The sequence below is a fragment of the Anser cygnoides genome, chromosome 2 (genome assembly GCF_040182565.1).
Source record: "Anser cygnoides isolate HZ-2024a breed goose chromosome 2, Taihu_goose_T2T_genome, whole genome shotgun sequence".
Taxonomy (NCBI): domain Eukaryota; kingdom Metazoa; phylum Chordata; class Aves; order Anseriformes; family Anatidae; genus Anser; species Anser cygnoides.
The window spans coordinates 67,217-332,182 of record NC_089874.1 but is presented as its reverse complement, the minus strand read 5'-3'; the positions used below and the strand labels follow the sequence as shown (position 1 = coordinate 332,182).

The 264,966-nt window shown below is 49.2% G+C and overlaps 6 protein-coding genes, 15 long non-coding RNA genes and 9 other non-coding genes across 49 annotated transcripts; 20 read left to right on the top strand and 10 right to left on the bottom strand.

The window, feature by feature from the left end:
* Positions 1–3,093: 3,093 nt before the first annotated feature.
* Positions 3,094–10,246, bottom strand: GBX1 (gastrulation brain homeobox 1). The gene is made up of 2 exons (XM_048053322.2): positions 9,264–10,246; positions 3,094–3,865 (listed from the first exon to the last, which is right to left on the bottom strand). Exons 1-2 carry the CDS (start codon positions 10,153–10,155, stop codon positions 3,345–3,347), a joined length of 1,413 nt encoding a protein of 470 aa, XP_047909279.2. The 5' UTR covers positions 10,156–10,246; the 3' UTR covers positions 3,094–3,344.
* A 16,640-nt stretch (positions 10,247–26,886) lies between these two features.
* On the bottom strand, positions 26,887–36,695 carry ASB10 (ankyrin repeat and SOCS box containing 10). 2 transcript variants are annotated; one of them, XM_048053330.2, is made up of 5 exons: positions 36,260–36,695; positions 30,224–30,491; positions 29,164–29,668; positions 27,726–27,839; positions 26,887–27,496 (listed from the first exon to the last, which is right to left on the bottom strand). In XM_048053330.2, exons 1-5 carry the CDS (start codon positions 36,522–36,524, stop codon positions 27,311–27,313), a joined length of 1,338 nt encoding a protein of 445 aa, XP_047909287.2. In that variant the 5' UTR covers positions 36,525–36,695; the 3' UTR covers positions 26,887–27,310. The 2 variants fall into 2 exon arrangements, with proteins under 2 accessions (XP_047909287.2, XP_066847418.1); XM_066991317.1 differs by lacking the exon at positions 36,260–36,695 and adding an exon at positions 31,705–36,222.
* A 7,864-nt stretch (positions 36,696–44,559) lies between these two features.
* On the bottom strand, positions 44,560–46,129 carry H2BK1 (H2B.K variant histone 1). The gene is made up of 2 exons (XM_013201175.3): positions 45,951–46,129; positions 44,560–45,301 (listed from the first exon to the last, which is right to left on the bottom strand). The coding sequence occupies exons 1-2, from the start codon at positions 46,080–46,082 to the stop codon at positions 45,065–45,067; spliced, it is 369 nt and encodes a 122-aa protein (XP_013056629.2). The 5' UTR covers positions 46,083–46,129; the 3' UTR covers positions 44,560–45,064.
* Positions 46,130–51,500: 5,371 nt separating this feature from the next.
* Positions 51,501–62,192, bottom strand: ABCF2 (ATP binding cassette subfamily F member 2). The gene is made up of 15 exons (XM_066991315.1): positions 62,017–62,192; positions 61,611–61,784; positions 59,061–59,273; positions 58,094–58,276; positions 57,610–57,781; positions 57,361–57,456; positions 56,081–56,183; positions 55,898–55,993; positions 55,679–55,798; positions 55,121–55,210; positions 54,780–54,890; positions 54,491–54,553; positions 53,911–54,039; positions 52,870–53,073; positions 51,501–52,111 (listed from the first exon to the last, which is right to left on the bottom strand). The coding sequence occupies exons 2-15, from the start codon at positions 61,762–61,764 to the stop codon at positions 51,974–51,976; spliced, it is 1,872 nt and encodes a 623-aa protein (XP_066847416.1). The 5' UTR covers positions 61,765–61,784; positions 62,017–62,192; the 3' UTR covers positions 51,501–51,973.
* Positions 62,193–62,328: 136 nt separating this feature from the next.
* On the top strand, positions 62,329–66,506 carry CHPF2 (chondroitin polymerizing factor 2). The gene is made up of 4 exons (XM_013201176.3): positions 62,329–62,976; positions 63,553–64,117; positions 64,530–64,712; positions 64,983–66,506. Exons 1-4 carry the CDS (start codon positions 62,702–62,704, stop codon positions 66,243–66,245), a joined length of 2,286 nt encoding a protein of 761 aa, XP_013056630.2. The 5' UTR covers positions 62,329–62,701; the 3' UTR covers positions 66,246–66,506.
* Positions 66,507–73,035: 6,529 nt separating this feature from the next.
* SMARCD3 (SWI/SNF related, matrix associated, actin dependent regulator of chromatin, subfamily d, member 3) lies at positions 73,036–183,051 on the top strand. 18 transcript variants are annotated; one of them, XM_066991309.1, is made up of 17 exons: positions 73,038–74,344; positions 75,628–75,821; positions 120,747–120,964; positions 124,058–124,100; positions 141,399–141,521; positions 142,025–142,066; positions 145,980–146,048; positions 154,498–154,620; positions 155,951–156,046; positions 156,477–156,578; positions 158,412–158,573; positions 165,294–165,391; positions 167,592–167,696; positions 171,936–172,071; positions 176,579–176,701; positions 178,721–178,822; positions 178,921–183,051. In XM_066991309.1, the coding sequence occupies exons 3-17, from the start codon at positions 120,756–120,758 to the stop codon at positions 178,972–178,974; spliced, it is 1,587 nt and encodes a 528-aa protein (XP_066847410.1). In that variant the 5' UTR covers positions 73,038–74,344; positions 75,628–75,821; positions 120,747–120,755; the 3' UTR covers positions 178,975–183,051. The 18 variants fall into 18 exon arrangements, with proteins under 18 accessions (XP_066847413.1, XP_066847410.1, XP_066847409.1 ...); XM_066991308.1 differs by having other exon boundaries at positions 73,038–74,350; XM_066991312.1 differs by lacking the exon at positions 124,058–124,100 and having other exon boundaries at positions 73,036–74,350.
* On the bottom strand, positions 166,284–167,859 carry LOC136789986 (uncharacterized). Its single transcript, XR_010829007.1, has 3 exons — positions 167,769–167,859; positions 167,102–167,272; positions 166,284–166,867 (listed from the first exon to the last, which is right to left on the bottom strand). It is a non-coding gene; the product is annotated as an uncharacterized lncRNA (long non-coding RNA).
* Positions 183,052–191,788: 8,737 nt separating the features above from the next.
* On the top strand, positions 191,789–200,558 carry LOC136789982 (uncharacterized). The gene is made up of 5 exons (XR_010829003.1): positions 191,789–191,930; positions 192,913–193,000; positions 195,372–195,527; positions 197,417–198,356; positions 198,945–200,558. It is a non-coding gene; the product is annotated as an uncharacterized lncRNA (long non-coding RNA).
* Positions 200,559–200,608: 50 nt separating this feature from the next.
* Positions 200,609–202,117, top strand: LOC136789981 (uncharacterized). Its single transcript, XR_010829002.1, has 2 exons — positions 200,609–201,456; positions 201,716–202,117. It is a non-coding gene; the product is annotated as an uncharacterized lncRNA (long non-coding RNA).
* Positions 200,978–201,168, top strand: LOC136790213 (U2 spliceosomal RNA). The gene has a single exon (XR_010829758.1). It is a non-coding gene; the product is annotated as a U2 spliceosomal RNA (small nuclear RNA).
* Positions 202,118–207,300: 5,183 nt separating the features above from the next.
* Positions 207,301–207,491, top strand: LOC136790212 (U2 spliceosomal RNA). The gene has a single exon (XR_010829757.1). It is a non-coding gene; the product is annotated as a U2 spliceosomal RNA (small nuclear RNA).
* On the bottom strand, positions 207,329–213,221 carry LOC136789984 (uncharacterized). The gene is made up of 2 exons (XR_010829005.1): positions 212,744–213,221; positions 207,329–209,839 (listed from the first exon to the last, which is right to left on the bottom strand). It is a non-coding gene; the product is annotated as an uncharacterized lncRNA (long non-coding RNA).
* LOC136789980 (uncharacterized) lies at positions 207,640–208,442 on the top strand. The gene is made up of 2 exons (XR_010829001.1): positions 207,640–207,779; positions 208,041–208,442. It is a non-coding gene; the product is annotated as an uncharacterized lncRNA (long non-coding RNA).
* A 405-nt stretch (positions 213,222–213,626) lies between the features above and the next one.
* LOC136790211 (U2 spliceosomal RNA) lies at positions 213,627–213,817 on the top strand. The gene has a single exon (XR_010829756.1). It is a non-coding gene; the product is annotated as a U2 spliceosomal RNA (small nuclear RNA).
* Positions 213,655–219,551, bottom strand: LOC136789983 (uncharacterized). Its single transcript, XR_010829004.1, has 2 exons — positions 219,074–219,551; positions 213,655–216,166 (listed from the first exon to the last, which is right to left on the bottom strand). It is a non-coding gene; the product is annotated as an uncharacterized lncRNA (long non-coding RNA).
* Positions 213,966–214,768, top strand: LOC136789978 (uncharacterized). Its single transcript, XR_010828999.1, has 2 exons — positions 213,966–214,105; positions 214,367–214,768. It is a non-coding gene; the product is annotated as an uncharacterized lncRNA (long non-coding RNA).
* A 405-nt stretch (positions 219,552–219,956) lies between the features above and the next one.
* LOC136790210 (U2 spliceosomal RNA) lies at positions 219,957–220,147 on the top strand. The gene has a single exon (XR_010829755.1). It is a non-coding gene; the product is annotated as a U2 spliceosomal RNA (small nuclear RNA).
* LOC136789985 (uncharacterized) lies at positions 219,985–225,879 on the bottom strand. Its single transcript, XR_010829006.1, has 2 exons — positions 225,402–225,879; positions 219,985–222,496 (listed from the first exon to the last, which is right to left on the bottom strand). It is a non-coding gene; the product is annotated as an uncharacterized lncRNA (long non-coding RNA).
* Positions 220,296–221,098, top strand: LOC136789977 (uncharacterized). Its single transcript, XR_010828998.1, has 2 exons — positions 220,296–220,435; positions 220,697–221,098. It is a non-coding gene; the product is annotated as an uncharacterized lncRNA (long non-coding RNA).
* Positions 225,880–226,034: 155 nt separating the features above from the next.
* Positions 226,035–227,426, top strand: LOC136789979 (uncharacterized). Its single transcript, XR_010829000.1, has 2 exons — positions 226,035–226,763; positions 227,025–227,426. It is a non-coding gene; the product is annotated as an uncharacterized lncRNA (long non-coding RNA).
* LOC136790209 (U2 spliceosomal RNA) lies at positions 226,285–226,475 on the top strand. The gene has a single exon (XR_010829754.1). It is a non-coding gene; the product is annotated as a U2 spliceosomal RNA (small nuclear RNA).
* A 4,825-nt stretch (positions 227,427–232,251) lies between the features above and the next one.
* LOC136789974 (uncharacterized) lies at positions 232,252–233,759 on the top strand. 2 transcript variants are annotated; one of them, XR_010828996.1, is made up of 2 exons: positions 232,252–233,099; positions 233,359–233,759. It is a non-coding gene; the product is annotated as an uncharacterized lncRNA (long non-coding RNA). The 2 variants fall into 2 exon arrangements; XR_010828995.1 differs by having other exon boundaries at positions 233,328–233,759.
* LOC136790208 (U2 spliceosomal RNA) lies at positions 232,621–232,811 on the top strand. The gene has a single exon (XR_010829753.1). It is a non-coding gene; the product is annotated as a U2 spliceosomal RNA (small nuclear RNA).
* A 2,680-nt stretch (positions 233,760–236,439) lies between the features above and the next one.
* On the bottom strand, positions 236,440–239,102 carry LOC136789975 (uncharacterized). The gene is made up of 2 exons (XR_010828997.1): positions 238,620–239,102; positions 236,440–237,916 (listed from the first exon to the last, which is right to left on the bottom strand). It is a non-coding gene; the product is annotated as an uncharacterized lncRNA (long non-coding RNA).
* A 66-nt stretch (positions 239,103–239,168) lies between these two features.
* Positions 239,169–240,685, top strand: LOC136789973 (uncharacterized). Its single transcript, XR_010828994.1, has 2 exons — positions 239,169–240,020; positions 240,253–240,685. It is a non-coding gene; the product is annotated as an uncharacterized lncRNA (long non-coding RNA).
* LOC136790207 (U2 spliceosomal RNA) lies at positions 239,547–239,737 on the top strand. The gene has a single exon (XR_010829752.1). It is a non-coding gene; the product is annotated as a U2 spliceosomal RNA (small nuclear RNA).
* Positions 240,686–245,519: 4,834 nt separating the features above from the next.
* LOC136789971 (uncharacterized) lies at positions 245,520–247,031 on the top strand. The gene is made up of 2 exons (XR_010828992.1): positions 245,520–246,371; positions 246,599–247,031. It is a non-coding gene; the product is annotated as an uncharacterized lncRNA (long non-coding RNA).
* LOC136790206 (U2 spliceosomal RNA) lies at positions 245,898–246,088 on the top strand. The gene has a single exon (XR_010829751.1). It is a non-coding gene; the product is annotated as a U2 spliceosomal RNA (small nuclear RNA).
* An 878-nt stretch (positions 247,032–247,909) lies between the features above and the next one.
* Positions 247,910–252,382, bottom strand: LOC136789972 (uncharacterized). Its single transcript, XR_010828993.1, has 2 exons — positions 251,900–252,382; positions 247,910–248,425 (listed from the first exon to the last, which is right to left on the bottom strand). It is a non-coding gene; the product is annotated as an uncharacterized lncRNA (long non-coding RNA).
* A 429-nt stretch (positions 252,383–252,811) lies between these two features.
* Positions 252,812–253,003, top strand: LOC136790214 (U2 spliceosomal RNA). The gene has a single exon (XR_010829759.1). It is a non-coding gene; the product is annotated as a U2 spliceosomal RNA (small nuclear RNA).
* Positions 253,004–264,966: the final 11,963 nt, after the last annotated feature.

The following is a 264,966-nucleotide window of genomic DNA, read 5'->3' as shown; positions in this document are numbered from 1 at the left end:
ACGGGGAGCCCCGTTCTGCACAGTGCAAGGAGCCCTGTGCTGTTCTGCAGCTCTCTCCAGCACTCCTGGTGACAGCAGTGAATCTGTCACTTCCAGCAGCACCAGACTGAGCTTCAGCTCTCCGCAGCACTTTCAGTTATATTAACACCAGTGTTTGTAGGGTTGCATTGTGTAGTGGCTCTTGGACTGTCACGAACAACAAAAAAAAAATACTTCTAAGCAGCTGAAAGCTCTGTTTTGCCGATCTAGTCTACAGGCAGTCCATGAACGAGTGTGAAGTGTGCACCACAGCAGGGGGCTTTGCACTCAGAGTTCATGATGGTGATGGTGTGGTGCAGAGTGGGGGGAGATGGGAGAAGAACACAACAAACTGACACCATCATTGGGGCAGGACATATCAAACCACAGCATCAGCCAGAAATACAAAGTGAGAAGAGGGAGTTCTTGGACCCTAAAATAAGCTTTAAGTCCTTTCAGTGACACTGTCCCCAGCCCTGGAGCTGTGGGAAATTTTCAGAGCGCTGTATTTAATACTGTACTGCTGTGCCATGCTAGGTTGCAGTGGCACAGACCCCTCATGTGGACCCATTTATAGTAACAGAGCACTGCTTATCGCTGCATAATTGTTTTATTCTTCATTCTCCCCCCTTCTCCAGTCTGGCCCAGTTGTACATGAATCAGTTCATGTGCAGGAGCTGATGCAATTGCTGCAAATGGCATTTCATCCCATTTGGTAGCCATGTAGGGTGGGTAAGTTAACGTTCTCTAGCTCAGCCCAACCCAGACCCGAGAAGGGAGAAGCAAGGAATACCTGAACTGTGGTCCTCGCGTGCAGGCAGCTCTGCCGCAGTGTGTTCGGGGGCCACTGCCAGCTCCCTCCGGGGCAGCGCAGCTGGGAGCAGCTTCCAGAGGACATCCCCCTCCCCTGACCCAGAGCGAATGCCAACAGATGTTGCTACCCGAGCAGGCCGAGCCCACCGTGGGAACACTGCTTCTCCTCTGCAGCTCAGTGCACAGGGGACTGAGGCAGAATTTGTCCAGCCGTGGCTGCAAGAAGCCAGCTGTGCTCTGCTGCCCCAGCAGGTGCTGAGAAATCCATGCCATGAAAGGATCCTGCAGAACTGTCTCAGGACCTGCCACAGACATCTCCCTGGAAACAGGCACCCACCTGGGACATCCAGGAGCACAGCTTTGTTGTAGCAGTTGCTCTGCTCTGAGCTGCGGCTGTCCCCACGCAGGCTAGCCAGAGCCAGGAGCCACGGGACAGGCAGAGCCACTCACCAGTTCTCCGCAGCTACAGGAGAACCCAGCTGTGCAGGCTGAGCATGGAGCCGTGCCACCAGTTAGGAGAAGACACCTGCCGAAGAGGAAAAGGCTGGGGAAGAGGCAGGCACCAAGGAGGGTGAAGCTAAACATCAGGAAGCACTTCTGTGCTGTGCACGTGACAGAGCACTGGCACAGGTTTCTCACAGAAGCTGGGGAGTCTTCCTCCTTAGAGATGTCCAAAAGCCACCTGGACGTGGTGCTGGGTACCATGCTCTGGGTGGCCCTGCTAGAGCAAGGGTTGGACCAGATGGACCCAGAGGTGTCTCCAACATCAGCCATTCTGTGATTCTGTAATTCTGTGAAGTCAGCTTCTGGCTGCCAGGGGTGTCTCCCACTCTTAAAACTGTGTCTCCAAGGGAGGGGTGCCAATGACCAACTGGACCCCACGTAACCCAAACTCCACATCAAAACTCAGAGAAATTGGCATCCCAGCAGCAACATCCTACACACTTGGAGAGAGCCTTCTCCCTGTCCAGGAACCTCTGACGGGATTGCAATGGGTGTTGCTACTACACAAGCTCCCTGGCTGATGTTCTCCAAACCAGCAACAAAGGCCTTTATGGCCGGACACCCAGCTGGCAGTGGACCCACGTGGCTGTCTGCTCTGCAGCCAGTGTGCAGCTGTACCCTGCGCAAAACTGGCTCTTCATCAGGCATTGGGGTTGGGTTCAGATATGAGACACCTCCTGGCTTCAGAAGCAGTATCTCATGCAGCGGCTCTCATGAACAGAACTACTCTAGTCTAGCTAGCCTAGATATAAGAGCTCAGGCGGTCTGAAACGCCTCTCCTGCATCGGCACTGAAACCCAGCGCCTGCTGCAGGTTGGAGCAGAAGACACAGTGCCAGTGCCAGCACTCGCTGGTCCACCCTGGCTCTGTGCTTGCTGCTGCATGTCAAGAGAAGCAGCAGCTGGTAGTGGTGAGACAGCCTGAGAATTTTCAAGGAAAGGCAAGACCCTTCCCTTCCCCTCCACGCAGCTGTGGGGCAGGCAGCCCTGGCACCCAGCAGTGCCCCGGGGATCAGTGACAATAAGGCATCTGAGCTGCAAGAGGATTTCTCCATTTATTCCCCATGCTGCAGTCGGCTGGGGGGGGGGGGGGAGGGGCTCCTTGAGGGGGTTGAGGGAGGAGGAAAGGCTCCAGGGCACATCTCTTGCAGCAGTCAGTGTGGCTCCAAAGAGCAGGAGGGCATTGCACCATTGGGCCTTGGAGGTGCCGGCAGCAGAAACGTGCACAAGAGCTGGTGCAGGGCTCCGCGGCAGTGCTGGGGACAGCGGGCAGGGACAGGGGCTGCAGGGGGATGCAAGCACGGGCCTCTGCTCAGCCCGGGGCCAGGGGCTGGCACCAGGCCTGCAGGAGAGGGCTTTGCCTGCTGGAGGGTGGCGATCGGACTTGGTGCCGCTCTGACCTGGGGGGCTGCTCCTGCGCAGGGGCCCGGGAGACACGAGACCCCGGCTGCCTCGGGAGTCCGGGGGCAGGCTCGGCTCGGGCGGGCTGTAGCCAGCGGGGCCTCCGGGGGGGCGACGGACGGCCCCGGCCCCGACCCCGGCCCCCTCCCGTGTCTCTGCACCGGCGTCGGACCGGGCCCGCCGGCCCCCGCGACCCCGCCGCTGCTCCCCGCCGTGCCCACGGGCCCCGGCCCCGGCCGCGCGCCCTCCCCGGCCCCGGCCGCCCCGTCCCCGCAGCGCGGCCGGGAGGGCAGGGCCGCGGAAGACCCTCGCGTGGCTCCATAGAAAATAATTTATTGAAATCACAGCTATACATGGGCGGGCGCTCCTGCACAGCGCGGCCCCGGCCCGGCGCGGCGCGGCCGGAGGCAGGGCCAGGACCCGCGGGGGCCCGCGCTCCCCGCGGCTCGGACAGACGGACTCGCTGCCGTATGTACAGAGTTTACACGGAATAAATAAGGGACATGTACAGAGGAATGCGAGCGGACGGCCGGGCCGCGGCCCCGCTGCCCCGGCCCCCCCCGCTGCCGGCGGCCCGCCCGCCCCAGGGTCCGGGAGCCCCGACGGCGCTCAGGGCCGGGCGCCCTGCTCGATCTGCTGGTGCTGGCTGCGCACGGCGAAGCGGTTGACGTGCACCGGGATGGGCACCACGATCTTGGGGTTGCGGACGGGCTCGCCCGAGCGGTTGCTCACGTTGCCCGCCTTGATGCGTTTCCACTTGGCGCGGCGGTTCTGGAACCAGATCTTCACCTGCACCTCGCTGAGCTTCAGGGCGTGCGCGATCTGGGAGCGCTCCGTCAGGCTCAGGTACTTCTTGCAGTGAAACTCCTTCTCCAGCTCCAGCAGCTGCTCGCTCGTGAAGGCCGTGCGCCGCCGGCGGCTCTTGCCGGCCCCGGAGCCCGGCGGGGTCTGCTCCGCCGCGGGGCCGCCCTTGCCCTTGCCCTTGGTGCCCAGCGCGGCGGCGGCCGACCCGTCCAGGAAGGGCTCCTCCTCGCTGTCGCCCGCCGAGCTCTCCTCCTCCCGCTCGCTGCACGGCGTGGCCGCCGACTTCACCTCCAGCTTCTCCTCGTCCGAGCTGTACGCCTTCCCGTCTGCGGGGCACACAGCGTCAGCGCCCGCCCCCGCGCTCCCCGGAGCCGCGGCCCCGGTGCGGGGGCTCCCGGCCCTCCGCCCCCCCGGCGGCCGCCCCCCGCCAGCCCCGCGCCGTCCCCGCGGCCCCGGGGCCGCCCGCGCTGCCTCCCGCCCGGACGCGGCTTCCCCGGCAGCGGGCGGCGTCGCGGGGCGCCGCTGCCCCGGGGCCCCGCACGGTCAGCCCCGCGCCGCCCGCAGCCCAGGCCCCTCGCAGGGAGCGAGGCACCACCGGCACCTGCCGCCACCCGCAACCCAGCTGGAGCAGCATCAGGGCCTCATCCCAGCGGAGCACAACACGGTCCTGCCAGAGCTCCGCTTCCGGACCAAATCTGTACTTGGCCCCTGAGCTCAGCCCTCCCTCTGCCCCATCCCACTGCATCTATTCCTGTTCATCCAGCGCAGGGCCAGCCAGGAGGAGCCGAACCTTCCTGCAGACAGCAGCCTGAGCCGGTTCCAGGCAGCAAACCTTTCTGCACACGGAGCATCCTGCTGCCATCTCCCCCTTCCTAGCCCCGCACTACAGCGGAGGTGTGCAGCCAGGGAACAGCACGCTTAGGCAGCTGATGATCAAGGCTTAGCTTCCCCTGCCATTCTGTGCAGGGGAGGAGGTTGGGAGGTGCTAGCAGCTCCCAGCAGACAGGACCTCATCCCCGGCCACCCACACAGGAGGAAGAATTGGGACCACAGGAGACACCTGTGTTATGTTGCCTGCAAAAATACTGGTAGAGTATGGGGGGGATGAGCCACCTTCTTGCTGCTTTCTTGTGATCCAAGCCGGTGTCTCCTGAATGGTTAAACCGCCATGGAGCAAAGGAGAACATTGGTGGGAACAAGGGGGAAGAAAGGAGCCTGGAAGCCAGTCACTTCCTTCATAGAAAGGCTCCAGCAAGGACCTGACAGGAGACAGAGAGAAGATGGTCCTGTCCGTAGCCAGGGGTCATGAAGGGAGAGGATCCATGGTCACCCACAAGGAGATGAAAAAGTTTTGCCGTCATGCTAGGACTAGAAGAGACCAGCAAACTCTCCAAGCCAAACACAAAGGCAGGAACTGCTGCTGGAAGGAGCTAGTCCTGAAGCACTACCAGTCAATATAATCCTACACACAGAAGGAGCAGCAGCAGCTCTCCAAACCTCTAAGCAGTCTCCAGGGACTGGCACATGCACCCTGGGCCACTGGAGCTCCAGAAAGCTCACTTCATTCTCAGTGGGGAAGGTAGGACGGCCCTCAGATGCCTGAAGGTGCAGGGCTGCGAGCACACCAGCAGCAGCTGTAAGAAACTGCCTGAGCCCAGGAGACCTTCTTGTGAGCCTGGATGTTGAGGAGCACCTACAGCCCTTGTCAGTCCTGCAGCAAGTCTGTGCCTTCCTGAGAGGGGGTGAGTGACTTTGGAGGTCTAGAATTTTGTCTCTGCTCCTCCTGTATTACACAGAAGGAAAGAAACACCTTCATCCCTATTTTGCTGCAGAAGAATAGACGGACCTTTCTTCATGAGGGCCTGAGGGTAGGGAGACATCTTCCATATGCACGGGGGTGTAGTAAAGACCTAGAAAATTTGTGCTTGGGGGACTGAGGAGCAGCAGCAGGTGGCATGAAGCACTTTGGCTGTTGATGCATGGTCTCATGCAAGCACTAACTTTGCCCAAGAAAAGGAGAGCTTTAATTTCTGTGTACCCCTTCTACCCACTGGAGCACAAGGACTGACAAGATAAGAAAGCTCTTCTGAGGACATCATTGTCTTCACCAAGAGTATTCATAAGTCCTGCCCTGACTCTGCTCTTCCCTGCTGATGGAGGATGGGATCAGCAGCCACACTATCAGACAGTACTGATCTGGGAGTTTGCTCCTGTAGGTCCAGACTGCACCAAGGGACTGGAGAAAGTCTGAGCTACCAACTGTAATGTGTCACCTTGTAAAACACGTACTGTCTCTGGATACACTTGTCTTAGCCAGACCCCAGATTTTAAAGTCTCTGACTGGTTTGTATCTTACAGAAGGGTTGAGTTTGCAGTAAGGAACTAAGAACCACATGATGAAGTCTAAACCAGGACATTTACAAAGAAAATTGGTATGTTGGTCTGCTAATCACCTGGCACGTCCTCATCAGGGAAGTAGTGGAGGCAGCAGAACCCACCCATTAGGTGGGAAGGTATACTGAGATTCTCAAAGGCCTTTGAGCAGGTTGAGAAGCTGTCATGAAGCAAAGTATTGTGCCTTTGAAAAATCGACAAGAAAGCAGTAGACCAAGAATAAGATTGATCCATCTCTTTGCTCTTCACAAAGTCCCAGCTGTTCATTGATCTTATTATGGACTTGATAAGCACAGTGATGAGAAACTGGTGAGTATTACGGGTGGCAACGTTATTCAAGCAGGATCAGGGGAACCCAGATCAAGAATGGGTGTTGTGACAGCCAGACGAGCGCTGTGTTGATAAACACTGAAGAGCTCTTTGTCATGCTCATAGGAAAACTTAAAGCTTCTGATCCTAACTGAACATGGATTTACTACATCAACTGAGGAGAGTTTGGATGTTGGTGGAGACCTCTGCAGCTCAGGAACAAATGTGCTCTCAGAGGTGGTGTGGAGGACCGAGGGCATTGAGTACCATTGACTACCTGGGGGTCACACTCTTTGTTGCAGCTGTAGTTACAAAGCAGCCTCTAGGATTTTCTGCTTCTTGCTATCAGTTTCCCCTACATGCCACTCCCCTCCCAAGAAGCGGGACAAGAACTGGTAGCAAGTTTGAAACACAGTAGATGCAAAGAGAGGTCCTAAAATAGAGCATTGACTCCTTCGACTGATCTGGCAAGCAACTGACTTTACCTCTGCAGGCATATGTGTGATGGAGGTGCCAATGGAGTCCAGGGACAGAATTATACCCTAAAGAGGGTATAATTGATGTCAGCGAGACAGACAAAAAGAGCTACTTCACACGGTTCTTCTACAGATGAGAGATCTGTGGAACACCTTGCCCCACGAAGCGGATGATTCCAAGTTTGTCTCTCCTTTCTGGTGTACTCCAAGGGAGACTAGACAAGGTCAAAGAAGAAGAATTGGTCAAAGGTTACTCAATATAGAGAAACAGAAGCTGGCTTAGGAAGCCACTGAAGTGCAGGTGGCTGGATGCTGGGGAAGTGTCATTTTTTGAAAGTATTGCATGGGCTCATGCTCTCTTACTTTTCTCTGGACAATTTTTCTTCATCAGGGTCATGGACAAGATGCTAGAGCAAACTGCATTATCAGGAGATTCCTAAAACCACCTATATGAATCATCTTTCTCTGACTTTCTCGACAGTGAAAAAAAAACATAGCTACTGACCTGGTTTACATCTGACCTGGTTGATAAAACAAACCCTATTGTCCATCTGCAAGGGACAGGTAGAGTCGGCAGAAACATTAGGTGAAGAAAAAGACAGGCACATTTGATCCGACACATCCTCTTGGGCCTGGGCAGAGGAGCCCACACAGCTCCACATGGGCAGAAGGACAAGCATCCTTCATGGCTCCAGAGCAAGCACAGTGCTGAGAGACAGCCAATATGCAGCAGTGAGCAAACAGCAGTAACAAGACATATTTCCTCCCATCACATGAAGCAGTCACAACAGGGTGAGCCTTAGAGATACAATTTCTCAATTTCAGAAATGTCCAATTTTCAGAACAGCTCATCTGAGTCCCTCAGGAGGAGAGAACATGTTGGGCTTATGTACAGAGGAGTCATGGAGGGAGATCAAGCACAGCACAGTTCATTTCCCTACAGACCAAGAGGTTGTGGTCATATAGACAGCGGGTGGCCTGGGCAGTTCTGCCCCCTGAGGAGGCTTTCCAAACAGATGTGAGTCTGCACTGGGTTTTCAACTCAGCACAGAGGCCTGGGAGCACCAAAGCATCACCAAAGCCTCTGTAACCCATAAAGGCAGCAGGGAGGCAAAATGCTCCAGTTGTCCTAAACTGGGGACTAGGTTCCAGGGGTACCCGAACGGGGTATTCTGACCGAAGAAGAAGGCAGGGCAAGACACCGGCTCACCCAGGAGAGGCTAAAGGGGGGATGAAGAACAAGTAGCCGAGCACTGCAAAAAGCACCAAAGACTGCTCAGCACGCATCCATACCGGGAAGCCTGTGAGACAAAGGTGGATCTCGGGGCTGACCAGAGGAGGCAGCTCTCAGGACAGACAGGCCATGCCAGAGAAAGCCAGGGGCTGGTTTGTCTCAGTCTTCCCGCAGAAGAGAAGCCTCAATCGCTGTGCCGAAGGAGCGGAGGTGGAAGAGAGCAAGAGTTGGAGCTGGCTGAGAAATACGGAGCAACAAGTCACCGAGGCTGCTGCCCGCACGTTCGGGAGCGGCACAGCTCACAAAGGAGAGAGCCCCGCGGCTACGCCACGGCGGCGGGAGCAGCCCGCGGCCGGCACCGAGCGCGATCCCAGCAGCGAAGCCGCCGCCTGCCCGCGCCGTCGGGCAAAGCCGGTGCCGAGGCCGCGGGCACAGCGGCGCGGGGCGGCAGGCCGGCGGGAAGGGCAGAGGGGCTGCGGGCGGCGCCGCCGCCGGGCCACGGGAGCCGCCCCGCGCGTCGCGGGCGCGGGAGGGGCTGGGAGCGCCGGGACCCCGCGGCCGCAGCGGGACCCGGCCCGGGGCGGGCTTGCGGGCTCGCCCGCACGCGGTGCCGCCCGCGCCCGGAGATCCTTGCCCCGCGGTCCGCCCGGGACGCGGCGCCGTGCCGGGGACGCTGCGCAGCCCCGCGGCTGACGCTGAGCGGGACCGGGACCCGCCGCGGCCGCCCGGCGGCCCCTCCGCCTCGCTCGCCCCGGGCCGGGTGCCAGCACCTCGGAGAGCTCCGCGCCGCCGGGCCGGGATCGGCTCCGGGAGCCCGCTCCGCCCCGTCCCGCCGGGCCGCCCTGCGCCAGAGCCCCGAGCGGCGGCTCTCGCGTCTCGCCCTCCCTGCGGGCCGGACGCGGCGGGTGGAGTTTGTCTCCGGCCCGCCAAAGTTGCGCTCGCTGCAGAGCGGCGGAGGCGGTCCGGAGCGGAACGGACACGGTCCTCCCGGCTCGGCCCGACGGGACAGACCGGGGGCAGGTCCCTCCTGCCCGCCGCCACGGCCCATCGAACCCGGCCGGCCCGTCCGCCGCACCCCGGTCCCAGCGACCCCGGCTCCGGGGATCCTACCCCGGGGAGCTCGGAGGCCGGCAGTGCCGCCCGCCCGCCACCATCGCTGGGGAAGCGGGCAGAGCCCGAAGAGGGGCCGGGCGGGCGGCGCTGCCCCCCGCGGGGGCCCCCCGGGGCTGCGGGACTCCCGGGCGAGACCGGACGGCGACCGCAGCAGGCGACTTGCAACCCCCGGCCGGGGCCGGCCCGCGCCGCTCTTACCTGCCAGGCCGGGGAAGGGGTCCGGGAAGTGCAGCGGCGGCTCGGGCGGCCCCTTGTCGCGCCCCGGGGGCAGCTCCTCCGCCTCCAGGCCCTCGGCGCCCCGCCGGCAGCCGGCGTCGGGGTTGGCGCGCGGCGGGGGCAGCTCCTGCGGCGGGTAGAAGCCGTCGGGGGGCTCAGAGAAGCTGGGTAGGGCCGTGGTGAGCGCCACCATGGAGGGCACGGCCTGGCCCAGACTGGCGCAGAAGGTGTTGGTGAGGCGGCCGGCGAAGGAGGCCAGCGGCGCCAGCGGCGGCAGCCCCGACTGCAGGGGCGCGTGGGACAGCGCCTGCGGCAGCACCAGCGGCCGGTACGGCATGAACATGGGGTAGCCGGTGTAGAGCAGGTGCCCGGAGCGCGGCGGCGGCGTCCCGATGAGCGAGTCGATGGAGAAGGCGGTCCCCTGGCCGCTGGGTCTCTGCATGGCGAGCGGGCGCCGCCGGCTCAGCCGGCACCAACTTTCCGGCGAGCTCGGGCCGCCGCCAACTCGCCGCGCTGCCGCCGCCGCCGCCGGGCCCCGCCGCGGCCCCGGCCCCGGCCCGCGCCCGCCGCCTCCCGTGGGCTCCGGCGCCCGGCGAGAGCTGCCGCCCGCCCGCCCGCTCGCTGGCTCGGCGCGGCGGAGTGGAGGCGCGCTCGGAGCCGCCCGCCCGCCCGCCCCGCCGCGGGGGGGCCGGGCCGGGCCGCGGAGGGGAGGGGTGGGGAGGGGAGGCGGGCGGGGGTGTCGCCCTCTGCTCTCATCCATCTTCCGCACATCACGGTCGAGTTCCTCCTTCAGCGCCCGCTCCGCCGGGGCAGGGCTCCCCGCTCCCCCCGGCGCGGCCGGCCCCTGGGAAGGCGCCTCCCCCTCCCGCCTCATCAGCTGTTATTAATGGTGATTGATGATTAGCAATTACGGGGCCAGCACAAGGGCGCTTTTGTGGGGGACGGGACGGGGCTGCGCTGCGCGGCACGGCACATCTTTCCTCGGGCCGCCCCCGGGCCCGGGACAACGGACGGGGCGAGCCAGCCCTGCCCCGCCCCGCCCCGGCCCGGCCCGGCCCGGCCGTCCCCCGAAGCCGGCCCGGCCCGACGCTCCCGACGGCTCCCGGCCGCTGGCTCCGGGCGGGCGGGACGGAGAGCCCCGGAGGACCAAGTCCTCGCCAGGCACCGGCCGGGCCCCGCCGATCCGCGGGCTCCCGCCTCCGCCCCGGGCGCGGTGGGGCTCGGCCTGCCCGCTGCCGGCCCCCGAGCCCCCGCGGCGGGCTCGGAGCGGGGCTCCGCGGGGCGAGCAGCCGCGGGCGAGGGCGCCGCGGGGCCGGAGGGCGGCCCGAGGACGCGCTCTGCGAGCTCGGCCGCGCTCCGGCCCGGGACGGGGCGTCCTGCGCCGGGGGAGAGCTCCCGGTACCCGGCTCTGTCGGGGCAGAACCGGGCGGGCGGCAGCGAGGCCAGCCGCGGCTGGGGTCTGCCAGCCTGCCCGCGCTGCCCTGTAACTGCACAAAGCCCCTGGGGTCTGCCTCTCCTGGCAGCTCACGGAGTGTGATGCAGGTGCACCCATGGACTGGCTGCCGATGGGCCCTTCTGTGCGCAATCTACAGAGCGAGTGAGACCAGTGCAAGCTCCTGGACTGCTGTGAGAGCTCCACAGCGCTGCCCTGCCTCGCTGTGTGTCGTGGGGAGCATGGCCTGGCTCCTGCAGGGAGTCCTCGTGCTAAAGCGGAGTATTTACGACCCCGCTTGGCACTTTCACTGTGCTTTTGTGTACTGGTCAGACGAAGCACCTTCAGACCGGTCACCAGCACTGTCAGAAGAGGTAGTCGCTGGGCATGTAACCCACCAAACATCGAGCAAACCACAGCCCTGCTTCAAAAGAGCGTCAGCATCAGTATTGCCACCTTAAGCACTTAGAAGCCAGGGAATGTCGGAGCTGAAGTCAAGTCTAAGCTCACTCTGACGGTATCTGCAGTGGCACAGGTACGTGCCAGACCTCCAGCAATCACCCAAGGTAGTCCTCCTCTCAGGACTGCTGTGTCTGCTTGCACTTACCCTCTGACTGGGGGTGCAGTACTGGCTGCTTGGCTCCCCAGGATCCCTGGTTACATCTGTGTAAATGCACAGATTTCCATCTTCATACAACCTCTCCTACTCTGTTTCCAAGGGGGTCTGGGGCACCACTTTGCTGCAGCCTTCAATTATGTGTTCTGTGTGGGATATGATGGTCCAACCATGTAAGTGGACACTTGAATCCTATGTGGAGCACATAAATGAAGGCAAATAGGCCCATCAGGCTGACAGCATGGTCCTCAACTTTCCTCCACTAAACAGGCACAATCTGTATTCCTGCACAGAGCCTTTCCTTTCTGCATGTTTTTATACCTTTCTCTGTGGTACATCCTTCTAGTCTCAAGGAAACAGCCCTCTGTGGCAAGAGCTGCACTGTCCCCAGAGACAGAGGTGTGGAAAAACCAATGCTAAAATAATCATACAGGCTCAAATAATGAGTCATAAAGATGAGGCCTGGCAAGAAGGATCCCTCTTGCCACTCCCATGCAGACACCTCCCACTGACTGATGGCCCTTGGATCACCGAGAAAGAGAAGTAAGTGCTTGTAGGGCACAGGCCACCTAGCCCCTTCTCTAGGACAAGGGCCTAGGTTTCAGGCTGAGAAGGAAGCTGCCAGTGAAGGGCATTTGGATGAATCCCACCTTAGCGAACAGCTGTGGCACCAAAACGAATACACTCAAAATCTGCAAGTCAGCATCCACGCTTTATCTGTCCTTGGCCCAACTCTCCTGTCTCATCCACCATATATCTCTGTGGGAGAGGAACCTCCACGTTGAAGTCATCTTCATGTGCAGAATTTGGGTTCATTCTACTGCTACCAAGGCACATCAGACCATAGAGGAAATGAAAGCATAGCCATGTGTAAGTCACTGGATCTGAAGACCTGTGCTCAGAAGTGCACAGGCTGTGCATCGAGGCTATGCAAGCAACTTCCTAACTCCTTAGCAACTGCAATTTGACCACTTGGTCAATTAACCTTTTATGTGTGACCTCCAACTCACACCTCACACTATCATGAAAGTTAGCAAGGTATTTGAGAGCAATAGGGAACTGCTATCTTACGTGACCTTGCTGGGGAAACCCGGAGAGCTGGGGAATGAACTACAGCTCTCAGAAGAATGACGGCCTATGCCCAAAAGGGCAGGTCCTTCCTGAAGCCAGTAACACAAGTTGCCACACTGACCTCTGCAAATCAGTAGCTTGCATGCTGCAAGTCCCTAAATATGTCCCCAAGTAGAAGATTCTGCTTACCTGATCACACACTTGTGTTACCTGCAGCACTTGTCCCTCTCCAGACACTGACTCTCAGTTTACCAATGCCAGGAACAGCAAGGAAGGGATGATCTGATAGGGAAGGGAAGCCAGGAAGCAAGAATTGCAGTAAGGCAGGTGGGGCAGTGGTCTCACTGACGAGGATGAAGTCCCACAAAACTCAAAGCAGGTGATCAGAGCAAATCTGCTGACAGTAGCCAGAGTCACCAATATTCAAATGATCCCCCAGCCAGTCCCAGCTTCCAAGTGGCAAGGAAGTCCCAGATCAAGCCAGAAAGTCAAGTCAGTGGGTCAGGATTGATGTCAGCATCAGGGAGGTACAAGGTCGGACACAAGCTGTACCTCCAGCTTGGGCTAGGCAGAGGCTAAAGGTGAGAGCTCGTGCTTAGAAGCAGATCCTTAGCCAAAGAGGGGTAGGCCCTTGCTGAGGTCCCCCAAGGACAGACAGCTGCATTGCCTAAGTTGGCTCTGACTCCAGAGAGCCAAACCACCAGGAGGAGAGAAATGGCAACTTCACATGGCCCTGACGGCTTACTCCACTCAGGTTTACTTTGTCTCACGAGATTTGCAGTAAAGTAAGGTTGAAGTTCATTTACCAAATCATAAAGCAAAGAAACAGAGAAGGCTGAAGGACTGGAAACAAGGTTTGCAAGCAAAATAAAGCAAATATTTTATGCTACTGCACACATTGAACAAGATACAGTTTGAGAGTTCTCACAACTGCCACCCTTGCAGGGTGAGCCAGACTGGAAGGGTGAGGGTCCAAGCTGCATCTGATAACTCTACCGCCCCTTAGACCTCCAGGGGCTTCCCCTCTTTCTGCATCCTATGTATAACCTTCCACAGTTTTTCAGTCTAGTGCAAATGCAGTTTCCATGGCTTCCACTTGAGGCTCAGACCTCCACTGTTCAGTACTCTCCCTGCACGTTTCTCCCTCCCAACATGCTTTCTCTGCAGGGAGCCACTCTATTACATTTTATCGGGCTCCATCCCCCACTTTGCAGGTATCTGGTATGTTCCTTTAACATCCCTCGAGATACACTGCCCAACACACCAGGTACATGAGAAGTATTAATTGCAAGTGCACTTTGTAAAGCCCCTGGTTTCACTGCACCCTCAGCAATTGACAGCTCTCAGGACCTTGCTGGTTACGTTATCAGGCACTGAAATAGAGTTTCAGGAGGAGGCCTGATCTGTCCCTTATGTCTGGAGATTGTTGGGTCACAGCTCTGTGTTTATCTGCCTCAGCACTTGGCCCTTGGTCTCACTATGCTGGGCCATGAGTACTGAATTCAAGTCCAGCCTCTGCAGGCAATGCCCTTCAGCAATTGCAGACCTGCCTGCCCCATCCCCTTCAGCTTGTCACTGCCTGAGCTGGCCCTCCTTCCTCAGTCTGCCTTTGCTTCCATCCCTCTTCCTGTCTGCTTTCAGCATTAGAGCCTCTGGGGCGCCTTCCTTCTCTTCTCTGTTCCTTGCTGCAGGCACATGAGAATAGACAAGTCAGTATACCTGCATTTCTGGAGTCAGTAAGCAAGACTGACAGTGTCCTGCTGCTGAGCCCTTGACGATTTGGACACAGTGTCCATGCTGAGGATGGTACATGACCTGTCTGGTCAGCACAGAGGATCTGGCAAGGCTTCAACTGCTCAGGCACAGGCTTCCTTGGAGAAAACTATCAGCCTTGAATATGTCCTTGCTGGGCACGTGCAAAATGGGATCCTCAAAGGCTTGCAGTTTAGGAAAAGTTGGTCACATGCTACTGGGCAGAATCATCCAGGCCAGCCCTCCTTCCTGTACTGCTAACTGCTGCGCCGGGGTGTGGTGTCGAGAGTGTCCTCCTGGAACGTAGGCTGTTCGCTAAGTAGGGGCCAAGGGTTCGCTACGTGCCTTAATCTCACCCTGGGGATTATTTGAATTATTTTTTGCTGTAGCTGTGAAGGGAAAAATTCAGTCAGACAGACACACAGCATGGCAAACCACGACTGCAACAGTTAAAGTTTAATAACTGACACTCAAATGAAAACAGGTCTTTCTAATGGAAACTGCTATGCAACCTTAACTTTATGCCTCTACCTGCTCCACTTGCAATCTGTACACAGAATCTAGCACAACAGGACTGAATCTGGTCATGGCCTCTAGGCATTCCTGCAGTATAGCTAGTAAACATATTAAAAGCAAAGGTAATGTTGCAAAATGAGTCACTCAGAGTTTGGAAAAATCTAGAGAATGGGCTAGCTGTGGCTGTGCCGTTGTGTTAACAGAAGCTAGGCTCGTTTTAGGCACGGACTCTGCTGTTCGACTGTATCCATGAAGTGGCCCAATACAAAACAACCCTTGAGCAGGCTCTGTCAGCACTCTCAGTCTGGTGGGTAACCGCCAGCATGACAGTCCTGCCCTAGCGTGCAGTCTGGATGCAAGGAGCACGCAGGTGACTTCTGCAAGTGCAGTCTTACAGGCTTCCACCTCATTGCCGAGTTGCCCCATGTGATTTTGTCTTCAGCTTCATACCATAAGACCTGTCTGTAGCAGCTGTGGAGCCAGCCTCTTATGCCTTGGGATCTTGGTCTGGCAGCGCCATAGCTGGAATAAGAACCCAGGATCCTCATTAATAGTAGAAGCATTTCTAGGTGCATAATTTTGTTGCTGAAGAGCCCTTAAGGGCATTAAAAGGCTATTTCTAAGGTCTTGGCCCAAGCCAGGGTTTCTGAAATAGGGAGAGAGTATAACTTACAGTGAAGAAAACTCAGAGTGGTCCATTTTAGGATTTGGGGCCAGAACTAGCATGCCATCACATACCTTTCTGCACAAGAGGTCCTGATGACATGCATCCCAGGGTCCTGAGGGAACTGGCTGATGTAGATGCCAAGTCTCTCTCCATCATATTTGAAAAGTCCTGGCAGTCAGGTGAAGTCCCCAGTGACAGGAAAAAAGGAAACTTCTCTCCCATTTTTAAAAAGGGTAGAAAGGAAGATCCAGGGAACTACAGACCAGTGAGCCTCGCTTCTGTGCCTGGGAAGATCATGGAACAGATCCTTCTGGAAGCAATGTCAAGGCACATGCAAGACAAAGAGGTGATCTGAGACAGCCAACATGGCTTCACCAAGGGCAAGTCATGCCTGACCAACCTGGTGGCCTTCTACCATAGAGTGACTGCATCAGTTGACAAGGAAAGACCGACCGATGTCATCTACCTGGATTTCTGTAAGGCCTGTGACACAGTCCCACATGACATCCTGAGCTCCAAATTGGAGAAGGATGGATTGGAAAGGTGGACCATTCAGTGCATAAGGAATTGGCTTGGAGGTCGAACCCAGAGAGTGATGGTCAATTGCTCTATGTCCAGGTGGAGGCTGGTGATGAGCTTACACATGAGCAAAAGCATCTCCACACTTCCAAGTGTCATAGTAGGTGGAATGCAAGGTCTGAATTTATTTGGTTGTCCTGGTTACTCCCGTTTTTTATGTTCCCAGCTAGTAGCTTACATGGAAACCACTACTTTTTCACTAATGGTAATACAGTGCAGAATAATAGGATGACTTCTGCCTCGGTTGCTCGTGTTTTACATAGAGTCTTTTTGAGTGAAAACCTCCCAGTATAGACTGATCCAATCCTAGCATACATGTTCTTTTTTTCTTAAAGTGTATAAAAGGCATTTGATGGCATGGAGGTGTTACTTCTCTTTAGATTATGAGATTGGATTGTCTAGTGCATTGCTTCCTGAGCATTCATTTAAGAATATTTTGTCTTGTGCTTTGTTAGCCACCTTAGTTGATGGCAGAGGCCCTCAGCCCAAGAAGGATGTGGATCTATTAGAATGGGTCCAGAGGAGAGCCACAAAGATGATCAAGGGGCTGGAGCTCCTCTCCTATGAAGAAAGGCTGAGAGAGCTGGGGATGTTCAGCCTAGGCTTCAGGGCGACCTCATTGCGGCTTTTCAATACTCAAAGGAAGCTTATAAAAAAAGATGGAGAGTAACTTTTTCCTTGGGCAGATAATGGTAGGACAAGAGGGAATGGTTTTAAACTAAAAAAGGGGAGATTTAGATTAGAGGTTAGGAGGAAATTCTTCACTCAGGGGGTGGTGAGGCCCTGGAACAGGTTGCCCAGAGAGGTTGTGGATGCCCCATCCCTGGAGGTGTTCAAGGCCAGGTTGGATGAGGCCCTGTGCAACCTGATCTAGTGGGTGGCGTCCCTGCCTATGTCAGGGGTTTTGGAACTAGATGATCTTTCTGGTCCCTTCCAACCTGAGCCGTTCTATGATATGATATTCTATGATATAAGGGCAGAAGTGACAGTGGCCAGTCTTGTGCACCAACCTCTGTGACCTCTGTGGATCAGCAGAGTGCCTAGAAGCAGCCCTTAAGGTGGGTTTTCCTGATTTGACTTCTCATTTTCCCAGGCTGACAAGAGAAGTCTTTCTTCCCAGACAGGAAGACCTCTCACCAGGGCCTGCAGTGGCTCAACACATCGCAAAGAAGAACAACTCTTGCAAGGTTTTCACAAAGGAATACTCTCTAAAAGATGGTGAGTGAAGGCTGTTGGGTTTACTAGGGGCACACAGGCCATCTAAGGTGTCAACCACCTGTTTCAGCAGCCAGGGTGACATCAGTCAAGCCAGGCACATCTGCATGACCTCTCCTTGCCCTTCTGCCTCAGAGTCCACAGGTGAAGCAAAAAAACACAGGCAATGTACATGTGAAGCACCCTCATCCTCACTAGGCATCAGGTCTACCAAGCAAGAATGAAACCATGCCCTATGCCACTGAGTGGAGCACATTCCTGTCTGTGGGACTTCAGTCTTTCTTGGCACCCCTCCTGACTCCTGCACCCAGCACTGGACCCACACTGTGGGCAGATTTCCTGTGCAGAGCGCTTTAAAATGGTCTTAGAGTTCATTAGCAACTGCTCTGACTTGACAGAGCTAACTCAACCTCCGTGGCTTTGTGACTGTGAGTTCCCTGGGATCCTTTGTTTGCCTCCTTCCCCACCTGGCTGCCTGTGCCCTACAGGAATAGGCTGCTCAGTGGACACAGACCTACGAGCATGGGGATATTGGCCAATTGCCACAGTAGTGGGGTCTGCAGGCAAGCAGCTAGCAGAGACTATGGTGATTACAGATCCCGGGAAGCAAGTTGCACTTGTCCTTCTCCGGCCTGACTGAGGGGCAGCAATGCACAAAACAGTAAGAACAGGGGGACAGCCTGCCGGGACTGGCCACTGCAGCAGGAAACTAGGGTTAGCACTTCAACCCACTCACAACACACATGAATTCAAATTGGAAGACAGCACTGTTTCCTGACTTGTCTGCACCTGCAAATGGTCTCTTATTTTGATTTCTTCACTCCTGGATAAGGTAAGAGCCCTCACACATCTCTTTGATGATTGTTCTGTTCGGGAGAGATAACACTTCCCTCATCCTGGGTTTTGACTCCTCCTGCTCTGGGAGAGCAATGCTAGCCAGACACTTCAGATAATTTCTCAGGATCCTAAGGCACAGGGCTGGCTTCTATTGGCACTGCTGTGATACTGCCTTATTGTTATTCTGGCACCAGGTGCAGCTGAAAGTTATTACTTTCAGCTTGTGTTTGTACAGCAGACCAAGACTGGGCATTCCTGGCAACATTCCCAAAGCAATGCCCACACCTGGGCTGCAAAGTTGCCTTCATTTACTACCTGGATAAGCTCTCCTAGGGGCATCAACACACCCACTCCATCTAGGACAGCTCCTCAGTTGCATCATGACTGTTCCCCATGGAGATCGGAGACATTGTTCAGGAAGTATAACTGGCATCAGACAGAAAGGAGAGAAGAGGAAGACAGAAAGAATGAGCAAAGCAAGGATGAGATCTCCAGAGGAAAACCGTCACCTGAAAGTCACCAGGTTCATGAAAAGAAAATTGCTCACGGCAGTCCAGGGTTCTCAACAGGTGAGATGGGGCCCAGTTTTTAAGATGGCATACCTGACACATTGTCCGCTCCTGACTTCAAGGAGGGGAGCAGGGGGCAGGGATATCACTGCATGAGGTGCTTAGAGGTTACCAAGGAGACTTTTGCAAATCATAGAACCATAGAATAGAGTCATAGAATATCCCGTGTGGGAAGGTACCCATAAGGATCATCGAGTCCAAAATGCCAGAGGGCATGCACTCCCAAGTACTAGGGTGGTGCATGTTGCCATAAGGCAACATACGTGTCTAGCTCAAGAACAGATGGTCTCTCCTAGGAGCTAAGCCTGATACCTCTTGTACTTTTAGCCTAAAAGAAGCTAAGTGCATTGCTCTGCTCTAGCAGACATGAGCATGGCTCTGGATGCTCTTATTTTAGCTGGCTGCGTGACATCCATGAACTACAAGTCACTATATGAACGTTTCACAGCTATCCCTCAGTAGCAAAGAGACTATAAAAGATCATGTTCTTGGGGTGCAGGATGCAGGATTCAGAGCAAAATTTGTTATGCAACATAATGCAGGCTGCTACCTGAATAACACTGATATCACTCTCTTCAGGTCAGAATATGGCACTGGCTTATCACAATATGAAGTGGTCCTAAATTCTATACCACCAGCATCTTGTGTGGATGCTTAGTGTACAAGAACAGTCCTGCTAGTCACAGGCTCTGCATGATCAAGTGTAGGGCTCTCTTCATTCAGTCACAGGTTGGAAAGGTTGGAAAGGACCTCTGGAGGTCACCTTGTCCAACCCCCCTCCCTCCCCCCGCTCCAGCAGAACCACCCAGCGCAGGTTGCCCAGCATCACACCCAGGTGGCTTCTGAGGATCAACAAGGAGGGAGATTCCACAAGCTCTGTGAGAGACCTGGTCCAGTGTTCTGTCACCCTCACAATAAAGAAGTGCTTCCTGAACTTCAGGGAGAACCTCCTGTGTCCCAGTTTATTCCCATTGACTCTTGTCCTGGCACTGGGCACTACTGAAAAGGGCTTCATTCTGTCCTCTTTTCGCTCTCCCTACAGGTATTGGTGGACATGAACGGGATCCCCCTGAGCCTCCTCTTCTCCAGGCCGAGCAGTCCCAGCTCTCCCATCCTCTCCTCATAGCAGAGATGCTCACACTATTTTTCCATGTTTAGATATTGTTATTTTGTCACGTGGTTTTTTTCCTTCTTCAGAACATAAAGCTCCTGTCCTTGAGGCTCTTTTTGTTGGCCGTTTCCTAGACTTCTCGTCATTCTTGATGTCCTCTGCTCCCTCCACAGCCTGCCCACTACACTGTGGTCACCACACTTCCAGAAGAAAAGAAGAAAAAGCAGTAGTTTGCTACAGACCAGACCCTGATCTGTGCATGCCATGACAGCTGCACCTTTTCTGCACAGCACATGGTACAGTCGTTCCCTCACATCTCAGCCTGCACCACCTCCGGCAGGTCGGGCCTTGCTATGGCTTTTAGAGCTGGGCTTTGCTGCCTCTAGGGGAGAACTTGTTTTTTGTTCAGCTGGAGCTGCAGCTGGGGCTGCAGCCCCAACCAGCACAGTGTCTTCTGCAGATTAAAAAAGCATGACGGCTATTGCCGTGAGTCTTTAACAACTCTGGAATAGTGCCAGATGCGGGATGGCCCTCCGGGTAAACCCCCTAAGTATCACTGCAGTTTCAGTACAGATATCTGACTCTGAATAGGGTTTTCTGACAAGTTATGCTTTCCCCTAGCAGTACTTCATTCTACACTATTTTTTCTTAATTCTGTTATGAGATCTTTATGTGAAAAAGTGAGGAATTAACGAAATCAAGGCACATGACATTTTCTCTCTCTGTCCCTTTCCCACATGCTCTCTAGCCTGATGCAGAAGGAAACCAGCTTGGTCTGACCAACTCAGCATATTAGCTGATCTCCCTGTTATTTTCCAGGCACTTCCAAATTGTTTAGTTTCTTGTTGTAATATTCTCCAGGAATAAAAGTGAGGCTGACCAGGCATAGGACAAAATTTAGGAAATCACAGGCTACTACCAGAAACATGCTTGCATTTGGTCCAAGCCCATGCATCCAAGGAGCCTGAGCAGCAGCCCTGCAGCCAGGAGCACAGTTCTTGGAGGTAGGTGGGAAGGCACAGATGTGAGCAGCATTGCTGGTGGCTGGTGATGAGCCAGAGGCATGAAGCATGGGCTGCCAGGTCCTGAGGAGCACCTGTGAGGTACCTGTGATACCTCAGGAGCATCAGCAGCTGTGTGGGAGCAGAACTCTGGGAAGCATTCGGAGCCGCACTGCTAACAGTGAAATACTGCAAGCACTCGGCACCAGGAGAGCAGCTGTAGGGCCAAACCAGTCACCAGAGTGAGTCCAGCAAAGAGCTCTGCACAGGCTGCATTGCTGCGTGGGGCTGCAGCTTGGGGCAAATGCTGAGGCTTCTACTGTCATGAGGCAAAGACCCTGGCAGGATATGAATGGCACAGATAACCTCCTCAGGTGGGGTCCCCATAAGGACCTCACCTCAGCAGTCTGGTGAGAAGACTGACTGTGTGTCACATCCAGCCCTGAGGTCCTTTGGCACTCCACAAGCAGTGCCCAATCCCACAGGGTGACACATGCATGGTGCTTCAAAATGGCTGATGTCTCAAACACAAAGCTTGTGAGTGAAATTGAATAACAGCAAATATTTAAATAAACTTATAAGCTACCATCACGCTTTTTTTTCCAGAATATATTTTTTCAGAAACCAGCATAGGCAGCAAATTCAGAGCAAGGAAGCGGATAAAGCCAGCACAAACAAGAAGTTAGAAAATGCAGGAAACTAAGGGGATTTCAGAGACATCAATGAAGTATCTGTGAACAAAGCTGTTAAGAGAAATGTGAAACTGTTTAATTACCCTGGGGCCAAACACAGTCCCAGCAGTGACAGAGGCCAGTGGTAGACCAGTGTGGGAGAGTGACGAGGCTATGGATTACAGAGCGGTAATTAAGTAGTCTGATCTCCCTGGGATTGGGCTAAGCACCGCGCAGGATGAATTCTGGTCTGGACTAGGGCAGGAGTGAGGATGATTTTTAAAAAAGACAAAGATGAGAAATCTAAATCCAGCACGATAAGCTATCCTAAGAGGCAATTAACTAGTAGATTAATTACCTTTGCTATTAAAAATGTATTTCTAATCTGTGTTTTCCCAGCTTCAATTTCCAGCCACTGGACCTAGTTTTAAATCTGAGTGCCAGTCAGAAGAACTGGCAATGATGAATAAATTCTGCACCTGCTGCACACCTTCCCCCTCTCATCAGAAAGTTTGGTAACGCGCAGCTGAGGACCATGAGGCTTTCCTGGCGGAGTGTTGTCAGCCCTCCCTGCCCGGGACCACAGAACAAGCACCTAGAGCTGCATGCCGGGCTCCAAGGATCAGCCGCAGTGTGTCCGCCCACCACACCGCCCAGCTTTCTACTGCCATGCATCACTGACAATCCATCACTCTCTCACTCATGGCTCTTCCTTGAACCCTGCCCAGTTGGTTTTTGTTGTTGTTGTTGTTTGTTTGTTTGTTTAAGTGTGGACCCCAGAGCAGGATTCACCTGCGGCAGAGATTCCAAAGAATCGCAGTGTCTGGGCACCTGCCCCAGGTTCCTGTGTATAAAAACAAGAATCCAATATATATTTCTGTTCTGTATTTGAAATAAAAACGATAGCTAATATTCATATTTTACAGTGGTAATGATACACTGTCTATTCCATCAGTAATTAAGGAAGATGAAACTAAGTAACAATTTTTATAATCTGCAGGAGGATAACCTGCATCCAAGAGTTTTAATTGGCTAATCAGTTCACTGATCCATTGTTGTTTTTTTTTTCTTTATGACAAATCATGGCACACTGAGGAACTTAAGATAACTGTGAAAAAGAAAACCCAATGTCTTACCGGTATTAAATGTTATCACATGGATATCCAAGAAACTGTAGAGCAGTTCGTTCAACATAGATTCCAAGCAATCATGCATAAAGAGCCAAGGGATGTTCTGGTTAAAATAGTAAAAGCTAGAGCCCCCATGAATATTATATATCATTTTTAAGTAAAAGAGGTATTTACAAATGTTTCTTGTTGTTGATGTTTTGTTGTTGTTGTTGTTTTGGTGGTGGTAGTTTTTTGGTGCTGTTTTTTGTTTGTTTGTTTGTTTGTTTGTTTTTGATAAATCTACAAGTTTGATAGAGCTAACTACATACATATGACATGCTTAGACTCCTGCAAGTCGTTTGACTTATCTCTGCATGATATTCTACTAAGAAAAATTATGTCTGCTACAGTCCATGTGATCAGTATTAATGGACTTAAAAGAACTGAGTAACTGAGAAGAGTTATTCTATATAATTCTTTGACAGGTATATTCCTAGTTGCATTCTATTCACATCAATGCTATACATTATTAGCAATCAGGGAGAAAATAAAAAACAGTTTCAGGTAGAATTATTGAAGTGGTAAAAATGAAATGTTGGGATGGCAAAAGTATTAGGTGGCACTTGCCCAAGACAACCTAACTGCATTACTTGAAACATCAGGGTCACAAAAAAACTGCTTCATTGTATCTAAGTAATAGGTGTACCATATAAGCAAGAAGAATGTAGGCTTCATTTAAAACAGAGACTGCATCCTGGACAGCAATAAGTCTGAGAAACGTTTAGAGGTTGTGACATATGTCATCTGAACACGTGAGGTGCTGAATGGGAGAGCATCACTGCCAAAGCACCCCCTCCTGTACTACGTATCATAGAATCATAGAATGGACTGGGTTGGAAGGGACCAGAAAGATCATCTAGTTCCAAAACCCCTGACATAGGCAGGGACGCCACCCACTAGATCAGGTTGCACAGGGCCTCATCCAACCTGGCCTTGAACACCTCCAGGGATGGGGCATCCACAACCTCTCTGGGCAACCTGTTCCAGGGCCTCACCACCCCCTGAGTGAAGAATTTCCTCCTAACCTCTAATCTAAATCTCCCCAGTTTTAGTTTAAAGCCATTCCCTCTTGTCCTATCATTATCTGCCCAAGGAAAAAGTTACTCTCCATCTTTTTTATAAGCTTCCTTTAAGTATTGAAAAGCCACAATGAGGTCACCCTGAAGCCTAGGCTGAACATCCCCAGCTCTCTCAGCCTTTCTTCATAGGAGAGGTGCTCCAGCCCCTTGATCATCTTTGTGGCCCTTATAAATCAAGAAATGTCAAATACGAATCTAAGGTTCCTGAGGCTATTGTGTAGATATTGTATCCGCACTGCTAAGAATAACTCTCACAAAACCATAGTGCAATCCCATTTTGAATGTTGGGCACAGTTCTAGTCCCCTCATCTCAAAGTGATGATGCACTAAGATCAGTGAAGGGACAGGGAAGTTCTGTGCTTGTGGTTAAGGGGTGGGTGACAGCTTCTACAGTCAAATAGAATTCCAGCCTGAGTAAGGAGAGACATGACAGTGATCTGTAAAGTCTTGACTAGTACAAAGAAGGTCATAGACTATTGTGACTTTGTTATATTTAACTTACATTCTTTGAATGTAAGTTAAAAAGCATCCAATGAAACAAAGTGACAGCATGAAGACAAATTAAAGGAGGGGATCAACACAATGTGCAAATAAGATATGAACTTTTTGCTACAAGGATATCATAATTCTCAAACTTACATCAGTCCAAAAAGCTACTGGTTAAATTTATGGAAGGGGAAAAAAATTTAAAAAAAAAAAATCTAGGGCTACTAAATATGTCCTTCCTGACTCAAAAGTACCTGGAATGCAAATTATGGAGCTTGGGACTTGAGGGTCAGCATCCTAAGAAAGGGCTTTTCCATGCTTGCTTTGTCCTCGTACCCTTATATAAATAGCAGAATGGGTTATTTAGTCCATCCAGTGTGTCGTGTCATGCTTTTTACTGAGGAACAGGAAAAATGAGGTAAGAGTCAAACAGATATTTGAGGCCAGGAAGCCTATAGGGAGATATTTGGTGGAGACTGATCTTTCAGATCTGGGGGTGCTGACTGATGCTCACCTGATCATGAGCCAGCAGTGTGCCCAGGTGGCCAAGAAGGCCAACGGCATCCTGGCTTGTGTCAGGAGTAGTGCAGCCAGCAGGGCCAGGGAGGTGATCGTCCCCCTGGGCTCTATTCTGGTGAGGCTGCACCTAGGGTGCTGTGTTCAGCTTTGGGCCCTCAGTACAAGAAGGACATCGAGGCCCTGGAACATGTTCAGAGAAGGGCTACGAAGCTGGTGAAGGGCCTGGGACACAAGTCCTGTGAGGAGCGGCTGAGGGAGCTGGGGTTGTTTGGTCTGGAGAAGAGGAGGCTCAGGGGAGACCTCATTGCTCTCTACAACTGCCTGAAAGGAAGGTGTGGGGAGCTGGGGGTCGGCCTCTTCTCACGGATAACTAGTGATAGGACTGGAAGGAATGGCCTCAAGTTGCACCAGGAGAGGTTCAGGTTGGAAATGAGGAGACATTTCTTCTCAGAAAGAGCAGTCAGGCATTGGGACGGGTTGCCCAGGGAGGTGGTGGTGTCATCGTTCCTGGGGTGTTTAAGGAAAGGTTGGACGTGGTGCTTAGGGACATGGTTTAGTGGTGACATTGGTGGTAGGGGGATGGTTGGACCAGATGGGCTTGGAGGGCTTTTCCGACCTTAATGATTCTGTGATTGTATGAAGGGAATAGTAGGAATGTGCAATGCTTTGACTGCAACAGAGAGGGGCAGCATGAGACCCAGTGGCTTCAGCTAGGATGGAAACTTCTGTCTAGAAATTGGATGCTTCTTTTTCTTTTTTTTTTTTTTTTCTCCTGGGCATAGCTGGCACAGAGGACATGGCTCATGGCTGTGGGCTCATGTTACTTCAGCCAGTCACGAGGGTGTCTCTTGCTGACTGCTCTGCCCAAAACCCCAGGTGAATGCTGAAGCAGAAACAACAGCACATACCCAAGAGACATTCCCAGTGACCCTTACATTCGGTCCTATCCCATCCTTACGAAGATGATACTATCTTAGTGGCTGAGTACACATTATTGAACAAACACTGCTGCAGAACAGTGCTGGAAAGAAGGACAGTAAACCAGCCCCCCCAAGCACTGGTCTGCAGGCTGCTTTCATACCAAGGCTATGGGCCCTGCTCCCATAAACAGATCACCCTGAGCAGCCATGTGATTATGGACAGCTGGGAGGTGGTGACTTCAGGCTGGATTCCTGCTCTGGTTCAAGGCAAATGCGTTCCTGATGCATTGTATGAGTAATGGTTGTTATCCAGGGTATTCAAAAGCTTTCACTCCCTGCTCCCCTCATCCCTGTTTTGCAGACAGTCTTACTACATCACTTCAAGCCAATATCTCACATCCCTGCCCATAGATGTCATAAAGCAGGTTGTTAATCCTTTCTGAGTTATACCATCTTTACAGTGTGAGTGTATTACCAGGACACACAGACTGTCAACACCAGCTTCTTGACACTTTGTGAGCATAGGACCACACATCCCTATTGTATCCCATTAGCATTCATGCTGTGGTGCATCGCTGGTGTGCATGCACTAGGAATGGCACAAGGAAACTCACATAGTTATTTCAAGCTTGCTAGTTCAGAGCAGCATGGACTAGCTGCGTAAGGTGGTGATAATTAGGGGAGTAGAACTATGCCCTGTATCCACACAGAAGCAGAAAAAGACAGAAGCTCTGGGTATGTCAAACTGCTTAGCCTTCAGATATGTGTGTTCCAGTGCCCTGGTGTTGATGTAGACATTAAGAGGCCTCAGAAGACCAGTGCACAAAGAGGAGCACATTGTAGTGCTGTCCTAGTGCGTCTTCTGCCAGCCAGCAGCAGTTCAAGCATTCCCTGAGGCAGAAGCAGAAACAGGATTAGCTTCCAGGAAATTGTTAAAGGCTGGTTAGTGCTCTGATCTCTTTATAAACTCGAATTTAAATTGCAGAAGCAAATGTTACCCTTTACCTTGTTCACAGTGCAGCACAGCCCAGGCACCAGCATGTGGCCTTGCATCAGGCTCTGGCAGATGCTGGCTGGGCTGTCACCGGGGCCATCTGCTCTGTACCCAGGGGACTGGTGCTCTCAAGGTGCACGTCCTCCTCGCCCCACACCCACGTCCCCAGTACTGTCATGAGCACTGTTGTCCTGCCCTAAGCAGGACAACCTCAGACATTGCAAGGGCATGGGAAGTGTTTGTTTCGGAGGCCTCGGTCCTACACCCACCATACTTTGTTTCTGGTCCTTTGAGGAGCAGGTGAATGCATAGGTCTGAGTGCACCTGCTGCTACGCATGGCTAGTCACGTGGATAAGCCCTATCAGGCAGCCTTCAAGGCAAGGCAGAAGTTGTACTCTGGTAGGCATAAAGACTAGGGTTTATTCCAAACTCCCTTATGTACAAACTGTAAACTACTTGACAAAAGACAAGATCCCAACAAACGCCCAGGGCAGCAGAGCCTCCTGGTTCAGTTAGAATTTGGAGATCTGAGAAAAACTGAGATCAATCCAGCACATTTGCTCCTGGTCCCACAAAATGCCCTAATCCTCATCTCTTGCTTTTCTCAGTGAGTCCGGAGCTTGTCTTCATTAGGCTGGGTGAATAGAATGCCCCAAAATGGGTGCAGGAGGCAGAGCACAAGGCTGGCAGGGACAGCAGCAGGTTTGGCAGAGCGGGGCTGACATGGTATGGCAGGAGGGAAGGGGTTATCTGGAAAGGCACAGGCTGTGCTGGTAGGGGTGGAACATCTGCACAGAAAGACAGTGGGACTCAAGACCCAGCCCTTAGTAGAGAACATCCTCAAAGCTGAGCAGCAGGAACCGGTGCAAGGTGCTTGGCAGGTGCAGCTGGGACAGGACTGGAAGCAAACGGCCCTCCAGGAAGGTCCTGAGTGCACAGCGAGCCAGGTGCTGCAAGGAGCGAGGTCTTTGCTCCAGCGAGAAAAGCGACTGGTAGAAACTTGGGTATTTCTACAGGGAGAGAAGAGAGGATGAGATGCAGACAAAGCTGAAGATCCTACTCTGGGAGCAGAGGCAGAGCCGGGCAGCCCATTGCCTCAGCTACCCAGCTGCACCCTTCCTACCCCCAACAGCGCTGCCCTCTGCCCTGCAAGGCACTCGGCCTAGCCTGGCCCTGTCCTAATTCCCCCAGCACATCCCACATGTCCCACATCCCAGCCAGCAGCGTGCCTTCTCTCACCTGCACGACCTCCACTGGAACCGCCTCCACCCAGTCTGCGGAGACGCGCACATGGTCATAGCTGTTCATCAGGACCTCGATGACACGCGGGCAGGCGTGGCAGTACCGCAGCACCTGCGCCAGGGAGACAGCGGATGAACCCAGTCCTGCAGGACACACTTTTGCCTTCGAAAAAGCTGCACATGCTCAAAAACAACCTTGGTAAAGCTGGAGAATGAACATCCTTCCTTTACGCTGCCCTGGGAGATCAAAGCCACTGATGGTGGGAAGCACCAGAGCACTGCTCCTGCAGACGGGGCGACCACCCAACTGCCCGCACACGCAGCACGGCTGGGCCCTGCGGCCTCTGCTCAGCTGCAGGGGCTGAGGCATGGGGCTGGGATGCAGAGCCCTTCACCTGCCCTACCGCTAAAAGCAGCTCACAAGCAACCGCCCCTCTGCTCTATGCCAAGCTCCTTTCCTCGCATTTGGTCAGAACAAGAGCTGTTTGGGGCAAGGACAGACCCCCCATTTTGTGTGCAGCTCCTGCTACAACACACCACGCCTCTCATGAGGGCTACGCAAGGGTCTCAGGGCTGCGTTGTGCCTGTTCTGCGTGAGGCCGCAGACAGCCTGTGCTGTGCACAATGGTGGTCCCAGTACTGTGCTCGTCAGCTACTACACTGAGCCCCAGAAAGAAACCATAAATATTTCATGCAATACAAATCTCTGTTGTGTACCGTGCCCACATTTTCACGACAGACATAGGTGCAAGGAACACACTGTGTTGGTGTCTCTTATGCCACCAGCACAGTCTTGGGAGCACGCCCCACCCATGCATAGCTGCACCCAGCAGAGTCCCCATGGGTCTTGGTTCCCACTCCCTACGGCCCAGGCCAGCAGTAGCTGTCAGAGTCTATTCCGGCTGTACGAGTGATCCTCATTATCTGGCGTTAATAGGAGATTAATTAGTGTTAATTGTTGATTTTCCTGTATTTTCCCAAAGGGGAGAGCAATCTGCTGATCTCCGGGCTGGGTAATTATTGCACTGCTCAGGAATTAAGACAAGAAATTAACCCTTTGTTTGCTATGTCTTGCAGAGGCAGCATGAGCTGGAGGGTATGCCCCAGAGAGGAGAAACACCACCTGAGAGTAAGGGGGCTAGCACTTTCTGGGGCAAGTGATTATGGAAACTGTATAGGGACTGCCCATAGAGCTTGGCAGACAGGTGCAGGAGTGCCCTACGGGAGAACACGCTCTTGGAGAAAACTTCAGGGAATCCTTTACCAGTAACACCCCTTCCCTCTCCCCCAGTCCTTGGAAGAGTCAGGAAGGACAGCAAGCAAGCTGGTGCAGAACAAGCACTGCTGTGACAGGCACATCCTTCTTCTCACTGAGGCCCCAACGTTCATAGCTTTCCCTTCCCACCACATGCCCAGTACAGCTGTGAGCCCTGCACCTTGAGGAGGGAACCAGGCCAGATGCGGATGGCACCATAGTTGAGCAGGGCTTGCACCACAAGCTCTGGATGGTGATCTAGCTTGTAGGCAGTTGCTTGCAGGATATTGTGCAGTGCCGTGTTCCCACTGTAGTTCATGATGTTGACGTTTGCGCCCCGGGCCAGCAGTAACTCTGCTACTTGAGCATTGGCATTCTTGCAGGCCAAGTGAAGTGGGTGCTGACGGTCCCTGTCTGCAGCGTTGATGCTAGCACCACTTTCCACCAGCAGCTGGCAGACCTTGTAGTAGCGCTCCATGTCCTGGGGCTGATGGGGCTGAGCACAGGCAGCATTCAGTGGCGTCTGCCCCTCCTCATTCTTTGCCTCCAGCTCTGCCCCATGGCACAGCAGCAGACGGACGTGGTCTATTAGGCCATGCCGTGCTGCCACATGCAGTGCTGTATCACATTCCTCTTCTGTCCGACTGTTCACACTGGCACCATGCTGCAGCAGCTGCTGGACGCACCTGTGTGGGCCAAGAGGACTCAGTGACAGACTCCTATCCTACCTCTCCTATCCTACCTGCCACCTCCCCATGTCCCCTTCTCTGTACCATCCCATGGCTTTCACATTTCCCAAGAGTCCCCAGATCCCTGCTCCTCATGCCCTGGAGCAGTGGTTTTAAGCCAGTATGACTGGTTAGCAGAGACACTGTCACCCTAATTCTACCTAACTTTCCACAGGTGTTTAGTAAGTGCCAGCACACCCAGAGTCTGCAGCACCCACATCCATCTGCACATGCATTCCCAAAGTTTTGCAGTGTGAACCATCAGCTCTGCACTGCTGATGGGTAGCAAGGAGGCAGCACCAAGTTCAGCTGCGTCAGCTCTGAGGATTGGAGCTTGACGTCATCTGTCGGACATCAGAGGTGGTCCTGGTCCAGGAGCATGCAGTGAGGCCACCCCATGCAGCAGCCATCGCTGCAACCACCAGCACACCTGCAGGGATGAGTACTGACCCCTTCTACACAGGATGAGGCTCAAGGAGGGGAGGCCCCCTGCACCCCCTGAGCAGAACTCACTCGATGGATTCTGGGCTCTTGCAGAGATGCATGGGCTTGTAGCCATCCTCAGAGACAGCCTCAGGGTCAGCACCAAAGCTGAGCAGCAGGCTCACGCAGTCAGTACTGGCTGCTGCGCAAGCCTCATGCAGGGCAGTCTTACCCCCTGGTGCGAAGTTGACAGCAGCGCCCCTGAGCAGGAGGAGCCGCAGGCAATCTGTGTAGCCCCGGCTGGCTGTGATGTGCAGTGGCGTGGTGAGCTCCTGCTCATAGCTCAGAGACCACAGTCCTGCAGAGAAAGAGAGGTCAGGGAGTCACATCCAGCACTAGGCCCAGAGCTGTCCTTTTGCCCAGGGTACCCGATGTACATCCTCTCTGGAGAATCTGGGGTTTCCCCTCAAGGGACTGCCTGCCTCTTCCTGCTAGTCACCAAGGTCCCTGCCTTGGGACCGGCATGTCAAAGGCACAGGACTGCTGCTCTATGGCCCCGAGGCTGCATAGGCTTTCAGAAGCAAGAGCCTCAGAGCCAAGGCCCTTCCCAGGGGTTGGACTTTTCACCTGCAGCTCATTTAGGCAGCAAAGGGCTTCTGTTGGCAGGAGAGCAGTGGATGAAGGGCCCAGGGGCGCAAGCAGGGCTGAAAGCAGCAAGGCAGGGCTGAAAGCAGCATGCACGAAGCACCACAAATAGAAGAAACAAGCAGTAAAACAAAAGGATTCCAGAGCAGGCTGCCACATACCCAGGAGACAGAGACGAGCCCTGAGTATGGCACAGGCATGCAAGCCTCAGCAGAGATGGTCATCTAGGGCCTACAGCAGAACAAGGGTCTGAAACCTGCCAACTCTCAAAGATGCTGACCCAGCTGGAACCGCTGCTGCGCTGGTGCAGTCTGCTGGCAATGGTCTGCAGCTGCTACAGAAAAAGGGCTCCTTAAATCGTGCTTCTTGCTGCCTCTCCAGGCTGGGCTGGAGGCCCTAGACTGCAGGATCATTTGACACTGCTTTGCTCTCATCTCTTTTTTGCAGAAGCAGTATGCACCCAGTGTTTTTTGTAGAGCTAGGTTCAGACTGAACCATCTCAAGGACGCAACACAAAGCTTTGACAATTCCTTGCTCAGCACAACCCACAGTGAGAATCAGAAGCCCCAGTAGCCAGCACAGGCTGCACACAGACCAGGCGCTTACTCAGTGCCAGGCTACAGGTCTGGTCACAGAAGGAGCACAACCTGGAGCCTGAATTTCCTGCATTTGCTGAGGAAACCCTGAGTTTCTCCAAAACTTGCATAAGCCCCTGCTAGAAGGGGCGGGTATGCAGGGCACACCTCGCACTCCCAAACACGTGCACGCAGGAGGACCCAGCTACATCCCAGTACTCCAGCTCCCATTCCCACTCCTTCACAGCCAAAACAACACCCATAACACACAATCCCAGCAGCAGTAATGCCCTGTAGCATAAGCAAATGGCTCTGAGCCCCTGCTCAGCAGGCCCCGCTGCCCCTGCATACTCAGCCTGCGGAAGTTGAAGCGGTAGTTCTTCCACTCTTCCAGGTTGCTGGTGTCAAACACCACACTGGGACTCAGCTGGTGCTGAGGGCTGCTGAGGACCTCAGCCACGGTCCCCCGGTCCCCAGCCAGCAGGGCGTGCCAATAGGCCTGTGCAGGACCCGTTGCTTTCCGCGTGCAGATGGGCTCCTGATGCTCATCCCTTCTGCCTGTGAGGCTACCCATGCTGCAGCACCCAGCCCCTCAGCAGAAGCCAGGGCTGGCCTTGTTGCTACCTCCACTGCCAGGCTCTGAGCCTGCGGGCACAGCCACACCAGTGCCCTGTGCTCCGTGCCGAAGGACTGCCTGCCTGGGAGTGAGGACCTGTCACATCGCTGCTTGGCCCAGGCTGGAAAGTAGCTCGGGTCTCAGCCGCTCTATTCTGGGAAAACTTGTGACCAAGTGGCTGGGCCAAGAAGCAGGGCAGGACACTCCTAACAGGCAGCAGTGCCTCTGCAGCCGCTGGCTGCGCAGGAGAAGCCCCCATACAGGGCAGGGCAGGGCAGCAGTGTAGCTGGTAGGGTAGAGGATGATACAGAACACCACTAAAAGGAGAGAAAGGGAGCAGCCTGCATCGTCACCCAGTTGCTGCACAGACCACAACAGCACAACTCAGCTGCCTCCACGCACCTGCAGCATCCATCCACCCAGCCCTCATCTCCCTCCAGCACTGCGCCCTCATTTGCTAGTTCCACCCAAGCCCATGGCACTAGACAGGTTTTTAAACAAGTCACAGGAGAGTTCTTTTTGATCAAAGCTTAAAGCCAAATGACTGTTAGAAATAATACAAGGGTGGGAAGGTCATTACGAGAGAAGTGAAAACATAGAAGGTAATTACCCTTTAGACTTCTACCTACTTTTCCTTGAAATTCAGCCTTGCAGAGAGCTCCTGCTCAGTTCTAGTACTGTTTTTTTTTTTTCCATCCTCTGACACTTCCTTCACTGTTTTCCTTTCAGCCTAAGCAGCATTGTTCCTGTCCCCACTTAGTGGCAGAAACCCATCCTGCCCCTACTTTGGTTACAGAATAGCACACTTTGCTCACAGTTCTTGTCACCATATTTTTTTCAGACCACATGTTCTAACAAACACACCAAACTGCTTAGAAGACCAGTTGTGTTTAAATTTTTGTCATAGAATTATTCAGATTTTGCAGCTAAAACACGTTAACTGACCCCAGCAAACCACCAAGCAACAATTACATTGGAGACCAGAGAAGAGTATAAAATTGGGAACTTTACCCCTCCCAGTAATGAGAATCACAGAAAGGCGGAGGTTGGAAGGGACCTCTGAAGATCATCTAGTCCAGCCCTCCTGCCGGGCAGAATCACCTGGAGCACCTTGCACAGGATGGCGTCCAGGCGGGTTTTGAATATCTCCAGAGAAGGAGATTGCACAACCTCACTCGGCAACCTGTCCCAGTGCTCCGTCACCCTCACAGTAAAGAAGTGCCCCCTCATATTGAGCTGGAACCTCCTGTGCGTCAGTTTGTGCCCGTTGCCTCTCGTCCTTTTGCTGGGCACAACTGAAAAGAGACTGGCTCCGTCCCCTCAACACCCTCCCCTCAGATATTTGTACACATTGATGAGGTCTCCCCTCAGTCTTGTCTTTTCCAGGCTAACCAGGCCCAGCTCTCCCTGCCTGTCCTTTTACGACAGGTGCTCCAGTCCCCTAATCATCTCCACAGCCCTGCTCTGGACCCACTCTGATAGCTCTGTGTCCCTCTTGTACTGGGGAGCCCAGAACTGGACATGACACTCCAGGTAGGGCCTCACCAGGGCTGAGTAGAGAGGGACTGGACTGTAGTTGCCTGGGTCCTCCTTCTTGCCTTTTTGAAGACTGGCGTGACATCGGCTTTATTCCAGTCCTCAAGCACCTCTCCTGTTCTCCACAACGTTTCAAAGATGATGGAGAGTGGCCTAGCAATAACACTGGCCAGCTCATTCAGCACCCGTGGGTACATTCCATCGGGGCCCATGGATTTGTGGATGTCAAGTTTGCTTCGATGATCTCTGACCCAATCCTCTTTGACCAAGGGGAAGTCCACCTTTCTCTGGACTTCCTCTCTTGTCTCCAGGGTCTGAGATTCCTGAGGGCTGATCTTAGCAGTAAAGACTGAAGCAAAATAGGCATTCAGCAACTCTGCCTTCTCCATATCCTTTGTCACCAGGGCATCCACCCCATTCAGCAGTGGGCCAACATTTTTGCCAGTCTTCCTTTTTCTACTGATGTATATGAAGAAACCCTTCTTGTTGTCCTTGACATTCCTTGCCAGATCTAATTCCAAATGGGCCCCTGCCTTCCTTGTCACATCCCCGCATACTCTGACAGTGTCCCTATATTCCTCCAAAGTGGCCTGTCCCTTTTTCCACATGCAGTAAACTTCCTTAAAAATAAATGACCACACTCTATACTGACATTCTCCAGCATCCTTTGTCTGTGCAGACTTCAGTACTAGTAGTCTAGGTATAATGTAGTGCATGAGAGAGTAAAAAGAGGGAAGCCCTTGGCAGATTTCCTCACCTCATGGGCTCCTCAATTTCCCTGAAGATATAAACAGGTATACAACAAGAGACTGGGTTTCCCAATCATAAAAGCATAGCCAGGGAGTCAAAAGACTGTATGAGTTAATGTCAGTAACACTGTACGTTTTACAGCTCCTCTGGGCTCCTTAAAATATCATTAGGGATGACTCAAGAAATACCAGGTCACTAGAATCCATTTTTAAGGTCACTGTCTTGGTATGTTTTAGGAAATTGTCCCTACAGGTCAGAGTAAAGTGTAACCAAAGTCTTAGGTATCTTGTCTGATACATTTTGCAGTACATTTTGGGTCTGTGCTTGCCGAACAAACTTGCTTGCTTGGGTTTTTCACACCTTGAATATTTGGTGATAAAAGCAATTTCTGGGCGAAGTTGTTTTACATAAACTGTCCAGTTTTCTGTGGGGCACAAATTTTTACAAGCAGATTGACTTGCTGTTAAAGTGTTTGTCAGCCCAACACCAGGTATGTGTTAAAAATGTGTAATTAATAGTTTTCTGACAAGTGGTCTCAGTTACACCAAGGGTAATAACTTTTGTATTTTCTTCCTAAGTAGACTGTAACAATTCAAAAGACACGTAAAAATCTTGGAACTCAGCAAATAATCTTCACCACCTAAGAAGTATCAGCATTTGCATCTGCAAGCCCACCCTATCTCTTTGTCTCTTGCTAGGATGAATTCCCACAAAACTTAGTCATGATCAAGCTTTATCAATGTGCTCAATCGCCTTGTGTCGGGACACTTGAAAAGAGCCCACACCTCTGGCAAGTGACCTTCATCAACAGCTCTTCCATTCTGGCACACTGGGGCTTTCACCATCAGCCCTCTGTAGAAAACAGCGATGCAATTATGGCCCCTCAACACTTGACACTGTCTTAAATTCTGTGTGTCTGCCTGCAACACGCTACTATCACGCAGCAGCAAGGACATGCACGCTTTCAAACTGCTAACTTTGACAGAGCCTACAACAGTTATGTTGCTTATTGAAAAGTTCGTAGATGACACCGATGAGCATGTAAGCAAAAGGTACCGAAGAGCGTAGAAGCATGTGTGGTAGCTGCAAGATGCATATGGGCAAGGTACAGTGAGGTGCATGGATAGGAGGAAACACCAAGGATGACCAGCTTCTACCTCCTGTCACTCAGGACAGACTTGCTTCTACCATCTCTGAGATAGATGAGATTTCTGCTCACCTTCTCCAGTCCATCTCACAGAACAGAACAGCTTGACAGCTTGAGGGGTGTAAATTCTACATGTGGAAAAAAGCAAAACTAAGCTTGGTGTGAATGCTTCTGTTCTGGAGCAAAGGTGGTGTTAACCCTCCTACATCAACCCCCCCTGCAGCTTCCTAAAGTCAGTGTTTGAAGTAGGAATCGCAATGGCTCTGCTTCACACCTTGAAGTCACCACAGCAGAATTGTGACGTGGTGCCCAAGCAGATGCCCAACAAGGCTAAAGTGCAGCTATACTTATTAGTCAGGATACAGGCTGAGCTGTGCATGAAGGACACTGCTACAACCTGTTCCCAAAGCATGTCACAGGCTCCAGTTCCTAATGAACAAGAGTAACAGACCCAACTTAAGACACAAGACAGAGAAAGAATCCTTATGCCACCTGATGTGTTCTCACCCAAGCACACTCATCACATAACACACATTTCACTTCTATCCCAGCAACCTCTAGCAGGACAGTCCTGATGTTTTTCTGCTCCTGAAGCCTTTTCAAGCACCATATTCTCATCACTTCCCAACAGACATACCTCTGACCTCCTTTAGAAAGCTAGCTACACATTGTTGCATAGCTCTAGAATCCCCCTTCCTCATCCAGAAGCTTTTTTTTTCCCCAAGTCCCTCTTCCATGACCGTTTCCACCACTGTGTATTCCCCTCAACAGTTTTCTCGGGTGTCTGTGCTCTTTCTCTGGTCCCCGTTCACAGCATTTCCCACCTCTGCTGACACATCCCAGTTCCACACACCCACCAAATTTCCTACTAGTCCAGCGCAGCTCATCACCCTTGGTCTCGATGATGAGATTAACAGCTGCGTTTCTGCTGAAGTACTTCTGCACCCTCTCCAGGTCCCCAGTGAAGAGCGCGTTCTGGATGAGGAGGTCCCGGCACTCCAGGGGCTCCGTGCGGCTTCTCAGATAACCCTGGCCAGCTGGGCTCCGGCTGCACTCACGGTGGTGGTACCGGGGTCTTACTTGTCGAGAGTACTTCCACTGATCCAACTGCTCCTCATCCATTTGCACTGAGCGTTGTGCGGCAGAGGTGAAGGGAAAGGTGCAGTCCACCACATGGAATGCACAGGACAAGCCCAAACCCTACAATAAATAAGCTGCAGCCAAGAGCTCCTTGTCCAAGGCTGTGTCCTTTATGGGTTGCTCCCAGGTTCCAGATCCCCAGCGCCTGGCTGGATTCAGGCACAGGCCTGACTCACCCAGTATAAATAGTCTTGCTTGGCAGCTCCCCTACAGCACCTCTCTGCCTTCCAGGAGTTTATTTTCAGCTGCTGGATGCAATCACCAGCACAGACGAGGCACAGGTCAGAGGCAGCAGACATACAGTTCCAAAACCCCTGCCAAGGGCAAGGACACCTCCCACTAGATCAGGTTGCCCAGGGCCTCATCCAACCTGGCCTTGAACACCTCCAGGGATGGGGCATCCACAGCTCCTCTGGGCAACCTGTTCCAGTGCCTCACCACTCCGAGTGAAGAATTTCCTTCTAACCTCTAATCTAAATCTCCCCTTTTTTAGTTTAAAGCCATTCCCTCTTGTCCTACCATTATCTGCCCAAGGAAAAAGCTACTCTCCATCTTTTTTATAAGCCTGCTTTAAGTATTGAAAAGCCACAATGAGGTCACCCCACAGTCTTCTCTTCTTTAGGCTGAACATCCCCAGCTCTCTCAGCTTTTCTTCATAGGAGAGGTGCTCCAGCCCTCCGATCTTCTTCGTGGCCCTCCTCTGGACCCTTTCTAACAGATCCACATTCTTTGGCTGGGTGCCCCAGACGAGAACACAGCACTCCAAGTGGGACCTCACAAGGGCAGAGCAGAGGGGGACAATCACCTCCCCCCCACTCCTGCCCACCCCTCTGTTGATGCAGCTCAAGATGCAGTTGGCCTTGTGGGCTGCAGGCACGCACTGCTGGCTCATGTCAAACTTTTTGTCCACCAGAACCGCCCAAGTCCTTCTCTGCAGGGCTGCTCTCAATGAATTCTTCTCCCAGTCTGTACTCATGTCTGGGATTGCCCCAAACCAGGTGCAGCACCCTGCACTTGGACTTGTTGAACCTCATTAGGTTCACATGGGCCCATTCTCAAGCTTGTGCAGGTCCCTTCGGATGGCATCCCTTCCTTCTGTTGTGCGGACTGCACCACTCAGCTTGGTGTCATCTGCAAACTTGCTGAGGGTGCACTCCATCCCACTGTCCATGTGGTTGATAAAGATATTAAAAAGTACTGTTCCCAAGACAGCCCACTGAGGGACACCACTCACCACCACCCTCCACCTGGACATAGAGCCATTGACCACCACTCTCTGAGTTCAGCCTTCAAGCCAATTCCTTATGCACTGAATGGGTTTGACCTTCCAATCCATCTCTTGCATTTGGATCAGCCACTGCCAGGTCTCTGAACAAAGGAGGCAGCCTGTGAGAGGACAGCATGGCAAGAATGGGTGGAGAAAGCATGACAGAGAACAGAGAGGCTCCTCTGTCAAGATGAGGGACTCAGTGCAACAGCCCTAACTCACAGGAGCCCCTGAGGAGATATACTCCAGCCTCAGGGCACTTAGATTGCAGAAGAGGCTGAATTCCTATAGAGATGAGGAAAAGGACAAACTAAGAAGTCTTAGCTCCTTTCCAGCCTGTCTTTCCAACTCCTGCTGCTCCTGCAACTGGAAGCAATGGGGTCATGCTTAGCATGGCCCGGGGCACACAATCCAAACCTAGTCTTTCACCCATTCATGCTGTCTGCAGCCATCCAGGAAAGGGGTCCTGAGGAACACTGGCTGCTGGGTTGAGGCCAGGTCCCTAACCATCACATTGAGCACGCTGGGAGAAGGCAGGCAGTGCTTTTCTACTCAGGAAGTTTCACAGACCTTGAGATGAGAAGGTGCATGTTTCTTTGCAACAGCTACTGCTACGGAATTTCTTCTCACCCCCATGACCAACAACAACAAAAAAAAATAGTCCCACAAAACACAACCACACACACCCTCCCCAAAAAACTCACTGACTTCCTCCCAGCAGAGCATGTTCTTCTTGTTTAGCAGGACTCTGACACCTGCCCTGGTCCCACAGCAGAAGAGGCCCCTTGCTCACTCTGCCTGACACGCGACAGGAGGGAAGTCAGGACCATATGTCCCCTCAGCACTGTCATCTGGCAGGAGTTGTCCAGCTACTGGCACCAGGCTTTAGCTTCAAAGCCAGTTCACTGAGCCCACTGCATGCATCATAGCGGGTTGCATAGCCTGTGTGGGGAAAAAAAGTAATCTCCTCCTCACTGGTTTTGTGTATTACTTTCATATCAGCTCCACAATGGCTGTCTGATGTAGAGATCAGCAGCACCCAGTCCTCCATTTCCAGTTAATTCAGGGCCTTTAGCAAGTTCTTCCTCAGATGCTTTGTATCTGTCTGTGAGGAAGAAAAGGGTCCTCAAAGGATCAGAGTAAATGGGATCACGTGCAATCCGATGACCCACGGCTGATCACAGACATGTACAAGGATGTTTCCTCATACACCCAAGGAAAGAGGATGTACATGCTTGAAAACTACATATTGCAGTTGTGTTCAGTTATCTTCTAAACATTGTTGCTGTTTTCACAAGAGATTTGTTTTAGCTCTTACTAAATCATTTGTTTGTTTCATCATTAAGCATGCCTTGTGCTTGGGCCAAGATGAACAGATTGAAATCAGAAACTTTACAGCATATTTCTTGTATGGTATAACAGAGCATGTGAGACATTTTGGAATATCAGGTGCTCAGACACTGTAGGAGTTCAGAGGATCAAGTTCTGGCTGCAGGTTTGCAGGGGGTCAGCAGCCAACCATCACTGGGAAGGCACTCCCTAGAGAGTGCACGAGAACCCAGCCCCTGCCAGAAGCAGGGACCACTCGCTGTTGGTACATCTCCAGCTGTCACAACTTCCCCACAAGAGGCAGTAATTAAGGACAAAGCAAGGAGAATAAAGTTGAGTTGAGCTCCCTTACTTGGATACTTTGTGTACAGGAGGAGGACAAAGTGGTACCAGGAACCTTGTAGTCCGACGCAGGATTTCTGTTTTGCACAGGTCAGGATAGCTGGAGGGCGCCCATCCAGCAGAGAGGAACAGCAACAGAAGGACAGCGGTGATGCCACCCTCCCATTCAGCCACTCACCAGCACTCAGGGAACCACTGCTGGAGCTGCTGCTCCATCTGCTCCCTCATGCCTGGTGTGTCCAACTCATGCAGCTTCCCATGGACATTCAATAGCACATGCCGGTACTCAGCTTCATAGTCAGCCCAGTGCAGGTGCTGCAACTCTTTCCCCAGCTGCACCCACAGCAGAGCAGCTGAAAGCCTTGGGGTTGCAGGGTCTGAAGCCTGCAAAAACACGAGTGCAAGAGCTTGCTGGAGAGTAGGCACAGCTCTGTATTGATCATGGAGCGCAGGTGAAGGACACCTGGGAGACAGTCCCATCACCAGGCAGGCCGCACACATCCCCATTCCAAAGGCCAGTACTCCGCTGTGCTGGCCACGTCCCTTGCTACTCTTGCTGCAGACGACACCAGGCCTGCCTTATCAAGTAAATTTCTCCCTAGTGCCAAGCAGAAGCAGCCATGGTGGGGAAGAAACATTAGGAGCATCAGAAAGAGGTTGTGTGGGGAGCGAGCAGCGTGCGTGTAAACGAGCCTGTAACGAGTTTGTAATATGCATGTGTGGCACGGCCTGCGCAGCGTCATCACAATGGCATAGGCACTTTCCCGCCTCATTGCCTCCCAAATGGATTTTAAATATCATTCCGAGGACACAATTATTTAAAACGCTGAACTAAACACTCGCTAATGGGAAAACGGCGTGTGGCCTGCAGCAGCCATTCCTCATGGGGCCACTCTGCCCGTGTCATCCTCTTCTCCAGCCCCACACCCTTCATGGGGCCACATGGAAGCATCCTCTTCCTCCCACCCAGAGACCATACAGGATACCACTAGGTAACTCTCCGAAGCCTATTGAGTACATGGGAATATCTTTTTCACTCTCCTTCCATTCCTGCCCCTCAGGTCACAGAGAAGCACTCTGCCCTGCCCCAAGCTTCTCAGCACCAGGGGCACGGTGAGCCAGCTACTGGGGCTCAGAACAGTCCCTGGCTGCAGCTCCATATGCAAGTATCAGGACCTTAGCAGGCAGCAGGTCTTTCGGTCTTCCTCCATGTTTGGCAGGAGGCAATGCAGGGCAAGAACAGGCCGTTAGAAGAGGCATGCTTTCTGACCCACATTGTCATCTGGCCCTAGAAATTACAGATATCAAAGAAGACTGACTCACAAAATTGACTTGTGAATAACTCTCCCATCCCCACTCTGCAGTCCTTGGCAGAGGGGATGAAGGAAGCAACATTATTGTTGGCTACATCCAAGACTCCAGAGTGAACAGAGTATGAAGAGAGACAACAAACAAGGAAACAAACTATTTGCAACAATCCTTGCTGGGGAGAGCATAGATGTCGAACAGCCCCAAGAATGCCATGGATCCTTAGTCCCCTTACAGTGCTGGCAGTATCAGGAATAACAAAGCCTCAGACAGCAATGTGTGTGTTCATGGGGGAGTGTCTGTCTAGCCTTTGATCATCATTCATTTTCCATTCTCCAGGCAGGGATTCTGGGCTGCCATGAGTTAGGGACTTGACATTATTCAGAGAAAACACCCTGTGTCAGACCAAACCAGAATAGGGAAGGGACATGGACCAGCACTGACCCCACTCTCCATCTCTAGCAGCTGAGCATAGAGAGGAAGAAAGTCACTGTCCCTTGCTGTGCTGGTACCCTGGCTGCACTTCAGAGGTTCATACTTTAATAGCTTTGGCATCACCAGAGCTATCCATCACCAGCTTGTTTTCCTCTGAGTGCTGAACCATTCCTGCCTATGCTATTTGGAACAACATCTAATGATGCACCAGAGCAGCCACCTGGCAGCACTGCTGCCAAGAGACACAACAGCATGGGAATAGAAATGCACACAGGTCTGCACGCTGGTGCTAGCCTCCATTGCCCAAAAAGCTCCCCCTCTCCAGACCTGCCTCACTCATCACAGACCAGTAAGATGTGCCCCATGGTCCTCCACACTATGAGAGGAAAGAGCACAGACTCCTAAGTCATTGCTCTTATGCAAAAGGAAAGCAGACCACACAGGAATTACTGATATTTTTCTGAACACTTTGCTTGATTCAGTTTATCAAGCTATAGTGTTCTTCTGGAGGATTTGAAAAGTGCACCAAGGCAAAAAAGAGGTTGCTTTTGGCCCATGGGCATGTTCAGTTTAGTAAGATCAAAGCAGATGGACATAGGGCCGGGGATGTGCAATGTGACAGTGCTGCACTGCAGTAATAAGGCCTCACTGGGAGACTTGGAAAAAGACAGACTTGCACAGACTGAGGCAGTCCCATGACACTTTGGAAGAGTACCTGCATGGGTTCCAAGCTGACGTTTGCTCTTTTACTGGCTTCTGGATCATTCTTACAGCGACCAATTTCCCTGCTGTTTGGTACAGCCTACTCCCTCCTCCCAAAGCAACTTCATTCAGACCTCTCATGATCCAACAGAGCATCAGGGCACAAACAGCCACGGAGCCACGAGTCCAGTCTGGAAGAAGCTGAGCTGTGAAGCTGTCCTCACAAAAGCATCAGAGAAGCATAAAGAGTGGCCCCTCCAGAGAGGGAGACCATGTACAACATCTTATGCAGGTTTATCAGAGCAGCTCCATGTGGACATACTGTGGGGAAACAAGCAGCGTGACCCCTGCACAGTGAGAGTCGAACCTGCCCCCACAGGGGAAATGCAGAAAAGACAATCTGGACAGGTTCAGTGCAGAACTTGCCATTCCAAGACCAACCATCTCCTTCTGCCACCCAAGCTTGATGCATCTGTGCTGTAGGCCCTTCCAGATCTGTGAGGAAACAGTGATGTAGAAGGGACATGGGGCCAATCACCAACTCCATCCTTCTCGGCCCCTAGAAAAAAAAAAAAGTGTTGGAGGCATGAAGCAGGAGTGGGATACACAGATTGCAGTATTGGACAATCAAGCACCTGCACCACTAAAGCCTTACCCGTTTTGGGCTCACCCAGTGCTAGATGCTCTACTGGACCTGCCAGGACACAGCCACTCTTGTCTCCCAGTATAACAGCACCTTACCCGCACAGTGTGCCAGCTATCTGCTGAGGTAGCCAGGCTTCCACAGAAGGAACGTTATATGGTCCAAAGGCAGTCTGCTTGGAGCTAGGCAGCACCAGGCTCCTGCTCATGCTGAAGAAATGTTTTGAGATCAGGCAGTCGGAGAGAACCACCTTCAGGGCAGAAGCAGAACTGCAGTTCCAAGCTCTTTATGAGCACTCTTCCACCCCACAAAAAGCATGACTGCACATCTGGGGCTGGGGAAACCAAAGTGCCGCTGGGGAGATGCAGAAGCGGTGGCATAGGGAGCAACAGAACAGCCCAGGCGAGGAGAGGGACTGCTGACCTTTCAGATGCAAAATGGCAGCATGCCCACAACCCAGCGCTTTGGCTGGACTCTCCCAGGCCTGTTTCCAGCGCTCCACATCCCATCGAATCTCCCCCATGAACCTGTCTCACAGGCACCCCAGGCACATCTGCTCTACCACCTGCACAGCCATCCCACAGCACGACTGGCTGCAACTGCTGGAGGGAATGAAAAGACTACAGCCCTGTCAGCTGAGATACTGCTCTGACACTTGTGCTCCAGACCAGTTCCAGCTTATGTGGCAGGGCACTACAGGCAAAGAGCACTATTCAATGCTGTCCTGCAGTCAGGAGAAAACACAGCACCCAGTACAACCTCATCACACACACCCACCCAATCTCCACACTGGACCAATAGGGCTGGGACCAGAGGTGATGTGCTCAGTCCCAGTTCTGCCACCTCCTGTACTCTGGGAGCATCCTGTCCATGACCCACGCTGCTGAGACACACTGACCCTGATCACACAAAGACAAGCACCTGTCATGGCTCCATAGCTCATGAGACTCATCACCACCTCACAAGCCTTGTGAAGTCCAAGACTGCCCCACATACAGTAACCTGGACTCCACCACAGCTCTGGTTCCTCCTGATACTCCTACCCCCATTTTTGCTGCCACTGGGAGACCTTGGAATGGGGACATCCAGTCCCACCATTAAGGTGGCAAAGGACCTCCACTACGTCTCAGCTCGGAGCATAGTTCATATCTTTCCTCTACTCTACAATAGACCCAGAAGTAACAGCTCCATGTAGAAACCTGGGGGCAGCTTTGTAAATCATCTCACCACCGTTAGTCTAGACACAGCACTCACTCTCAGCCCTTCGTGCTGCACAAGCCCCATCTAGGCCACTGTAGCAAACAGAATCCACTAATGCTCCCTTCAGGGCCTTGGCTCACTCAGGTAGGAAGTACCTGGGAATACAAACTTCCTTGTCAGCTTGAGACATGGCCAGGACCAGTCATTAACATAACTGCCTGAGGCAGAGCACAGGACCCTCAGTCCCAGCCCAGTTTATAACCCCGCTGAACAAAGTTCCCTCTAAAGCCATTGGAAGCAAGAAGAGAGATGACATTTAGAAGTTCTATAAAGAAAATCCCCTTTGTGTCTCCTGCCAGTCCAGCTCCTTTTTGCACTATTTCTTTTTCCCATACCTGGAAGGGAGAATTTTTCACTAGGACAAAATAGACTTTTGAAAATTGCTTATAAGAAAAACTCTACCCACTGTAAACTGTCCCACTGACACAGAGGGAATTTTGTCTCTACTCTGGTACAAACAGATAAACTGAATGCTGATAACTTGGACTGGTGCAAAGAGGCCCAGCACAGTCAGGAAGAACAATAGGAACCTCAAAGGCAACATAAAATTTTTGCAGTCAGTAGCCCGAAAACTAAAAAAAAGGAGTTTGGAGAACTGTGGCAGAACCCACCCTCTTCACAGAATGACCCTACCTTTCTGCAAGAAAGCCCCGAAGCCTCTACTTGGTTTTGGTCACTTTCAAAGAACAGCTGTCCATCCCATCCAACCAAACAATCCTGATGTCCAGAGGTCAAACTAACCTTTGCATTATAAATTATGAGGCAAAGACATTATCTGTGTTTTTAAAGTGTATTTGCAGATTTTGCTTTTACTGTTGCATCAGACTGAATACCAAATCCCACAGGACTCCACAAGAAGTAGAGTCACCATCCATGATCTGTGTTAACAACTTGCTGAGAACTAGATAGCTCAGAAACAACTATGTGCTACTTGGATGCTCTAGATAACATATAGAGCTAATTAAAGCCAAAGCAATTCTTTCTAAAAATTAGAAGTGACAAGTCTGTGACATTATCTATTAAGCTGATGATTTAATACAATCTTCTCTCTATACACCACTTCAATTACTTATGTTCCAAACCCTTAAATTTAAGCTGCACAGGCCCCACCAGCACCCACCCGGCCACCAGCAGCGCCCGCCCCCAGCAGTGGCACCCCCTTCCCCAACACAACCCCACAGAGCCATGACAGATAGGGTGCAGCCAAGGCAGAAAGCTTTTATTGTGGCCCGGCAGTCACTTGCTGCTGGTGTACTTGGTGACGGCCTTGGTGCCCTCGGAGACGGCGTGCTTGGCCAGCTCGCCAGGCAGCAGGAGCCGCACAGCCGTCTGCACCTCGCGGCTGGTGATGGTGGAGCGGTGGTTGTACTGGGCCAGGCGTGAGGCCTCTGAAGCCAGCCGCTCGAAGATGTCATTGACAAAGGAGTTCATGATGCTCATGGCCTTGGAGGAGATGCCGGTGTCAGGGTGCACCTGCGAAATGGCAATCAAGCACTGCGTCATACCACCATCACCAGGCAATGGGGACCCAGCACTCCCAGAAAAAGGGCCCTCCTTCCCCTTCCCACCCCACCCCCCCCCCGGTTCTCATGTTGCATGCCAGTTCCATTGGACTGAAGAGGTCCCTGTGGTACTGCATTGGCTGTGACACTGCACTGCCAGGAGCCTCTGCAAAGTCCACGGGGGAAACAAGCCTACAAGGAGTGTAAGTGCCCCGCTGCTCCAAGCTATGGCCACCTCTCCAAAGTCTTTCTCCTCTCTCCAACATAGGCTGGCAAGTCTCAAAATCTCCAGAAATTATGAAGTTTTTAATACTTACTCATAGGGACGATGACAGGTATAACTGATTTCTCCTCATTTACTTCCTTATACAGAGCCATACAGTAGAGTTCATTCTGCCTATGAAACCCTTTCTGATCTAGATCCACCTCAACTCCTACTGAGAGATTTGTTGCCACACCCCATTTTAGACTCAGCTGGAGTTGTATACTGTCTCACTCATTTTTTTCATCTCACTAAAAAGTACATTTTCCTCTTTTCCTTTTTACAGAGTTAACATGCAGTGAGCAGAACTAACTTTACATGTGAAACAGTTCTTAACACTAGAGAAGCATTTACTCACTTGCTTCAGTACTTTGTAGATATAGACTGAATAGGTTTCCTTTCTCTTGGGCTTCCTCTTGGACTTCCTGTCTCCAGAAGCAGATCCAGAAGTGGAAGCATGACCACGCTTCTTCCCAGCCTCTGCACTCATCTCAGCCCCTTCCCCCAAGCAAGCTCTAACAGAGCAACCATGAGCTACCATGGGGCTGGTTATATAGCAAAGGCAGCAGCCCTTCACCTGCCCCAGCTGCAGTCCCCAGGGAGCGGGAGGGATGCACATCTGTGGCTGATGATTCCACTTGGCACTAAGCACAGGGCAGCTGGCCTGAAAGGCACTTGGAATTAACTGATTCAATTAAACTTTCAGACCTGAGAAGTTTGAGGGTAACATTGGCAAAGACATGCATAAGAACAGTAGTGTCCCATTCACGTGGGGCAGAAGTGCCAGAGAAGAGCTAATTCTGGGTCCATCCAGGGGTCTGGTGAAAGGAGGGTTCCTGCTTTGGTGGAAGGGTGTAAACTGGAGTACTCAAGGTACTGCCTCCAGAATCAAATGTGTTGGGCCACCTCTGTGCTGTGGAACAGGTGGTACAGTCAGTTGAGGCTCAGTAAATGAAGGTAACATTGGTCTAGTGACTGAATGATAGCACTACGAACAACCTCCCAACAGCCGGTATTCCTCCCACAGTGGATTCTGACTCTGTGTGCTTATTGGTGGCGCGCACTGAGCACGAACCTGCAGATAACGTCTCAGCCAGCCTGGCCTGGGTAGTCCTGCCTGCTTCACACAACAGAGGTTCTTTCAGGGGAAGAACGGAAAGGAAGCAGCGGGAGGAGAGGGCCGACATCCTGAGTGTGTGTTTGATCTGTCTTCGAAACCAATGATCACACTAGTGGTGATAATTATGACACAGAAATTAGGCTGCGCCAGGGAAAAAAGAAAAACAGAAAGCACAGCAACATAGTAGAGCTCTGTTACTTTAGTCTGAAGAGAAGAGAAAATGAAGCCTTTCTCTCAGCAGGCACCAAAACATATATTTTGCAAAACTGCAATACTAATATAGCTAATACTAATATAGCTCCAGCTGAGGGGACGTCCATATCTCTGCAGTGCCCTGCACACTGTCTCCTATGCAAGGGCTTACATTATATTGCTCACATGGCAAATCTTTAGCAAATCACATCTTCCAGGGGCTGAGTTTGGGAGACATACTGCATCAGTGACTCTGTCAGTAGGGCCAATAGCATTTCACTGAATTCAGTTTTGTTCTAGGCCTGTCCTCATGGGGAGGCACCTGATGGCCCATCCCTAGTGCAAATAGAAGTCACAGTGACAGAGGGGTTTCTTGCTCTCATCAACTGCAATGTGAATGAATGTGTGGGACATGCATGCCAGCACATCTGCGGAGGGGAATGGGAGGAGAGAAATGGGAATGTGGAGGCTTGGGCACAGAAGGTAAGAGGTAGCAGGATCCTTCTGGGAATAGAAGTAGCATATACACTGATGTCTGTCAACATCAAGAGGTATTGGATGATTCATACTGGGAGTAAGGAGCAAGCAACATCACCGCTTTTCTTTTGCAAGAGGCCATGCACTGGTTAGGTACAGCACAGGGCTTCCCCCTCTGATGTATGTTCTACCCACCAAATGATTTACCAAGCTGTAAATGGCAGAGATGCTTTAGCTGGGTGCGGAGTGTTCACTGTGACTGGAACTATTTACCTTTTCCATCAGTCAGAGAACACAGAAGATCTCCAATGCTAATGAAGTTTTTATCTGTTATAAGTGATACCTGTCCCCAGCTGCAGCTGTGTCTGGCATTGGCAGTTATACACACGGATTTTTTTTCTGTATTGTTTTTATTGTATTGTTGGTTTTTTTTTGAGAAAATTTTAAGTTAGAAGGAAACCCTTTGGTGGACGTGGATCAGTGACAACATTGAACACTGGGATCCAACGTATAGCAAGGATGGAAGCTCATCCACTGAGTAGTATAGTCAAATTTGTGTTTCCATATTTATGGAATTAACACGTTCTTACTACTTTTACACAAATCTGTTTCCCTATATTGCATGTGCTAGTGGCTGTCCATTCTGGAAGCTGTGTGTTTGGCTTGACTTATCCTTGTGCTATTTTTGTGGTGTATGTATTGACCACAGTGATGAGGGAATCACACAACTGTACTCGAAGTTATATCTGCCGCTTCTAGTTGTAGCTGTGTTATAGGCAACTTCTCTTTTAGACTACAGGCAAGAGCAATTGTGCAGAGGCTCTAGGACAGTTCTTTTGTAGGAGTTACCATTCAAACAGATAAGGAGCAATTTTCTTAATTTGTCTAGATACAGTTTTGCTTTTGTGCATGATTAGACAAGCCCTAGCTGAAACACTGCAAAATGCCATTGCCCCGGCTGGTGTCTGCCTCTCACACAGCAATCAGTACTCCAGGACATACGTCTGCCAGAGCTGCTTCAGTGCAGTCTAACAAACTGTCAGCACTGAACAGGTTTAAATCAAGGCTGAAAAACTAGACTGCTAAAACATGCATAGATATTCAATTTTACAAATTTTACAAATTTTTACAAATTTTACTGTGACCTCTAGTGCATTTAGAGCTACTTTTGCTTTGAACATGTAGCTATGGACTTGTTTGCTAAATCAGAAATCTGTCTGCAACTCAGAATTTATTCTCTTGCTTTGTAGCAGCAGACAGCTAACATAACTCTCCTATTTGCTTGTGGTGCTTTTACTCAGGTGGGCAGCTGAGCTCCACCACAACCACTCTCTCACTCCTGCTCCTCAAAGGGAAGAGGAGAAAAGAGAGGCGGAGAAAATACGATGAAAAGGGCTCAAGCCTTGAGATAAGGACAGGGAGATCACTCAACAATTATCATCACAGGCAAAACAGATGCAGCGTAAGGAGATTAATAAAATTTATTACGTATTACTAACAAACTAGAGCAGCAAGAAACTAAAAAAAAAAAAAAAAACTCCACAACTAAAAAAACATCTCCCCTCCACCCAACCTCTTCTATGTCCTCCCCCTGAGCGGCACAGGGTAACTGAGTGGGGGCTGTGGTCGGTCCCTGGCTCGTTGTCTCTGCAGCTCCTTCGTGGTCCCTCTCTGCCCCTGCTCCCCGTGGGGTCCCTCCCACGCGATGCCGTCCTTCCCGAACTGAGCCTGCGGGGGCTGCCCACAGGCAGCAGCTCCTCAAGCACTGCTCCCACACGGCTCCGTCCCACGGGGTCCATCCCCCAGGAGCAAACTGCTCCAGCACGGGTCCCCCACGGGCGGCAGCTCCCCCCAGACCCCCTGCTCCTGCGGGGGCTCCTCTCCATGGCTGCAGCTCCGGCCCGGGGCCTGCTCCTGCGGGGGCTCTCCATGGGCCGCAGCCTCCTCCAGGCCACATCCACCTGCTCCACCGGGGGCTCCTCCACGGGCTGCAGCGTGGAGATCTGCTCCGTGTGGGACCCGTGGGTGCAGGGGGACAGCCTGCTCCACCAGGGGCCTCTCCTCGGGCCGCAGGGGAACTTCTGCTCTGGTGCATGGAGCACGTCCTCCCCCTCCTTCACTGACCTCGGTGTCTGCAAGGCTGTTTCTCACTCCTTGCTCTCCCAGCTGCTGTTGTGCAGCAGTTTTTTCCCTTTCTTAACTCTGCTTTCCCAGGGGCGCAAACAACATTGCTTGTGGGCCCAGCTCTGGGCAGCAGCGGGTCCCTTTGGAGCTGTCTGGATCTGTCCCTTACCTAACATGGAGCAGCTTCTGCTTTCTTCTCACAGAGGCCACCCCTGCAGCCCCCCACTACGAAAACCTTGCCCTGTAAACCCAATACATTGCTCCATCGCCTACAAGAGTTCTCCAACTACTGTCCATCATGCTTGCTCTCTCATCCCAATATTCCTATGCCCTCCTCAGAATTTACCACTCCCAGAGAATTCAGTCTAAGATTATAACCTGCATTTATTATTGCCACCATGGCCCTTGACTACAGAGATGTGAAATGTAGTAATAGAGTCACTGCCAAGCCTTTACTAAGAATAAGCAACAGCAAAAGGAACAGCTGTAGCCTCAGGCAAGACTTCCAGACATCATCGTTCTCATAGCTACTTTGCAACCCTTTTCAACTCACCAACATCTTTTTAAAACCTAGAGAGCAGAACTAACGAAAACTTGCATTCATCAATTCTCGTTTTAAATTCTGTGCTACCAGTCAGTCTTTACCTCACTTACTTGTGTGCAGTTTGCTTTTTCTCCATCACTACCTCTGTTAGCTTCCAGGTACCACACTATGACATATTCATTCAAGTGACCTTTCAGTGCAATCTAGACTTTTCTGCAAAGCTAACTTAAACAGCATTTATATTAATCTGCATTATTTTCTTAGAAAGCACTTTTTTCCCCCCCCTCAAACTCCAATCATTGCTAGAAACACTGAAAAAAAACTAAATGTTCTGCACTATCTACTGGAAGCAGCTCCCCCTAGGACATTTGTCCTGTGGATGATACACAGTGCTTCTACACTAGCAGTCTACAACTTGGATGGTCCCTTTGGAAAAAAGCAAGGGAATACTTTCATAGAATAGCTCGGGTTGGAAGGGACACCTTAAAGATCGTCTGGCTCCAAACCCCCTGTTCACGGGCAGGGAAGATTTTTTTGAGCAAAATTACTTTGCTCAAAAGGCCAGAGCCACAGACAGTTGGCATCTGAGAAAGTACAACTACATTTTTGTCTTGTTCTTCAAATTCTCTGTCAACATGTCCTGTTGGAATAGGTTATTGGATTACGTGAACCTTTCACATGACCAGTGCTGCCACACTCATGCGTCATAAGTAATGAAAATGATAACTCATGATCGTAAGAAGGTATTTAATTTGATTTGCTACTTTTTTTCTTAAGTGTCTTCTCATTGTTTTAAAAACACATGAAGAAGTATTTTATTCAAGAAATTATTCAAGCTGCTGTGGCAAACTGCAGTTTAAACAACTTTTCTAAAAAAATGTTAAAAACAACAAAAAAAGTTAAACTAACTTTAGCTGATTAGTCTTGTTTAGTTAAACCTGGAAGGAAGAAATAACTAATTCATAGTTCAAAAATCCTGATTTAATAAGAGCCTCATATTAGACCCATAGAATTCAAGGTGAAGGAAAAAACATGCATCTAAGTTGCTCTGTTGTAGAGAACAAGTGCTGGTATTCTATAGATCTACATTGACTCTCTAATTTCCAATCTTCAGAACCCTTTCAAGTTGTATTTATTAACAAGAAAAAAAAAAAAGGCATGTGTGGCTTGCTCCCCCTTCTGTCATTATCTGGAAAACCCAGCATTCAACATGCGGATTAGCAGTTTTTCTAGCTGCAAGGATCGCCGTACTCTGCTCTGTACAATTCCAGAGCTCAGTACTCACACCTTCATTTATACCACAAATTCTGGTCATAAGAAGAGGACTTTGGTAATAGTAAAGAAACAAATCTTCACTTCATATGAGAGAGCCCTGCATCCTTACTTGTAAAGCTCAGTACTGGCTGATTTGCCCCAGCATGCCCCAATAACTACTACAGCTCACAAAACAAGACTGTTCTTCCCTCTTTATTGACTGATGGATTCTCAGGCAGATCTGTTAATTACACTGTTAAATAATAGTTAAAAACAAACCAAGGCCAGAGGAGTTTGAAGTGAAGTATCTAAACTGAAGCAGAAATTGGGAAGGAGGAGGCAGGGTAAGCTGGGCTGGGGTCTCCACTTCTGTATCACTGCAACTCAGACACCCTAACTGCCACGACCCCAGACCGTTAGATTCCAAGGCCTGGCTCAGATGGGACATCATCTAAATATGGAAATGGTTGCCCAAATGCAGCCAGATCAGGAGAGAAGAGATCTGTCCAGATACAGAGGCGCAAGGCAAGTCAAGGGGAAGCAGTATTGCAGCAATCCTAGAACACAGCCACAGAGATAGCAGCAGAGTCCCATTCCAGTCGGCAGGTGAGTGAGTCACGCTGGCCACTGTCAGTCTCCACAGAGAGCACCTGACCGACTGCTCTAGAGCTCACACATTGTGGGTCTTTTTGGTGAGCTGTGGATCTTCATCCACCAACTTTGACTTGAGATGTTCCTTATAGGCGAGGATGTCACCTTGCCACTTTGTGATTGTCTGCTTCTCACAGACCCAGATCTCCTGCGCAACCTGGAAGCAAATACACAAGGAAAGGGAGGTTTATAGTGCAGCATTTTATAGTTTTACCGAAAATATAAAATTAACCAAAATCTACTCTCTGAAGGAAAGAGAGTCTATTAAGCAAGGAGAGAGTCTATTAAGTTTCACACGTTTACTACCAAAGAAAGATATCTGCAGTGAAATATCCCACCTGGAGTTTTCTGAATAATTTATACAGGATTTTAGAACTAACAGTCCTTGAACCCTCCAAATTTTTTTTTTGTTGTTCATGGAATAAGAAGAAATTCACTTCCTGCTAAGATGGGAATTAGAAAAGGTAGTTCTTGACATGAACTACCTGGATATGCTGCACTGAAAAATAAAATTGTATCTGAACTTGCAGACAAAGCTATAGTTGATAAATCAGCACCTGACATTTCTGTGTATATGGAGTGACTTCCTTAACCTGTACAGATTGAGTGGTAAAGAAAACTGCTAGAACTACTCCAGTATCATTTAAAAACAATCTAGTTAAAGCCTCCACATGTGTCATGATTTCCATTTAACTTATTCTTCACTTTTAGCATTTTTTTTTCTTTCACATGCCTAAATGTTTTCCAAGACTAGGTAATTATTCCACATGTACATGGCAAGGGAATCATATGCAGTGATATTTTTCACTCACACATCTTTTCAGGATAAGGAACAGCTGAAAACAGTTGAAAACATCTTGCTTTAATTACTCAGTGTTGGAAAGTTGGTTTGCCAAAATTCACCACTCTTCTTACCTGCTGGATGAGTCTGAAGTCATGGCTGACAAGCATCATTCCTCCTTCAAATTCATTGATAGCATCTGCCAGAGCATCTATCGTTTCTATGTCCAAATGGTTGGTGGGTTCATCGAGGAAAAGCATGTGAGGATTCTGCCAGGCCAGCCATGCAAAGCACACACGGCACTTCTGCCCATCAGAGAGGTTCCGAATGGGGCTCACCTGACAAACACAGACACTATTTGCAGCTCTGCAGGGTAACTTAGAGCACCAGTTCCTAGACACCACACTGACCACAAAATATTCACAGTTCAAACTATGCTGCAGCTACATGACACAAGAGGACAAACGTAGGCTTACAACTAGACTAGGCTTCCTTTACCAGCAAAACAAGTGAATTCCAGAGGCTTCTGAAAAAGGGGTGTCCATAGCAAGACTCAGCTTGTGTTAGAGGTTCCAAAGGAAAGTTAATTGAGATCTGCCTAATGTTCATTGCATCCTGACAAAAGCCTAAACCTACTCTCAACTTCTTGAGTGACAAATGGAGAAGAACAGTGTAAAAATCAACGCTAACTGCAGCAATAATGACAACTCCCACCAAAATGTAATATACAGGAGCGTGGTGTGTTTAGAGTTAGAGCACCACTAGAGATTCTACACTCATCTGCTTGAGCCATGTGTTCCCCACACCCAGCTGAGAATATGTTCTGGCATTTCTTACTGGCATTCATCTCAGAAATAGAGATAAGCAAGGTAGTTCAAGTTATAATTGAAATATAATTGAGGCTAGCACTATGCCACAACCCGTCTTCCTTCACCTGGGTTCCGAGGAGGTCACCCATTCCAACCCACACATTGCTGCAACGCAAAGTAAGTTACTGTGAGCCATGAGTTATTTTTTCTCCAATTTTAAAGGCAGAGATGGAAAAAGCATTTAGATGCTGTGGTGCACCATGCTGCATACTGCATCACACTGTCAGGTATCTGTAGAACAACAGAAAATGCAACAGCTCCACTTCCCTAATGCGTAAGAAGAAAACCTCAACAGCTCATACTGACCTGCTGCTTCCCTGTCAGACCGTATCTGCCAATGATTTTTCTCATCTCCTCCTTCTCCTTGATCTCTGGGTAGCATTTCAGCATGTACTCCAAGGGTGAGAGGTCTAAGTCCAATTGCTCTTGCAAGTGCTAACAGAGAACAAAAGCCAGCTTCAGGCTGTGCATGCCACCCATCTCCCCCCTTATATCTCTCTGGTGCCAGCAAAGCAGCAGAATCCACGAGATGATAATCCCACCCCTGGCACATTCACTATGCTGAAACGTTATGGAAGCAGTCTCCATTTCAGGAGCAGGAGTGCTGCTTCAGAATAGCAGGCTTGTCCAACATCAAGCTTGGGCAACCATCTCTCCAGTAAAAGGTGAGAGGCTAAACAAAAAGGACCACAGCAAGCCTCTTTTCAGGGCAAGAACATTGGCTAGAGTCCATTCTGCCAAAAGAACAGTTCCCTCCCCAAGCTCAAGGCATAGAAAAGCAGCAGCAGGATGGGCCGTAGAAGCAGAAATAGAGGGACAAGATTCCCCATTCCTGTCAGCTTTTTCCTCAGCATTTCATGTCCATGGTAGTTGCTATAGGGAGTACCTGGTGGTATCTACCAATCTTTACATGTGAGTGCTTGCGGATCATCCCATCTGTGGGCAGCAGCTAAAAAGAGAAGATAGAAGTATTTCACCATGAAATCCCTTCTTTCACTGTATGCCAACCTTCTGGATGTCTGAACATATAGCATGACAGAAAAAGCCCTATACTGCAGCAAGACTTCAGGATTTCCAAAGTCTGATAGGGGTGCTCTCATAAATAAATGCAGCTTCATTGAAGACTACCCAAAGAATAAAGGGCCAGAACAGGGTAGACAATGCTGGGAGCATACCTCTCCTGTGAGCAGTTTCAGCAGTGTTGACTTTCCAGCTCCATTGGGTCCAACAAGAGCTACACGGGTATCCAGGTCAATCCCAAACTCCAAGTTATTATAGATCCATGGCTGCAAACCACATAAATTATGACATATTATGCCTTTCCATTACTACCTAGACTCTCCATGCTGCACCCATAAAGCTCTGTCTTCAGCAGACTCAGCATTAACACTGCCAAGAAATCTGATCCACCGGTGATATGCTGCAGCCTGATTAGAAAACTTACCCAAAAGCCCCCATTACAAGGCAGAGGATACAAGTAAACTCCATACAACCCATGCACACTCCCTATACTCACCCCGTCCTTGGTGTATTTGAAGCTTACGTTCTGCACCATGATGACAGGAGGGGGGATTTTTCCACAGGGAGGGAAATAGAATGACAAAGTCTGTCAACACAGAATATCCACTTGTTAGACACCCTGGAGCACATACAGATCACTCCCTTCATTTCACTCCCTGTTCCCTCTGGCAACTCACTCACAGGTTTATCTGCTGGCTAATGATTCCCTATTTCTTTTCCTTTGAAGCAAATGGGTGCTTATACTCTTCAAACTAGCAGGAGCTGCTTTGAGCATCCTCCCTGATCTTCTCCAACTTTCAGACACTCATTTCTGTGTCTACAAAATGGCCTTACTGGTATGACAAATCCCCTTCTCTTCACTGGAAAAAAAAAAATAAGTCTCCTCTTTCCACTCTTCAGCAGTACCCTATCTTCAGTACAGGAATTTGGAAGGGAATCCTACTTTTGCTCTCAGCTGTGTCAGCCATTCCTGCCATCAGCTAAAGTTCATTTTGCTTATCTGGCCCAAGTTTCCTACACTGATCTCTAGACGCAATCCCACGTTTGATCCCACCTTATCGTTCACCACTCTCTCTGTCAATCCAGAAGCCATCATTTTTTGAAGGGTCTTCTCCTTGCTCTGAGCTTGCCTGGCCAGTTTTGCACTACCATGACCAAATCGCGCAATGTAATTCTGCAACGAAATACAGAGTTAGCCAAAAGCCACGATACAAAGGCTAGAGAGGTGTACGGCTGCGTAGGCAGAAAGATGGTCGTGCAGCTAGGCAGATACCTTCATGTGAGCAATCTGATCTTGTTCCCAGTGGAAACGCTTCATTTGATTTTCTTCTAGTTCCAAGCGAGTCTTTACATACTGATCATAATTTCCCTAAAGAGAGAGACCACAAAACATCAGACATGCCCCAGAGGACAGCTCCTCTGTTTTTGTTAGTTGCACAAGACACCATTCACTCACTGTGTAGTACTTCAGTTTGCGGTTGTGCATGTGGATTATGTTGGTGCAGACACCATTCAAGAAGTCCTGGGAGTGGGATATCAGCACAAGGATCCGCTTGAACCTGTGGCACCACAAAACTTAATAGAGACTAAGCTAGGAAAAGAATTGCTTGTTGGCCCTGATGGTGACAAAGGATTTACATGCAACAGATCTCTCTTGTTTACGGCCAGATTAAGAACAAAAAGATAGAAGCCTTAGAGATACTTCAGGAAATCTGCAGTAAAGCAGCGATGACCAGCTTTCTAAGACATCCTTCACCATAAGGCACTCTTCATCCATATTCATGAAGAGTCGAGAGCTGGCTACCTTTGTGGTGGATTACTACTGCTACTGCTGCAGAACTCCACTAGTGTCACACTTCTTAGAAGTTTCAACCTTTGCTTCTCATTTTCACCTTTTTACAGACTACCATCTCTTAGGTTCTCTATCACAGGTTCCTTTCCAAGTTTGTAAAATGACTGGCTAATGCCTCCTCCCAAAAAGAGAGAGGTTGAAATTCAGATTTCCTAAAATACCTGATATATAAAACAGACAAAATGTTCAACTGACACAGCTGAAAGAATAACCTCTGCAAATGAAAAGCCCTTCTCATGTGCTTATATGCACAGTCCTTTTAACACACAACCCAAATAACCTAGACTTCACAGCTATTCCTAAATCTTTTGCCTTAAGCATTAACATTTTAACTTTATTTAATAAAAACCAGTTGCATCCACATACTAGAACAAGATGAAACCAACAGACACAGACACTACAGTTGGTGAAGAGAAAAACAATATGCAAAAAGCTGAGCTGGAGGCCAGGTCTAGAAAGTTTACACTACTGGTACAGCACACAGTGCCGGTACACACCTCCCAGGTCTGCTCCTGGCTTTCAGGAAGTAAGTTTAACCTGTACCAGTATTTCTCACTTTTTTCACTAAGGAAGAGAAAGACTTATCTTGAATTCATTACCCTTGCACCAAGAACTGTTCTGCAAAAACATGTAACAGCAAGCACAAGGTATCGTAGAATCATAGAAACATGGGGTTGGAAAGGACCTACAAGTCCAACTGCCCTCCTATCACCAATTCTACCCACTAAGCTACTAAAAATATGTAAGTATAATTAGTAATGCAGTATAGTTACATAGCCACAAGAACTATAGACAGTTACTCCTGTAGCACTTGCTCACATGCTGACAAGATGTTCCAGCAGAAAACTACAACCTACGGAAGCTGCAAACTCCTTCATGCTTACGTTTTCAGCTCTTCTTCCAACCACACACAGGCATCCAAGTCAAGGTGGTTTGTGGGTTCATCTAGCAGCAGCATGAATGGACGAATGAAGAGGGCTCTAAAAGGAGAGGGGAGATGACAGCACAGGGTAAATGCAGGTACCCAAATTCTCTCAGCTCTCCTCTGAGTTCTTAGAACTGCGTTTATGGCTTTGCAGCATCAGGATCAGACAGGCATTTTCCCCGGAGGCAGCAGGCAGTATACCACTCACCTAGCAAGAGCCACCCTCATTCGCCAGCCACCACTAAAGTCCTTCAGCTTCTTCCTCTGCATGGCTGGTGTAAACCCCAGGCCGTGCAGGATACGTGAGGCCCGTGCTTCTGCCTTGTCAGCGTCCAGCTCCTCCAGACGTTCATACAACTCCATGAGTTTCTCACACTCCGCTGAAAAAGAGCCTGTCAGCACTTCTAACAGTAATTGGCTCTCAGCTGCACATCTACACAGCTGAGAAAGCTCATAGTCCATCTGCTTCACCACTATTCAGCCCCATCCACTCCTATGACTTAGACGCTTCTTAAGAAGTCACACTGGATAATTTCATCTACAGAAGTGGACTTTTCAACTAGTACCGGGCAGCTGGGAGAAAAAGTAATATGTAAAAACTCTGCCAAGGAACCCAAGTAAGACCCTTTCTTCAGTGGGAAGGGAAAGTGGAGGAAATGTCCCTTGTCCACAGGGACTCTGAAAAGCTTTACCATCCTCATGAGCCAGACGCTCTGCCTCTCGTTCTAACATGGCTCTCTCTGTATCCACCTCCATCACACATTGTAGAGGGGTCTTGTCACTGGGAGGCATCTCTCGGGTCAGGTGATAGATGTCAATGTGCTCTGGAATGGGCACTTCTCGTTTCCCAATAGCTGACAAAAGCATGGATTTCCCTGTGTGCAGACAGACACTCCACAATTATTTGTATTCAGTAAGATATGTCACAAAGAAACAGACAAAACGCAGTCAGATCCTGCTGATTCCCTCCTTTTCCAACCCAAGAAAATCCTTAGGAATTTCTTGCCCATGAGGAATTAGAGACCTAGCAGAGCCACTGCAGTTCAGCCCTTACCCAGACTTAGGGAGCTGTATTTCTGCTGTGTATTTCCTGCTGTCTAACCAGGTCTAACATCTGTTACCAAGGCACCAGACTCTACAGACTTCTACCACGTAGGAAAGTAACGCACTCATCACTAGAGAGCCTGAAATCACCCCGTCACTCTTACTAGCTCATCAATTACACCCATATTCTGCATCTCTCTAGGTACAGCACCATCTTCTCCAGAGATTATACAGCTGTTTTCCCATTCAGACTAGATCACACACTCCCTACTCTTCCATACTATGCAAGTTCTCTGGCTAGTAGCATCATCACTGAGTTTACTGACACTGTTAAACAAAGCCTCCATACAGGCATCAGACATTCACAGAGCCCAGGCATCCCACTCTACTCTCCACAGAAAGAAGTCCAAATGCTTAGTCCAAAGGCAGGATGCAACCTCATAGTCCTAGTAGCAACTGGTCTTGCTGGGTGGGGAGATGTGGGAGGTGAAACCATCGTGTCTAACAGCCTTTTTTCTGGCTTTCAGCATTTACCACCCGAATCTGTCCAGCTTCTCAGCAGCACAGAACCTTCACCGAGCTCCAAGAAACCCATGACTGTGCCCTACAGCTTACCAATTCCATTGAGTCCAATCAGGCCGTAGCGCCTCCCAGAATTCAGCTCAAGTTTTGTATCACTCAGCAGCTCCTGGCCATGGAAGGTCAGCGAGAGGTTAATGATGTGCACGTCAGTGCTGTTGGGATGGGAAGCCAGCACTCCAGTCACAGCACGGGCAGCGGCTTTCTTTAATTCAAAGTCCTCCATCTCCTTCGTAAGAGCATCCACCTCTATATGCAGAGACAGACCAGAAGTATTACTGAATTACAAACACACAAGAACCCCATGGCGGGGGGGGCTGGAACTAGATGATCTTTGAGGTCCCTTCCAACCCAGGCCGTTCTATAATTCCATAAGGCCCTAAACCAATATAAGCAGGACGACAAAAACAACCAGTGTCTCTTTCTACAGAAATATCGAGGAAGCCTAGAGATGATGGTACTCAGTTTTTCAGCTCAGCGAATGGATATAAAATGGACTAAGAGGAACTTTCACCCGCTCTGAAAATAATAGCTGACCATTAAAACCCGTCGAGTAGCCAGAACAGCTAACCTGTTATCCATGCACGGTAGGACCAACCCTCAACGCAGAAAGGGCTGGGGCAGGGAAAAGGCTTAAACACTTCTGGTTGCAAGTTTAAGGACAGGGCTGGCCTAAACAGAACTTGGGCAGGGAACAAGCAACAGGGAAGATGTGAGAAGAGAAGCAGCAACATCAGAAGAGGCCCTACCAACTACTAAGATAATGTGTCCATTTGTAGACCCTCCTCTTCCTCTCCTCCTACAGTATAAGCAAATATTTCCTGTCTTGCTAACGTTCCATTTGCAGCCCCGAGTTACAGCCCGATTTTTACTACTTCGTGAGGCCCCGCCTGCCATCTGAAGAAGCAAATAGCATTACGGATCGCAGCAGCGCTCCAGCTGCTCAGAGCAGAATCCTGGTGTTCAGACTGTGGGTGTTCAGGTCAGCAAGGGATACCGCCGGGCTGCCAACATCTCACACAACACCTCACAAACGGCAAAGCCACTTGCCCAGCAAAAACAACGGTCAGCAAGGCAGGACGTGACTTAGCCAAGAAAGAGAAACGATGTAAACCGCACCGGCACGGTACCCCCTTGAAAGCACCCGTGCTGCAAGTAAACCGGGTACACAAACGAGCAAAGCAGGTGGGCGCGAAGAGGCACGAGGCAGTTTTGTCCTGGGCACGCAGCTACTGCACAGGGAGCAGCCGGCAAGGAGCAGCCGGCAAGGAGCGCGCTGCCCTGCCCTGCCCTGCCCTGCCCTGCCCTGCCCAGCGACCCGTCCCCGGGGCTGCTCGAGCCCCGAGCCCCGCTGCCCCCAGCCCCGCTGCCCCCAGCCCCGCTGCCCCCAGCCCCGCTGCCCCCAGCCCCGCCGCCCAGCCGCTGCTCCCGCCCCGCGCTCTCGGAGCGCTCAAAGCGCGTGTCCCGCGCCGCCGCCGCGCGGCCCAGGCTCCGCCAATAGGAGGGCGACATGCAAATGAGCCGGGGGAGCGGACGGCGATTGGCCGGCTCGGTCCGGCAGCGGGCGGGGCGGGCGCCGAGACCCCGCCCGGAGCCGGCGGCACGGGGCGGGCACCGGGCGGGCACCGCCGGGCTCACGCTCGGGCACCGACGGGGGGCCTGCGGTCGGAGCCCGGCCGCACAGCGTCCGTGCCGGCGGCACCAGCACGCAGGAGTCTGTGGAGGCTCACGGGGGTGCCGGCCACAAGCTGGGTGCAGGAGACGGCATCCTGCAGCGTGCCCCCGGCCTCGGGCTGCCCCGCGTCTCGCACTCGGTGCCTCCCGAAACGCCGCACTGCCGGCACTGCCTCAAGTCTTCGCTGCCCGGAGAAACAGTGGTGTGCCCCACAGCCCACGGGTCAGCAGGCGGCTGAGCACACAAGTAAACGACCAGTGAGCTTTACCTCGCCTACTTCCTCCAGGGAGGTTAGGCTCTGCGAACCAGGTGCACCCCAGAAAAACGGACGAGGGGAAGTTCATTGCAATATCATTATTTTTAGTTAAGAAACCAGACCCTACAGTGGTTCCTGCAGCGGGAGAAAAAAAAAAGGCAGGTCTGGACATCAAATACCAGAAGATCAGGCCAGTATCTGCTCGTGCGGGAGACGATGCTCTCGGCACCCTCTGCCTTCACCCAGCAAACCTCACGAGAGAACCCAGGGAACGCTTCAGCCAGGCGCGCTGCACGAGGGCACCGCGCAGCTTACCGGCGTCCTGCCGGCCCTGAAGGCAGAGCAGCTCTGACAGCAGCCCCGCGGCAGGCTCGGTGCGGCACAAGAGCAAGCCCGCAGGGTGCTCCATGGGGAAGAACGAGCGTCCCGATTCACCGATCCACGGGCACCAACAGACGCGCACGGCGGCTGCCCGCGAGCAGGCCCCCGCTGCACGCCCCCCACGGGGCTACCGGGCCGACCCCCGCGCGGCCCCTGGGCGGCGCCCGCCCCACGGGGCGCACCGCCACGGGCCGGGCACCCACCGGCGGCCGCGCTCGCGAGTCCCGGCCGGAGCGGCGGGGCCGGGCAGCACCGCGCCGCGGCCGCCCCTCACCTGGCAGCGCCGTTCCGTTGGCCTCCGGGGGCCGGGCCTCCTGCGGCTCCGTCCCGGCATCGCCGTTCTCCTCCGGGGCGCGGCGGGGCCGCTGCCGGGCCTTCGCCGCCTCCTTCTTCTTGGCCGCCTTCTTCTTGGCCAGGTCCGAGGGCATGGCGGGGCGGAGGGGAGCGGCTGCGGGGCGACACGGGCCGTTAGGCCGCGCCGATCCGGCCCGCACCGGGCCGCCCCGCCCCAGTTCTCCGCCCCGGCCCGGAGCACGCGGCGCCGCCGGGCCCGGCCGAGGGCCGCCCGCCCCCCTCTGGGCCGCCCGCCCCGCGCCGCCCCACCCGCCCGGCCCGGCCCGGCCCGGCCCGCTCCCCCCCCGCCCCCGCCGCCGCGCCAGGCCCGGCCGCGCCGCCCGTACCGGCCGCTCGGCGCTTTCCCTCTGTCGCACCAGGACAGCTGCCACCGCGTGCGCGCGCCCCGCCCCCCGGCGCAGCGGCCAATCGGAGCGCGAGGCGTCACCCGCGCCGGGCGGCCGCGCCGCGCTGCCGAGGGGGGGCCGCGCTCCCGCCCCCGGCCGGCCCCGAGCGCGCGGTCGGCTCCCGGGCACTGCGCGTCCCGGCGTGCACCGCGCCGCCTCCCGGGCCCCGCCCCCGGCGCGCTACCATAGAGGCGACGCAGGCGGCAGGTAGAGCGGCGCCATAGAGGAAAGGGGAAGCGGAAGCGCGGCCGGGCGGCGATGAGGCGGCTGAGGTGGCAGCGGCGGGAGCGCGGCCGGGCGGCAGCCGCTGCCTCCCCCCTGCGCCGCTGGCACGGAGCTCCGGGGCGGCCCCGGCCCTGCCGCGGGCCCGCCCTGCCCGCCGCTGGGAGCGCCCCGCGGCCGCTGACCCGCGCGCACTGAGGCCGGGGCCGGTGCCCGGTGCCGCCCCGCGCCCGCCGCCCGCAGGCCCCGCCGCCGCCCGCCCCGCGTCCCCGTGCCGGCGATGTCCGAAGGCCGCCGGAGCGGCTCCGTGAGCCTGCACAGCCGGTAGCGGGCCGGGGGCCGCCACCCTCGCCCGCACCGGACCCGACCCGACCCGACCCCCCCCCCGCGGCCGGGTGCCGCCATGCGCCTGGCTGCGCTGCTGGCCGCGCTGCGGCCCGTGCTGCCGCTCGTGCTGGGCCTTTCCCTGGGCTGCAGCCTGAGCCTGCTGCGCGCCTCCTGGAGCCACGGCGCCGGCGAGGACCCGTGCCTGGGGGCGGCGGGCCGGGCCGGGCCCCCCGCCGGCGGAGCGCAGCCGGAGGCCGGAGATGGGCGGCCGGGCCAGGGGCACGAGGACTTCAGGCCCCGGATTGTGCCGTACTACAGGGACCCCAACAAGCCTTACAAGAAAGTGCTCAGGTAAAGTCAATGTGTTTTGGTTTTTTTTTCCGAGGAAAATAACTTCATATGAATGGCGTTTGGGGTTCTGCAACTTCAAATCAGTTAAAGAAGAAAGAGCACAGTTGTACCAGCATGGCGTAGTGGCCTAGTTTGCTGTCTTAAAGGAGCACGGAAGTGAATTTAAAAGAGTCTCAGACTGAGATATATGCATCTAATAGAGTGTGTTAAATTACTCTTAAAAACATGTTAACCAGTGTGCTCATTAGGAGAGTTCTAAGCTATTAGCAATAACTTGTATCACTTGTTAGTAGTTACCTCTAAATTTTTTTGACTTGCCCAGTTTCCTAGATCGCATAAGTAATGCAAGGTTGTAGGTTCCTTGAAGGAAGGAAGTGTTTTTTAAAAATGTGATTATTTTTTTTCCTAGCGAATCTACTCTTAAAGCTCTCCTTTTAGGCTTAACTGTTCTCACAGTCAGTAGACTCTAACAGATAAAGTCTTACACCAAGTGACTGAGCAGTTACAAGGCTCGACTGTAATGAGGATGTTCTAACACTAAATTAGTGTACTTCAATTTTTATCCGTTCTTTACAGAACTCGTTACATCCAGACAGAATTGGGATTCCATGAGAGACTGTTTGTGGCAGTGCTGACTTCCAAGGCTACCCTGAATACGTTGGCCGTGGCAGTGAACAAGACTGTAGCCCATCACTTCCCACGCCTGCTGTATTTTACAGGGTTGCGCAGTGCCAAGGTGCCTCATGGCATGGTGCTTGTGGCCCATGGAGACGAGCGTCCTATCTGGCTGATGTATGAGACCATGTACTATATCCATCAGCACTTCGGTTCTGACTATGACTGGTTCTACATCATGCAGGATGACACCTATGCACAGGCTGAACAGGTCAAGGCTCTGGTGACACACCTAAGCATTAACCAAGATGTCTACCTGGGACGAGCAGAGGAGTTCATCGGGGGAGATGAGCAGGCCCGCTATTGCCATGGTGGCTTTGGCTACCTGCTATCCCGCAGCCTGCTTCTGAAGCTCCATCCTCACCTGGACAGCTGCCGCAACGAGATCCTTAGTGTGCGCCCAGACGAGTGGCTGGGGCGTTGCATCATTGATTTCCTGGGTATCTCTTGTATTTCCCAGCTCCAGGTACTACCTCCCTCCCCAGCATTTTGCGTTAGCTAAGTCTGACAGAACCTATGCCCTTGCTAGTCCCTGCTGCTCAGCAGAGGAACTTTTCTGTGAGACCCTACTGGGTTAGGGGAGGAAAGGGTTGTCTGGTGTGGCAGCACAAGGGAGATGCCCATAACGAAAGCTGAGAGGCTGGGGGAGAGAGCACATGCTTTGTTTTTTGGAGGTTGGATAGAGGGTGCATTGGTACTAAGAAGTAAGCAGGCGTGTAATTTATGGAGGTAGGGTATGGAGGGTAACTGTTGTGTTCTTGTCTCTGGGTACTGCACTCGGCACAGAGAGAGAGGCGGATGCATGTCTTGGGTGAGGGAAGGCTTCGCTGTGAACATTAGAGTTCCATGCCAGTCTTCCTGGCTCTTGTTCGCTTCAGGGTCAGCATTATCACACTTATGAACTGGCCAAAAATGCTGAGCCAGAAAAGGAGGAAGAAGAGGAGTTCCAAGCAGCTCTTGCTGTGCACCCTGTTTCTGACGTGACATTGATGTACCGTCTGCACAAGCACTTCAGCAGGATCCAGCTGGAGAGAGCCTACCAGGAGATCCAGGAACTCCAGGTATGTGGTGAGGGGTATCTGCAAATATAGCTCATCCAAACAGGTTTCCTTTTCTTTCAACTCTGTCAAAGAAGATTCTTTCTGTTTGTAGGTGGCCATCAGCCAGACACAGGAGATAGTCCTGCATCTTAGAAGTAGCACTTCTGATACCGTGCTGTCCAAAAGCTGGTGTGATACTATTAGGATATGCTTCTAGGTGGTGAGGCAGGTCTGGGTGGGAAATGGACACTCTTCCTTGAGAGAGTGTCAGTATGTGTTCTTTTTGCACAGATGCAGATCAGGAACCTGACATCACTGACTCCTGCAGGTGAGGCAGGCTTGACGTGGCCTGTGGGGATTAATGCCCCATTTCTTCCAAAGACACGTTTTGAGGTAATCAGCTGGGACTACTTCACTGAGCAGTACCTCTTCTCCTGTCCTGACGGCTCTCCCAAGTGTGAGCTCTCTGGAGCCAGCAAAGCAGATGTCAGTGACATTATTGAGTCAGCACTTGAGCAACTGAACAGTCGCTACCAGCCTTTGCTCCGCTTCAGCAAGCGGCAGTTGCTGAATGGCTACCGGCGTTTTGACCCCACACGGGGCATGGAGTATACACTGGACCTACTGCTGGAGGCGGTGACCCAAAAGGGCCACAGTCACGTTCTGGTCAAACGAGTGAGCTTGGTGCGGCCCTTAAGTAAGGTAGAAATTATTCCCATGCCGTATGTAACAGAGGCCACGCGGGTGCAACTGGTGCTTCCGTTGACAGTACAGGACTTGGATTTTGTGGCGAACTTCCTGGATATGTATGCTATGAACACACTGGACACACATGATAATGCCTTGCTGACCTTGCTTTTCATCTACCATCCGTACGATGCTCAGCGAGTCAGCCAAGTGGATGTATTTGCTGGAGTCAAGACCATGGTAGGAGAACTGGAGAAACGTTATGCAGAAGTTAAAATCCCCTGGATTAGTGTCAAAACTGAGGTGCCATCACAAGTGAAACTCATGGATATAGTCTCAAAGAAGCATCCTGTAGACACTCTGTTCTTCTTGGCCAGTGTCTGGACAGAAATCAACATGGAGTTCCTGAACCGCTGCCGAATGAATACTATCAGCAATTGGCAGGTCTTTTTCCCAGTGCATTTTCAAGAGTTCAACCCTGCACTGGTATACCGTGGCGAGCAGACTGCTTCCTCCAGCACAGACTTCCTGAGGGATGGGCATTTTGACAGACATTCCTTTGCTGAGGCCTGCTTTTACAACTCTGACTACATGACAGCACGTACCAAGCTAGCAGCTGATATCCTAGACCGAGATGAGGTGCTGGAGGGCATGGAAGTATTTGATGTCTTCCTCCACTATTCTGGTTTGCACTTATTTCGGGCTGTGGAGCCAGGGCTAGTGCAGAAATATGCACTGAGGAGCTGCAATCCCCGGCTTAGTGAGGAGTTATACCACCGTTGTGTCCTCAGTAACTTGGAGGGGCTTGCATCGCGCTCGCACTTAGCCATGGCCCTCTTTGAGCAGGAACAGGCCAACAGTACTTGAGAGACTGGAAACATCAAGAGTTACTCAGCACCTTAACACTTGTCACTTTCCATCCCCTTCCCGGCCTAGCCGTGGGTGAAGGGCGTGTGAGGTCAAGGGAGGAGGGAGGCTTTCCCAGCCTTGCCCTGCAGCACAGGCATGGGCTGTGGAGAGAGGCTGTTTTTGTGGGGTTTTAGTTTTTTTGTGTGGACTCCTTTGTTTTTTTGTTGTTGTTTTACTGTTTTGTTTTTTTTAATCAATAAAGATTTCTTTCCAAGCAGAGTGATATAGTTTTAAACTTTATAGGCTCTGGGATGAGGGATGGAAAAAGAGCTGTAGAGTTGATCTTAATTTAAGCTATGCAATTCTGATAAGCAGTGCAGAGACGGTGAACGTGAGATGTGTACTGAAGCAAGGTTACCTTGGCTATGCCACCCTTGGTGCTGTTGTTCCACCTTGTCATGTTTGTCTCTTCATGCATTCATTTTCAAGGAGACAAACACAGTTTGTCTGGTTTGCTACTGGACAAAACTGTTCAGTGCACTTCTACTTCGCTATATTTGCCTCCTCTGCAACTGCAGAACATTCATTTTGCTTTGCGATCTGGGAAGGTAAAGGAACCTTTGAAGAGTGAAAACAAGCTAGCTGTAAAACTTTCTAGTTATGAGTGGTTGTGTTCCTCCAACCACTGTTTTGCTGGTCTATTATGATCCTAGCAGGAGAGGCACTCGGACTGCAAAAGGTAATATTTAAAATGTTATGTGTTAAAGAGAATAGTATGGATATTCTCTTACATCCCTTTAGATACTGGGAACCATGAGTAGCGTAGCATTAGCTCCAATCCGCATGCAGCACCGATCAGATCCTAGCTGTAGAACAGATACTCCCATTTTGTCTATTAGAGGATTTTCATACAAGAAAACAACTCCGTCAGACAGAAAGGATATTTGTATGAGAACTTATTTTAGATGAAGTCAAGGCACACATGTGGTGTCATTGCTAGTGTGAGAGGAAGGTGCTTCCAGGCTCTCCTGTCACAACGAGCCATTGAGGTTTTTCTGTGGCTGAGGATTTTGTGTAGCACAACACAGGCCTGAAGGCCATGCTGGACATGCAAGCACAGCACAGGCTTGCACCTACTCCAGGTAACTGTTACATGAAAATCATTTGAATGCAGTTATTTAATTACTAAACAGTAAGATTACAGGTTCCCCTCATAAACCAGGAAGCACTTCTGTGCCGTACAGATGACGGAGCCCTAGCACAGGATGCTCAGAGAGGTTGTGGAGTCTCACTTCTTGGCGATATTCAAAAGCCACCTGGATGTCCTGTGCAGCCTGCTCTGGGTGGCCCCGCTGGAGCAGGGGTTGGACCATTCTACCAACCTCAACCAATCTGTGAAGTTACACAACAAATGAACCAAGTGAGTTAAGAATTGTTCAGCATATCAAATAAGAGCCATTTTTTTGATTTGGGCACTTCTAGTTAGGTCAAAGGGGGGCAGCTCTTTACCCAGTGTTATTTGATCCTTTAATTGATGATTTGCAAGCAAATGTAAGTTCTCTATTGACAAAATCTGCATGTGATATAAAAACTGTGTACTGCAGAAATAGGTATTAAGAAAGGGTAACAACAGAGAGTAGTGTGTAGCAGAGTAAGGTTATTCAAACAGATTTTGTCTTAAAACGTTCAAATACAGTTACGTGCCTGGTGAAAATAAAGGCATGCCACTTCCCCAGAAAGGATGTATCAAAAAGAAAAGTCTGAAAAGAATTTGTATTGATGGCAATTAGGTTGCCAATTGGCATTAATTTAACCAGGACCCACTATTTTAGGCACTAAAATGCAGAGCTCGTGCAGCCCTGAAAAGTTTACGGTTTAAGACTTAGACATGAGATAATGGGTTTATACAGGTAGACAATCTTGAGTAAACAAGTGTTGTTGATTTGAGACAGCAATAATGCCCCCGAGATGCAGAACTCTGAAATCTGAGAGATGCAGAACTTTAATTACATAGGAGGTTGTGAGGTGATCTGTTTAGAGTGTGTAAGTACATAAACTGTCTGAAAATGCTGGATACTAAAGAGGTTTTTAATCAGGTGGGGTTAAGGGATAAGAACAAAAGCACCAGAACCAATAGCTTTAAACTGAAGCAAATAATTTCAGCCGAAAATAGGCATATGCTTATAGGGGTCTGATTAACTGGTGAAATTACAAAGCAGTAGTTTTTTAGTAAGTTTGAATTTGTCTGGTTTGTTACAGGTCATCGGGGTCCCACATGAAGTGACCTGTCATACGTACAGGCAGAATTATTTGTCCTTCATGGGCTTAAATTTCATGACTGTAAATAGCAGGTGAAAATTGCAAAAGAGAAATCGATCAAAGGCTATTAAGTACAAAGCCAACACCTCTGTCACAGTAGGTCTCTGAATCAAAAAATACTGTGAGCTAGGACAGCATGGCAGGAGCTATTGCTATATGTCTGCCCTGTTTTATGGTCTTTTCTAGGCATTCATTATTGGCTACTGTCAGAAACAGAATAAATGAGTCAGATGTACTTATGATTTGACCCTGTACCAACATTTTATGTCATTATCTGAAAAGAAGGAACAATCTTCTTCAAGGACGCTCTTTAGTTCAGCCTGAAATGATGAACTGTATGAAGATCGTGACACAGAATTCTTGGACTGTACTGGGGTCATGGACTGGTCAAGAAGACAAATCATGAGTGTAAAATTCAGCTTTGTAAAACTCAGAAAATGCATACCCTCATTAGCTGTCTGTTGTGTCTGCAACTGTGCTTATTCTGTTACGTTCCAGGTACGTGTACTTTTGTGTATACTTCACTTTCTTCACGCTCCATGTACTTGAATATTCTTTCTTGTCTTCAGTTGTAGTAGGGGTAACTTGCTCCTCTGGATGTGCAAGACAGGCTTGCTTAACCCTTATTCTGTGGATTTATTTTTTTCTGATCCGAGAGAAAAATGAACAGAATATGTTACAAACACAGGAAGCTTTTTTCCCAGCTGCATTTTTAGCTCCAGAAAATTGGTGAAAATAGACTCACCGTCTCCTCTCCTATGAAGGAGCTGTCACCCTATTCCTAACTAATGATACTTACACTTTTCTTTTTAATTATTATTATTATTAATGCAGGTGTTGTGAAAAATACTGTATCTGATCATGGTGTATATCAATCTTCTCCAAGACTCTGGAATATAAATAATGTGACCTATCCAGGTAAGGGGGATGTGCAGCCCCTCTCATCTGGGCAACCTGCATGGTTTGCCACTCTACTCCCTTGACACTCCTAAGCAGCTCAGTTGTGTACATATCCCTAGAATGGCTGCAGATATCACAGTCACAGCCAACAGCAGCCAACAGCATTCTGAATTTTCCTACTGCAAAGTGGTTCACAGCTAGTTGCTGGCACTCTGGAACGTGCAAGATAACCTGCAGATGGTCTAGGCTGTTCCATAGGCAAGGTTGGGAGTTACTCAAGTTAGTCAAGACCGGATACTGAGAACAATATAATCTCATCAATAGGTACGTATTTCCCTATCAAAATCAAAGTATTCTTTCTCAACACAATCCTCTATTCTTTACTCCAGAATGAAGACTTATTTTCTGAGGAACTTGCTCTGTCCTATTCGGCTTTGAGAATTACCTAGTCACATACCTCATGAAACATACTTTCCAGTACTTCAAAACACAGACATGCTCGCTCGCTTAAACAGTCTCCTGCAAGTAGTCCTGGTCTGAACCACCAAAGGGGTTTCTTGCAACACCATCTCAGGGCCCTCATGGGTCATGTCCCTTAGGCAAAGGTAGTCATCCTCTCTTGCATTCCTATATCACGTTATCTTTCCTGGATGTACACAGCCCTTACGTATCTTCTCAATGTGCATTCTAAACCTTTTCTTCCAGGATGCTCAAAGATGGCAGGTTCTGGATTACAGGTAATGCAAAAACTTCCTGTTTACTACTGTGTTTCCAGTGCAAATAGCTGTGGCAAGAAGGCGGCTAACAGCGTCGTTGGCTGCATTAGGCAAAGTATCGCTATCAGGTCAAGAGAGGTGATCCTTCTCGGCATTGGTGAGGCCACACCTGGAGTGCTGGGTCCAGTTCTGGGCCACCCCAGTACAAAAGAGGCCTGGACACACTGGAGTCCAGTGCGGGGCCAGGAAGATGCCGCAGGGCCCGGAGCCCCTCTGCTGTGAGGAGAGGCCGGGAGAGCTGGGGCTGCTCAGCCCGGAGCAGAGGAGGCTCCGGGGGATCCCGGCCGTGGCCGGCAGCACCTGCAGGGAGGCGCCGAGAGGCCGGAGCCGGGCTCTGCCCGGCGGTGCCCAGAGAGGCCCGGAGCCCGGGAGGCTCCCCCTGCCCCCCAGCAGCACGTCCGTGCCGGGCGGGTGCCGGAGCCCTGGCCCAGGCTGCCCCGAGAGGGGCTGGGGGCTGCTCCCTGCACAGCTCCAGCAGCGCCTGCCCGTGGGGCTGGGCGCCGGCTCCGGGGGCTGCTGGAGCACGCCTGGGACCAGAGGGACCGGGGGGCCCTGACAACCTCAGCAGTTCTGTGATGCTGTGAGAAGCTTGAAAATATGACACATAGGAAAAATGCATTCTGAAGGCACACCAATACATATCCCCGATTTAAAAATACCCAGTAAGATATAAATCCACCACATAATCTTTACAAGATTTTATTTTAGTTTTTAGGCTTACGCCATTTCTGAGCGCCTGGAGTCGGAAATATTGCTTGGCTTCTGCTCATCTCATACTCCTTTTAAATTGAGTTGTTTCCCTTTACCCCTTTCTCATAGCTCCTCGGAGCATCACTCAAAATTACTCACTCTCAGTGCTCATCCTATACTAACTCCCCTGCTCATCCCTCATTGCTTCCAGTGCTTCTTCAACTTAGGTCAGACTCTCTTCAGTGCTTCTTCAAATTATTCTTTGAAAGTGTACTTCATAAATGCCTTCCACTGGGTATTCACTAATGTTCCTTGTCTTTCCTCGTTATTATTGGCATACCGTACCAGATCCACAGCCCACCAAACCCAGTGCCCTCGCTTAAGAGCTAGAACAACAAAAAGTAAAAATAAAAAAGTATGCAAATTTAGGATAGTAATTCTTGGCAGAGACGAGTTTTGAATTTGAAACGTTACACACGCTTCGAAGCCTTTTTCTTCCCGCGCTCACTTGTAAAACGCGGCTACTTTTGGTACCGTCAGTACCAAATTTCTCGCCGCATCTTGGTAACTCGGTGCCCTCGCAGTGCCCGCGGCCACCCTCGCTCGGCACGGGGCAGAAGCGCCGAGCGCACCCCCGGGCACCTCTCCCGAGCCGGCGGCCCCGGCCCTGCCCCGCGGCCCTCGCGCCCCTCCCGGCGCTGCCGGCCCGGCCCCGCCGCCAGGTGGGTGCTCGGGGCGGGTGGGCGGAGCAGGCCGCGAGCGGCGCGGCCGCCGGGGGGCCGGGGCAGGTCGCTACGGCCCGGAGCCGGCTCCGCGGCGGAGCCCGAGCCGCCTGACGGCCGGGACCGGACCGAGCGCGGCCGGCGCCGGGGCCGCTCCTGCCGCTGCCGGCCTGGATGGCGGCGGGCGGAGGCGCTGTGGTGCGCGCGAGAGCTGTGGCGGCGGGGCCGGCCGCGGTGGCGAGGGGGCTGCGGCGGGGCGAGGGGCGCTGCGGCGGCGAGCGGGTGGCGGCGAGCGGGTGGCTCTGTGGTGGCGAGGGGCGCTGAGGCGGTGAGCGAGGGGCGCTGCGGAGGAGCGGGGGCTGCGGCGGCGGGGGCGGCGCGGCGGCGGTGAGAGAGGGGCTGAGACGGGGGGCGGTGAGAGGGGGGCTGCGGCGGCGGGGCTGAGGCGGTGGGTGACGGGCGTGCTGGCGAGCGAGGGGCGGCGGGGGGCTGTGGCGGCGGGCCCGCAGCTGCCCGACCGTTCCCGAGGCTGCCCCGAGCCCCGCCAGCGGGCGAGCGCTGTCCGGCGGCTGCGGGGCCGACGGCGCCCCGGGGCCGAGAGAAGCGCGGCCGCTGTCCCCGCCCGTCTGCAGGAGGAGCCCCGCGCCCCCCCGGAGGGTTCGAAAGCGGTCGCGGGGACCGCGGAGCCACCGGCTCCCCGCAGCCGAAGCGGCGCTGAAACGCGGAAGGGCGGAGCGCGGCTGGGCAGGAGGAGCGGCCGCCCCCGCCCCGGCCCCGGCCCCGGCCCGGCTGCCCCGGCGCCGCGCTGCCGGCCCCGCGCGGGGGGCGAGCGCCGCGCACTTTGCAGACGGTCCCTGCGCCGCTCTCCGCAGCGCCGCGCAGGCGCCCCGCGCCCGGCGCTGGAACGGCGGCCCCGGCGCGAGCGGGAGAGCGGCGCGGCGGGGAGGAGCGTGGACGGGACGGTGAGCCTCGCCCCGGGCATCCGTCCGGCTCGACCCCGCGGCGGCGCCGGCCGCGGCGCTGCCCCGGGCGCCCGGGGGAGCTCCGGCTGCGGGACGCCTCCGCCCGGCCGCCGCCCCCCGCCGGCGGCGCCCCGGAGCCGGGCGCGGACCGCGGGCGCTGGCGCCGCCCGCGCTCCGCCGCCGCCCGTAGGACGCTCCCGGCGGGGGGACCGGCGGAGTCCTCGCGGCCCCCGAGGGAGCGGACCGCGCCACCGTGTGCCGCCCGGCCGCTCCTCCCGCCGCGCTCCGCCGCCCCCGCACGGCTCCGCCGCGGGCCGGGGGCCGGGGCGGCCGGCACGCCGCGCTGCCCCTGCTCGTCGCGCTCGGGCTCGGCGTCGCCGCCGGCCTGGCCCCCGCCGGTTTCCTTCGCGCGCGCCCCCGCGTCCCCGGGACGAGCTGCGGCGGCTTCGCTGCGTCGGAGGGGCCCGGTCGGGTCGCTTTGAGGAAGGCGGGCGGAGAGGGGGAGCCCCACGCTCGTCTGCCGCCCCCAAACGGGGGCTGCGAGCCCGCTCGGGAGCTTCTCCCTCTGCGCGGTCTGGTCCTCCCATCGGAGGGACGAACGCTCGCCTGAACCCGCTCAGGCCGCCGTGGGGCGGGCCTCTGGGGAAGAGGGTCCCCTTCCTTCGCAGACCCTGGCCCCACGGACACGCTGCGCCCCCGCGCTGCCTGGCTGACAGGCGGCTCCAGCGCTCCACAGACAACCGGCCTTCAGCATGCGGGAGATGCGCTCAAATAAAGAAGGAGCTGCTTGTCATGCTGCCTTTGAGCTGGCCCCAGTTGTTCTTTCAGAGGGTAACGCACAGTCCCAGGTACTTACTGAAAACAAACTGACCCAAATCAGACCGCTGCTCTGTATGGCCCGCATCTCCTTGACTCCCACTTTGGCACCGCCTGCTGCCGGAGGTTGCTGCTTTCTCCCTCTCTCCCGTCCCCTGGGTCCTGAACTCTCTTCCATTTCCCCTCTCAGCATGGCCTGTGGAGGAGGACCCTGTGCGCATCTACCCCTGGAACTGGTCTCCCACTAACACCGCCAAATCATTTTTTGAGTGAAACCAACCTCTACCCTTGAAAGAAAAACACTTATTGGAAGTGGAGACTTCTGGCACGTATCCTGGGGTGACTGGTGATTTTCATAATCTCCTACCTTATGCAGATTGATACTCCAGGAAGGCCCATGCTCCCTGAACTTCCTTCCAGAAGAGATCCACGTCCAAACTGCGATACAACATCTACCTTGCTGGCTTTCCTCAGGATGGTGGGGAGCAAGAGCTTTGATTCTCCTTTCCTCCCCTTTGAGAAGGACAGACACCCACCTAAGGAGAGACAAGTACTCTGGAGCAGATATCCTCTTTGCCAATTGCTGCTGGAGATACTTTTTTTTTTTTTTTTGGAAGCTGCTGCTCTGTGCTACATACTTTGCTAGGAGATTAGGTGGTCATTTCCAAGCACTAGCCCTCATCCAGGCTGTGGCCTGGTATTGTCAGCACTGCGCTTCTTGGAGACACCAACTTAATAGCACTGCACATCCAGAGGAGTCCTGCTGCTTCAGAAAATAACCAGTTCCTTGGTGCTGCCTCAGGAACAATCAACAACCTATTGTTCACCATAGGGACACCACCATGAGAAACCAGCCCTTCTTCCCTGGCAGAACCTCCTGCCTTCCGGCTGTGGGGAAGAAACTCCCAGCCTGGCCCTGCTCCTCAGGCAGGGTGAGGGTGAGATTCCTGGCATCGTCAGCCTTTGGTTTCCTCCTTTTCTGCAGTGCTGCAGTGCTGTTCCTTTCCGTACCTCATGTACTGTCTCACTTTGCTCTCCTGGCCCAGCCCTTCTTACTTGCACTGCCTCCATTGCTGTGTCCTACCTCAGCCACCGCTTTCTGAGACTCTATTCTTCCTTGACTTTGTCTCTGTTCTAAGTAGAATTCACCATAATCTTTCTGCCTTTGTTTTGGCCCTGCTGAACTGAGAGCCTTGTTACAGTCCCTGGTGGAGTTGTTTGCCCTTATGCTGACCAGCACTGCCTAGCCTGGCATTGTGATGCTTGTATTTTCCCTTTCTTGCCTATCTGTTCTTTGAACAGCTGCTCCTAACTGTATCACTAGGTGTGGGCTTGCACCCACGAATGCTGTGAGTGCTGTTGTTCACATCTGTTCTGCTGTAACGCTTCTGTCCTTCATCAACTGCAGTGAAGAGGTGTCAAAAAGAGCGGTGTTCTGTACGGACAGGTACAGCTGGCTCAGCTCTTTCCAAGGAGCGGATGCCTTTTCCTTCTTACCTCAGGGACCTGTCACGAATATGTAGCCACTGAAGGTGCCTGACTGTACGATGGATCTGTGGGATCATTAGTTATCCTAATCTACAACCCTCTCGCCAGCCTACCAAGGCAGCTGATAGTGCCTGCTGAGATGCTATGGCAGTCTGACAGCCATTAAAGATACCATTTTTTAAGAGTGAAAGCAAGCTGATTTGGTTAAAGTTCCTGAGCTGGTCTTCTTTCCCAAGGTTGCCATGGATGTCGTATGGCAGAAATGTGATTGAGAACATCCATGTGAGAAAGTACCCTTGCTTCTTGGCTAGACTAGACAAATTCCAGGCATCTCTTCCAGTCTTAACCGTTCGGTGGTTCTTATTAAAGTAAGCCTCAACATGTTGACAGATTATAGGCAAGTGTTGTACTTCCATATTTTCTCCAACTTTCCCAAATATAAGCCGGCTTCAGTCTGAAAGTTGAATAGCTTGTAAATGTGGCCCGGTGCCTGGGCAAAAGTACCTGACCGGCAACATGGACATGCACCTGTCTGCAGTTGTCTGCCGGGAAGTCCTTAATCACTGTCTGTTGCATCTTTCCTTTCTTGATCTTTCTCTCTCTTTCTTTTTCTCTTTCTTTGAGTTGTGCTGTCTTTGAAGTGTCTCGTAGGTTGGTCTGTTCTAGGAAGTTCTATTTATATTGTATATTGCTTCTCTCTCACTCCGTATGTATTTTCTTTTTTCAGACCTGGATCCAAATGCGTCTTCAGCCTGCTGTCTTAAAGCTGTTCCTGCTTCAGGTCAATTAGAATATCTGCTGCTAATTCATCATGACATAATATCTGGTTTCGTGCCCCATCCTCTTGGATAAGTTTGCTGTTCACTCTTGGTCTATACAGAGGTGACTCCAGGTGTTCATCATCTACCTAGTTGGGTACAGGTAGGTTTTAGCCCTTTGAAAAGTGACCTGTTCTAGGTGGGAAGAATGTGACTTATATTGACACTGGAAAATATTTGGACCTCTGGAAAATGTTATTTTGTGAAATAAGTTCTGAATTGCTTTCTAGCTGCTATTGATCTCATCTGGTCCTTTTACTAGTCAATTCCTTTTCTGATAGTTTCTGCTACTGCTGTCAGGGAGGCAGATGATTAGGCAGAGTAGACTGGTTCAGGTCAAGTAATGTTAGAGAATGCAGTTGCTGAGAGCAGGCCTAATCGAGGAAAGAATGAAGAAGATGAAGTAGCAGGTATTCTCTCTGGTGGCTTATTACCCAAGTAGCTACAAGTAAATGTGATTAGTTCACGCCAGATGGTTATTGATTTATAGGGTTGCCCTGCTTTTTACAGAGATTTAAATTAGCATGGTTAGCTCTTACCATGTAGCTGTTAGGCTTCTCTAGTGCCTGCTGTTGCTGGATATCCATTGGTCATCTCTGTGACAAGGTACTCAGATCTGTCTCTCCAGTCTTTACTTTCTACCAGTAGTTCCAATCCTCTTGTTGCTTCCACTAGTAAATACCCGGCTTCATCCACCTATCTTTTTCTCAGCCAATGCACAATACATCTGTAAGGGACTTTCTCTTTCCTACAACTGGATCAGTGCCTTTTTGCCTTTTATAGCCTGCACAGGTCATTTCACTGGTAGAGTGCCTACTAGAAAAACTAAACCTATTTTGCATTGGAAACAAATAGATTAATGTAAAACTTTTTGATTTTAAGAGAAATTATGTTTGTTATTGCCATCTTGTTTGGTCTGTTGACAACCATATTGCTTAGTCTGCCGCAGCATAGTTATGAACTTTGGACGTGGCTTTTTATCTGCTGGCTGAGCTAAGGAAAGTCTGTTACAGAGAGATACTATTAGTAGTTTACTGATCATGACTTACATGAACCTAAGAACTGTATTGCACTAAGTCACACCAAAGCATCCTGTCTCTGACTAGTACTAGGTACATGAAAAAAGAACAGGAAAACAAGGCAAATACTGAATGTTTTTCCAGTCAGTTGGAATCAGTAGTTTGGGCTAAATAATTTTAGAAAATCATACAAATTCTTATGTCTGCTTTTTCAATGTTAAGTTATCTTCACTGGAAGGAATTGTTCCATTTTCCTGGTCTAGACTCGTCTAGCTTTATTTTCAGTACATTTACTTTTCTGTGATTATGTTTTCTGTTACTATTCTGTCCTTTTCTGTTCAACTGAATGTTCTCTTGGATTCTGAATCCAGGGAGGACTATAAGACCATTCACTTTGGCCTTTTCTTAAAGGTAGTGGGCACTTGAATCCAGCTTACAGCTGTTGCTGGTTAACGGTATGCCTTTTAGAAAGGCAGTTTGGTAGTTCCTGTCATTCAGGCTCCAAATTACAGAAGGCTGAGGATATTTGGTGGAGGGGGGACCAGACAAAAAGGGGTGTGACTGCAGGGCCTTGACAAAATAAATTGTAAGTAAAGGCAATGAGAATAATAATCTGTTAATCACAGGAAGCTCATTTGTGGTTTTCTTACTTGTGTTTGTACTTGTGGATGGTGTTGGGTTCAGGTTACCTATTGAATGCAAGACAGCAAATATGGCAAAATGCTTTTTCTAACTAATGCCTAGGAAAGTTTATTTCCTTTTCAGCTCTGATTCACCATTCCAGTTGCTTCCCTTCCTGTAACTGTCAAATGCTGTGTCCTCTATGATGACTAACTTGTTAGAAGCCATTGATATTAAAGTTAATGCAGAGTATACCTGCTAATGTAGCCTGACTTTCTGCAGACAGCTTACTCCACAACCCTGTCTGAAATCAGACAAGTTGATGTATTAAAACTCTTTTAGTTGATCTTAATCTCAATTAAAGGTAAGGTGTTAACTTTAAACTTCGGTACTCTTAATCACTTGGAGCTTACTTCTCTTCCAGTGTGATATTGCCACATTGGTTTCCAAACAGAGTACTTGAGCTAACGCCTGGAATTTGCTGATCTCCCCTTAAACTGAATAGCATTCAAGGAACTTAGTTTTTCTGGAAGGGTGGGATTGGAGGGATTGAATGGTTCTGACTTAAAAATATGAAGCATTGAGAGTTCTGGCACTATACCACAGGAATTATTCAGGTTTTTAATTTATACAGAAACGTCGTAAGTGCATAGAAACAGGCAAATAACTACAACCTTCATGCTTTTTCTTCTGGCTTACAGAGTTATTGCTGTGTTATCCATAACATGTTTGTAACATAGATAGTGGTCTTGTTCAGGAAGCGTTACTCAGAGGTCATCAGTCGGGGTTTGCTTGATTTTCATGAATTGACAACCTGAGTTGCTCTTGTCAAGTGTTTCTGATATTCACAAAGTAATCATACAGACAATGACAATACGGTCGTTCTCATACCTGGATATATTGATAGCCCTGGTGCCTTAGTGTTGGACAAGATTCTCATGAATTTTATGGAAAGCTGTTTTCACCATCTTTCTATTTAAAAAAAAAAAAACTTTTGTTCATTGGCTCCAATGTTTGAGAAAGAAACTTCCTGTCCTTTATAGCCCCTGACAGTCCAATAGCCTTTACTGTTTTGTACTGTTATCATAATGAAGATGATGTCTGTATTTGCCTATGGTAGTTGTCCAAAGTTAGGGATATTGTTTTTCTTTGAATATATCTATCATCATTTTTTAAATGAAGCCTCCAGCTAGTCTGAAGATTTTGTCTCCTGCAGGATATCAGTTTGAGTCTATCAACATTGTGTCTTTTAATTTGTACCCTGAAATTTGGGTATTACACTTATTCTCTGCCTGTAAATGAATTTTAAAAATAATTTGTATAAAGGTTGTTCAACTCCTATCAAGATCCTAAACCACAGAGAAGAAAATATAGCTTACCAATCATATATTCTTAATTTATACGAACAGCTGTTGTACCAAAGTGGAAATTTGTATAAACCTGACTTTTGATATGCACATGACCTTTGATTTACTAATGTGCTTTTCATGATGTGAAAGAAATCAGAGTTGATCTGGAGAAAGTGCAAGGCCTAATAAGGTATAGCATTCAAAATATATGAATTCATTAGTTTTAAAGATTTAATAATTTTCCCTGGCAAATTATGTGTGATTCATGGAAACTGGAGAATTTACAGTTACAAGGTGATATCTAGATGGAAGGCAAGAGCTGTGTTTGTAGCTGCTAGGTCAGCAGAGAATGGTTTTTAAATGTTACTTGTAGATAATTTTTTAAATCTTTCCATTTCTGTCATAGAAAAAGAACAAGTTGCAAGGCTACTTAAATTTTTTTACTTCTTACTTTTTGTTTGAGATCACAGGAATAACCACGTGGAGTCAGATCAGTATACCAGCCAGCTCAGTTACTTTGTGGATAGTGGCCAGTATGAGTAGTTTCAGGAGAAAGTACAAAGCTCATGCAATTTACTGGTTGTTTACAGATTATTAGATCTCACAGCTAAAAAAGGGTTTTGTATCATTTGGCATATGTGTTCTACGGAGCTCTAGTACGCCTCCATTTGTCCTTACTGTGAGCCCCATACATTCCAGAAAGACAAGCTGCAGTTTGATTAGGTAAATTAAAAACGGAATGTAATGCCTGTAGACGCTCTGTCAGTTGAGGGTTTAAGAACTTAGACAAATATCTGTTAAGAAGGGATTTGTCAGGTCAGTACTGAGTTAGGGCAATGAAGAATTGGAAGATCTAATGGCCATGCTAACTGTGGTGCTTTTACTCAGGTGGGCAGCTGAGCCCCACCACAACCACTCTCTCACTCCTGCGCCTCAAAGGGAAAGGGTGAGGGAGAAAATACGATGAAAAGAGCTCAAGGGTTGAGATAAGGACAGGGAGATCACTCAACAATTATCGTCATGGGTAAAACAGACTCAGCATAAGGAGATTAATAAAATTTATTAGCTATTACTAACAAACTAGAGCAGTGAGAAACTAAAAGCAAAGTACAAACACCTTTCCCCCATCCACCCTCTTCTATGTCCTCCCCACAAGCAGTGTGGGGGAATGGGGGGGGGGGGGGGGGGCGGCTGTGGTCGGTCCCTGGCTCATTGTCTCTGCAGCTCCTTCGTGGTCCCTCTCTGCCCCTGCTCCCCGTGGGGTCCCTCCCACGGGATGCCGTCCTTCCCGAGCTGAGCCTGCGGGGGCTGCCCACAGGCAGCAGCTCCTCAGGAACTGCTCCCACACGGCTCCGTACCACGGGGTCCATCCCCCAGGAGCAAACTGCTCCAGCACGGGTCCCCCACGGGCGGCAGCTCCCCCCAGCCCCCCTGCTCCTGCGGGGGCTCCTCTCCACGGGCTGCAGCTCCGGCCCGGGGCCTGCTCCTGCGGGGGCTCTCCGTGGGCCGCAGCCTCCTCCAGGCCACATCCACCTGCTCCACCGGGGGCTCCTCCACGGGCTGCAGCGTGGAGATCTGCTCCGTGTGGGACCCGTGGGCTGCAGGGGGACAGCCTGCTCCACCAGGGGCCTCTCCACAGGCCGCAGGGGAACTTCTGCTCTGGTGCATGGAGCACGTCCTCCCCCTCCTTCACTGACCTCGGTGTCTGCAAGGCTGTTTCTCACTCCTCGCTCTCCCAGCTGCTGTTGTGCAGCAGTTTTTTCCCTTTCTTAACTCTGCTTTCCCAGGGGCGCAAACAACATTGCTTGTGGGCCCAGCTCTGGGCAGCAGTGGGTCCCTTTGGAGCTGTCTGGATCTGTCCCTTACCTAACATGGAGCAGCTTCTGCTTTCTTCTCACAGAGGCCATGCCTTCAGCCCCCCACTACGAAAACCTTGCCATGTAAACACACTCCACTAACCACTTTTCTTTGATTCTGTAAGTATTCTGTTAGTGATGTCTGTTATATTCTGTCTGTCCTACAGGCAAGGGGTGCAGGTTCCAGCAGTGCCAGTTCTACTTACGTAGAACAGAGTGCCATTGTATTTGTCTGAGAGGAATGTCATTTTCATTTTATTTTTTTTCGCTGTGCTCCTAGCTGGCATGTGCTATGTGGCAATGCTTTTTAGCATAGTTTGTATGGTGACAACTTTTGGCCACTGGCTCTTGTTCTTTTTTTTTTTTTTTTTACCTTCCCTATCTAATTTAAAAGTCCTTCAGTATCTGAGATTTTGTGAGTTTGTACTTGCATTGAATGTACTTAGCACAATAGTGCCATCTCAGAACATTGCGTTTAGTTCCTTAAACATGTTGCATTATTTAAGACTTCCATGGTCAACACAGACCTCTGGATTGTTTCAACATTTCTGTGAATTGTACATGACACTACTTTATCCAGTGTTCCCACATGGACTTCTCTAGTGGCTAAGGCATATGGAGAAAATCATCCCTCTCTCCTTAGTTTCTTCTCTCCATAAATCCAAGAGTTTCACTGACTCTCTTTGCCACAGTAGGGTAAGTAATTTGGTTTGAGTTGTTTTCCCACTGTGGTCCCTACTTCCAGTTCAGAGTTACTGCTTTTCAGAGTTTCTCCTTTTCAAGATAAAATCTCTTGCTTTAGGGGGAAGTTCTTTATCCTTTGTTCTTAGATTGTTCCTTGCATTTAAGTACACACATTATTTGAATGAATCTATCTTAATAAGATGTTTTTAGGTCTTGATACAATAGATCTGTCCTACACTCCAATTTATTAGAGGTGATTTTTTATTAATTTCCCATATGCTGAATGACACTGATGAATATTGTCTGACTAATCCTTCCCTGTGGAGGTACCTTTGCTTTTAACTACATTCCCCAATTGACACTTGTTCTTTGCTTTGTGACAGCAAATTGGGGACATTATTGATATTTCATAGTGCTTATTAAAAAAATAGTCCAATACTCTGCCGCTCCCTAGAACAGTCTTTCAAATCTCTCATGATTAATGCTAAGCAATAAGCTGCCCCTCACAGAAGGTTTGTGTTAGTTCTCAGTAGAGTTTGGCTTTTGTTCTGTGGGCTTTGCTCTTTACAAACTTTCTCTTTTTTTCCTCTTAATACTTACTATTACAGCTCTGGATATTCATGTATGAATCTAATTGTTTAGTACAAGGCTGTCTATATATAGTTTGTAAGTAATTTTGGTGCAATTCTTGTTCTTAGTAGTCCAGATCTAGCTCAGGAAGGAAGCAAACAAGCAGGGACTGCCAGGAATGCCAACACTAGGTCTCCAGTATTATGTGTAGACCAGTTGGGTCCCAATTGCGTGTGGTGGAATATGTGAGACCTCTGCTGTTAGAGCTTTTCTGTGGACTGTTTGCTACTTCCTCTCTCAGTCATCCTCTAAAGTATGTGGTGGTCTGTGTCTTCTGGCTGTATGGCATGTAAAACTTTTGCTGTGTGGTCTTAGGGTGAAGAAAACTGGATGCTCCATATGTAATTGACCCATTTATACATCTTCAGTATCTCTTGGCAAGTGCCATAGGCTAACTGTATGCTGCATGAAAAAGCTTATGTTAATTTTGAATTTGTTGCCCCCGGTTTTTTTGGTGGTCACCTAGATCTTCTGTAACAAGGTAATGTACTCCTAGTTTTGTCTCAGTAGTAGCCTTGAATCTACACACTTTCCTCCTCAAAGTGTGCGGCCCTTTTTTCCTGAAAAAAAGCCCTTTTTTCAGCTCCTCTTCATAAGAGAATTATTTCATAGCTAATTTTCCTATATCTGTATCTTTATTAATTCTGCCGTATACTTTCTTGAGATGTGATCAACACTGGCTGCAATATGATAAGAGGAAGAGAACTGCTGTCTATAATACCTTCTGTCAGGCTGTCTGTAAATCCTTCACATTTAATTCTGAGTGAATGCTTCCATCAAGTACTGCAGCCATCTTTCTGTGCTGGTGTATTTAACATTGTAAATTGTACACAAAGTTGTAATTAGTTGCATCCTGTCTTTTCAAAGAATTAGTGTCCTGTTTGTGCCGTAAGTATGCCATTGCAGAGAATGAGTGAGAATGTCTTCTGCAGAGGCAAACAGTGCCCCACAGGTCTATTATGTTCTTATTCTATCATCTGTTGTGCCCTTGTTCTATTAGGGTTAGAATTCTTTGAAGAATCTTGTGAATAAGAGCAGGCCTGTCAGTGCATTGTCCTTAAGGCTTTTGAAAATGCTCTCAGTGAGGTTTCTGAAGAACGTAAAGTCTAATAAGGGATGTACATAGTCAACAAGGAAAATTCCACATAAATAGTTAGGAAAAGTAGGAAATATAAGGGTACACAAAAGGTGAGAGTGCACCTCTCCTTCATTAATATTATCCTGTCAAGGATATTTTCAGTGCAAAGGGGATAACAATGAAATACGGGAAGTGCTAAACAAAGCCACAAAGACACAAACTGCTAGTTTAAGGGATAATGGAGACAAAGACCAAATGTCTGCAGTCACTTAATGATGAGCCATTAAGAAATTACAGGCGTAGCTTTGCAGAGGATTCCCCTGGACTTGGTAATTGATAATAAGGGGGAAACAAGAGGAACATCAGGGTTTGGAGGCCTGTGGAATTATGCAAAACTTACTAGGAAATGTTTATGGGTAGTGGGGTGGGGAGAAGCAAAGTGGGAGGATAGAGAGAAGAGGGTATGAAAAGGGTCACCTGCATGCACACAGTAGCTGGTCAGTACATTTCTCTGGCTGAGACCTGTGCCTGATTGTCACAGTCTATCCTATCTTTTTATTAAATCCATTCTTAACTTTCTGTGTAATCTCTCTACCCTATGTGTGAGTTCTGTAAAGAATAGGTGCCACAAACTGGCAAGACTGACGTGAGTGTATACCAGCAAGTGGAGTCAGACCCAGGGGTGCAGCCATCCCTGGTCTGTGGTGTCTGCCACAGGAGCAAGTGGTTGTCTCAGTGTCAGTAGCTAGAGGGCCCGTATCTCTTGGGAGCATCTCCACAGATCTCAAAGACTTTGTGTCTGGAATGGCAGCTGCTGTGGGGACCAGCATGAGTGAATCTGGGGCCAGCAACTGGGGGTGATGGCACCCCTGGGCTTTGTTGCCAGCAGCTGGAGTGAGGGGGAGTCTCAGGGCTAGCCAGAGCAGGTAAGGATCTCAAGTCCCACCATTGGGTCTGGCATGTGTCCCAAGCACCAGCTGCTGTGGGGGGACTGGCGTGAGTGAAATGAGCGAGCGTCGCAGCAGCAGCAGCTGCAGGTCGCAGCCCATGTGCCAGGTGCCAGCTGCAGAGATGAGTGTGTGTCTTCCCTAGACCTGGTGTGTGTGGCAGGGGGTGCACGTGTAATCTGCTGGCAGATCTCAAGCAAACTGAGCACTTGCCAGTAGATAGGTGGTCCAGTGTCTGGGCAGGCCTATGAGATGAACAGAGGGCTTGTACTGTACTCAGGGGGTTCGTGAGTGTGGGGCGCTATATTGGGCAAAATCGGCAGGGTTTGTGGGGACGTGCTACAGGAGTGACTGTATAGGAGGAGGTCACAGGTTGCCCTGTGCTGGTCATAGCTGCTTCCAGCCAGCGCAGCAGCATACAAAATGGATCCACCGCACATCAAAACTAGAACCAGTCAGAGGAGTGCAGGACACCTCTGTGAAAATATTTAAGAAAGGGCAGTAGTTGCCAGGCACAAGGGGAGACATGAGCAGAGGTAGGAGAGATGCTGGAAGGAACATGCCCAAGCAGGAACAAGCAGTGTTGCCGGAGCAGAGCAAGAGAAACGCGAGAGCAGAGAAGATATCCAAGAAGGGTGAGGAAACACCAGAGCAGAATGGGAGAGACACCTGAGGAAACAAAATGTGTACAAGAGGACAATGATTAGGAGTGAGGACACAAAAGGAGAAGGTGTGCCTGTAAGGCACTATGGCCCATCGAAGAGCCAATGATGAATAAGAAACAAAAGAGCTAAAAAAAGAAAAGGAACCCCTATGCAGTGACCCCCATCTCCTGCACTGCCTGCCGCCTCACCGAAGGGACTGAATGTAACGTCTGGCAGGGGGATTGGAAACTGGAAAGTGGAAACATCCAGAGTGAGGCTGAGGTGTTTTCCGTACATGTTATTTTTATTTCTCAGTACTAGAATCAGTAATTAAAGGTTTGTTAGTTGTCAGTAAATTAAATTAAGCAAAATTCCCTGACTGGAGGCTTTTTTTTGCCTGCTGTTGTGGTTTAACCCAGGCAGGCAGCTGAACACCACACAACTGCTTACTCACTGCCCCATAGTGGGATGGGAAAAGAATCAGAAAGGTAGAAGTGCAAAATCTTGCGGGTTGAGATAAAGATAGTTTAACTGGTAAAGCAAAAGCTGCTTGCAAGCAAAGCAAACCAAGGAATTCCGTCCCTGCTTCCCATCAGCAGGCAGACGTTCGGCCACGTCCAGGAGAGCAGGGCTCATCGTGCGTTACGGTTTCTTGGGAAGACAAACGCCATCGCTCTGAAAGTCCCCCGCTCATCCTTCCTTGCCCCAGCTTTTATTGCGTGATGCCACAGGGTATGGGCCGTCCCTTTGGGTCAGCTCTCCCAGCTGTGTCCCCCGCCCAGGTCTTGGTGCACCCGTTAGCCTGCTCAACAGCAAGGCAGCACGAGAAGCAGAAAAGTCCTTGGCTCTGTGAGAGCACTGCTCAGCAGCAACCAAAATGTCAGTGTGTCATCACTCCTAGCGTCACCACAAGTCCAAAATGCAGCATCAAATGAGCCTCTATGAAGAAAATTAACTATCCCAACCAAAATCAGAACGCTTGCCACAGGTGTCTGTGAGATGGGTGTATGACTACCTGCATCTTTTTGCTAGCAAAGTAAAAGCAGGACTGGCTGGCAAGCTGGAGACCTGTGGAGTGGGTATGAGGATGGGGGATCCAGGCTGGGGTATCAGGTGGGCAGAAGGGGTCTTCAGGCACACTGGGCTGGGATCTCTGGGTCCTGACGCTGCTTGAGGGGTGGCTGCGTATTGGCTGCATCCCTTAACAGGAAGCAGAAGTATGGATAAATGTTCAGTTTTTGTAACAGAAGGACTACCATTTTGGTCCCCTGTTGGTGGCCAGTGTATTATATAAATGATTTCTAAAGAGGTAAATAACAAAGCAATAAAATTAGCTGATGATGTGACGTTATTCTGTGTAGTAGAGCCTAAACCTGTTTCTTAAGAACTGTGGATGAATTTTTTTCAAACTTGATGATAATATGGCAGAATGAACATGGATCTTATCAATGTTTGCACATATCTTAAGTGTGGGAGACAGTGGGATTTGGCCAACCTCTTTTCAGTGGTTTGTGGGGACAGGACAAGGGGCAATGGCCACAAAATGTAGCACAGGCAGTTCCGCACCAACATGCGAAAGAACTTCTTCACGGTGAGGGTGACGGAGCACTGGGACAGGCTGCCCAGGGAGGTTGTGGGGTCTCCTTCTCTGGAGATGTTCAAGACCTATCTAGATGCCTACCTGGGCAACCTGCTCTAGGGAACCTGCTTTGGCAGGGGCTTGGACCCGATGAGCTCTTGAGGTCCCTTCCAACCCCTACAATTCTGTGATTCTGTGAACTGAATGTTGATGAGTTTATATGTAAAGTGTGTAGAGAAAATAATGCAGTGGAGTATGGTTATTTGAATATCTGATGAATATTTATTTGAATATCTTATGTAGTTGCAGAAAAGACCAGTCACAAGTGGTGTCCCTCAGGGGTCGGTCTTGGGACCGGTGCTCTTCAACATCTTTATCAATGACATAGACGATGGAATCGAGTGCACCCTCAGGAAGTTTGCAGATGACACCAAGCTGAGCGGTGCAGTCGATACAATAGAGGGAAGGGATGGCATCCAGAGGGGCCTGGACAGGCTGGAGAAGTGGGCCCATGAGAACCTAATGAAGTTCAACAAGGCCAAGTGCAAGGTGTTGCAATTGGGCTGGGACAATCCCAGGTATTTATATAGACTGGATGAAGAAGAACTTGAGAGCAGCCCTGCGGAGAAGGACTTGGGGGTCCTGCTGGATGAGAAGCTGGACATGAGCCGGCAGTGCGCGCTTGCAGCCCAGAAGGCCAGCTATGTCCTGGGCTGCGTCAAAAAAGGGGTGGCCAGCAGGGAGAGGGAGGTGATTGTCCCCCCCTCTGCTCTGCTCTTGTGAGACCCCACCTGGAGCACTGCGTGCAGGCCTGGGGCCCTCAGCACAAGAAGGATGTGGAGCTCTTGGAACGGGTCCAGAGGAGGGCCACTAAGATGATCAGAGGGCTGGAGCACATCTCCTATGCAGAAAGGTTGAGGGAACTGGGCTGGTTTAGCTCGGAGAAGAGAAGGCTCTGGGGAGACCTCATTGCAGCCTTCCAGTACTTGAAGGGAGCATATAAACAGGAGGGGGAATGCCTGTTTACATGTGTTGGTAGTGATAGGACAAGGGGGAATGGTTTTAAACTAAGACAGGGGAGATTTAGGTTAGAAATTAGGAGAAAGTTTTTCACTCGGAGGGTGGTGAGGCACTGGAACAGGTTGCCCAGAGAGGCTGTGGATGCCCCGTCCCTGGAGGCATTCGAGGCCAGGCTGGATGCGGCTCTGGGCAGCCTGCTCTAGTGGCTGGCAACCCTGCCCAGAGCAGGGGGGTTGAAACTAGATGATCTTTAAGGTTCTTTTCAACCCAGGCCATTCTATGATTCTATGAAAATAAATTTATTATTATTTTATTTATTATAGTCTTTCTTTGAGCATCTGGTACTAATCATTGGCTAAGTGGACATTTGGTCTGAGTTCTGATGCCAGAAATGTGTATTTTTCCACAGTCTTCATTAAAAATACAAGGATAGTAAGTGATAAATGCTTCTTTTATTCCAAACGTCAGTCCTTGTTAAGCAGCTTTAAAGAAAATAAAGAGTTTAAGCAGTATAGCTGTAACTCCCCCCATCTTTGACTGTGTGGTTTCTTTAGTGTATTAGCTCTCTGAACTTACAGTTTTCCCATACCTGTGCAAGTCTTCTGGACTGATTTAAAACTGAATATAAAAATACTTTGGTTCTGTTTACGGAGTGTACTTTAGATGAGAAGAGGAGTGAAGTTAGGAGAACTTTTTTGGGAAATCAGTTTTCACCAAAATAAGAGCAAAACTTCAAAAGCCTGATTGTGTTTTTCTTAGCAAGTTGTGCTGTGGGTGTTCTGTCCGATGTGGATAGTTGGGGTTCCTGGAAGCCGTTGGTAAGATCAGGGTTTTCTTTGAGTTCCATGCAAGTATGAAGATGCCTTGGAGGGAAGCAGAACAGAGATGTCTCAGATTATATCATCTAGTAGGCCTGGATCATAGAATCACAGAATGGTTTGGGTTGAAAAGGAACTCGAAGCCCATCTAGTTCCAACCCCCCGCCATGCACAGACACCTCCCACCAGCCCCGGCTGCCCCCAGCCCCATCCAGCCTGGCCTTGGGCACTGCCAGTGATGGGGCACCCACAGCTCCTGGGGGCAGCCTCCTGCAGTGCCTCACTGCCCTCAATATGATGAATATCTTCCAAACATCTAATCTAAATCTACCCTCTTATAGTTTAAAGCCGTCACCCCGTGTCCTATCCCTACCCCCCCTGCCCAAGAGTCCCTCCCCAGCCCTCCTGCAGCCCCTGCAGGCACTGATGGCCGCTGTGAGGTCTCCCCGCAGCCTTCTCTTCTCCGGGCTGAACAACCCCAACTCCCTCGGCCTCTCCTCACGGCAGAGCTGCTCCAGCCTCCGAGCATCCTCGTGGCCTCCCCTGGGCTCGCTCCAGCAGCTCCGCGTCCCGGTGCTGGGGGCCCCACCACGAAGGCGGTGCCCAGGTGGGGTCTCACTGGAGCCTGCTGGTTGCGCTGCTGCTGGTGCAGCCCAGGGCATGGCTGGTTGTGTGGGCTGTGAGGGCACAGAGCCAGCTCAGAGTAATACTTAGATAGTTCACTCTTACTGAAGGGCTGGGACTGAGCTAGCAACATGTAGCAATCTTGCTGTTATTCTTTTCCTGATTATGCTACGTTAACCCAAATTAGTTTATTTCAAATGCCTACAAACACAGCTAGTTACAAGTGAATCTTACTGTGAATTTTCTTCAGCTTTCCTGCTTCCTTCTTTGTAAAATTGTTCTCAACTGCTCTGCTTCTTTCTTTGAAAATGCTTAAGTTATGGGCTCACATAATTCAGCTTTATTGCTAAATTCCATTTAATAAGTTCCCAATCTGTCCTGGCTGCTTATTCCTGTTTCTTGTTTCTTTCTCCCCTCACTGTTTTGCTGTAGCAACTTGTGGGACCTGTAAATGAGGGTAAGACTGGTTCTCAACCTGAACAGTGTTCTCCCATCACAGTACTTCTGTTACCTCTAACTTGTGAAGAAAATCTTGAAACATGAGGAGAACAAGGGCTGTGTAGCCCAGCTAAAATCAGTGAGGCAGTGTTCTTCAGATAGTGCTGCTTTTGACATAATCATTGTTCATGGAGTTTGCTCAGTAGTTTTTTTATCACAGTAGTGAGTAGCAGTTTACAAACACCAGTCATTTTGCAACTGTGCATTTCAGTACTTGTTAAATAGTGGTTACTCAAAACACTTTTTATTTTACTCTGTGATTTCTCGGTTTAAATTCTGCCACCCTGCATTACTAGTACATAAAGAAGACATGGTTTATTTGATTAACTGTCTATGTCTGTATCTGAACTAGTCCTCATAAGTTTCCTTTACAGTGAGTAGAGAGTTATAATATTTTCATGATGATTGCTCATATTTTTAGGATTTGTGTATGCATGGAAGGCATGTTACTTCAGGTCAGTGAAAGAGCATATGCACAAGTACTACAATCTATATTTGTATACTTACATATTGAATCATAGAATATCTGAGTTGGAAGGGACCCACAATGATCATCAAGTCCAACTCCTGGGTCTCAAAAGGACCACCCAAAAAATCAGACCATGTGTCTGAGAGCATTGTCCAAACACTTCTTGAACTCAGGCAGGCTTGGTGCCATGACCGCTTCCCTGGGGAGCTGGTTCCAGTGCCTGACCACCTTCTCAGTGAAGAACATTCTCCTGATATCCGGTCTGAACCTCCCTGTCGCAGCTTCAAGCCGATCCCTTGGGTCCTATTGCTGGTCCCCAGAGAGCAGAGCTCGGCGCCTGCCTCTCCACTCCCCCTCGGGAGGAAGTTGTAGACTGAGATGGGGTCTCCCCTCATCTCCGTTTGTCCACACTGAACAATCCAAGCAACTTCAGCTGCTCCTCATATGTCTTCCCCTCTAGACCCTATACCACCTTTGTTGCCCTCCTTCGGACACTCTCTAACAGTTTTATATCTTTCTTATACTGTGGTGCCCAGAACTGCACACAGTACTCCAGGTGAGGCCGCACCAGCACGGAGCGGAGCAGGACGATCACTTCCTTTGACCAGCTAGCAATGCCGTGCTTGATGCACCCCAGGATACGGTTGGCCCTCCCAGCCACCAAGGCACACTGCTGGCTCGTGCTCAGTTTGCTGTCGATCAGAACCCCCAGATCCCTTTCTTATGGCTGCTCTCCAGCATCTCATCCCCCACTCTGTATAACCAGGGTTGCCCCTTCCCAGGTGCAGAATCTGATGCTTGCTCTTGTTAAACTTTATGTTGCTGGTGATTGCACAGCTCTCTGATTTGTCCAGATCTCTCTGCAAGGCCTCACCACCCTCGATGGAGTCAACAGCTCCACCCAATTTGGTATCGTCCGCGAATTTGCTCAAAAAACCTTCAAGTCCTTCATCCAAATCATTTATGAAAACATTGAAGAGGACTGGTCCTAAAGTGGAGCCCTGGGGAACCCCACTAGTGACAGGTCACCAGCCTGATGTAACCCCATTTAGAAGAACACTCTGGGCCCAAACTGCCAGCTAATTGCTCATCCATCTTATTATGCTTTTATCTAACTGTATTCTGGTCATTTTGTCCAGAAGAATATTGTGAGAGACAGTATTGAAAGCTTTACTGAAATCCAGAAAGATTACAACTGGCTTCCCTTAGTCAGCTAGATGGATGATTTGTTGTAGAAGGAAATAAAGTTTGTTATACATGACCTTCCCTTAGTGAATGCGTGTCGGCTCTGACAAATTACTGCATTGTCCTTTAGGTGTTTTTCAAAAAGTCCCAGAATAATCTCCATAATTATACCAGGCACTGAAGTGAGACTGACAGGCCTGTAATTGCCAGGACCTTCCTTCTTGCCCCTCTTGAAAATTGGGACCATGCTTGCCAGCTTCCAATCAACTGGGACCTCTCCAGGTTCCCAAGACCATTGAAAAATAATTGAGAGGTCCCACGATGACATCAACCAGCTCTCTGAGTACTCTCGGATTAATCCCATCAGGCCCCATGGACTTGTATGCATCCAGGTGGAGCAGCAAATCCTGCACAAGTTTGGGATTAACTGGAAGTTTATCGTTCCTACAGTCATGGTCCTTCAACTCATGGGCTGGGGTCCCAGAGCCCATCACTGGTGTTGAAGACAGAGGCGAAAAATGGATTAAACATCTCTGCTTTATCTGTGTCCCTGTTTGTGAGGTGACCATCCTCATCAAGTATCGGACCAATGTTTGCTCTGGTCCTCCTTTTCACATTAACATACTTAAAGACTTTTTTATTGTCCCCCACCCTACTGGACAGCTTCAACTCTAATTGAGCTTTGGCAGCCTGCATTCTCTCCCTACAAAGGAGAGCAGCATCCCTGTAGTCCTTCCATGTTACCTGACCTTGCTTCCAGCAGCCATGTACTTTCTTTTTCCACCTAAGCTCTTGAAGAAGATCCCTGCTCAGCCAAGCCATCCTTCTGCCCCTCCTCCTTGACTTCTGACACTTTGGAATTGCCTGTTCTGTGCTCTTAGGAGGTGGTGCTTAAAAACTGGCCAGCACTGATGGACCCCAATGTCTTTAAAAGCAGTTTCCCAGGGGACCTTACTATCTAGCTCCTTGAGCAGTCTGAAGTCAGCTCTCTTCAAATCCAGGATTGAAGTTTTGGTGATGGTTTTCCTCCTGTTACCAAAGATTATTAATTCAACTAAGGCAATAATAGTTGAATTAATTCAACTAGGGACAGGCCCTATTCTTGTAAAAACAAAGCAGTGCATCTGAGCAGATAGCATGTGGGTCATGTTCCTTCTTGTTCCTGCAACCAAGGAATGCAAAGGTTTATCCTTCAACTACTAAAAGAGTTAGCTAACTAACTATGCTATAACTAACCTATGTTATAACTCAAGAATTTAACAAAGGTCTTGGGAGACTGGGGATGTCTCAGCTGACTGGAAACTAGCTAATGTTTTACCAAGAGCGCGAGAGAAGACCCAGGAAACTACAAACCTGTTAGTCTAACCTCAACACCTGGAAAAGTTATGGAGAAGTTTGTCCTGGATGCTATTGAAAGATATTTAAAAGAACAAAGCTATTATCAGGCATGGTCAACACGGGGTCATGAAAGAAAAGTCCTGCCTTAGCAATTTGATCTCCTATGATAAGGTTACACAGTTAGTGGATTTAACCTTTCTGGATTTTAGTAAGGCCTTTGATACTATCCCTCACAGCATCCTTCTGGACAAATTGTCCAACTGTGAGTTGAACAGGGTCATGCCATGCTGGGCAATGAACTGGCTGAACGTTAGAGTTCAAAGTGTTGTAATGATGTGTGGCTACATCTCTCTGGCAGACGGTCACTAGCAGTGTTTCCCAGGGCTCAATTCAAGGGCCAGTTCTGTTCAGCATTCTGGATGCAGGAGCTGAAGGCATCCTCAGCAAGTTTGGTGATGATACTGAACTGGGAGGTGCTGTTGACTCTCTCAAGGAACAAGAGGCCTTGCAGAGGGGTCTAAATAGACTGGAGCATTGGGCAGTCAGCAGCGGCATGAAATTCAGCAAGGGTAAATGCTGGATTCTGCACCTGGGATGGAGGAATGCCAGATAAAGGTACAGACTGGGAGGCAAGTGGCTGGAGAGCAGCTCAGCAGAAAGGGATGTGGCGATGCTGGTCAACAGCAGGCTCAACGTGACCCAGCAGTGTGCTCTGGCAGTCAGGAGGGCAAACTGCGTTTTGGGATGCATTAAACACGTCATAGCCAGGTGGTCAAACAAGGTGATTCTCCCACTACATGTAGTGCTGGTGCAGCCACTCCTTGAACATTGCATTCAGTTCTAGGCTCCACAATCTGAAAAGGATGTTAAGGTCCTTGAAAGCATGCGGAGGAGGACAGCAAAGCTGGTGAAAGGGTTGGAAGGCAAGTCCTATGAGGAGAAGCTTAGGACACTTGGGTCGTCTAGTTTGGAGAAAAGAAGGCTCAGAGACAACCTCATTGCTTGCTACAACTTCCTGAGGATGGGAAGTGGGGAGGGCGGTGCTGGTCTCTTCTCCCTGGCAACCAATGATAGGATGCACGGGAATAGCACAAAGCTGTGCCAGGAGAGGTTCAGGGTAGACATTAGGAAAAAATTCTTCACTGTGAGGGTGGTCAAACACTGGAACAGGCTTCCTAGTGAGTTGGTTGATGCTCACCGCCTATCGGTATTCAAGAGTCATTTGGATAATGCTTTCATTAATATGCTTTAACTTTTGGTTAGCCTTAAAGTGGTCAGGTAGTCAGACTCGATCTTTGTACGTCCTTTCTAACAGAACTATTATAATTCTCCTGGTGCAGGTACATCCTTTTCTTTAAGGCATTTCCTTGCCCTCATCTCCTCACATCTGCAGCCCCACAAAAAGTTCCTTCACTTTGAACTTCATAGGAAGGCCAAATTAATAACTAGATGCCTGTAATCAATGTAGCTCTCATCACATAGACTTAATATGAGTTAAGACTCATATAATGCTGTGTATTCATTTTGGTAACACCGTTCTTTTGGCTGGGAATAGATATCCATTCCTTCGGGTTTACTTTTCGTCTTTGTAGTGGAGGTAAATGATATTATCTTAGCTTTGAAAGCAGAGTTTTTGGGTGCCCAGCAATGGGGTGATAGTTAATGATTTTATGGTCCAGGACTTGTGACTGTAGAAACATAATTGAGAGGCACTGCAGGTCTGGCACTAGCTTTTGTCTTCTTAGCAAACTATTTATTTTCTGTTTCTGTTTTTTTGGGTTGTTTGGTTGGGTTTTTTTTTTTGTTTTGTTTATCTAAATCAGATGAGGTAGAGAGAGTAAAGCCCAACATTTCATTCCAGTGTTACATATAAGTACCACCTCATGACAGCATTCTGCAGATTTGCATTTTGTTGGAGCTTTCACTTATTTTACCTTTTATTTTACATTACTTCTGCTTTTTATCTTTCTTTGTAAAGCCAATGGCAGTGGTAAGATTTCTTAGATATTACAGGCTCAGGTAATTCTCATTCTGAGCCTCAAAACTCCCTTGAAGAACTCTACTGCTTTGTTTACTCAACAAAGACCTCAGGGGCTGTGCAGTGCAGGGGTGGATGTATTTCTTGACTGGTTTAAGCACTTGTGACAGACTATGTCTGTGAACCAGCACTGGAGCTGTGCTGGCACTGAGGTTACAGAGTAGAGTCTTTGCATGCAGGTGGAAGGAGATGTAAAATGATATAATTAATGCAGTGATGAATATTGGGGAGGAGGGGGAATGGTTTTAAACTGAAAGAGGATAGATTTAGATTAGATGTTAGGAAGAAATTCTTCACAGCAAGGGTGAAGCACAGACTGCCCTGAGAAGCTGTGGATGCCCCATCCCTGGAGGTGTTCAAGGCCAGGTTGGTTGGGGCCTTGGCCAACCTGATCTAGTGGGTGGCGTCCCTGCCTATGGCATGGGGGTTGGAACTAGGTGGTCTTTAAGGTCCCTTCCAACCTGAGCCATTCTGTGATTCTATGAATTTGGACTCTTTATATAGTTGATGTATACATTATGTTCCTTTTAACACCTTAGTTTTTAGTGTGGCAATATACAAGGATCGTGTAGTCAGAAACAAAGATGAGTTTGTATAGTTGCAAATGGCCTTTGGGATTGTGGTAGTGAAGGAATGAAATGGTCCAAGAAGGATGCCATTCTAGGGACATCACTACATTTTACTGTAATAAAGGTTCCGCTTCAAGTAGTTGTACTTTAAAAAGGCTGTTGGAATATGAAAATGTGTTCAGAAGAGACATATAAAGAGATTAAAGGTGTAGTTAAAACTGTTTTAGAGTGACTCCTTGTGGTCACTCACTGTATTTAGTTTACCCGACAGAGGTTGATAGAGGGATTTTGTCCTGTTCTTGAAGAACCTAAATGAGGAAGATAGCAATGTCATTTTATCTGAGGGCATGGATTCCTAGTCTGATATACATAGCACATAGTACTCAACTTGCAGGATAAATCTGCTCCTACCTAAACCTTCCCCTGCACCTAAAAGATCAGGAAGATTACCTGGGGTCCTGTGTCCTTCACCCTTGCCCCCAGTACTCTCGTCCCTCTTGATTTGTTCCATGACTCCTTAGGCAGTGTTGTTATTTGCCATTTGGATGAGCAGCAAGGGGTGATGGTTCAAGGCCTCAGTGAAGCCTCAGTGGTGTCCCTGCAACATCCTGGATCGGGGTCTGTAGTTAACAAACCTCTTGTGACAGCATGATTGGCAGATGATTGCAGAAATGTGTCCGACAATTGTCATGCGCCTTTTTCTCTGGGTGTTAATGCATGGTCCAGCACAGGTGGCTCTGAAATCTTCCTTAGAACCTGGAGCTTGTTCCTTTTGACTGGTAGGGCACTGTAAATTTCTGTAAATTCAGATATACGGGTGGAGAAGGCGCCCTTCTGCTGACAGAAATCCCAAGTTTCAAGGCTCCCCCGGTATGGGAGACTCCATCCATTGCTTCTTTGAACAGTAGTCTCCAGCTGTTCCTCTTGCCCTGCATCAGATGAGCAAGGGCTCGCTGTTCCCATATCAGTTGTCACTCCCTCCCCAGACTGCTAATTCTCAGCTACCAGGCTTTCGGTTGGTTGGTTTTTCGTTTGTTTGTTTTTCTCCCTAAAAGGACGGGGGGAAATTTGTATGAGGGAGGAAGGAGCCTGAGAAGAGAATCTGTGGCAGTCAGGTGGACGCTTCTCGCCTGCAGCCCCTTGTGCTCCGCCACAGAAGCTCGAGAACTGCTCTGCTAAGCCTGCTGCTCCTGCCGCGTGGCAGCGCGGCTGCCCCCTCCGCTCAGCCCCTGCGCTGGTTGTGCCTCAGTTGGCTGCTGGAGGCTGCCACACAGGGGCAGTAGGAAGCTGCGTGGGGCGCTGTCTGTGCTGGCCGAGGCTTCGCTCGACTGACGGCGAGCTCCGAAGCGTTTTAGGAGTCTGCCTCTTTGTGTGCGCTGCCATCCAGCGCTGCCGCCCTCCTGAGGCCTCAAGCGCACAGAGAGCCCTTTGATTTTTACAAACACGTTTTCCATGTAAACATAGCAGAAGTGGTGGAATATGGAGGAGAGATGAACGCTGGAATTGCCGCGCAGCTTTTCGCTAAGTACAGATCCATACCGAAGGAAACCCCTGGAGAGAAAGGAATTGTTTTTACTGCATGTTAGGTCAGCGAAAGCGAATCCGAAAAATCGCCCCAACAATAGCAGGAAAGACTTCCAGGCATATGGAGGTGTTTAATTTGGCAATGTCACTTTAAAATGTTGATATCAAAGCCAGTTATTGGAAATAATCTGTTGCATCGTATCAAAGTGCTTAAAGCAGGTTCTGAAAAATAGGAACGGGGAGAATGACGGACATGTTTAACTGGAAGGGAGGTGCTTATGGCTGTGCAAAACCCCTTATGGTCTTAAAGATGCTGAAATGCTTCGGGGACAACGTTCACCAGTCTGAAAAAGCAGTGGCTGTGTCTCCTCGGCAACAGGAGAGGCATGTATCTGTTCCCATGGAAATACTCCGCGAAGGCGTTACAGGGAAGGTTCTGTTCAGAGCTCAGCAGCGCAGGCTCCAGGCTTCTCGCGGATTGTACCTGGCGCGGAGGCTGTCTGCACGTTCAGGTGCTCTGACCCTGCAGCTACAGGGAGCGAGCTGCGAGTAGCGCGGCACTGTACCTGGCTCCCTGTGTAAAACAAGGCAATTGTGCGCTGTTGTTCCCATCTAATGAGTTCCTTCCTCAGTCACAAATTGCCACTACTTAAGACTTGTTTGCAACTTCTCATAAGAAAAGCAGCTGAAGCGGCATCAGAGTTTCTAGTATTAATTCTTTCAAACGAGTAGACAGACAAATATGAAAAAACAGGAAACAAAGTGTATGCAGGGAGTTATCTGGGCGCTCCGTTCTTATGCCTAAGGGAGAAAAGGAGAGCTGTGTAAGAACAGTGACAGGTCTACTCGCACTAGATCTACCACATAAGAAACTGTTAATACAAATTATATGTAACAGGCACCACTTCTTCTAAACCCATTGTAATGCTCTTCTGAAGGAGCAGACTTAGATCTAGCAGGGATGACAAGCAGGATCCAAGCATAGTTTGCTTTTTTTTTTTTTTAATATGTGGAATGCAGAAGCATTAGTGGAATAGTGGTGAATTCAAAGTGACTGCAAAAATTTTAGAAGCAGCATTCTGTATGTGTTTGTATATATTATGTATAGACATTAATAAGCAGTGTTTGTTCTTCTGTTTTTAAGTTTCTTCATCCATCCATCCAGCACAGCCTCCAGTCCCGAGCTATCACTGCTTTAGAATTCAGTGAATGTTTAGGATCAGAAAGGAAACAGTGCAGCACTAACAGTTACTGTGTAGGTGATCCTGCAGCTTTCTGTGAGGGGGAAGAGGTTTAGGAGCTGGTAACTGCACTGTTGCTACAGGAATCAAGAGAATTTGTTAAATCTTTGTAAGTCTTAAGAAGTGTCTGTTGTCCTTTAGCCAAAGCCAGATGACTAAAAGACTGGTTCCTGCTCTCTTTCATGCTTTGTCTTTGGGTCCCTGCTGCAGTCAGGTTCCTAAGCACTTTTATTTTGTGAGACTGCAAAAGGATTAGAAGCTGAAAGACTGTTAACCATTTTAGATGTATGTAGTCCATTCTTCAACAGCTGCCAGACAGAACGGAGTCATTTTCTGAAGGTAGTCTAGACTTGGTCTGGTTTGAAATGTCAGAGAGCTGCGTCCCGTAAGCATGCAAGAGGGTCCACAGAATTGGTACTTACATAGATCAATGGAGTTAACATATAAAGGAGGACATGGGAAAGAACAATTACAAGCCTTTGAAAAAGGCCGTAACAAGGAGAAGGGTGTAGGCCTTCATGTGATTGTTCTCTAAAATATTTCTAAATGTGAATTGTGATTGTTGACTTTTTGCAACACCATGATAGAGGCAAAGCATCCCAGAGTTAAGTGAGATTATAAATACATGGGAAAGCTGTTGTAGGGTGGGGTAAAATCAGCAAATGGTAAGACAGAGGGATGCAGAAAAAATGGATTTTATCAGAGTAAAAAAGTACTTGCCAAGTTCAGAACAGACAGAATTGCAGTAGTGAGATACGCAATGGCAGGAATTTGATTAGGGAGAGAAAGGATTAACTCAAATGGCAGAAGGAGGTGGAGAAACTGGGGGGAAAAAAAAGCATTAAAACAATCCGGTAAGTGGAAGAATTGTTACAAGTCAGATGAAGTAACAAAGGAATCAGTTATGTTATAGACAAAAGAAGCTTTTCTAAAGGACAGAACTATGACAAGTGTTTTCTTTGTAACTTTTTTCTTCCTATATTCTGCTTGCCTTATTCCTTATGGCTGAAATATTAGTGGTTGACTTTCCATTACATATACTTTACGCTATATTTTTTACTTTGTTTTATGCTTATTTAGAGTAGGTGAATATCATAGTCAAGGTTAATATCTGGGATCTTAACTACATAAATTTAAAGAAATCATCTTTATATATATATATATATATATATCTTTGGGCTTACAACTAAAATTTAGAAATTCTCTGTATAACCTTAGCAGAGATTTGTGCCTTACTATTTGCCATCACTTTTATAACTAACATTCAGCATTGCTGTATCATATGTGCATGTACTAGCTTGTCTGTAGCATCTGAGCGCTAGGGAATCTCTTTGAAGAATGAAGCACATTTGCTTCCTAAAAGAGAACAGAGTAAAATTTCCTACAAGAACATTGTTTCTATGGTTTCAAGTTGCAGGCTGAGTATAAATTGGTCAGGAAACAGGTGCTGATGATGGGGTGCAGAGAGTAGGAATTTGGTGGCTATTCAAAATAAGCAAGGCTAGACAGCTGGTGCGCCAAGTCCACTGCCTATCATGATGATTAGTGCTCTCTCTGTTCCTGTGCACCCTTTCTATTTCCATCTGTCAACTTCACTTCTAAACTGTAAAGGCCAAAGACCATATACTTTTATCTGTACTGCCTAGTACTCTCGGGCCCTAGACACAACCGAGTACCAAGAATGGGAAGAACTGTGGAGTGTGACAGGTAATACGATATAACATGCACTGAGTAACTCTTTTCCCTGTCACAGTTCACATCCACACACGAACACACCTCTCTGCTATTTGAGTCTTACCAGCATATTCCTGCAAATTATTTTTTTTTAAACACTGAACACCATAATGATTCAACTTAAGTTTCTTCTACCCTCTGCATTTTTAAGGTGCAGTTAATAAGTCACTTGTGCCACCATTCAAGTCCCTTGTCATTTAGATTTATTTATTTTTCTTCCTCTGGGAGTATAGGCAGTACGTTACTGTGCATATTGTACAGTTTCACGACCTTATTGCCAAATGCAGTTTGTTGCCCTGAGCTGTCCTCTGCCAACTTGCTGTGTCTATAGTATGGCGAGAGAGACGAGGAGGGAAAACACTGTATTGTGCTGGAGACGGATGTTTTCCAGTTTCACAACACTCAGTTGCTGAAAAAGAGCCTGTTTGAAAACTTAATTGCCCAGCTGAAGCCTGAGCACTGTAATCATGTCCCTGTGCCATCAGTTGCTGTGCCTAGCATTTCCATATTCTTGTGATTTCATGTATGTATTTATGTACTAGGAGAATGGAGAGCTGAAAAGGTTAGAAAACTCTCTTACCTTCTACTGTAGACATATAATTCTTTCACCTCAGGATTTACCTTCCACTGCCTGCTTGTGTTTTTCCAGCCTAAATCTTCCAACATTTTAGGCCCACTTGCTTTTTTTTTTTTAATCCTCTGTCCTCACTGGCTGTGAAACTTCCCCAAAATCTTTTGAGAATTTAATCATGTCTTTTATTCCCTTGTTTAGATCTCTGAAGATGGTAAAAACAAACAAACAAAATAACAAAAAACACAAAACAAAATACTCTCTTGTGTATAACAACCATTGTCAGAGTCTTTAGTAGCTAATTTTTCTTCCACTTGTTTTTATCATGTTCGCAACATTTTGTTTATAACCTCTCAGCCAATTTTTATTTTGCTTAGAAGTAACATACAAATTATGTTCATGTTAAGAATTTCAGACATATGTTCTACTACATTACATTTAAGTTACATTTGCCATTTTACCACTGGCTGCCATTTTCCAAAGTCATTGATGTTTGCTGTAATTATGTACCGTTTGAGATTAACATTGACTTTTCTTGGGGGTAATCTGTAATTGTTGTAATTACTCTGCCAAATAAAATCATTTAAAAAGACACTTGGGCCTTGTCTGGCAATGCATTTTTTTTTTATATATATGTAATCAACAATATTACTTACCACTTTCAGTTCCATTGTGCTCTAAGTCTGTTGTGGTTTTATTCACTTAATAATTGTTCTACTAGTTTAGTTGAAATGAGAGGTGAATTTATTAGCTGGTCTATGCCAAGACTGCTCTGTTTTCCTTCTTTGGTTATGTGCTTTCTCCACTCTCCTAGTGCTTTTTCTGAGACCGTTTCTCACGTCTTATATAGCTTTGTTTATTAATACATCCTTCAGTCAGTATTTACTTATTATTGATTTGCTCAAACTATAGATACTTTTCAAATGATTTTCACTGAGACCAAGATGTAATTGTATCATAATTAATGTTAATCAGAATGGGCTTTCAAAAAATCTTTTTTCCTGATACAGAAATAGGAAATCCTGTTGGTTTTCCTATATTACAGAAGGGCAAGTGTACTCCAGACAGTTGCATTAGTGTGATCCTAAGTTCATATGAGGCTCAAGGATAAATTTTGAAAGGGAAAATAACTGAGAATGAGGAGGATATAAATGCTAGATAGGATAAAAAAAACAGTGAACGTTTACTAACCTAATAGTTTTCTCAGCTAATTTTCTAAGCAAAGGAAACAGTATATGTCTTATTTATCTAGACTTCAGCGAAGCCTTTGATGCAGTGCTATCTAAAAATTTAGTTCGGATTCAGAAAACAGATAATAACGGAAGAATTGCAAGGCAGGTGAGGAAAGATGACACAGAACACAGACTGTAGTTTTTTCAGGATTTACCTTGGGATTGATGCTAATTGATATTTTCGCTAATGCCTATGGCACAAAAAACAGGAAGTGTAATAATGAAATTTGTTGATGATGCAAATTAGACAGGTATCATTGAATTAGAAGAGAGTAAGTTATCATATTGAACTGGATGTTCAATATGATGAAATCGTATTTCTAGATGAAATCAGACAAACTCTGAATCACAGAATCATAAAATGGTTTGGGTTTGAAGGGACCTTAACGATCATCTAGTTCCAGCCTCTGATGACAGTACAGTGCATAGTCATGCTCTCAGGGACTTGTAACAGGAATCGGCACTGTAAGCTGGAGGCTTACCTAATGACAGGTAATTAAGGAGGAGAAAAAGCCTAGTGTATGAGCCCACTTGCAGGAGAATTTGGGGTTATTACCATCAATAATATAGTGGAAGGTAGCTGGGAACCTAGGAAAGTTTGACTGAGTGTTCTGCTGGTGAGAGAAGTACTAATACCATACCAGTACCTGGCCTTTCAGATTACAATCCTGTTTATCCATGTTCTTGACAGGTTAACTGGGGCTGACAGAGAAAAACCCAATGGAACGATGAGAAATTGGCATTTTTATTTGAAGAGACCAAATATGAGTTTCACTTGTTTAACCTAGCAAAAGGATGGCTGAGTGTGGGTATGACTGCTGTCTGTAAATGCTTCAAAACATAAACATTAGACATAAAGAACCGCTAGGGACAAAGTTGGTAGAAGAACAAATGAGAATAGCTAGATGTACTTAAAGGTAATTCAAAGAAATTTTTTAGCAGATGTCCTATAGGGATACCAAGCCTTGAAGTACAATGTGACAACTTCATGTCTGAAAAGATTATATACTACATGGCTGCTATTGATTATACAGTGCTAGACTTTTTGACCCAGTGGTTCCCCCGTCTGTGTTCTGTCCATTAGTGATGGCAGGTGAGTTCTTCATGATGCTGCTACCAAACATACTCCAAACTGATCATTCTGATCAACTATCACGAAGTTGATCAACTATCAACTACCCCTTTTTGGTCTAGGGGGCAGTAGATGTATGCGTGTAGGGGGGCTGTTGGCTGGTCTTTTTCTCTGATTCCCAAGGATTCCTTTGTTTTGTCCACTTTTGAAAAACAGAAATCCATACCCCCAACAGTCTCCTCTCTATTCTCCTTCCAGAACCAAAGTCTTCCTACTAATGTATAATACTTTGCAGCTCTGCTTTGGCCCTTGGCTTGAAAATGAAAGGATTAGCGTGGACTGCCTGTACCACTTTGCTCCTCTGCTAAGAGGACGTGAAAAATCAGGCACAGATGTCACTGGACAAGCTGTGGAAAATGTGTTTTGGGAGGATGGAAAAGTGAAGGCAGAGGCACAGCGGGGCTAAGTAGCTTACTGTGAGGTCACAGGACTGTGCAGGGTTGAGTAAAATGAAAGTATAGTTGATATTTGCATCCTATAGTATTACATATCTTTTCCTCCATCTTTTGGTGTCCCTGCTGTTGCCTGTGATTGCTTTTAAAGTAGTCAGGACATAAGTTTTTAATTATGTCTATCTCTGCAGAATATTTGGAACATCTCTCTCTGGAGACAACACTTTTCTTTGCCTTTATTTATTCTTTATTGCCTTTATTTCAAATCTTCTTTCTTTATGCATGCTACAAATCGCTTATAGTATTTCTTCATTCCAGATAGATTTGAAAAAATGGTTAGTAGAAAGATCTAATTTAAAAGGGTATGTCTATGAGACAGTTATGTAAAATAGTAGTTGAAGATACATGAATCAAGGAGAATGTAAAAGGCTAGAGTATAAAAGCTGTATGATACTTGGTAAGTTTCAAAGGGGAGCTGGCAGCAATTTGCATATGCAAATTCCTTATTCCTATATTGTTGTAGCAATCAGATATGTATTCTTTTTCCAAAATAGAAAAAAATTAAGAGACCCTTTTTGATCAGCTTAAGCTTGTTTGCAGCAGATCTGCAAAGTCTGCCAAGAAAAATCATTCCGGCTAGAGAAAAGCCGTATCTTTGTCCTGTGAAATTCCATACAGTTCATGGAGGCAAATAGGGCAAAAGGGACCTTTGGGAGTTAGTTATTTGTCCTGACCCAAGTTAGAATCAACACCAGCTACATCACTCTGAGCAGATGCTTTTCTAACCTGTTCCTAAAGACCTTCAGTGATGGAGATTCCCATCCCTGAAGTGTTCAAGGCCGGGCTGGATGGAGCTTTGAGCAACCTGCTCTAGTGGAAGGTCTCCCTACCCATGGGACCATGCCCGGGGGGGTTGGAACTAGATGATCTTTAGGTCTCTTCCAACCCAAACTATTCTGTGATTCTATGAAACATCTGTACCTTTCCTGCTGTACTCTCCCTTAATATCTAATCTATATCATCCTGGGGAAAATTTCAATCCATTAGTTCTTGTACTATGGATATGGAGAGTAGCTCGTTTTCAATTTGAAGCAGCCTTTTGGCTATAATTTTCTCTTTCCCTCCTTAGGCTTTACAGTTCTTGTCACACTTAGTGTTCTCCCCTGAACCATCTTGATTTCTCCCACACAGATTTTCTTTGACACACGGAGCCCCAAATTGCAAAGAATAGTCTGGTTGAGACAACAATTCAGATGGCAGAAGAATTACTTCGGAAGGGTTTCTCAGCAATATTTGAAAAATTTCATTTTGCAGCCTTAGGGAAATCTTGAGCTGTGACCGTTTGTGCCCTGCAGAGGAGGAAGAGGGATGGGGAAGAATACAGACAAAATGTGGAGAAGAAGAATATGAATCTAGAACCCATTGTCACTGCTTATATTGCCACCAAGGGGATGAGACAAGTGGGGCAGCATTCACTGTTACTATTCTTCTGGCTTTTTTTTTTTTGTCTCTTTGTGTCAGCGTAGTACTGTTAATTCACATTCAACTTATGATGTTATACCACCAGACATTTTTTTCTGAAAAAACTAGTCAGTTGTTCTCCTTCCTCTGTTTATGTAGTTGTTGATTCCTATCTTGATGTGGAAGCTTGTGCCGTTTCTGACTGAATTTATCCCATTCTTTCAAACCATGTCACCAGCTTCTCAGGATTTTTTGATCCTCTCTCACAGCATACCTCAAACCCCTCCAAACTGTATGTTGCTAGGAAATTTAATAAGCATGTTCTCTAGTTCATTATCTGTATTGTTAACGAGAATACTAAATAATTCTGAACTCAAGTACATATTGTCATTTCTTTAGAATAAGCAGAGCCTCAATCTAGGGACACTTTCTGTCTGTTTCTCAGTACATTTTCTATGCCATATTGCATAAATTTCAAAACTGTTGAGAATACTTTAACTTTCTGAGCCTTGTTGACTTAAGTGAAAACTGTATGCCCCTTTGTAGCAAACCACGTAGCAAACCATGCCCCTCTGTAGCAAATATTATTTTCATGTACTTCTTTAATGATCTGTATGTAGATTAAAAAAAAATGAAAGCAGCTGCAAACATATCCCAAACCAACTTGTACCTTATCTTTTGTAGCCTGACCAGCGTAGTTTAACAATTTTAAAAGCTTTAATACTAGCATAGAAGTAGGAAAAAAAGCAAATTTGTGGGAGAAAAGGTAGCCTCCTAAACCTCAAGTAAGGAGGAAGAATGTCAGGCTTTCCTTGAAATGAAATGTGTTAGGAATATAGTACAAAGTGAGGTTGGAGAGAGCAATGGAGGGATGGAAGGAGGTCCCCACAGCATGCTCAGCCTCCAAGAAGTAGTAAAGGCACTACACAAGCACTGCAGAGTCAGTCCTGTGCCACTGTCATGTACACCACAAATGGCTGGGAGCTGCCAGGATAGCCGTAGCAGCTGGGGAAGAGAATGATACTGGGGTTGAACCATGCACTTTTTTTAGAACACAGTTGTTTTCATAGAATCACAGTATGGTTTGGGTTGGAAGAGACCTTAAAGATCATCTAGTTCCAACCCCCCTGGGCATAGTCCCATGGGCCATACCTTCCATTAGACCAGGTTGCTCAATGCTCCATCCAATGTGGCCTTGAACACTTCCAGGGATGGGACATCCACAACTTCTCTGGGCAATCTGTTCCAGTCTCACCACCCCCTATTTCTTCCAAATATCTAGTCTAAACCTACCCTCTTTTAGTTTAAAGCCATTACTCGTCCTATTACTACACTCCCTGATAGAGTACCTGAAGATAAAGTGTTCTATGCTTTTATGAGAAAATGTGGGGAAAAGAGAAAAAAATGATTTAAAATAAAATTGTATGAAAAATTGGGAGAAGCCGTTCTTGCACTGTAAGCTTCTTCCTTTTGTGTAGAGGTATTACACACTCATTGTCCTTCACAGTATTGCGGTGAGTGGAAGAACACAGGAAATAATTAATTCTTAGCTGGGTAATGTTGGTCAAGGCAATTCCATCCATATGTATCTTAGTTTCTACCTTAAAAAACAAACAACAACAACGACAATGAAAAAAAAAAAACAACAACCTAGTTATACTGTTTTCTAAAGTACTTTGAGAACTGCAGTAGTACTAAGAAAGAGCTGAGTCTTATCCTTACATAATTGGTTTTTCCTTCAGGACTTTTACTCGTTCGGTCTGTGGTTGCAATGACGCTGCCATTCCCTAACTGTCAAATGGCTGACCTTGTAATCTGATATTCAAGAAATCTCTTTCTATAATTCCTGCTAAGAACGTCCAGATAGAATGCACTACGTATTCTATTGTGTTCCACTGAAATTCAGCAACGCTTCCTCATAGGTCCTCGTGCTTCCTAGTGCGGTAGAGGCGCCGGTTATTAATGGGGAGGGGAGCAGCTGTACCTTGTTATCCTAAATGATTAGATATCTACGTATAACGTATTAAACAAAAAACCCTAAAACCTGCATTCCTAGCGCAAACCGCCCTGACGACGCAGCGCTGGCCGCGACGACCGGGCCGGGGCCGGAGCCCGTGCAGCGGGCGCGGGGTCCCGCAGCGCTGCCGGCCGCGCCCGGCGCCTGCCTCGGAGGGCGAGCGCGGGACCGGGGGCTCGCAACGTGTCCGCGAAGCGCCCGCCTCGGCTCCGTCTGCTCCCCGCAGCCCGGGAAGCCCGGCTTCGGCGGCGCCTTCTCGGGGGCGGCTCCCGCCGCCGAGCGGGGCCGAGCCCCGCGGCCCCGAGCTCCGTCCGCAGCGGGGGCGCGGACCGGCGGAGCCGTCCCCGGCGCGAGCAGCGTCGCCACCCCCCCCGCCGGGCCGGCTCGGCCCCGGGCCACGCGGCCCCGCACCTCGCTCCGCGCACCGGCCGCCCCGGGGCGGGCTCGCTCTCGCTCCCGGTCGCCGGGTCCCGGGGCGCCGGTGCGGCGGCGGCTGCTGCGCGGCGCGGAGGGGGTTAAGGCCGCTCCCTCCCGCGCGCCCGGCCGCCTCCGCCCGCGCGTCCCCCGCTAGGCCACGGCTGACCTTCACGGCAGCCGCGCCGGGCATGCGCGCCGCCGCGCTCGGGGCCTGCGGGCGGCCCGGCCGGGGCCCGCTTGGGTTCGGCACGGCCCTGGGCGGGCGGCGCGGCGCGGCCCGGCCCGGCCCGGCCCGGCCCGGCTCGGCTCGGTGCCCGACCGCGGCGCGCTCGGGACCGCGGCTGGCGCACGCCCTGCCCGTGCCGGGCGCGCCGTTGCCATTCGGTGCCGATGGTGCTGGCGGAGGAGCGCGGGGGGACGCGAGGGGGGACTGCGCGCCGCGCCGCAGCCGGCAGCCGCGCCCCGCCACAGCCGCGGCCGGGGGCGGGGGGGTGGCGGCGGCCTCGGCCGCCGGCCTCGTCCTGCGCCGCGGCGCCTCGTGGGGGGGGCGGGCAGGGCCTTGTGGTGCGCGGGAGCGCAGGGCCCGAGCCGCGGGGTGCGGCGGGGGCCGGGCGGCGCTGCGGCTCGCAGGCCCCCACGGCTTCTCGCAGTCGTTTGCCTGAAGCCTTCTCGAGCAAACCGCTACTTGAACGTGCCTCGAGCTACACGGTGCCATTTCGTGAAATAACGCGGTAACGGGGTTCCTCGCCAGGAATGGGAATAGCGGGCTCTGCACGGGCTCGGGTCAGTAGCCCCAGCGCAGGGAAAGCTGCTGCTTCCCTACCGAGTGCAGCAGCCGACTGTTGGTGTGGACTTTAAAGAAAAAGCACGTCGTCTTGCAGGGAGGTTGAGAAAGGGCTCACAAGATGGGAGCCGGTGTTACCTGTGAGCTTTTGTGGTCTAAAAAAAACTTGAATACACAGTCCCAGTGCCACCTTGCCAAGCATGCTGACACGTAACAGTTTGGTTCCAGATCACTAGTGCCATCAGTTCCAGTCAACCAGAACCTCAGGAACCATTTAGTTCATGTCCTGAATAAGCTTGTGCTCCTTTGCGAGGCATACTGCTTCTGAAGGACTGGGAGGGGGAGGGGAGACGTAACACCCACTCTCCCGAAATTTCTGTAATTCCTGTGGGTATCCCAACACAGCAATGCCTGGGCTGGGGTCACCCTGAAAAGCAGTGGAGATTGTTGTCTTCATCGCCATGTTCAAAAGGCCACATGATCTTCATGATCTGCTCTTTGCTGCTAGCTAATATGGTGCCTTTCCTGAGCTTGTTTTTATTACTGGTGGAAGGCAGCAATTTATTTATTTGTTTCGGATCTGATTCTCCTCTGTTTGCAGTCTTGCCAGAAAATTCACAGCCCCTAGACAAGAATTTCAAGCAGAGGAATAGAATAAACCCCTCTCGTAACCTGGCAACATCTCCTCTATTGCTGTGTCAGGCAGACTGGGAAACATCAGCCCCTCGCAAGCTGCAGACACACATGGAGCTGTCGGTAAGCAGATCGTGCCCCAGGCCACTGCTGCCTGCTCTGCCATGATGAAGGAGCCGGCGTTGCTGCTTGCGGAATGGCCGCTGTGCCGCCAGCACCCGGTGCCGTACTAGCTCAAGTCCAGGGCCACTGGAGCAGCAAGCGGTCATGGAGGCAGCCCGTTCCCCCGGGTGGCAGGTGGGCTCCACATTCCCAGCAGCGTTCCAGGATGACATGCGTTGCTGTGCAGGGCTTTGTGTGATAAGCGGCGAGCTGCTGATGTCTTATGGCAGCTGTGGTGTTAATAATTTGTCTGCATCTGTCAGTCACCTGGGGGTCTCTAATGGATCCGTCACAGCTGTATCAAAGCATCCTGAGGGCGGCCACCCCGCCAGTGAGGCTGGGAGCGAGGAAGCGAGGCAGGCGCTGTGCCGTCGCCATGCTGCCCCCCCGCCCCCTGCCTCCCGCTCTTCTCACACTCTTTCTTTCCCCTTGGTTCTCACACGCTGTCCTTCTCTGTTCCCAGCTCTCTGCCTCCTGCTGTTTCTGCCTTGTCCGAAGGGGATAGTTCTCAGCCTCGCATGCTGGAAACGCTGCCAGCGAATGTTTCTGTGTGCTGCCTGCCAGGTCCCTGGGGAAAAGGCCTGGAAATGCAGCGCGGGAGGAGCAGTGGGAGCAAGGGAAAGCCATTGTTTCTCACTGCTCGCCTGCTGCATTTTCTAATGGGAAAACTCCCTCCGCGAGGTACCGAGTTTATGTCGCTGTGAGGCTGCCCCCTCCCCCTTGCCCCAGAATTTACCATCCCCTCGCGCTGAGGAGGAGAGGCTGCAGCACTACTGCGAAAAAACTGAGGCGTGTTTTCACTTTGCCTCCTGCTTATCTCTGGTGTTTGGACAGAGAGGTTTAAAAAGCTGGATTTTCTGTCCCTGCAGAGTAAACACACAGAACCCGGCAGCACAAACTATTTCTGGCTTATCAGTGGAGGAATGCAGCAGCTGAGGCTTAGCGCGAGTGGGCCGTCAGGAAGGCCCTGAAGGGGCCCCCTCCCCACTCCGCGCTATTAGAAGTGTGAGAGCCCAGCAGGACTCAGAGGGGAGAGTTGGAGAAAAAGGCAGAAAAGGGAAAGAAAGAGGAAGAGAGAGAGTGAGAGAGGCTGAGCAGACCCTGATGGCTACAGACGAAGTTACAGGAGGGGCTCGCAAAGCTACGAAAAGCAAACTTTTTGAGTTTCTGGTCCATGGGGTGGTGAGTCGGGAAAGTTAGTGAGCTGGCTGGCTCTGAATAGAGGGATGAGTGGAAACTGGAGGCTCTGTGCTGGGCTGGATCGGCTCCTGCTGTGTGCTCTTGGGGCGGTGGTAACTGCCTTGCCAGCAGAGCACCGGGGTCTGTAAAACCCCCAGAATATGCACCGATTCATTGATAATACAGGCTTGTGTCTGGGGGGTTGTGTGCTGTGATTTTTGCTTTGATTCTCCGTGACTGGTGAATGGCATGCTATTGAGCCTGACCATGGTGCAGAATCTGCACTGGATCTGACCCAAATGGGCTTGTAGGACACTTTGTTCTGTAATCAAACTTGTGTTTTGAAAAACAATTCTGATGCAAGCCTGACGAAGTCTTGTGGTACTGCGCTCTGGTTCTTGTCTTCAGTCTGGGCTCTAATGTATCCTCTGGCTACTTAACAGGTGACTTTCAGGGGCTTGAAGAGATTAGCTCGCAGATCTGTAACAGTCTATGGGCACTCACCCGTGAGAGAATTTCAGGGTGCCGTGCTTATTAAATGAATACTTAATGTCTTTAAAAAGATGTCCTGCTTTTGTTTAAAGAATTAAGGCTTCGATCTCCATTTAAGGGGAAATGCTAATCCTGTTTTTCTGCCATTGGAAATGATGTTCTTTAAATGTCTCTCTAATGGTTGAAAGCAATCGCCATTTATAGCATTTGGATTTCTTGTATTGATATACATTTAACAAAAATAAGACCCAACGGATGCAGATATCGTTTGGACAGAGATAGTGTGTTTTCTCTTGAGGATTCTAGCACCTTCTGTGAGACCTTTTTGAAGACATCAGCTGGACAGTCTTGTGCAAAGGTCATAGAAATATGGGGAGCTCGCTGCAGGCCTCTAAGTTATCTCCATAATTCAGGCTTACCCCAGATGTGTTGAATCCAGCCTGTGTCCTGCAGATCCTGGATACGGTGAGACCTGCGGGGCTAAGGACCGTTAGGAGGCATTCTGGTTTTGTGAGAACAGTGAACAGGAGATGTGGTACCGGTGTACAGGAGCAGTTCAGTCTGCATTGCTAGATGGGCAGCAATGATTGAATAGCAGGTGTGCAGGTCTGTAGTGGTGGTTTCATTGTGGACATGTGAGTTTCTTAAGATGACTACAGTTGGGCAGAACCGTAGGCAAGGTGGGAGGCGTATGCGTATTTTTCCTTTTCCAGGGCTTCTGTTGGCATTTGCACACCGGTGGTCTCCCTTCAGTAACAGGAAGAGTTGCTGAGTTAGTTGGGTGAATTTGCTTCTTTCCCATGTAGGTGTGAAAGAAGCACGTTAGTCTCTTAAGCATGGGAATTTTTAATTTACACCAGAATAAATATAGTAGAACTTGTTTCCATTATTTACCTGGATGCTAGAAGAGTCAGACTTGTCAGCACTGGGTGTTTAGCTACTAGTGGCATCTTACTTGTATACGTATATTACCCTGCATACCTGCTTTTGTTTGTCATCTTTTCATTACCTCTTAGCGAGGCTAGGGATTCTTGTCTGTTATTCTCTTGCTGAAACACCTCTTCTAGGACCCTCTTCTCCTTTAGTTCTGCTTTTGCTTCTGTGTTTGTTCTTCACCTCTAGTTTCTTCCCGATCTCAGGATCAGTTTGATCAAAACAGGTTGAGGTAGTCAGTCTTCCATTACTTACAAAAGATTAAAAAATGTTTTAACTTCATTTTATCTCTTCAGGTCCAGTATCCTACCAAAGAGAATGAGCCATCACAGCCATTACCCTGAGTTCACATATTGCAGAGTCTGGTTACCACATACAGTATGTCTGCATCTGAATGAATTAATTGAAAATTCAAAATGAATAGCAAACTTTTCCAGAATTCCTTGGAATCAGATTATGCCCCCACTTCAGGGAAAAACTCCTCTTCAAATTAATTATTTTATATTTTATCTTCAATAAAATTATTTATTTTGTTATTAAAGGCATTAGTATTATTTTGCAAAAGTGGGGGTATGTAAATAGGGGTAGAAAGTTGTGAGAAAAATTCTGCTATGTGAATACTTAAATGGAAAGGAGAATTTTGTGGTATTTCCTAAGGACAGTTAGATTTTGGATTCATTTGATCTTTCTGGAAACATATGTTCTTTTGCTGAGGTCACTTTGCCCTTTGCTCTTGTGCATTTCATCTTGCCTTTGTTCTTTTCCATATTGCTAGCTTAGAAGATGTCTTCTTCCCTGTTTGTGTCATTCAAATAGGATGTCTCTGTAATGTAAGATCTCTTAATGGTTAAAAATCTGAAGTGCAATACTCTATCCTGTTTAAATTCTTGATAGTTTGTTACACCTCTGCTTAGCAGTTCTTTTAAAAAGGGTAGATTTCTTTCAGTTATTTGCTTTTACAATTTTCTAACTCCTGGTCTGTGGCATCAGTGTCCTGCACATTGTTTCTGTGGGAAGAGAGAAAGGGATTTTTTCAAAGGTTTCATCCCTCACTTTGTCATTTTTTTCTCCTCTCTGCTCTATTTCTAGCACGTTTATGGATATATACGGTTTTAATGACTACATTTATGCTGATTTATCTTTTTCTTGATGTGTTTTCTACTGTCCAGTAGTACGTTTCAGGCTTTCTTTGACGTTTTCCCTCTGGGTGTCCAGCTTTTGCTTTAAATTCTGTTGACCAAAACCAAGATATTAATCTCTGCAGGCCATTCCTCTTCTCAGTTTCTTCTATCCTTCAGATCCTATCATAGGCCGCCCTGTTGGCTGGATCCCTTCACTGGATGTTATCCTTGTCTCCTTTTTTTTCTTTTTTTTTTTCCTTTCTTTCTCAAATAAGTATGTTCACATATAGCCTTGAGAAGATCCATGGTGCAGATCTTGTCAAAGCTCTTGTCCAGACGTCTGTCCTTTTGTGACTCAATTGCAGCAATCTTCTCCTCTTTGGTACCTTGTACTGTTGACCTTGCCGGTGTCATCTTCCCACAAGAGGCTGCTGTGAAGTTCGTTTTCTTGTCTGGTTGTTCTGACCTTTTTAATTTGCTTCTGTGTTCTTTTTCTGTTCCCACTTTATCTTCCTTCCAAAACCAATCTTCTTTCCTGTTATACACAAGATATACCTATAAAGGTCTATGTCCCTTTTTTAAACTATCAAGTCGTATCTGTATTTACAATATACTTGTCAATTCAAATCGCTTTCTTCCCTTAGTTATTCTTATTCTTTGCCCCCTGTGCTGTGCTTGGGAAGCTCTTAAAATAAGTCCTTATATTTATTTATTTTCTGCTAATATGTGCTTTTACATAGTTTCTGCGTAAAAACTAATACTAGTTACGCATTAAAAATAGATTAAAGGACGGGTCTGGTTTTCCAAAGATGTGTATGGAGTGTTTAATAGATTCACCGGTGTTATGGAAAAGGGGATGAGCAGTGAATTTCATAAACAGATTTTGCATCTCCTCATACATAAATGAACTATAACCATGCAGGAAGAAGTCTCAGATGTTCCTGTGGGCTGCCTAGTATGTAGCAGCAGCCACTGCTACTAAAAAAGCAAGTAAAATGTTTGCTTCATTAAGAAATGGGGCAGAGAGTAATACAGAAGGCATTGCCAATCTGTTGGCGCATATTTATAAGATTTATTTTTTTTCATTTTGGTCGTGTGGATCCATGCTCATTTGTGTGACAAATAAGCAAAAGGAGGGGTAACTCAGAGAGCAGTGATAGTGGGAGGCCTGTGAAGACTTCATCAGTAAGAGAATGGGAAATTGGGGGTGGTTAGGCCTTTTAGGAAATCATTATTTATTTATTTTTGGTCATAATATCTAAGGATAGAGATTGATTATGAAAGTTGTGAAATCTCTGTCACTGGAGGCTCTTAGGAACTGGTTAAAGGAGTAAACCTCTGTCAAAGGTGATGGAGATACTGGTGACACTTTATTCAGACAAGGAAGGACTGGATGACCTCAAGGACTCATATTTCAGTATGTTATGGTATTTGTTTTGTTATAATGGGAAGAACTAGAGATACTTTCCCCAAATTGAACAGTGGTCTGTTTTCTTTCAGCTAGTCATCAGTCTGTAGAGATCACTACCAGAAGTAGTGAGGTGAGGAGTTTATTAGGTTTGAAAAAATTGAACTTCATTAATGAAAAATATCTTACTAATTTTTATATTATCGTGGATATAAATACTATCTTGTCAGAGTATGAACACTAGAAAGGGTAGAAGAAAGCCTCATGAACTGTCATCATTGGACAGTTTGTTCCACTTTCCTAATACAGAGTGGTCCGTACGTCTCTCCGTGCTAGGGCATTTTCAGAGAACAGTTTCTGGAACAAAGTCACTGGTTTACTGCATATGTATTTTCTGTTTTGTTCAGCAAGGAGATGCCTGGGGTGTGTGCAGGGCAGCCTGGGGAATTCAAGTGATGTTACCACAGTGAAAAAACGTGATTGGGAGATGGTACTTACAAAAGTCTGGTGGAGTAAAAACATCGTACAGCATTCAAAAGTGTAAGCAAGCTGCCTATTAGGAACAGAAGATTTGTCCTTTCATAGCCATGAACTAGTTGCATGCTAACAAAGGCAGAAAAGTTCACACACAATTAAGAAAAGCAAATTGCGTTAATTTTAGCTAAAGTTTTAATAGAGATTGACGGGACTTTGTGAAATGGGCTTGTTACACAAAATTGTGTTGCTCATTGAGAAAAGTTGGATTTGCTGATAAATACAGGTGCACAGATGTAATTATCTGTGAGATATTTGAATTGCTCTTTTATTTTTTAAAAAAGAAACACTGTAGGAACATGAAAACGGTCTCACTGGATCACTTAGCCCGGTGTCCCCAACTTTAGGGAGTAGCAGAAGGCTTCATGGAAGTATCAGAGCAAGGCAAAAAGTAATACTTTGTCCAAATACTCTGTGCTTTGTAGCTTTCCGACCCAGAGGTGCCCTGTATGTTTAGTACTTCTGCGGATTTTATTTATCTAACTTAGTTTGCTGATAATTTATTGAACCCACATAAACTTTCAGCAGTCACAGTGTTCTGTGTCTGGAAATTTTTGCAGGTAATCTTACATAAAGATATACCTGATACTGCCAGCTGCTAGCTGTTGTCTAATTCTTGTAAGGAAAGACAGTGAGGAGAGCAGACCTGATGAAAAGGACCTGGGGGTGCTGGTTGACAAGGAGCTCTACACGGGCTGGCAATGTGCACTTGCAGTCCAAGAAGCCAGCAGTATCCTGGGCTGCATTGACAGAGGGGTGGCCAGCAGGGCGAGGGAGGTGACTGTCCCCCTCTGCTCTGCTCTCATGAGACCCCCACCAGGATCCCTGCGTTCAGCTCTGGGGCCCCCAGCACAGGAAAGACACGGAGGTATTAAAACGAGTCCAGAGGAAGGCCACAAAGATGATCAAGGGGCTTGAGCACCTCTCCTACAAAGACAGGCTGAGGGAGTTGAGGTTGTTCAGCCTGGAGAAGAGAAGGCTCTGGGGAGGCCTCGTAGTGGCCTTCCAGTATCTGAGGTGGACCTGCAGGAAAGCTGGGGAGGGAGGGACTCTTTGCCAGGGAGTGTACCGATAGGACCAGGGGTAATGGCTTTAAACTAAAAGAGGGTAGTTTAGATTGGATGTTAGGAAGAAATTCTTCATGCTGAGGGCAGTGAGGCACTGCAGAAGGCTGCCCCCAGGAGCTGTGGGTGCCCCATCCCTGGCAGTGCCCAAGGCCAGGCTGGATGGGGCTGGGGGCAGCCGGGGCTGGTGGGAGGTGTCTGTGCATGGCGGGGGGTTGGAACTAGATGGGCTTTGAGGTCCCTTTCAGTTCAAACCATTCTGTGATTCTGTGGTGACCTGATCAGTCTTTTCTTGGTTCTAGCCATGATGTAGCAGAGCTGTGTTCTCTCTCCCTTCCCAAGACCCTCCCAAACTCGTTTACAGAATGAAGAGGCATATTCTCCTAGTTGTTCTTCCCACAAAATCCACTCCATATCACATTGGATCACTGTAGTGGGTGTGATCAGATCTACTAAAACCAGCAAGCTGATGGAACTCAAAGCTAGTGTATTGGCTTTGTCAGTTTCAGTTCCAAAGGCTGGTTTTGTTTAGTTCTAACTGTGTACATTCAGGTGCTTTGTTTGGGGTTTGGTATCTACTTGTTCAGAGTTCTGGATGGACATGCCTGAAATAGAAAGGTGGTCGCTGACCTTTGTCTCAAGTTACAGTTCACACTTTTGTAAATGTGGTGTTTTTCAAGTTAAAGATTTTTGGATTGTTATGAACATTTTTCAAAATGTGTGGAACTTGGAAGTCACAGCTGTGGAACACTTGGATCCTGATTCTAGGATATGAGTGCTTTGGGGAAATGGAGGAAGGTAAATATAGTAGATGAGCAGTAAGAATGGAAATACTGATATTTCTGCTTACTAAGTCTTTAAAAGATTTAGAGACATTTAAAAACAGGAAGCCATATGAGGTCATACCTGCAGTTATTAGAGGAGAGGAGAGAAGATGTCTACAAGTTTGTTTCTTGTACTTAAAAGAATCTATTTCACTATTGGGAAACCATTTGTGCAGTCAGGAACCTGTTGCCGCCAGGCAATATTAGCTTGGCTAAATTTCTTAGTGGTTCCATATACTTCTTGTGACCTGTTCTTTAAGACAGCATCTGACAGATCTCTTGCTTATGTTTATACCTTCCAGAAATTAGCAGATATTGTAATGCTATGTTGTAAACCTTGTCTACCCAAGGTAGCTCATGTTTTAGTTCCCAAAATATACTGTTTGATTAGTTGGTAATTTTTGTTGTTCTTCTGAAAATGTATCAATTTCTTTATTAACAAGAAGCCCATAGCTGTTCACTGCTTGCCATCAGAATCATCCTACATGCTGCCAAGATGGATAGAGCTTTGCCTTTTAGAACGGGAAGTGTGTAGGTGCAGCTCAACGATACATTGCATTGCAACAACTCCAAGCTCTCTGTTCAGTCCATTTCTAAGCCTCCTGTAGGTATCTTTGCTTTTCCTAATACTTTATTTTCTTTGTACCTGTCAGTTCTCCAGGTTATTGTCCTCTACCTGGTATGTTCAGGCAGGAGCCCTCTTTTCATCTGCTTCAGCATTTTGGCTGCTGTGATGTTGATGTCTCTTGAGAAGAACGTCTGCAGTGGAAATATATAGAAGAACACCTCTCCACTGCTGTTTCAGTTCTTCCATCAGAAATGACAAGTTTGCTTGAAGAATGACGAAGAAAAAGAGGAAAAAGGCAATCCTCTAATGTAACAGGATGTTTAGGAGGGGAAGAAAGTAGAAAAGCCAAATGTGTGGGTTAAGCAGCTGTGCAGTAGAAGGTAGTGGAAGAGATTTAGCAGTAGTCGTTGGGGAGGTGGCGTTCTTTTTGCACTGACAGTGTGCTCAGCTTTGGAAAGATGTAGCCTAGGCCAATGATGGACTGTTTAAAGATGCAGAATCAGTGAGGAATGCAGGCAATCGGCAGAATTCTTAGGGACCAGTATGCATGCGTTAAATATTGGTTGTTTACCTTTTTCTATGTGCTGTACTGTTTGGCCTTGTCTAGCTGCTTTGCGAGCAGACGTGCTCAACTCATTGCTTCATCTGCTGAGAGCGGTAAGAGTGGTTCCTTCGGCTGGGGACATACTGCGGTCTTCCTCGTTTGTTATGCCCCACAGTGTTTTTGCCCTCTGTCCAGTAATGTTTGAAGTAGTGCAGAGTAACACATACGTATATGGAATCAATAGAGGAAAAAAGGGGGTAGGTCTGTGTGTGTGAAACAGAGGTTGAGTAGGAACATCTGAGATAGATGATCTCCTAGGAAAAAGAATGTGTTAGTACTGTTCTGCTCTGCAGCCTTCACCATGGATGATATTTGTTCAGGACAGCTTCCATTCCTCATAACACGAGGAAGAGGGGAGAGAGAGATCCTAAGCTGTAGCCGGTGGCACTTCACAGATCTCTTTCAAAAGATGTAATTGTACTGTAATACTCTTCAGTGTCGTGGCAAGTTTTTTTTTTGTGGTACGATTGTGAAAAATTGTGTTTTTTTCTGCCACTGTCTTCTTTCACACGTGTTTGAGAGCAAAATAAACTTAGGTAAGATATTACTTGTGTGTTCTCCTTTTACAAAAGTTTAGCTAGGGAAAGCAGTTCTGTATCTGTTGGGAGTCTGGTGGGCTTATGTCAGTGAGATGGCAGCGGCATAGTGAGTAACATTTTATCTGCATATGATATAGGAGATAAGAGTATGAGAAGTTAAGGGAAAGAGTGAGGCACATAAATGGGTGAGATTGAATATGCTGTCCACAATGTTGCTGCTCTTGCTAGAGCTGTCTCATTTTTCTGTTTCATGCTTTCTCTACCTTTCTCTGTTTTAATGCTTAACAAAGGGAACTGAAGAAAGTTCAAAGATCTCAAATTTAGATCAAGACTAGATCTGGCTTGCTGATCTTGTTCTCCAGGCTTTAAGGTGTTCTTTGCAGAATCAGAAGAGTGGGTTTGCAGTCTGGTCCTTGTGGTTAGACAGTCTCCAGGGGAGATGAACATGAGATGACTATGTCCAGGATCTCGACTCTTCTGAATGACTGTCAAATGTCCCAGGATGACTGACAGGCAACAGCAGGCCTAATGGTCTGTTCTTTGCTGGAAGAAGGCCACAATTTGTAGATTGACAGACAACAGAAAGATCTTAAATACATTCTCAAGTGTGAAGCCCATTCTGGGCCATTTGTTTCTGCAGACTCTGCTTGGGTCAGGGAGTGGGAAAGAAGAGAGTTGCTCTGTTCCAGCAGTCTTCATAGCTCAGTGTTTATGGGAGACAATGTTTTCAGCTCTGCACAGAGCCTCAGTTTCGCCTGTTTGCTGTCTCTTGCTACTGCTCTGCTCAATGGCCAGACCCACAGTCGGTCTCCTACATGAATACTTCCTGAATCCACCTGCGTGGCTGACATTGCTGGTCTCTCTCCTACCTCAGCATTCCCTCTCTGTCCAAACCAGTTATAGCCATTGCTTCTTTACTGATTGTTTCCCTTCTTTCTTTCTTCCTTTTTCTTCGTGCATCCAAGCACAAGGAATGTTTAAGACTTGTGATGATCAGGGAGGGCACTGAATTGGAGCTTTGGGGACTACAGAGAGCTTGGGTGGGTATTCTGGAGAGGCAGCTAAGCACTGTTGCTTAGGGCTTTCAGCCAGAATAGGTGCTTTGTTACTGTAAAATGTAACAGAGCATAATGTAAGAGCTGCTTTTCTGGCTCAGAGGAAAGGTCCCTCTAGGCCTGCAATGCTATCCCTAACAGCAACCATAACAGATGGCTACAATAGACAGAGAGAAGGGCAGGTGTGTGGAACATCAGTCTTCACGATTTTTTGATTGTGCACCCTTATCAGTAAAAAATTCTTGAGCATGCACCCTCCATATGTGTGTATTTATTTATAAATTCTATACATGAACTCCCATACTACTACGCACATTATAAAACAAACAGAAATTAAAAAAAAATAAAGATACAGATGAAAACTCTATTTAGAAAAAATGTTAATGGTACAAAAAAATCTTTACTTCTTGCACCCCAGTGGATTGTCTTGTGCACCCTCTGGGGTGCACACATTCCACTTTAGAGAGCACTAGAACACTTCTCCTATGTACTTTCTCAGTCTTTGACTGTTGATAACTCAGAGAAGTTTCTGAGCCAAACCTGTTTTCCATGTCTTTAGCATCCCTTTGAAAAGTAGTTCCACGGGTTCACTACCCGCTGTGTGGCAAAACACCGTTCTGTTTGTCTGTGAGCCTGACTCCTCGTGTTTCTCTGATGGCCAAGGTTTATGTGCTAGTAGGGGCAGTGAACAGTCAATCCCCATCTGCCCTCTCCAGGCCACTTGTGATTTTGCAGAGTTCTTGCAGAAGCCACCTTAGATTACCTTTGGTCATCTGTTTCCAGGTGGAAGAGTCATAGTATATTTGATTTTACCTATGTGGGTACTATTCCATATCTTATTTTTTCCATACCATTCTTTGTATTTTTTTCATCAGCAGAAAACAGAACTGCACACAGTATTCACTGTGCTGGCAAACCATGAACAATGGTGCAGTGATGTTCTCCGTTCTTTTCCTTGTCATTTATATTGTTTAATGGCTGATGTTTTTTTATAGAGGTATCTGTTTAAAAATCTTGCTTCTGTTGGGCAACAGTCAGCTCAGAGTACATTGTTTTGTATGTGTTGATTTGGATTGATTTCTTCCGTGTAAATCACTTGTCATATGTATTGAAATCCATTTTCATCCTCCTTTTACTTGTGCAGTCAGTCTCCTTAAGCAGTTCTTTGAAGCTGGTCTTCATCCTTGCCAGCCTGAATAACTTAACATCATCTACAATTTTTTTGCTTCCTTACTTTTTCCCTTTTTTTCTTTTTTTTTTTTTTTTTCAGGTTGCTTCTGAGTATGCTGAAAAGCATGGGTCCCAGAAAAACTCCTTTTATTGTCAGAAGCATTTACTTTTTCCCCATTTCTATACTTTAACCAATTACTTGTCTATAACGGATGCCATGGCCTTTTGGTTTCCTTGAAAGATTTTTTAGAGGGAGTTTAGAATTTCAAAAGACTTTTATGTATGATCATTCTTTTTCATATGTTGGTTCAAATGCATATAGTGTGTGTGTGTGTCTGTCTGTATTTTCACAAATATGTAAATATTTATAATAATATAAATAATAGTAATATAAATATAATAATATAATTTTGGTAATTCTTAGAATGAAACTAAGTTCTCTCTGTTTTAAGTTAAGTTTTGTGAGTGGCGGTTATTTTAATGGTCTTTTACCTTGAGGAATATAAACTAGGATTTACCATTGACTTTGCTATATGTCTAGTACATCATTAAGCTTGTGGTCTCACCTAAAGTGTCTGTTCCAGAACATGCTGAAGTCAACATAAATGTCAGGACTTTCAAATGCCTAAAGGAGCTGTTGGCAAACTGTCGCTGTCTCTCTCTCGCTTTTCTTTTTTTTTTTTTTAATTATAGAGCCTTGATTGGAAAGATGGCCTTTTCTTAAAGAATTCTTGTCACTTCATGAGCTTATGGTGCTCTCCAGTGTAGGTGGAGGCAAGGGCTCATAATGGAAAATGTTTTAGCATAGTATTTCCATAGTTCAGCTTTGCTTGTTACAACGTCCCTATTGAGCAAAGCAACCTGCTAGTCATTGCAAAATCTGAAGTGCTGTGGATGTGAGCTTGCTTGTGGCTTTGTTTAGTGTGTGGACTGCGCCAATTTGAACTGTGTGTAGCATGTCATGTCAGCTTCAGTCTGAAGGTAGAGCTATCTTCTGTAAGCTGGCCTGGGTGTTACTGACCACTGAGTGTTTTCCCTAGCCTGGAATTTCTCATCCCTCTTTCCTGTCTACTTTATCACAGAGTTCCTCTTTACGGTGTCCAGGAAATTCCCATTCAGATCTCTTGCAGTCTGCATTGCTGCATAGTGCTTAAAAGGATGGTAAAAATTGGGAACTTGCTGGAGCTAGTGTCTGGTTATGTACAAATGTTGTTGCAGCTGAGGAAGCAGGGACCAAACTGGCTCTTCTTTCTGTTTTGCTTCTTCCCCAGCGACCTGGGATGCCATCAGGAGCTCGAATGCCCCATCAGGGGGCTCCCATGGGTCCCCCAGGTCCCCCATATGTTGGAAGCCCCTCAGTGAGACCTGGGATGCCCCAGACTGTGATGGAAACAACAAGAAAACGCACTGCGCCACAGCAGGTCCAGCAACAACAGGTGCAGCAGCAAGTGCAACAGCAGCAGCAAGCTACTCAGAACCGAACTAGGAGGTGAGTATTCCAGGAAGGAAGCGATGGAAAACAATTTGAGGAAGAAAAACTGATCTCTTTTTAGCAATAGGTAAGACCGTTAAGATTGAATTAGACAGACCAGCAGATTTATATAGTGTCAGTTTCTTAAAACTGGGAAAAAAAAAAAAAAAAGAAAAAAAAAAGGTAAATTTTACTCTGTACTTTGTGAATGGTCTCTGAACAAGTTGACCATTACTAATTTCTTGTTTTGCAGTTAAAATGCTTTTACCTTGCAAGTGTATCGGGCTACAAATCTGGCCATTACATTTAGCTTGTAAAGTTAATGAACAATTCTTTTCTAATATATTACAACGATTTTATAATTTGTTGTCTGTTTTGTATAGTTTCTCTGATTTCTGACTGGCTAAGAAAATGGTTTGTAAACAAGAGACACGTGGAAAAGATTTTTGGTTGGTAATGTGAACTCTTGTACTATGGTCACTAAGCAGACTGTTCATAACACTCGCAGTTTTCCTAGGCATTGCTACATATAAAGTAGAGAGCTAATCATGGGAAATAATTTCCCAGAATTAGAGGGACTTCTAAAATGAGCTTTCTTTTTAATTTATGTCCACTTTGTACAGTGCTGAATGCACTCTCTCTTAAATAGCAGTTCTCCAATTTCTTTTTGCAACTTATTAGACCTTATCAGACAGGAGTTCCCAAGCGTGAGCCAGTTCCCAATAAACAGATAGGGTGCAGTCATCTGGGCTGTCTGCCTTTTGCAAAATCATTATAGGTATATATAGATTCAGACATTGTTCTGGTGGCGTCATCATATCTAGTTGTAGGTAAATGTGACTTCCTATGCTCAGTGCTTCAGGAGCCCTGCTCTGTCAGGGGTATATGCCTTGGGTCAGCAAGCCAGACTTGGGAATGTTTGTATCTGGGATGCATCTGGAAAGGACTCCAATCCTGAGAGTATTAATATATATTAAGATTGAATAAGATTAAGTACAGAAGGAATGTGTGTGGGTGCAGCATGTGAGCACAAGAGATACATGTACGTCATGGAGGCCTTGCCCAGCACTAGCCAAAATGCACATTCCACAGCACTTCCCAGGAGATTCTTCAGGAAACTGCACAAAATAATGCCTAGCCTTTAAATATACAACCTGAAAAATTGCCACAACTGGATAATTGAATTAAACTTCAGTCACCAGTTTCCAGGGATCATTAAAGAAGAATAGTTTGGTACCTAAAAGTTGATGTCAGAAGCCACAGAAGGAAGCAGTTCCCCCTCCCAGTTCTTAATTTTAACACAGCAGTAATCACTACTGTAGTGAGTCCAGCTTACACCAGTGCTTGTTAGGTACTCAGAAAAGTTTCTCTGTTTCTTCTGCCATGCCTTTCCTCCAGATAATGTTTTCAGTGTTTTCCCCTTGTTCATTTCTACCTCCCTGTCATTTCCCATTGAAACTTTCCTAGTTTTTCAGGCAAACTTTTCTGGCACCTTGGGTCCCAATTCTCGGATTAATTGAGCCCTATGTTGTATGGCACAAAAGGGCCAAGATGGTGTAATCTTCCTTTCTTGGCAGGTTTAGAAGACTAAAAGCAGGTAAATCTTTCTGTAACAGACTCCTGGAGAACTTCTGAGAACCATGTTTTTTGTGGGGTTGCCTTGTTTGTTAGTTTCTTTATAACTAAAAGCCTTCGGGGTTGCTGCGGGTGCATATTCCACTTCCTTTGGGAGGATGCAGTTTGCTCGTGCATTGCTTCCAGAATCTGAAGAGTTCAGTGCAGATTTGATTTTTGTCAGTTGTGAAAGGTCTTGGAGATTTAAACTATGTAACATTCTAGTCCCATTATTCCTGTACTTTTAAAAAGGGACATAGTTCACCTGTGAAAGCGGATGCAACTGTGTAAATGAATTTTCTACCCCAAGAGAGGATGTAGTTTGCACCTCCAAGCATAGAGAGTTTCTCAGGGTTGGCTTAGGTGGAGAGGAAGAAGAATCTCTTATTTCAGGCCAGGATTACTATTAGCAAATGCAGGAAGGGAGTATGCTGCACTGATGTGTGTGGAAACAGCCTTTATGTGGACATGGCTGATGACAGACTTTCAAGATGAGAACAGTAAGGAAGGGCATCCTTGTGACATGGCAGACTGGCAGCAGGCAGTTGTCTTTCTCCCATTTTTCTGTCACAGATGGAGTGATTCATCTCCTCCTTAAGATAAAGGCCTCACGAATTACAGAGGTGAAGAGTAAGGCCTGAATTCTTTCTTGGCCTTGCTAGAGAAAGCGAGGTGACAGTTTGATGGGAACAAATGCTTTTTAGAATCTGAAGAATTCAAAAGACGATATATTTGGCAGTCTTCCTAACAATAGCATTTCTTAGGCTTATATAAATTTGGCTGTATGCATATGAACGCAGGAGCGTTTTTAAAAGCATACATACATAAATGTGCTTGTGTCTGGGTATGGACACATGCATATGCCCTAGAGGAACACAGATATCTTCCCACATACATGTTCATAAAGACGAACAAGCATGGAGACATAAACCCACTTACCTTTGTAGGTCACTCACTTCAATAAAACAATTGTGTGTATGTAGGGAAGGGTGCATATATATTTGTGTTTTCATATGCAAATGAACATCAACACTCAATTTTGGGCATGAATGAATGCATACTCAGATCAGTTTGAACAAGTTCATGTTTTCAGTTTACAGGCACTCACCTCTTACTTGTGTGTGCGCATAGGTATGTCTATGCACACTTCCACACATGTGCAGTGTCTGTCTCCATGCTCTTTCTGTATCTATAGACGACGTGCACATGCACTTGCATACATTGCCGCCCTGCACCATAGAAGATGCTGTGATCAAAGAACTTGTGCACTTCTTTCCAAGATGCATAACAGACAGCTCTGATTTGTTCTTAGCTAACTACCTCCCCAGGCTGCTGAGAGAAGGGGTCCTAGGTCCTGGGCATGGGTGAGACCCTTTTGCTGATGCATGCACAGCTGTGCACCAGCATGTGGAGATGTCAGGATAATTTAGCAGGTGGCCTCGTTACTCCTAGATCTGTCACCATGGTAACGTGTTTTTTTCTTTAAAAAATGTACAGTGCCAAGAGGAGGAAGATGGCTGACAAAATTCTCCCTCAGAGGGTGAGTCGCTTTCATTTCCTATTCCCTTCACAATCAGTTCAGCATCTTAGTGTAATTAGAGGGATTTTAGAAAATACTTTCACTTTTTGTTTAAAAAATCTAATTAAAAAGTAAGTAGGCAGTGGGTGAAAGTCTAGAGAGCAAGGCTGGGGCTAGGGCTGGGGGCTGGGAGTGTGGAGTGCAACCCGGCCTGTGTCATCCTCTTGCATTGGGTTAGCTGTGCCAGCACTGCCACTTGCTGGATGGACAGTGGTGCTCGTCTGTGAGGTACATGACTTGATGATGCTGGGGCCCTCTGGATCTTAAAGATGTTTTTGATCAATTTTTGAGGCTGGCCAAAAATTGGTTTGGAGTGCAGATGTTCCTGCAGGAGATGAACTTGTTCTTAGGTCTCTCTGGCCCGGTAGACCTGACAGGTTCTAATTTTCGCGGTTGTGTCTTAATACGACTGAATCCACATAAACAACAGAGTTCAAGGGGCCTGTGTTGTTCAGACAGATAATAATTCTCTTATCCTTGCAGATACATCTAGCTTTTAGTAGGTGTCTATGCTTGATCCTCAATGTTTAAATGTTCTACTTCCTTTTCAAACATCAGCATTTCTCACTGCTCTCCTTCTCTTTCATTATTCCCAGACTTTTCTGTTCCTGTACCCTCTTTAGTACAGTTCCCCTAAAATATACGTGCTCCCAAAAAGCAAGGTTCTTTAGTCTTCTAAACACACACTCATCGCACTGTAGTCCCAGTTTCTTTGGCTTCTGGTGCTCTTTCTGGGCTCAGAATTCCTTTCATAGGTATGTGGATCTCCGCTTCCTCTTCAAATCTACCTTTCAACTACTAGTGTAAACCCAAACTTGATGACAACCTTCAGGTTCTCTTCTGTGACATTCCAAAGGTACCTAGTTACAACCAACTGAAGGTGAGCCCACTTTGGTACTCCTGATATCAAATTATCACTTCTCATGTTGTAACTCCTGCTACCCTCTGAAAGCACAGTCTTTAGTAGGTTACCCATTAGTTTTTTCATGCTGCTGTCTTGAAAGAACTAAGCTACCATGAAATTCAGACCTTTGAACTACTTGCAGTCTCCATGCTGTTTGTGTTGAAAGTTTCATTCCTGCTTTGCTTGGAGTCTGTACTTTCTTAGACAAGAAATGTAGCTGTCATTCTGTCTCACAAATTGTTTTCAGAGACAATTATATATCCTGTATGGTGAGACTATCATTTTAAACGTGTCCATTTGAAGGCTTTTTTTTTTTTTTTTTTCTGTCCTGGTGCCTCTATAAGATGAAAAGGTCTCAGAACAGAGGTAACCAAAATTCTTTGGCAACAGAAGTCTTACGCCTCTTTATCAAATCCATGATAATTTTTAATAGGTAGAGCATACCTTCAGATATGTCAAAAAGCTATACACAGATACTAGCACCTTTCAGAACCATGCTGTTACCAAGTCTTCCTGCCTTTCAGTATCTTTGTTGCTGTCAGCCAATAATTTTAACTGATGCAATGATTAGACAACACAAATTGCTAGAGTCCTGTCTGCAATAGAGTTTTATGAGTGCAGTTGAAGTGATGGTATCAATGATATGATTTTGTGTCTGAATTAAGGTACTATATTAGGCTGCAGTCTGTGTATCAGAACCTCCTAACTTTCACTATTCATGAGATGGGGAAATGCTGTGTACATTAGTGTCCTGTCAAGTGGAAGATTTGCATTGGTGGGTATGGAAAGCAAGCAAAACACAGGGTAAAACTTCCAGCTTTCCAGAGCTAGTTCTAGAGTATTTTCCAGCCAATGGGCATCTGTTTCCACAAGGTTTTTGCAGTCTCTTGCTTGTGTTTTCTGGTAACTATGATGGAAAGAGGTGTTGATATTAAACACATTTTACTCTTGAGATACCAGCTTACGTAATAGAAAATGGAAAATGAGGTGAGTTCTCAGCGTTGGTTGCTGCCCTAGTCAGGAAATTGCATGGATACCCTGGTAGTGGACTTCCAGACTCTGATCAAGCTTGTGCTTCACATTGCAGCATGTTTCTAGCTGGGTAGGGTTGCACATACGCTACAGTTTAGCTATTTGACAAGGACTTAGTTTTGCATAGATATAATTGTACAGGAACAGTTCAGCCTAGCAAACTATTACGTATAGGAAGATAGGATTATCAAACCGCAGGGGACCTCCTGGCACATCCAGTTTGATTCACCCTGCCATAGAAGCCATGTCACACAATTGCTGCTTCAAGACTAGTTAGCTTCCTTACCTCATTTTAGATTTGGCAGCTCCCACACTTTTTTTGGTTAGGCTCAGCAAAGCAAGTGGTTTCAGTTTTCCAAGTAAGAGTGCCTCCCTATGATTCTAATCCTCACAGTCCTTCGTTGTATCTATTCCACGCTTATTTCACACCTTTTGAACTTCTTTAATTTTACCTCTCAGGAGACCAGAACTATACATAGTATTCTAGATTACCAGTATCACCGATACTTGAATAACATTAATGCATTTCTGTGTCTACTGGAAAGAGCTAGTGATACCCCATTACGATCAGATTTTCTTTATTACAGCCTTCCTGCATTGATATAGCATACAGTCATTCTATGACTGACTAATACTCATAAGTATATTTCTACTTCCTTTTCTTTGCAACTGGTGATTTCCCATATTAGAGCAGGAATTGTTGGTATAGACTCTGAGGAACATGATCTTGTGTTTTGTAATGTTATAGTTCATCCCATTTCTATTATACAGTTCTCAGCTTCCTTATACTCTTTGTACTATCCTCTGCCTTGTATTGACAATACCACCAAATTTGTCATTATTAAGTTTTGTTAACATACTTCTAATCTTGTGTCTTGGTTTCTACCTCAGGCCACATCTGCCTTTAGAGAAACATGACCGCACACCAGATTGCTCCTCATCTTTCTCTAGGCCATTCTTCCTCATTACTGCTGGTCAATGTATGTCTTTCTGTTAGTTCTGAGTCATTGCTTGTTTTCCAGGCGCTATGACTGTGATTGACTGTTCTGTTTCTTCAGCTTCCATGCCTACTTTCTAATACAAGAAGCTCTACTGAAAATTATTCTGACTCCACAGCTATGCATCTCTTTGCTTTCACCCATTAAGTTTGCTGAGTGGAGCGCAACTTTCAAACAGCAAGCCCTGTCTCCTTCAGTGGGATGCTTGCCTCTTACTATTGGCTACTCTTTCTCAGTGCTTCCCTCTGAGGACTTCTTGTCTATTTGTGTTGATGGGTTTTCGTACACCGGCCCTTCAATTTTCATCCTCTCTTCTTCACCTTTATAATCAGTCAACTCCTGCTGCTGTCCACTGACCACCATATAGGATTCCTCTGCTGAACTCTCATACCATAATAGCTGTCCTGTTTTTGTTTATTCACTGTATGTCTGTTGTCAACCTTTTTCTCCATCTGTGTCAACCAGAAGTGAAGCATACATGAATCTGCTGCTATTCATTCATAAGGAAAAAATGGTGAGGAATGTGATAATCAGTGGCAGCCTTAGCTTTAGCAACTTTGAAATAATGAAGTTCAAGATCCTGAAGGGAATGAGAAAGAGAACAAGCGAAGTGTAGACCCTGTATTTCAGACAAGCAGAGCTTGCGTTATTCAGGGAACAGGTAGGTGTGATCCCATGGGAGGCAACTCTGAAGGGCAAAGAAGCTCAGGAGATCTGGGAGGTCTTTAAGGGCAGCCTCCTTCACGCTCAAGAGCAGTCCATCCTGATATACAAGAAAATGTGTAGATTTATGAGAAGCCCAGGTTGATAAGCAGGGAACTCGGAGTGCAGCACCCGGTATGAAAAGGCAGTATACAGAAAGTGGAAGCGTGGACAGGCTAAAGGAGGAATTTAGAAACGTTGCCTGGGCAAGTAGGGATTGGTATCAGAAAAGTCAAAGCTCAGCTGTAGTTGAGACTTGCAGGCAACATCAAGGACAACAAGAAGAGCTTTCACTGGCACATTAGTAATAAAAAACTGACCAAGGAAAATGTGGGCCTGGTGCTGAGTGGGGTAGGTGATACAGGGATGACAGACACAGATAAGGCTGAGTTACTCAAATCCTTCTTTGTCTCAGCCTGCATTTAAAATGTCTCCCATACCTCTGTGATCAGATAACATGTTCAAAAGTAATGACCAGTAATGGACAGGGATTGAGCCAGGGATTATATGAGATAACTCAACCCATACAAGCCCATCAACAGGCTGCATCCACAGTGCTAAAGGAACTGTCCAATGTCCTTGCAAGGTTATTCTCTATCACCTTTGAAGTGTTGTAGAAATCAGGACAGGTCCTTGATGACTAGAGAAGGGCAGTTTTTGCACTCATCTTCACAGAAGATTGAAAGAACAACCCAGGGAACTGCTGGCTAATCACTCTCACCTTGGTCCCTGGGAAAATTGTTGAGTGAGTCCTCTTTGAAACACATTTTTGGGCATGCAAAGGAGAAGGTGCTAACTGGGAGCAGTGAGCATGGATTTAGCAAGGGTAAATCATGCTTGACCAACCTGATTGCATCTTCTGTTAAAATGACTGAATCTGTGAGCAAGAGATAGTAATGGATATCATTTACCTTGGCTTTTGAAAAGTTTTCAACATTGTCTGCCACAATATTCATATATCCAAGTTGTTACATTTTGATCTAGACGGGTGGACAACCAGACAGATAAAAATATGGCTGGATGATTGGACTTAGAGGGTAGTGGCTAATGGGTCACACTACCAGGGAGACAGTGACAAGCTGAGTACTGCAGTGATATATCCTGGCAGCTGTTCTGTTTAGCATCTTTATCAGTGACCTGGAGGAGGCAGTTGATATGCTTGCTCACAGTATTTGCAGATGACAAGGTGTGGGGGGGGGCAGCAGTTGATACCCTTGAAGGCAGGCTGCCATCCGCAGGAAGCTGGACAGGCTGGAGGAATGATCCGACAGGAACATCATGAAATTTAACAAGGTCAAACATAAAGTTCTGCCCTGAGAAAGGAATAAGCTTTTGCTGGGACTGTCAGGGGAGCATCTCTGCAGGAAAGGCCCTGGAGGCCCTGGCGGACAGTGAGCTGAGCATACACAAGCAGTGTGCCCTGGCAGCTAAGACGACTAATGACATTCTGGGCTGTATGAGCAAGAGCACAGGCAAGAGACTGAGAGATGTGACTACCCCTCACAGCTAGAATACCATTTCTGTTTTTTGGAACCCTAATTTGAGAAAGACATTGGCAAACTGGAGTGAGTTCAGCTGAGCGTCTTCACAAGGGTCAGAAGGCTGGAACAACACATGCTTTCAGGAGAGGCAGAGAGAACTGGGCTTGTTCAGCCTGGACAAACGGTGGCTCTGAGCTAAAGCTCAGCTGGAATTGAACCTAGCAAGATATGTTTCAGGCAGCAAGAAAGCCTTCTGCAAGTGAGTCAGCAGGAGAAGGAAGACTAAGGAAGACCTGGGTCTGCTGCTCAAGTCAAAAGCTATGGAAAAGGGCGAGGTGCTCAGTGCTGTTTTTGCCTCCATTTCTCCTGGCAGGTTGTGCCCTCAGGCCTCCCTGGCCCCTGAGCCTGGGACAGAGCTGGGGGAGCAGGGCTATTGGGAGAGACCTTGACAAGTTGCAGAAAGAGGATGGCAGTTCAACATCATGAAGTTCAACACAGGCAAATACAAAGTTCTGCTCCTGGGCTAGAATAACCCCATGCACTGGTACAGGTGGGCGTCAACTGAGTAGAAAACAACTTTGCAGGAGAGGACCTGGGGGTCCTCATGGACGGTAAGTGGAGAATGAGCCTGTGAGGTAACCTGGCTGGGATAAAGGCTGACCACAAAATGGGCAGTATTAGCCTGAGCGATGCCATCAAGCCAAGGAAAGAGGCTACGCCAAACTTGGAAAACTGCATCTGGACTTCTGCACACAGGACCAGAAAGACTTGTGATGTACTGGAGTGAGCCCCATAGCAGGCCACGACGATGACTGGGGCTGGAGCACATGCCTGCCAAGAGAAGCTGCAAGAGCTGGGTTTGTCCAGCCTTGAGAAGAGGCAGGGAAGAGGAGAGCCTATTGCTGAGTGCAACTGCCCTATGGGAAGGTGCAGAGAAGACGGAGCAAGGCTCTTCTTGGAGGTGCACAGCAACAGGATGAAAGGCAACAGATACAACTTGCGACATGGGAAACTGACTCAATGTAAGGAACCATGATGATACTAAAACACTGGAACAGGTTGCCAAAAGATTCCGTGGCATGTCCAGCCTTGGAGGTATTCGGAACCGACTAGACCTTTTCCTGAACAACGTCACTTGAACCTTTCTTTTTTGAGAAACAGTTGCTCTGCATGGCCTCCAGAGGTTCGGCTGATCCAAATTATTTTGTGATTACTGAGGTTTGAACAATTATCAATCCAAATCATGTTTTTGCTTGATATTCAGTGAATCCTTTGTGTTTGAGGACTGTTCATAAACGCATGTCATGAAGTTCAGCTCAGTACCTTTGCTTTTGTAGTTTCAAAACGAATTGCTCCCAGCATGTGGATGAGTGGTGTTTGTCTTCTGTTGGAAGCAGGTACGGTGGTTGCTTTTGATATGATCTGACCAGCAAAGGACTGCCTTGTTATTAAACACCTGTGGAGATCAAGGCAGGCTTAGTTGCAACTGGGCATGTTTCAGCCAGAAGTACTCCTATCAGGGCTCTATTTAGGAACCAAAATCTTTCAGTATCATACGAAGTTAAGATCATGGCTGAGGTGGTTATACTCTGTCATCAGGAAAGATTTTATACGTACATCTGATGTTGGAAGTCAGTAAGGCTGACAGGGATACATCACTAGGGTTTCCTAGTGTCCACACTTCACCTAGGGATACTAATCAAAACCCAAACAACTATGTTCATAAAAGAGTCAATGCTGAAAATGCATTTACAAGATCTTCTGTTTCCTGATGACAGAAATCACAGAAATTAATAATGTTTTTGTTTGTTTTGTGTTGTGTTGTTTTGTTTTCAAAAGGGAGGGATCAAGATCTAACCTGTTTGCAGTAGGATAATAGAGAATACTGGAGACGTATGTTTTTTAGTGACTGTGAATGTGAGAGGTGGCTTGCTTCTTTGCAGATATGGGAAATCCCAAACATGTTTCTCCGTATGTCTCTGATATTACACGTCAATAGTAATGACCAGTACAACTCACAAAAACCTCTACCTCTGTCTTGAGCTCAGGATTTCCATCACTAATGCTGATTGTTTTCCTGTCATTTCCTATCATTATTCTCTCACGGTGTTTGGTATAAAGCCAAACTTTACATATGAGTAGTGTTCCTTATGGTCTGTATGTTTGGATATGAACACCTAATAGTTGTATTAAGAAATCTGTTCAATTTTACTAGAGGGTGGCAAACATTCTTATGGAAGACTTTAAAAAGAAAGCACATATTTGATCTTCTGGGAGAAGAAAAACTTAATTTATTTTTTAGTATCATACAACTAGACAAATAATTTGAAGCCTGACCTTACCTTGAGAACTTACTACTAGTTTGTTTTGGTTTTGTTGACCTTCTAGAAGGCAGGCCTGAGGATTTACCTGTAATTGGGAGCTTATGTATGACAAATCATTAGTGATTAAATATTCTTTGCAGTGGCTGGCCAATTGTTTCAGCATCTGGCTGCACTCACTCTGAAGAATTTTCACTTTATTTCTAATCTGAATTTAAACAATTTCAAGTTCTGTTTCCTTGGATGTTCTCAAAGTGTTGTCACTTTGATAGTCAAAGAAACTTTTTTTCTTTTCTTGTAGATAGATATATACTCATAAGCAAAGCTAAATGAATTGGCTTCATGGGACCTCCTATTATTGAGCATGCTTTCCTGTCTGTTAAACATCTCAATAACTTTTCTCAAAATTTTCTTCAATTTGTTAGCGGATTTCTTAATTTGTGCCTCTGGCGTTCTTGTAGTGATTATGTTATTACCAATGATGGTACTAATTGTAAAATATTTAGCTATTCTCCATGTTTTCCTGCTCATGTATTTAAGAAATGCACAGGCCTGTTGGGCTACAATGGTGTTCTGGACTATTGTGTCCCCATGTCTTACATTCTTTGCTTCTAATATTTTGACTGTTCAAATACATTTAATAATTTGTGTTGTCTTCTCCCAGATCACCATGGTATAGATCCATAGTGCTCTGTTCTCTATTTCCAATGTTGCCATTGAGTTTCACTTGTAGATTCTGTTCATTACATTAAGTTATAAGAGCCCCAGAACCATTCCTCTTCTTTATATCTGTCATTTTGTTTGTCTGCTTATTGCTGCTCATCATGCAAATGACTTGATTAATTTACCCACAGTGAGTTTTGGTCACTTCCATCAGAAGCCATGGTCTCATTAGCATCCCCCAGTATAGATAAATAACTGCTTGCTTTATTGTGCGTTTCATTGTATTTGTTCATTACTGCAACTCTTCTGCAGTCCAGTCAGCAAACTCAGAAACAGCCTTTTCTGCAAGTGTGTTGCAGTCTTTTCAGGTCATTATTAACGTAAAATGTTAATGCATTTGCATCTCTCTTTTATGCTTTCCTGAATCATTTAAATAAAAATACCAAGTCAAAGATGTTGAAAGACTTAAGGTTTCATATATCATTTGGCCATGATGAAAACTGAATCATTGTCCTACTGCTTTTTTTTTTTTTCTTATTTCTTCAGGGAACCCATGGCCATTAATTGTTTATTATCTGTGTCTCACTGAACTCCTTAAAATGTTGTTGTGAAGGACCGTATCTCTAAGCAACACTTGTAAGCCTAAAATACCTTTTTTTTTTTTCCTTTATCCATTTTGACATTTTCAAGGAATGGGTGGGACAAAATTTTCTTGCAGAGTGACACAGCTCAATCTGTTAATGCTTAGAAGAATAACTTTGAAATTCATATGGTGCTTTCAAGTACTCCTCCAGCCACAGCAGTAATGAGCTTGGAATGGACATATTAGATCAGTCTTGACATAACGTGTATCTTTTTCTCTAGCCTGGCAGACTAGAGCAGAGTTGTTTCTTTGTTGTGCTTGAGAATGTTTAGCCTAGATTTAGATGCCCGTGACTCTTTATTTCATAACTGGGAAATGCTCATGATGTTCTGCTCAAAATATTGTAGGGGAATTAGAGTAAATCTCTTTAAACCTTACATGTATGTTTTAGCTGTGCATAACAGGCATATCTGTCCTGATTCCATGGTTCTTCTTTACTTTAAATCATAATACAATTCATCTTTTTGGTTTTATTCCTATAATTCTGTGATTATAAACAGCTAAATACTTTCTCTTGTCAAATTCTTTTTCTTTAGCTAATGTTTTGTTTTCTATTTTTGATAACGAGATAGCCAGACTAAAGGTAATATTCTAAATAAAATTACAAATGCATCGTGCCTCAACATGATTGCATATTAGGATGATGATGATTATGATGGAGTTGGGGGGTAAGTAAGGAACAGAAATAAGAGTTAAGGAAATGGCAAAGCAAAAGCAGAGGAAAAAGTTTTTCCAATTAGAACACTATTTTTTGAGAGTTGGGAAGTGTAGACTGGGGATTCCACCTCTGTGCTAAGGATTGCTGGATTAGATTACACTCTGCTGCACTTTCATTACTGGGCAGCCTCACCTCTGCTTTGTCTGACTATACTGTCTTGAAAGACGATACTACGTGTTACCCCTGCTTCCCAGTAGTCTAATCCAGAATCTCAACACTTTGATGCTTAGAAACTTTCCAGATTTAAAATCTTAATTAATCAATGTTCAGCTTAAATTCACTTCTTCTTGGAATAGCACATCTTTAGCTTAAAATCATTTTTGTTTCTGAGATCAAAGAAAACTTTTAATTCTTTTGAAACTTGAAATCGGAATTGCCATATGACTCACATTCTCCTGGCTTGCCAAATAGTAGTTTACAGCATGGGTAGAAGGTATATATATATAGCCTGTATATGCAGTATAAAACACACAAGCATGCAACTCAACACTTCTTCTCCAAGCCTTGGAAGCCCTGAGAAAATAATTTTTGTCATTATTTATTGAGTAGGAAAGGCAGCCAATGAAAGTCATAACTTTCTGGGAAAGTTTTTATGACACTAATGTGTTTTACAGTGCAATGGGGACTTTGTGCCGAGGATCACTGGTGAGATTTCACTCTGGTGATCTGCATCTTAGAATGAACCAAGAATATGGTTCTTGGGAAGGGGTGGGGATGGATGGACAGAAAATTTTGTGTCTGTGTGTCTGTCTGTGTGTGTCGGTGTCTGTGACCATCTATCCATAGGGGTGGAGGAGGGGAAGTCTGCCATAACACTGGTGGGAGGAAGTGTATGTGTACCCTAAAAGAAGTGCTTGAAGCTATCACTTTTTAGATTTCATTCCTCAGTTTGTCACAGTGGTTCTGGTTTTGTTTTGAAGAACATGCTCTCACAGTTCACACTATCAAATTCTTTTTCTCTGTTACATTCCTTATTTATATTACATTACAGTTATTTTCCTAAACTGGCAGCACATCCAAAGTCTGTTATCAGCATATTCCATTAGCTCACTTTTGGGGGTTTTCCTTCTTTTTCTTTGCAAGGTTGGTACTAAGTTGGCCCCATGATCAGTCTTTATTGAACTCCAGTGACAGCTGTAGGCTGATACTTCTCAGCTCAGTTCCTTATCCTGGCCTCTTTAGAGAGGTACTATGTACTGTGTAACTCTTGCACTAAACACCCTATCCTCTTCATCCGCCGTTCCATGAGCAGTGCTTCATAAGGTGCCTTACTCAATTCCTTATAAAGTTATTGAAAGTCATTTTCATCCCTCTATGATGAATTATCTTGGCTTGTTCCTGTATTCTCACAGTTTTTCTAAAGCCTTATTAAAATTGGCACTCCAGTCCATATTATTCCTATCTTGATTTAGAAAGATTTTAAGGCCACCAAAACACAGTTTTTAATTAAGTCCCACTTTACTCAACCAGAGGTGTAACTGCCCTTTCCAGTACACTCATGAACTTAAGCGTTTGCTTTGCCTGCCCACAAAGACTTCTTAATCATTTCTGAACTCTTACTTTCAAGAGCTGTTTGTCTATACTGGGATCCTGATTTATTTGCTCATAGATAAAACATAGGACTAGAAGGATCTCTTGGTGATGAACAGAGTAATACTACTACAATGAATCAAATTGTGTAAACTTTGTCATAACCAGCAAGGCTCTATCTTAAACATGAATTCAAGGTACTGTGGGCAAGAACCTGCTGGAGGGCTATTCAAGAAAATCGTGTTTCTGATCAAAACTTTCCTCAGAATTCCAGCATGGGGTTATTGACAAATTTCTTGATACAAGAAAAAATGAGCAGATTGGATCACATAAATTTTATCCATCAAAAATGATACGTACAGATTCATAGCTACATCTAGCTGTATAAAAAGATAAATTGCTTCAGTAAACAAACTTTATTGAGAGTCCCTATTGCCGTATGGATCCTCTATTCTCATTTACTTTCTGTCATTGTTAATGTCCTCCATGTTTTTTGATTCAGTGATATCCTTAAATACATTAATGGTAGTTTATCTTTTTCCAGTGATTCCTTCAGAACTCTCCTGAGGAACCGTAAGCCTTGTATGCATATGTACTATACGTATTACCTGTGCATTTTACTTGAAATTAAATGTTTTATATATAACATGCATTCACAGTTGTGTAGTATGAAGTAAAAATTAACTGTAATTTAGTCTCTGTTACATACAGAAAAATGTAAGCTGAAAGTGACCAGTGGAGGTCATGCAGACTAGTCCTCAAACACAAAGGATTCACTGAATATCAAGCAAAAACATGATTTGGATTGATAATTGTTCAAACCTCAGTAATCACAAAATAATATGGATCAGCCGAACCTCTGGAGGCCATGCAGAGCAACTGTTTCTCAAAAAAGAAAGGTTCAAGTGACGTTGTTCAGGAAAAGGTCTAGTCGGTTCCGAATACCTCCAAGGCTGGACATGCCACGGAATCTTTTGGCAACCTGTTCCAGTGTTTTAGTATCATCATGGTTCCTTACATTGAGTCAGTTTCCCATGTCGCAAGTTGTATCTGTTGCCTTTCATCCTGTTGCTGTGCACCTCCAAGAAGAGCCTTGCTCCGTCTTCTCTGCACCTTCCCATAGGGCAGTTGCACTCAGCAATAGGCTCTCCTCTTCCCTGCCTCTTCTCAAGGCTGGACAAACCCAGCTCTTGCAGCTTCTCTTGGCAGGCATGTGCTCCAGCCCCAGTCATCGTCGTGGCCTGCTATGGGGCTCACTCCAGTACATCACAAGTCTTTCTGGTCCTGTGTGCAGAAGTCCAGATGCAGTTTTCCAAGTTTGGCGTAGCCTCTTTCCTTGGCTTGATGGCATCGCTCAGGCTAATACTGCCCATTTTGTGGTCAGCCTTTATCCCAGCCAGGTTACCTCACAGGCTCATTCTCCACTTACTGTCCATGAGGGGACCCCCAGGTCCTCTCCTGCAAAGTTGTTTTCTACTCAGTTGACGCCCACCTGTACCAGTGCATGGGGTTATTCTAGCCCAGGAGCAGAACTTTGTATTTGCCTGTGTTGAACTTCATGATGTTGAACTGCCATCCTCTTTCTGCAACTTGTCAAGGTCTCTCCCAATAGCCCTGCTCCCCCAGCTCTGTCCCAGGCTCAGGGGCCAGGGAGGCCTGAGGGCACAACCTGCCAGGAGAAATGGAGGCAAAAACAGCACTGAGCACCTCGCCCTTTTCCATAGCTTTTGACTTGAGCAGCAGACCCAGGTCTTCCTTAGTCTTCCTTCTCCTGCTGACTCACTTGCAGAAGGCTTTCTTGCTGCCTGAAACATATCTTGCTAGGTTCAATTCCAGCTGAGCTTTCCTAATTTCCTGCTTCTATGCTTGGGCACTGCCGTTCTGTTTCTGTTGGGTAGGGCATCCCTACTCCCACCTCCATGCACGCCTTTTTTGCACTTGAGGCCAGTCAGGAATCAAGTGCTTGATTCTCCTGGCCTCCTGCCAGGCCTGCTGAACAATATGTGCATTGGTCTGGATCATTCCCCTTTGCTTTGAAAATGTTGTCGTTGAAGTTCAGTCGACTTCCCTAAGTCCCTATGTCCTTCAGGGATCCCCATCATCTTATGGAATCTTTCCAGGCAGATACCTTAACATGTTAAAACCTGCCCTCCTAATCTTGCTTCCTTCTCAAAGGATCCCAAACTCCACTATCTCATTTTTACTGTAGCCAGGACTGTCCTTGATCTTCACATCCACAAACAGTTCTTCCTTCCTTGTTTGTAACAGGTTCAGCAGTCAGCTTGCTTATAACCTCTGTCAATAAATTGTTATCAATCCAATTCAGGAATCTCCTATAGTGCTCATGCCCAGTGCTATCACTAAGTGGATCTCAAGGTGGTTAGTCCCGCATGAGCATGAGGGCCTATAACAATGGGACTTCCTCCAGATGTCTAAAATGCTTTGTCTCCTCCTTGATCAGGTGGTTTGTAGGAGATGCATTGCACAGTATCAGCTGTTCCAATGCAACTCTTAGCATTCAGATGAAGTCTTTGCGTAGTGTGCAGCTGGTTGTCATTGCCTTCCAAGACATCATATTCTGCCAGTCGTAGAAGCTATCCCATGATGTTTCTCATATCCAAGAGACTGTAGCGTTGCAGTTGTTCACTGACTTCCAATTCCATCTGTTTGTTTGTTTCACAAGCTGTGTGCTTTTGTTTGCAGGTAAATGTGGTGGGGCTCCACACTGAGCTGCTTTTACAAGGAAGGTCTGAGAGCCCTTCCCCATCATGATGTTCACTGCTCCCTATCCTCACTGCCCCCATTCTTCTACTTTTTGCATTCTTTGGTCACCATCAGTAAAAAAAAAATAAATCCATGGTGGTAAAGGATAAATGTGCGGAAATTAATAGCATTATCTTATTTCTAATTTTTAAATTTTTACATTGAATTTTCACAGTAGGAAAAAAAGAACTCCAGACCCAAGAAAGACCCTATCTTACTAATGTTAATAAGAATTTGCTCCAGTTATCCATATAATTCTAAGAGAAGGTTTAACATACGTGCTTCACGACCTCAGATGATGAGATGCTGCTGCTAGGTGATTTTTGTCGCTTCTTGAAATAGATAAAGGCCAGGATGGAGAATTCAGCTCTTGAAATACTCTTTGCACATTTATACTTATAACTTTTGTTTTTTTTTAAAAAAAAGAGAGGAGACTTGCATGTAGCTATGAGCTTTTCAATTATAGGAAACAATGCAAGAAGAAACTTTTGTAGGCTGCACAGATCCTATGAACAAAACAGAAAAATGAATTACGTACTACTGGATGGAGTGCAAAAATATCTTTAACTTTTTGAGCTAATATCTAGGAGAAACAAAGAAAAATATTATTTGTGACGTGTTACTGCTGGAGCTTGCCTTTAATTGTCCTCTAATTCTTGAGGGGAAATTGGGAAAGAGTATGGGATTGGACCATTATCATGCTACCCCAAAATTATTTGAATACTAGGCTGAGCAAGCAAAAGACTGTCAGAGCAGCCAAAACTGAGCTGAATGAACCTTTGTTCTAGTTCAGTATCCTGTCTTCACTGTGGCTGTAACACATATCTACAAGAGGCTACAAACATGGGCAAGTATGTATAATTCTTCTCCCAAATACTTTCCCAACCCACAGCCACTTGCAGTTCAGGGAATTATAAGCAATATTAACTTTGTTGGCTAATTTTAGAGTGCTTATGCTTTCATAAATGATGTTTAACATCCAGTTTGGTTATAGACAGAATAGGAAATAGGAAATACCCCTTTGCTTTCACATGGTAAGAGATGTAGAAGTGTAGAATAGAAATATTTATTGATGATTACTGCTGTTTCTACAAACTTACTAGAAATTTCTTCATGTCCTGGGTCCAGTACCTTAAGAATCGTAGGAGAAGTTGTATCACAGCTGTAGTATATGCCTGATCTTGAGGGCTGTGTAGGCCAGCTCCCTGCTTCATTGTGTGCATAGGAGTTCATGAACTGACTGTGCCATGACTCAGAAGTAAAAGGCTGAAACTGGGTCCAGACTTTTTAAGTGATAGCAGTACATACAGCATTGAAGGAGCTGAGGAATCTTTTGTTCTCTGTGGGATAGAGTCATGGGGTATTTTCTTGCATCCTGAGATTTGTATTCACTGTGGGGAGGAAGAGGAAGTATTGCCTAGTTGTCTATTCTGCAAGCTCTCTGGCAACTCCTTGATGTTTCTACGGCAATGCTTGCTCTTTGTGCTTTTCTTTTAAAAACGTTTGTGTTCTTTTATTATTCTGTTGATAGTAAGAGTTTGTGGAAAAATACAAGCAGTTAAAAATACAGTGGTTCAGCTAAAGCTGAACAGAATTTCATGGAATAAAAGCAAAGCATTTATTTGGCTCATGGCTTCTGTTTTTCCAAAGTGTCAGTCTTGCTGCAAATAGTACAGGTGTTCTAGCATCTCAAATCAAACAAACAAATAATTAATGTTGAAAGAGACATTTATTTGGTAGTCTTGATCAGTCTAAATACATTAGGGAGTGATTGTTCCTCTTCACCCTGGAAAAAAGGAAGTGATGACAGAAACTGTCAACCCATGAAAAATGTATGAGCAGTATGGAGAAGGTACACAGGGAATACCTGCTCACTGCTGCTCCAGCTCTACGAGAAGATGGCATCAAATGAAGCAAACAAATGGCAGGTTCAAAACGAGCAAAAAGAATATTTCACGCACTGTCTGTAGAGGTTCTGGAACACTATGCCTGAGGCTACTGTAGGTGCTAAAGAACATCAACTTTCAACTTTTCAAAACATCAACATTAGGACAGATGAATTCTTGGAATGACTTGGTGCAGTTGTTCTTATACCATTGCAACAGTTAAATATTTTAATATTTACAAATGAAAGCTGGAGTATCATAAAAACAGATAAGGCAGTCAAGTAGAGTTTTTTATACTTACTTAGAGTTCCCTTTTTATGGTTTGCTTTCCTGAGTTATTCCCAATTAAGAACTAACCTTTTCATGTAAGGTTATATTTGCCCATTTCTAAGCTCAGGTCTTCTTTAGGTCTTTCTATGTACATAGAGTCACAGAATGGTTGAGGTAGGAAGGGACCACTGGAGGTCATCTGGGCCAGCCCCCTCCCTGGCTCAAGCGAGGCCCCCCAGGGGAGGTTCCCCAGGACCATGTCCAGACAGCTTTTGAATATCACTGAGGAGGAGGACTCCACAACCTCTGTGAGAAACCTGGGCCAGTGCTTGGTCAGTCTCACTGTAAAAAAGTGCTTCCTTATGTTCAGGGGGAACTTCGTGTATTCCAGTTTGTGCCCGTTCCCTCTTGTCCTGGCAATGGGCACCCCACTGAGAAAAGCATGGTTCTGTCCTCTTTGCACCTTCCTTTCAGGTATTTGCAGACATTGATGGGATCTTCCTGAACTTTCTCTTCTCCAGACTGAACAGTCCCACCTTTCTCAGCCTCTCTTGTAAGAGAGGTACTCCAGTCCCTTCATCATCTTTGTGACTTTTTGCTGGACTTTCTCCAGTGCGTCCCTGCCTGTCTTGTACTGAGTAGAAATTTCTGTCTCTTTCTTCCTCCTAACCTACTTCCTATCACCTCTTCTGCTAACTTTTCTGGAATAAGGAATGTAAAATGGGGTTTTATTAATAGAGGTAGTATGGTTTAGCCAATATATTAAATATAATAAAAGTTAGCAAGATTGTAAGTTAATGCATAGCTAGTCATGTTGAAAATTAAATTTGAAGGTCAATTCCACCTCAGCCAAGAAGATATAGTAACAAAGGTTGCCTTCCTAAATTGCAGCTTGGGCTTATGATGGGTAACACTTGTGGGGGGTTTTGTTTGTTTGTTTAAAGAAACACAAACAGCATGAACATCCACCACTTTATTTTTAGTCTAGAGAGATACAGCACTTTTTTAGCTTAAACAGGACAAATTTAAAGTACTTTACATTTCCAGCAGTGGTTTCCAGGCTTTTTGTAGTTAAGCCTCACTTGAAAAAAAATCAGCAGTAGCTCAGGCCTTGTGGATCCATCTGAGGTCTTCCAAAGTTCATTAGCTCTAATTCCATGCTCCAGCTTTTCAGTCATATGCTTCTACCATGCCACTGAGACCTGTCCCACTAGTTGGGTACTACCATCTTAGAGATAATGCTTTCTGAGCACATCTGTCTAACAGCTGGGAAGGTGTCAGTATTACTGCTCAGGAACATAGCAGATTCTTGCTTCCAGTGCTTGGATATTCCTTGCTTCATTCTCAGATCCGGGAGCTGGTTCCTGAGTCCCAGGCCTACATGGATCTGTTGGCCTTTGAACGCAAACTAGACCAGACCATTATGCGGAAGCGTGTGGATATTCAGGAAGCGCTGAAGAGGCCAATGAAGGTATGTCATGAAAAATTTCTAGATTGAGTTAGGGGAAAAAATTACTCTTTGTCTTAAATGGTGGAATGATCTTTCCAGTAAATGTCCTGTTAACAGAGACGTTTTTAAATGGATCACACAAAGCTCCTAAGAATAAGCATCTGGGAGCAGTGTGTATGGAAAAATGATGGAGGAAACTCTGTGGATATTACTAGCTATAGCTTCTCAAAGCCTTTAATAAATGGAATAATAGCTTCTAGATAAGTAAATACTGCTGGAGGAATTTTCTATTTGAATGATTAGAAAGGAGAAAATAAGAGTTTAGAGGTGTGTGCTGAAGAGATGTATTAAATTTCATATTAGAATTCAGTCAAAATCTAAAATCGTGGAATAACAAAACAATGGGTAGAATTACAGAAAAGTTGTTAAAGTTCTTGCAAAAGTATATACATTTACATAGTCTATAAAAAAAGGATGATTCATATAAGAAAAGGATGGATGAAATTTTCTGCAATTTCTTTTAGATCAAGTCCAGAACTTCCCTGTTCATGTATCCAACTGAAAAGGTATTTTCCTCAGCATTCTGATGCTGTTTCACTGAATCGTTTAAAAAAATGGGTTAGGAAGGAACTGTGGAAATCACAGAATCATATAATGGTTTGGGTTGGAAGGGACCTTAAAGATCATCTAGTTCCAACCCCCCTGCCCTGGGCAGGGACACCTCCTACTAGACCTTGTTGCTCAAAGCCCCATCCAGCCTGGCCTTAAACACTTCCGGGGATGTGGCATCCACAGCTTCTCTGGGCAGCCTGTTCCAGTGTCTCACCACCCCCTGAGTGAAGAATTTTCTCCTCGTATCTAATCTAAACCTACCTTCTTCTAGTCATCTAGTTCAACCTCCTGCTCAAATACGGGTTCAAGACCTTGTTGAGTTTTGATTTTATCTAAGGACAGAGGTTTAACAGCTTCTTCAGGCGACCTGAATGTTTGGCCACTCTCATGGTGAAGAGTTTCTTTTCATATGTCTTAATTGAGTTCTTATCACTATTGAATCCACATACTCATTCATATAGTAAATCCTGTAGTATGAAGAGTTTCGTGGTTGTATACCTACTGTGAAGTAAAGCTGTCATCCTTGTCTGCGATGGGTGTTAGCCCAATTAAGATTCCATTCTGTTCGTCAATGTACAGTTGTAAGATGTGGAAGGCTTTTACATCTAATGTTTTTCCAATTGAAATTTACGAATCAGAAAAAAAAAAAACAGAAAAATAAAGTTCTATTAACATACATATTTTACAAATAGAAAACTGAAGTTTGGATGGTTTAAATCACAAGTTTGTAGTCCAAAATGGTTCCGTATAGTAGATTGGACTCTCAGCAGGAATAACTTGTGTTAGCTTAATGTGCATAAAGCACCACTATTTTAAAACAGTTAGGAACCTGACTATGTTTAAAAGTAATTGAAGACTTAGACTTGCAGGAAGATATTTACTCAGTGGCAAACTCTTTACCCATGGAATTGAACAGTGCATGTGACTCCAGCTGTAAGCTGGACAGTGGAGATTTTCAGGGCCTATAATGGGGAAGAGTATAGGAGGCACAACAATAAAGAAAACATATACAAAAAATTCTGTTTCTATCCAGAGCTCAGCAAATGCATTTTAAATATGAGCTGTTGATCTAGGTTACATATGAATCTGTTTCTAAAGAATAATCATACAGATGTTTCTTAAATTTATATCTAGATTTTGAGTGTAGCAGTTGCAAAATTCAAGATCTGTCAAAATAGAGCTAAGCCTAGATAAATTTGGGTTGTTCTGAAGTTGAGTGTTTTCATTTTATTGTAGTTCGAGCATTGGTAACAGCAATAAAACTTATATCTGCATTTCCATCCTTATCAAAGCTCTCACAATTTTGAAACATTTTTGTTAGAACAAAGGTTCCCAAACTGGGATTGTAATCATGGAAAAAATTTAAACTTGTCTGAGATATGTGATAATATGTAGGAAATATGCAGGACTGCTCAGAATTATCAATTGTAAGTGCAATAATTATATTGGTCACAGTGATTGGGTTGTAGCTAGGAAAAGTCTTTGGAAACCAAAGATGGCTTGTGTTGCTCTGGATGTGTTTTTTTTGTTTTGTTTTCCCCTCTATGTTGGTAGATTACTTATCCTGTAGAAATTTGGGACAGAGATGGTTCAAACATTTTTGATTGAGGACAGTGCATAGAATATGCTGTACCTGTCTGTATTTCTTTGATCTTGTGTGAACAGCTGCACTGTTGAAATAGATGACAGCTGTGGGTTTGCCCACAAAGTAAGGAGGAGACCTTATTTTTTTGTTTTGTTTTTGAGGTTGGTTAAGGGGGGGTGATGGCCGTAAGCCACTGCTAGCTCACTTTACCACTGTTAACAGCCCCTCTCAGCTGCCAGTTTTTCCAGTCCCGTTCCTGTCTTACCTTTTTTATGCCTCTTAGGTACTCTACTCTTCCTATGTTTGTATTACGTTCTCGGACTACACCTATCACAAGAGTCTCAGAATTCCTAATAATAGAATCATTGAATCATAGAATATCCCAAGTTGGAAGGGACCCACAAGGATCATCGAGTCCATGTCCCAATTCCTCATCCACAAAGCAGCATTTGCTTCATGCCACTTGTGGCAAGAGTCCCTGCGCTGACATTATGAAAGAGCCACCTGTTAATGTGTTCAGAATTCCAGAAAGGATGTTGGAAGAGGGAGTTAGGCAGATGAGACTTCTTGAGTTATGGACTGCACTGTGAATTGACGTACAGATACAGCAAGCTCCATGGCCTGAAGGAAGCAGAAACCATATTGTTCAACTCAAAACGAGTGGATATCATTAAAGAAGAATGAGTTAGTGAAACTATGGACAGCTTGGGCCACAGTGAACATTAGGAGTGGGATTTACTGGGCCAAATATAGCCATCTACACTGCATTTATTTGTATGCAAGTTAATCACTTTGGGCTTCCTTTACAGTCAGATTTAGGCAGTGTAGGCACAGTTCTTCTCATATAGAAGTATATAATTATAAATATAGAAGTAGATATTTAAAATAAAATAGAAAAATTGTGCCCTAAAAAGTGCCTGTTTCTCTCCATTGTCTAAGACTGGGATAACTAGTCGGTTGCAGAAGCAAGGCTTCCACTCCAAAACAGGCCACAGACAATAGTTTGATTTCTCACCCAAACCAGAGACTGTCACTTTTTCATGGTGAACTGGTGGGGGAGTTTGAGTTTACCATACCTGTATGCAGTTGCAGTACCTCAAACTAAGTGATGTGCTCCGAGATTCTCCATTCTTAGGTTCAAAAAGAACCTAAAAAGAAGTGTCTGGATATAGTCACAGGGTCTAAGTGTGTCTCCCTGGTTTTGTAGATTGAAATTCTTTCCTCATTTTCAGATTTTAAGATGACTAAGGAATTGCTATTGCATTGCTGGCAGAAGGGAATGTACAATTTTTTCTGAAACTCTAAGGTTTCTGCACATCCCTCTGTCCTCTCAGGAGAGAATTTTTGTTTGTTTGCTTGCTTGTTTTTGTTTTCCTCAGAATGCCTTATGTACACAGCATCTCATATCTGAGCTTTGTAGTTCAGTCATTCTAAGAAAGTGCCATGTTTTCCTCCTGCTGGGTTCTAAATGTAGAGCATCCAATGGATACTCTTAGGGGAAGAAGAACAAATAATTTGTGGAGATTTTCATGTCATACTCTGAACCCTACTGTCATTGACCTCCTAGAATCAAACCTCCACTCACTTCAATCAACAAATGCAGTAAGTGTTATTTATCCCAGCTTGAGGAAAGTTTTTTATTGGTTCTTCATGGGATGTTATGGAGAAAGAAGGTGGGATTACTAAAAAAAAAAAAAGATAATGTTAATGTAGAGTAGTGACAGCTTTAATGCTTTTTAGTTCTTGGGGATTCCCATCTGTACATTGAGGTCTTCAGCGCATGGGCAGTATACTGCCTTTTCTGTGATTGCCACATTGGTCTTGGTTCTAATATGTCTGCCAACCGCTGTGCTTAATATAGAGGTTAATCTGGGAGGGCCTTATCAAGGTGACTGTCTGTGAGGTTCCAATGGGACATACCCTATCGTTGTCAAAAGAGCTGCAACTGGGTGAACAACTATTTGAAGCAGAGAACGTTGAAAACAATCTTGTTCTATTAGAGGGGTAATTGTTGGGCTGCATTTAAACCAATTTTTATTTAATATTTAAAAGCTAGAACACTGTTTTGCAATATTTTCATGAAGGTCTTTGACATCAGAATTTAGGAGGGTAATTCTGAAGTTTGATGGTGAAATTTGCTGATGACCCCAAAATGGGAGGCATTGTCAATGCTAAAGAAAAAGAATTGTGGAAGGCATGTTATGCATGAAGGAAATTCTGCTATAAAATAGTTGCCAATTTATTCGAAATATCATTAAAAGTGAGGGTTATTATTTTCATAGAATCATAGAATATCCCGCGTTGGAAGGGACCCGCATGGATCATCGAGTCCAACTCCTGGCACCACACAGGTCTACCCAACAATTCAGACCATATGGCTAAGTGCGCAGTCCAAATGCTTCTTAAACTCCGACAGGCTTGGTGCTGTGACTACGCTCCTGAGGAGCCTGTTCCAGTGCACGACAACCTTCTCAGTGAAGAACCTCTTCCTGATATCCAGCCTGAACCTCCCCTGTCGCAGCTGGAGACCATTCCTGCGGGTCCTATTTTGATTATAAAAGTCTTGTACTTAATATGATGTGACTAACTGGGAAAAAAAAAATCTTAAGTTACTAGATAGAATTTCCAGTAACAACAGAAAGGTTCTGATGTTACTGCAGAAGACCCTAATGACAGCCCACCTGATTGTTGAAGCTGGAATACATTGTCATCAGTGTTCAAAATGACATAAACATTCAAAATGAACAGTTCACACTAGAGTGATCGTGGGGAAAAAAAAAAAAAAAGCTTCTGGAATCACTTAGGGAAAGGAAGACACTTCATGAATGTCACTTGGGTGTCACAAAGAAGGTTGTGAGGGACTGGGAATGACCAGGAATGATATTGGTAGAGGGGGAGAAAAGTATTGCCATTTAGGCTAAAGGACAATGCTGACACAAGAACAAATGGGGAAAAGGTGACTATGGATAAATGTTAGGCTTGAATTTAGAAAGAGCTTGTACTTTTCAGAGGAGCAAAATTACTCTAAGTCAGGGAGGAGTAACAAAGACCTTGTTTTTTAAATTGTATCTTCATGATTTTCTGAAAGGCATTGCATGATAATGACGTGTCACCCAGACTTCACTGTTGCCCTCAGCTCAGTGACCCTAGGGCTCATTGGTGTACTCCATCAAGTACTACATTGGTTTTGATAAGGTATGTTAGAACACTTTAAGAGAAATATCTGTACAAGACATTTAAAGTAGAAATACATTGTAGGCAAAACAGAATTTATGGCAATTTCATCTTTACTCATCAACCAATTTTCAAATTAAAAAAAGCTAAAGAGCGTACAGTTTCCCTAGTGTGAGAAGATCAGTCTGGTAACAGATCCTCTTGAGTAGTAGGTGGTCATACATTGGAAAAGTTGGCTTATGGCTTGTGGTTGTCTTCCCATCCCTAGCCTTAACATGTATTTTGATCTTCAATCACCCAATCTTTGAGGGTCGCCTTGGAGTCAGAGGGTTTTGGGTGAATCCACCGCCTTTTGGGTACCCCTAAATTTGTCCCAAAGAGTTCCCAGTTGTCTTCCCTAGTCTCATCTGGTGATTCTTACACGTTGTTATTGAGAGGACTGTGTTGCCAACGGTACCGCACCAATATGTGTTATTGCATTACTGATTGGATTCTTGACTGGGTAATTATACACTGTCAGAAACTGTGCCCACAGCCTTACCATTCTATACTTTCAACTAGTTAGGACTGAATCAAGCCACTGGGGTAAAAAGCTTATCATTCTCCAAAAAAAGGCAAAGCGTGCGTGCATTCTAAATCCATCACATGCTAACTGAAGTATTTGATGAGAACATGCTTAAATCTTTCTTACTCACCCCTCTTCTCTCAGCTACAGTGACAACAGGAATTATAAGGCTGGTGTGGATCCAAGCTCCTTACTAGTAGTGACCAGTCATAGAATCACAGAGTGGGAGAGGTTGGAAGGGCCCTCTGGAGGTCATCTTGTCCAGCTCCCTCCCCTGCTCAAACAGGACCACCTAGAGCAGGTTGCCCAGAACCATGTCCAAACAGCTTTTGAATATCTCCAAGGAGGAGACTCCACAGCCTCTCTGGCCAACTTGTGCCAGTGCTAAATACTTCAAAGGAAGGTGCCAGAAACCCTGCAACTGTAGGTAACAGCTCCACCTAAATTTCAGTAATCAGAGATCAGTTTGTATTAAGACACAAAAAGGTTTGATGTCTCTTTTAAAATTTTCATATACTGGTATGACTGGATATTCTTGGGATCTGTACATACAAAGCCACTCCAGCACCTTCCCTTTCTCTCACATTCTCATTTTCTCTTTTTTTTTCCTTTTTCTCTTTTTTCTTTTTCTCTTTTTCTCCTTCTCTTTTTTTCTTTTTCTTTTTCTTTTCCTTTTCTTTTTCCAAAAAGCTTTGTCTTCAGTCCAACATCTGTTAGTTCAAAAATAGACCGGTTGAGACTGATAAGTGAGTATATTTATGACCGTTAGAGCAAGATATCAGAGACATAATAGATTTTTCATTATGTCAAGTCTTTAAGTCAACACTGGATGTCCTTTAAAGAGAGCTGTCCTGTTCGATGGATGATGAGAGTCTGTTGCACAAGAAATTCAACTAGACAAAGTCTTCTGGCTTAAAAATCTGCAAGTTTTAAATCTATGTTCATGTGACAGTTCTGCAGCTTAATTACAGTTCATTAGGCTTTGTATAGCTATCATGAAACGTTCCTCCATCAGCCAGATTTGAATTTACTGTCTTTTGGCATAATTTAATGTGTTCTGCTGTTCTGTGTTGCGGGATAAGGAAAATGCAAACATCTAATCTTCTTCTTCAGATCAGCCTGTATTTCAAATATATCTTTCAGGTTCAATATTCTTTTTTTAGGTGAAAAAATTAAGTCTTCCCAATCACTGTACAGAAAGAGTTTTTCTGTACACCTGGTCATTCTTATCACCTGCCAGGATACACATTGTGCTTCTCTTCCTCAGCGAGTACAGTAGGCAACTGCAAAATAAGCTGCTGTAATTGCTTTTGCAGGCTATTGGTCATAATATTTTCCATTTTATTCCTCAATAATATTTTTTTTTACCCTTTTGGAGTTTTTGTTGTTGAAGAACACTTGTAAATATTGGCCATTGTTCTTTTTGTCTCATCTGACTTCAACTCTCCATGCTACTTTATCTTCCACTGTTTTTTTTTGGTTTTTTTGCTTCTTAAAAAGTTTGTGAGGCCACCAAACAGTCTATATGCAAAGAAAGAAATACAGATTTTTTAATGCTGTGTTGAGGTACATGGAAATTCAAGCTTAAGATGTGCATAGAACTCAAGACAGTACTACCCAGGGGCTTGGCAGCCAGATTTCTCTAATTCAGTCAACAATAGATAGCCTGCTTATGAGTGTGTTAAGACAGAGGAGAAGCTGTAGTCCTGCTGCTCCAGCATTTCTGTCAGCCTCTTGTTTAGATCTGTTTAATTCCACGAGCTCTCCTGCCAGTTGTGCTGCTGTCACAGGTGAGACCTTTGCAGCAGTTCATGGCTGACCAATCTTCTGTCACTGGTGGCTCTTTTTTTCCTTTTCTTTTTCACAAGGAGAAATTGTAAGTAAAATACAATGCTTTTGAGAGTTGTTTTTTCTTTTTAATATGACTGCAATTTAAATTCATTTTGCTGAATACAAGTCAAAAAAGTATGTTAAAAGATGTGTATCTTAAAAGAATAAGCAGATTAAGCATTTATTGATTTTTGGTCAAGAGGTTATTTGATTCATAACATTGATCAAGTCTACATGAAGTTCCCTTCTCGTTTAGCTTTGTCTTTGTGGATGGTAAAACTTCAGTGTGTTTGAAGAGATGAAATGTGATGCTTTCTTCTTGCTCTACAGCAGTATGTTTTCCCTCTAGTTTTTGTTACAAAGTACTGAGAGTCCTACCTGTAAAGAACAAGGCCACAGTTGTTGTTTTTTTTTCTGTTCTCTGAGAAGCCTCCATACAGAGGGAAGGATAGATTTTAGGTCTTTGGCAGAATATGCATTGCTTGGAATGCCTGCAGAATTCCCTTCTGTAGGAAGGAAAGGAGCTTCTTGCCCAAGAATATTGCACTGCTGTATTTAAACTGCAAAATAACCAATTGTACATAACTGACATAGGATCATTTCTTGCCTGGATGAGATGGAGTTGCTTAGCTGGAGATGGAAGAATATGTCATTCTCAGAGCCTTCTGGATTTGCATTTGACATTATTGTGGAACCTCAGAGTACTGTCAAGAAGTGAATTTGAGTGCAATGATTCTGGGTCCGTGTCTTGAACATAGCAGACATTATGATCTGTACAGTGTCTGTAGAACCCCAGCCTGTGCCGTCTTCATATTCTTCTTTCTTGAATTCAGTTTTCTTCCAAGACTGGACATCCTTATGATAGCAGTATTGCTGTAAGCACTGAAGTCTTAGCTCATTGGGTAGATTCCTCAGGAAGGATTCATACTAAACCTTTGTTTATAAAAGTATAAAAGGATCTTGCTTCATCAGGTGAGACAGTAGTGCCTCAGAATTGGCAGGAGAAAGTCGTGACAGAGGAGAAGGAACCTACTGATCCAAATAACATCTTTGTAGGGCTATGATTCTGATGTTTTGCTAGAGATTTCTGAATGTATTTCCTTTACGTGCCACTGCTCAAAGTATAAGTATTACCACTGTTGGTGATAAACGTATGCAGGACAAGTTCAGGTGTCTTTGTCTAGTTCCTCAAACTTGAAGGTATTGTGCCAAGATAGTCGCCGCAGAATTTCTTGAGAAGAGCTCTTCCAAGTAGCTTTTATGAAGGGCCAATGGTACTGGCAATGCTAGACATGAATACGGAGGAGGTGGTAGAGGGAATTCTGAGAAGGGCAGAAAGAAGGGAAAGATGGAGCAGTAACCTGTAAAGTAACAAACAGGAGGTGAACATGTTGGCTGCAGCCTCAGAGAGGTACTTGTGGAGGCTGGAACATTTCCAAGTCAGTACAGTGCTGCACAGAGAGGGATGTGTTTGGCTGTTCAAGCAATGTTAATTGCCCAAATACCTTTTTCGCATTTTTTTAGGCTGCTTACCAGAACGTCTTTGGCAGATCTGGCTGCATTCTGCAGGTCAGGTCTAGAGTTTCTGATTGTGGCAATTGTCATGGCTGACACATGTTTGCAGTTCATTATGTAAATTCTCTTTAAAGGGTGGTAGCACAGCTGCACAGAGGAAAGATGGTGTTTGCCATGTCCTAAGGTGAATTTGGCCTGCTAGAGCCCTCAGAGGGAGGGGGAGATTGTTCCATATGGATTGCAGGGGAGGGTAGTCAGAGAGGAAAAAGGGTAAAGAGCTGCCACATAGAAGAAGGCTGAAGCACACGCAGAAATTTGGAGACGCTTGAGACAGAAAGCAGTAGCAGAAACACAGCTGGATCTTAGAGAATAAAAAGATAGATAGAATTCTCTGCGTCTCCTCAGAAGTGACTCTACAGAGTTTTCTGCAACCCAGCAAGTCACTGAGAGTTGCTAGACTAAGGGCAAGCCTGAAGAAATTATTATTATTATTTTAATTTTTAAAAGTATTTAAAAAAAAAAACACACCAAAAATGTGAGCTTTCTTTATGATCCCTTATGCCACTTCAGGTTCTAATAATTTTTTAAATTAAATTTAAAGCCCCTTTGCTGTTGGTGTTCTATTGCAGCTGTGCAGTTGCTCTGTTTGATTCCTTAGGTGTTTGTTATGAGTCAGGATCAAGGATATTTCTCTGTGTTGCATATAAGAGATAATCACTGTTTTAGTAGTGTTGCAAATTTGCAGTATCTTTTTGATCAAACGCTGAAGACAACCCACAGGGTACGGGTTACACATTTTGCTTATCAGATGGAATATCTTTGCTCAGTAGAGACTAAAGGCTCAGCTTTCCACCACATTTACTGGTTGGCAGTAGTGTCTACAACTTTAAAGATAGCCATTACTTAGGATTTTTATTCATAATTATTCTAAGTTCCTTTCTGATGGCAGTGTAGAAGAAGTGGACTGACTTATCGGGGTTACAGTGAGGAAAGGATTATGTTGTTAAACTTGAGAAAGAGAACTTGTTGCATAGAAGGAAAGACTGTAAATTGAAGAGAGAGATGTAGGAGAAATAAATGATAAGCTGACTCTGACTTTGGCAGAGCAGAGAAAGTACTGGGAACACAGCAGGAGACCAGTCCTGAAATATAAGCTGCACCTGACTTGTGCGTGACTTGAAAGAGAAATGATAACAGTGGAAAGTATTGAAGGAGAGATTTTTGTATTTTATAGTGGAATTAGGCATTATTACTAACTCAGGTGAACTAAGGAACCTAGAACCTGAAAGCCAGGAGAAAGGAAGACATCTAAAATACTCAGATGTGAACAAGAATGTTATTGCAGAGGATGATGAGATGTCAGGCTTTTGAGGAAACAGATACAGTTCCTACCCGGACATGGAGAGGTATGAGGAGAGGGTGAGTTGCCAGAGTAAAAGAAGTAATGGAGAAAATTGGAAATCAAAAGAAGAGGAAATAGAATCCATGATATAAAACTGAAATATCGGTAGAGCATCCAGAAGGAACTATTAAGGAAAAAAAAAAAAACTGCTTATGTACATAGGTACAGTTTTACAAATAATCCAGGTGGGGATAAAATTTAAGAAAAACATAAAATTTGCAGGTTAATATGAAGAATTGTGAATTTAGAAATGTGAAGTCTTTCACTAGTCCTTCACAGCAAAGGAAGATTCTGGGCTATTTAAAAAAAAAAAAAAAAAAAAAAACATTTTATATAGTGTAAGAGTACTTCAGCAACAGAAATCCTGTAGGAAAGGATGCAGAAAGAATATGGATTTCCAGGATTTTTTTAAACCTACCTGCCTGTTCTTACCTGTGTCAATCCGTCATTTTCTAGACTCTTGGCACTTCTGAAAATCCTGTTCTCTCTTGCTGCATACTATTGACGCTCCGTTTTAATCAAACCTTTCTGTCACTGTGGTCTCTAGATTTGTAGTCATTTTCTTGTTCCATGTGGGCCATACAGCCCTGCCTCCCTGTTGTGGTTTAACCCGGCTGGCAGCTAAACACCACACAGCCGTTCGCTCACCCTCCCCCCTCCCTCTCTGGGATAGGGGAGAGAAACGGGAAAGTGAAGCCGGTGAGTTGAGATAAAGACAGTTTATTAAGACAGGAATATAATAATAACAATAATAATAATAGTGATAATGATAATAGTATTAATAATAATAATGTGTAAGAAACAAGTGATGCACAATGCAATTGCTCACCACCCGCTGACCGATGCCCAGCCTATCCCCGAGCAGCCGGCCCCCCCACCCCGGCCAGCCACCCCTATATATTGTTTAGCATGACGTCAGATGGCATGGAATACCCCTTTGGCCAGTTTGGGTCAGCTGTCCTGGGTCTGTCCCCTCCCAGCTCCTGCTGCACCCCCAGCCTGCTCGCTGGCAGGACAGAGCGAGAAGCCGAAAAGTCCTTGGCCTGGTGTAAACACTGCTCTGCAACAATTAAAACATCAGCATGTTATCAGTGCTCTTCTCATCCTAATCCAGAACATAGCACCCTACCAGCTACTATGAGGAAAAATTAACTCTGTCCTAACTGGAACCAGGGCACTCCCATATTCCTCTGTGCTGTATCAGATTTACAGTTCTCTGACCTCACATATATAATTTGCATCTTCTGTTCTATAGACTTACATCTCTCCTGTACCTCTTTGTGTGTGTCTACCTCTGTGTGCGTGTGTGTATGTGTGAGAGCTTTACAAGACTGCTCCTTTTTTGTGTTAGGTGAAGGTTGTTTTGACTGCATTAATTTGATGACTTCAGCCTTTTTGCTATTATATTATAGACAGATATTTGAGATTAGAATCTCAAGTGAATTTTGGTGATACCTCTTCTGGAATCCATGCATCAATCCGTGGCCAAGTTTTCCACATAGTGCTTGGGAGAGAAGGGCACTGAAGAATAAGGTAGCCGTAAGACAGTACAGTGACTGGGATACTCTCTTAGATAAGCTGTAAAAATGACAGTAGGTAGGCATGATTCTCTCTCTCAAAGACTTGAGCACCTGGCTTAGAGGTGAAGCACAGTGCCTTCCTCCACACGGGTCTCACAGCATGTTGGGGCTGCGATCTGTTTGATTCGAGTGAAAGAGAGTTAAAAGGGAAGGTTAGGAAGCAGGTATGTGTCAATGTCAACGTGGGGGCAAGAGGGTGTGGAAAACCATACCAAGCTCTACATGACGGTGGAGTTGAGATGGACGGAGATGCGCAGAGCATGTAATATGAAGCATTAGCTGGATTTGTGAATGCCATTTACAAATCTGAACTGATACAGCTGTGAAAGACACTCACATAGCAAAAGGTGTGCAGCTGAATTTTATCAGTCTAGCTAGTATCCAGAAAGAAAGGGCATCGTGTGGTGCTTTTCTTAGAATGATTTCTCAAATATCTAAACCAGAAGTACAGGTTATATAGCCCTCAGGGGCCTGGCCCTGCAAACTCCTGCCTTTCTCCACTTACAGCAAATTCTTAGTGTGTTTATCTTACCAATTGGTTTTGAAAAGAACTATCAGATTCAGCTCTTCAGTGAATTTTCTTATGCATAACCAAATCTTAAATTCTCATATAACCTGGTCCAACTGTACTAAACATGCAGATTTTGTACTAAAAGTGTGATATTTCATGTGGCTGCCTCAGGTCCTGTACTTAACCTGGATATGTACTTTTCTTTTCTCTATTTGTGTAACAGCAAAAGCGGAAACTGAGACTTTATATCTCCAACACATTTAATCCTGCAAAATCTGACGCTGATGACTCTGATGGCAGCATCGCATCATGGGAGCTTCGAGTGGAGGGGAAGCTCCTGGATGATGTAAGACTCGCCTGTGCTTCAGTGGGGCTGGCAAGGATCTAGAGATTGTCCTGTAGGGTTATGATGGACTTTACTGGGGTCTTTAACTCAGACATCTCTGAATGGCAGCATTGGCTTGTTTTTGCTGGGAAGACACCATGTCCAACAGAAGGAGTGAAGGATACAAACATAGTGGGAATGTTGGGGAGAGATGGGGGAGGGCAGCAGGAGATAGAGCAGACTTAAGGACAGAACAGGTAGGATGAGATGGAGAGAATACTGCTTGAATGATATGGCAGGATTCAGGCCACGATAGGAGTGATAAGTCAGGTCTAGAGCAGGCCATTGCATCTGGTGAGTGCAAGAGGATGTATGGATGGTCAAAGCAAGGATGGAAGAAAGGTTTTATTAACTAAGTGATCAGAAACCCCTGTGATGGATTTCACTTTCCTCTGGGAAGGCTGAACTTTCCTGATAAAGGTGTCACTTATTTGAATAGACTTTACAAGAAAAGTATTTGATAAGATAAACAGATGGAGATTGTACATGTGTGGAGAAAGCAAAACGTTTAAGACATGTCTATCTTTCTGGAGATAACAATACATGAATCAGGAACAGAATCTTGCTAGAAAATGAAGGGTAAACAAACTGCAGCATCTGGAAACTGAAGTTAGACAAATTCAGATTAGAAATTAGAGCATAGATTTTAACAGCAAAAAAAAATCTTTATTGGATCAACTTGCCAATTTTTATCATGGCTCTTCAATTACTGGCAAATTTTAAATCAAAGAAGTATGTACTTCCAAAATATCTTCTGCATTAGGTAAGAAATCCATTCAAATGCTGTGGACTGTATTCTCCAGAAAGTCAGAATATATGACATAGACCACCCAGCTTTTAATTTAGACAATATGAACTGCATAGTAAATGGTGAATACTGATAATTAAATGAAAAGGCAAAATGTAAAGGAAATACTTTTACTTAGGGTATGACTAATCTGTAAAACTTACTGCTATCTGATAAGTCAGAACAAGAATTTAGCATTTATTAAAAAAATACAAACTGTTAAAATAAAAGGCATACAGTTACCTTGTTCACATCAAAAGACAGTCCTTTATGATAGCATTAAGACAGTCAGGGAAATCTTTCCTTCAGTGCATACTGTTCCACCACTTCTAGATTTTTGCTTATTTCCCTGCGTTTATCAGAGGGAAATCTCAATTAGATTGTTCACTCTTGTGATCTATATGGGAGTTAAAGTTCAAGAGAAAGAGAAAGCTTGAAAAGGAAGCACAGAACATGGGGTAATATATGCAGTCTTAAACATTTCTGTTTCTTTTGATTGTACAGCTCAGCAAACAGAAACGGAAGTTTTCATCATTTTTTAAGAGTCTAGTCATTGAACTGGACAAAGATCTTTATGGACCTGACAACCACCTTGTGGAGGTAAGAAGTTAATGCACCTTTGCATACAAACCCAGCACTATAACAGATGAACAGCTATGTGCCTGTTATCTGCCTTGTTTAAGTTACCTTGCATTCACTGACTTATTTAAGGTGTTTTCAAAGGTTTCAGAATTACAGATGTAGTAGTGATGTAGGGTATCTCTTAGAAGAAGAGTGTGTGTGATTAAAACATTTGTGCACATTTCTCCTGACAAGTAAAGCATACTAGCATCACAACAGGCTGTACTGTAAGAGCAGAGCAAGAAATCGTGAAGATTTTGCTCATTTGTTTGTTTTTCTAATTGCAAGATCTTAAGGAGTCTTGTTACTTGTTTTATTCTTGCTTGGAGCGCTATGCGAGATTCACATACAGAGTTTCCCCTACCAATGAAAAAAAGACTGACCATGTTAATTTTATTTCCTTTGGCAGTGGCACAGAACTCCCACAACTCAGGAGACTGATGGCTTCCAGGTGAAAAGACCTGGTGATGTCAGTGTGCGGTGCACATTACTCCTCATGTTGGATTACCAGGTCAGTGTGTTGCTTTTGCTATGGAAGATACATCCATTGGGGCATAGAGCAACAAAGCAAATTCATCCCCTTACATACCTCAAAAGATAATATATTTGGAAACAAAACTTCACATGGTTGAAAGAGGTTAGAATGATACCAAACTGCCAGGTGATTTAAAATATTAAGGGGACACATAAAGTAAGTTTCTGTTGTAGTCTAGCAAAATGTTATCCTTGGCATGATGATGATTAGTAACACCTGCAGAAAGAATATGCATTTCCTCCTCAGGCTTCTTACAAAATAATCAGATAAGATGCACATGGGGGGGGGGGGGGCTGCCTGAACCAGCTGTGTAGCTGTGGCAGCATTTTTTTCAGAGCAGACCACACAGATTTCTGGGGTTATTAAACTTTGGTTACATTGTCACTATAATCTGGTATAAAAGGTTGCCCTGGAAGAGATAGACTTGACATTATTCTCAAGTCCAGGCATTTCTTCTTCCTCTCTTTTGTCAGTACTAGTTTGACTGTATTACTAATATTTGTGGGCTGAACACACAAAAAGTCAGGGAATGGATTAATTTCAGAGTTAGCAATATTCTGCGAGAAGGGAAATAAAGGAAATGGAAACAGAAAAGGAAAGGGAAAGGGAAGTGGAAAGGGAAGGAGAGGAGAGGAAGGGGAAGGGAAGGAAAGGAGAGGAGAGGAAGGGGAAGGGAAGGAAAGGAGAGGAGAGGAAAGGAGAGGAAAAAGGAGAGGAGAGGAGAGGAGAGGTCACCGTCTTAAGGAAAAGGTTAAAAATGCACTGCTGTGAAGAGATAGGATCTCCCTTTTCAATGGCAGTTCAGTCTTAGATACATTTTTACTGTATAACTTTAAGAATTCATTTTGTGCCATTCACTTCCCCCCTGCCCCATGCAAATGGCATCTATCCAGAATAAAGACACTACATTTTATGTTTATAGAAAATTTTACTTATCTTAGGGAGTGTGTGAGCTAACTGAGATACTGATAGAGCCAGTGAGAATCCTTATGGCTAGGAAAATATCATTAGAGTTTATGTTCACCATTATTATAAATTTATGCTTTTAAATAGATGTTCTCTTATTCTGAAGTCTTGTCTTGTTATAAATCTGGCTTTGGGTGTCCAGGCACCCAACAAGGTAATCCTTGCTGAAGAATGTGACAAATATTAAACATGAGCATGGGTACACCTGAAGAGGCACCAGACTTTAAGGTATCTAAGGAATTAGAGATGTAAAACAGAGTAATTGACGAGTTGTGCCACAGAGGTCAGAAGAAATATATTCCATTGAGTAGTTGTGGTCAGGTAAATTTTCTGGTTTGCAGCAGAATGTTGGGAACATGCTGGAAAAACAGAGTTCCAAGGGAATTTGTTGGTGGGAGGCAGCTGTTCAATTGTTAGGAACAGCAGAAGCATCATCCTGACTTCATGCTCCCTATCTGTGGTTAATCTCCAGTAGTTCAGAGGAAGTACCATTCTTCTTCATCTCCTGCTTCCTAAAGTCAGATTATGCATCAACAGTAAACGGGAAAATTATTTTCTGACTCTGCAAGCAACTCATTATCTAAAGCATGTGATTCAGGTAGTCTTTGTGCATAGCACATGTACAATGTCCCTCTTTCTTTTTCAAATGCTAGACATAGCTGTTCCAGAGCATGACCATGGTACACATCTGGGCAATTTATATTTCTATAACCTCTACCACTGAATGGGGTATTTCACCTGAGGAATAAAGTCCCCAGAGAATTGAAGCTGAAAATCTCTATCAGTGCATGCATCTACTTTTTTCTCCATTGCCATCTCTCTCTTCTTGTCTTTCTGTTGCAGCCTCCACAGTTTAAACTGGACCCACGATTAGCACGTTTGCTGGGGATACACACACAGACCCGATCTGCCATCATCCAGGCTCTCTGGCAGTACATCAAAACAAATAAGCTGCAAGACTCCCATGACAAGGAATACATTAATTGTGACAAGTACTTCCAGCAGGTAACTCCTTTTTGGACACAGCTATTCAAAGGCAATCTATAATATCCATCTGCAGATTTTGGATGGACAGAAATTACTGAATTTGGCTTTCCCTTAATAATTTGCAGTTTCTTCAATGCTGAATGGCTTTCAACAGACACTGTAACAAATACAGCAAACGCCTCCATGTGCAGTGTTGTCAAAAAACACATCAAGGTGGTTCATCACTCCTAAAAAAAGTCATAGCCTTTCCAAGAAGAAAGGGTCTAACTGTTTCACTGTCATGTAAAGGCAGCATCGTTTTTTTCCACATTTGAGAATACAAAATACAACAAAATAATCATGAGATTTTGTGGGTGTTTTTAGGAGTATAGAACCAAAGGCATCTGAATTATATAGTCATTCTCCTGCAGGTTGTTTTTGTTTGTTTGTTTGTTTGTTTTGTTCTTGAGAATTACAGCATGCTGTCTTGCAGTCTTTTTTGTATATAGTGAAAATTCCATCCTAAAACCTTATTTTTTTTTTCTCAAAATTACAGGGCTGTTCACTCTGATGCTTAGATGATTTAATTTCCATTCTCAATTTATCTATAACCAATTAAGACTCAGTTTTGTTTGTGCCAACCCGAAGAGGAGATGGAAAAGGGGAATTAAAAAGATTTGAAAACTCATGAGCAGAATGGAAAATGTGAACAAGGAGTAATTATTTTTTATTTTGGTGAAGAATTAGAGGTCATTGACTAAATCTGGAGGGTAGCAAAATAAAAACAACCCAAAGGACTTTACAGATGCTAAAAATATATATAGTTCTCAAAGTGATTAGACAAATCAATGGAAAAAAAATCTTGCACTGTTATAAATGCAACATAGAATCATAGAATCACCTAGGTTGGAAAAGACCTTTAAGATCATCAAGTCCAACCATCAGCCTGACCTAGAGTCCCGTCACTAAACCACGTCCCCTAGTGGCATGTCCAGACATCTTTTCAATACCTCCAGGGATGGATACTCCATCACTTCCCTGGGTAGCCTGTTCCAATGCTTGATCACCCTTTCAGTGAAGAAATTCTACCTAATACCCAATCTAAACCTCCCCTGGCACAACTTGAGACCATTTCCTCGCATCCTCTCTCTTGTTACCTAAGGAAGGAGTGTGACACCCTCCTTGCTGCACCCTCCTTTCAGGTAGTTGTATAGAGTGATGAGGTCTCCCTTCAGCCTCTCCTTCTTCAGACTAAACAGCCCCAGTTCCCTCAGTTGCTCCTCATGTCTTGCTTTCTAGCAACCTAACACACTTGTAGTGAGGGGCCCAAAACTGAACATAGTATTTGAGGTGTGGTCTCACCAGTGCCTTGTATACAATGGGACAATCGCTTCCATAGTCCTGCTGGGTCCACTGTTTCTGATGCAGGTCAGGATGCCATTGGACTTCTTGGAAGGCCTGTAATTCCCTGGATCCTCCTTCCTGCCCTTCTTGTAGCAGCTTGGAGTCACATTTGCTAACCTCCAATAAACGGGGACCTCTCCAGTTAGTCAGGACTGCTGGTAAATTATGGGAAGCAGCTTGGTGAGCACTTCTGCCAGCTCCTTTGGTATTCCTGGATGAGTCCCATCTGGCCTCATAGACCTACGAACATTCGAGTGATGTAGTAAGTCATCTGCAGGTTCCCATTGGATTATAGATGCTTCAGCATGCTCCTTGTCACTGTCTTCCAACTCAGGGGATGGGTACCCTGGGTCTTAGTAATAAAGACTGAGGCAAAAAAAGCATTGAGTACTTCAGCCTTATCCTCATCTTTCATCGCTACATTTCTCCTCACATTCAATAAAGGATGGAGATTCTCATTAATCCTTCTTTTGCTGGTGATACAGTTATAAAAGCATTTTTATTGTCTTTTACTGCAAAGTAAAAAATGTAGTCAAATTGAATTCCAGTTGGTCTTTAGCTAATTTTCTCTCTGCTCAACTTGACAACAGCTCTGTAGTTCTCCTGCATTGCCCGCCCCTTCTTCCAGAGTTCATAAACTCTCATTTTCTTCCCAAATTCCTGAAGAAGCTCTCTCTTTTTAGACAGGCTGGTCTTCTCCCCCACTGGCTAAACTTTTGGTGCATTGAGATGGCCTACTCCTGCACCTTTAAGATTTCATTCCTGAAGAAGTTTATTCCTAGACTCCTTTACCTTTCAGAATCACCTCCCAAAGGACTCTATCAACCAGGTCTCTAAACAGGCCAAAGTCTGCCCTCTGGAAATCCAAGGTAGCAGTTCTATTAACCACCTTCTTTTCTTCACCAAAGATCAAAAAACTCCATCATTTTGTGATTGCAGTGCCCAAGACAGCCTCCACCCATCACATCATTCACAAGTCCCTCCCTGTTTGTAAACAGGTCAGGTGGGGCACCTTCTCTAGTTTGCTCGCTCACTGCCTGTGTCAGGAAGTTATCTTCCATACACGCTCCAGGAATCTCTTAGACTGTTTCCTCTCTGCTGCACTGTATTTCCAGCACGTATCTGAGAAGTTGATGTCCCTCATGAAAAGAAGGACTAGTGTTTGTAAGACTTTTCCTAGTTGCTTGTAAATTATTTCATCTCCATGTTCATCCTGATTGGGTTGTCTGTAACAGCTTCCAATCATCGTATCTGCCTTATTGGCCTTTCACTGACTTTTACCCCAGAGACAGTCAACACTTTCATCACTATTGCCCAGCTCCATGCAGTCAAGGCATTCCAAAACACAAAGAACTACACCACCTCCTCTCCTTCCTCTCACCTCCATCTCTACTGAAGAACCTGTAACAATCTATCCCAGCAATGAGGCCAATGATATCACATCCCTGAGACTTAAGTAAAGCTTCCACTAACCCTTGTTTATTTTCCTTGCTGCATGAATTCATGTAGAGGCATTTAATTTGGGCTCCTAATGAAACTGTTTTATTGGATGAAGTGTCTGGAACGCCTTTGTGGTGCTGTTCAGGTGTTCTCCCGTTGACCTCTGGTTCCTTTCTTGGCTATGCACCTCTATTGCTGATGCTGGCATAGAACCAATAAATGATGGATAGACTGAGGTTCCCTCCCCCGGCAAAATCAGCTGAAAGCTCTCCACCAGTTGGTAAGTCTGTAACTAAAGATGATCTTCCCCTCCTCCAACAGACAGGCCCCATCAGTCCCCAGTAGACCCAGTTTCTCAAAAAGAGTCCCATGGCTAAAAAGCCAAATCCCTGCTTATATCACTAGTCCTGCAACAATGCATTGATCCACAGTATTCACGTGGTCGTTTCAAAGCACTTTTCTTTAACCAGTAGGATCAAAGAGAAGACTACCTGTGTTCCAGAGCCTCTTATGGATACTCCAAGGGCTGTGTAGTCCTTCATGATATGCCTTCAGCTGGTCTTGACAGTGTCCTTGATGCCTACATGAAATAACAGCAGTGGGTAGTAGTCTGTGGGCTGTACAGGGTTTGGTAGTCTCTTGGCAACATCCCTAATACGAGCCCCTGGTAGGCAACAAATCACTCTTGAGAGTAGATCAGGTCAGCAAATGGACACTTCTACTCCCTCCAGAAGAGACTCCCCTACTACTATCACCCTTCGCTGTTTCTTGGTTAGGCTGGTCATTACATGTGGAACAGGCTGAGTTGGCTCAGTCGATACCAGCATCTCCCCTCACGTGACAGGTCCTTCTTCTGCAGTCCCCAGAGCAGTGAAATGGTTCTGCAAGGGCACCTCAAGCAATGGGGGAAGTCTCTCTTCCTCCCGCTGGTCCTTGCTGTGACAAGCTTCCATTCTTCTGTTTCTGGTATCACTCCCTTCTCTGTAGTCTTAAGGGGGAATTTCTGGCTGTAGGTCCACTGTGCATGAAACCACCTGTCTAACTCCTCCTCAGCCTTCCAGGTACTGTACAGCCTTCTCGCCACCTCATGCAGCTCAGCCACCTGCTGCAGGAGGTCCTCCGCCTGGGCACACCTTTTGCAGGCAGGTTTGCTGCCTGTCCCTGCCACAAGAGAAAGGTCTAGATTTCGTGCAGCCTGAGGTCTGCACTGCAGCCTCTCCCTTCAGCAGCTCTGTCTGGGTGGCAGACAGCCCTTGGGTAGGTGTAGTAGACACCCCATCTGGAGCTACAGCCTATAAAATGAGTGCCCACTGTCCTGTCGTAGAATCATAGAATGGTTTGTGTTGGAAGGGACCTTAAAGATCATCTAATTCCAACCCCTTTGCCATGGGCAGGGTCATCTTCCACTAGACCATCTTGCTCAAAGCCCTGTCCAACTTGGGTTTGCCTGTCTAGGCAACTGTTATTGGAGCTTGCAGTGTCAGTGAGCAGGGTACACAGCCTTTCCCACATGCCCTTCAACTGGAACTGATATGCAAACTACCACGCCTTCCCTGTCCCTGTTTGTGTGCCCCAGGTAATTGCAAAGCTGTGAGACTAGGAGAGGTATTTTTTTGGGGGTGGGGAGGAAGGACCAGTATATGTTTCTTATTATGTTTTCTCTTATAGTTTTTTCTCAAGCATCTACTTTTGATGGCTATCAAGAGGATAGTGTAGCAGATAGATCCTTTGTCTGATCGAGTACAGCAGTTCATACTTTATGTATCCTTGTGGGTCCCTTCCAACTCAGGATATTCTATGATTCTATCAAATAGTGAATTGCAGACTCAGATTTGGTAGATTTGGTAGATTCATCACTCTTTAGAAACTAAGTGGCTAAATTCATGGATGCGGGCATGTTCAGCAATTAGACAGATTTTGGAGCTGATGAAGAAGAATCTTTTTCAGTTTGGAAACATTATTTACATCAGGTGGGAGGTTTGAAATTCACTGTCTTACAAGCAAAAGCAAGAAAAAAGGCCCAATGGTATTTCAAAAGCTAGAGCTGACTGCTAGGTATTTTTATTACCAAGTTCCCTTACTCCACAAAATCATGGATTTCAAAGATACTATATCCAAGGAACTGCAGCATCCTAGTTGAACAGTCCGACTTCTTATGTTGCTTCTACAACCTGGTAGTCCATTCTTTTTAACCCTGCCTGAATCCTTTGCCTCTAGAGCTGCAAAGCATGTTTCTGTCTATGGATATGTAGTGGTTTTACCTTGCTGGGCAGCTAAACTCCACCACAACCTCTCTCTCACTCCCCTTCAGAAGAAGAAGAGAGGGAGGAGAAAGTATGCTGGAAAGAAAAAAAAAAAAAAACACAAGCTCAGGGGTTGAGATAAGGATAATTTAATCAAAGGGAAAAGTAAGAGGAAAAAAACTAATAAAGGCCATGCAGAAGCACAGAGAGAGAAAAAGAGATATATTCTCTATTTCCCATCAATGAGCAATGTTTGGCCATGTCCTGGGAAGCAGGGCCTCAATACACGTAGCGGTTGTTTGGGAGGACAGACATCTTCATAACGAGAGCCTCCCCTCTCCTTCCCCTTTCCCACCTTTTATTGCTGAGTCTGACATCATATGGTATGGAATATCCCTTTGGTTGATTTAGGTCAGCTGCCCTGGTGATGTCCCCTCCACAGTTCTTGTCCGCCCACCGCCTGCCGGTCCTGGGGGGGGGGTTTGGAGAGAGTCTTGATGCTGTGCCAGCACTGCTCAGCAATAGACAAAACATTGCTGTTCTGGCTACACGTGCAGAGCACGGCACTGTATGGGCTGCTGCAGGGAAAGTTAACTCCATCCCAGCCAGACCCACTACAGGATACAATAATAAAAGTAGCATCTCTCTTCTCTCAGGAGGAAATATTTTTCCTGAGGCATTTCCATTTTCCTTTCCATTGGCCTCAACATTTTTCCAAATTGTCTCCATACAATTTTATATGTTAAGGCAAATAATAGTATCTAGATAGCTTTTTTTAAAAAACAGTTTAAACGGAGTACCTTTAGGGAAAAGCCTATTCACCTACTCAGAGCATTAAAACTTTTGGTAAAAAAAATGTAGTAATTATATTTCTGAAAACTTAAAGTGTAAGAAGTGGTTCTAGATTCATGGCAAGACACTTCAGTCACTCACAGAAAATTTCCATAGACTGCAGATTTTGATCGTTTTCAAAAGGTTTTTTTTTTCCACAATTCAACACACATTTAGCTTCAGAAACATAGTAAAGAGAAGAAAGCCATAAGATGCTGAGTTACTGGGAAGGGAGTGGTTCCCTTCCAAAATGCTGTTTAGGTTTTGGTTTAAAATAAATACAACAACGTTGAGGGTTGTTTTTTGTTTTTGTTTTTGTTTGTTTATTTTTGTTTTAGAAAAAACATGCTGAGTTTTTTTCTTAAACAAACAAACCAACAACAACTAAAAAAACTGCAAATGATTTTAAAATCCTAAAATATTTTATTGCATTTTTCTTTAGCAGAAAATGCTGCAGGAAACATGCTTTGGAGAAAAAAGCAGACTGCTTTTAAGTTTATTCTGGGAAAAAAAATGTTTTCTTTATGATAAGCTTCCACAAACCCTCAGTGAATGGTTTTGATGTAGTTGATCCTGATGACCCATTAAATCAGGCTGTACCATTCACGCAGCTAAACTAAAAGTGGGACACCCAAAAGTGTTAGCATCTGTTGCCGCTGCCAGCTAGCCCAGATTGTAAGGGCAGTATCAATTTACAGGGACAGAAGTGACCAAAAACTGACACTGTGCAAGCAGACAGAACGATAGCTTGCAGAATCCCATTACTTTTTGTATCATTGATTTACTTGTTTAATTGCAAGTTAGGTTTTGGACAAGGATAATATGCTTTATTATATTCCAGATCTTTGACTGTCCACGGCTAAAGTTTTCTGAAATTCCTCAGAGACTCACTAATCTACTGCTGCCACCAGACCCTATAGTGATAAACCATATCATCAGGTAAGCTGGTCAGTCAGCTCAGCACTGTCACATGCAAATCATACACTATCTAAAACACAGAAACTGCTATGGTTGCCGGGACCGGAATCCAGGTTTTCTAGTATCCAAGTGAGTGCCTTGGGCTTTGTGTGTTAATTCTCTATGTCTGTATAGTTATGAATTATTTTCAATAGAGTGGCACCAATTCTCTAGGAAAATGCAATATTTCCAACATCTTTTATCCATACTATAATAGCATTGGGAGAGTGGGCCAGGTTTCTTTCTTAAAGGGAGAAAAAAGAGTTTGAATCCACTCAGAGGATAAAAAAGGGGAATTGAATTACGGTATTGTACATCAAGGGGAATCATTCTAACTGCTGAGTTATTATGTAAAATGTACAACAGTATAACATTTCAAATACAGTGGCCACTGCATGCATGCTTTGTTGGGATTGGATTGGCTCTTTGGGTGCTAGTCCTACTCTAAGAATGACAGCTAGACAGAGATCCTCAAGAGAATTAAGCTAAAAAAATGCCTAGATTCAGAGAAGGTCATTGTGACCAAGATACTGAGCTTCCTGTCATCCTTGTCAAAAAATGTATATTTCTGCTGTAGCTAATATACATTTTTCAGATATCTTAGGACACTTCCAGCACATTCCATATTTAACTGACAGCTTGGAAGGAGGGAAGAGACTCTTGGAGATTGCAAATATGCTTTTGGATATTTCAGTCTTTCCTAATTTCCTTGGGGTCTTGGTCAAAACTCCGATTGTGAGTATTTAAACAGTATCATTAACTGAGCTTAGGGATTTGATTTCATACAGAATATTGACAACAAATATTCCTGAACATGCTTCAAATGCGAAGAAGTCCTGGAGGCAAGAACATGTCTGTTAGATAGAAGCTAAAGAAGAGGACCTTGTGTATAGTAGCTTCTCTGATATAGTGTGTGCATCATGCAGCACCTGGCAGTATTACTCTGCAGTGACATAATGCTGTGGATAGGGGGACGTATTAATGTGCTGAGAGTAGGTGATACTTTTGCAATAGAGTCTTTACAGTCTCAGGCAAAGCAAATAGAAATCTGGAAGTCTGGCACTGAATGTAATGGGAGTAAGTAAATTTTCAGACTGCTAAAGTAACAGAATAATGTAGAGTAGAAGGTATCATTCTTGGTCGTCTGAGGCTTCTCCCCTCCCAACAGCGTTTTAGTCATGCTCTTCAGACACCATCCATGCTTTTTGAAAAAGAAAATAACAAAAATGCAATGGAAATTAAATAGAGTTGAACAGAAAACTGTTAATGTGGGTAAATACTTTAAATGGTAGATAGACTGAAAGAGGATGCAGTAGAAAATAGAGTGGATGGCAGTTTTTTCTCTCTGCAATACCGAGTGCACCAGATTTAAAACTCATAGAAGTAAAATATTCTTACCTGAGTTCAATCTAGAGCTGGAGCTTTTCTTGAATTCTACTCCTCATTGTCGCTGACACACTTAAAATCAGAGGTAGAAAGAGAAACACATGGCATTTCCCATTTCTGCAAAGAAGCAAGCCATCTCCCACGCTCTTAACATTGCACAAGAATACTACAAAGTGTAGGTCTCCAATATTCTCATATTGCAAACAAGTTATTATTTGATTCCTCCCTTTTGATTACCATCATGATTTATATAAAAATTTAAAAAATTCCTTACATTGAGTCAGTATCCCATGTTACAAGGGGTACCTGTTGCCTGTTGCTGTGCACCTCCAACAAGAGCCTTGCTCTGTCTTCTCTGCACCTTCCCATAGGGCAGTTGCACTCAGCAATAGGCTCTCCTCTTCCCTGCCTCTTCTCAAGGCTGGACAAACCCAGCTCTTGCAGCTTCTCATGGTAGGCATTAGGTATTACAGAGCCCTGAAAGCAGCAGTAAAGGACTCAGGAGCACAGGTGGATTTTTCATCAGTCCTGCCAGTCAAAGGGGAGGGGATTGAAAAGGCCAGTTGAATCTGGCAAATAAAAACAGATAGTTGCGTGACTGGTGCCACAGGCAGGGGTTCAGCTAGTTAGACCATGGGACTCTTTGAGAAACCTGGTCTGCTGGGGGCTGATGGGGGTCCATCTGTCAGAGAAGGGGAAAAAGCGTCTTTGATCATAGGCTTGCCAAGCTGGTGAAGAGGGCTTTAAACTATAGTTGCCAGGGGAGGGGAACCTCAATCCATCCCTCTCCTCCCAGTTTGATGCCAGTGTCAGTGACAGATGCCCAGAGTCTGGAGGAGGGTCACAGGTCAGCAGAAGAGAACCTGAAGACCAGCACAAAAGAAGTCCACCACTCCAGCCAGTAAGTCAGCTTCATCATGGGCCCAACTTAAATGTCTGTATGCTAATGCACATAAACAGATAGAAGCCTCACATTTGCAAGCCCTGGTTCTCATGGGGGACTTCAGCCCCCCTGATATCTGTTGGAGGGACAGCACAGTAGGGCCTAGGCAATCCAGGAAGTTCCTAGAATGCGCTGATGACAACATCCTTCTCCAAGTGATAGAGAAGCCGACAAGGAGAGGTGCTATGCTGGATCTCATTCTCACCAACAAGGAGAGACTAGTGGGGAATGTGAAACTCAAAGGCAGCCTTAGCTGCAGCGATCATGAAATGGTGCAGTTTTGGATTCTGAATACAGCAAGGAGGGAGCACAGCAAACTTGCTACCCTGGAATTTGGGAGAGCAGACTTTTTCCTCTTCAGGGATCTACTTGGTAGAGTACCATGGGACAAAGCCCTGGAGGAAGAAGTGCTGAAGAAGTCATAGAATCACAGAATAGTTTGGGTTAGAAAGGATCTTAAAGATCATCTAATTCCAACCACTTCACTTGGCAACCTGTTCCAGTGCCTCACCACCCTCTGAGTAAAGAATTTCCTTCTTACATCTAATCTAAACCAACCCTTTTTTAGTTTAAAGCCATTATTCCTTGTCCTATCACTACACTCCCTGACAAAGAGTTGAACAGGTTGCCCAGGGAGGTTGTGGATGCCCCATCCCTGGAAGTGTTCAAGGTCAGGTTGGATGGGGCCTTGAGCAACCTGATCTAGCAGGATGTGTCCCTTCACATGGCAGGGGGGTTGGAATTAGATGATCTTTAAGGTCCTTTCAAACCCAAACCATTCTGTGATTCCATGTGCTCCAGCCCCCAGCCATCCTCATGGCCTGACGTGGGGCTCACTACAGTATGTCATGTCTTCCTGGTCCTGTGCGCAGAAGTCAAGATGCAAAAGTGTGGCATAGCAGGGAATAGCTTCTTTCCTTTCCAGAGCTGATTTCTACTCAGTTGATGCCCACCTGCACCAGTGCATGGGGTTGTTCAGAGCAGAACTTTGTATTTGCCTGTGTTGAACTTCATGATGTTGAACTACTGTCCTCTTTCTGCAACTTGTCAAGGTTTTTCGCAATAGCCCTGCTCCCCCAACTCCGTCCCAGGCTCAGGGGCAAGGGAGGCCTGAGAACACAACTTACCAGGACAAACGGAGGCAAAAACAGCATTGAGCACCTTGCCCTTTTCCATGTCTTCTAACCCCTGGAGGTTATCTTGTCCAGCCGCCTCCCTGGCTCAAGCAGGGCTCCCTAGAGCAAGTTGCCCAGGACTACGTCCAGGCAGCTTTTGAAGATCTCCAAAGAGGGAGATTCCACGACGTCTGTGAGAAACCTATGCCAGTGCTTGGTCACTTCTCACAGTAAAGATGTGCTTCCTGATGTTCAGGGGGAACCTTCTGTACTCGGGTTTGTGCATATTGCCACTCGTCCTGTCCACTGCAGACCATTGAAAAGAGCCTGGTTCTGTCCTCTTTGCATCCTGTCTTCAGGTATTTATATATACAAGGGTAAGATCCCCCTGAGCTTTCTCTTCTCCAGACTGAACAGTCCCAGCTCTCAGCCTTTTCTTTTAGCAGAGCTGCTCCAGTCCCTTCATCATCCTCGTGGCTCTTTTCTACACTCTGTCCAGTATGTCCATGTCTCTCTTGTGCTAAGGAGCCTAGAACTGGGCACAGGATTCCAGGTGTGGACTCACCAGTGCTGAATACAGAGGGGGAGGATTACTCCTCTCGACCTGCTGAAAACACTTGTAATCCAAAGCCATCCATGCAAGACCTCCTTCTCCCCAAGGTCTAACAAGTTCAATTAGATCCTGAGTCCTTTTTTTTTTTTTTCCTTACTTCCTGCAGCAGGTGCACACAACCGAGATATTTCAAAAATAGTGTTCTGAAGGAGCATTTTTATATTACAAGTGACAATGACTGAAGTTTGATATATCAGCTACTGGGTTGACAAAGTTTTCTTGCTAAGAAATTTCAACGTAAAGCTAAAGAGAAAATGGCAATTAAGCCTAAAACCCAACAAGTTAAAGCCTAACACAGTCCTTGGGGTTAAAGCCTAAACCCCAGTCCACGGGGTACTCCATCTCCCAACCTGGAAATCTGAGACAAGGAGCAGAAGAACTCCCTCAAAGTTCAGGTGGAAACAGAGACCTGCTGCTCCACCTGGACTGTCACAAGTCCATGGGGCCAGATGGGATCCCAAGGGTGCTGAGGGAGTTTGTGGCTGTGATTGCTGGGCTGCTTTCCATCATCTATCAGTGGTCTTGGTCATCCAGAGAGGTCCCGGATGACCGGAGACTTGCTAACGTGACATCCATCTATAAGAAGAGTTGTAAGGAGGACCTGGGCAACTACAGGCCTGTCAGCCTGATGTTGGTGCCAGGGAAGGTGATGGAACAGGTCATCTTGAGTGTAATCACACAGCATGCGCAAGACAACCCGGGGATCAGGCACAGCCAACATGGGTTCATGAAAGGCAGATCCTGCCTGACCAGCCTCATCTCCTTCTATGACTGGGTCGCCTGCCTGGTGGATGAGGGAAAGGCTGTTGACGTGGTCTACCTAGACTTCAGCAAGGCCTTTGACACAGTCTCCCACAGTATTCTCCTGGAGAAGCTGGCAGCCCATGGCTCAGACAGGTACACGCTTTGCTGGGTTAAAAACTGGCTGGACAGCCGGACCCAGAGAGTGGTGGTGAATGGAGTGAAATCCAGCTGGCGACCAGTCACGAGTGGTGTTCCCCGGGGGTCAGTGTTGGGGCCCATCCTCTTTAATATCTTTATTAATTATTTGGATGAGGGAATTGAGTGCACCCTCAGTAAGTTTGCAGATGACACCAAGTTGGGGGGACGTGTTGGTCTGCCAGAGGGTAGGAATGCCCTGCAGAGGGACCTGGAAAAATTGAGTCGATAGGTAAGGGCCAATAGGATGAGGTTCAACATGGCTAAGTGCCAGGTCCTGCACTTCAGCCATAATAACCCCATGCAGTGCTACAGGCTTGGGGCAGAGTGGCTGGGAAGCTGTGCAGAGGAAAAGGATCTGGGGGTGCTGATTGATGCTCGGCTGAACATGAGCCAGCAGTGTGCCCAGGTGGACAAGAAGGCCAACGGCATCCTGGCTTGTGTCAGGAGTAGCGCAGCCACCAGGACCAGGAAGGTAATTGTCTCCCTCAGCTCTGGTGAGGCTGCACCTCGAGTCCTGTGTTCAGCTTTGGGCCCCTCACTACAAGAAGGACATCGAGGCCCTGGAGTGTGTCCAGAGAAGGGCTACAAAGCTGGTGAGGGGTCTGGAGAACAAGTCTTACGAGGAGCGGCTGAGGGAGCTGGGGTTGTTCAGCCTGGAGAAGAGGAGGCTCAGGGGCGACCTCATCGCTCTCTATAGGTACCTTAAAGGAGGCTGTAGCAAGGTGGGGGTTGGTCTGTTCTCCCACGTGTCTGGTGACAGGACGAGGGGGAACGGGCTAAAGTTGCGCCAGGGGAGGTTTAGGTTGGAAATTAGGAGACATTTCTTTTCAGAAAGAGCAGTTAGGCATTGGAACGGGTTGACCAGGGAGGTGGTGGAGTGGTGTTTAAGGGGGTGTTTAAAGGTTGGACCTAGTGCTTAGGGACATGGTTTAGTGGGTGACACTGGTGGTAGGGGGATGGTTGGGCCAGATGATCTTGGAGGTCCTTGCCAACCTAGATGATTCTATGATTCCTCAGTCCCAGGTGCAGAACCCAGCATTTTCCCTTGCTGAATTTCATTGCTGATTGCCCAATGCTTCAGTCTATTTAGATCCCTCTGCAAGGCCTCTTGTTCCTAGAGAGAGTCAACAGCACCTCCCAGTTCAGTATCATCACCAAACTTGCTGAGGATGCCTTCAGCTCCTGCATCCAGATCATTGATAAAAATGTTGAACAGAATTGGCCCTAGAACTGAGCCCTGGGAAACACTGCTAGTGACCGTCTGCCAGAGAGGTGTAGCAACACACCACTGCAACACTTTGAACTCTAGTGTTTAACCAGTTCATCACCCAGCCAGTTCACCACCACTGATATATATATATATATATATGATGCATGTATACATAATATATGTAAAGTTACCCTGTTCTTAAACTCTTCTCACGGCATCTGCAACAGTCTTTTTGAAAGAGTATTTTCTGGGCTGGATGGCTATTTACTCTGACTCATTATGCCAGTTTTCACAATCTTCTGTTATCCTCTCCATAGTGTTGACCCCAATGATCAGAAGAAGACGGCTTGTTATGACATAGATGTAGAAGTTGAAGACCCGTTAAAGGGACAGATGAGTAGTTTTCTTCTCTCAACAGCTAATCAACAGGAGATTACAGCATTGGACAATAAGGTACTGACCCAGGAGTAAAGTATCACGTGGCATATAATACACATTTTGTAACTTCCTGAGGGCTTGGTGCCATACATCAAAGGGACTAAAGTGAGAAGGGGATTGCTCATTTGGATGTGCTTTCAAGGGATGAATAAGTCACATGCAATGGAAATACAGTGGGGTGGGTGGGGTTTGCTGTTAGGATTTAATCCAGGGCCTGATATAGTTGTAAAGGTGATAGAAGCAGAGTTTCACAGGCAGCATAATGAGTACCCTGGCAGGCAACATAAAGTGTGTGCCACTCTAGGTGCTGCAGGATTTCAGATCTCTCTGAACTAGTTAGTAAACCTGTTGTGCTCTGTGGAAAACTAACATGTCTCGTTTGCAACTGAAAACATGTTAGAGCAGGTGATGTGGATCAAGCATGGTCTTCCAAGGTATGTGTTAGGAGAATTAGGCTGGATCTTACAGCCTGAGAGAGGCAAGGCTGCCACAGCTCCATTATCCCAGATCCAACCAACAACGAGGCTGAGCATGTATTCCCAGTAGGCATGCGCACACACACGTGCACACGTGTGTGTGTATGTGCCACATATACGTACATACATATATATACATGGCCAGCCACACTGATCAACACAGTCAGGATACACAGAGACCTCACATGAACACAAAGATCACCAATAATCTCATCCTGATCCTCTCTCTGGCTGAGCACCGTGGAGGGCCGCTAGTGGGGGTATGTCCCTCTGGCAGCTGGTCTTGGACACTTTGTCGCGCACTAGCTGCCTCTGGATCCCAGTCTCCCAGTTGCTGGCACTTGGCCATACAAGCCCCAGAGGCTGCAGCCCCTCTCCCAGTGTTCATACATACACAGGCACATGCGCACAGGCATACGCATCCACAGAGGCACAAACATACACATATACACACACATACATTCGCAGCTGGCCGGGAGTCTCCTGGTCCCCCAGTTGCCACTTCCCTGTGGTCTTACCCTTAGATGTGTACACACATAAAAACACCAGTGGGTCTTGTCCCTAGCGACTCTCAGACCCCACGGTCCCTCCAGCGGCTGGCTGAGATTCCTTTGGTCTGTCTGACTGCCAGCTTCTCCTGTGGTCTCATCCTTACAGACACACACCCCACCATGGCTACCAGACCACCTTACCTACTTGCTGACTAGTTCAGATTGATCTTTGCCAGTGCTCACACATTCACGCACCTGCACTGCTGCAGGTGCCAGCATGCAGGCACATGGGCCTCCAAACCATGGTCTTGCTGCAGTTGCTGGCACACAGACCTCCCGCCATGCATAAAAAATAAAGTTCCTCACTCAGGAAAAGAGTTGAAAATGGAATCTGGTAACATGGTAGGACAGATAGCTCTGGTCAGGCATACAGGTGGCTGGACAAGCATATCAATGAGCAAATCATTTACACACAACCAGTGATTTTTAGCCCTTAATCTATCTATTTTCCCAGAGTTGTTCCTCCCTGAATCACGTAGATCCATCCCTTTTCCCACATTTGATTAATTCCCTAAATGTGCCACGTCAAGTGCAATCCCAAGATGCTCTTCCCCTACATCCCATAATGTGTCCCATAACCCATAGGCAGAAACCCTCCAAAAATGCTCTGGTGTTCAGACATTGTGGATATTGTTGTTGGATTGCTCCATGAAGTTCAATATTCCAATAGGAATCATTTAGCTCACCTAGGTGGATATTCTGTATATTTTAAGATGGAGCTGCAGATTTTAACTTTTTTAACTTCAGTTTTGCAGAACATTTTATGTTCAAGATGTCTTTATATAATCATGCCTGCTCTTCAAATTTGTATAAATGGGCAGAGTTTGACTACCTAACCTTAGAGTTTGTCCTCAGCGCACAAGAGACTCTTTACTCTTTTTTTTTTCTAATGAGGTTCCTTAGTTAACACAGTCAAATCACCACCTAATATTTTACACCCAGATCTTACTTTCTTCTAATCTGACATAAAACAAAAAGATGCAGCTTTGGAAATGTAAGAAGTAGACAATTAAGACTGGCATCACAGATTTTTTTTGTTGTTGTTATGCTGAGAAGCAGAAGCAACTAAGGAAAGTCAAAGAAGGTGCTTGGTAAGCATAGAGAGCAGCAGCCTTCTTCTGGATATAAATAAGGTGGGATTACAGTTAGCAAGACCAAAGAGAAAAATGTAATTAAAATGTACTACAGGAATTTTAACTTCTGTATCTGAGGATATGAAAATCTCTATCTTAGAAAAAATATGAGAAAAAAAATTAAAGTCAGACATTATTTGGATATGGGGACCAGAGATGCTAAAAAATTGAAGATGACAACTAAGTTGCTTAGGCTGAGTTAGAGAAGTAATGGGAAAGTTTTGATACTCAAGAGACTTGGGGTTATGAAGAAAGATTAGCTGTGGAAGAATAACAGGAGCAATGTTTTTTGCGGAAGTCCAAACTGAGAAGTCTGCATCCATCCTAGCTGCCCCATCCCTGGAAGTGATGAATGCCAGGTTGGATGGAGCTTTGAGCAATCTGGTCTGGTGGAAGGTGCCCCTGCCATGGCAGTGGGGTTGGAAGTAGATGATCTTGAAGGTACCTTCAAGACTATAGGTCCCTAGAAGGTCCCTAGACTATAACATTTTATTGAGAGGTCATAGTGTCTTGCTATATTGCTGTGAGGGAAAGCTAAGAGAATCTCATATTCTTTTAGTGTGCTGGGCATGCACTGCTGCAGAGCAGCTCACTACACTAGCTGCAACTGTAGAAAATGAATAGTAGAAAAATCACTTGGAACCGTTTTGCAGAATTGTTTCCTGGTTTATCAAACAAAGATTATGTGCACTTAAAATAGTCATACCTCTCTTATAGCAGTGGTGAGCTCTGCAGGCTGCATTAGGGATTCATGTCAAGGCAAGGGGACCGTTAGCCACTTTTTGCACAAGTGTAAATGGCTGATTTGCCCTGTTAAGGGATAAATAAAAGTGGCTCCACAAACCAAGGGAAGAAGTGTGATCTCATGGACCGGATATTATTCATGTGATACAGAGTCACGCTCAGTTTCTGTTTGTTTACCTCTAACACAAATTTGTTAAACTGTTGTCTTCATACTGTTTTAAAGAGAGTTTGGATACCAGCAGTCCTGCGGCTTTTCGGTAACCATTGCAAGATCTGTTGTTCTGTGGTTCTTGGAAAAGGTCAAAGCAGAAGGTTTCAGCAGAGCAGCTGCTCAGTCAGTCAGTTTCCAGCCTATATAGGCTTTCATGCAGCATGCAAAGGATTATTATGTTTCCAGCCCAGCTCCCCCTTTACCATGTCTTTATCACCTTTTTATTGAGCATTTTCTGCAGCAGAGTGCAAGCTGTGATTAGCGAAGTTACTGAAGTCACTTCTGGGTAAGTCATCTAGTGGAAACCTGGTGCACACCAATAGGAGATTTCACTCTAGCATTGGGTACATTGTTTTCCCACATGAGGAATGTTTTAAGTTGACAGCAGCTCTCTTCTGTTAACATACCATACAGTTGTGCCTACAGCAATGCCCTTAGTGGCATAGCCAGATCGAGGGAGAGTTATTTTTCTCCCTCTGTGTCTGGCCACAGTAGCTGTTAGGGCAGAATAGATGTGGACAGGAGATTTAACAAGACAGGTTTGCAATCTCAAAACAGAATTTTAGAGAAACAGGATAGTAGGAGTTTGCTTTTCTGTTTGGGTATGTGCAAATGATTCATCAGTTGTCCTCCCATTGATCACAATTGATTTTGTTATCCAGGTTGATTAACATACCTTGTTACTAACATACCTTGTTACCTAAACTACCTCTTTGTAGTGTATGTTCTTCCCTGCTAGTTAATGTCCACTTCTTTCATAATATTTTTGATGATATGACTCATTTTCTATAAACCTTCCATACTCACAGTTTCTCATTGTTCACACTCTTCTTTTTGTAGCCATGGTGACATTAATAGTCCTTCTTACAAGAAAAATTCTAGAAGTCATGGCTGTTATGTAAGTTTATTTAACATGGATTTGATTGGGCAATCACTAGAACAAAGTTTAGGCATCACCACAGGATATTGAAGGTATAATGTTGACTAACCAAGGGAGTAACTGCTTTCTTGCATTGGGCAATATGTAAAGACATTATATATCACCTTTCCAGAAAAATCCCTGACTTCTCAAAAAGACTGCTTGTACACAGGAAATCATTACATTATACAGTGACATGACTTAGCTCTTCAGTATTGCATATAGCATGCCATCCAGCAGTTCAATGCAGGAGGTGAAGAAGAATCCTGTATGTGCCTGTGTTGCAAAAATACATGTGAAACCAAAATGTAATTGCAAGACTAGGGTTAACTCCCACTTTGAAGAGAAAATTCCATGGGATGAGTCTTTGGTGTAGAATTGTCACCTTTGTATATTACAAAGAACTACAAAGACATTAACAGGACTGACCTCAGGGTTGCAGAAACATGAGAGGAATTAAGGAACATGTGCTTTATTTTTTTCTTCAGATTCATGAGACAATCGAATCCATAAATCAGTTAAAAATACAACGTGATTTCATGCTGAGTTTCTCCAAAGATCCTAAAGGATACATCCAAGACCTTCTTCGATCCCAAAGCAGGGATCTTAAGGTGAGCTAAGGTTTGAAGAAGAATGAAGAAGTGGAACCAGAATGTAAGAACAATAGTTAAATGTGTACAGCATGTATAGCTAAAATATCCAGGATGGAAAATTGGTGGAAAAAACGATGAGTGTAATACTACTATCCCAGAGCAGAAAGTATGCAGGAAAGACCAGTTAGTCTGTATTTCTCTTCCAGTGGATTAGCAGTGCATAATGGGGATTGCAGGTGAATTTGTGGTTAGACAGTAAGATCAAAGTGCAGGGATGTGTTGGTGTACTCTGTAAAATTAAAGCTATATAAAACTCATCAGGAGGATCCTATAGCAAAATGACACTATTTGGGTGTTTTGTTAGTTTTCATAATGTAATCTTATTTAAGAAATAGCCAATTAAATATCAGATGCCTTTGAGTTTAGCTTTGAGAAACCCAAGATATGTAATGTAAGGAAGTTCAGTTGTTTGCCAGCCAAAAAGAATAATTTTTCTCATAAAGTTTCACACTTTGTATCTTTAAATCAGACACCTCAAAACCCATTATTTTAATGAAGTCAGGAAATTATTTTAATGTAATAATTATCTTTCAAATATAAATGTCTTGTTTGTTAGTAAATAATCTTGCAAAGATTTACTGTTAAGATTATGATTGTTGTTATTATTTATATTCAGAAAGGGAATGGACATCTAAAAGAATGTTTAAATATACCTGTAGCTTGAAGAGCTTACAAACTAAAGTGTGGTGGTGGTGCTTCTCTAGTTGCATATATGGAACAGTTGTTCAATGCTCTCCCTGACTGACATCCAGTTCCAAAAGGGCCTTTTTGGTAATACTCTGCCCTGCTGGCATCAGAACTGTCATTGTAAAACACTACCCTGCAGAATATGCTAATAATTTTACATTTCAGTCTGACATGAATACCTTAACAATTTCATGTTGTTCACAGTTGTGCCAAGGTTCTTTGGATATATCTGCAAGTGAAATAGACAGTGCTAGAGTACTTTTCCTGGGACCCTGGAACTCAACTGTCAATGCTGTTAAAATGTTAGAGATCTGTGGTTTTTAGCCTGGCCAGTCCTGAATGACTCCTTAGCACAGCCCAGAAGCAAATGTTAGGAGCTGTTCATAGTTCAGATGTGGCCACCTTGTTTTGGCAGTAACCATGAATCATAGAACCATAGAATCATAGAAACACAAGGTTGGAAAGGACCTACAAGATCATCTAGTCCAACCGTCCTCCTGTCACCAATACCACCCACTAAGCTACTAAATCATATCTCGTAGCACCTTGTCCAGCTGCTTCTTGAACACCGTGAGGGACAGTGACTCCACCACCTCCCTGGGCAGGCCATTCCAGTGCTTGACCACTCTTTGAAAGAAAAAGTTTTTCCTGATGTCTAATCTAAATCTCCCCAGGTGCAACTTGTGGCCATTTCCTCGAGTCCTATCATTAGTTACCTGAGAGAAGAGGCTGACCCGCTCCTCATCACAACCTCCCTTCAGGAAGTTGTAGAGTGCAATGAGGTCTCCCCTGAGCCTCCTCTTCCCCAGACTAAACAATCCCAGCTCCCTCAGCCGGTCCTCATAAGACTTATTCTCCAGAACCCTCACCAGTTTTGTTGCCCTCCTCTGGACACACTCCAGGGCCTCGATGTCCTTCTTGTAGTGAGGGGCCCAAAACTGAACACAGTACTCAAAGTGTGGCCTCACCAAAGCTGAGTACAGGGGGATGATCACCTCCCTGCTCCTGCTGGCTACACTATTTCTAATACAAGCCAGGATGCTGTTGGCCTTCTTGGCCACCTGGGCACACTGCCGGCTCATGTTCAGCCAAGCATCGATCAACACTCCCAGGTCCCTTTCCTCTTCAAGTCCATGTCCAATGCATGCCATTGTCCATTTGCCTTGGGCGTAGAGATCAATCCTGAATTTTTTAATGTAGTAGTGTAATTAAATTTTGACTCTAGGTAAATGTAAATGTTTCTCCATGTGGTAGAATAGCTATAGTGAAAACTTTTTATTTTTGTCACAGGTGATGACTGATGTAGTTGGAAACCCAGAGGAAGAACGCAGAGCTGAATTTTATCATGAGCCGTGGTCTCAAGAGGCTGTGAGCAGATATTTCTACTGCAAGGTGTGAAGGAATTAGCCACACGGATAGTTCATAAATGAATCATCCTGCCACTGAACAATTGAATCTGCTGAACTGTACAGTTTCTCTTTTTCTTTCAGATTCAGCAGCGCCGGCAGGAACTGGAACAGTCTCTGGGAGTGCGCAACACATAAGTATTGCTCTAAAGATCCCATTGGCATCATGACCACAGAACGAGTGGACTTCTCAGTGTTACTTAGCTCACTGTTACACATGGACCTGCTTCCTGGCTGGATGGGAATGTACCATCAACAAACCAGTCAGAACACCAGCTTTAGAGTGACCTTTGAAAAAACTGCCCATGGGAGGTGTCTCAAACCATTCCAGGCCATAGACAGCAGAAGATTCCTGTGCTCCATACAGGTGTCAATGTTAAAGAAGATTAAAGATTCATTCATAAACTTGCATCATTGAGTTCCAATGGAAAGTTCAGACACTACACAGCAAATCCTTATGGGCTATGCATAGAATCATGGATGGTATTGATGGGGGAGGTTGAGTTGGGTGTTGTAGGAGACTACAGATTTAGAGAAATAAAGGTAATTCTCATTCTGTTACCTAAAATTCTCAAATAGTAACTTCTCTGGAAAACGACAGGATAGTCCTGATAGCTGTGGAATGCTTTACATTCCTGAACAGTTTTCACTTCAGCTGGACCAGTGCAAGAAGCCATCGCATCGTGTGAAATAACAAACTAGGACGATTTTCAATCCTAGAATGAAGAGCCTCTCTGGAAGGAAAAAATATAGTCAGGACATTTCTTCTGCAAACTCTAATACTCCCTCTTTCCCTTGCCCCTGCAGTGAAAGGTAGACTGAATTATATATCACTAGACAGTCTCATGGGTGTGATCAATGTGCAGTACTGAGAGGAAGAAAATTATCTCCAGAATGAGAGCCTCTTAGGCATTCTCAGTATCAGTGGGGTTAGAAAAGCTGAAGTTGAAGCAAGAAAAAAGGCATTCTTAGAAAATGCAAACAACCTAATGGTGCTTTGCTGATATCTGCCTTGAACACAGTGGATATTAACAATAAGTCTATAGGTAAAATATGAGTTTTCTTAAACATTTCTCTCCTTGTGTGCCATAGGGATCAGGACTGAAAAACACTTTCCTAATAGTTAAGTTGATTTAGAATCCAAGAGGCTTAACTTCATATAACGTGGCAGTTTTCTCTTTACTTCAAGATGTCAACAGAGTCCCTGGATTGGTCTCACATTTTGATCATAGGTAAACTGCCTCTTCCTATTCAGTTCCCCCATACATGATATGTGCTAGTTGTATAAGATGCTGTTGAGTTTTGAAGCCTTAAATAGCATAGAGGAACTATCCCTTGGGAATCACCTTCTTTGCAAATATATGACAAATTCAGACTATGGGAATTACAACATATTTATTTGGAACCAGGGACATCTTCATTAAATCCTTCCCCCCATTCCACTTTTTGTAGTGCATAGATTGGTTTGTAATTAATGATCCAGCATGATTTCTAGTCCAAAAAGCAGCTGCCAAGGTATAACTGTGTCCTGATAATGTAGTGCTCAAAATCCTTTTCTAGGCTTCTCCTTTTCATCTCCTTTCTTTCATTTTCCTGGAAAGAGAGTCAAGTTCACATGTGTTAAGGAAGGGAGGCAGCTCTTCTAAGTAATTAATTTTGCTCTAGTATTGTCCTTTCCTCTTCTGCTGTCTTTGCTGATTTATTTCATATTTGAAAGAAAAGTTTCTTCTGTCTAGTCACAGAAGAGAGTCTTCCCTCCCACCCCTTTATTTAGTACCTCTGCTTTCACATTACCAGTGCCATAGCTTTTACTCTGTCCATTGTGTTCAGAGGTGTCTTGAAAAATTTACAATTGATTGGTCATATGATGGCAGTACGACCATGCAAAACCACTGGTGTAAGAAAAAGCACAGCTGTACCTCTTTGCCCAAGGCCTTTTCCTGGGAATGGCTTGGTTTGGATTTTTTGTGTGTGTGTAATAACCTCTTTTTACACTAAAACCTGAAATCCTGCAGTCTTAAACTGGTAGAGACTGAGAGGTTGCCAGACAGTTAACAACTTAAAATCTTATGTGCTGTAGGACTCTGCTAATTGGACTTCCAGCAAACATTATGAGGGAAAACAGTGGGGATCATCTGCTACTGTGCTTCCGTATTTGTTATGCTGCTGTGTCAGTTGTGTGCATGCTGTCTAGTGTATAAAACTTTTTCTGTATGTGGTAAACAGAGCAGCTACATTCAGGGGATGCATTCAAATCTCCAGGAGTAATAAATGCCGAGAAAAATAAACGAGGATATGAGAAGGGGGTGGGGTGGGATAGATGCCTGCAGGATGTCTGCCAGCAAATTTTATTTTTGAGAACTTTGCCATTTCAATGGCAAATATTTGTACAGAAAAAATCCGGTCATTTGCCACAGCTGGCGAAATAATGGAGCCCAATCTGCTTTTAGAATCTCTCTTTAAAAATAATTGGATGGGTCTGTTTCCAAGCCTCTTTCAGAACAAATTAATGAAACTACGTGTTGCTGACCAGTGGATTCCAAGTAGCACCACTGGAAGGTGAAGCAATGTTAAGCACCAATGCTGTGCTGAAGTGTGTGCACACGTGCGTGTTTGCGCGCATGCATGCTCGTGCATAATTTGGCCACTGTACATAGCAATCCGAAATCTAAATTCTTAAATCTCACTGTACATATTCTTCCTGCCCATAAAAACACTGGTCACCAAAGAAGAGTCTTAGGAATAGCTGTCAGGTGTCTTCCTTTTGTTTAAAATGGTGTTTGAGATTTTGATTCTTTTATTCTGTGCTCAGAAGCAGTTTGAGCCTTTTACTGAAGAGACATAGATAGAAATGTTATCTCCCGTTCCAGGAGTGTAGCCAGGAGCTTGCTTTTAGCAAAAACAGACATTATATTTGAGGAGAAACAATGGGACAATTCTGGGAGGAACTGGACCAAATGCAGCTTGGGCATGTGGAAAGTCGGTAGTACTGAACAGGCATGTAATTCCAGCAGATTTTGAATGATAAATTTATTTTAATTTCAGGATGGTGGGGTTTTTTTGGGTGTAAAAGATGACAAGACTATTATTTGTGGTCTTTGGTTTCTGCCACGGTACAATACAAATCTGTGCATACTGCAATAAAATATATATATATATGTGCATAGATGTAGTTAATTTATAGATGATAATATAGATGATTGTTAGAAAATATAGCATAAAACTAGGACAAGGTTAAAACAATTCCTGGAATACCAGCAGAAGGGAAATATATCTTGGAGCTGAAGCGTTGGCATGGCAGTTAAAGGAAAAACAAACGTTTGATTGTGGAAGCAAAGTGCCAGAATAGAGAGAAGAATACAGCAGTGGTAAAAGGTAAGAGAAAGATGGGAGCAGAGTGCCACTGAAGTGCCATTAAGTCAAAGCACAGGATAACATGCAGATTAATGTTGGAACTAGCACAGTCTACGTGATTTTGTATATTTTGTGTGCATGTGTATATGTATACATATAGAGGGCAGGAGCAGGAGTCAGTCTCAACTGGTATAGAGCTCGGGAGATGGGCATGCAGGGTACAGCGAAATGTTCTGCATTTAAGTTTTGAGACACATTGCCAAAACTTTTCCCACCATTATCAGTAGGGATTCAGCTATTTCACTTATCAGCATTGGCAGTTCTAGTGCACGCATGGTTTCAGCTGACAGCTTTTTTACACCACACTGTTTAGAATTTATTCTGATGAAGCTGAGTGAAATTATTGGTGTATATGCTAGGGCTTCAGATTTTGCTTAAAATGTAGCCAGGTGGTGGTTTCTTTCTTTTTCTTTCTTTGTTTTCTTTTTTCTTTTTTTTTAACCTCTTTGTGTTGAGAGCCCTTTTAATGGCAGTGCAAAGAGATGAGTGGGAAAAAAAAAAGGCTCCTTTCTTCCTGAATAAGGAGGTCTCCTTTCTGTAACTGCTCTGTTGTTTAATAGGCTGTATCTGTTCTGCCAGATCCTGTATGATAAACACCTTTTCTGGTCTCACTGAAGAAAGGTACTCCATTAAAAAGATACAACTGTGGGTTTGGGAGTGAGCAAATACATGCGTAAGGAGAGGTGGGGGAGAGACTCCCTCTACTCCGTAGTCACCATATCTTCACTGTTGGATGCTGAGTGAGTCGTAGAAAAGCTTTTAACAATAAATACTTTGTTTCTTTGTACCTCTTGCACCTACCTTATGCCTCTTAAAGAAAGCTCCTTCATTTCTTTTGTGTAAAAGTAATGCTGTAGGATTTTTTTCACACACTTCTTTTACAGAAAATTTTACCTAAGGATTAGGAAGAGATCACTTTCTATGTGAAACTGCTTAGAGACCCGGGAACTACAGATCAATCCAAGGCCAATTAATGACACACATTTACACCAGTCCGTGGTGTGGAAGTGATACATGAGATGATACTCTCAGGGCTCTGCTACTGATATGAGGGATAATTTGGTACACTTGGTTTCTTCTTACTCCTGATAAAAACTCGAATGGTCTCAAGTTTTTGGATTTCTGTCCACATGTATGTGCACACACATAAGGAGGGGCATACACGTACAGGTTTTGAATGGACTTGACAACAATGAGAGCTGTCTCACCAAGTTTAATCTTCTGGTGCTGTTTCCATAATGAATAAGTAATGAAGATGGGAAATCCTTAACATTGGAGAGGTCCGGTTTCTTGCTTGGTCATTCGGTGTACACTTAGCACCATTATTATTAGTTTTAATCAATAAAGAGTTTGCAGCTGGGGCTAGAGCTTGGATGCTGAGAGGAGACTGGAGTAAGCTATGCAAACAGCTAGCAGACTTCCAACAGAGGTTCCATACAAACAGCCAATAATATTAGAAACATTTGACAGGATGAACAAGCTGCAATTCAGCAGCTCAATGAAGAGTTTTTATTTGTTTGTTTGTTTGTTTTCAGGGTTAAAATTTCTTAGCCCAATAGACTGTCAAGAGAGAACAATATCAAGAAGTGGGGTGGGTGAAGACTAAAAAGAAGAGCAAATGTAAAAAAGGAAAGGAAGGCCTAGAATTATTTCAGCAACTGAGTGAAATGGGAAGCAGAAGTAGTAACCTTTTTTTGAGAAGAAAGCAAACAGACGATAAAAACTCATAAATGGCTATCTAGATATTCCACCTACAGTGGGGAAAGTTCTATTTGGAAGTTTATGTAGGAAATTTCAGTACCTGAGACAAAATTTAATTTTGCACTTGAAAAAGAAAAAAAGTGTCTACATAATTCCTGGAAAGGGAGTTTAGTGGAGGGCTTGTTAGTGTTAGGTCAGAGGTTGGACTCGGTGATCTTGGAGGGCTCTTCCAACCTAGATGATTCTGTGATTCTGTGGAAAAGCAAGTAGCAATAACAGCAATCATATCTTACAGTAACAACAGTCCTATGCTTTTTTATCCCCTTCCTTTTAGAGCAGCAACAGGCAGGCTGTTTTTCCAGGATTCAGAGGAGGAATGAAGATTTACAGTTTAGTATCCTGACACTTTTTCAGTTTTCTCAGAGTAAACTGAGCACTACTGAGTACAATGCGAAGAACGTGGATAAATGCAGAAAGAGAGATTAGAATGATCATATGATAGGTGCTCTTTGCAAGAGGAGTTGGAAGGCAGAAGTTAGATAAACTCAGATAGATAGAGTAATTCTGTTACAAAAATTGGGTTCAACTCAAAGTTAAGACGTAGTCAAGGCAGAGCTAATCAAAGTAGCCAAATTTTAGGGCATGACACAACTGGGTAGCTTGAATATAACTACTTCAGGCTGAGGTACTTTGCTGTCAAAATTCCCTTGACCAGCTTGCAAGCTTTAACACCTAGTTCATGTATGTCTACAAAATTTTTGTCTTCATGAGCAGTGATTCATACTACATGCCTTCTAAAACTTGAGGCTGATTGTTACCCTTTATTTTGGTCTCCCTTCTCCCAACACAGCTGGGTGCATACTAGTCACTGTGAAACTTATACACCTTGCCCATGGGTCCAGGGTCTCAATATAAGCTCAGGTAGGCCTGGTCATCTGGCTCCTGTACAGGTTATATCGCAGTTGTGCCTGTTCCCTGCTTGGCTGTAACAATGCCTTGCTGAGGGGCATGTTACTCCTGTCAGGTAGACCGACTTCAAGGCTTGACTTTAGATGTGCCTTATACCCATGAATTTGTTTGATATGTTGGACTCTTGGTTGAAGACGGCTACCTGCTCCAGGTTTGTTTTGCTTGCCTTGTTCTAGTACTGCTTGTCTGGCCGTTGGTCAGGGAGGACGCTGCCTTGTCAGGCATGCTACCATGTTCTGCTGCTGACTGTGTGTCCTAGGGAGCAGTCACCCACCTCTTACTGCTCCCTGACAGCCGCTGTGTCTTTATCCTCCTGTCTTATGTGTGCTGTGCCATTTGCAGGCAATCTTCCATGCATTTCATATAGCTCTATAGGTTTTAAATAGTATGTTCCCTTTCCAAGTGTTGTACCTATTCTACCTGAACACTGTCTTTATCATCTTTCATTTCAGTCACTTAACTGGACTTCGAAACACTGTGCTGCTCCTGCCATGTGTTCATGCTTCAGCTGTTCTTCCCCAATTATTTTTTTTCTTTTTTTTTTTTTTTTCCCTTTAGAGTGTGCTTAGACTTTAGACATGTTGTTATGATTTAACCCGGCTGGCAGCTAAGCACCAGACACCTGTTGGCTCGCCCTCCCCCCTCCCTCTCTGTGATGGGAGAGAGAATTAGAAAGAAATGAAAACCTGTGGGTTGAGATAAAGTCAGTTTATTAGGACAGGAAAGAAAGGATAATAATAATAATAATAATAATAATAATAATAATAATAATAATGTGTACAAACAAGTGATGCACAATGCAATTGCTCACCACCCGCTGACCGATGCCCAGCCTATTCCCGAGCAGCCGGCCCCCCCACCCCGGCCAGCCACCCCTATATATTGTTTAGCATGACGCCAGATGGTATGGAATACCCCTTTGGCCAGTTTGGGTCAGCTGTCCTGGGTCTGTCCCCTCCCAGCTCCTGCTGCACCCCCAGCCTGCTCGCTGGCAGGACAGTGTGAGAAGCTGGAAAGTCCTTGGCTTAGTGCTCTGCAACAATTAAAACATCAGTGTGATATCAACATTATTCTCATCCTAAATCCCAAACACAGCACCATACCAGCTACTGGGAGGAAAATTAACTCTATCCTAGCTGAAACCAGGACACATGTCTAGTTCCACTCCAGGACAATTAATTAATTCAGCAATCTGGTCCTTTCTTACTTTAATTCTGTAATCTAGGACAAAGTGCCTTTCTAGAAGTAGAACAAGAAATAAAAGTGGGAAGGAAGTAGAGAAACAAATGGATATTTGATAAGGCTGTGAAGGGACGGAGGTACTTGTTTACCTCGAGTACTGTATTCAGTTTTGGGCCCCTCACTACAAGAAGGACATGGAGGTGCCCAAGCATGTCCAGAGAAGGACTACAAAGCTGGTGAGGGGTCTGGAGAACAAGTCTTACGAGGAGCGGCTGAGGGAGCTGGGGTTGTTCAGCCTGGAGAAGAGGAGGCTCAGGGGCGACCTCATCGCTCTCTACAGTTACCTGAAAGGAGGCTGTAGCGAGGTGGGGGTTGGTCTGTTCTCCCACGTGTCTGGTGACAGGACGAGGGGGAACGGGCTAAAGTTGTGCCAGGGGAGGTTTAGGTTGGATATTAGGAAAAACTTTACCAAAAGGGTTGTTAGGCATTGAAATGGACTGCCCAGGAAAGTGGTTGAGTCACTGTCCCTGGAGGTCTTTAAAAGATGTTTAGATGTAGAGCTTAGTGATATGGTTTAGTAGGGGACTTGTTAGTGTTAGGTCAGAGGTTGGACTGGGTGATCTTGGAGGTCTCTTCCAACCTGGATGATTCTGTGATTCTGTAAGACCAGTTTCTTATACCCTACATGAAGCAGATTCGAGCATGAGAAGAAATCAGTGAGGAAGGCTGCAATGATGGAAATTTTGGGCTTAACGTAAAGGGTTAAGGATTAAAACAGATTGAGGGGTAGTTAAATTTAGAAAAAGGGTTAGGATTTGGAGTTGGAATAGGGTTCAAGTTAGGCTTTAAATTGGGAGTTGGGGTTAATTAAGAATTCAGATTACAGATAAGGGATAGAATTAATTTAGGATTTGAATTGAGAAGGCAAGGTATAGGATTTTGGAAGCCTGAGAAGCCAAAGAAGGTGCATAGCTGTGCAGGCACTGCACTGATGCTGTCTGCCATCCCTGTGACACACCAAGAAGTAGCTGATGCTGGAGCAGTTCTTGAGCATCCTGTCCCTGGAGATGCAGTACTGTGTATGGGAGTGCAGCCTTAAGACCTGTGCTGAAGCAGTGGCCCTGGCCAAAATTTTAATTGCAGGATGTCCAATGCTGGCACATAGACGATGATGGATGGTTGTGAGGGAGTAGGCTTCTCATCCTTGTAGGTCAGGGCTGTGCCTTATTACACAGTCCTTATCTTCCCCCATAGAATTACAACTGGGTGTAGTAAAGGGTGGCCTAAGAGCTTTTGTGATTTAATCTCTCCTCAGACATCCTTCTATCCATGCCCTTCTACCCAGGTTCACCATAAAATTGAAAGTGGAAGAGCCCAGTAGTTTCCTGGAGAACCACTGGAAAAATCCCGCTTCCTGTCCAGCCCTCAAATGATGGGATACTGTCCAAGGAATACGCTGGCCTAGGACAATGTGCGTTGTCAAAGAATAGCCCCAGAGACCCCTAGAGATGGGTAGCGTGGGCTGCCAAGGGGAAGGACAAGGGCTTGCCCTCAATGGACTGTGGGGAGAGGGCACAAGGTGGCCAATAGGCTGATATTCCATCAGTGCCCAGCAGAGAGACAGGTCTGACCCTGAAACCCTGTCTTTCTATTCTCCACTCTTTCTTCCTCAGTATTTTTTTTTAACTTCCTCCATCTCACATCACCTTCTCTGTTCTGCAGCCTATGGCTGCAGGAGGCAACTTCCCCATGGGATGTATGAATGAACACTACTCCAGGCCTAAGGTCTGCAGTGCCCCAGGCAAACGGGAAGCATACGGGCACTGAGCCCTGACACTGTGTCACTCTGCACTGGGGAAGTGGCTATCACCTGTGTTGGGTTTACCAAATGAAAATGAAAACACTTTTGTTTTTTTTTTTTAAATTGGCAGACATTTAAAACAGAGGAAAAAGAATGTTCTGGGGAGCAAAGAAATTCTGAGGAGGGGTGCTGACTGAGCAAGAAAGAGCCAAAGAGCGTTGTGGAGTGAGAAGCACTCTAGGAACCTACGAGAGTTTCCAGGAGGCATTGTGACAGAGAGGAGAGGATGGGTGAGGTCAGAGAGACAAAAGAATGCTTGGAGGAACAGTGAGAGAGGGTCCGCATGGTGCACAGATTTTGTCATGAGGTGTATTTGGTTTATGTGGCAAGGTTTAGGTAGTGGGGGCTTCAGGGGTAGCCTCTGTGGGAAGTTCAGAAGCTGACCCGCATTAGATAAGAGCCAGTTCCAGCTGGCTCCAAAAGCAACCTGTTGCTGGCAAAAGCTGAGCCATGAATGCTGCTGGTTGTGCTGCTGTGAGAACATAGTTAAGAAAGGGGGAGAGAAAAAAAAAAAGAAAAAAAAAAAAACCACCTGCTGCATAGGGGCAACTGGGAGAGAGAAGTGAAAAATGTAGAGAAACAATCCCACAGACACCAAGGTCAGTGAAGAAGGAGGGAGAGGAGAAGAGGAGAGGCTCCAGGCACTAGAGCAGAAGTTCTCCTGCATCCATTGAAAGAGGACCACGCTGGAGCAGGCTGTCTCCCTGCAGTCCATGGTGTACCAGATCTCTAAACTGCAACCCGTGGAGAGGAGCCCACAGTGGACCAGGTGATCTGGCAGGAACTGCCATCTGTGGAGGACCCATGCTGGAGCAGTCTGCTCCTAAAAGATGGACCCCACGGTACAGACCCATATCGGAGCAGTTCTTGAAGACCCTCAGTCTGTGTGAAGCCCACATAGGAGCAGTTCAGGAAGGACAGCATCCTGTGGAAGGGACCCCATGCTGGAGCAAGGGAAGAGACTGACCATGAAGGAGTGGAAAGTGATGAAGTGTTAGGGACTGACTGCAAACCCCATTCTTTGTTGCTTTGTGCCATTCAGGGGGAGGAGGTATAAGAGGGTGGTTGTGGGGAAGGTGCTTTTAGTGTATTTTTGGTTCTCATTGCTCTAATCTGTTATTAGTAGGCAATAAATTACATTAATCTCCCTGTGCTGACTCTGTCTCGCTTGTGATGGTAACTGGCGAGTGATTTCTCTGTACTTAACTCTTCAGCTTTTTTTTCATCATGTTTTCCCTCCCTGCTCTTTTTAAGGGGGAGAAGAGGGGAAGAGGCCAGAGGGCAGTGTGGTGGTGTTTAGCTGCCTCGTCAGTATGAAACCACCACAGACAATATCATGTGGTGCCAGTTCCATGCTGGGGTACGTGGTGGTGCTGTGGGCTGTGGCTGAAGGGCTGCAGCTGTGGGGTGTAGTGGGAGGAACCCCAGGTGTGGCAGTGAGGGTGCTGATGGATACAGCCCCTCTGCATAAAGGAGCTGCCCCAGGGAGGGTGAGCAGGGAGTTGTTAGTGCGTTGCTTTGTGCTGCCTCTATTGCCCCAAGGAGGCTGGTCTGGTATTACCAAGGCTGCAGCTTCATCAAGGGAGAAAGTGAGTGGGGCTGGGGTGTCTGTGGGAGGGCAGCAGGGAGATCTGGTGTCTGTTGGCTAGGGCAGGAAAAGTCCTGGGTGGGGAGCTGTGGAGTGGGACTGTGGCACCACGATGGAGCAGGAGGCGGGCAGCCGCAGGGCAGCGCTCCAGGCTATGTGGGTCTGGCAGCAAAGTGGTGTGGTGGTGGTGGTGGGGAGCACTGTGTCCCTCCAGTGTCGAGACTATGGAGAGTGTTGCATCCTGCAGCGTGCTGAGTTGTGGTCTTATGACCCAGGGTTCCAGTTGGCCACATTATTTTTTGAAGCCTGCTGGGAAATTAAAGTGATTTTGTTGCCACTAGGCTTGTGGGCAAGGAGTCACTTGCAGCAAAGAGTAGTTCCTCCCTCTGTGGCAGTGTGGGAATGTGCAATTTCCTGCAGCTTTCGTTTGACTTTTTTGCACGGTTCCTACTCCTTTTGTTAACAAGTCTGGAAAACAAATACGCTTTTGTGCACGTGTGGTTGTCAGCTAGCTCGGCATGTGTGTGGAAAAGACATGGTGCTCACTACCGCCACCTGATGACTTTCGCAATATTTACATTTTGATGTCCACAAGCACATTAACAACAAGCCTTATGGTGCCATTTTTCAAAACAATGACGACTCTGCCTTTTCAAAGCTGTAATTTGTAGTTTAATTTCTGTTGCTTGCTAACTGTTGAGAACATCTCTTTAGGCTTCCTGCCATAAGAGCTAAAAGTCTAAGCTGGTTTTAAGCCATAAATGCTTAGTAAAATGTGCAGATGCTTACAGCATTGCTTACAAAACAAACAAAACCACATGTAAACCATGCATACGTCAATTTTTTGAGAATATTCAGCCAGAGTATTTGAGTTAACAGCCCATGAAGCTGAATTTCTTGTACCACAGATTCTTGAAATGTAGCATACTGTGGGCCTCTGCAAATCTGTTCCTGTAGCATTCAGAAACCTATCTTCTTAAACTCATCCTTTAGACAAGTGCTACTTTCTGTAGCATATACGTATTTAAATTAAATACTTCCGTAAGCTGTCTGGTAAGTGTTCTGTTTCACCATCGTGAGTTGGACGAAATTGTCTGATGCAGGGCATTGGTTAACTCATAAATACTTGGATGATTGCATTCTTCTCTTTTTAAAAATTTATTATTATTATTATAGGAAAGCTCCATGATTATACATATATTGCCTAGAAATTTTATAGCAGTTGCATGTAAATAGTCAGGATTGATTTTTTTCAAATATTTTTTAACTATAAAGTACTATATAATTATGCATGTGACTTTGACGTTTAATATATGAGAATAAATCTTTTGCTGGTTTTAGAGTGTTTCGTTAAAAGTTTATTTGGTTTCTTTTCCTGTTACAGCAGAGTTCTTATGAAGCTTCTGTTCAGGAAGTTGGTAAGGGATTTTTTTTGTAAACATTTGTGTAGATATACAGAGGATTTGACAGCACCTATCCCAGGTGCTACTTCTGTAGCAGAGGATTAGATTTATCAACCCTATGAACGAGAACACTAGCCATTTTGCATAGTCTGTCAGCAACATCAAATTATGTTTGGGACTGAAGAGTATGTTGTAGCATTTCGTGATTCTAAGTTACTCAATAAGTGACACTGAAGTGGGTAGATAGCTTGCTTGACTGCTGAACCGCTTATTGCAAAGTTTAGACTGACAGCGCTAAAGAAAATTCTACTTTTTCCTTATGATGGCGGCTCTGTTAGGAAGAAGGAATGATGGGGACAGAGATGGAAAGTATTGAGAAACTCAGAATTTCAGGCATGAGACAAAGAAAGCAAGGAGTGCAAAAAGGGAAACGTGCAGCCAAGAGACCTTTTTTTTTTTTTTAATTCCCTCAGGGCAGTCCCTCAGCCAGTGCAATCTAAATGCATTTAGACTGTGGATTGTTAATATATAATAATAATAATGTTTTATGGAAATGAGGCTTGTGTGAATGTTTAGCTTGTTCTGTTCTTTCTGTTAATAATTCTGAACCCCCCGGCTGGTGTAGAAGATCGGTCACGTGACTAAAACACTTTTTGCGGTGATACTGGATTCGTGCCTTGGTGAAGGAGCACACCTGCTATTACAGCGTGACAGATGTCTGATTAGCATAAGACCACATCAGACCTATTCTTGGTCTGATTACATGTCGTGGGCTCTTAATTGGAAATATGTTCAGCTCTTCCTTACTGTGTTTTATTTATTTTCAAATAAAGAGTGGATTTTTTTATTGATATCTTCGTGAGAGTATCAAATCAGGATCCAGTAAATACGTATCAGCAACTAGGCTGCAGTGTGTACCAGACAGTATTAGACTGCAACTCGGTTAGCAATAGCAAACCAGAGGAATATGCTTATGGTAAGTGCTTGTTCTGCCTCAAGTTGAATGGAAAGATACTGATGTTGAGCATGCCAGGGATTGTTTGAATGATTTTTTTAATATGAAAAAAGTGTAGATGGTGGTTGATGAATGGGATTTTGTTTACTCTTTTTGTTATCTTTTCCTACTAAAGATTACATCAGTTATAAAACATAATCTTGCAGTTTATACATTTTGTAGTATCTGTGGCAAAATAAACTGCAAGACAAGAGTAAATTAGCAAGTACAAAGACATGTTATTCTATAGATAACATACAGTTACTTATTTAATTTTTATTTTCAGAGAAAGCTCCTGCCAAGTACGTGAGATTTTTGTTAATGTGACTGGGGAAAGGAATGGCTGTGCTGTCTTTTTTCTTCTCTTCTCCACTCCCTCCCCTACCCTCTTTTTTCCTCCCCCACTTTTTTTCTTTTCTCCTTTGATAACAGGGACTCGAATTTTCTTTTTTTCTTCTTTCTTAGAGGTCCAAATTAAAATTTTAAAATGTTAATGGTCAACAGTGTCAGAGGATTGGGTGGCATTTTCAATTTAAAGGGTAAAGAACATGGAAATTTCATGTATGCTAATGTTACTCTGTTAACAAGGCTGAAGTACTAGTCGCTTGCTGTTTGAGATTTTTTTTTTCCCCTTAAATATTCTCCACAAAGGCTTTTGTGGACATGCTGTGTATCTTTGCTGTTCTTCCATTATTCATTTGGTATGAAAGAGTGCTACAAAAATACAAAGGCTGTAGACAGACATCTACCATTGTTGCAGATGCCTTAAGTCATGTATTTGTCCTTTTAGCCTGCCGTTTTCCTTTACATTCAGTTGAATTTTGTGCAGTGCTACATTCAAACTGGTAACATTGCTGCTGAAGTGTTCTTGGTTAAAAATAAACTTACTGTAATAGTGAATTCACTTAATATGGCTTTGCACAATGACTCTCATTATAGTAACATTTTCTTTCTTTTGCCACAGATATGAGAAAAGCTCTTTCCAGAGATGTGGAGAAGAAATCAATTATATCTCCACCTCATCCTTTGAGACCAGAAGACACTGAGTACCTGTAAGCAGTGATAGTCAGGCGACATACTAAGAGCATGAGGTTCCTCCTCTGCCTTGGCTCAAGCCTCTTGGCTCAATTTACAGGAGACCAGGCCTGCTGAAAACAGACAGGAACAGCTTATTCCACTGGCAGAAAAGGGTTTTAGGATGGGAGTTGGCAGGGTTCATTGACAGAGCTTTAAACTAGCTATGAAGGGGGTTGGGGGTGAAACCAGGGTCACTAGAAAGGAGCCTGAATGTAACATACCAGTTCTTTTGGTTGAGGAATGTGCTAGCAAGACCTTGCAGCCTTGTGCCTTGGTGAAGGAGGAGGATGATATAACACTTTACAGGAAGGACACAAGGGTTGGTGAGAGGTTGGTTACTATGGAAACACCTAAGTATGGTCAAGAGGGTATTAGGGCTTCTCCCGCCCAAAAGGTGGCCCAGCTGAGGTGCATTTACACTAATGCATGCAGTATGGGTAGCAAACAGGAGGAGCTGGAGGCCACTGTGCTAGTAGGAAACTGTGATATGCCATCACTGAAACCTGGTGGGATGATTCCCATGACTGGAGTGTGGCCATTGATGGCTACAAACTGTTCAGAAGGGATAGACGAGGAAGGAGGGGAGGAGAAGTTGCCCTCTATGTTAGGAAGTGGATAGCTTGTGAAGAGCTATGCCTGAGAAACAGCTGTGACCAGGTTAAGAGCTTGTGGGTAAAATCAAGGACCGGTCCAGTAAAGGACATCTAGTGGTTGGGATCTGCTACAGGCCACCTGATCAGGGGAGTCTGTTGACAAGGGCTTCTTGCTTCAGCTGCAACAATTGTCACGCTCACAAGCTCTGTTACATGCTGGTATGGCTCCTGTCCTGCTCCCCTGTTCCGTCTTGCTTGTCCTCCGTCTCCAACCTGTAGCCCATTGCTGTTTCACCTTTCTCCATCTCTTTGTTCTCATTATTCTCTCTTCGCTCATCCCCCCTGCCATGCTGGTGTCTGTTTTCCCTCTTACTATCTGTCCTGTCCCCATCCCTCCCTCCCTTTCTGCACCTTACTGCCCTGCTTCCTATCCTTGTTTTCACTCTCTCCCTCTGTCCAGCTCCCCACCAGGATCTCTCAGTCTAGCTCGTCCCTGCTCCCCATTCTCCACACACACACACACACACCTTTTCCTCTCTTGCTTGCAGTCCATCCCAGGCTTTTCCTTCTTCGTCCTTCTTTTCCCCACTCTGTCCTTCTTCCTGGCTTTCTCAATTTTTCTCCCTCCCTAATGTTTCACTCCCCATGTCCACACTGCTCTTTGTTGCGGTCCCTCCACCCTCCTTCCACTCCCTGTTCTATTGGTCTGCATCTCTCTGTCCTGCTGCCTCTGCCATTGTTCTAGCCCTTTGTCCAGCCAGCTCATCTCTTATCCTTCTCTCTGTGCCTCTGTCCTGCTCCCCTTCTCTTTATGCTCTTTTGCTGTCTCAGCCGTGCTCCACACTGCTGTCTCTCCTTTCTCCATCTCTGTCCCATTCTGCACCTCTCTCTTAATTACAGCGCTCTGATCTCAGGTGTTCTGTCCCCTCTAAGGACTTTTCGGTTCTCCATCTCTCATCAGTTCTTCTCCATTTCTCATTTCTGGTGCCCATCTCTATTTGATTTTTCTCAGTCTGTCTTTCCTGCTCCCCATTTCTCAGTTTCTCTTTCTGACAAATTTTACCACTTTGTCTACCTCTGCTTTTCCATGTTCTTGCATCCTGCTCTGCTCCACTGTCTGTATTGGGCTTTCTTGCTTTCCACCCTTCTCTTTCTTTCAGTTCAGCCATTGTGTTCTCTGTCCCTGTGCTGGCCTTTCTCTCTCTGCCTCCCTGTCATTCTCCTTCTCTCTCCCGCTTTCTTGCTTTCTCTGTCCTGGTGACCATCACTATTTTATCCTTCTCCATCCCTTTGTCCTGATTCCTGTTCCTTTCCTTATCTGTCTTTGCCTCCAAGCCTAACCCAGTCGTTCCCTTCCTTGCATCTCTCTGTCATTCTGTCCTGCTTCCCCTGCCCTGTTGTTTCTCACTACACCTATTACTTTTACTCTTGCTGTCACCCTGTTCTGCTTCCTCTCCTTGTCTTTTTTGTCTTTCTGTGCTGTTCCATCTCATCTTTCTAGCTATAACCCCCTGACCAGCCTTTGTTTTACTTTCTCAATCTTTGTCCTGCTGGCTGTTGCAGTTGTTTTTTCCTCCAGTGCTGTCCTCTTTTCTGTCCCTCTGTTCTCCTCCCTGCTCTACCCTCTGATCATCCCCATCCAGCTCCCTGCCCCATGGGTTCTTCTTTTTTCCCTCTGGCTTTCAGTTTTCTCTCTGACTGCTTGTGCCCTACACCATTTTCCTTATTTTTTTTTTCTTCCTCTGTCTTGCAGCCCATGGGTGCAGGAAGCAGTTGTTCCCCATGGGACGGATGTGTAGATGGACAGACGCCATTTGATGCCTCATCTCTCTGGCCTTCCAGGAGAAGAGGGAAATGTACAGGGACAGAGCGCTGCTGCAGCCTCCTTCCTGGGAGTTCTGTGCACGAGGTAGTAAGAGTTTTTTTTTTTTTTTTGCTTGTATTGCTGTGTTTGCAGTCCCTGGCCCCTTGGTAAGTGGCTGTCACCATTTCTGTGGGTGCAGGTTCCGTGTTAGGGTGTGTGGAGGGGGCACATGCTGGGGGGTGGTTGCTCCATGTTCCCGAAGGGTGGCAGCTGTGGCCTGGGGCTGGAGGAGCCCCAGGTGAGGCTATGAGGGTGCTGATGGGGACGTCCCCTCTGGATATGGGTGCTATCCTGCTGGGGTGGGTGCGGGCTGTGGGGCCAGTGGAGGAGGAGGGGGGCAACAGCAGTGGTGGACAGTAGTCTGCTGCACGCAGCGGGTGTGCTGGGGCTGGTCTGTGATGAGGGAGCGGTTGCCAAGTGTGGCCAGGGCTGCAGCTGCTACAGGGGAACGAATGGGTGGCTGGGGCTGGAGGTCTGTGACCCTGGGAAGGGGAGAGTGCAGGGGGAGGCTCAGCGTCAGGCTCCGGGGGCCTACGCTATGCAAGCGGCAGCTGGGGCACAGAAAGCCGTGGGTTAGGGGGGAGCCATGAAACAGGAGCGGGGAGCGGGCTGGCCCCAGGGAAGGGCAAGAGTGCGCGGGAGGAGGCCTGCGGCCTGCCGCCGGCCTGCTGGCTCTGCAGGGCCAGGCCCGGTCCGCAGCGCGGTGGGAGCAGCGGCCTGCGGGCTCCGGGCTCCTGGTCGGCCATGTTGGCGTGTGGGGCATGCCGGGAAATGTAGTTTCCCACTGCTGCTCACCTTCCAGGCCCGGAGTGTCACGTGGCAAAGAGCAGTTATTTCCTCGGCAGTGGCGGTGCGTGCGTTTTTCTGCCGGTTTCATGTGATTTTCTGCGCAGTTCTCTCCGCTTCTTTTAATGAGAAAACGGGCTGTGAGCGCGTGAAATCAGGCCTGGTACTGCAGTCGGGAGGCTCGGCGAAGGTGCAGCGGCGCCGCGGCCGCTCTGCCGCCGCCTGCTGGCCACGAGGCGGTAACGCCAGCAAGAAGCGGCGGCGGAGAGCCTGTGCACGCTCTGCTGCCGCCTGCTGGCCGAAAGGGGGTACTGCAAGCAGTACGGAGGACGACACCGCTCGGGCATGCGCGGTAGCGCCCCCCCGCCGGGAAAATGCACGGTAGCACCAGTCTGTTCGGGCACGCGCAGTAGCGCCCCGTCCTCGCGAGCATGCGCGGCAGCACCCCGCCGGGAGCAGGCGCCGTTGCGCCGCCTATCGGCTGCGTGCGGTAGCGCCCCACACGAGTACGCGCGGCAGCGAACCCCGACGCACGCGCACCAGCGCCCGTCCGCGGGCGTGCGAGGCGTCCCCGCGTGTGCGCGCGGCAGCGCCTGCAGCGAGCGTGGGTGGCGGCGCCGCTGCCGGGTGCGGGCGTGCGCGGTGACGCCTTGGCCCCTGCCGCCCGCTGGCCGCAGCGCGGTCCCGCAGTGCCAGCACCAAGCAGGTGCGGTAGCAGCGCTGTCGGGGGCGTGCTCGGCAGCGCTCCTTGCGCGCTGCAGCACGGCTGTACCGTGGGTGCTTTTCTCTTTAGCTGTGGTGGCGGTGGGATGGGCGGCTGAGGCACGGTGACACGGAGTTGGTGGTTTGGGGCACCTCGAGACGTTGTGCGGGGCCAGGCACTGGGCGGGCGGGGGTGCCGGACGACCCATGGCTCCTGGGGAAATGCCCGCTGTGCCAGCTTGGGGCAGAGGCAGGGGCTGTGTCACGCAGCGCAGTGCAGTAGGGTCTGCACTCTGCAGAGCTTTTGGGTCCCACCCGGGTGGAAAGTGGAGGGGGTGAACTCCGGGTGTGCTTCCCATGTGCTCATGGGCAGGGAGTGTTGGTAATAGAAGATGAAATATACAGTATTGCTTAATATGTGTTACATTTGCAATGTACTGTTCCAGGGCTGCGCTTGGAAGATACAAAATATATGTGCAAGGATAGCATGAGAGAATGCACAGATTCACGATGAGGAGTAAGGAGGACTAAAAGAATGCCCGATTTGCAAGACATCTAGATAACTGGGGCCTCTCGGACTCCGAGAACTGGATCAAACCAACCTTGCGGTTTAGACTGAGACCGAGGGCTCAGAGAGCATGCGTAAGAAGAAAAGGTTAAAAAGTTCAGCTCTGATGAAGACATCTTACTTCATCCCGACGACCACCTGGACGACCACCAGAGAGTAATACGCAAGCGCAGAAGGACTGATAAGATAGCATACGAAGCGGGGCTAGGCGGAGCTAGGAAATGAATATGCATAGATGTGTTGTGAAACTTAATGCATATGTAATATTTTAGGAGATAAAAGAGAACTGAGTGAACAAATCGGATGAAGTTAGATTTGGGCAGGCATGCCCCTAACTTCCGGCGCCTAATAAAGCACCTTCATATAATCACTTTGTGGATTATGTGTTTGAACGCTAACAGGAGCAGCAGAAGCCCTGGGGCAGGGCAGGGGGACAGCAGACTGGGACCCAGGTCTGCCTGCCCAGGGAAGTTTCCAAGTGACCACTTGGATAGCTTCCCAGTCAGCTGGAGGAGGGCTATGAGCCCGGGGCAGGTTCTGGGAAGAAGTGCAACTACCAGCAGTTTATTCCTTCTTTTCCACGGCTGGCACTGAGAGCTGAAAGGTCCTTTCATCCCCTGCAGTTGCCAGTTGTCTGTGTCTGCCTGAGGCTGGTAGAACTTTTGCCTATGTAAGGTGTGCAAGACTCCAGTGTATTCTTTTGAGTGGGTGACAGATGAGCCAACAGATACTTACAGAGGAGGAAGCCACGTGAGAGAGTGAGAAAGAAGAGTTTGAGCTAGAAATTCTCCCCAGCAGAACCAAGAACAGGAGCTGTGGTGAGTGTCCTACTGCCCAGCCCATTCCCACTCCCCTCCTTCCTCCTGCATCCTTCACCCTTCCACCTGCCCCTGCCTCCATCTCTTTCTTGTGCTCTTCTTCGCTGCCCTGGCTCTCTCTTTCTATCTCTGTCCACCTGCCTGGCTGACTGTCCCTTCGTGGGGCTTTCCAACCCCCATTTTTTTCACTGGGGGGGGATCCCTGCCACTGTTTGATTGGTTAGGGGGGCACACTTGATGAGGAAAATAATACAACATTTAACATGATGTTTTATTGCATTAAGAGTTTTCATTGTCTCTAGTCTCTCCAAGGTTCAGAAAAAGTGAAAAAACTTGATGGAATTCAGAAAAAAAAAAAGCTAAATTATATTAATGGACAGGAAGGAGTAGGGTTGAGGTTATTCCCATCACTTTTCTTAGTATGTGCCACAGCTGTCAATCAGCTTGAAATGCCTATGAGGTACTTACTGGCCAACCAGTGAGATCCGCATTGCATCTTGGGCCAACAGCAGATGTGAATCTTGATTACAGTGTTTCAGTAACTTCTGTCAAACATCAGTGACCGTTATTCGTAAATGTCATTCACAGATGGAAGAAGTCTTCTTGGCCCATATGAGTCCAGAGTGGTGTTTCTTCCTAGCAACTGGAGACCAGGTGTACACACCACGCTGCCAAAGGAACTCTCTCACTGCAATGGCAAGGTCTCTTCTCAGGGCTGTTAACAACGCAAATGGCAGTGAGAGCAGAAGGATCAGACACCTGGATCTCTGCAGGACACATCATGAACAGGAAGCAGCCATGCACCAGAAGCAGATGACACCGCACAGCTGGCAGCTTCGCAGAGACTAAATGCAGATGGGGGGTAGGGAGGCATGAGTATTATTTTTTAGCTTTTAATGTCTGGCAAGTGGATGGTGAGAGGGCTATATGTTAATGTAGTGGTGGAGGTAAGGAGCTGGATTTAGAGCACCTTATGCAGCTGTATGTGTTGTTCTGTTGAGACAGTGTCAATGAAAACATTCTACATGTTCCATGGGAGTTCTTTCAGAAAACAGAGACAGGACGCAATCGATGTGAGCCAATATCCCAGATGGTATGTGTACCCTTGGAGTCTCACAGCATATGGAGCTGCTCCATGGTTGGGCAAAAACACCCCTTTTCTGACTAGTTCATGCTGGCTTACATTGTGACCTGTGCCCGCATGCCTACAAAGGCCCCCAGCATCCATGCATGCAATGAGTGCCCAGAAGTGTCTCCCCTCCAGCACAATCATGCTCAGTGCTCACAGCCCCTCCCCAGTACAGCAGCACTGCTCCCTTGGTCACCTTCACATTGCAGCACCACGCAAAGACCTGTGGCTCCATACTTTGTGGCTCTTGTTTTTAATTCCTCCACTTCTGACCTGCAGCCCATAGCTACAGCAAGCAACCATTCCCCGTGGGTGCGTACATATGAATGCTGCTCCGGCCCTGGTTTCTAAGATGCCCCACATGAAGGTGGAGTGTGTGGGCCCTGAGGCCCTTGCAGAAGTGAGCTGCATGAATTAATACTAACAGTTGTTTTCTCGCTGTCACTGCATGCCATCCCTTTGCACTGGGTAAATGGCCATCTCCAGAGTCCAGGGGAGCAGGTCACATACTGGGGAGGGAGGGAGCATATTCCTGCAGTGTTGCCCTTTGTTTCAGCTGGGGCTGGAGCCTCAGGTGTGGCTACTGAGGGAGGTGATGGGGTCAGCCCCTCCTTGTAAAGCAGCGGAGCGAATACAAAGAGGCATGCACATCACGCCGAAGGGGGGGGGGGGGCGGAGCGGACCCCTTGACGGCCAGCTCGGGTCGCCGTCCCGGTCGCGCCTCCTCCCGGCTCCCGGAGCAGACAAAGCGTCTCCCCTCCGGCTCGAGCGCGCTCAGCGCTCGCAGCCCCTCCTCGCGCGGCGGCTGCGCTCCCCCGGTCGCCGCGCCGGGCCGAGCCCCGCGGCCCCGCGCCTCGCTCCGGAGGCGTCCGCAGGCGCTGAACGGAGGGTCGGAGGGCCCCCGCCGGCGGCAGCCTTCTGCCGGGCCTTCCTTGCCGGCGAGAGCCGGCCGGCCGCGCGCAGGTCCCGCGGCGCTGCTCGGCGCCGCCGGGGCGGGCGGCCCGGGGCCCCGGCCAATGAGGCGGCGGGCGGCGGCGCGGCTCCGGGGAGGTGGGCGGGGCATGCAAATCCCGCCGGAGGGGAGGGGAGGGGAGGGGAGGGGAGGGCGGGCGGGCGAAGGGGCGGGGCGAACGCCCAGAGGAGGCCGAGCTGCGCCAATCAGCGCGGAGCGAAGGGCGGGCGCAGGGGCTCGGTGGGCGGGGCACGCGGCGGGTGAGCCGCGGGGAGGGAGAGGCGGTGCCGGGGGCGGGGCATGCAAATTCCGCGCGGGGCCGAGCGAATCGGGCGCGCGGTGGCGCGAACGGGCCGCTGGGAGGCCCCGGCGACGCGGCGGCGGGGCGGTCGGGGGTCGCGGCTGCGAGCGGAGCGCCCGAGAGGGTGGTCGAGGGCGGCGGGTTGAGCCCCGGGAGGGCGGGGGCGGGCGGTGGAGCAGCGGCCGTGAGGTCGGGGTGGTGGGCGCGGGATCGGGTGTCGCGGGGGCGACGGCGCGGGCATCGCTTCTCGGCCTTTTGGCTAAGATCAAGTGTAGTATCTGTTCTTATCAGTTTAATATCTGATACGTCCTCGATGAGAGGACTTTATATTAAACGGATTTTTGGGCTCGGGAGTTGGATCCGGAGCTTGCTCCCTCCGCTCCGCGCATCGTCCCGGTATTGCAGTACCTCCGGGAACGGTGCACCTCCCTCGGGAGGTTGCTGTGGGTGTCGGAAGACAGAGCTGGCCGGCGTTCGGCGGGGGAACGCCTCCCTTCCGCGGCGGGGCGCGGGGCGGGGCGGGGCGGGGCAGCGCCCCGGCAGCTGCCGCCCGGCCGCCGCAGGGGGTGAGGGAGCGCCGCAGGGTTCCTGGCTCCGCGGAGGGCGGGTCGCGACCCAGCGCGTGCGCTCGCTTCCCCCCTCGCTGCCCCTTCCGCGGGGCGGGACGGCTCTGTGCTCGCTTGCGCTCCTGGCAGCGCATGCCGTCCCTTCGCGCTGGGTAAGCGGCCGTCTCCGGCGTCCGGGGCAGCAGGTCACGCACTGCGGGCGGGCGGGCGGCCGGCGGGGGGGGGGGGGGGGCGGGCAGCACGGTTCCGAAGGGCTGCTTTTGAGAGAGGGAGTTAGGAGAATCTTACGGAGTAGAGAGAGAGAGCGCTGACAGCATTAAACTAGCGGATGCTGCTTAGCGTCTTTGCTCACTATTGCGCACTGTGCAAATCAATTAAAGCGAGAAGCTTTGGGCCCCTTTCCAAGGTTAGTCTCTCCATAAGAGTGTGAGCCTATCTTAAGAGACCTGCAGAAACCGGTCCTGCGGATGGGCAAGAGCCGAGGAGCGACCGAGTCCGCGCAAAGACAAGAGGTCAACTAGCGGTGACGAGGAAGAGTCGTCAACCTTCATCCCCCCCCCCGAGGAACACCACCAGGAGACACTGCGCAAGCGAAGATGGGAGGAGCTTACGGAAATAACTCCTTGGAACCGATTTGAACGCGAAGCGGGGACAGGTTATGAATAGGTATAGGCGTACTGTGAAACTTCATGCGTATGTAACCCTGTGCTGCGTATAACCACGGCAAATTGCTGCGTCGGGTGCGCACGACTTCGGTGGGACTACCGCCCGTGCTGCCGAGCGCTGAATAAACATACCTGCTTTACGATCCTATTGATTGTGGACTCCGTTTGCCACAAGTCAGTTTGGCGAGCCAGCCAGGAGACGCTCTGCTCGGCTGCGGGATCGACTGCGGAGCGGACGCCCCTAGGTGCACCCCGAGTATTTTCCTCGGAGGAGCCTCCGCTCTCAGCCGCTCACCGCGGGAGCAGGCCAAGACCTCCTGACGCCGCGGACAAACGGTGCGTTTTACAGTACGGGAAGGGCCTGTAAGTCGTACGCGTGGCCGGGGCGGCCGGTAAATCGCGCAGAGACGTCTGGCGTGCAGCATAGTCCCCGTACGGGAGGAGGGTACCCTGCAGGCTGACCGACCGAGCGGTCGAGGGGGTTTTGCTGACCGAGCGAGCGAGCGAGCGGCCGCTAGCGATCTTGGGAGTAGATCGAGCAAACCCGAGGTTACCGCTGCATCCCAGTTTGGGGAGCCGGGACGGACCCGCTAATGGCTATATAAGAAGCAGGAGAAGGGTAAGCGGGCCTCTCAAAATTGTCACAAGGTTACCTGGGTAACATTTGCAGCTGCTGGAGGGATGTTAATTGGAGTGGCGATAATTGTATGTCTTATTTGTAGGCGTCTGGGTATGTCGTGTTGAAAGCGTTTGTGTAAGCGTATGCGTTTGAGACAAAGTATTGTCGTGAAGCGAGCTACAAACAAGTCTGGTTGTTGTTTTAAGTGACGTATTCCCGTGGGATGAACGAGAAGTGCGGGGGGGGGGGGGGGGCCTCTTTGCGTGATTGCGCCGCGTGAGTGAGACGCAGCATCGCCGCGAGGCGAGCGCGGAGTTCCGATCCGCGGTTCCGTATTCTCCGCGAGGGGAACGGCCGGAGACGAACGAGGCGCACGACAGACCGAAAGGAAGCGCTGCTTTATCCCAGCGTTGACTGGTGGTGCCCGATGTACGGGCCCGCTGGTGTATCTTGTCATCCTCTTAAATGTTTCGAGTGTGACAGGGAGAAAGGCGGCGGGAGCGTTATCTAAGGAACAGTTGAGAAGTTTGGGTATATTCGCTGTGGTGTTTGGTCGGTTTCCCAAGTACTGGGGGGGGAGGGGGCTGACCGATTATCAAAGCCGTAGAACGGAGAGTCACTTCTTTGGCGGTTCGGGCTTGAGCCCTGGGAATTTGGTACGAAGGGGGAGAGCGAATTTATTTAGGCCTCAGTACCTTTTTAAACCCCCATACTGATGGATACGTAGGAGCGATTCCTTGTTTTGCGTGGGCTTACTAACAAAGTGCATGAGAAAAAATGGCATTCGGCTTGAAATTCGGTCCTGTTGAAATGTAAACTTTGTGGAAACGGTGGTATCGTTTGTCTAGAAGACGGAGGGCCGAGCGCTTCAGGTGTTTTCCCGAAGTCCTGTGGATTTACGATTGGAACGGGGCGCTTTAATAACCTGAAATAGTAAAGTTTGTATGTGGAAAGAAGAGTTTAATCCCAGAGAACGGGGACATTTGGGAAGAAGATTAGGAAAAGATAGTGAAAACCTGTCACAGGGCCCCAGTAAAAAAATAAAATAATAATAATAATAATAATAATAATAATAATAATAATAAAACAACAACAACAACTAAAAACTAAAAGCTGTCACTGGACCCCCAATCACTGGAGCCCCAGGTGTGGCTAACGAGGGTGGTGAGCCCAGCAGCCCCTCCTCATAAAAGGGCCGCACCTGGGTGCGGATGGCAACTGCAGGGCTGGTGGAGGAGGAAGACGAGGAGGAGGCTGCAGTTGCAGTTTGTCTGCCTTGCGGCCCCTTTGCTGCCTGGGGGCAGCCAAGCTGGGTCCAGAAAGGTCTTAGAGAAACCTTAGAGCGTGGTGAGGTTACTGAGCGTTGCTGGGGCTACGGCAAGGAAGAAGGTGAGTGCAAGCAGGAGTCCCCAGGATCGTGGAAGTCCTGGGCGGCAGGGCTGCCTGTGTGCTGAGGCTGGGTGGGGGAGGACTCGCCGAAAGTTGGGGTGGGTGTGCGCGCGCGCGTGCAGGCACGGTGATCCCTGTATGCAAGGAAAGCCCCGCGTGTCCGTGCACGTGCTGTCCTTCTTCGTTAATCCGAGCGACTCGTACTGTAATGCCGTTGACATATAGCGACTGCAGATGACATACAGCATTACACGGCAACTAACGTTGTACAACTCAAAGGACTGCCTACGCTCACCCCAGACACCCCTGAGGGTTTTCAGGCTGCCCCGTACTTCTGCATCACCCGCCAAGTGCACCCAGGTCCTTGAGCAAAAGCAATCCCACGGATGGCTTTGCCTTTGCCTGAGGCAGGAATAAGTCAGACTGTCTTCCCCAGGATGTTTTGTTTTGTTTGTTTGTTTGTTTGTTTTTATATGCGCTGCAAGGACTTTATCCCTTTCTATGTGTGGAGGAGTTTTGATTGGGCAGGGCTAGCTCGATTGGCAGACTAACCAGGTGGCTGTTGCTGCATGTGCATCTGGGGTGGTTTTACCTTGCTAGGCAGCTGAACTCCACCACAATTGCTCTTTCACTCCCCCTCCTCAGAAGAGGAGGGGAAGAAGAAAAGGAAGGAAACAACTCATGGGTTGAGATAAGGATAATTTAATTAAAAGGAAAAATAATTATTAAGGGAAAATTGTTATTAAATAACTTAACTAAAGGGAAAGGGGAAGAAGAAGAAGAAAAAGAAAAAAAAAAAAGAAACACACAAAGGCCGTGTGGAGGTGCAGAGGAAAGAAATCACTCTCCACTTCCCACCAATGGGCGATGCTTGACCACGTCCCTGAAGCAGGGCCTCAACGCACGTACCCATTGTTCGGGAGGACAGATGTTTTCACAGCGAGAGCCCACCCCTCCCCTCTTCTTCCTTTTTCCACCTTTTATTGCTGAGCGTGACATCATATGGTACGGAACATCCCTTCGCTTGCTTTACGTCAGCTGCCCTGCTGATGTTTCTTCCTCCCCTCTTGCCCACCCCCAGCCTGCTGGCTCGGGGGGGGGGGGGGGTTGGGGGGGTGAGGGAGTCCTGATGCTGTGCCATCATTGCTCAGCAGTAGACACGACGCCGACACCGCTGTGACACCGGTGCTGTTCTAGCTACACGTGCAGAGCACGGCACTGTGTGGGCTGCCGCGGGGAAAGTTAACTCCATCCCAGCCAGACCCAGTGCAGCATCCCAATGTTTGAATGTCTCAGCACCCATTGCTTTCAGCATATTCGTTATCAGTCTGCTGTACTGTGTTTTTTTTTGTTTGTTTGCTTGTTTGTTTTCCTGGATGCTGGTGCGGGAGAAGGGATGTGGTATACCCATTCAATGCCATGCTGTTTGGCCCAGATGTTTATGAGGTCGTTGTGGAAATGAGTCCCACTGTCTGATTCAATTGTTTCCGGCGTGCCGTGTTGCCACGAGACCGTGAGAAAAAGCTGCATTTTTGCAGTAGAAGGTGTTTTTGCGGTGGAAAATTCCACTAACCTTGCATATCCAAAAGTGATTGTGCAGGCATGACAGCAGCACAGCAGTGGAGAGGACGTTAAAGAGATAAAGGGGAAGGTCCCACTGTCCCCAAATAAGGAGGATAGGTAAGAAAAACAGGACGAGCAGTGCAAAATCAGTAAAAGCAAGAGATCGTGGGCCCTGTGGTCACGAGACAAGATGGGGGGGGGAAGGAGAAATTAACAGTTGGTCAAGTAAAATTGGATATACATGGCATAGCAACAAGTGTTGAGTAGCTTGTGAACCTGTAGCACTCAGCCAGTGAGGAAACGGGAGGAATCGAGCGTTGGGTAAGAGGGAATATAAGGTTACGATAGACTTTTGCTGGTTGCTGCCGCTCGCAGGACCCCCGCCGCTGCAATCGTGAATAGAACAGCTTCACAGAAGACCCGGTCTGAGCAAGTTACTGAGGTTTTTCTCGCAAGACTTGCTTTTCAAAGCCCAGGATGGTGTTCCGGGTGGAAAGCTGTGTTTCCAGCCCCGCGGTGGCTGCTTCCAGCACCCCGAGCACACGGCGCTTGCCGGCTTTACGGGAGCAGGTTATGTAGCGGCACGGCCCTTCGGCTGTCGGGGGAGGGGAAGGCGACGGGGGCTGGCCGCGATGCCGGGGCAGCGGGAGCCTCTCCGGCTGCCGAGCTTCCACCTGCCGCACAGCTCAGCGCCGCGCAGCCGCTTCCTCGCTGCCTCAGTCCCCCCCTCCGGGAAAGGCGAGAGAAGCGGGGGTGGGGTGGGTAAAGCGTGCGGGTTGAGATAAAGACAGTTTAATAGGACAGAAAACTCAGAGGAAGTAACGGCAACAACGTGTACGCACACGCAAAGCTACCGCCGCACGCCGCAATTGCTCACCGCACGCGTGTCCGGTTGCCCGGCCGGTTCCCGAGCAGCAGCCGGTTCCCGAGCAGCAGCCGCCCCCCGGCCGTCCTTCCCGGTTGCGGACACCCCTTGACGGCCAGCTCGGGTCGCCGTCCCGGTCGCGTCTCCTCCCGGCTCCCGGAGCAGACAAAGCGTCTCCCCTCCGGCTCGAGCGCGCTCAGCGCTCGCAGCCCCTCCTCGCGCGGCGGCTGCGCTCCCCCGCTCGCCGCGCCGGGCCGAGCCCCGTGCCTCGCTCCGGAGGCGTCCGCAGGCGCTGAACGGAGGGTCGGAGGGCCCCCGCCGGCGGCAGCCTTCTGCCGGGCCTTCCTTGCCGGCGAGAGCCGGCCGGCCGCGCGCAGGTCCCGCGGCGCTGCTCGGCGCCGCCGGGGCGGGCGGCCCGGGGCCCCGGCCAATGAGGCGGCGGGCGGCGGCGCGGCTCCGGGGCGGTGGGCGGGGCATGCAAATCCCGCCGGAGGGGAGGGGAGGGGAGGAGGGCGGGCGAAGGGGCGGGGCGAACGCCCAGAGGAGGCCGAGCTGCGCCAATCAGCGCGGAGCGAAGGTCGGGCGCAGGGGCTCGGTGGGCGGGGCACGCGGCGGGTGAGCCGCGGGGAGGGAGAGGCGGTGCCGGGGGCGGGGCATGCAAATTCCGCGCGGGGCCGAGCGAATCGGGCGCGCGGGGGCCCGAAGGGGCCGCTGGGAGGCCCCGGCGACGCGGCGGCGGGGCGGTCGGGGGTCGCGGCTGCGAGCGGAGCGCCCGAGAGGGTGGTCGAGGGCGGCGGGTTGAGCCCCGGGAGGGCGGGGGCGGGCGGTGGAGCAGCGGCCGTGAGGTCGGGGTGGTGGGCGCGGGATCGGGTGTCGCGGGGGCGAGGGCGCGGGCATCGCTTCTCGGCCTTTTGGCTAAGATCAAGTGTAGTATCTGTTCTTATCAGTTTAATATCTGATACGTCCTCGATGAGAGGACTTTATATTAAACGGATTTTTGGGCTCGGGAGTTGGATCCGGAGCTTGCTCCCTCCGCTCCGCGCATCGTCCCGGTATTGCAGTACCTCCGGGAACGGTGCACCTCCCTCGGGAGGTTGCTGTGGGTGTCCGAAGACAGAGCTGGCCGGCGTTCGGCGGGGGAACGCCTCCCTTCCGCGGCGGGGCGCGGGGCGGGGCGGGGCGGGGCAGCGCCCCGGCAGCTGCCGCCCGGCCGCCGCAGGGGGTGAGGGAGCGCCGCAGGGTTCCTGGCTCCGCGGAGGGCAGGTCGCGGCCCAGCGCGTGCGCTCGCTTCCCCCCTCGCTGCCCCTGCCGCGGGGCGGGACGGCTCTGTGCTCGCTTGCGCTCCTGGCAGCGCATGCCGTCCCTTCGCGCTGGGTAAGCGGCCGTCTCCGGCGTCCGGGGCAGCAGGTCACGCACTGCGGGCGGGCGGGCGGGCGGGCGGCGGGGCGGGGGGGGGCGGGCAGCACGGTTCCGAAGGGCTGCTTTTGAGAGAGGGAGTTAGGAGAATCTTACGGAGTAGAGAGAGAGAGCGCTGACAGCATTAAACTAGCGGATGCTGCTTAGCGTCTTTGCTCACTATTGCGCACTGTGCAAATCAATTAAAGCGAGAAGCTTTGGGCCCCTTTCCAAGGTTAGTCTCTCCAGAAGAGTGTGAGCCTATCTTAAGAGACCTGCAGAAACCGGTCCTGCGGATGGGCAAGAGCCGAGGAGCGACCGAGTCCGCGCAAAGACAAGAGGTCAACTAGCGGTGACGAGGAAGAGTCGTCAACCTTCATCCCCCCCCCCGAGGAACACCACCAGGAGACACTGCGCAAGCGAAGATGGGAGGAGCTTACGGAAATAACTCCTTGGAACCGATTTGAACGCGAAGCGGGGACAGGTTATGAATAGGTATAGGCGTACTGTGAAACTTCATGCGTATGTAACCCTGTGCTGCGGATAACCACGGCAAATTGCTGCGTCGGGTGCGCACGACTTCGGTGGGACTACCGCCCGTGCTGCCGAGCGCTGAATAAACATACCTGCTTTACGATCCTATTGATAGTGGACTCCGTTTGCCACAAGTCAGTTTGGCGAGCCAGCCAGGAGACGCTCTGCTCGGCTGCGGGATCGACTGCGGAGCGGACGCCCCTAGGTGCACCCCGAGTATTTTCCTCGGAGGAGCCTCCGCTCTCAGCCGCTCACCGCGGGAGCAGGCCAAGACCTCCTGACGCCGCGGACAAACGGTGCGTTTTACAGTACGGGAAGGGCCTGTAAGTCGTACGCGTGGCCGGGGCGGCCGGTAAATCGCGCAGAGACGTCTGGCGTGCAGCATAGTCCCCGTACGGGAGGAGGGTACCCTGCAGGCTGACCGACCGAGCGGTCGAGGGGGTTTTGCTGACCGAGCGAGCGAGCGAGCGGCCGCTAGCGATCCTGGGAGTAGATCGAGCAAACCCGAGGCTACCGCTGCATCCCAGTTTGGGGAGCCGGGACGGACCCGCTAATGGCTATATAAGAAGCAGGAGAAGGGTAAGCGGGCCTCTCAAAATTGTCACAAGGTTACCTGGGTAACATTTGCAGCTGCTGGAGGGATGTTAATTGGAGTGGCGATAATTGTATGTCTTATTTGTAGGCGTCTGGGTATGTCGTGTTGAAAGCGTTTGTGTGAGCGTATGCGTTTGAGACAAAGTATTGTCGTGAAGCGAGCTACAAACAAGTCTGGTTGTTGTTTTAAGTGACATATTCCCGTGGGATGAACGAGAAGTGCGGGGGGGGGGGGGGGGGCCTCTTTGCGTGATTGCGCCGCGTGAGTGAGACGCAGCATCGCCGCGAGGCGAGCGCGGAGTTCCGATCCGCGGTTCCGTATTCTCCGCGAGGGGAACGGCCGGAGACGAACGAGGCGCACGACAGACCGAAAGGAAGCGCTGCTTTATCCCAGCGTTGACTGGTGGTGCCCGATGTACGGGCCCGCTGGTGCATCTTGTCATCCTCTTAAATGTTTCGAGTGTGACAGGGAGAAAGGCGGCGGGAGCGTTATCTAAGGAACAGTTGAGAAGTTTGGGTATATTCGCTGTGGTGTTTGGTCGGTTTCCCAAGTACTGGGGGGGGAGGGGGCTGACCGATTATCAAAGCCGTAGAACGGAGAGTCACTTCTTTGGCGGTTCGGGCTTGAGCCCTGGGAATTTGGTACGAAGGGGGAGAGCGAATTTATTTAGGCCTCAGTACCTTTTTAAACCCCCATACTGATGGATACGTAGGAGCGATTCCTTGTTTTGCGTGGGCTTACTAACAAAGTGCATGAGAAAAAATGGCATTCGGCTTGAAATTCGGTCCTGTTGAAATGTAAACTTTGTGGAAACGGTGGTATCGTTTGTCTAGAAGACGGAGGGCCGAGCGCTTCAGGTGTTTTCCCGAAGTCCTGTGGATTTACGATTGGAACGGGGCGCTTTAATAACCTGAAATAGTAAAGTTTGTATGTGGAAAGAAGAGTTTAATCCCAGAGAACGGGGACATTTGGGAAGAAGATTAGGAAAAGATAGTGAAAACCTGTCACAGGGCCCCAGTAAAAAAATAAAATAATAATAATAATAATAATAATAATAATAATAATAATAAAACAACAACAACAACTAAAAACTAAAAGCTGTCACTGGACCCCCAATCACTGGAGCCCCAGGTGTGGCTAACGAGGGTGGTGAGCCCAGCAGCCCCTCCTCATAAAAGGGCCGCACCTGGGTGCGGATGGCAACTGCAGGGCTGGTGGAGGAGGAAGACGAGGAGGAGGCTGCAGTTGCAGTTTGTCTGCCTTGCGGCCCCTTTGCTGCCTGGGGGCAGCCAAGCTGGGTCCAGAAAGGTCTTAGAGAAACCTTAGAGCGTGGTGAGGTTACTGAGCGTTGCTGGGGCTACGGCAAGGAAGAAGGTGAGTGCAAGCAGGAGTCCCCAGGATCGTGGAAGTCCTGGGCGGCAGGGCTGCCTGTGTGCTGAGGCTGGGTGGGGGAGGACTCGCCGAAAGTTGGGGTGGGTGTGCGCGCGCGCGTGCAGGCACGGTGATCCCTGTATGCAAGGAAAGCCCCGCGTGTCCGTGCACGTGCTGTCCTTCTTCGTTAATCCGAGCGACTCGTACTGTAATGCCGTTGACATATAGCGACTGCAGATGACATACAGCATTACACGGCAACTAACGTTGTACAACTCAAAGGACTGCCTACGCTCACCCCAGACACCCCTGAGGGTTTTCAGGCTGCCCCGTACTTCTGCATCACCCGCCAAGTGCACCCAGGTCCTTGAGCAAAAGCAATCCCACGGATGGCTTTGCCTTTGCCTGAGGCAGGAATAAGTCAGACTGTCTTCCCCAGGATGTTTTGTTTTGTTTGTTTGTTTGTTTGTTTTTATATGCGCTGCAAGGACTTTATCCCTTTCTATGTGTGGAGGAGTTTTGATTGGGCAGGGCTAGCTCGATTGGCAGACTAACCAGGTGGCTGTTGCTGCATGTGCATCTGGGGTGGTTTTACCTTGCTAGGCAGCTGAACTCCACCACAATTGCTCTTTCACTCCCCCTCCTCAGAAGAGGAGGGGAAGAAGAAAAGGAAGGAAACAACTCATGGGTTGAGATAAGGATAATTTAATTAAAAGGAAAAATAATTATTAAGGGAAAATTGTTATTAAATAACTTAACTAAAGGGAAAGGGGAAGAAGAAGAAGAAAAAGAAAAAAAAAAAAGAAACACACAAAGGCCGTGTGGAGGTGCAGAGGAAAGAAATCACTCTCCACTTCCCACCAATGGGCGATGCTTGACCACGTCCCTGAAGCAGGGCCTCAACGCACGTACCCATTGTTCGGGAGGACAGATGTTTTCACAGCGAGAGCCCACCCCTCCCCTCTTCTTCCTTTTTCCACCTTTTATTGCTGAGCGTGACATCATATGGTACGGAACATCCCTTCGCTTGCTTTACGTCAGCTGCCCTGCTGATGTTTCTTCCTCCCCTCTTGCCCACCCCCAGCCTGCTGGCTCGGGGGGGGGGGGGGGTTGGGGGGGTGAGGGAGTCCTGATGCTGTGCCATCATTGCTCAGCAGTAGACACGACGCCGACACCGCTGTGACACCGGTGCTGTTCTAGCTACACGTGCAGAGCACGGCACTGTGTGGGCTGCCGCGGGGAAAGTTAACTCCATCCCAGCCAGACCCAGTGCAGCATCCCAATGTTTGAATGTCTCAGCACCCATTGCTTTCAGCATATTCGTTATCAGTCTGCTGTACTGTGTTTTTTTTTGTTTGTTTGCTTGTTTGTTTTCCTGGATGCTGGTGCGGGAGAAGGGATGTGGTATACCCATTCAATGCCATGCTGTTTGGCCCAGATGTTTATGAGGTCGTTGTGGAAATGAGTCCCACTGTCTGATTCAATTGTTTCCGGCGTGCCGTGTTGCCACGAGACCGTGAGAAAAAGCTGCATTTTTGCAGTAGAAGGTGTTTTTGCGGTGGAAAATTCCACTAACCTTGCATATCCAAAAGTGATTGTGCAGGCATGACAGCAGCACAGCAGTGGAGAGGACGTTAAAGAGATAAAGGGGAAGGTCCCACTGTCCCCAAATAAGGAGGATAGGTAAGAAAAACAGGACGAGCAGTGCAAAATCAGTAAAAGCAAGAGATCGTGGGCCCTGTGGTCACGAGACAAGATGGGGGGGGGAAGGAGAAATTAACAGTTGGTCAAGTAAAATTGGATATACATGGCATAGCAACAAGTGTTGAGTAGCTTGTGAACCTGTAGCACTCAGCCAGTGAGGAAACGGGAGGAATCGAGCGTTGGGTAAGAGGGAATATAAGGTTACGATAGACTTTTGCTGGTTGCTGCCGCTCGCAGGACCCCCGCCGCTGCAATCGTGAATAGAACAGCTTCACAGAAGACCCGGTCTGAGCAAGTTACTGAGGTTTTTCTCGCAAGACTTGCTTTTCAAAGCCCAGGATGGTGTTCCGGGTGGAAAGCTGTGTTTCCAGCCCCGCGGTGGCTGCTTCCAGCACCCCGAGCACACGGCGCTTGCCGGCTTTACGGGAGCAGGTTATGTAGCGGCACGGCCCTTCGGCTGTCGGGGGAGGGGAAGGCGACGGGGGCTGGCCGCGATGCCGGGGCAGCGGGAGCCTCTCCGGCTGCCGAGCTTCCACCTGCCGCACAGCTCAGCGCCGCGCAGCCGCTTCCTCGCTGCCTCAGTCCCCCCCTCCGGGAAAGGCGAGAGAAGCGGGGGTGGGGTGGGTAAAGCGTGCGGGTTGAGATAAAGACAGTTTAATAGGACAGAAAACTCAGAGGAAGTAACGGCAACAACGTGTACGCACACGCAAAGCTACCGCCGCACGCCGCAATTGCTCACCGCACGCGTGTCCGGTTGCCCGGCCGGTTCCCGAGCAGCAGCCGGTTCCCGAGCAGCAGCCGCCCCCCGGCCGTCCTTCCCGGTTGCGGACACCCCTTGACGGCCAGCTCGGGTCGCCGTCCCGGTCGCGTCTCCTCCCGGCTCCCGGAGCAGACAAAGCGTCTCCCCTCCGGCTCGAGCGCGCTCAGCGCTCGCAGCCCCTCCTCGCGCGGCGGCTGCGCTCCCCCGCTCGCCGCGCCGGGCCGAGCCCCGTGCCTCGCTCCGGAGGCGTCCGCAGGCGCTGAACGGAGGGTCGGAGGGCCCCCGCCGGCGGCAGCCTTCTGCCGGGCCTTCCTTGCCGGCGAGAGCCGGCCGGCCGCGCGCAGGTCCCGCGGCGCTGCTCGGCGCCGCCGGGGCGGGCGGCCCGGGGCCCCGGCCAATGAGGCGGCGGGCGGCGGCGCGGCTCCGGGGCGGTGGGCGGGGCATGCAAATCCCGCCGGAGGGGAGGGGAGGGGAGGAGGGCGGGCGAAGGGGCGGGGCGAACGCCCAGAGGAGGCCGAGCTGCGCCAATCAGCGCGGAGCGAAGGTCGGGCGCAGGGGCTCGGTGGGCGGGGCACGCGGCGGGTGAGCCGCGGGGAGGGAGAGGCGGTGCCGGGGGCGGGGCATGCAAATTCCGCGCGGGGCCGAGCGAATCGGGCGCGCGGGGGCCCGAAGGGGCCGCTGGGAGGCCCCGGCGACGCGGCGGCGGGGCGGTCGGGGGTCGCGGCTGCGAGCGGAGCGCCCGAGAGGGTGGTCGAGGGCGGCGGGTTGAGCCCCGGGAGGGCGGGGGCGGGCGGTGGAGCAGCGGCCGTGAGGTCGGGGTGGTGGGCGCGGGATCGGGTGTCGCGGGGGCGAGGGCGCGGGCATCGCTTCTCGGCCTTTTGGCTAAGATCAAGTGTAGTATCTGTTCTTATCAGTTTAATATCTGATACGTCCTCGATGAGAGGACTTTATATTAAACGGATTTTTGGGCTCGGGAGTTGGATCCGGAGCTTGCTCCCTCCGCTCCGCGCATCGTCCCGGTATTGCAGTACCTCCGGGAACGGTGCACCTCCCTCGGGAGGTTGCTGTGGGTGTCCGAAGACAGAGCTGGCCGGCGTTCGGCGGGGGAACGCCTCCCTTCCGCGGCGGGGCGCGGGGCGGGGCGGGGCGGGGCAGCGCCCCGGCAGCTGCCGCCCGGCCGCCGCAGGGGGTGAGGGAGCGCCGCAGGGTTCCTGGCTCCGCGGAGGGCAGGTCGCGGCCCAGCGCGTGCGCTCGCTTCCCCCCTCGCTGCCCCTGCCGCGGGGCGGGACGGCTCTGTGCTCGCTTGCGCTCCTGGCAGCGCATGCCGTCCCTTCGCGCTGGGTAAGCGGCCGTCTCCGGCGTCCGGGGCAGCAGGTCACGCACTGCGGGCGGGCGGGCGGGCGGGCGGCGGGGCGGGGGGGGGCGGGCAGCACGGTTCCGAAGGGCTGCTTTTGAGAGAGGGAGTTAGGAGAATCTTACGGAGTAGAGAGAGAGAGCGCTGACAGCATTAAACTAGCGGATGCTGCTTAGCGTCTTTGCTCACTATTGCGCACTGTGCAAATCAATTAAAGCGAGAAGCTTTGGGCCCCTTTCCAAGGTTAGTCTCTCCAGAAGAGTGTGAGCCTATCTTAAGAGACCTGCAGAAACCGGTCCTGCGGATGGGCAAGAGCCGAGGAGCGACCGAGTCCGCGCAAAGACAAGAGGTCAACTAGCGGTGACGAGGAAGAGTCGTCAACCTTCATCCCCCCCCCCGAGGAACACCACCAGGAGACACTGCGCAAGCGAAGATGGGAGGAGCTTACGGAAATAACTCCTTGGAACCGATTTGAACGCGAAGCGGGGACAGGTTATGAATAGGTATAGGCGTACTGTGAAACTTCATGCGTATGTAACCCTGTGCTGCGGATAACCACGGCAAATTGCTGCGTCGGGTGCGCACGACTTCGGTGGGACTACCGCCCGTGCTGCCGAGCGCTGAATAAACATACCTGCTTTACGATCCTATTGATAGTGGACTCCGTTTGCCACAAGTCAGTTTGGCGAGCCAGCCAGGAGACGCTCTGCTCGGCTGCGGGATCGACTGCGGAGCGGACGCCCCTAGGTGCACCCCGAGTATTTTCCTCGGAGGAGCCTCCGCTCTCAGCCGCTCACCGCGGGAGCAGGCCAAGACCTCCTGACGCCGCGGACAAACGGTGCGTTTTACAGTACGGGAAGGGCCTGTAAGTCGTACGCGTGGCCGGGGCGGCCGGTAAATCGCGCAGAGACGTCTGGCGTGCAGCATAGTCCCCGTACGGGAGGAGGGTACCCTGCAGGCTGACCGACCGAGCGGTCGAGGGGGTTTTGCTGACCGAGCGAGCGAGCGAGCGGCCGCTAGCGATCCTGGGAGTAGATCGAGCAAACCCGAGGCTACCGCTGCATCCCAGTTTGGGGAGCCGGGACGGACCCGCTAATGGCTATATAAGAAGCAGGAGAAGGGTAAGCGGGCCTCTCAAAATTGTCACAAGGTTACCTGGGTAACATTTGCAGCTGCTGGAGGGATGTTAATTGGAGTGGCGATAATTGTATGTCTTATTTGTAGGCGTCTGGGTATGTCGTGTTGAAAGCGTTTGTGTGAGCGTATGCGTTTGAGACAAAGTATTGTCGTGAAGCGAGCTACAAACAAGTCTGGTTGTTGTTTTAAGTGACATATTCCCGTGGGATGAACGAGAAGTGCGGGGGGGGGGGGGGGGGGCCTCTTTGCGTGATTGCGCCGCGTGAGTGAGACGCAGCATCGCCGCGAGGCGAGCGCGGAGTTCCGATCCGCGGTTCCGTATTCTCCGCGAGGGGAACGGCCGGAGACGAACGAGGCGCACGACAGACCGAAAGGAAGCGCTGCTTTATCCCAGCGTTGACTGGTGGTGCCCGATGTACGGGCCCGCTGGTGCATCTTGTCATCCTCTTAAATGTTTCGAGTGTGACAGGGAGAAAGGCGGCGGGAGCGTTATCTAAGGAACAGTTGAGAAGTTTGGGTATATTCGCTGTGGTGTTTGGTCGGTTTCCCAAGTACTGGGGGGGGAGGGGGCTGACCGATTATCAAAGCCGTAGAACGGAGAGTCACTTCTTTGGCGGTTCGGGCTTGAGCCCTGGGAATTTGGTACGAAGGGGGAGAGCGAATTTATTTAGGCCTCAGTACCTTTTTAAACCCCCATACTGATGGATACGTAGGAGCGATTCCTTGTTTTGCGTGGGCTTACTAACAAAGTGCATGAGAAAAAATGGCATTCGGCTTGAAATTCGGTCCTGTTGAAATGTAAACTTTGTGGAAACGGTGGTATCGTTTGTCTAGAAGACGGAGGGCCGAGCGCTTCAGGTGTTTTCCCGAAGTCCTGTGGATTTACGATTGGAACGGGGCGCTTTAATAACCTGAAATAGTAAAGTTTGTATGTGGAAAGAAGAGTTTAATCCCAGAGAACGGGGACATTTGGGAAGAAGATTAGGAAAAGATAGTGAAAACCTGTCACAGGGCCCCAGTAAAAAAATAAAATAATAATAATAATAATAATAATAATAATAATAATAATAAAACAACAACAACAACTAAAAACTAAAAGCTGTCACTGGACCCCCAATCACTGGAGCCCCAGGTGTGGCTAACGAGGGTGGTGAGCCCAGCAGCCCCTCCTCATAAAAGGGCCGCACCTGGGTGCGGATGGCAACTGCAGGGCTGGTGGAGGAGGAAGACGAGGAGGAGGCTGCAGTTGCAGTTTGTCTGCCTTGCGGCCCCTTTGCTGCCTGGGGGCAGCCAAGCTGGGTCCAGAAAGGTCTTAGAGAAACCTTAGAGCGTGGTGAGGTTACTGAGCGTTGCTGGGGCTACGGCAAGGAAGAAGGTGAGTGCAAGCAGGAGTCCCCAGGATCGTGGAAGTCCTGGGCGGCAGGGCTGCCTGTGTGCTGAGGCTGGGTGGGGGAGGACTCGCCGAAAGTTGGGGTGGGTGTGCGCGCGCGCGTGCAGGCACGGTGATCCCTGTATGCAAGGAAAGCCCCGCGTGTCCGTGCACGTGCTGTCCTTCTTCGTTAATCCGAGCGACTCGTACTGTAATGCCGTTGACATATAGCGACTGCAGATGACATACAGCATTACACGGCAACTAACGTTGTACAACTCAAAGGACTGCCTACGCTCACCCCAGACACCCCTGAGGGTTTTCAGGCTGCCCCGTACTTCTGCATCACCCGCCAAGTGCACCCAGGTCCTTGAGCAAAAGCAATCCCACGGATGGCTTTGCCTTTGCCTGAGGCAGGAATAAGTCAGACTGTCTTCCCCAGGATGTTTTGTTTTGTTTGTTTGTTTGTTTGTTTTTATATGCGCTGCAAGGACTTTATCCCTTTCTATGTGTGGAGGAGTTTTGATTGGGCAGGGCTAGCTCGATTGGCAGACTAACCAGGTGGCTGTTGCTGCATGTGCATCTGGGGTGGTTTTACCTTGCTAGGCAGCTGAACTCCACCACAATTGCTCTTTCACTCCCCCTCCTCAGAAGAGGAGGGGAAGAAGAAAAGGAAGGAAACAACTCATGGGTTGAGATAAGGATAATTTAATTAAAAGGAAAAATAATTATTAAGGGAAAATTGTTATTAAATAACTTAACTAAAGGGAAAGGGGAAGAAGAAGAAGAAAAAGAAAAAAAAAAAAGAAACACACAAAGGCCGTGTGGAGGTGCAGAGGAAAGAAATCACTCTCCACTTCCCACCAATGGGCGATGCTTGACCACGTCCCTGAAGCAGGGCCTCAACGCACGTACCCATTGTTCGGGAGGACAGATGTTTTCACAGCGAGAGCCCACCCCTCCCCTCTTCTTCCTTTTTCCACCTTTTATTGCTGAGCGTGACATCATATGGTACGGAACATCCCTTCGCTTGCTTTACGTCAGCTGCCCTGCTGATGTTTCTTCCTCCCCTCTTGCCCACCCCCAGCCTGCTGGCTCGGGGGGGGGGGGGGGTTGGGGGGGTGAGGGAGTCCTGATGCTGTGCCATCATTGCTCAGCAGTAGACACGACGCCGACACCGCTGTGACACCGGTGCTGTTCTAGCTACACGTGCAGAGCACGGCACTGTGTGGGCTGCCGCGGGGAAAGTTAACTCCATCCCAGCCAGACCCAGTGCAGCATCCCAATGTTTGAATGTCTCAGCACCCATTGCTTTCAGCATATTCGTTATCAGTCTGCTGTACTGTGTTTTTTTTTGTTTGTTTGCTTGTTTGTTTTCCTGGATGCTGGTGCGGGAGAAGGGATGTGGTATACCCATTCAATGCCATGCTGTTTGGCCCAGATGTTTATGAGGTCGTTGTGGAAATGAGTCCCACTGTCTGATTCAATTGTTTCCGGCGTGCCGTGTTGCCACGAGACCGTGAGAAAAAGCTGCATTTTTGCAGTAGAAGGTGTTTTTGCGGTGGAAAATTCCACTAACCTTGCATATCCAAAAGTGATTGTGCAGGCATGACAGCAGCACAGCAGTGGAGAGGACGTTAAAGAGATAAAGGGGAAGGTCCCACTGTCCCCAAATAAGGAGGATAGGTAAGAAAAACAGGACGAGCAGTGCAAAATCAGTAAAAGCAAGAGATCGTGGGCCCTGTGGTCACGAGACAAGATGGGGGGGGGAAGGAGAAATTAACAGTTGGTCAAGTAAAATTGGATATACATGGCATAGCAACAAGTGTTGAGTAGCTTGTGAACCTGTAGCACTCAGCCAGTGAGGAAACGGGAGGAATCGAGCGTTGGGTAAGAGGGAATATAAGGTTACGATAGACTTTTGCTGGTTGCTGCCGCTCGCAGGACCCCCGCCGCTGCAATCGTGAATAGAACAGCTTCACAGAAGACCCGGTCTGAGCAAGTTACTGAGGTTTTTCTCGCAAGACTTGCTTTTCAAAGCCCAGGATGGTGTTCCGGGTGGAAAGCTGTGTTTCCAGCCCCGCGGTGGCTGCTTCCAGCACCCCGAGCACACGGCGCTTGCCGGCTTTACGGGAGCAGGTTATGTAGCGGCACGGCCCTTCGGCTGTCGGGGGAGGGGAAGGCGACGGGGGCTGGCCGCGATGCCGGGGCAGCGGGAGCCTCTCCGGCTGCCGAGCTTCCACCTGCCGCACAGCTCAGCGCCGCGCAGCCGCTTCCTCGCTGCCTCAGTCCCCCCCTCCGGGAAAGGCGAGAGAAGCGGGGGGGGTGGGGTGGGTAAAGCGTGCGGGTTGAGATAAAGACAGTTTAATAGGACAGAAAACTCAGAGGAAGTAACGGCAACAACGTGTACGCACACGCAAAGCTACCGCCGCACGCCGCAATTGCTCACCGCACGCGTGTCCGGTTGCCCGGCCGGTTCCCGAGCAGCAGCCGGTTCCCGAGCAGCAGCCGCCCCCCGGCCGTCCTTCCCGGTTGCGGACACCCCTTGACGGCCAGCTCGGGTCGCCGTCCCGGTCGCGTCTCCTCCCGGCTCCCGGAGCAGACAAAGCGTCTCCCCTCCGGCTCGAGCGCGCTCAGCGCTCGCAGCCCCTCCTCGCGCGGCGGCTGCGCTCCCCCGCTCGCCGCGCCGGGCCGAGCCCCGTGCCTCGCTCCGGAGGCGTCCGCAGGCGCTGAACGGAGGGTCGGAGGGCCCCCGCCGGCGGCAGCCTTCTGCCGGGCCTTCCTTGCCGGCGAGAGCCGGCCGGCCGCGCGCAGGTCCCGCGGCGCTGCTCGGCGCCGCCGGGGCGGGCGGCCCGGGGCCCCGGCCAATGAGGCGGCGGGCGGCGGCGCGGCTCCGGGGCGGTGGGCGGGGCATGCAAATCCCGCCGGAGGGGAGGGGAGGGGAGGAGGGCGGGCGAAGGGGCGGGGCGAACGCCCAGAGGAGGCCGAGCTGCGCCAATCAGCGCGGAGCGAAGGTCGGGCGCAGGGGCTCGGTGGGCGGGGCACGCGGCGGGTGAGCCGCGGGGAGGGAGAGGCGGTGCCGGGGGCGGGGCATGCAAATTCCGCGCGGGGCCGAGCGAATCGGGCGCGCGGGGGCCCGAAGGGGCCGCTGGGAGGCCCCGGCGACGCGGCGGCGGGGCGGTCGGGGGTCGCGGCTGCGAGCGGAGCGCCCGAGAGGGTGGTCGAGGGCGGCGGGTTGAGCCCCGGGAGGGCGGGGGCGGGCGGTGGAGCAGCGGCCGTGAGGTCGGGGTGGTGGGCGCGGGATCGGGTGTCGCGGGGGCGAGGGCGCGGGCATCGCTTCTCGGCCTTTTGGCTAAGATCAAGTGTAGTATCTGTTCTTATCAGTTTAATATCTGATACGTCCTCGATGAGAGGACTTTATATTAAACGGATTTTTGGGCTCGGGAGTTGGATCCGGAGCTTGCTCCCTCCGCTCCGCGCATCGTCCCGGTATTGCAGTACCTCCGGGAACGGTGCACCTCCCTCGGGAGGTTGCTGTGGGTGTCCGAAGACAGAGCTGGCCGGCGTTCGGCGGGGGAACGCCTCCCTTCCGCGGCGGGGCGCGGGGCGGGGCGGGGCGGGGCAGCGCCCCGGCAGCTGCCGCCCGGCCGCCGCAGGGGGTGAGGGAGCGCCGCAGGGTTCCTGGCTCCGCGGAGGGCAGGTCGCGGCCCAGCGCGTGCGCTCGCTTCCCCCCTCGCTGCCCCTGCCGCGGGGCGGGACGGCTCTGTGCTCGCTTGCGCTCCTGGCAGCGCATGCCGTCCCTTCGCGCTGGGTAAGCGGCCGTCTCCGGCGTCCGGGGCAGCAGGTCACGCACTGCGGGCGGGCGGGCGGGCGGGCGGCGGGGCGGGGGGGGGCGGGCAGCACGGTTCCGAAGGGCTGCTTTTGAGAGAGGGAGTTAGGAGAATCTTACGGAGTAGAGAGAGAGAGCGCTGACAGCATTAAACTAGCGGATGCTGCTTAGCGTCTTTGCTCACTATTGCGCACTGTGCAAATCAATTAAAGCGAGAAGCTTTGGGCCCCTTTCCAAGGTTAGTCTCTCCAGAAGAGTGTGAGCCTATCTTAAGAGACCTGCAGAAACCGGTCCTGCGGATGGGCAAGAGCCGAGGAGCGACCGAGTCCGCGCAAAGACAAGAGGTCAACTAGCGGTGACGAGGAAGAGTCGTCAACCTTCATCCCCCCCCCCGAGGAACACCACCAGGAGACACTGCGCAAGCGAAGATGGGAGGAGCTTACGGAAATAACTCCTTGGAACCGATTTGAACGCGAAGCGGGGACAGGTTATGAATAGGTATAGGCGTACTGTGAAACTTCATGCGTATGTAACCCTGTGCTGCGGATAACCACGGCAAATTGCTGCGTCGGGTGCGCACGACTTCGGTGGGACTACCGCCCGTGCTGCCGAGCGCTGAATAAACATACCTGCTTTACGATCCTATTGATAGTGGACTCCGTTTGCCACAAGTCAGTTTGGCGAGCCAGCCAGGAGACGCTCTGCTCGGCTGCGGGATCGACTGCGGAGCGGACGCCCCTAGGTGCACCCCGAGTATTTTCCTCGGAGGAGCCTCCGCTCTCAGCCGCTCACCGCGGGAGCAGGCCAAGACCTCCTGACGCCGCGGACAAACGGTGCGTTTTACAGTACGGGAAGGGCCTGTAAGTCGTACGCGTGGCCGGGGCGGCCGGTAAATCGCGCAGAGACGTCTGGCGTGCAGCATAGTCCCCGTACGGGAGGAGGGTACCCTGCAGGCTGACCGACCGAGCGGTCGAGGGGGTTTTGCTGACCGAGCGAGCGAGCGAGCGGCCGCTAGCGATCCTGGGAGTAGATCGAGCAAACCCGAGGCTACCGCTGCATCCCAGTTTGGGGAGCCGGGACGGACCCGCTAATGGCTATATAAGAAGCAGGAGAAGGGTAAGCGGGCCTCTCAAAATTGTCACAAGGTTACCTGGGTAACATTTGCAGCTGCTGGAGGGATGTTAATTGGAGTGGCGATAATTGTATGTCTTATTTGTAGGCGTCTGGGTATGTCGTGTTGAAAGCGTTTGTGTGAGCGTATGCGTTTGAGACAAAGTATTGTCGTGAAGCGAGCTACAAACAAGTCTGGTTGTTGTTTTAAGTGACATATTCCCGTGGGATGAACGAGAAGTGCGGGGGGGGGGGGGGGGGGCCTCTTTGCGTGATTGCGCCGCGTGAGTGAGACGCAGCATCGCCGCGAGGCGAGCGCGGAGTTCCGATCCGCGGTTCCGTATTCTCCGCGAGGGGAACGGCCGGAGACGAACGAGGCGCACGACAGACCGAAAGGAAGCGCTGCTTTATCCCAGCGTTGACTGGTGGTGCCCGATGTACGGGCCCGCTGGTGCATCTTGTCATCCTCTTAAATGTTTCGAGTGTGACAGGGAGAAAGGCGGCGGGAGCGTTATCTAAGGAACAGTTGAGAAGTTTGGGTATATTCGCTGTGGTGTTTGGTCGGTTTCCCAAGTACTGGGGGGGGAGGGGGCTGACCGATTATCAAAGCCGTAGAACGGAGAGTCACTTCTTTGGCGGTTCGGGCTTGAGCCCTGGGAATTTGGTACGAAGGGGGAGAGCGAATTTATTTAGGCCTCAGTACCTTTTTAAACCCCCATACTGATGGATACGTAGGAGCGATTCCTTGTTTTGCGTGGGCTTACTAACAAAGTGCATGAGAAAAAATGGCATTCGGCTTGAAATTCGGTCCTGTTGAAATGTAAACTTTGTGGAAACGGTGGTATCGTTTGTCTAGAAGACGGAGGGCCGAGCGCTTCAGGTGTTTTCCCGAAGTCCTGTGGATTTACGATTGGAACGGGGCGCTTTAATAACCTGAAATAGTAAAGTTTGTATGTGGAAAGAAGAGTTTAATCCCAGAGAACGGGGACATTTGGGAAGAAGATTAGGAAAAGATAGTGAAAACCTGTCACAGGGCCCCAGTAAAAAAATAAAATAATAATAATAATAATAATAATAATAATAATAATAATAAAACAACAACAACAACTAAAAACTAAAAGCTGTCACTGGACCCCCAATCACTGGAGCCCCAGGTGTGGCTAACGAGGGTGGTGAGCCCAGCAGCCCCTCCTCATAAAAGGGCCGCACCTGGGTGCGGATGGCAACTGCAGGGCTGGTGGAGGAGGAAGACGAGGAGGAGGCTGCAGTTGCAGTTTGTCTGCCTTGCGGCCCCTTTGCTGCCTGGGGGCAGCCAAGCTGGGTCCAGAAAGGTCTTAGAGAAACCTTAGAGCGTGGTGAGGTTACTGAGCGTTGCTGGGGCTACGGCAAGGAAGAAGGTGAGTGCAAGCAGGAGTCCCCAGGATCGTGGAAGTCCTGGGCGGCAGGGCTGCCTGTGTGCTGAGGCTGGGTGGGGGAGGACTCGCCGAAAGTTGGGGTGGGTGTGCGCGCGCGCGTGCAGGCACGGTGATCCCTGTATGCAAGGAAAGCCCCGCGTGTCCGTGCACGTGCTGTCCTTCTTCGTTAATCCGAGCGACTCGTACTGTAATGCCGTTGACATATAGCGACTGCAGATGACATACAGCATTACACGGCAACTAACGTTGTACAACTCAAAGGACTGCCTACGCTCACCCCAGACACCCCTGAGGGTTTTCAGGCTGCCCCGTACTTCTGCATCACCCGCCAAGTGCACCCAGGTCCTTGAGCAAAAGCAATCCCACGGATGGCTTTGCCTTTGCCTGAGGCAGGAATAAGTCAGACTGTCTTCCCCAGGATGTTTTGTTTTGTTTGTTTGTTTGTTTGTTTTTATATGCGCTGCAAGGACTTTATCCCTTTCTATGTGTGGAGGAGTTTTGATTGGGCAGGGCTAGCTCGATTGGCAGACTAACCAGGTGGCTGTTGCTGCATGTGCATCTGGGGTGGTTTTACCTTGCTAGGCAGCTGAACTCCACCACAATTGCTCTTTCACTCCCCCTCCTCAGAAGAGGAGGGGAAGAAGAAAAGGAAGGAAACAACTCATGGGTTGAGATAAGGATAATTTAATTAAAAGGAAAAATAATTATTAAGGGAAAATTGTTATTAAATAACTTAACTAAAGGGAAAGGGGAAGAAGAAGAAGAAAAAGAAAAAAAAAAAAGAAACACACAAAGGCCGTGTGGAGGTGCAGAGGAAAGAAATCACTCTCCACTTCCCACCAATGGGCGATGCTTGACCACGTCCCTGAAGCAGGGCCTCAACGCACGTACCCATTGTTCGGGAGGACAGATGTTTTCACAGCGAGAGCCCACCCCTCCCCTCTTCTTCCTTTTTCCACCTTTTATTGCTGAGCGTGACATCATATGGTACGGAACATCCCTTCGCTTGCTTTACGTCAGCTGCCCTGCTGATGTTTCTTCCTCCCCTCTTGCCCACCCCCAGCCTGCTGGCTCGGGGGGGGGGGGGGGTTGGGGGGGTGAGGGAGTCCTGATGCTGTGCCATCATTGCTCAGCAGTAGACACGACGCCGACACCGCTGTGACACCGGTGCTGTTCTAGCTACACGTGCAGAGCACGGCACTGTGTGGGCTGCCGCGGGGAAAGTTAACTCCATCCCAGCCAGACCCAGTGCAGCATCCCAATGTTTGAATGTCTCAGCACCCATTGCTTTCAGCATATTCGTTATCAGTCTGCTGTACTGTGTTTTTTTTTGTTTGTTTGCTTGTTTGTTTTCCTGGATGCTGGTGCGGGAGAAGGGATGTGGTATACCCATTCAATGCCATGCTGTTTGGCCCAGATGTTTATGAGGTCGTTGTGGAAATGAGTCCCACTGTCTGATTCAATTGTTTCCGGCGTGCCGTGTTGCCACGAGACCGTGAGAAAAAGCTGCATTTTTGCAGTAGAAGGTGTTTTTGCGGTGGAAAATTCCACTAACCTTGCATATCCAAAAGTGATTGTGCAGGCATGACAGCAGCACAGCAGTGGAGAGGACGTTAAAGAGATAAAGGGGAAGGTCCCACTGTCCCCAAATAAGGAGGATAGGTAAGAAAAACAGGACGAGCAGTGCAAAATCAGTAAAAGCAAGAGATCGTGGGCCCTGTGGTCACGAGACAAGATGGGGGGGGGAAGGAGAAATTAACAGTTGGTCAAGTAAAATTGGATATACATGGCATAGCAACAAGTGTTGAGTAGCTTGTGAACCTGTAGCACTCAGCCAGTGAGGAAACGGGAGGAATCGAGCGTTGGGTAAGAGGGAATATAAGGTTACGATAGACTTTTGCTGGTTGCTGCCGCTCGCAGGACCCCCGCCGCTGCAATCGTGAATAGAACAGCTTCACAGAAGACCCGGTCTGAGCAAGTTACTGAGGTTTTTCTCGCAAGACTTGCTTTTCAAAGCCCAGGATGGTGTTCCGGGTGGAAAGCTGTGTTTCCAGCCCCGCGGTGGCTGCTTCCAGCACCCCGAGCACACGGCGCTTGCCGGCTTTACGGGAGCAGGTTATGTAGCGGCACGGCCCTTCGGCTGTCGGGGGAGGGGAAGGCGACGGGGGCTGGCCGCGATGCCGGGGCAGCGGGAGCCTCTCCGGCTGCCGAGCTTCCACCTGCCGCACAGCTCAGCGCCGCGCAGCCGCTTCCTCGCTGCCTCAGTCCCCCCCTCCGGGAAAGGCGAGAGAAGCGGGGGTGGGGTGGGGTAAAGCGTGCGGGTTGAGATAAAGACAGTTTAATAGGACAGAAAACTCAGAGGAAGTAACGGCAACAACGTGTACGCACACGCAAAGCTACCGCCGCACGCCGCAATTGCTCACCGCACGCGTGTCCGGTTGCCCGGCCGGTTCCCGAGCAGCAGCCGGTTCCCGAGCAGCAGCCGCCCCCCGGCCGTCCTTCCCGGTTGCGGACACCCCTTGACGGCCAGCTCGGGTCGCCGTCCCGGTCGCGTCTCCTCCCGGCTCCCGGAGCAGACAAAGCGTCTCCCCTCCGGCTCGAGCGCGCTCAGCGCTCGCAGCCCCTCCTCGCGCGGCGGCTGCGCTCCCCCGCTCGCCGCGCCGGGCCGAGCCCCGTGCCTCGCTCCGGAGGCGTCCGCAGGCGCTGAACGGAGGGTCGGAGGGCCCCCGCCGGCGGCAGCCTTCTGCCGGGCCTTCCTTGCCGGCGAGAGCCGGCCGGCCGCGCGCAGGTCCCGCGGCGCTGCTCGGCGCCGCCGGGGCGGGCGGCCCGGGGCCCCGGCCAATGAGGCGGCGGGCGGCGGCGCGGCTCCGGGGCGGTGGGCGGGGCATGCAAATCCCGCCGGAGGGGAGGGGAGGGGAGGAGGGCGGGCGAAGGGGCGGGGCGAACGCCCAGAGGAGGCCGAGCTGCGCCAATCAGCGCGGAGCGAAGGTCGGGCGCAGGGGCTCGGTGGGCGGGGCACGCGGCGGGTGAGCCGCGGGGAGGGAGAGGCGGTGCCGGGGGCGGGGCATGCAAATTCCGCGCGGGGCCGAGCGAATCGGGCGCGCGGGGGCCCGAAGGGGCCGCTGGGAGGCCCCGGCGACGCGGCGGCGGGGCGGTCGGGGGTCGCGGCTGCGAGCGGAGCGCCCGAGAGGGTGGTCGAGGGCGGCGGGTTGAGCCCCGGGAGGGCGGGGGCGGGCGGTGGAGCAGCGGCCGTGAGGTCGGGGTGGTGGGCGCGGGATCGGGTGTCGCGGGGGCGAGGGCGCGGGCATCGCTTCTCGGCCTTTTGGCTAAGATCAAGTGTAGTATCTGTTCTTATCAGTTTAATATCTGATACGTCCTCGATGAGAGGACTTTATATTAAACGGATTTTTGGGCTCGGGAGTTGGATCCGGAGCTTGCTCCCTCCGCTCCGCGCATCGTCCCGGTATTGCAGTACCTCCGGGAACGGTGCACCTCCCTCGGGAGGTTGCTGTGGGTGTCCGAAGACAGAGCTGGCCGGCGTTCGGCGGGGGAACGCCTCCCTTCCGCGGCGGGGCGCGGGGCGGGGCGGGGCGGGGCAGCGCCCCGGCAGCTGCCGCCCGGCCGCCGCAGGGGGTGAGGGAGCGCCGCAGGGTTCCTGGCTCCGCGGAGGGCAGGTCGCGGCCCAGCGCGTGCGCTCGCTTCCCCCCTCGCTGCCCCTGCCGCGGGGCGGGACGGCTCTGTGCTCGCTTGCGCTCCTGGCAGCGCATGCCGTCCCTTCGCGCTGGGTAAGCGGCCGTCTCCGGCGTCCGGGGCAGCAGGTCACGCACTGCGGGCGGGCGGGCGGGCGGGCGGCGGGGCGGGGGGGGGCGGGCAGCACGGTTCCGAAGGGCTGCTTTTGAGAGAGGGAGTTAGGAGAATCTTACGGAGTAGAGAGAGAGAGCGCTGACAGCATTAAACTAGCGGATGCTGCTTAGCGTCTTTGCTCACTATTGCGCACTGTGCAAATCAATTAAAGCGAGAAGCTTTGGGCCCCTTTCCAAGGTTAGTCTCTCCAGAAGAGTGTGAGCCTATCTTAAGAGACCTGCAGAAACCGGTCCTGCGGATGGGCAAGAGCCGAGGAGCGACCGAGTCCGCGCAAAGACAAGAGGTCAACTAGCGGTGACGAGGAAGAGTCGTCAACCTTCATCCCCCCCCCCGAGGAACACCACCAGGAGACACTGCGCAAGCGAAGATGGGAGGAGCTTACGGAAATAACTCCTTGGAACCGATTTGAACGCGAAGCGGGGACAGGTTATGAATAGGTATAGGCGTACTGTGAAACTTCATGCGTATGTAACCCTGTGCTGCGGATAACCACGGCAAATTGCTGCGTCGGGTGCGCACGACTTCGGTGGGACTACCGCCCGTGCTGCCGAGCGCTGAATAAACATACCTGCTTTACGATCCTATTGATAGTGGACTCCGTTTGCCACAAGTCAGTTTGGCGAGCCAGCCAGGAGACGCTCTGCTCGGCTGCGGGATCGACTGCGGAGCGGACGCCCCTAGGTGCACCCCGAGTATTTTCCTCGGAGGAGCCTCCGCTCTCAGCCGCTCACCGCGGGAGCAGGCCAAGACCTCCTGACGCCGCGGACAAACGGTGCGTTTTACAGTACGGGAAGGGCCTGTAAGTCGTACGCGTGGCCGGGGCGGCCGGTAAATCGCGCAGAGACGTCTGGCGTGCAGCATAGTCCCCGTACGGGAGGAGGGTACCCTGCAGGCTGACCGACCGAGCGGTCGAGGGGGTTTTGCTGACCGAGCGAGCGAGCGAGCGGCCGCTAGCGATCCTGGGAGTAGATCGAGCAAACCCGAGGTTACCGCTGCATCCCAGTTTGGGGAGCCGGGACGGACCCGCTAATGGCTATATAAGAAGCAGGAGAAGGGTAAGCGGGCCTCTCAAAATTGTCACAAGGTTACCTGGGTAACATTTGCAGCTGCTGGAGGGATGTTAATTGGAGTGGCGATAATTGTATGTCTTATTTGTAGGCGTCTGGGTATGTCGTGTTGAAAGCGTTTGTGTGAGCGTATGCGTTTGAGACAAAGTATTGTCGTGAAGCGAGCTACAAACAAGTCTGGTTGTTGTTTTAAGTGACATATTCCCGTGGGATGAACGAGAAGTGCGGGGGGGGGGGGGGGGGGGGGCCTCTTTGCGTGATTGCGCCGCGTGAGTGAGACGCAGCATCGCCGCGAGGCGAGCGCGGAGTTCCGATCCGCGGTTCCGTATTCTCCGCGAGGGGAACGGCCGGAGACGAACGAGGCGCACGACAGACCGAAAGGAAGCGCTGCTTTATCCCAGCGTTGACTGGTGGTGCCCGATGTACGGGCCCGCTGGTGTATCTTGTCATCCTCTTAAATGTTTCGAGTGTGACAGGGAGAAAGGCGGCGGGAGCGTTATCTAAGGAACAGTTGAGAAGTTTGGGTATATTCGCTGTGGTGTTTGGTCGGTTTCCCAAGTACTGGGGGGGGGAGGGGGCTGACCGATTATCAAAGCCGTAGAACGGAGAGTCACTTCTTTGGCGGTTCGGGCTTGAGCCCTGGGAATTTGGTACGAAGGGGGAGAGCGAATTTATTTAGGCCTCAGTACCTTTTTAAACCCCCATACTGATGGATACGTAGGAGCGATTCCTTGTTTTGCGTGGGCTTACTAACAAAGTGCATGAGGAAAAAATGGCATTCGGCTTGAAATTCGGTCCTGTTGAAATGTAAACTTTGTGGAAACGGTGGTATCGTTTGTCTAGAAGACGGAGGGCCGAGCGCTTCAGGTGTTTTCCCGAAGTCCTGTGGATTTACGATTGGAACGGGGCGCTTTAATAACCTGAAATAGTAAAGTTTGTATGTGGAAAGAAGAGTTTAATCCCAGAGAACGGGGACATTTGGGAAGAAGATTAGGAAAAGATAGTGAAAACCTGTCACAGGGCCCCAGTAAAAAAATAAAATAATAATAATAATAATAATAATAATAAAATAACAACAACAACAACTAAAAACTAAAAGCTGTCACTGGACCCCCAATCACTGGAGCCCCAGGTGTGGCTAACGAGGGTGGTGAGCCCAGCAGCCCCTCCTCATAAAAGGGCTGCACCTGGGTGCGGATGGCAACTGCAGGGCTGGTGGAGGAGGAAGACGAGGAGGAGGCTGCAGTTGCAGTTTGTCTGCCTTGCGGCCCCTTTGCTGCCTGGGGGCAGCCAAGCTGGGTCCAGAAAGGTCTTAGAGAAACCTTAGAGCGTGGTGAGGTTACTGAGCGTTGCTGGGGCTACGGCAAGGAAGAAGGTGAGTGCAAGCAGGAGTCCCCAGGATCGTGGAAGTCCTGGGCAGCAGGGCTGCCTGTGTGCTGAGGCTGGGTGGGGGAGGACTCGCCGAAAGTTGGGGTGGGTGTGCGCGCGCGCGCGCAGGCACGGTGATCCCTGTATGCAAGGAAAGCCCCGCGTGTCCGTGCACGTGCTGTCATTCTTCGTTAATCCGAGCGACTCGTACTGTAATGCCGTTGACATATAGCGACTGCAGATGACATACAGCATTACACGGCAACTAACGTTGTACAACTCAAAGGGCTGCCTACGCTCACCCCAGGCACCCCTGAGGGTTTTCAGGCTGCCCCGTACTTCTGCATCACCCGCCAAGTGCACCCAGGTCCTTGAGCAAAAGCAATCCCACGGATGGCTTTGCCTTTGCCTGAGGCAGGAATAAGTCAGACTGTCTTCCCCAGGATGTTTTGTTTTGTTTGTTTGTTTGTTTGTTTTTATATGCGCTGCAAGGACTTTATCCCTTTCTATGTGTGGAGGAGTTTTGATTGGGCAGGGCTAGCTCGATTGGCAGACTAACCAGGTGGCTGTTGCTGCATGTGCATCTGGGGTGGTTTTACCTTGCTAGGCAGCTGAACTCCACCACAATTGCTCTTTCACTCCCCCTCCTCAGAAGAGGAGGGGAAGAAGAAAAGGAAAGAAACAACTCATGGGTTGAGATAAGGATAATTTAATTAAAAGGAAAAATAATTATTAAGGGAAAATTGTTATTAAATAACTTAACTAAAGGGAAAGGGGAAGAAGAAGAAGAAAAAAAAAAAGAAACACACAAAGGCCGTGTGGAGGTGCAGAGGAAAGAAATCACTCTCCACTTCCCACCAATGGGCGATGCTTGACCACGTCCTTGAAGCAGGGCCTCAACGCACGTACCCATTGTTCGGGAGGACAGATGTTTTCACAGCGAGAGCCCACCCCTCCCCTCTTCTTCCTTTTTCCACCTTTTATTGCTGAGCGTGACATCATATGGTACGGAACATCCCTTCGCTTGCTTTACGTCAGCTGCCCTGCTGATGTTTCTTCCTCCCCTCTTGCCCACCCCCAGCCTGCTGGCTCGGGGGGGGGGGTTGGGGGGGTGAGGGAGTCCTGATGCTGTGCCAGCATTGCTCAGCAGTAGACACGACACCGCTGTGACACCGGTGCTGTTCTAGCTACACGTGCAGAGCACGGCACTGTGTGGGCTGCCGCGGGGAAAGTTAACTCCATCCCAGCCAGACCCAGTGCAGCATCCCAATGTTTGAATGTCTCAGCACCCATTGCTTTCAGCATATTCTTTATCAGTCTGCTGTACTGTGTTTTTTTTTGTTTGTTTGCTTGTTTGTTTTCCTGGATGCTGGTGCGGGAGAAGGGATGTGGTATACCCATTCAATGCCATGCTGTTTGGCCCAGATGTTTATGAGGTCGTTGTGGAAATGAGTCCCACTGTCTGATTCAATTATTTCCGGCGTGCCGTGTTGCCACGAGACCGTGAGAAAAAGCTGCATTTTTGCAGTAGAAGGTGTTTTTGCGGTGGAAAATTCCACTAACCTTGCATATCCAAAAGTGATTGTGCAGGCATGACAGCAGCACAGCAGTGGAGAGGACGTTAAAGAGATAAAGGGGAAGGTCCCACTGTCCCCAAATAAGGAGGATAGGTAAGAAAAACAGGACGAGCAGTGCAAAATCAGTAAAAGCAAGAGATCGTGGGCCCTGTGGTCACGAGACAAGATGGGGGGGGGAAGGAGAAATTAACAGTTGGTCAAGTAAAATTGGATATACATGGCATAGCAACAAGTGTTGAGTAGCTTGTGAACCTGTAGCACTCAGCCAGTGAGGAAACGGGAGGAATCGAGCGTTGGGTAAGAGGGAATATAAGGTTACGATAGACTTTTGCTGGTTGCTCCCGCTCGCAGGACCCCCGCCGCTGCAATCGTGAATAGAACAGCTTCACAGAAGACCCGGTCTGAGCAAGTTACTGAGGTTTTTCTCGCAAGACTTGCTTTTCAAAGCCCAGGATGGTGTTCCGGGTGGAAAGCTGTGTTTCCAGCCCCGCGGTGGCTGCTTCCAGCACCCCGAGCACACGGCGCTTGCCGGCTTTACGGGAGCAGGTTATGTAGCGGGGCGGCCCTTCGGCTGTCGGGGGAGGGGAAGGCGACGGGGGCTGGCCGCGATGCCGGGGCAGCGGGAGCCTCTCCGGCTGCCGAGCTTCCACCTGCCGCACAGCTCAGCGCCGCGCAGCCGCTTCCTCGCTGCCTCAGTCCCCCCCCTCCGGGAAAGGCGAGAGAAGCGGGGGTGGGGTGGGGTGGGTAAAGCGTGCGGGTTGAGATAAAGACAGTTTAATAGGACAGAAAACTAAGAGGAAGTAACGGCAACAACGTGTACGCACACGCAAAGCTACCGCCGCACGCTGCAAGTGCTCACCGCACGCGTGTCCGGTTGCCCGGCCGGTTCCCGAGCAGCAGCCGGTTCCCGAGCAGCAGCCGCCCCCCGGCCGTCCTTCCCGGTTGCGGACACCCCTCGACGGCCAGCTCGGGTCGCCGTCCCGGTCGCGCCTCCTCCCGGCTCCCGGAGCAGACAAAGCGTCTCCCCTCCGGCTCGAGCGCGCTCAGCGCTCGCAGCCCCTCCTCGCGCGGCGGCTGCGCTCCCCCGGTCGCCGCGCCGGGCCGAGCCCCGCGGCCCCGCGCCTCGCTCCGGAGGCGTCCGCAGGCGCTGAACGGAGGGTCGGAGGACCCCCGCCGGCGGCAGCCTTCTGCCGGGCCTTCCTTGCCGGCGAGAGCCGGCCGGCCGCGCGCAGGCCCCGCGGCGCTGCTCGGTGCCGCCGGGGCGGGCGGCCCGGGGCCCCGGCCAATGAGGCGGCGGGCGGCGGCGCGGCTCCGGGGAGGTGGGCGGGGCATGCAAATCCCGCCGGAGGGGAGGGGAGGGGAGGGGAGGGGAGGGGAGGGCGGGCGGGCGAAGGGGCGGGGCGAACGCCCAGAGGAGGCCGAGCTGCGCCAATCAGCGCGGAGCGAAGGGCGGGCGCAGGGGCTCGGTGGGCGGGGCACGCGGCGGGTGAGCCGCGGGGAGGGAGAGGCGGTGCCGGGGGCGGGGCATGCAAATTCCGCGCGGGGCCGAGCGAATCGGGCGCGCGGTGGCGCGAACGGGCCGCTGGGAGGCCCCGGCGACGCGGCGGCGGGGCGGTCGGGGGTCGCGGCTGCGAGCGGAGCGCCCGAGAGGGTGGTCGAGGGCGGCGGGTTGAGCCCCGGGAGGGCGGGGGCGGGCGGTGGAGCAGCGGCCGTGAGGTCGGGGTGGTGGGCGCGGGATCGGGTGTCGCGGGGGCGAGGGCGCGGGCATCGCTTCTCGGCCTTTTGGCTAAGATCAAGTGTAGTATCTGTTCTTATCAGTTTAATATCTGATACGTCCTCGATGAGAGGACTTTATATTAAACGGATTTTTGGGCTCGGGAGTTGGATCCGGAGCTTGCTCCCTCCGCTCCGCGCATCGTCCCGGTATTGCAGTACCTCCGGGAACGGTGCACCTCCCTCGGGAGGTTGCTGTGGGTGTCGGAAGACAGAGCTGGCCGGCGTTCGGCGGGGGAACGCCTCCCTTCCGCGGCGGGGCGCGGGGCGGGGCGGGGCGGGGCAGCGCCCCGGCAGCTGCCGCCCGGCCGCCGCAGGGGGTGAGGGAGCGCCGCAGGGTTCCTGGCTCCGCGGAGGGCGGGTCGCGGCCCAGCGCGTGCGCTCGCTTCCCCCCTCGCTGCCCCTTCCGCGGGGCGGGACGGCTCTGTGCTCGCTTGCGCTCCTGGCAGCGCATGCCGTCCCTTCGCGCTGGGTAAGCGGCCGTCTCCGGCGTCCGGGGCAGCAGGTCACGCACTGCGGGCGGGCGGGCGGCCGGCGGGGGGGGGGGGGGGGCGGGCAGCACGGTTCCGAAGGGCTGCTTTTGAGAGAGGGAGTTAGGAGAATCTTACGGAGTAGAGAGAGAGAGCGCTGACAGCATTAAACTAGCGGATGCTGCTTAGCGTCTTTGCTCACTATTGCGCACTGTGCAAATCAATTAAAGCGAGAAGCTTTGGGCCCCTTTCCAAGGTTAGTCTCTCCATAAGAGTGTGAGCCTATCTTAAGAGACCTGCAGAAACCGGTCCTGCGGATGGGCAAGAGCCGAGGAGCGACTGAGTCCGCGCAAAGACAAGAGGTCAACTAGCGGTGACGAGGAAGAGTCGTCAACCTTCATCCCCCCCCCCGAGGAACACCACCAGGAGACACTGCGCAAGCGAAGATGGGAGGAGCTTACGGAAATAACTCCTTGGAACGATTTGAACGCGAAGCGGGGACAGGTTATGAATAGGTATAGGCGTACTGTGAAACTTCATGCGTATGTAACCCTGTGCTGCGTATAACCACGGCAAATTGCTGCGTCGGGTGCGCACGACTTCGGTGGGACTACCGCCCGTGCTGCCGAGCGCTGAATAAACATACCTGCTTTACGATCCTATTGATTGTGGACTCCGTTTGCCACAAGTCAGTTTGGCGAGCCAGCCAGGAGACGCTCTGCTCGGCTGCGGGATCGACTGCGGAGCGGACGCCCCTAGGTGCACCCCGAGTATTTTCCTCGGAGGAGCCTCCGCTCTCAGCCGCTCACCGCGGGAGCAGGCCAAGACCTCCTGACGCCGCGGACAAACGGTGCGTTTTACAGTACGGGAAGGGCCTGTAAGTCGTACGCGTGGCCGGGGCGGCCGGTAAATCGCGCAGAGACGTCTGGCGTGCAGCATAGTCCCCGTACGGGAGGAGGGTACCCTGCAGGCTGACCGACCGAGCGGTCGAGGGGGTTTTGCTGACCGAGCGAGCGAGCGAGCGGCCGCTAGCGATCTTGGGAGTAGATCGAGCAAACCCGAGGTTACCGCTGCATCCCAGTTTGGGGAGCCGGGACGGACCCGCTAATGGCTATATAAGAAGCAGGAGAAGGGTAAGCGGGCCTCTCAAAATTGTCACAAGGTTACCTGGGTAACATTTGCAGCTGCTGGAGGGACGTTAATTGGAGTGGCGATAATTGTATGTCTTATTTGTAGGTGTCTGGGTATGTCGTGTTGAAAGCGTTTGTGTGAGCGTATGCGTTTGAAACAAAGTATTGTCGTGAAGCGAGCTACAAACAAGTCTGGTTGTTGTTTTAAGTGACATATTCCTGTGGGATGAACGAGAAGTGCGGGGGGGGGGGGGGGGGGAGGGCCTCTTTGCGTGATTGCACCGCGTGAGTGAGACGCAGCATCGCCGCGAGGCGAGCGCGGAGTTCCGATCCGCGGTTCCGTATTCTCCGCGAGGGGAACGGCCGGAGACGAACGAGGCGCACGACAGACCGAAAGGAAGCGCTGCTTTATCCCAGCGTTGACTGGTGGTGCCCGATGTACGGGCCCGCTGGTGTATCTTGTCATCCTCTTAAATGTTTCGAGTGTGACAGGGAGAAAGGCGGCGGGAGCGTTATCTAAGGAACAGTTGAGAAGTTTGGGTATATTCGCTGTGGTGTTTGGTCGGTTTCCCGAGTACTGGGGGGGGGAGGGGGCTGACCGATTATCAAAGCCGTAGAACGGAGAGTCACTTCTTTGGCGGTTCGGGCTTGAGCCCTGGGAATTTGGTACGAAGGGGGAGAGCGAATTTATTTAGGCCTCAGTACCTTTTTAAACCCCCATACTGATGGATACGTAGGAGCGATTCCTTGTTTTGCGTGGGCTTACTAACAAAGTGCATGAGAAAAAATGGCATTCGGCTTGAAATTCGGTCCTGTTGAAATGTAAACTTTGTGGAAACGGTGGTATCGTTTGTCTAGAAGACGGAGGGCCCAGCGCTTCAGGTGTTTTCCCGAAGTCCTGTGGATTTACGATTGGAACGGGGCGCTTTAATAACCTGAAATAGTAAAGTTTGTATGTGGAAAGAAGAGTTTAATCCCAGAGAACGGGGACATTTGGGAAGAAGATTAGGAAAAGATAGTGAAAACCTGTCACAGGGCCCCAGTAAAAAAATAAAATAATAATAATAACAATAATAAAAAAACAACAACAACAACCACTAAAAACTAAAAGCTGTCACTGGACCCCCAATCACTGGAGCCCCAGGTGTGGCTAACGAGGGTGGTGAGCCCAGCAGCCCCTCCTCATAAAAGGGCTGCACCTGGGTGCGGATGGCAACTGCAGGGCTGGTGGAGGAGGAAGACGAGGAGGAGGCTGCAGTTGCAGTTTGTCTGCCTTGCGGCCCCTTTGCTGCCTGGGGGCAGCCAAGCTGGGTCCAGAAAGGTCTTAGAGAAACCTTAGAGCGTGGTGAGGTTACTGAGCGTTGCTGGGGCTACGGCAAGGAAGAAGGTGAGTGCAAGCAGGAGTCCCCAGGATCGTGGAAGTCCTGGGCGGCAGGGCTGCCTGTGTGCTGAGGCTGGGTGGGGGAGGACTCGCCGAAAGTTGGGGTGGGTGTGCGCGCGCGCGTGCAGGCACGGTGATCCCTGTATGCAAGGAAAGCCCCGCGTGTCCGTGCACGTGCTGTCCTTCTTCGTTAATCCGAGCGACTCGTACTGTAATGCCGTTGACATATAGCGACTGCAGAAGACATACAGCATTACACGGCAACTAACGTTGTACAACTCAAAGGGCTGCCTACGCTCACCCCAGGCACCCCTGAGGGTTTTCAGGCTGCCCCGTACTTCCGCATCACCCGCCAAGTGCACCCAGGTCCTTGAGCAAAAGCAATCCCACGGATGGCTTTGCCTTTGCCTGAGGCAGGAATAAGTCAGACTGTCTTCCCCAGGATGTTTTGTTTGTTTGTTTGTTTTTATATGTGCTGCAAGGACTTTATCCCTTTCTATGTGTGGAGGAGTTTTGATTGGGCAGGGCTAGCTCGATTGGCAGACTAACCAGGTGGCTGTTGCTGCATGTGCATCTGGGGTGGTTTTACCTTGCTAGGCAGCTGAACTCCACCACAATTGCTCTTTCACTCCCCCTCCTCAGAAGAGGAGGGGAAGAAGAAAAGGAAAGAAACAACTCATGGGTTGAGATAAGGATAATTTAATTGTCCTGGTTCCAGTTAGGACAGAGTTAAGTAGCTCATAGTAGCTGGTAGGGTGCTATGTTTTGGATTAGGATGAGAAGAGCGCTGATAACATGCTGATGTTTTAATTGTTGCAGAGCAGTGTTTACACCAGGCCAAGGACTTTTCGGCTTCTCGCTCTGTCCTGCCAGCGAGCAGGCTGGGGGTGCAGCAGGAGCTGGGAGGGGACAGACCCAGGACAGCTGACCCAAACTGGCCAAAGGGGTATTCCATACCATCTGACGTCATGCTAAACAATATATAGGGGTGGCTGGCCGGGGTGGGGGGGCCGGCTGCTCGGGAATAGGCTGGGCATCGGTCAGCGGGTGGTGAGCAATTGCATTGTGCATCACTTGTTTTCTTACACATTATTATTGTTAATACTATTACCATTATCACTATTATTATTATTATTGTTATTATTATTTTCCTGTCTTAATAAACTGTCTTTATCTCAACTCACAGGCTTCACTTTCCCGTTTCTCTCCCCCATCCCAGAGAGGGAGGGGGGAGGGTGAGCGAACGGCTGTGTGGTGTTTAGCTGCCAGCCGGGTTAAACCACAACATTAATTAAAAGGAAAAATAATTATTAAGGGAAAATTGTTATTAAATAACTTAACTAAAGGGAAAGGGGAAGAAGAAGAAGAAAAAAAAAAGAAACACACAAAGGCCGTGTGGAGGTGCAGAGGAAAGAAATCACTCTCCACTTCCCACCAATGGGCGATGCTTGACCACGTCCTTGAAGCAGGGCCTCAACGCACGTACCCATTGTTCGGGAGGACAGATGTTTTCACAGCGAGAGCCCACCCCTCCCCTCTTCTTCCTTTTTCCACCTTTTATTGCTGAGCGTGACATCATATGGTACGGAACATCCCTTCGCTTGCTTTACGTCAGCTGCCCTGCTGATGTTTCTTCCTCCCCTCTTGCCCACCCCCAGCCTGCTGGCTCGGGGGGGGGTGGGGGGGGTGAGGGAGTCCTGATGCTGTGCCAGCATTGCTCAGCAGTAGACACGACACCGACACCGCTGTGACACCGGTGCTGTTCTAGCTACACGTGCAGAGCACGGCACTGTGTGGGCTGCCGCAGGGAAAGTTAACTCCATCCCAGCCAGACCCAGTGCAGCATCCCAATGTTTGAATGTCTCAGCACCCATTGCTTTCAGCATATTCGTTATCAGTCTGCTGTACTGTGTTTTTTTTGTTTGTTTGTTTGCTTGTTTGTTTTCCTGGATGCTGGTGCGGGAGAAGGGATGTGGTACACCCATTCAATGCCATGCTGTTTGGCCCAGATGTTTATGAGGTCGTTGTGGAAATGAGTCCCACTGTCTGATTCAATTATTTCCGGCGTGCCGTGTTGCCACGAGACCGTGAGAAAAAGCTGCATTTTTGCAGTAGAAGGTGTTTTTGCGGTGGAAAATTCCACTAACCTTGCGTATCCAAAAGTGATTGTGCAGGCATGACAGCAGCACAGCAGTGGAGAGGACGTTAAAGAGATAAGGGGAAGGTCCCACTGTCCCCAAATAAGGAGGATAGGTAAGAAAAACAGGACGAGCAGTGCAAAATCAGTAAAAGCAAGCGATCGTGGGCCCTGTGGTCACGAGACAAGATGGGGGGGGGGGGAAGGAGAAATTAACAGTTGGTCAAGTAAAATTGGATACACAGGGTATAGCAACAAGTGTTGAGTAGCTTGTGAACCTGTAGCACTCAGCCAGTGAGGAAACGGGAGGAATCGAGCGTTGGGTAAGAGGGAATATAAGGTTACGATAGACTTTTGCTGGTTGCTCCCGCTCGCAGGACCCCCGCCGCTGCAATCGTGAATAGAACAGCTTCACAGAAGACCCGGTCTGAGCAAGTTACTGAGGTTTTTCTCGCAAGACTTGCTTTTCAAAGCCCAGGATGGTGTTCCGGGTGGAAAGCTGTGTTTCCAGCCCCGCGGTGGCTGCTTCCAGCACCCCGAGCACACGGCGCTTGCCGGCTTTACGGGAGCAGGTTATGTAGCGGGGCGGCCCTTCGGCTGTCGGGGGAGGGGAAGGCGACGGGGGCTGGCCGCGATGCCGGGGCAGCGGGAGCCTCTCCGGCTGCCGAGCTTCCACCTGCCGCACAGCTCAGCGCCGCGCAGCCGCTTCCTCGCTGCCTCAGTCCCCCCCTCCGGGAAAGGCGAGAGAAGCGGGGGTGGGTAAAGCGTGCGGGTTGAGATAAAGACAGTTTAATAGGACAGAAAACTCAGAGGAAGTAACGGCAACAACGTGTACGCACACGCAAAGCTACCGCCGCACGCTGCAAGTGCTCACCGCACGCGTGTCCGGTTGCCCGGCCGGTTCCCGAGCAGCAGCCGGTTCCCGAGCAGCAGCCGCCCCCCGGCCGTCCTTCCCGGTTGCGGACACCCCTCGACGGCCAGCTCGGGTCGCCGTCCCGGTCGCGCCTCCTCCCGGCTCCCGGAGCAGACAAAGCGTCTCCCCTCCGGCTCGAGCGCGCTCAGCGCTCGCAGCCCCTCCTCGCGCGGCGGCTGCGCTCCCCCGGTCGCCGCGCCGGGCCGAGCCCCGCGGCCCCGCGCCTCGCTCCGGAGGCGTCCGCAGGCGCTGAACGGAGGGTCGGAGGGCCCCCGCCGGCGGCAGCCTTCTGCCGGGCCTTCCTTGCCGGCGAGAGCCGGCCGGCCGCGCGCAGGTCCCGCGGCGCTGCTCGGCGCCGCCGGGGCGGGCGGCCCGGGGCCCCGGCCAATGAGGCGGCGGGCGGCGGCGCGGCTCCGGGGAGGTGGGCGGGGCATGCAAATCCCGCCGGAGGGGAGGGGAGGGGAGGGGAGGGGAGGGGAGGGGAGGGGAGGGGAGGGGAGGGCGGGCGGGCGAAGGGGCGGGGCGAACGCCCAGAGGAGGCCGAGCTGCGCCAATCAGCGCGGAGCGAAGGGCGGGCGCAGGGGCTCGGTGGGCGGGGCACGCGGCGGGTGAGCCGCGGGGAGGGAGAGGCGGTGCCGGGGGCGGGGCATGCAAATTCCGCGCGGGGCCGAGCGAATCGGGCGCGCGGTGGCGCGAACGGGCCGCTGGGAGGCCCCGGCGACGCGGCGGCGGGGCGGTCGGGGGTCGCGGCTGCGAGCGGAGCGCCCGAGAGGGTGGTCGAGGGCGGCGGGTTGAGCCCCGGGAGGGCGGGGGCGGGCGGTGGAGCAGCGGCCGTGAGGTCGGGGTGGTGGGCGCGGGATCGGGTGTCGCGGGGGCGAGGGCGCGGGCATCGCTTCTCGGCCTTTTGGCTAAGATCAAGTGTAGTATCTGTTCTTATCAGTTTAATATCTGATACGTCCTCGATGAGAGGACTTTATATTAAACGGATTTTTGGGCTCGGGAGTTGGATCCGGAGCTTGCTCCCTCCGCTCCGCGCATCGTCCCGGTATTGCAGTACCTCCGGGAACGGTGCACCTCCCTCGGGAGGTTGCTGTGGGTGTCGGAAGACAGAGCTGGCCGGCGTTCGGCGGGGGAACGCCTCCCTTCCGCGGCGGGGCGCGGGGCGGGGCGGGGCAGCGCCCCGGCAGCTGCCGCCCGGCCGCCGCAGGGGGTGAGGGAGCGCCGCAGGGTTCCTGGCTCCGCGGAGGGCGGGTCGCGGCCCAGCGCGTGCGCTCGCTTCCCCCCTCGCTGCCCCTTCCGCGGGGCGGGACGGCTCTGTGCTCGCTTGCGCTCCTGGCAGCGCATGCCGTCCCTTCGCGCTGGGTAAGCGGCCGTCTCCGGCGTCCGGGGCAGCAGGTCACGCACTGCGGGCGGGCGGGCGGCCGGCGGGGGGGGGGGGGGGGGGGGCGGGCAGCACGGTTCCGAAGGGCTGCTTTTGAGAGAGGGAGTTAGGAGAATCTTACGGAGTAGAGAGAGAGAGCGCTGACAGCATTAAACTAGCGGATGCTGCTTAGCGTCTTTGCTCACTATTGCGCACTGTGCAAATCAATTAAAGCGAGAAGCTTTGGGCCCCTTTCCAAGGTTAGTCTCTCCATAAGAGTGTGAGCCTATCTTAAGAGACCTGCAGAAACCGGTCCTGCGGATGGGCAAGAGCCGAGGAGCGACCGAGTCCGCGCAAAGACAAGAGGTCAACTAGCGGTGACGAGGAAGAGTCGTCAACCTTCATCCCCCCCCCCGAGGAACACCACCAGGAGACACTGCGCAAGCGAAGATGGGAGGAGCTTACGGAAATAACTCCTTGGAACCGATTTGAACGCGAAGCGGGGACAGGTTATGAATAGGTATAGGCGTACTGTGAAACTTCATGCGTATGTAACCCTGTGCTGCGTATAACCACGGCAAATTGCTGCGTCGGGTGCGCACGACTTCGGTGGGACTACCGCCCGTGCTGCCGAGCGCTGAATAAACATACCTGCTTTACGATCCTATTGATTGTGGACTCCGTTTGCCACAAGTCAGTTTGGCGAGCCAGCCAGGAGACGCTCTGCTCGGCTGCGGGATCGACTGCGGAGCGGACGCCCCTAGGTGCACCCCGAGTATTTTCCTCGGAGGAGCCTCCGCTCACAGCCGCTCACCGCGGGAGCAAGCCAAGACCTCCTGACGCCGCGGACAAACGGTGCGTTTTACAGTACGGGAAGGGCCTGTAAGTCGTACGCGTGGCCGGGGCGGCCGGTAAATCGCGCAGAGACGTCTGGCGTGCAGCATAGTCCCCGTACGGGAGGAGGGTACCCTGCAGGCTGACCGACCGAGCGGTCGAGGGGGTTTTGCTGACCGAGCGAGCGAGCGAGCGGCCGCTAGCGATCTTGGGAGTAGATCGAGCAAACCCGAGGTTACCGCTGCATCCCAGTTTGGGGAGCCGGGACGGACCCGCTAATGGCTATATAAGAAGCAGGAGAAGGGTAAGCGGGCCTCTCAAAATTGTCACAAGGTTACCTGGGTAACATTTGCAGCTGCTGGAGGGACGTTAATTGGAGTGGCGATAATTGTATGTCTTATTTGTAGGCGTCTGGGTATGTCGTGTTGAAAGCGTTTGTGTAAGCGTATGCGTTTGAGACAAAGTATTGTCGTGAAGCGAGCTACAAACAAGTCTGGTTGTTGTTTTAAGTGACGTATTCCTGTGGGATGAACGAGAAGTGCGGGGGGGGGGGCCTCTTTGCGTGATTGCGCCGCGTGAGTGAGACGCAGCATCGCCGCGAGGCGAGCGCGGAGTTCCGATCCGCGGTTCCGTATTCTCCGCGAGGGGAACGGCCGGAGACGAACGAGGCGCACGACAGACCGAAAGGAAGCGCTGCTTTATCCCAGCGTTGACTGGTGGTGCCCGATGTACGGGCCCGCTGGTGTATCTTGTCATCCTCTTAAATGTTTCGAGTGTGACAGGGAGAAAGGCGGCGGGAGCGTTATCTAAGGAACAGTTGAGAAGTTTGGGTATATTCGCTGTGGTGTTTGGTCGGTTTCCCGAGTACTGGGGGGGGGAGGGGGCTGACCGATTATCAAAGCCGTAGAACGGAGAGTCACTTCTTTGGCGGTTCGGGCTTGAGCCCTGGGAATTTGGTACGAAGGGGGAGAGCGAATTTATTTAGGCCTCAGTACCTTTTTAAACCCCCATACTGATGGATACGTAGGAGCGATTCCTTGTTTTGCGTGGGCTTACTAACAAAGTGCATGAGGAAAAAATGGCATTCGGCTTGAAATTCGGTCCTGTTGAAATGTAAACTTTGTGGAAACGGTGGTATCGTTTGTCTAGAAGACGGAGGGCCCAGCGCTTCAGGTGTTTTCCCGAAGTCCTGTGGATTTACGATTGGAACGGGGCGCTTTAATAACCTGAAATAGTAAAGTTTGTATGTGGAAAGAAGAGTTTAATCCCAGAGAACGGGGACATTTGGGAAGAAGATTAGGAAAAGATAGTGAAAACCTGTCACAGGGCCCCAGTAAAAAAATAAAATAATAATAATAACAATAATAAAAAAACAACAACAACAACCACTAAAAACTAAAAGCTGTCACTGGACCCCCAATCACTGGAGCCCCAGGTGTGGCTAACGAGGGTGGTGAGCCCAGCAGCCCCTCCTCATAAAAGGGCTGCACCTGGGTGCGGATGGCAACTGCAGGGCTGGTGGAGGAGGAAGACGAGGAGGAGGCTGCAGTTGCAGTTTGTCTGCCTTGCGGCCCCTTTGCTGCCTGGGGGCAGCCAAGCTGGGTCCAGAAAGGTCTTAGAGAAACCTTAGAGCGTGGTGAGGTTACTGAGCGTTGCTGGGGCTACGGCAAGGAAGAAGGTGAGTGCAAGCAGGAGTCCCCAGGATCGTGGAAGTCCTGGGCGGCAGGGCTGCCTGTGTGCTGAGGCTGGGTGGGGGAGGACTCGCCGAAAGTTGGGGTGGGTGTGCGCGCGCGCGTGCAGGCACGGTGATCCCTGTATGCAAGGAAAGCCCCGCGTGTCCGTGCACGTGCTGTCATTCTTCGTTAATCCGAGCGACTCGTACTGTAATGCCGTTGACATATAGCGACTGCAGATGACATACAGCATTACACGGCAACTAACGTTGTACAACTCAAAGGGCTGCCTACGCTCACCCCAGGCACCCCTGAGGGTTTTCAGGCTGCCCCGTACTTCCGCATCACCCGCCAAGTGCACCCAGGTCCTTGAGCAAAAGCAATCCCACGGATGGCTTTGCCTTTGCCTGAGGCAGGAATAAGTCAGACTGTCTTCCCCAGGATGTTTTGTTTTGTTTTGTTTTGTTTGTTTGTTTGTTTGTTTTTATATGCGCTGCAAGGAGGACTTTATCCCTTTCTATGTGTGGAGGAGTTTTGATTGGGCAGGGCTAGCTCGATTGGCAGACTAACCAGGTGGCTGTTGCTGCATGTGCATCTGGGGTGGTTTTACCTTGCTAGGCAGCTGAACTCCACCACAATTGCTCTTTCACTCCCCCTCCTCAGAAGAGGAGGGGAAGAAGAAAAGGAAAGAAACAACTCATGGGTTGAGATAAGGATAATTTAATTAAAAGGAAAAATAATTATTAAGGGAAAATTGTTATTAAATAACTTAACTAAAGGGAAAGGGGAAGAAGAAGAAGGAAAAAAAAAGAAACACACAAAGGCCGTGTGGAGGTGCAGAGGAAAGAAATCACTCTCCACTTCCCACCAATGGGCGATGCTTGACCACGTCCTTGAAGCAGGGCCTCAACGCACGTACCCATTGTTCGGGAGGACAGATGTTTTCACAGCGAGAGCCCACCCCTCCCCTCTTCTTCCTTTTTCCACCTTTTATTGCTGAGCGTGACATCATATGGTACGGAACATCCCTTCGCTTGCTTTACGTCAGCTGCCCTGCTGATGTTTCTTCCTCCCCTCTTGCCCACCCCCAGCCTGCTGGCTCGGGGGGGGGTGGGGGGGGTGAGGGAGTCCTGATGCTGTGCCAGCATTGCTCAGCAGTAGACACGACACCGACACCGCTGTGACACCGGTGCTGTTCTAGCTACACGTGCAGAGCACGGCACTGTGTGGGCTGCCGCAGGGAAAGTTAACTCCATCCCAGCCAGACCCAGTGCAGCATCCCAATGTTTGAATGTCTCAGCACCCATTGCTTTCAGCATATTCGTTATCAGTCTGCTGTACTGTGTTTTTTTTGTTTGTTTGTTTGCTTGTTTGTTTTCCTGGATGCTGGTGCGGGAGAAGGGATGTGGTACACCCATTCAATGCCATGCTGTTTGGCCCAGATGTTTATGAGGTCGTTGTGGAAATGAGTCCCACTGTCTGATTCAATTATTTCCGGCGTGCCGTGTTGCCACGAGACCGTGAGAAAAAGCTGCATTTTTGCAGTAGAAGGTGTTTTTGCGGTGGAAAATTCCACTAACCTTGCGTATCCAAAAGTGATTGTGCAGGCATGACAGCAGCACAGCAGTGGAGAGGACGTTAAAGAGATAAGGGGAAGGTCCCACTGTCCCCAAATAAGGAGGATAGGTAAGAAAAACAGGACGAGCAGTGCAAAATCAGTAAAAGCAAGCGATCGTGGGCCCTGTGGTCACGAGACAAGATGGGGGGGGGGGGAAGGAGAAATTAACAGTTGGTCAAGTAAAATTGGATACACAGGGTATAGCAACAAGTGTTGAGTAGCTTGTGAACCTGTAGCACTCAGCCAGTGAGGAAACGGGAGGAATCGAGCGTTGGGTAAGAGGGAATATAAGGTTACGATAGACTTTTGCTGGTTGCTCCCGCTCGCAGGACCCCCGCCGCTGCAATCGTGAATAGAACAGCTTCACAGAAGACCCGGTCTGAGCAAGTTACTGAGGTTTTTCTCGCAAGACTTGCTTTTCAAAGCCCAGGATGGTGTTCCGGGTGGAAAGCTGTGTTTCCAGCCCCGCGGTGGCTGCTTCCAGCACCCCGAGCACACGGCGCTTGCTGGCTTTACGGGAGCAGGTTATGTAGCGGGGCGGCCCTTCGGCTGTCGGGGGAGGGGAAGGCGACGGGGGCTGGCCGCGATGCCGGGGCAGCGGGAGCCTCTCCGGCTGCCGAGCTTCCACCTGCCGCACAGCTCAGCGCCGCGCAGCCGCTTCCTCGCTGCCTCAGTCCCCCCCCTCCGGGAAAGGCGAGAGAAGCGGGGGTGGGGTGGGGTGGGTAAAGCGTGCGGGTTGAGATAAAGACAGTTTAATAGGACAGAAAACTAAGAGGAAGTAACGGCAACAACGTGTACGCACACGCAAAGCTACCGCCGCACGCTGCAAGTGCTCACCGCACGCGTGTCCGGTTGCCCGGCCGGTTCCCGAGCAGCAGCCGGTTCCCGAGCAGCAGCCGCCCCCCGGCCGTCCTTCCCGGTTGCGGACACCCCTCGACGGCCAGCTCGGGTCGCCGTCCCGGTCGCGCCTCCTCCCGGCTCCCGGAGCAGACAAAGCGTCTCCCCTCCGGCTCGAGCGCGCTCAGCGCTCGCAGCCCCTCCTCGCGCGGCGGCTGCGCTCCCCCGGTCGCCGCGCCGGGCCGAGCCCCGCGGCCCCGCGCCTCGCTCCGGAGGCGTCCGCAGGCGCTGAACGGAGGGTCGGAGGACCCCCGCCGGCGGCAGCCTTCTGCCGGGCCTTCCTTGCCGGCGAGAGCCGGCCGGCCGCGCGCAGGCCCCGCGGCGCTGCTCGGCGCCGCCGGGGCGGGCGGCCCGGGGCCCCGGCCAATGAGGCGGCGGGCGGCGGCGCGGCTCCGGGGAGGTGGGCGGGGCATGCAAATCCCGCCGGAGGGGAGGGGAGGGGAGGGGAGGGGAGGGGAGGGGAGGGGAGGGCGGGCGGGCGAAGGGGCGGGGCGAACGCCCAGAGGAGGCCGAGCTGCGCCAATCAGCGCGGAGCGAAGGGCGGGCGCAGGGGCTCGGTGGGCGGGGCACGCGGCGGGTGAGCCGCGGGGAGGGAGAGGCGGTGCCGGGGGCGGGGCATGCAAATTCCGCGCGGGGCCGAGCGAATCGGGCGCGCGGTGGCGCGAACGGGCCGCTGGGAGGCCCCGGCGACGCGGCGGCGGGGCGGTCGGGGGTCGCGGCTGCGAGCGGAGCGCCCGAGAGGGTGGTCGAGGGCGGCGGGTTGAGCCCCGGGAGGGCGGGGGCGGGCGGTGGAGCAGCGGCCGTGAGGTCGGGGTGGTGGGCGCGGGATCGGGTGTCGCGGGGGCGAGGGCGCGGGCATCGCTTCTCGGCCTTTTGGCTAAGATCAAGTGTAGTATCTGTTCTTATCAGTTTAATATCTGATACGTCCTCGATGAGAGGACTTTATATTAAACGGATTTTTGGGCTCGGGAGTTGGATCCGGAGCTTGCTCCCTCCGCTCCGCGCATCGTCCCGGTATTGCAGTACCTCCGGGAACGGTGCACCTCCCTCGGGAGGTTGCTGTGGGTGTCGGAAGACAGAGCTGGCCGGCGTTCGGCGGGGGAACGCCTCCCTTCCGCGGCGGGGCGCGGGGCGGGGCGGGGCAGCGCCCCGGCAGCTGCCGCCCGGCCGCCGCAGGGGGTGAGGGAGCGCCGCAGGGTTCCTGGCTCCGCGGAGGGCGGGTCGCGGCCCAGCGCGTGCGCTCGCTTCCCCCCTCGCTGCCCCTTCCGCGGGGCGGGACGGCTCTGTGCTCGCTTGCGCTCCTGGCAGCGCATGCCGTCCCTTCGCGCTGGGTAAGCGGCCGTCTCCGGCGTCCGGGGCAGCAGGTCACGCACTGCGGGCGGGCGGGCGGCCGGCGGGGGGGGGGGGGGGCGGGCAGCACGGTTCCGAAGGGCTGCTTTTGAGAGAGGGAGTTAGGAGAATCTTACGGAGTAGAGAGAGAGAGCGCTGACAGCATTAAACTAGCGGATGCTGCTTAGCGTCTTTGCTCACTATTGCGCACTGTGCAAATCAATTAAAGCGAGAAGCTTTGGGCCCCTTTCCAAGGTTAGTCTCTCCATAAGAGTGTGAGCCTATCTTAAGAGACCTGCAGAAACCGGTCCTGCGGATGGGCAAGAGCCGAGGAGCGACCGAGTCCGCGCAAAGACAAGAGGTCAACTAGCGGTGACGAGGAAGAGTCGTCAACCTTCATCCCCCCCCCCGAGGAACACCACCAGGAGACACTGCGCAAGCGAAGATGGGAGGAGCTTACGGAAATAACTCCTTGGAACCGATTTGAACGCGAAGCGGGGACAGGTTATGAATAGGTATAGGCGTACTGTGAAACTTCATGCGTATGTAACCCTGTGCTGCGTATAACCACGGCAAATTGCTGCGTCGGGTGCGCACGACTTCGGTGGGACTACCGCCCGTGCTGCCGAGCGCTGAATAAACATACCTGCTTTACGATCCTATTGATTGTGGACTCCGTTTGCCACAAGTCAGTTTGGCGAGCCAGCCAGGAGACGCTCTGCTCGGCTGCGGGATCGACTGCGGAGCGGACGCCCCTAGGTGCACCCCGAGTATTTTCCTCGGAGGAGCCTCCGCTCTCAGCCGCTCACCGCGGGAGCAGGCCAAGACCTCCTGACGCCGCGGACAAACGGTGCGTTTTACAGTACGGGAAGGGCCTGTAAGTCGTACGCGTGGCCGGGGCGGCCGGTAAATCGCGCAGAGACGTCTGGCGTGCAGCATAGTCCCCGTACGGGAGGAGGGTACCCTGCAGGCTGACCGACCGAGCGGTCGAGGGGGTTTTGCTGACGGACCGACCGAGCGAGCGGCCGCTAGCGATCCTGGGAGTAGATCGAGCAAACCCGAGGTTACCGCTGCATCCCAGTTTGGGGAGCCGGGACGGACCCGCTAATGGCTATATAAGAAGCAGGAGAAGGGTAAGCGGGCCTCTCAAAATTGTCACAAGGTTACCTGGGTAACATTTGCAGCTGCTGGAGGGACGTTAATTGGAGTGGCGATAATTGTATGTCTTATTTGTAGGCGTCTGGGTATGTCGTGTTGAAAGCGTTTGTGTAAGCGTATGCGTTTGAGACAAAGTATTGTCGTGAAGCGAGCTACAAACAAGTCTGGTTGTTGTTTTAAGTGACGTATTCCTGTGGGATGAACGAGAAGTGCGGGGGGGGGGGGGCCTCTTTGCGTGATTGCGCCGCGTGAGTGAGACGCAGCATCGCCGCGAGGCGAGCGCGGAGTTCCGATCCGCGGTTCCGTATTCTCCGCGAGGGGAACGGCCGGAGACGAACGAGGCGCACGACAGACCGAAAGGAAGCGCTGCTTTATCCCAGCGTTGACTGGTGGTGCCCGATGTACGGGCCCGCTGGTGTATCTTGTCATCCTCTTAAATGTTTCGAGTGTGACAGGGAGAAAGGCGGCGGGAGCGTTATCTAAGGAACAGTTGAGAAGTTTGGGTATATTCGCTGTGGTGTTTGGTCGGTTTCCCGAGTACTGGGGGGGGGAGGGGGCTGACCGATTATCAAAGCCGTAGAACGGAGAGTCACTTCTTTGGCGGTTCGGGCTTGAGCCCTGGGAATTTGGTACGAAGGGGGAGAGCGAATTTATTTAGGCCTCAGTACCTTTTTAAACCCCCATACTGATGGATACGTAGGAGCGATTCCTTGTTTTGCGTGGGCTTACTAACAAAGTGCATGAGAAAAAATGGCATTCGGCTTGAAATTCGGTCCTGTTGAAATGTAAACTTTGTGGAAACGGTGGTATCGTTTGTCTAGAAGACGGAGGGCCGAGCGCTTCAGGTGTTTTCCCGAAGTCCTGTGGATTTACGATTGGAACGGGGCGCTTTAATAACCTGAAATAGTAAAGTTTGTATGTGGAAAGAAGAGTTTAATCCCAGAGAACGGGGACATTTGGGAAGAAGATTAGGAAAAGATAGTGAAAACCTGTCACAGGGCCCCAGTAAAAAAATAAAATAATAATAATAATAATAATAATAATAAAAACAACAACAACAACAACTAAAAACTAAAAGCTGTCACTGGACCCCCAATCACTGGAGCCCCAGGTGTGGCTAACGAGGGTGGTGAGCCCAGCAGCCCCTCCTCATAAAAGGGCTGCACCTGGGTGCGGATGGCAACTGCAGGGCTGGTGGAGGAGGAAGACGAGGAGGAGGCTGCAGTTGCAGTTTGTCTGCCTTGCGGCCCCTTTGCTGCCTGGGGGCAGCCAAGCTGGGTCCAGAAAGGTCTTAGAGAAACCTTAGAGCGTGGTGAGGTTACTGAGCGTTGCTGGGGCTACGGCAAGGAAGAAGGTGAGTGCAAGCAGGAGTCCCCAGGATCGTGGAAGTCCTGGGCGGCAGGGCTGCCTGTGTGCTGAGGCTGGGTGGGGGAGGACTCGCCGAAAGTTGGGGTGGGTGTGCGCGCGCGCGTGCAGGCACGGTGATCCCTGTATGCAAGGAAAGCCCCGCGTGTCCGTGCACGTGCTGTCCTTCTTCGTTAATCCGAGCGACTCGTACTGTAATGCCGTTGACATATAGCGACTGCAGAAGACATACAGCATTACACGGCAACTAACGTTGTACAACTCAAAGGGCTGCCTACGCTCACCCCAGGCACCCCTGAGGGTTTTCAGGCTGCCCCGTACTTCCGCATCACCCGCCAAGTGCACCCAGGTCCTTGAGCAAAAGCAATCCCACGGATGGCTTTGCCTTTGCCTGAGGCAGGAATAAGTCAGACTGTCTTCCCCAGGATGTTTTGTTTGTTTGTTTGTTTTTATATGTGCTGCAAGGACTTTATCCCTTTCTATGTGTGGAGGAGTTTTGATTGGGCAGGGCTAGCTCGATTGGCAGACTAACCAGGTGGCTGTTGCTGCATGTGCATCTGGGGTGGTTTTACCTTGCTAGGCAGCTGAACTCCACCACAATTGCTCTTTCACTCCCCCTCCTCAGAAGAGGAGGGGAAGAAGAAAAGGAAAGAAACAACTCATGGGTTGAGATAAGGATAATTTAATTGTCCTGGTTCCAGTTAGGACAGAGTTAAGTAGCTCATAGTAGCTGGTAGGGTGCTATGTTTTGGATTAGGATGAGAAGAGCGCTGATAACATGCTGATGTTTTAATTGTTGCAGAGCAGTGTTTACACCAGGCCAAGGACTTTTCGGCTTCTCGCTCTGTCCTGCCAGCGAGCAGGCTGGGGGTGCAGCAGGAGCTGGGAGGGGACAGACCCAGGACAGCTGACCCAAACTGGCCAAAGGGGTATTCCATACCATCTGACGTCATGCTAAACAATATATAGGGGTGGCTGGCCGGGGTGGGGGGGCCGGCTGCTCGGGAATAGGCTGGGCATCGGTCAGCGGGTGGTGAGCAATTGCATTGTGCATCACTTGTTTTCTTACACATTATTATTGTTAATACTATTACCATTATCACTATTATTATTATTATTGTTATTATTATTTTCCTGTCTTAATAAACTGTCTTTATCTCAACTCACAGGCTTCACTTTCCCGTTTCTCTCCCCCATCCCAGAGAGGGAGGGGGGAGGGTGAGCGAACGGCTGTGTGGTGTTTAGCTGCCAGCCGGGTTAAACCACAACATTAATTAAAAGGAAAAATAATTATTAAGGGAAAATTGTTATTAAATAACTTAACTAAAGGGAAAGGGGAAGAAGAAGAAGAAAAAAAAAAGAAACACACAAAGGCCGTGTGGAGGTGCAGAGGAAAGAAATCACTCTCCACTTCCCACCAATGGGCGATGCTTGACCACGTCCTTGAAGCAGGGCCTCAACGCACGTACCCATTGTTCGGGAGGACAGATGTTTTCACAGCGAGAGCCCACCCCTCCCCTCTTCTTCCTTTTTCCACCTTTTATTGCTGAGCGTGACATCATATGGTACGGAACATCCCTTCGCTTGCTTTACGTCAGCTGCCCTGCTGATGTTTCTTCCTCCCCTCTTGCCCACCCCCAGCCTGCTGGCTCGGGGGGGGGTGGGGGGGGGGTGAGGGAGTCCTGATGCTGTGCCAGCATTGCTCAGCAGTAGACACGACACCGACACCGCTGTGACACCGGTGCTGTTCTAGCTACACGTGCAGAGCACGGCACTGTGTGGGCTGCCGCAGGGAAAGTTAACTCCATCCCAGCCAGACCCAGTGCAGCATCCCAATGTTTGAATGTCTCAGCACCCATTGCTTTCAGCATATTCGTTATCAGTCTGCTGTACTGTGTTTTTTTTGTTTGTTTGTTTGCTTGTTTGTTTTCCTGGATGCTGGTGCGGGAGAAGGGATGTGGTACACCCATTCAATGCCATGCTGTTTGGCCCAGATGTTTATGAGGTCGTTGTGGAAATGAGTCCCACTGTCTGATTCAATTATTTCCGGCGTGCCGTGTTGCCACGAGACCGTGAGAAAAAGCTGCATTTTTGCAGTAGAAGGTGTTTTTGCGGTGGAAAATTCCACTAACCTTGCGTATCCAAAAGTGATTGTGCAGGCATGACAGCAGCACAGCAGTGGAGAGGACGTTAAAGAGATAAGGGGAAGGTCCCACTGTCCCCAAATAAGGAGGATAGGTAAGAAAAACAGGACGAGCAGTGCAAAATCAGTAAAAGCAAGCGATCGTGGGCCCTGTGGTCACGAGACAAGATGGGGGGGGGGGGAAGGAGAAATTAACAGTTGGTCAAGTAAAATTGGATACACAGGGTATAGCAACAAGTGTTGAGTAGCTTGTGAACCTGTAGCACTCAGCCAGTGAGGAAACGGGAGGAATCGAGCGTTGGGTAAGAGGGAATATAAGGTTACGATAGACTTTTGCTGGTTGCTCCCGCTCGCAGGACCCCCGCCGCTGCAATCGTGAATAGAACAGCTTCACAGAAGACCCGGTCTGAGCAAGTTACTGAGGTTTTTCTCGCAAGACTTGCTTTTCAAAGCCCAGGATGGTGTTCCGGGTGGAAAGCTGTGTTTCCAGCCCCGCGGTGGCTGCTTCCAGCACCCCGAGCACACGGCGCTTGCCGGCTTTACGGGAGCAGGTTATGTAGCGGGGCGGCCCTTCGGCTGTCGGGGGAGGGGAAGGCGACGGGGGCTGGCCGCGATGCCGGGGCAGCGGGAGCCTCTCCGGCTGCCGAGCTTCCACCTGCCGCACAGCTCAGCGCCGCGCAGCCGCTTCCTCGCTGCCTCAGTCCCCCCCCTCCGGGAAAGGCGAGAGAAGCGGGGGTGGGGTGGGGTGGGTAAAGCGTGCGGGTTGAGATAAAGACAGTTTAATAGGACAGAAAACTAAGAGGAAGTAACGGCAACAACGTGTACGCACACGCAAAGCTACCGCCGCACGCTGCAAGTGCTCACCGCACGCGTGTCCGGTTGCCCGGCCGGTTCCCGAGCAGCAGCCGGTTCCCGAGCAGCAGCCGCCCCCCGGCCGTCCTTCCCGGTTGCGGACACCCCTCGACGGCCAGCTCGGGTCGCCGTCCCGGTCGCGCCTCCTCCCGGCTCCCGGAGCAGACAAAGCGTCTCCCCTCCGGCTCGAGCGCGCTCAGCGCTCGCAGCCCCTCCTCGCGCGGCGGCTGCGCTCCCCCGGTCGCCGCGCCGGGCCGAGCCCCGCGGCCCCGCGCCTCGCTCCGGAGGCGTCCGCAGGCGCTGAACGGAGGGTCGGAGGGCCCCCGCCGGCGGCAGCCTTCTGCCGGGCCTTCCTTGCCGGCGAGAGCCGGCCGGCCGCGCGCAGGTCCCGCGGCGCTGCTCGGCGCCGCCGGGGCGGGCGGCCCGGGGCCCCGGCCAATGAGGCGGCGGGCGGCGGCGCGGCTCCGGGGAGGTGGGCGGGGCATGCAAATCCCGCCGGAGGGGAGGGGAGGGGAGGGGAGGGGAGGGGAGGGGAGGGCGGGCGGGCGAAGGGGCGGGGCGAACGCCCAGAGGAGGCCGAGCTGCGCCAATCAGCGCGGAGCGAAGGGCGGGCGCAGGGGCTCGGTGGGCGGGGCACGCGGCGGGTGAGCCGCGGGGAGGGAGAGGCGGTGCCGGGGGCGGGGCATGCAAATTCCGCGCGGGGCCGAGCGAATCGGGCGCGCGGTGGCGCGAACGGGCCGCTGGGAGGCCCCGGCGACGCGGCGGCGGGGCGGTCGGGGGTCGCGGCTGCGAGCGGAGCGCCCGAGAGGGTGGTCGAGGGCGGCGGGTTGAGCCCCGGGAGGGCGGGGGCGGGCGGTGGAGCAGCGGCCGTGAGGTCGGGGTGGTGGGCGCGGGATCGGGTGTCGCGGGGGCGAGGGCGCGGGCATCGCTTCTCGGCCTTTTGGCTAAGATCAAGTGTAGTATCTGTTCTTATCAGTTTAATATCTGATACGTCCTCGATGAGAGGACTTTATATTAAACGGATTTTTGGGCTCGGGAGTTGGATCCGGAGCTTGCTTCCCTCCGCTCCGCGCATCGTCCCGGTATTGCAGTACCTCCGGGAACGGTGCACCTCCCTCGGGAGGTTGCTGTGGGTGTCGGAAGACAGAGCTGGCCGGCGTTCGGCGGGGGAACGCCTCCCTTCCGCGGCGGGGCGCGGGGCGGGGCGGGGCGGGGCAGCGCCCCGGCAGCTGCCGCCCGGCCGCCGCAGGGGGTGAGGGAGCGCCGCAGGGTTCCTGGCTCCGCGGAGGGCGGGTCGCGACCCAGCGCGTGCGCTCGCTTCCCCCCTCGCTGCCCCTTCCGCGGGGCGGGACGGCTCTGTGCTCGCTTGCGCTCCTGGCAGCGCATGCCGTCCCTTCGCGCTGGGTAAGCGGCCGTCTCCGGCGTCCGGGGCAGCAGGTCACGCACTGCGGGCGGGCGGGCGGCCGGCGGGGGCGGGGCGGGCAGCACGGTTCCGAAGGGCTGCTTTTGAGAGAGGGAGTTAGGAGAATCTTACGGAGTAGAGAGAGAGAGCGCTGACAGCATTAAACTAGCGGATGCTGCTTAGCGTCTTTGCTCACTATTGCGCACTGTGCAAATCAATTAAAGCGAGAAGCTTTGGGCCCCTTTCCAAGGTTAGTCTCTCCATAAGAGTGTGAGCCTATCTTAAGAGACTGGCAGAAACCGGTCCTGCGGATGGGCAAGAGCCGAGGAGCGACCGAGTCCGCGCAAAGACAAGAGGTCAACTAGCGGTGACGAGGAAGAGTCGTCAACCTTCACCCCCCCCCCCGAGGAACACCACCAGGAGACACTGCGCAAGCGAAGATGGGAGGAGCTTATGGAAATAACTCCTTGGAACCGATTTGAACGCGAAGCGGGGACAGGTTATGAATAGGTATAGGCGTACTGTGAAACTTCATGCGTATGTAACCCTGTGCTGCGTATAACCACGGCAAATTGCTGCGTCGGGTGCGCACGACTTCGGTGGGACTACCGCCCGTGCTGCCGAGCGCTGAATAAACATACCTGCTTTACGATCCTATTGATTGTGGACTCCGTTTGCCACAAGTCAGTTTGGCGAGCCAGCCAGGAGACGCTCTGCTCGGCTGCGGGATCGACTGCGGAGCGGACGCCCCTAGGTGCACCCCGAGTATTTTCCTCGGAGGAGCCTCCGCTCTCAGCCGCTCACCGCGGGAGCAGGCCAAGACCTCCTGACGCCGCGGACAAACGGTGCGTTTTACAGTACGGGAAGGGCCTGTAAGTCGTACGCGTGGCCGGGGCGGCCGGTAAATCGCGCAGAGACGTCTGGCGTGCAGCATAGTCCCCGTACGGGAGGAGGGTACCCTGCAGGCTGACCGACCGAGCGGTCGAGGGGGTTTTGCTGACCGAGCGAGCGAGCGGCCGCTAGCGATCTTGGGAGTAGATCGAGCAAACCCGAGGTTACCGCTGCATCCCAGTTTTGGGAGCCGGGACGGACCTGCTAATGTCTGCTAATTTCCCAGGTGGTGTGGGTGACACCATTTGTAGTGGGTTTATGTGGCAAAGTTTTGGTAGCTGGGGGGCTTTGAGAAGAATCCAGAAGCTGCCCCATGTTAGATAAGGGCCGTTTTCAGCTGGCTCCAAAGGGACCTGCCGCTGCTCAGAGCCGAGCCAATAAGTGATGTTGTTTGTGCCTCTTTGAGAGCATATTTAAGCAAGGGGAAAAAGAAATACTGCTGCTCAACAGCAGCTGGGAGTGTGAGATTTTGTCTCTTTGTTTTCCGAGGTGATATGGGTGATGCTGGCCACACGGTTCGAGCTTGGACTCAGGAACAGGTGAGCACAACAGCACTTTGCTTCTCTGGTAGTCAGCATTGTGGAGGAAGTGGGTTTCAGGGTCGATGGGACAGTGACTGCTGGCACTCTGTTTTTTGCAGATGATGATGAGCCTGGCGATTGTCTAGGATGTCTGTTGCTGCCTGTGCATTTCTTGAGGTGGAGGAAATCTGGCTTCCAGCAATCTCACAGTTGAGGGGCAACTGGTATTTGCATATCTGAGGTGGTTGATGGGAGCTGGGAGCCACAGTGGCATGGAGCCAGCTGGCTGATTACACTTGGAGCGCCTGTGAGGGCAGATCATGCTAGGTCACCTTCAGGCTAGTAGAAGGAGCAGGGCACATTTTGTAGTGTGAGAGCACGTGCCAGGCAGGACTGTTCCCATCTGTCTTGTGTTACTTCTGCAGCGTGTGTTCTGTGTTATGTGCTCTTCAGGTCTTGATATCCCCATTGCTTTTTTCACTTGACTGACTAGATAGGCAACTTGCTAGCTATGCCAAAGGTCCTAAATGTTTATTTCATCATTGCAGACTTGCTTGAGAGCTGCTTCTCTTGCAGTCAGAGCTTTTTGTACCCATTTCCATCCTCACTCTTGCGGAAGTCATCTGGGCCACATCAGGAGCTCTGTCTTGGGAATTCATTTCCAAAACTTTTTCTTATGGGGTTTGCACTCTGCATCCTTCTGGTCTTTTGTCATAATGCCAGGCTTTTTATGCCTCCATCATCCCAGTTTTGGCAGTTACTTTCAGTTGCAGATCATGGTATTTGAGTCTCCCCCTGGGGGCTGCCACAGAGCATCTGTGTCGACTTGTCGCTGTAGGGCTTCCCTCTGAGAGTCATTCTTTTAGCACCTGGTCTTCTGTGTTTTGTTCATAATGTTTGTAGCGTGCCTGTGTGTGTGTGTTTGGCCTGGAGCTGTTCTGCCTGGGAGTTAGTGATGGTAGTTAACGTGTCAGTCCATCAGTGCAGTAATACATTGTCCGGAGTGTTTTGGCTAAGATATCCAGTCCATCTCTGGGCAAGTACTGAAGGGCAGCTGGGCAGAGTCATCTCTGTGGTGTTTGGCAGATGTGGAGGGGGAGGCTTGAGCTGCTTGTGAGCAGCTGTTTGCATAATGGTTGAGGGGGTCTATTTCTGAATCTTGAAAGCTTGCAGGTTTTGATTTTTTTTTTTTTTGAGGAGTAGTTAAAACTTAGGAGGAATCGGTCAAAGGAAACACTGTCCTCTGGAACTGTGAAACTCTTGGTCAGCAGCTTGGTGATTGGCTTGATCTACATTCCAGATGCTGAGGCAAGTAGACTGCTGTTTTGATAAAAATGACTGCTGATAAAAATGGGGTCAGTTGTGGTGTTGAGGGATGGGTGCTGATGCTGGCAGCTCAGTGATTATCTTCTGAATACGTTTTCCTTTGTTAGAGCTGAAACAGCATACAACACAGGATGTTGCTGTCACCAGAGCTGCCTCTGGCAAGTTGAGTGATGAACAGGTGTAGCAGTTATTTTTGGGGTGCAGTTGTCCCTGTAGTTATAAGTGTCCCCTGATTGCATTTTAGAGGTGCTGTAGCTGGCTTAAGAGAGCAGATGGAAGCATCTGCCTTGGGGGCAGGTGAGAAGCTGAGGTAAGGGAGTGGATGAGAGTAACTGTCCTAGGGGTGCTGTGGCTTTGGATGCAGCCTTGGCCTGTGCTTTTCTTCCTCTCTTGCTGGTGTCTCGCACAGCCTTGGAGGGGTTGAGCTGCATTCTGAAGAGCAGCCTAGGAAGGTGGGTTGGTTGTCAGCTGGGTTGGAGCAGAATGGCCAAGTAGCGCAAGGTGATGGTGAAGGGTATCCATCTTGCTTTGCAGGTGCTATGGCAGGCTCTCCACAGAAGTGGCTGAGGATTTGAGGTGAGGCCAGAGAGCGAAAAGGAGCAGCACGTGCAGCAGCACTTCCAAGCACTACGGTCACTTTCTCTTTTGTTTATCAATTGCCATGGGTGAGATGGGCTGTAACAGCAGTCTTTAGAACTGGAGCAAAGCAGGTCACTCAAATGCCACATGGCTTCCAAGAAGGGTGTTGTAGCAGAAGAAATTTGTCTGGCACGGCAGTGCCTGATGGCAGTCTGTTTCCGCAGGTGAAGAGGTGTCTGAAGCCCCATCCTGTCTGGCCTGTTCCTGCGTGAGCTCTGATCAAGGAAATCACTATGTCAGAAATATTGCAAGGGCTAATGTGGACTCTAGGAATTAAGTGGAAATTTCACACTCCTTGGCATCCTTCCTCTTCTGGAAGGGTGGAGTGGATCAGACAGTAAAGAAGCAATTGACTAAGTTCTGGAAAGTTGGCTTCCCTGAACAGAGTGCTTACCTTTGGCGCTTCTCTGAATTCAAACAGCACCAAGAAAAGATGTGGGAGTTTCACCATATGAAATATTATTTGGATTGCTGTACCTGGGCAAAGGGAATGAATTACTTCAATATGAGACAAAAGATGCTTTTCTTAAGAACTATATACTTGGGCTGTCGTCCTCTTTGTCATCTCTCAGGACCTGTGGGTCATTAAATCAAACCCCACCCTTGGAAGTCCCGATCCATCCATTCTGAGCAGGAGTTTGGGTTCTGATGCAAACATGGAGAGAATCAAAGCTGCAACCTGAGTGGGTGTACTGGGTCTGGCTGGGATGTTAACTTTCCCTGCAGCAACCCATACAGTGCCGTGCTCTGCACTTGTAGCTAGAACAGCACTGGTGTCACACCAGTGTTGTGTCTACTGCTGAGCAATGCTGGCACAGCATCAGGACTCTCTCTAACCCTCCCAGAATCAGCAGGCTGGGGGTGGGCAAGAGGGGAGGAAGAAACATCAGCAGAGCAGCTGACGTAAAGCAACCGAAGGGATGTTCCGTACCATATGATGTCACACTCAGCAATAAAAGGTGGAAAAAGGAAGAAGAGGGGAGGGGTGGGCTCTCGCTGTGAAAACATCTGTCCTCCCAAACAATGGCTACATGCGTTGAGTCCCTGCTTCAAGGACATGGTCAAGCATCGCCCATTGGTGGGAAGTGGAGAGTGATTTCTTTCCTCTGCACTTCCACACAGCCTTTACTTGTTTTTTTCTCCCCTCCCTTTTCCCATTTCCCTTTTTTCCCTGTAGTTAAATTGTTTAAATGATAATAATTTTCCGTAATAATTATTTTTCCTCTAATTAAATTATTCTTATCTCAACCCGTGAGTAGTTTCTTTCCTTTACTTCTTCCCCTCCTCTTCTGAGGAGAGGGAGTGAGAGCGGTTGTGGTGGAGTTCCGCTGCCTAGCAAGGTAAAACCACCACGGTGGGACAGACTGTTCCAAGTGCTTCTGACTACTGAGATGACAGTAAGAACGTCTGAGAAAGTGTGGACTCATACCTGGGTAAAAGCATCAATTAACCCTGATATCTGAGAGACTGCCTTAACAAAGACTTTTAAGGTTAAAACTGTTGAAACTATCTATTGTAAACCTTCAACTTCTCCTTAGAAGAATTCTTAATGAATTAATGAGTACAAGAGATTGAATTACGTAGAATTAGAGTGTTTCCAGGGAACGCTCCCTGGAAAAGGGAGAAAAAGAAGGGAGGGTATTTAATCCCCACCAGAAGAATCCTTATTAGTTTGTGACTTTTATTGTCTTTCTTAATTATTGTAGGGGTATATATAGAGAGAGATGATGCATTTTAAGCTTATCTTAGCAATGGATTACTGATAGGATGGGGGGAAAATCAACATTCCCAATTAGTCCAGAACATCTCTCAAGTTCTATCTTGAAATAATTGTTGGATTTGCACCCAGATGCCTAGAAAGAATGCAAAGGCCTTGTCCCTGACTGCTCTTCCATTACCAGCAGCAGCTGTGTCTGGATTCCCTAGATTTCTAAAAACAAGGGATCATATTCAGTCCCGGGAAGGAATAGATTTTGAAGCTGAGCTCCCTACAATCCTGGCTACAATATAGCATGTTATCAAAGGTGCCTTTTAAACACCATTGATAGAAACTCACGGGACAATTGTACTGCCCCTGGGTGTGGAAATATCCATGAAGTGAGGAATAATCTATATTGTAACAAATATCATAGCTACGGGAATGCTAATATACATAATGCGCACCAGATACAATAGGAGAATCCTGTAACGGGATGGCCTGTCCCAAATGGCAAAGGGTGATATTGGCTATGTGGCAATAAAGCTGGGAAGGTGTTGCCCCTAGGATGGAAGGGAGCTTGCACCCCGGGAGCAATAATTCTAAATGTAACTATTATTGAAGACCCACAAAGCCAAGGCCCCCTTGAAACCCTATGCAGAATTAAGAGGACTCCAGATAATCCTCTAGTAAAAAGAATCGGGGCATTTCACAGTTTTGCAAGGTGGTTTTTACTTACCTTGATTAGGGATGAATGAATTAGAAAAAGCTATTGTAAAAAGCTCTAATTTAAGAACTAGAAAATAACACTCTAGATGCGGTCCAGGCACTACAAAAGGAGGTAACAAATTTGTCAAAATTAGTACTCCAGAATCAAATGGTATTAGACTTATTACTAGCCTCACAATGAGGAGCATGCAAATAATGCATGTAATTAACGCTAGTTGCTGTATATATGTAGATCAAATGGGACGAATTTGACTGATCTCAAAAATGAGAAAGAAAAAACAAGATCCTACATAGAGTGGCTCAAGATGACACTTCCTGGGGATTTAGAAACGTTTGGGAGAAACTGACTTTGTGGTTTCCTGAATGGAATTGGGTCAAACAACTATTTGTTGTTGTTATAATAATAATGGCATTGTGTATCTGTCATCCACCGTGACATCTGAAGGAAAATACTGCACCCTAATTTTGGAAAAAATCAAAAGTGGGGTATGTGAAGAGGTACAAAAACAGCAATAGGAGTAAGGAAAGAAGAGGGGGGAATTGTGAGAAACAAAGTTGTGTTTTTGCAATGGAAGGTGTTTTTTCAGTGGAAAATTCCACTAACGTTGCATATTCAAAAGTGATTGTGCAGGCACGACAGTAGCATAGCAGCAGGGAGTATGTTAAGAAGATAAAGGGAAGGTCCTGCTATCCCAAAATAAGGAGGATAGGTAAGAAAAAGAGGACGAGCAATGCAAAATCAGTAAAAACAAAAATCACAGGGCCTCTAGTCATGACAGTGAAGCCAGGGATAGAAGATTGGGGGTTTGCTTAATCACATTAAAATAGATACTGCTGAGTGTCTTTGCTTACTACTGTGCAAATTAACTGAAACAAGGAGTCTCAGGGCCCCTCACAGAGGATGTTCCCTGACAAAATGGGGAGGGAACCTGTCTCAAAAACCACCTGAGACTGACCTTGTGGTTTGGACAAGAGCCAAGGAGCAGCTGAGTCTGTACAAAGGCAGGGGGTCAACTAGTGGTGATGAAGAAGAGTTATAAACCTTCATCCCCACAACCCCCCGACGACTACCACCAGAAGGCACTGCGCAAGCGCAGATGGGAGGAGTTTATGGAAATGACTTCTTGGAGCTAATTTTAATACAAAGCGGGGATAGGTTATGTACATGTATAGGCGTATTGGGAAACTTCATGCATACGTAACTCTTTACTGCATATAACCAAAGCAAGTTGCTGCGTTAGGGTGCGCATGCCTTTGGGAGCTATCCTGCATGTGCCTGGCGCCGAAATAAACCACACACCTACTTTATAACTCATTTGCTTTGAGTTGTCGAGTTCTTCCACGAATCAACACAAGAAGGAAACAAATGGAAAAGGGGAAGTTAACGGTTGATTAAATAAAAACGTACATACAGTGTATAGTAGTAAACATTGAGTAGTTTGTGAACCTGTAGAACTCAGCCAACGAGGAAACGGGAAGAATCAAGCATCGGGTAATAGGCAATAATATAAGGTTACAATATATTTTTACTGTGCGCTCCTGCTTGCAGGACGCCCGCCGTTGCAATGAGAGAGGACCGAGCATACCCGGACCTTCTTTTTTTTTTTTTTTTTTTAAAAAAAAGGTAAAAAAAAGAAAATGCAACACGGGCAATCTCTGCCGTACGTTGTGTAAACGCATAAAGCTGTGAGTGGCTTTATTTTTTTTTAGCTCGCACATCAGCGGTGCTCCGGGCTGTCGCTCTGCTTCCGCGCATGCGCGGAGCCGGCAGGCTCGCCTAATGAGGCGGAGCCGGGCGGCGCCGCAGGACCCCTGCCCGCGGCAAAATGGCGGCGTCCTTCTCTGGAGTGGGAGCCGCGCCGGGCCGGCCTCGGCTCGGGACGGGCCGGGACACCGAGGCGCGGTGTCGCAACGAGGTTGGTGGTCGGTGCCGCCCCGCCGCGGGGCGGGGCGAGGCGGCGGTCGGTCGGTCGGTCGGGGCGCCGCGCGGTCGACGGCTTCTGCGGAAATGGCCCGTGTGTGGGGCGGGGGCGGCGCCGCGCCGGGCCGGGCCGGACCGGGCGTGCGGCGGGGTCTGCACTGCGCGGGGCTTCGGGGGGCTGGGGGAGAGGGGGGAGGAGTGGCGGGAGGCGGTGGGTGGCGGTTGTGTGCGCTTGGCCGACTCCCCTCTGGGTCGGATGGACTGCTCCGTCCCGCGGCGTGCTGGGAGCTGTAGTTCTGTGGTGCGCGGCCGGTCTTTCCCCGGGCCGGGGCCGGGGCCGGGGCCGGGCCGTGCGCGCCGGGAGGCGCAGGTTGCCGCTGGCTGCGAGCGCGGCTGCCGGCGGTGAGGCGAGCGAGAGCCTTCGGGGGCGCTTCCCCGGAGCGTCGGGCCGGGAGGGGTGGGGGCTGCGGCGGCCGGGCGCGGGTCCTCGCTGCGCTCGATCGTCGGGCTGCGCCTCGGAGGTTTTCCTCCCCCCGCGTGCTGACGGCCGGCTCTCTCCTTTTTCTGCGGTTCACCAGGGCAGAAACAGCTCCCCGCCGCTAGGACCCTTGTGGGGTTTGTTGCCAAGCAAAGGTGGCACACTGGGTAAACTGAGGAAATCTGCAGCTGGCGCGCTGCTGTCGCAGGTTTCCCAGGAGAAAGAGCAGCCCGTCTGTCCTGACTGTCCAGGTAAGTCGTAGCGACCTTCGGGTGAAATCCAGGCGTGCTCTAGTAATTTTCCTGCACCTCAGGCTCAAAGGCCTAATTGAATTTGCAGAACTGTGAACAGATGAACGGATTGGAGGATTTTTTTTTTTTTTTTGGAAGGAGGCAGTCCTTAAACCGATGCAGTCTAACTGCATCTAAGATGTAGGTTGTTACTTCCATAAGCTATAAAGGAACTTTACATGTTTTTTAAATGGAGTCTCATGTGCGTGCGTTTGGCTTGTCCTGATGGCTGGTGTAGGTGATTGCTCACATGACCAAAAACTCCTTGTGCTGATGTTGGATCTGCCCGTTGGTAAAGGACCGCATCCTATATGTTCAGCTTTTTTTCCTTACCGTGTCGTAGTTATTTTATTATTATATTTTTCTGAAAGAAAGGGTGGATTTTTCATTGGTTTCTCTGTGAGCATATCGAACCAGATTGCAGTAAATACACGTAAGCGAGTAGGCTGCAGCACGTACTGGTCAGTATCAGAGTACTACTCTGCTAGCAGAGGAGAGCCAGATGAAGATGTTCAGGGTAAGGGCTTGTTCTGCCTCAAGTTGAATGGAAAGATGCTGAAGTTGAGCATCCCGGGGAATGTTTGTAGGACTATTTTTAGACGATGGAAGTTCAAATGGCTGTCGATGAAGGGGATTTTGTTGGCTCTTTTAGACAGCTATTCCTACCGAAGATCCCATCGGTTACAAAAGTTGGTGACCTTGCAGTTTCTACGGTCTGTAGCAAAATAAACTGGCAGATGAATAAATGAGCAGGCACAAATACATGTGACTCTATAGCCATGTTGTGGTTTAACGTAGCTGGCAGCTAAGCACCACATAGCCGTTGACTTGCCCTCCCCCCTCCCTCTCTGGGATGGGGGAGAGAAACGGGGAAGTGAAGCCTGTGGGTTGAGATAAAGACAGCTTATAAAAACAGGAAAATAATAATAATAATAATAGTACTACTACTAATAATGTGCACAAACAAGTGATGCACAATGCAATTGCTCACCACCTGCTGACCGATGCCCAGCCTATCCCCAAGCAGCTGGTCCCCCCAGTCCTGCTAGCCACCCCTATATATTGTTTAGCATGACGTCAGATGGTATGGAATACCCCTTTGGCCAGTTTGGGTCAGCTGTCCTGGGTCTATCCCCTCCCAGCTCCTGCTGCACCCCCAGCCTGCCCGCTGGCAGGACAGAACGAGAAGCTGGAAAGTCCTTGGCTTACTGTAAGCACTGCTCTGCAACAATTAAAACATCAGCATGTTATCAACACTTTTCTCATCCTAATCCAAAACATAGCACCATACCAGCTACTAGGAGGAAAATTAACTCTATGCTAGCTGAAACCAGGACAAGCTGAGGTTAAATAACCTGCAGTTTCTTCTGTTTTATCTTTCAAAGAATGTTCTTGCTGAGCGCCTGAGCTTTTTGCTCACCTTACTGAGGAAAGGAATGGCTGTGCTTCTTCCCCCCTTATCCCTATTTTTTTTTCCTCTTCTCCCTCGATGACAGGGACTTGAAATGTTTTTCTCAGATGTCCATGTGAAAATTTTAAAGAATGCTAATGGTGAACACTGACAGAATTGGGTGACTTTTTAAAGGTGGAGGGTAAAGAACATGGAAATTCCTAGTACATTAATGTTACTTTGTTAACAAAACTGATGTAATAGCCACTTGCTGTTTCTGTTTTTTTGGTTTGGCTTGGTTTTCCTTTCAGTAGTCTCCCGAAAGGCTTTTGTTGACAAAACTTTGTCCTGCTTCACCTTTAAGAATTATTCTAGAAATAATGAACAAGTGCTTGCAGGGCTTTCCAGAATGCTAATTGTAGTCAGTCAAGAATGACTTGGGAGGCAATTCCTTTCACATAATCGTAGAGTGGTTTGGGTTGGAAGGGACGCTTTAAGATCATCTAGTCCATCCCCCCTGCCTCGATTAGTGGCGTCTTGCACTAGGTCAGGTTGCTCAAAGCCCCATCCAGCCCAGCTTTGAGTACCTCCAGTAATGAGGCCTCTACAACTTCTCTGGGCAGCCTGTTTCAGTGTCTTACTACCCTCACTGAGAACAACTTCTTCCTTTTGTTCAATCTAAATCTATCTTCCTTCAGTTTAGAACTTGTCTTGCCTTGTTGCTACAGGCCCTGGTAAAAAGTCCTTGCCTGTCTTTTCTGTGAGTCCACTATACGTGTTTAAAGGTAGTAATGAGGTCTCCCCAGAGCCTTCTCTTCTCTGGGCCGAAGTGTGACAGAGCCCTGCTGCTGGTGCTGGCTTGTGGGTCAGTGCCGAGCTACCGGAAGGAGGTTTTTATGTACTTTTCTACTTCCTTCAAAGGGAAGTTGAAGTACAGACAAGCTGACTGAGAACACTCCAAAGTGGTAGACGCGAGACGTTTTGTAGGACGCCAGCTCTTTTCCTCTGTGAGCGGAAGGAAAGCTTGTTCGGGCACAGGTATCTATCACAGAGGGATGCAGCTCTCGTTACCACTTCTGCTGACTCCTGAAGTGTTCCTATGCGCTGGTCTGATATCCCTGCCCATCTGTGGCAGAAGAGTTTGTCCCTCAGATTGCAGAAGCAGCATTGTGGAATTTAGGTTTTGGAATGTATTGAGATTGTACTCCTGAAATCTGATCTATTTCAGGATACTACCTATCCTTTCAAACCTTGCTTCTCTGAAATCCAAGTCATTGTCATTACCCCAGAAATACCGAAGGGAGAAATGCTTCATTAAGCAAATTATCAGAAAGACAGAATCAATTTAGGCAAGCCTCTCTCCCGTGGAATTTGTGGATTCCTTAAACTGGCCTGGCAGGAGTATTTGAAGTAAATACTATCCAAGAAAAAATTATTCTCACGTGTCCCCTCAAGACTAGGAGATGGTTACCCAGCAAAATGCTTGCTCGAGGCACGGGCTCAACAGCTGATTAAATAATTGGAGTGTGTGGGATAAAATACTGCAGACAGCACAGTCCACGCGTTTGGTTGTTTAATGCCACTGAGATATGCTTTTATAGCAGAAATGTGTCAGAATTAACAGTAATACAAGGAAACGATGCAAACCTGGAGGTAGGCAGTGAGCTTTGTGAGCAGGGAGTGCTGGTGTGGCCCTGTTCCTCTGACTACACCTGTGTGAATCAAGTAGGGGAAGTGAGTATGGATGTGGTATTTCAGCCCTTTCAGGGAGCTGAACGTCACCTGAAAAGATGACC

Excerpts from the sequence above, each read along its gene's own strand:
- GBX1 (XM_048053322.2), bottom strand. The coding sequence starts at position 10,155 with ATGAGGCGGGAGGGGGAGGCGCCTTCCCAGGGGCCGGCCGCGCCGGGG. Across the intron at positions 3,866-9,263 it reads CCCCTTCCCCGGCCTGGCAG|ACGGGAAGGCGTACAGCTCG; the intron begins GTAAGAGCGGCG and ends TGTGCCCCGCAG.
- ASB10 (XM_048053330.2), bottom strand. The coding sequence starts at position 36,524 with ATGGATGAGGAGCAGTTGGATCAGTGGAAGTACTCTCGACAAGTAAGA. Across the intron at positions 30,492-36,259 it reads CTGGACTAGTAGGAAATTTG|GACTGTGGTCTCTGAGCTAT; the intron begins GTGGGTGTGTGG and ends CTTTCTCTGCAG. Across the intron at positions 29,669-30,223 it reads AAGAGCCCAGAATCCATCGA|GTGCGTCCAGCAGCTGCTGC; the intron begins GTGAGTTCTGCT and ends TGGCCCACACAG.
- H2BK1 (XM_013201175.3), bottom strand. The coding sequence starts at position 46,082 with ATGAGTGCAGAGGCTGGGAAGAAGCGTGGTCATGCTTCCACTTCTGGA. Across the intron at positions 45,302-45,950 it reads TCTACAAAGTACTGAAGCAA|GTGCACCCTGACACCGGCAT; the intron begins GTGAGTAAATGC and ends GCCATTTCGCAG.
- ABCF2 (XM_066991315.1), bottom strand. The coding sequence starts at position 61,764 with ATGCCCTCGGACCTGGCCAAGAAGAAGGCGGCCAAGAAGAAGGAGGCG. Across the intron at positions 59,274-61,610 it reads CAACGGAACGGCGCTGCCAG|AGGTGGATGCTCTTACGAAG; the intron begins GTGAGGGGCGGC and ends CTCTGCATATAG. Across the intron at positions 54,040-54,490 it reads AGATTGGTAGATACCACCAG|CACTTGCAAGAGCAATTGGA; the intron begins GTACTCCCTATA and ends GTTCTCTGTTAG.
- CHPF2 (XM_013201176.3), top strand. The coding sequence starts at position 62,702 with ATGCGCCTGGCTGCGCTGCTGGCCGCGCTGCGGCCCGTGCTGCCGCTC. Across the intron at positions 62,977-63,552 it reads CCTTACAAGAAAGTGCTCAG|AACTCGTTACATCCAGACAG; the intron begins GTAAAGTCAATG and ends CGTTCTTTACAG. Across the intron at positions 64,713-64,982 it reads AGGAGATCCAGGAACTCCAG|ATGCAGATCAGGAACCTGAC; the intron begins GTATGTGGTGAG and ends CTTTTTGCACAG.
- SMARCD3 (XM_066991302.1), top strand. The coding sequence starts at position 107,667 with ATGATCTTCATGATCTGCTCTTTGCTGCTAGCTAATATGGTGCCTTTC. Across the intron at positions 142,067-145,979 it reads TCATGTATCCAACTGAAAAG|AATCATAGAATATCCCGCGT; the intron begins GTATTTTCCTCA and ends TTATTTTCATAG. Across the intron at positions 178,823-178,920 it reads GCAGATATTTCTACTGCAAG|ATTCAGCAGCGCCGGCAGGA; the intron begins GTGTGAAGGAAT and ends TTTTTCTTTCAG.